Here is a 278,672-nt window from a genome sequence, read left to right as displayed (position 1 = left end):
CGGCTCTCAGAGCCGCCCTCTGAGGTCACAGTCGTCTGGAAATAGGTGCACACTAAGGGGGAATTTCTGTAAGTGAGAAGTTTTGCAAATGAGCGTGGTGGCTGTGTTCTTTTCCTGTGACGGCGAGCCGTTTCCCCTGCTCTTCTGTGCCAGTCCACTTGTAGAGAGGCAATGCGTGATCATTGCGAGCTTTGGGAGTTGGTGACGAGTGTACAGTAAAATCCGGTGGCAGACATTTTGAGATAGTGCAGGTGTTACCAAGGAATGAGATGTGATTTCCTAGGTGGGAAGTCTGTCCAGCTTACTCAAAGCTCTCTGCCAGGAGAGGTGATCCCTGCTGGTCTGTCAGGGACCATCTTCCCAATCAGACTGAAGAAAGTACAGGCATCGAGTTTGGGGGAGATACTCTGCAAGGGCCCCTTTAGGCCTGGGTGTCAGCAGTCTCCCCCAAATTGTTCATTCCTTCTTTTTGGGTGCCAGAAAGGAAAGAGAAGCTCCATGTTTCCCCTGGCACAGCCACAATGCTCTCTCTGAGGCATTCAGTACAAGTCCTTACTATAATGACATTTTATGTTTCAAGTGGTTGTCAGCAAGGGCAAGGGAGGAATTTCCTCTTAAAAGCACAATGGTCTGGCTGTATTTTATTTACTTACCTTCCTTTAAAGCACCAAGAGCAGGTGACAGTTGAAGCCGTAACAGCAGAAGATGCAGATCGTTGATTTGGCACGGTACTGACAGTCCTTCCCCCACGTCTCCAGATGTACGGAGGAGAGAGAGGAGTCTCCAGGGTCATTGACTGCAGCTTTGTAATCCGTGTTTCACAGACAGAACATCATTTAATCTTTCATGAAGTTATTGAGCTCCTTCTCAAAAGCAATTAAGCTTTTCTGGTGTTGGTATAAGCAATATATCCAGCTGTCCATATGAATATAGCTCCAGACTGTCCACCTCTCTGTTATAAGACAATAAATCACTGCACCAGTTTGTATTCTCTTAATAAGCAGAGGGAAGCTGAAGCAGACTGAAAAATAAAAGTGCCTCCATAAAATTTTCTGTCCCCTGAGTTATTTATTCTCCTCGTAGCAGTTATCCACCACGTATCCAACAGATCTCCCAAAAGGCGGTGTATGCTCGTTGATTCTGCAGTGAATTGGGTGTTATTTTTCAGCGCTAGATAAATCGGAACACTAAAGTACATCAAGGCAAACATTCCTTAAAATAATTAAAGTGCTGATAAGAAAATGCAGCTTTATATCCGAACCCACCTCCTATGACAAATGCAATTAAATTTGCTGGACCCAGCCTATCCTAGTTCTTGTTTATACGCATCCCCAAAAATCATCACCTAATAATTTACAGGTGAGGCTTAAGAAAATAACACGTATCGGGGTGTGAAAAAAGTAAATAACCACTGTGAGAAGCTGAGATTCCATGCTTGCTTTCCCTGGGAAGTACAAGGAGTAGCCTGCTTAATTCCAGTGCCATTTTCCCTAATTACAGCAATGCGAGGGAGAGCAGGATTTAGCCCATACGTTGTAGCGCTAATAACAGTTCCAAATGTCATCTGTGAGAAAGCTTGCCATTTGCTTTTTCTCTGCTGCAAGTGACTGAAGGGCTCCTCTTGTCATACAATACAGAAATTCTGTCATTCCCTTTTATTTTTAGAAGAGCAATTCACAGGCAGAGAGGGGAGGAGGAAGGGTTTTCTGAATGTTTATCGCTTACACATCATACAGGAAGCTGTTCACATTCTTTATTAATTTTCTAACAATATCCAGAGACTTACTCAGTCTGAGATGTAATATGCTAAAATCCTTTCCAATAAAATGTCACTTGAAATTAAAATGGGAGAGGAATTTTAAAAAAGGCCATCACTGTGGAAGATTATCAGAGCTGGGCCTGAACCAGCCCTGCCTGGTTTGGCTTCCCCCAAAACCCTGTAAAGGTCTTTTAAAGGTGAAATATAACGTATGAAAACACGGCAATTGATTAACGTGCTAATTCCAGAGGAGAATATAAAATACAGGTGTCCCTGATGACTGCAATATCTTGTAAAAAGGAATATTTTAAAAATCAGGTCCTGGCTTGTGCCAATGATGTGTTAATTGCAAAGCGTTTGACGTAGGGATTCTTTCTACCTGTGCAAAAGCACCCAGGCAACGGAGAACTCTGGATGTGACCTCGGTGGAAGCGGTTAATAAAAGCAGATAGTACTGTGATTATTACAACATGTTAATTAAGAACCTCTGTCCCTTACCACAAGTGATGGTCCCAGGCAGCCTAAGAGGACAAAAAGTGATCTGTGAATGGCTGTGATATCCCCAGCAACTGCACTTGTAAATCCACCTCTTGGCATGCCAGCGAAATATTAAACTGTTTTTCGAGTATTTTGCTGTAGATCTAATTGGGTTCTCAGGCTGCCGGCTTTGGATGCGCTGAGGTGGTTGGAAACTCAGTTATTGGGAGCTGGTCAACGAGAATCTTTAGGTAGCTTGGAAAATCTCAGCTATTGTGGTGTTGGGGTATTTTGGTATTGGGTACCTCAAGAACACTTAGACCTGAAGGAGCCGGCTCCACTCTGTCTTTTCCTGGTTTGTGATTGAAAAAATTTATGTGGTTTAGTGGGAGATACCCAGGTAATCTCTATGTCTAGACTTGGTTAAACAAAAATGAGGGGAAAAAGCAAGTAAGTGAAGATAAAGTGCATCAGTGGGCAGAAAGGTGGGCAGCACAGAGGAAGAAAGTGCTCGTACACAAGAAGACTGATTAGGTGATTCAATTAGTGAAAGGACAGTGGGAGTGCTCCGTTAAAAGAAGAGCTGAAATGTGTATGTATTAGTGCAAGGGAAGGAGTTCAAACTGCAGATGCAGGACATGGAACCGGGTATTAGGATAACGATGATAATCATGAGTTAGAGCTCACGATTAGAGCACAGGCACCAAAGAGTCAGTGAATGTATGAATGGGGAGGCTGTGCGCTACGTGCCGTGGTTTACTAGGCTGGAGAAGTAAGGGCTGGAACGGGTGGAACAGAACCGCTGTAGGTCAGCGTGACTTTGAGGAAAACTGGTAAAAGATTTTTGTCCTCGGTGTCAGCGGCAGCGCTAGCAATCTGCTGTAATTACTGTCAGAGAAAGCAGGAGGGTTTATTAGTTGATTCTGTCTAAATTAGATTGAGGGATAAACAGAATCTGGGCTTAACTGCTGATTCTGATCTCAGTAAGTCAGGATTAAACCAAGAAAACTGTTTAATGAGGTAAAATGAGAAACTTGGGCCCAGCATCACTCCAACAAACCTCAGGCACCTAACTGGGGTATCTAAGTTGGAATGAGGGTTGCCTCACAGTCCTGACAAGGTGTTGGATCCCAGACTGGTTTGGGTTGGAAGGGACCTCACCGCTCATCCAGTCCCACACCCCTGCCATGGGCAGGGACACCCTCCACTAGCCCAGGTTGCCCAAAGCCCCATCCAGCCTGGCCTTGAACACTGCCAGGGAGCCAGGGGCAGCCACAGCTTCTCTGGGCACCCTGGGCCAGGGCCTCACCACCCTCATCTTAAAATGATTCAGCATGCCTAAAATCCACTCTCTGAGGGTACATGGTTCCTTCCAGTGACCCCAGAAGGTGCCTAGGATAACTAAACACCTAAGTTAGGTACTCTGGTAAGATACCCAAAATTAGGTTACGTAGACTCAAGTTTTGAGGACCTGAACATGGAGAAAGCTTGAAAATTCTTTCTGTCAGTGGTGCATGAGTTGTTTAAAGTTTTATTCCATATACAGGAGGGAAGACTCTGCATTGAAAGGCTCTGGACCTGGGTGAAAAACATCTGAGAGGCTACTGGGAATAAACAGGGACCCTAAGAGAGTGATCAAGAGCACTCATCGCCAAAGAAAGCTTGATCTCGGGGGTGAGAAAGCTTAGGAAGCAATTAGGTGTGTGGAAGGGTAAGCTGGGATGAGAAAAGGAACAACCTCAATGCCTTCCTCCCAAAGAGCAACGCTGAGCCCCCGATTTCAAGCAAAAGGAGAACATTTTAGTCCGCCTTTCTCCAGTGACCCGAAGCAGGCTGATATCGCTGCTGCAACGCGTGCTGTTTATTAACATCCCAACCAACAAGCAGACAGTGCAGCTCCTGCAAGTATCGCAGTCACAGATTCAGGACTGGTGTCTTGACTCACATCTTATGCAATCCTTCTCACCAGGAAGCGAGAAAGAACCTATTAAATCTGCCCACACAGCGCCTCTAATGCCTGTGCTGAAAGTGGTAGGAAATTATGATAGATGTACGGAGCCCTTCCCCAGGTTTCAGGCAAATCAGGGGAAAGTTCCTTCGGAAAAATGTACAACTAATTATGGATTTTCCAGCTGTGATAATGTTTGGAGGTCTAAGTCTTCTTTTAATTAAATCAGAGGTTTATGACTGAACACTTCCATTTCTGGTAGGAGTCTGTAGGGAGTAGCCTTTGAATTGGTAAATCAGCTGCCTGAATAAACCACTTGTCAAGCTAAAATGTTACGTTCTTTGAGTTATGTGCTAAGTTTAAACAAGAAAATAAATAAGTGAATTTAGCGGAGATGAAGAATGACAAACTGGCAGTGCTGGAAACTGGGGTCATTGTTCTACCCGCAGGATCAGAACAGCTCCTGCGGTACACTTTCTGTCTGTGCCATCCCATCAGCGTGCTTCTCCTCTGGCAGCGGAATAGTTTGCACTCCATCACCCATTCAGATCTCGCTTTCTGTGCTGCACGGGGCTGCTGGAAATACATTCATTTCTGCTGATTGGACTGGTGGCTTTTAGACACTTTGGACCTGGTTGTGCCAGGGCTACCTAGTTCTTCAGACTGATCTCCCTGGTCTCCCTCCCTCAGCGCTAGCGCTCTGAGGCTGTGCCTGGGAAAGCCAAGACATCCGGTTTATGCTTGAAATATTGAGGAGTCTCTTTAAGTTTTCTGTCTGTCTTCTTCAGTAGCATACTCCTCAGTTGGTCCACCACACCAGTGCCCTCACGTGTTGGTATCCAGGGTATCTGAATTACAGACCAAGGGTGGAGTTTGGTTGACAGATAAAAAAACATCTGAGTTTAAGTCTCTAAACAGAGGTTTCTACATGTGAAATGTGGGTTTAAACCCCTCTACAATCTGTGGCAGTGCAGGATAGGATACAGTTGCCTAAAACTAAAACCTAGTTCAGTTTGAGATACTTCCACACCTGCCTGGAGCTGGTGGGGGGAAGGCCTTCACCCTTCTGCAATAGCAGCTTTCGGTGATTCCTGAGGCATTCAACTGCAAAATGTGGGTATCTGCTCTGGGGTCAGTTGAATCACTCCTACACTTCACTGAGCTCAACTCTTGTTACCTACCCACAGACATCTAGTGCTATCTGAGATGTAGCAGAGTGCCCAAGACATCCGTGCAGAGCTGGTGAATCTGACACCAGACCTATGGGAGACCTGTGCCCTCATGGAAATGGAGATGTGATACCACTGGGCATCTCAAGTAGCACTCGATGGCTATGTTTGGGCAACAGAATTGATCCTCAGATTTTAATTGACCGTAAAGGGAGCTTAGACACCTCATTCAGATGCAGATGTTCACGTGTTCACATCCTTCTCTTTCAGGAGCCCGAGTCTTGTACTTGGAACTCTTAGTCAACTTTCACACTCTGGAGAGGAGTCACTCACTCAATACTCTCCAGACACCTTTTCTCTGATGGCATTTTCTGAAGCAACCTGCTCTCTTTCAGCATTGACCGTAAACCCATAGACAGTTTTTCCACGACATCCAGATGACCAGTATTGATTGTCTATTGTACTCAGCCATCTCACCTCTATCTTGTTTCCACTCTTCAGTCTCTTCTACTTTTGACTCCTCTGCCCTTCTTTCCCGCTGCAAGGTTGCCCAGTCGTAGCTCATCACTGATACCAGACTGCAGAATGTTTAGGGTGGACTGACAGTTATCTAAAGTTATAGTCCTACAGTACAGACTTCTAATCTGAACTGGGGTGTGTAAGCTCCCTTGATAATCCATGGGGAAAAATCGTACTCTTTTAGGGCATGAGTCAGCTGATCTGTTTTAGATCTCTATTTTAGGATGAGATGAAGCATGCCCTCAAAGTTTCTGTTCTTCTGTGTTGACTTTAAAGGGAACCCAGGGTGACTTGCTCAAATGGAGCTATCTGTGCTACGAAAGTCTATCTTTGGTCTGATGAATTGCAACAATGAAGAGCAAGGGTGACTTCATCCATTATATATTCATTCTTTTGAGTGGATTCACTCAATCTCGAGTTCTGCTACCTGGCTAATACACTGTTAGACTCGCACTGTTCACTCCTTGAGGTTCCTTTTCTTCTTTGCTCTGCTTCTCTCCCGGGACAGGATCTTGCCTAATACTCCCAAGAGTATTATTGTCAACATATGTTGTGACCCTACCTCTGTGCTTCCCTGCCCTCCATCTGCTGTTCATTCTCCTCCATGGTCACGGTCATGGTGTAGGATTTTCTTGATTGTCTCCACACTTGCCTCAAATATTTCATGCCATCTCCTTTGCACTCACTTTTATCCCATCCCCTACTCTTTCCTTACACCCTTGTTCTTGACTGCTAATTTCTCCTCACAGTACAATCAGGCGTTAGGTTCTGTCATCTCCAAAAACTCTCACTCTGAAACCCATTTGCCACCTCCATTCCTGCCCCATCTTGCCTTCTCTCTCCACATCTAAGCTCATTGATCACACCACAATTGCTGTCACAGATTCATAGAGCAGTTCAGGGCTGGAAGGGACTTAGCAGATCTGACTAAATCAGGTTACTTAGGACTTTGCCCAGTGAAGTTCTGAATATCTCCAGGGATATTGGATTCATCCAGTGTCCACCCCTTTCAGTACTTAAGAAATGCTCATTCCAGGAGTCCGTCATGACTTCTTTAAAGTTAAATCTCAAAACCAATACTTCATCCTCACCTTCCCTGACTTGTCAATCAGTTCCAGCAGTTACACTGATCTTCCTGAAGTCTTGTCCTTCTTTGGCATCTTCCTGTTTCTCCAGTGGATCCTTCAGTATGGAATTTGGAGAATATTTCTCTTCTTGCTTCCAGGTGCTCTGTGTAGGTCTCAGAGGACTCTATATGCTGTGTGCTGTATGGTCTCCTTATTACATCTCTGGGAGACTCTCAGAGACACAAACCCAGGTACTGCCTCTGTGGTAGCAACTCGCAGGTGCAGCCCTTTACTCCAGCTGCCCTCCTCAGCCTGGAGCAGAAGCCCAGCCTGTGTTTGGTATCCTTACGTTAGGGATGTCCATTCAAGCTCCAAATGGCTTCCGCCAGCCCTCCTCCGCTTTTCTTAGCAGACTACCACTCAGCCCTTTCATGTGGGCCCCACCTTTGGCTTGGGTCTTCCTCTTGGTCCCTTCACTCAAGCTGTCTAAATGTCTCTGACTCTTTCCACCTGAAGGCTCAGAGGTGCAGCCATCCGTCTCCCATCCCAAATGCTGCCATATCCCCTTCTCTGGACTTCACAGCCTAACCCCAGGGGCAGTTACCCCAGGGGCAGCTGCAAAACCTAACATTTTGCTTCTGTCACCCTGTATCCTCTGGCTCCTTCCCCCCCATTGCCTCCAACTCAAAAGCTTGCTCCGCATTTCCAAGACCCTTTTTACGTACTCTCGGCGCATCCCTCACCTTTCATCAGCACGAGGAAGCCAGCTCTCTCCGCCAGCGGTGCCGGCCTCCGTTACCTCCATGCTAGCATGCGGGCAAGTACCTTCATGCTCTTTCCCATGCCACTCCTCGTATTTTGCTGCGATTCCTGCAAAAAGCTGCCTACCAGACCACTGGGGTGCTGAGCTGACTTCCCGTCATGCTGGCTGACATTGTATCATTGTTTTCTTGCTTTCCTCCATCTGTCTGTTTCCATCTGTTATATCTTGCCTTATCCTTAGACTGTAGCCTTTGCGAGACAGAGACTGTCCTTTTTATTTCTGTGTCTGGGTGGTACAGCCTGGCCCTTGTCTGTGAGTAGGGCTGCAAGACACTTTAATGATAAACGTCCGATAAAATAATAGTTTATTTTACTGAACCCACAGCAATGGTTGCCTAGCCTTCGACTCTCACGAGGAAGAACAGAGGCCTTGAATTTGTATGAGACTTGACCTCCCCAGATCCTCTTCAGGGGTAATGGGAGACTACCTCAGTTTCAACCATCTGATCGTCCTTAAATTACTTATGTTATAATTATAAACCTCCAAAGTAAGACTAATAACATGCAACTGTAGTTCATTTTCAGACTTGGCTAAGAAAAGGCTGTAACCAGACTGAGCAATTTTAATTTAAGCAAATTAAGGATTTAAATTTAGCACGGTAACTAAAATGCTACGAGTCATAAACCATCACCCCATGTTAACGACACGATCATCTTCTTCTCATGGTTTGATGTTATATAGCACCCTTATTTCTTGGTTTCTGACCGGTCTGAAATCATCGTTACAGTATTAGTCATGCAACGAATGTCTGGGAACTTACAATGCTTAACATTTTGTTTCTTTCTTACTTCATGGAAGGGTTTTTTATTATTATTGCTTTACTATTAAAGTACAGTACAGTACTATTTTTGGATAGAAACCTTTAAAATTAACTGAGTTTTTATACTTTGTAAAAATAAGAGACCTACATGAGAAACTGTCTATTTAAATCCTCATTCTTCAATTTAATATTGAGTACCAGAAGCAGTAAAAGATTTTGCTCTTAATCATATTAATGAACTTAATTATTTTAGGAATACATGCTGCCAAGCAGGTTATCTATTTTAGAATGTAATAGCGTCGTAAATTAAATGTAGCAATTAAAAGAAAATGTGTAGCAAATAACAGGTATACTTTTGATGTAAATAAGATAAGTTTTGACAGATGGGATGGTTGGGCAGAGGGAGAACAGTATAAAGGCAATCTAGTCCCCAGTATGTGTTTTATAGGATCCAGTGGTCCCAGTTGGTCATTGCCAGTACAGTCAAGAAAGAAACAGGATTTCCTTGAACAGAAATTAGAATTATGTTACCAGTAGATGTTTTCTCCACAGCCTCCTTTTTTTTTTTTTTAGCCTTGATACATACCCCAGAAACTTTTTGGATCCTGGATACAGAATCACTCTGGGGAAATCTAATAATAAAAAGAAATATTTATGTCTTGTCATTTTAGAAGCCCCAGCCAGAAACAAAGTGCTAGGCACTGTCCAAGTGGAGGAAGGAGATCTTTGCTATACAGAGGTACCCACCAAAGTCTGAGACAAGAAGTAATTACCAAAACTGCACTGTTTTGGGGGCAGTCATCTCTTCAGGGGCTTTGACTGTTGAAAAGTCCTGTGAACCTTTGCTTCACTACCAACCTACTGGAAGGAGTTTTCTCTGGAGTTCCCACCATGAGAGCAGTTGCGAGCACTTCCTAATCATCCTCCCAAATTCTGCTCCCAGCTCCTCTTTGCGACGGGTCACCCATGCGTTGGAGACAGCAGGTTCTCATGGAGGACAGAGCAGAGCACAAGGACTTGGAGCCTCATCTGTGCTGCTTCCCATCGTGCGTAACCCTGCCTCGAAGACATGCACTGATCGGTCGCTCTCTGGAAGGAGAGTTTATGTGATAGCGCCATTGACTTCCCAACATCTCAAGAAGGTAAGAGAGAAAATTAGCTTTCGCCGTCACAGCAGTTTGCCAATTCTAGTGAAGAACAATTACTGCTGGGGAATAGTAAATGTTTCCCATTGGCAGATTTCCTTCTCGCAGCCCACAGCTCCCCGTCAGGGTGGCAGCCACTTGCTTTGCCTAAGCTCAGAGCCAGCCTTGGTGAAGGAAATGATATTCAGGTCTCAGCTATCGTCGGTTCTAACTCATTTGTGCCCGTTTCAACCCACAGATGGATTCTGGTTAGTTTTACAACATGGTCTCTTTGCTGCCTGGGAAGAGCTCGCTTACTCATTTGTGCCATTAAGAACCATCCGGTGATGCAACGTTCAATACGCTGTCCGTTTAGACTGTGTTAGGACTGCCAGCCTAGAGCTGAAGGGTGATAAAAGAAAGATGAGATGAACTGAAATGAAAGATGATTGATAAAAATATAATTCCGCTGATAATTCCATCTGTCAGTCTAATAACTCGCTCGTAATGTTTTTTTAATAATAATAACTTGTGCTTACATAACAGCTCCTATATGTGGCTTCTTAAGCAGTTTGTAAGTATTAATTAAAGCCCAAAACAGCCGTGTGAGGCAGGTGGGAATTCACATCGAATATCGCTATCATCACTCCCTCATTCCACAGGCAGACAAGTTGGCAGAGCTGGCTAGAGGCTTTGCAGCGCTGCAGGCAAAATTCAGTTTGCTCCGAACAAACTAGTTCCCCTCCACGGTCTGCAGACACGCAGGCATGGAGCAAGGTGAGATGAACAGGCAGGAGGGTTTGGGCCACCTCTTGCCAGCACCACTTCGTTCAGACTTCAGATCCAGTCCCCGCAGGGAATCTCTGCTGTCGTGAGCTGGGCAGAGCTGTGGTTGCTGTTGTGATGTTCAGAATGGTCTTCGTCATGCTCAAAGTTCAGCTTCTGCTGCTCTAGGTAACCACCCATTTTGTCTGTGTCTAAAGACAGTGCTGGCAACTGGGCAGAAGTGCTGGGCAATAGATCTGTAATCAACCCAGAAAAAGAGCGGGGTCTCTTCATACATCCCTGAGTTACAGGTAACCTTCCTCCCCACTGCCGTCCTCCGGAGTGGACAAGAAAAATGCAGCTGGCCTTGAGGTGGGCGCTTGGACAATCAGTTCTTGGTGACTGCCATACATTTGAAACCAAGTCCTGTAAATCCTCACTTGCAGTCCCTGGACTCCCTGCGATGACTTAGAAATCACAGTATGCGGTGTTATCTGAATCAGTCCTTTATTATTATTCTTTTTTAGCTATTATTGTTGATATTGTTATTTGGAGCCTGGCTGTAGTCCACAAAGAAATGGTTCCCCTTGGGCTTCAAGCTGCAGAAATACAACTCGAAAGCACTTGGTCTAAGCTGAAAGAAAATAGACACGCAAGATGACTCTATTTTACATGTCTGCACATGGGTGCCCACTTGTACAACTGGCATCCAGGCTCCCATGGAGTCAATGGAGATCAGGCAATGGGCCTAGGGACTGATTCACATCCCCGAGAATGGGTGCTTATATTTGCTCTGCTCTTCTTCATACCATCTGAGCAGATCAGGTGTATGTGGGACCAGAGACAAAGAGCCTGTTTATATCAGTGTAGAACTTCTACTTATTTGCTGAACCAAATACCTACCACGTGTTCTTTCTCAGGTTTTAAGCTGTAATTTTTAGTTGCAAAGACAAAATGAAAACCCACAATGCAGCCTTAGGAGGGGTCACACATCCACTTATGTTGCAGAGAGCTGTCAGCTCCTCGTTTATATCCCTGAAAGCCTGGCACAGAGATGAAAAGTATAGCCCGTCCCCACCTAGTGACCCTTGCTTTCCTGGTGAATCACTTTGTCTATGCTACCTCAACCTTTTCATGTTCTCCCCCGCTCCTTTCAATATAGAAACAAATCTAAAATGGCGATTGATTTTAAAAGTGCATTTTGTTCCCTTTCATGCCTGTTCGGATGTTGCCAGGCTGGTATTTCGCACACGCGCGCATCGTCAGAGCCTGTTACCAAGAAAGCATGACGTTGACTTTTGTCTGTCAGGTCACTCCTCGTGTGGGGGTTTATGAATCAACACTTGAGAGGTGTAAGATGTCCATCCTAATTCCTCAGACATCTATGAGCCTGGCTTCCTTGGAAACAGGGCTTAGGTGACTGTGTGCATCCATCTGTCTGTTCATCTTCCTAATTTTAAAGGAATAAGGTAATAACTGGCTGATAGCCATTGGACAGCTTCAACCAAATGTTATGAATGTCCCAACCATGGAAGGATTTTTATAGAGTCTGTTAATTAAAGCATTACAAGACACCAGGGGACCCAATTAAGAGCTACAGCTCTGTGGGACATCAGGTTCTACTTATCACTGCCCACCTTGTTCACTTAGGTGGTTCATCACACTTTGCGGGTAAAGCTCACCACGTGTGGAGGCCTCGCTTTCCCAGTGTTATACTCAAATCTGAGTAAACTTGAGTTACCCATCAGGCAAAGAAGTCAAGCAATACTCTGTGCCCCACTGTAGCTCGCTCTCTCCCATCTGCAGCCAGCACATGTTTGTCTATGCTTAGTGTTAGGCGTTGGGCAACCCCCTCCCCAGAAAGAGAGCCTCTGCACTTTTGGGAAGGACCATGCTCCAGTTCATGTTCTCCAAGCAGAGTATGAGGCCAAATAGCCAGCTGTCTCCTCAGCAGATACCCAAACAGGACTCATCCCAAGGTGGAACAGGCATTCACCCCAAGCTACAGCCCACAGTGGGAAAGAAAAGGTGGGAGATCTTGGCGTGCATAAGGCTAGTTTTGAGCTTGCTTCAGCAACTGGTGCAGAGGGTTTGGTGACCTACAGTTGTGTGTCATATCTAAGAGGGCAGTGCCTGCTCATGGATTTAAATTCAGAAATGCTGGGCTGAGGATGCAGGGTAGCCCATCTGCGGGCACTGATGTGTTGTGCAAAACGCATTCCTCTTTGCCAGCTTACCTTTGTTAGAGATACCCTTCTTCTGAGCTCCAACACAGGCTACCACGCCATCCCATCCATGAGCTGCCTGTATTGGCACTACTCTCATCTTCCAGAGTCGTCTTTATTTGAGAAGTTACCCCTTCCACCTCCATCTCCTTCTCAGCTTCTCTTCCATTATATTACCCTTTTCCCTATTTGGTTTTCATTTCTCCTTGACATGCCCACGATATGCCAACACTAACTTCTTGATCTTTCACAGTGACTAACGCTTCCGTTTTGCCAACCATTCTGAATCATTCTGGCTGGTTCAGCACATATCCACAGAACTGACACACATCATTATTCTTGGACGCAAACTTATATGAAGGAATTGCGTCCCCTCAGGTTGCTTTTCTAGTTGCCATTTTTGGCTGCAGGATCACCCGGAATTTGCATGCAAAAAAATTATGGTAGCCTTTGTGTTGTGGGTGTGTTACAGTTTTCAGTAATTTTATCAGCATGATTTCTGTATCTTTCCATCTGTGAAGCAAGATGCCCTTGGCTTATATATTTGTCATCCGCTCTACTAAGATTTTAGAAGCTCCTTTGAAAATCTATGCAACCCAAGTTCAAGATTTTCTATTGCAAAACAAAGCCTGCCGTGGCCAACCACAGAGCTCTAGAAGACCCTGGAACCAGCTCCTCACAAAGAGAAGACACCTGCTTTTTGAGTTCATTCACTGCTGAAATGGAGTTCAATCATAAAGGCCGCAATATCCATGTTTTTTGACCTTGGGGTAGGGCAATCATCAGGAAGCAAGAGTAGGAAGGGCAGGAAGGTTCTACAGAGGGATCTGGACAGGCTGGATCAATGAGCCAAGGCAACTGTATGAGGTTCAACAAAACTCAGTACCAGGTCCTGCACCTGGGTCACAAGAACCCCAGGCAACGCTACAGGCGTGGGGAAGAGTGGCTGGAAAGCCACCCATCAGACAAGGACCTGGGGGTGTTGGTCGACAGGCGGCTCAGTATGAGCCAGCAGTGTGCCCAGGTGGCCAAGAAGGCCAACAGCATCCTGGCTTGTATCAGAAACAGTGTGGCCAGCAGGACCAGCGTGGTGATCGTCCCCCTGTACTCAGCACTGGTGAGGCCGCACCTCGAGTACTATGTTCAGTTTTGGGCCCCTCGCTACAAGAAGGACATTGAGGTGCTGGAGCATGTCCAGAGAAGGGCAACCAAGTGGTGCAGGGTCTGGAGCACAAGTCTGGTGAGGAGCGGCTGAGGGAAATGGGGTTGTTTAGCCTGGGGAACAGGAGGCTGAGGGGAGACCTGATTGCTCTCTACAAGTACCTGAAAGGAGGGTGTAGCCAGGTGGGGGTTGGTCTCTTCTCCCAAGTAACAAGTGATAGGACAAGAGGAAACAGCCTCCAGTTGTGCCAGGGGAGGTTTAGACTGGATCTTAGGAGAAACTTCTTGACTGAAAGGGTTGTCAATCCCTGGAACAGGCTGCCCAGGGAAGTGGTGGAGTCCCCATCCCTGGAGGGATTTAAAACACACATAGATGTGGTGCTTAGGGACATGGTTTAGTGGTGGGCTTGGCAATGTGAGGTTAACAGTTGGACTTGGTGATCTTAAAGGTCTTTTCCAACCCAAACGATTCTGTGATTCTAAGAAGCAAGACTCCACGCAGTGCAGGCAAATAGTAAGTGCGCTTGTGTTATAACATTTTGCCAAGGTTAGTCTTGCTGTTACGGAAACCAAACGTTCAAAATTAAATTTGTTTCATGGATGCAAAACTAAAGAAACTGTAGATAACATATACAGTCAGTTGCTGGTTCCTCTTGCTCCAGCTGCTCTGCTCATTAAGGCAGCCCAGCTTTTCCCATTTCTAACACTCGCTTTCAGTTGCTCAGAACTTTTGCCAAAGTGTAATTGTTTGGACAAGAATTTTCTGGGATAAATGTCGCTCTCCAGCTGAGATTTTGTGTAAAGTTTCAGATGAAACAGTTCTGTGGTTTTCAGGAATGAGGGGAGGAGAAAAATATGTCATTTTGTCAGATTAGAAAATGTTTTGGAGTGTTATAAAATGTGTTATAAAATAATCAAGGAGATACCTGTCCCAGGAAAATCCACCTGAACATGCTTATTTCACCTTTGAAAAATCTGGCTTTTTTCCTTGTGTTCAGTGAGATATATGGCAAATTTACAGGCATGTTCTGTGAACATGGACGAGTCTATCTCACCCTAAATGTAAACAGCACGTGCTCTGCTGCCTGCTCCTACAGCACATGCGACATATGTTAGGAATATAGTACCTCGGGAGAACGTTCTTGGCCAGTGCCAAGTATGATACGGGCAAGAACTGACATGAATAGCAGGAGCCTGTCTGCCTCTTCCCAAGGCACACGGAGGGGTGAGGTACGTGTCTCTCATACAGGAGGACCAAAGGTAGGGAGGAAAGGAGACTGGGAGAAAGGAAAGAGAAGGAAGATGAGCTGGACAGAAATGGAGTAGGTGATAGAAGAGACTAGGGCAGGAATCATGAGCTTAAACTTTGGCATTTGGTGTCATGAGAGGGTGTCCTGCTTGAGCTCCACCTGATCAGGAGGGTCCAGGTCTTCTGCAGACTGTCCGTCATTTCTGGAGGTGTCAGGGGACACCTCCAATGACTCCAGATGCTGACGTTTGGGCTGCTCAGTCCTTCTCGAGGAGCAAGCAGCTCACGTGCACGAGGCAGAAGGGAGGTATGGCTCACTGTAGCCTCATCCTTGACGCAGATAACTTGGGGACAAGGCATGCTGCACCCGTTTTGACATGGTCTCATGTAACCCTGTGAAGGACCTCACAGGTGACCTTACTTCTGGCGTTCCCAGTTTGGGACAATCTGTTCTCCAAGGTCGTGTGCTGTGCGTGCTGTAAGCAGAGAGTGTTTGCATTGCCGGAGGAAATATCTCTGTGAATGGTGGAATAACAGGATTGGAAGCACTTAATTTACGCATTGCCTAATTTTCCTTCCAAATTACCCTAACGAGTGCTGGGGGTAATAATGAAAACCGAGTACAGACACTCTGGCAAGGAGCATGATAGGATTTTGAGCATCGCTGGGGAGTTAAAGCCTCAGCTTTCAGTCTTCTCTGGAAGAGTAATTCAACACCAGCCAATTTCATGAGTCAGCTCCTCGGTTAGTGTTGGTTGGCTCCAGTGACTGCTTTGGCCCTGTGATTCAATGGAAATCGAAATGTAATGCCTGTTTTTCATGAACTTAAACATGACAAAGGGGAAGCGAAACCTGACAGTCAGAAACAAACATTCCAGGCTCAGCTCAGGCAAGAGCCTGACATTTGCAAAACAGCGCGGTATTTTATTTAACGCATCAGAGGAGTATCAAATATTATTAATCACCTTATTCCGTGACTGCAGAGGAAGCTGGAGCAATGAAAGGTTATAATCACCGAAGAGAACGAGGAGAAAGTGCCGAACCACTGTCTCTGATGTAATACACCTTCAAAGCTTTTCACCACGGGAAAGTCAGAGCAGTGCCAACGAATCGTGGCCTCATTTCATCTCCTGGAAACAACAGGCATGTTTCTTCCTCTGAAACCTTTGAGCTGCCAGTGCTTTGTGGTTTTTAGACCTTTTACTATTGCTGTCTGAAGCTGAAGTCCAAAAAGAGGTGGGGAAAATAAGGAAGAAAATGCCATGTGGAAGTTAAAATAGAAAATATTAGCACGTTCTGTACCAAAACTGGTTGCATTTCAGGGCTAAGAGTAAATACTTGTGATCATATTCGACCCTGAGGACAGCTGGATTATGCCTAGGACAAATCAGGAAATGGGTATTTCCTGAGAAATCAGCTTTATTTATTTCATCAGGAGAGGAGGAAAGGAGAATTTAGACCAAACAGTCATGAAACAAACAAAACTGTATATAGCATCAAATGTCTCTGCGTACGTGAAGTCCAGAAATGCTGGTGCCCTTGAAGTCAACAGCAAAATTCCCACCGGCAGGTTCCTACAGAAGCCGGGTCTCACTCCTCAGATCCTTTTAGTTACAGCTCTGCAGGTGGCTGCCTGCGTGCGTGACCTCGGGCAGAGGATTTTCACCTCGTAGTCCCTACTGAAACACTTCTCAAGCATTAATGAATTAAATCTCGCAACGTTGCATCGGGCCATTATTGTTACGACGGCAAATCCACCCCCTTGGCAAGCGCTTCATCCTCTCCACGTTACAGTAAGCAGCAACGTTTCCCAGCCTGGTCTCAAAGGGAGTACGGGGCTGTAGCTCTGCTCTTTCCTCCTGCTTGGATTTATTAACACAGGAAACAACAATCAAATAAATCTTCTTGGGTTTGGCTCCTCTCTGAGTTAGCCCAGATTGGGAGCTGGGCCAGGGACTGTTCCCAGGAGGCAGCTTGCAGGAACCCCCGGTGTTTTGAAGGATAAGGAGTTTATTAACCAACTGGCCTCGGTGCCCAGGTTCCCAGGCAAGTTTAAATTCACTAATATGTGTCATACGAGTCATCTCCGGAGTCCCCGAGCCTCAGCCAGTCGGGCTGGGTAACCTCATGGCTGTGGAGCACCTACGTGCATTTCCTCTCTGTAGGTGACCAGGGCATGGAGGGGAGGGGTGATGTATAACCGGGTCTTTTCCCGTCAGGCGCGATCAAGGCACAAAACGAACCTAGTCTAATTAGCAGAGACTGAAAGGTTGCAGAGGGAGTGGGGTCCTGACCTGCTGGGAGAGGGACGCACCCCAGCTAACTTTGGGCAATTAAATATTTTATTGGGAGCTCAAATCTCACTGTTCAGCTGGCAGGAAAAGCTGCCAATTCCGGGTGGCAATTCAAAGTGCCCAAATTTGCAACTGAACTCGCTGGATTATTTTTTTTATCGTGGGATCCTGATCTCCCCCCAACACCCAAGCTGAGCAGGCAGAGCTCCCTGCAGCTCAGTGACCTTTCTGGTGTAGCCAGGCTCAGGGAACGAAGAGGAGAAGAGGGGTCGGTCAGTGCATGCCCAGGGTTTGCCTTGATATGGAGCTGGGATGGACCCAGAGTGGGAGACATCGGACTCAGGACTTCCAGAGGCTTTCCCAGTTAAAATATAACCTCGGTTCGGTGCATAGGTGCTGTCTAAACCTGGGTTCTTCCAGTCACAGCGGTCAGAGACAAGCGTGAGCACTGCCTCAAGACCCAAAAGCAGAAAGCAAATTTTAAAAAAAAAAGAAATCAAAACTTTACCTTTGTATACAGATCTAGCAGTCTGGGGAGTCACCTTTGTGTTTCCTGAACACTTTGGGTCCGCAGTTCAGACTGCATTCTCCTCTGGGTATTTTTCCCTGGCTCTATGGGAAGGGAATGTTTATTTTTCACAGGAACACATTGATTTGGTGATTTTTCCTAGGCAGAGGTTTAAAGGGCCAGAACTGAAGGAGATGATCTAGCTTTAGAAACGTCTCCACTCAGGAACATTGCTTTTTATTTTTATTTATCTATTGCCCCACAATTCCTTGAAGCAGACTCAGCTCCTTCTTCTGCTTATTTTTAGTTGTGAACTGGAGCAGTGAAGGAGAAATCAGTATGAGCTGAGCATGCATCTGTCATCACTAGCTGTCACAACACCAGAGACGCCATGTCCGTCCCTTGCCTTGCATCCGACGATTACATCCCACTTTCCTTTTTTTTTTTTTTTAAAAAAAGACAGATTAAACAAGGAAGTTTTCAACATCAACAGGCTACAGCATTATTCCTGCCATCGTTAAATTAACGTCAGGTTCTCTTGTCGGGGGTTTCTATGGAGACATTGCACTGTCCTGGCAGGCAGTTTATGCTTCGTGCCAGTTATATTTATTTGTATTTGTCAGTGAGCCAGAGTGGGCCAAGCCCTGCTCTGTGCATTTGGAGTAACACAGGATTCCCACTGGCTCCGTCCAGCAGAGCTCTGGGCACCGAGAAAGGAAACACGCCATTGTTTTCTACTAATGCTTTCTCGTAGGGTTTATTTAATTCTTTGCAGCTGTTGGCCGAGTCTTCTGCAAAGAGCAAAGAGTCCTGGACAAACAGCTGGCTGCAAACCTGTCCCATAGCAGAGTTGCATTTGGTGCTGTGCTGGATGCATCGGGGCTGCGGGAATAAGGGGTGGATGAGTTGTTTGGGATGGCTGGACACGTCCCATACGCTGCCAGGGGGATGTCCCTACTCCAAGACAACCTGTGTGCTTTTTTTTTTTTTTTTTTTTTAGTGACTGCCTGCAAACCACCCTGTTACGTCCCAGTTTTAGATCACTAGTCATTTCTCAACTATGGCGCTTATTTATAGCTGGATGTAAACTGCATAACTGATGCTAATGGCTGTAGTCATTAACTGAGGTGGCCTTCCATGCAAATGAGCTGCCATCAACTAATCACAGATGGCACCACCAGCTTCAGGGGATGGTGGGAACAGGACAAGCACCACGGAAGGCTTGAGGACCAAGAGGGAGCTGAAAGGTGCCATGAGATCACTAGCTGATGGCTAAAGAAGAGTTAAGACAAGAGGAGACTTGTTCATCATGTGAACCTGCAGAGTAAGGAGTGTCCTGGGGCCACCGTTAAATGGACTGCTCTGTTCCCTGCAGCTTCTTGATGGAGACAGCAGGAGTATTTAGTGATGTATGAGTGCGCAGGACTGACCGATGCTGTCTTCCTCTGCCTGTCCATCTCCCCACCCCACTGCTGACAAATGCAAAGCCCTTCTTTTGGGTGAGGGGAATGAGCAGGGAATGGAGACAAAGGTGGATGCGAGCCAGTGAGTCAGGAGAGATCCATCAGGAGTACAACCAGCGGGCAAATACAATGTTTGGAGTTCAGGACGTGAGCCACCTTGCAAGAAGCTCTCCATGATGTCCTCATCCTGCTGGCTCCTGCATCAAGGTGGGACATTCAGCATTGCTCAAATCCCTCTTCCACCAGATCCAAGGGAATGAAAAGCCCGTTCTTTAACTTCAGAGAGGAGCTGAAATCCCTCCCATGAACACCCTCGGAGGATCCCTGTGAAACCATCTTGAGATGCTTCCTATTTCTGACTCTCAGGCTACACGAGTAAATACTCTCACTGATGTGTGGCATCCTTATGTTAACAGGAAAGTTTCAACCCCTGTCCCCCACTTTCCAGATCAGACTAATGCTCGTATACGGCTTCCTCACCACGTTATTTAACGATCTGTTCCCAGCTCCAGCTGATCCTAGTAAAAAGGTGATGTCTGGCCCAGAAAGCACGGGCCAGCCACTGGCATGGTGTTCTCATCTGTGCTTTGCACCCAAAAATTTCCAGGTTGCTCTAGAAGGAGCTGCTCTGGCCTTTCTTTCCCATCTCATGCGGAAAGTGGTGTCCCAGTTGTGTGTTTGAGTGCAAATATAGCCAGATGCAATGCAGCCAATTTATTCCCCTCAAAACACTCTGTTACACCTTAATCACAGTAGTCCACGTTCCCTGAAGGTCAAACCTTGGACTGGAGAATTATCCTCTTCGCAGGAACAAACAGGACTCAAACTGGATGATGCGCCAAAGTCCAGATGCTACCAGGTGTGCGACCTCAGCAGGAGATGCTGGACAGTCACGAAACAACGCAGGGAGGTATCCTTCCTCCCGCACCATAACGATGGGATGATGTCCTGGAGCAGGAACGTAGGGTCGGTCGCTCTGAGGCGAGATGAAGACCAATCTACCACATACTTCATCCCTTGACAGTGGCCGCTGATGGATGTCTAGAGGAAGGTACAACGGGACGTCCATCGTATTGCCTTCGTGTGTCCTTCCAGGTTCTAGCAATCTGTAGCAACTACTGCAAAATGCAGCTTAAGACATTTTCAAGAGTAGGTAAAATCAGCGTTCTCCCATGGTATTTTGGGGTAAAAAATGCACTCTAGCATATACGTTTTAGAGTGACGCTTTTTCCATTTATACCTGAGTTGGGCAACCTGATTCCTGCAAGTGCGATGGCAAATTCTGCTCCTCTCATAGCTGACCTATATAATAGCTATAACTTGTATTAATTTACTTACCATACTATATTTAATAGTTTTCCTAATTATATGCCGAGAGACCAGAGCAGTTAATTTGAAGAGTTCCATGAATTTCCACACACTTACAACCTTTGGCATGAATATCATTAAGTTTTATTAACATAATTAATACTAATGGCAAAAAAAGGACTGCTATCATTTCGCTTTTGTATTTTGAATGTGAGTCGAGATCACGATACTGTAACCACAAGCAACAAATCAGAACTTGATAGATGGATTTGCCTTCGTTAGCAGCTGACAGTGACAGCCTTTAAATTTACTTGGGAGGAAGAATTGATGGCATAGAAAGCTGACTTCAGAGGCTGATGGTTTTATTTCATGGAGAGGAGACTTAATAAATCTTCATGCTGCTCTGATTAATGATTCTGGAGAGCGTCTCTCCGGATTCTTGGAAACTTTCCTGAAAAGGAGCAGTGAGCTGGTCAAGGAAGCAAATAACACTCACAAATGAAAAGCTGTCGGATAAATTCATCTCCGAGCAGGCAGCAGGCCAGGTGTGTGTCCCCCTCTCTTTGCAATCAGAGGGGTAAGTAATTGAGCATGGTTCGTGGGCACGATTTGCTGTAGGCGGTTAGAGAAGTAACACGGGCTGCAGGGAGCAGGGGTTTAGCTCCAATCTCTGCAACAGGCTCTCTGCAACGTCCTTGGCCAACTCACTTAGTTTGCTCCAGTGGGTACAAAACCAGCTCTTTTAACTCTGAACCTCTTCAGGAAGCCTCCTGCCCATTCCCAGGGTCGACCCCAGTTCCCAGTAATCCCTGTGGGCATTGGGAAACTGGGGCTCGAAACTGGCCGGGTGCCTGGGGAGGGAGGGACGGGTGAAGGCGAAGCAACCTCGAGGCTTTCTTCCTTTCCCTGCGCGAGGAAACGCGCTCCTCCCTTTCCAGCCGGCTTAGCTTTTCTTACCTGTCCTTCTCAAAAGGGATTTTATTCTAATGGTTTGTTAATGAACGCCTTTATCTGATTGCAAGGCAGCTCTCTTTCGGGTTGATGACACCAGAGGTAAAGGGGCCGACATCGGTTTGCGTCTCCTTCAGGGTACGCGTCCCGGCACACCTCCGCTGTATCGCTCCCGAAGCCTGGGCACCGTGCGAGTCTCCGCCTGCCCTAACGAAACCTGCCCAGGCTGCGGGACCGCGGCGAGACCAGAGGAGACAAACAACCCTCTTGGTTTTCACCTTCGATGGGGGTTGAGATGTCCTGCAGCCTAATGAGGATAGAGCCTAACGATGCTCAGGGCACATTTCAGAGCTCCTGATCAAAGCCTCCTGGAACCCAACTATAAAAGTCCAAATGTTTTGCTTCAGGCTTTTTCTAAATAAAAGTCTGATCATTTGCTTTAAAGAATGCATTATTTTAAAAATATACATAATTTTTTTAGAGGTGATTAAAACCAGTGTGAGAATGAGTGGAGAAAGACTTATTTGGTGCTCAATGAATCATTTCATTCAAACTGGAAGGCAAGCTTGCTTGGAAATGTTTGCGGCTTCCCAGTCAATACATCAAGGCAGACAGACTCTTAGAAAAAAAAAAAAAATGTGAATTTGGAAAGAAGTTGAGAAAATTGTGCCCTCCTACTTTATTACAGCCAAATCATTGTGTTCCTGACAGCCCCGGCCTCAGCCCTGTGCTTATACTGAGCCCGATTAATCTTCCTGCCCCTGACCAGTGCATGCAAAAGCACATGCTAAAAATACTGCGATTAGGACGCGTGATGAAAGAGAGAATAGAAATACCACTTCTGCTCTCCGCCGGCTTCTCCGAGAGCTCGCAGCTTTACCACTTTGCCTCTAGTATTGGGTTTGATTTTATTATTCGGGGGGCAGGGGGGAGCAGGAGATGAGATTGTTTCTGACTCTAGCCTATTTTTAGGAGGCGACGCGATCGCAGGCGCTGCAGCGACCTCTCCGCTTTGGCAAGCTGCTCTGCCGTCCCCATACGCAGTCACTCCCGGGCTGTAATTGCCCTCGGCTAAACTGCAGGTAGCAGCCAAATTTGAGGGATTTTACCCCAAAGCACAGCTGCTTGTGATAAAAAAGCAAGGATGCAGGAGAAGTGATCTGTAAATTTTAAGGGCAGGAAGAGCTGTTATCGCTAGCTGAGCATCCGGAGAAGATGGTGATGTGCAGCAACATGAAACCTGGAGCGAGATAGCCATCCACTCTGACCTCCCGCGGTGCCCAGGCTCTGAAATTCCAGCCAGCGATTCCTCCCTCATGCTCAGTAATTTTTAAAAAAAATAAAAAATCCCCTTTTGGCAGGCATTTCATAGAACCTCACGTGCTGTTTAAATCTGCTGTGGCTGCCTGGGCATGCCTGAGGAAAGATGCTCTTCAGCAAAGGTCCTCAGAGCATCCCTTCGCCGCCGCCCCGGGGCTGGCAGCACGGCTGGGAGGTGGTGGTGATCTCCTTCTCGACCTCTCCAGGTTGTCTCCTCTGTCACGCGAGCATCCTCTCCACGGCACCAGGAATAGGTACGCGGTGGAGACGGCACCACTGGTCGCGTGCCAGTTGCCATGGAAATGCAGAGCGATGTATTCTAGAAGTTTTCCTGGAAGGAGAGGTGGTTGGAGCGATTGGAGGGGGAGGTGGAGGGCAAAGAGATGAGATCCAGCGGCTGGGTTGTGACCCATTGACGTGCCATCTCCAGCGGCCGTCCCAGGAGGAGTCACTGCTGTGTCGCATCGTGCCATCCACCCCTCCGTGAATTCCGTTGCCAGCTTCAAGAGTTTGGGATGCCGCTCCCTTCTCCATCTCAGAGGCCTGGCAGAGGGAGGTTTGGGGTGGTTTATAAAAGAATCCGGGCTTTGTGGTTGGCTTTTGGTGTGGTTTTTGGTGGGGGTTGTTTAGCAATGGGAGTCACGAAAGGTAATTCAGGGGTTTGCATGGAGGACGGGGTGGCACTGGCAGCTCCCGTGCACCCAAATGGCACCTTGTGAGCTGTGGGTGCTGGTGGGGCAGCTGCCCTTTGGGTGCCCACCTCTGTCCCTGCCCCTAACACCATGGGGGGAAGCAGCAGCGCTTCCCACGGGGGTTGTTCTTTAAAATACCCAACTCCATCTGCTGCTCAGCCCCATCTGCAGAGCAAACCTGACCAACAAGCAGAAAATCCAAGGAACATCATTGGCCATAAGAGATGGAAATGCCGGGGAGGAAGAGGAGGCAGGCAGTGCTGCAGGGTTGTTGTCTTTTCTCCAGCTTTTCTCCAGAAAAAGAAAAAACCACTTTTGAATCACAGAAGCATCGTCTTTGAATGCTAACCTCTTCCAAGGGCTTCTCTCATCGGCGAGAAAGTGGTTCTGTTGACTCTGAGCCTCTGGTCCTCAATATTGAATATCCCTGGCAGGGAATTTCCCAGCTCTACCCATCACCACAGAGAGGTTTTGATCACCAAAAGGAGGGAATTTGTCGCCCTGTGTGAGCAGCCAGCAGATTTATTGCATGCACACCTCTTTGCTTGGAGGCTTTTCGGAAGCTGCAAGCGTGGAGGTGGTGGGCATACTCCAAACAAACAGAAAGATTTTTTTCACCTAAAACTTAGCTCATCTCACAGCACAGAGGATTCTAAGGGCTCAAAAAGGAATCAGACAGTGGAGAAATCCACTGAGGACTATTAAATATAGGGCATCAGGTCGAATGCAGAAGATACATGAGCCATGAATACTTGGGGCTTGGAGGAGACACATGGAAATTGCAGTTTTCCGTAGATGTCTATCGGCTTTGGGCACACAAGTCCAAGTTTGGCTGCCAAAGTAGTATTGCCATGAACCAATACTCGGCCCATCCCTTTGGAAAAATGAATTCCAGCCTCAGATCGGTGCTGCCCATCTCTACCCTTGCCAGCGGCTCCGGGGCTGCCTCTTCTTGCCCAGCCTGGGTGCTGGGGTGGGGAAGGTGCCTCCCAGACCTTCCCCCAGCTCCTTGCTGGCTTGTGGCAAGGCAAGGCAGGAGGAAGAGGATGATTTGCCTCCTTTCCATGGCAGTTTGTCCCTTAAACAGGGCTGGGAGTTCCGGGAGCACCCAACCCCCTGCCAAAATCTCCCCAGGCTATAGGGAAGAACACAGACCAAGCCCCCAGAGATGAAAGCTAGGGGAAAAACATGGCACAAAGCCAAGAATTAAGGCTTGATTTCCATGCTAGAACCCCAACTGGGAGCACAAACTGGGAAACTGGGGAGAAAGGAAAGTCCATGTGCCATTGCAATGGACTGCATGCAGCGTGGTGGGACGGTGACCCCTGAGACCAAGCTGGCCCCTGGCTCTGCAGAGGAAACATCTGGGTGGGTCAGCAGGAGCCAGCGAGGAGCTCACCAAGCAAGCGCTCGCCCTGGCTGGCAGAGGCAGGCAGGCGCCCGGGGACGGTGGCTTGTGCCAGCTGGTTCCAGATGGCGGGTGACTGGGGGAGTCCCGGGCTGGCAGCCTGCGCGCTGCGGCACGCTTGGAGGGCTGCAGTCCTGGGCGAGCGTGGGGACAAGCTTGGGGCTGAGCAACCTGCACCCTGCCAGAAAGCTCAGAGACGCCTTCCAGGCTCCCGGCATCACCGGAGCAAAACCACTCCTTCCTTTGGGGTCGTCGTTTGCTGCCCCAAGGATGCTCCCACCGCACAGAGGGTGCACGGAGGGAGCAGGAGCCCGAAGCCCTTCTGCTTGGGTGAACCTTTGCTGCGAGATGCCCCATGGACGCACACAGGGTTATCACAGCACCTTTCCAAACCGCTTCAGCTCTTAAAGACCTTAAGCAAAGCTTCCCGCAGCATCTCAGGGACTAGAGAAGGAGAGAGAAGACCCAGACGCCAGGGCAGAGCCTGAGCTGCGGTACCTCCCCGGGGTGCCCGTGTGCGGCGGGGGGGACCTGGCTGCTGCACGGATTTCCTCTCTGTATTTTTATGACGACACGTTTCACCCCAGGAAGGCTATCCCGCCTCCTCGCCAGCCAAGAGCCCCTTCTGGGAAGGGAAACGCTGTGCCAGCACCCGGTCCTGGAGCTTGGCTTTGGTCGTGGTCACGTTTTCCCATTACCTCATGCGTCGTGTCACCTCCACAGTCGGAGCTAAGACAGCCACGCTCCTCCCATGGAAACTACCAACCAAGAGGGTCACTTTACACTGGTTTTTTAATAGAAGTGGGTCTCTATTTATCTCAGGCTTAAAAGAAAAAAGCATTCATCCGGGGGAAGAGGGCACATTAGACAGTACCTGTACAGCCACCCCTGTATAGTCAGCAGCGCTCTCCCAGGCAGACGAGGCGTATATAAACCATGCGATAATTGTTTATTTTCTTGTCTGGGGAACCAAAATGTCGCCACTATTTTAGGATCATCTCTGAGGATGGAGAGAGGTTTACGAGAGCTGCCTCTGCCCTGCGGCAGTAGCAGGGGCCCTTCCCATGGCACGTTAGGCTGGCGTCATGTAAAAGGTGGGACAGTTTTTTCCATCTCCAGGAGGAAAGGAGAGCTGCTTGTCCTGGCAGCAGTTGTTCCAGGGATGTGCATGGCAGCAGGCGAGAGCTCAGAGACTGGAGGCCCTACACATCCGAAAGCACATCCCAGTTAAAACATGGCACAGCCAAATAAAATAAGAGCGACCAAGGTCTGATGGGTCCATCTAACACAGCCAAGGAGAGGTGAAGAAGAGACAAGGACCCCAAGGACCATCCCTTGGTCGTATCCCACCGGCACCCAGCAGATCCCATATGCAGCATGTTGGGGTTGTGTCCAGTAGCCACAGAGGGACTATTTTGAACGAGTTTATCATCTTGGTTCCCATGATGTCCTGAAGCGCTGAGTTCCAGTTTCATCGTGCACTGCAGGGCTAAGTATTGGTTTGCCTGAAACCCACTTTCTGGCCATTGCACTGGGCTCCCCCCAGCTCCTGTGAGATGAGAAATGATGAATAATTGGATCCCACTCACCATTTCCACACTCTGATAATTTTCTGGATCTCTCTCCATCCCCTCTTCTATTTCCAACCTGAACCTTACAGCTCATTCCCTGACACTCCCTGAATCACCAGCAGGGCTTAATGCTTCTTTGCACCTCTTCGCCAGTGATCTCGGTGCGTTTTGCAGAGACAACGATGAACAGCCTGCCCCCAACGTGGGGAAGCTCTGCTAGACACATTTCAGAGTCATTTGCCCAAGGTAACACAGTGACTCATTGCTGGAGCCAGGAATAGCACCGGAGCAGGGTCCCACTTCAGCCGCTGCGCCCCGACTTGAGCATCGCTTGGCCCCGTGGACGTGGGTGTGGGCACTGCTGCGCATCCCCAACGGATCCTCCTTTGCACCCTGCAGCTTTTCTCCTGCAGAGCCCGTTGTGGAGGTAACCTTCTCGCCGGCCGCCTTGCACTCAGAAACGGCGGGTTTGTACCTGTAAATATTTTTATGGATGTGTTTTATAGTGGGCTCTGAACCCAAGAGCCACCTTGCCCAGAGAAAAACCTTCCCCTCCCCATCCAAACTGCCTGTGTTGGATGCTGGTGGTGATCCGCTCCCCAAAGCATTGCCGCTCGTCCAGGATCAGCTCCAAATGGAAATCTCCAAATAACCAAGCAGGGAAAGCAACAGCCTCCAGCCTTGCTTCACTGGAGGCTTCACCCCACCGCAGCAGCTGGGGGGGGTCGGGAGGATGCTCAGGGCACTGCGGCAGGGGAGAAAGCACTGCCGGCATCCTTCCGAATCACTGCTTGTGTTGAGTCCGCTCCTAAAACATCCCCCTTCGACGAGCCGGTGGGATTTGCAGCATGGATCTGCCCTCTCCCAGCCCAAATCTGTGCCTATCGCACGCCAGCCTGGGTGGGAGCCATGAACTCGGATGACTGAAACGCAGCGAGGGAGCTGGCCGCAGCGTTTGCCTTCTCTTTTTGGCCGTTTGCTAGATCACAGGAGGAGCCGGCATCCACTTCACAGCTCCAAATCAAAGCAAATACGAAATGCCAGCAGAAAGTATTGCAAAATCAGGAATGGAAAGGAGGGAAGGGGAGCGGGGCGGGGGGGGGAAGAGCAAACCCAGCACCTTTCACGCTTCTAGAAGGAACAAGAGCAACAAAAGGCATTCACGGGGAAAAAATAGCATAAGGCGAATAAGAGCCTGGGGAGATGTAAATCTGGAAGAACAGCAGCCCACGTTGGGAGGGGAGCCAAAGCCCCAGTGCATTGCTGCGGCGCAAGGGCCGGATCCGGAGGGGTGCCCAGCATCCACCTCCCCCCCCCGGCCCCAGCCGTGGGAACTGCAGGGGCAAAGCTGAACCTGGAGGAAAGCAAAGGCTGCGTGCACGCGCTTGTGCTTGCACACGCGTGTGTGCACATGCATGTGCATGGGTGTGTTGATGCAGAAGGTGCGATGGGGGGGATGCGGGCAGGGTTGCAGGGGGGTGCGCGGGGGGGGGGGTGCTGTGCACACACACACACACACACACACACACACAGAGCGGCAGCCGCGGGCCCTGCAGCGATTTGTTAAAAATATCGCGATTATTAGTTAAAAAGAGAGAGATGGAAGGAGGGGGGGGGAAAAAAACCCACAGAGGGAGAGAAAAGGGGGAGGGGAAAGGAGGGGGAGGGGGAGGGAGGGGGCAGCGCGTCACGGGAGAGATTTCCTTATTGGGACTCCCTAGCCTACATCCTGAGTCCATATATGGGCATTTACGTCACGGCGGCCTCACTGGGGACTCCAGAAATGGCTGCGGCGGAAGGTCGGAGCAGCCCCGCTGCAGCTATAAAGGGGGCGGCGGGGAGGGAGAGCCGGGTGTTCGCACGGGCTGCCGCTGCTGCCGGCCCCTGCCTGCCCCTGCCTGCCCCTGCCTGCGCCCCCCTCCCCTCGGGACCTGCCCCCCCCCCCTCCCGGGGCACAGCACCCCCGAATCGCTCCCGGCACCCAACCCCGAGCATCACTCGGATTGCCCCAGGCACCCCGGAGCATCCCCCAGGAGGTCCCTGGCACCTAACCCGAGCATCCCCCGGCTCGGTCCGGGCACCCCGCAGCATCCCCCGGCTCTCCCTGAGCATCCCCCCGCTCTCCCTGAGCATCCCCCCGCTCTCCCTGAGCATCCCCCGGCTCGCCCCAGCTCAGCCCCGCCGCTCCGGCCGTGCCTCCAGGGGAGATGCTCAACGTTATGGATTTCTCCTGCCCGGACCCGCTTTACTCCAAGTACGAGGAGAGCTGCGAGATGAAAACCGGAGACCTGCAGGGCTTGGGGCAGCCTGAGCAGCAACTTCTGGCAGAGGCGGATTTCCTCGGAGGTAAGGGCAGGGGGGAGCTGGGCAGGGATGAGGGACCCCGCTGGGAGTGATAGCTGCAGCCAGGAATCGGGCATCTTCCCCCTCCTCTGCTCCCAGCCCTTGGCTGGGGGGTTCCATAGCCCCCCACTAGCCCAGGGTGGGGATCCTGGGGGGTCCTTCTGGGCAAGCGGGGTGAAGCCCAGGGCTCCCTGTGCGGTCCCAGGGACGCGGCTAAGACGGGGACCTCGCAGTGACGCAACATCAGCCTCCCGCTGTTCCCCCATATCCCACCCCCCCCCCATCTCTGCATCCCTCCGTCCCTCTAACCACCGTGCCCTCTGCCTCCCCAGGTGAGCTGCTGGGCACCCCGATGAGCGGCGGGGCGGTGGATTACTCCCTCCTGGGCAGCCAGCCCTCCCCTTCGCTCAGCTACACCGGCAGCTTCTTCATCAAGGCGGTACCGGAGCATCCCCAGGACCAGGAATCCCTCTTCAACCTGATGTCGGGGATCCTGGGCATCTCCCCCTTCGCCTCCTCCGAGGGCCACCAAAGGCACCTGGATGCTCTTTACCCCTGTCCCGAGGCGGCTCAGAGCCAGCTGGACCTTTACGCCGCCTGCCAGCCCGAAATGAACGGATCCCCCCAAGCCCCCTTCCCGGAGCAGGGCTACGGCAGCTTCCCCACAGCGGAGAGTGCTCAACCCCTCCAGGCTCAACCCACCTTAGGAAACACCTCGCAGTGCTTCTTCCAGCCCAAGCTCCTGGACAACAAGCAGGACATCAAGCTGCCCTCTGATTCCCCACCCCTGGACAAATTTAAAGCCTCCTGCGCCCAGTGGGAGCCTGTCACCCAGCATCAGGCCTACCTGCCTGCTGGCTACCATTCTCCTGAAGCCTTCCCGGCTGGGGAGAGCGGCCAGGGGCTGTTCCACCCACTGGGCTCCAAGATGGAGAGCGTCTTGTCCGTCAGCTGCCAGTCGGAGCTCAGCAGCCTGGCAGAGGATGCTGCCTGCTTCGGCACCCATCTGGGCTTCGGCTGCGAGCCAGAAAACTTCCCGGCCCGCGGGGACTTTGCCGACACCAAGATCCACAACCTCCCTCCTCCATTAATGCCGGAGTTCGACGCCTCCTTGGCCCAGCCTGAAGTGCTCCCGGGTCTGATGAGCTCTGCTGACCTCCTCCATCCTCACCCCTCACCCTCTGTCCCCCCCACGGACTTTTTGGGCCACCCCACCTCTTCCTCCCTCCCTTCCCTGCTGCCCACAAACCCTCCTGCCTTGACCGAGCCCAAGAAGAAGACCCGCCGGACCAAGTGCTCTTCCAAATGCTTCTGCCCAAAACCCCATGAGAAGGCTTTCGCCTGCCCGGTGGAGAACTGCATCCGGAGCTTCGCCCGCTCCGATGAGCTCAACAGGCACCTCCGCATCCATACGGGCCACAAACCCTTCCAGTGCCGCATCTGCCTGAGGAACTTCAGCCGCAGTGACCACCTCACCACCCACATCCGCACCCACACCGGCGAGAAGCCCTTCTCCTGCGACACCTGCGGCCGCCGCTTTGCCAGGAGCGACGAGAAGAAGCGCCACAGCAAGGTCCACCTGAAGCAGAAAGCCCGGACGGAGGAGAAGCTCAAAGGTTTGGGGTTCTTCTCGGTGGGTCTCTCCTTTGGGACACTGTGAAACCCCAACCTGAATGCTGGGAGACGGCGTTTCCCAAGGTCCCCCGAGCATCTCACGGGAGAGCCGGGGTGGGAATACCCTCCTGGGGTGGCCCCGGAGAAGATGACGGCAGATCGGGCTGTGCCAGGGAGGAGAGGAGCACGCAGGAGGCAGAGGCGATGCCGCGGTGCTGGACCGCTCGCTGCGGAGGTGGGATGTGGCAGCTCCGGCCGCCCGGAGCCATCTCCAAACTGCAGGGACTGAGTCATTTTTATAGCTCCTGTTCCAAGGAGGGGAAAAAAAAAAACCAAAACCAAACCGTGTATAGAAAGAAATCACCACCAAGATGGTTTTCTTTTTTTTTAATACCCAAACCCATGGACATCCTGCATTTGTAGCGACCCGACTGTGATTTCACCTGCCAGCACTTTACATGATGCTCCCGACCGGTTGTTTACTGGACGGCACGGTCGGGGCTGCGGCTGCACCGGTCCTTTCTCCTGAAGGAGAGAGATGCCACCGGGCTCCAGCAACTGGTGCGTAATGGTCCCTTTGGAAAGGTGATGTTGTTATTATTATTATTTTCCTGTTTGAAAAAAAAAAAATCTATCAGAACTATTAGAAAATTGTGTTTATTTTTCTAATTAAAGATTTGAGCTAATCTAAGACCTTGCTGGGGTTGCTCTCTGCCTTTCAATCCCGTATAGCAACCGACACCAGAGGTATTTCTGTTGCGTTTTTGTCCTCTAGCTGCTGCATATGAGGGAAAAGGTGCTTAAATAATTAGCAAGGAGAAAAAAATCAATCAGTGCAGCAGCGACCCTCCTCCCAAGCGTCGCCAAACCCCCAGGGTGGGCGGCTCATCCTGGGAGAAGGATCTCATCCCGGGACAGAGCAGGGAACAGGTCCCTGCTCCCCACCAGCGAGTTCCCTCTCTGGAAAGGGGGACGTGGCTCCGGGTTTATTCCGATTGGGCCGAGCCCTGGAGGGATCTGCCCTACTTGGATCCAGGGACCCAAAAGCCCAGCCCAGACCCCCCCACGCTGGGTTCCTGGTTCCCCCGTGGGCTGTGGATGCCCCACACACCCTAGCAGGCTTCACCTACAAGAACCGGGGTGAAATACAGCCCTGCTCCCCATCTTCAACCTGGCTCATCCCCAGGGCTGGAGAAGATCCAAGCACCATCAGGCAGAGGCAGGCAGGCAGGATGTGGCCCCCTGCGAAGCCGAGGGGGGCTGTTTGCTCCCTCCCTTTCAGCGTTTTAGATGGCTGAGAGATGCTGTTTTCCTTCTGGGACGAGCCAGCAGCCGGATGGCTCAGGAGGAGATTTTGCAGCCTGGAAGGTGCTGCTGAGAGCACAGCCTCCCTCCTCCAGCGGTTAAAAAATCAGCCAAAACCATATATCCCCAAAATCTCACCCTTCTAACAGGAGATGCTCACTCAGATAGGGCATGCTGGTCTTTGATTTTAATTCATTGGGAGGAGAAGGTGCCTGTGGGAATGGAGGGAGCCAGGCAGTGGGGATAGGGTGGTGCGTCCTGGGCTCGGCGATTGTCATCGATGCTCAGGCGTTTGGGGGATTATTGGCCTTTTCTTGCAGAGGGGGAAACTGAGGCAGGGAAGGGGCACTGAGCATGGCTGCAAATCTGCCCTCTCCAGCAGATTTTGTCCCCTCCACCAGCCCTGGAGAGGGGGGATCTGCCCCCCCCAACTGTGCTATGGAGGAGAGACATCTCCCTCCCCAGTCGCCTCATGTCCCCCAGCCCTTTGCTGACACATGGGCTGGAGCATCCCAGGGCTAAACCCCAGTTATCCCGTTATCCCGGCAAAATCCACTGCCCTGCTCTGAGCTTGCCATGGGGTGGGAAGACACCGTGGAGATGGGGGGGGGGGGCTGGACGGGGGATGTGGGGTCCCTGAGGACTGCTGGCAGGGATGGGATGGGGCAAGGGGCCAGAAGGAAACCTGGTTGAGTGGGAAATCCTACATGTCCCCTCGGACCTGTCCCTAAGAGCTCACACCTCTGATGGCACCCAAGGGTGCTCTTCTTCCTCGGGCGGGCACCCACCAGACCCAAGCACTGCTGGCCCCAGCAGCTGAACCATCCCATGTGCATGGGAGCCTGCTCCTGAGCGAGGACCTCTCTGTGGGAGGCAGATTGCCCCAGGCACTGGAAAAAACCTTTTTTGGGCGGGACACCACATATATTGTTATCGAGGACCTCAGCACCCGGGTTTGCTTTGGGAAGAGGCGTCTTTTGGGCACCCCTCCGCAGGACGTCAGCTCCCGCCGGGCAGTAAGCAGCCCTGCTTTCCCCTGCGCCGCTGGCCGTGCGTGATGCATGAGGCCATTATTAATACCCCTCCCAAAGCTCTGCGGAAGCAGCCAGGCTTGAGCCTTCACCCTCTGCTCCCCCAGCCGGCGCTGCCAAGGAGGGTGGGAGGGAGGGGGGCACCCACCACGGCGGCTGGGTGCAGCTGCTTCTGGGGTGCAATGGGCCAAGCACATGTGCTTCTGTTTATAGGAGGGGAGAAGCGGTTGCACCCCAAAACCTGGGGTTACTCAGGGATGGGACAACCAGTCACCCCCAGGCCAGCAGCACCCTGGTCCCAAGGCTGCCGTCTTCCCTGTCTCCACATCAGAGACAAAGAAAACATGTCAGTGCTGGGTGTCTTCAGTGCTGAGGACCAAGCCAGGGAGCTCGGGGACTGGATCAGGACCAAGCCAGGGATCAAGCCAGGGTGCTTGGGGCCCAGCTGGGGACCAAGCGAGGGTGCTCAAGGACCAGTCCAGGACCAAGCCAGGGTGCTCTGGGACTCGCTGGGGACCAAGTCAGGGACGAAGCTGGGGTGCTCAGGGACTGTGTCAAAACCAAGCCGGGCTCCTTGGGTCCAGCCTAGGATGGGGGAGGAGCAATGCAGGTGCCCACGCTCGGCCATGCACCCCATGCCAGCTGCCCTGCTCCCCCCCCACCCAGGGAGATGCTCCAGGGTGATCCCAGCAGGGACCCTGCCAGGGACAGGGGCTTTGCTGATGGGAGGCAAGGGTGGGATTGGGGGGACCGGGGAGACGCAGGATGAGGCCGGCGGGCTGCCGCATGGCAGCAAGGCCCGGCGGAGGGCCCGCGGTGTTCGTGGGGAGACAGGCAGAGGGAGCTGTGAAGGAGGAAAGCGGCAGAGAGAAACAGTCCGGGCTCAGGCTGCAAAGGAGGAGGAGGCGGCTGCTAGCGCTCGCCCTCCCTCCTTCCCTCCATCCCTCCATCCCTCCATCCCTCCATCCCTCCATCCCTCCCTCACCCCTGCCTTCGCCATGCACAGCCCCCCCTGAGCCCCGCAGCGCCCCGGGGACCCGCCGTCCCCAGGGTGCCCAGCAGCCCTCGCCCTCCCGCTACCCCACCGGGGCCTTCAGCCTCTGCTCCCTTTCTCCTCCTCCTCCTCCTCCTCCTCCTCCTCCTCCTCCTCCTCCTCCTCCTCCTCCTCCTCCTCCTCCCGCAGCCACCACCCTCCCTCCTTCCCCAGGGCCTGGCTGGCATGGAGGTGCTGGCCGCAAGGAGCCGGATGCTTCCCGCGGCTCCTGCCTCCTCCCCGGGCTGCATCCCTCCTGCCCGGCATCCCTGCTCCCCGACAGAGCCCTGAGCCGCCCAGCAACCGCCTCCTTTGTGCACCGGAGCGGGTGTGCGTGCTCCATCACCCCCCCCCACCCCGGAACCCCCACACACCCCCCCACCCCCCGGCTCTCTCTCTCCGCTCGGCGGGGACGGTGGCGGCCGGCGGGGGAGCGGGAGAGATGCTGCCCTCGGCGGAGGAGGCAAGAGCGGGAGGCCGGCGGAGAGAAGCAGGTACGGGGCGAAGCGGGACGCGGCGCTGGGAGGCGGTGGCTTGTCCCCAGGCTGCTCCTCGCCCGGGGCCCCCGGGGAGCGGGGGCGGGGGGGGGGGGAACGGGACACACGCAGCGGGGACAAAGCCACTGCCAGGAGGTGAGGAGGGACCCCCTGCTCCTTGCTGCGGGTGGTGGGGCGGGTGGTGGGGCTGGATGCACCCCGGTGTTTCCTGGCCACCTCTCACAACCTCCCTGCACCTCATCCCCAGCCACCCTCGCCCACCGCGGTGCCACCACCCTGCTCCTTCCCACCCCGCTGCCATTGCAGCCTCAGCCGGGGAAGGCTGGGGACCGGCTCACCGGCAGCATCCGACACCCCGGCAGCCACCGCCACCCCTCTTCTCTCTCCATCCTCCCCTTCAGCCAGGCAGTGGAGCTGCCTTTTTCATTTTTTTTGGGGGGAGAAAGGAAAAATGTTAAACAATGTGAAGAAAGGATCCATGATGAATCGCAGGTAGCGGCGCCGAAGCAGCCCGGGGATGGATTTCGCCCGCTGCTGCAATTTCCCAGCTCCAGATGCCTGTGGGCTTTATTAGCGTGGCCGTGGTAGTAATGACTCCGCTAATAATTTCCTTAAATCCTCATCGTTGTTAGAGGAGTGGGATGGAGGAGAGGTTTTGTGGTCAGGGTAGGACCTGCCCGGGCGATGTGTGCATTCAGACCCGCCTGGGCCAGATCCTGCCTTGGCTTATGGATGGGAAATACAGAGCGAGGCTGATCGGGTACCCCGGGAGACGCAGGCAGGGATCCAGGCCTGAGATATTGGTGGCACGATGCTGTGGCCTCATCCCTACGGTGGAAAAGCGCTTTCTCATTCCGTCGGCAGCAACCGAAGTTGCCGGTGGTGCTTTGTGTTCGCCGGGTTTCGGCTGGGCTGGTGCCAGTGGTCGCCCGTGCGAGGGTGCATTTTGTAACAACCCCAAAACACAACCAGACAGCTCCAGGAATCCTCTCAGCACATCTTATTTTTATTTTTTGCATGGATTTCTTCCCTTTATTGATTTTTCCCTAAAAAATGGTTTCCCAAACCTCGTGGCCCCGTTGTGCCCTGAGAGGGGGGTGCTGAACCACAAGGGATGCCGCCCTGGGGACAAGCATGGATGGAGGGTTCAGTGCTCACCAAGGCTGGTGGCTGCGGGGTGCAGGGGGGCTCAGAGGGGTTTTAGGGTGGTGGGAAGAGCCCTCTGTAGGATATTGCAGAGGGATGAGCAAGGGATGCTCCCACCTATGGGCGCCCTCAGTGCTTTGGGGTGAAAGCACCGCAAAAATGCACCTTGATGTGTGCTTGTGCCTCCCAGGCTGGAGGACACCATGGTGACCTCCCAAGCTGGGTTTTTGCTGGCTTATCTGATTTCATAAGGGTGGGGTTCCCCACCCACCCCCTCTGATGTCTTGGAGGGTTTTGTGAGTGGGGGATAAACCAGGTCCCCGCAAAATCCCTCACTTGCCCAGGCATGGGAAGCCACTGCGTCCTCTGTATCACCAGGACATGGGGGTCCCAGAGCCCTGGACAGGATCAGCAATGAGACCCGATGGCTGGGCTGAGGGACTGGAGAAGTAACTAATCCTGCTGCGAGGCTGCACGGGCTGATCTAGCAGGGCTGGGTCACCCTTTGCTTGGAGGAGGTGGGTCCCAGCACCCCAGTCCCACCATCAGATACAGGGATGGTCCTGGGGCCTGGAGATCCCTGGCACTGCAGGGGCTCATTGCATGGTGGTTAGGCAAGAAAGCACACGGGTCACCCCTCTGTGGCAAGCTCAGGGTGGATGGACAGAGATTTCCCATGGGATGTCCACTTTCCCAATGGTTGTGCTCCTCCCAAATGGTTGTGAACCTTCTGAATGGTTGGTTGTGCACTTTCCCAAGGGTTGTGCGCCTTCCCAAGGGGTGAGCGACCTTCCTGATGGTTATGACCCTCCCGAGGGTTGCACACCTTTCCAAGGGTTGTGGAAATTCCCCAGGCTTGTGGATGTTGCCAAGATTTGTGCATCTTGCTAAGGTTTGTGCACCTTGCCAAAGGTTTTGAATCTTCCCGAGACTTGTGGAGCTTCCCAAGGGTTCTGGATCTTCCCAAGGTTTGTGCACATTCCCGAGGGCTGTGGACTGTCCCAAGGGTTGTTCGCCTTCTTGAGTGTTGTGCACCCTCCCAAGGGTTGTGCATGATTGGGAGGAACATGGGAGGGGAGGATGGAGGCATAGAAGGGACCAAGAAGAAGGACCAAGGAGGGACTTTCAGGGACCTGCCTTCCCTGTATCACTAACCCCATTATCTCTTCCAGCGCTTGGCACTGGCCGATGCTGACATCCCCCCCAGAATTGCTGGACCCTCCGCTTCCATCCCAAGGCTCTCACCCCGCCATGCCCCAGCAGAGCCACGGCCCCATCACCTGGGGCTCCCCAACCCATCCCATGTGCCACCGGTCCATCCATCCCACGCCATGAGCAGGGCTGTGCGGTTCCCCTGCGTTGGGGCGTGTAGCTGAGGGATGGCCTCGCTGGACCTGCCCTACCGGTGTCCGAGGTGCGGGGAGCACAAGCGCTTCCGCAGCCTCTCCTCGCTGCGGGCGCACCTGGAGTACAACCACACCTATGAGACCCTCTACGTCCTCTCCAAGACCAACAGCATCTGTGATGCTGCTGTCTTCCCCTTGGCCACCGACGGGGCCCTGCTGACGCCGGCCGCCCGGCGGGACTACTTTGAGAGCACCTCCTTCCAAGGCAAGGACCAGCGCTTCTCCTGCGACCTTGTCCCCGCCGAGGAGTTGGAGCCGGCCCCGTCCTCCTCCCCCTCGCCCCGCTATGTCCATGAGATCGAGATCCCTCTGACGGAGATCTTCACCCGGGGCAAAGCCGTGGCGCCGGCCCCTGCGCCACCGGCCACTATGGACGCTGCCTACGAGGAAGGCTTGGCCCGCCTGAAGATTCGCGCCTTTGAGAAGCTGGAGGTGGACAAGCGTCTGGAGAAGCTGACAGAGGAGGTGGAGCAGAAGATCGCCTCACAGGTGGGCCGGCTCCAGGTGGAGCTGGACCGCAAGAGCTCGGAGCTGGAAAAGGCAAAGCAGGAGAGCCTACGGCTCAGCCGGGAGAAGCAGGAACTGGAGGACCGGGCATCTGAACTGTCCCGCCAGGTAGACGTCAGCGTGGAGATGCTGGCCTCTCTCAAGCAAGACCTAGTGCAGAAGGAGCAGGAGCTCACCCGCAAGCAACAGTGAGTCCTTTTCCCCCTCTCCTGGCTGCAGGGTGGGGGGAAATCAGTCCCTGATGGCAAGCCCCAAGACCTCAACACCATCACCACACCCTCAGACCAAGTGCTAGGGCACAATCCCCTTGGCAATGCCCATTAGCATCATTGCTCATTGGGTTTTGCCTCTCCTCCCACGTGGGCAGCGTCCACATAGACCTGAGCCTCAACATGTCCACGACCAAGCTGGGTCACGTCATGTCAGACCTTGTCCCAGAGCCACTGATGCCCCCAGGACATGGCCAGGCTGTGGATGCACCTGGCCATCCCGCTGTCCTGCCAAGGAACATGGTAGCAACCATGTTGCTGCAGCCCGCCTCTAGTGCCAAAGGCTGTACCCTAAAATCAGGGCCGGATCATCCTCTCTGGCTCCACAGCTGAATCGTCCAGCCCTGTACAACCTGAACATCCCATTGACCTGTCCCATGGTGATACACATGAGAGGAGCCAGCTTGACCATGCCTAATTCAGGGTTTTTCTCCCAGGAGGGTGGTATAGCCCAAGCAGTATGACCTCCATCTGCTGTTAGGACCATGGCCCTGTCATTCTCATTTTCATCCCATGTTCCCCACTCAACATCCCCTTCCCACCCCAGCGCTGGTCCTGAGTTTCCTTCTAGTCAAGCACTGGGTCATTTTGCCAATCGATGTCACTTAAGCAAAGTAGACCTTGTTCTTCAGGAGTTTCTTAGCAAAACTGGAGACCACCATGGGGTCCAGAAACTCAGTGAGCAGCAGGATAATGGGGAACAGTCACAGTTGTGCTGGGCTGGGAGCACTGGTGGGATTCCTCAAGGACCTGTCTTGATTCCCACCATCCTCAGCACATTCATTAATGACTTTGACTCCAAAATAATGACTGTGGCTCAGAAACAAATTTCACAGGATTTGCTGGTGGTAGGGATGGTTCTGGGGTGAGGAGTGGGATGATGCTGGGGCTAGATAAGGGCAACACCTCTTGGTTTGGATGCACGTGTATGGGACAGGCAATGGGGAGGTTGGGGGCTGCCATCAGTGGGTTTGTGGGTGTTGTCCAGGGAGCATCTCGGGGGGTGTGTGGTGGCAGGAAGAGGGCCAAGGGATGGAGAAGGCTGGAGCAGAGCCTGGAGAGATGTGAGAGAGAGCAGATGGAGGGTAACCGATGGGTTAAACACGATTTGTCTGGTCCTGGGTGGAGCCTGGACACTGTTGCCACCTAAGAACCTGGGTTTATACCCCAAAACTACCTCCTGGACCTCACTTTCCCTAGAGAAACCCTCCTGCCCCTTGACTGTCCCCATCAGTCTCCAAACTCCTCCAGCCAGAGCAACAAAATCACTCGCCAGGTTGCAGAGGAAGCACGTGAGGAGCTGATGAAAAGAGACCTCTTTTTCCTAGACGTGGGGAAATCATCAGAAATCATTTTCATCAGCGAAGCTGGTTTCACCCTTCCCCAAGAATAAAACGTTGCCCGGGACATTTCCCAGCCCTGCCAGTTCTGAAACACCACGAGGCCGTTGTCCCCGTGGGAGGCTTCTTGCTCCTGGGCTCCGTTTGCTTTGCCGGGGGTGTTTTTCCACCCGGTCAATGGGAATGAGAGAGGTGCCGGTGATAACCATCAGCATCACCTTACACCCACCGTGCCAGAACCCCATTTGCCTTCCAAATCTCCTGGGTCTCCTCGCCAGGAGCCTTCCCAAATTTTTACCGGGGAGCTCCCAGGCTCACCCTGCAAATGGCAGGTTGAGGGGCAATTAATTGGTAATTAAATGGCAATTAATAACCAGCAATGGGAATTATGTCACTAAGGGCTGCCCCCTCCTTTTCCTTCACACTCCTGTGCAGATTGGTGTGGATGGGTGTGCACGGTCAGGTGTGCACTGTTGGGGGTGTGCAGTTGGGGGTGCAAGGTCGAGTGTGCGCGGTTGGGTGTGCACAAGACAGGCGTGCAGAGCTGTGTTTGTGCATCTGCAGGGGTTCGTGGTGCTGAGCAAAGTGTGAGAGCGGTTGTGCATGTGTGTGTGTGTGTGCACCGTCAACTGTGCAGGTGTGATCAGTGCTGGGTGTGCGTGTGCCTGACTGTACGTGTGCCTGGGGCTGTGTGCGTATGCCTGCTCATGCTGCTGCCTGCACGTGTGTCAGGGCGTACATCTGTATGTGTGTTTTCATGGTGCTTGTGCATGCAAGGGTGGCTCTGCGCATGCATAGGATGCACTTGGGGGTGTGCACAACAACTGCACGTGTGTGCGTGCCTGGGTGTACACGTGTGAGTTCACGGGGCACGTGCATTTGCAGGGGTGCGATGGCCGGCTGGGTCTGGCTGCGTGTGTTTTCAGGACGTGTGCGCTCGTGGGGGTGTGATGGCTGCGTGTGCTTGCATGTACGTGCCCAAGTTTTTGGGAAGCGGATGAGGTCGGTGCGTGTGTGTGTGCCTGGGCACACGCGTGTGCGGGGTGGGATAGGGCTGCCTTGGGTCGCAGAGCCGCCAGCACGCTCCATCCCAAAGCTGGCTGCATTTTGGGGATGACATCTCAGCACCTCAGCGGGGCAAACCCTGCCCATCCGCAGGCTTGATGCTCCCGAGAGCCTGCTAATTAATGTGTTAACGAGGGAGCCAGGGCCCTGCAACCACTGGGCTTAACGGGGTATGGGGCTGAGCGGGGTTTAAGGACTTCAGGCTGGTCTTAAGGTCTTTCCTTTAAGTCTGCCCCGAATGAGGCAGGGTACCACTGCCATCCTCCTCCATCATCCCACCGCACCATCATCATCCTCCTCCCTCCGCTCCGTCGCGCTCAGGGGCTTGACTCCAGTCCTGGGAGCGATGTACATCCCAACGAAGGGGTGTACCTCCCACCCTGCATGCCGGGAGCATCCCTTGGTCCCTGCTCTGCCCCGACCCGTGCCCAGGAGCTGTCTGGGCGGGCACAGACCCAAATCGGGCTGATGATGGAACGGTCCGGATGCGCACGAGCATCTTTGACCTCCCCCCATCCCCAGCTCGCAGAGAGGGATGGAGGTGCTTAACAGAGACGGGTGGGAAAGGATCAGGGTGTCACCCGCTGGTCCCTCCATGCAGGGAGGTGCTGCAGATCGACCAGTTCCTGAAGGAGACGGCCGCCCGCGAGGCCAACGCCAAGGTTCGCCTCCAGCACTTCATCGAGGAGCTGCTGGACCGGGCAGACCGGGCCGAGAAGCAGCTCCAGATCATCAGCAGCAGCTGCGGCACCACCCCAAATGGCAGCCTGGGACGCTGCGGCACGCCGGGGGCCAAGGCCGCCGGCCGACCGGTACCTCCACGGGCACAGGTACGGGCACCCCAGCGGCTTCGGGCATGCATCCGTGTGGCTTCTCTGATGGCTGCAGAGGGTTGAGCAGGGAGGCGGGAGGTGTAGGGACCCCCATCTCGTTCCTGTGGGGAAATGGATAATCGTGGGGTGGTGGATCCCAAAGAGAAGTTGCTTCTTGGTGGGTCTGTATTTCCATGGCAAGCATGAGCAAGGTGCTGGGTGATGCTGGTGATGCTCTTCTGCATCCCATTTGGGGATGACCTTACCCCAAAGTGCAGCTGGGTGAATTATCAGGGTTGTCTCCCTTGGTCGCACCACCCACATTTTGGGTTTCACCACGTTGGCTCCTCTTGTCCTATGTCCCTGCAGAGAGACCGGCACCCGGGGCCAGGGGCAGCTGTGCACGGTCCCTATGGCGTGTCCAACCAGCGCTCCTCCTCCAGCACTGGGTGAGTCCCCTGTCCACACTGCCAGTTTGGGATTTTAATCGGATGCTCATTTTGGGGGGGGGGGGGGTGGGGGGGTGGGCAAAGGGGTTATGGGAAAGGGGACGCACACCCCGATGAATGCTGAGGCCAAGCATCCCTGTCCCCCAGTGCCTCGAGCCGGGCAAAAGCCGTGTCGCAGAGCTCGGGCTGCTACGACAGCGACAGCGCAGAGCCGTGCCCCACCGACGACACTGCCGACGGGCATCCCTACCCGGCGCGGGACGGCGCCCGGGGCTCGGGGCTGCGCCGGCAAGCCATCCAAAACTGGCACCGCCGGCCCTACCGCAACAGCACCGAGGGCGAGGAGGGCGACGTCTCTGACGTGGGCTCCCGCACCACTGAGTCAGAGGCCGAGGGCTGGGAGCCAGATGGACCCGGATCCGCTGCATCCCGACCCACCGGCAGCTGCCGGCTGACGGGTGAGACCGCGCCGGGCTCTTCTGGTGGGGTGGGAGGATGGGGGGGGCTGGAAGGTGGGGGACGGGGACGGCATCCCTTCCCTGCCGTCCTCCCCGGCCGCCAGTGGCAGCTGACGGTGGGTGTCCCACAGCCAGGACCGAGGGGCCCGGGGGCAAGGTGGGACGGCTGGAGAGGGGCAGCCCGGGCCACTCCAGCGAGGTGATCAGCCCCGAGATCCTCAAGATGCGAGCGGCTCTTTTCTGCATCTTCACCTACCTGGACACCAAGACCCTGCTGCGGGCGGCCGAGGTGTGCAAGGACTGGAAGTTTGTGGCCCGGCACCCGGCCGTGTGGACACGGGTGCTGCTAGAGAACGCCAGGGTGTCCTCCAAGGTACCAGGGATGGGGGTGGCACTGCCTGGGGTGAGATCTTTCTTCCAGAACGGTGAGGCTGTGCAAGCAGCTCACTTGCGCTGACTGTCACACCGCTGTGGTCATGGGAACGTGGGTGCACACAGCTGTGTGCTCGCACCAGCGGCTGGATGCATTGCACGTTCACACGTGCATGCTTGTGGGCATGAGCTCACATGTGCGCAAGTTTTCATGTGCTTTTGTGGTCACACGCATGATTTTGTTGCATGCATTCTTGCGTGACCCCTTATGTGCATTTTCACACATTTATGGCATGTGTGTGCATGCAGAAATGCCTCTGTGTGTGTGTGCATGTGTGTGTGCACAGATCTGCCAAAGACGACCAAGGAGGGGTGGCATATGGCACGCCAAGGGCATTCCCCCCTCGGTGATGGCCACCCCTGTCCCCCCAGTTCCTGGCCATGCTGTCTCAGTGGTGCACCCAGATGCACTCCCTCACCCTCCAAAACCTCAAGCCGCGCCAGCGGGGGAAGAAGGAGAGCAAGGAGGACTACATGAAGAGCACACGGTGAGTCCTCACGTCCCGGGCACCCTCCTCCCTCAGCCAGCACCGCTGGTCCTCAGGGATGAAGATGCTCCATGAGCCTCAACGTCCTGTTTCCACTGGCGGATGTTCATTGCACACTGGTTCCTGTTCCGGTTTTGGGCATCCTGGAGCCATGGATCTCCATGGGACATGTCATCCTCCTGGGGTGGCCCAGGGTGGCCCCAGGGTGGCCATGGGGAGTGTGAGTGCAGGCGTCCATGCCTGACTCTGCCTCCATCCCTGGCAGGGGCTGCTTGGAAGCCGGGCTGGAGTCCCTGCTGAAGGCGACGGGCAGCAACCTCCTCATCCTCCGCATCTCACACTGCCCCAACGTGCTGACGGACCGCTCGCTCTGGCTGGCCAGCTGCTACTGCCGGGCCCTGCAGGCTGTCACGTACCGGTAAGGATGGCCACCGGCATTCCCCCTTGCCCATGGGGACCGTGTGGTTGCCTGGCTGGGATAAGGCTGGGAACATCCATGGGATGTGCTGGGACTCCTCTGATGCCCGTCCCCATTCCCTGTCAGAACACGGCCCATCTGGCCAGGTGCGAAGGACCCACATTTCTGTGTCCCCAGCTCAGTGGCAGCCCCAGTCTCCAGTGTCCCCAGTGCAAGATGTCCTTGCGACTGTCATCCTCTTCTGGCGTGTTCCCATGCAGATGTTTCCCTTCCAGCTCCATTCCCACCATCCTGTTGCCGATCTCACCCCAGCTGCAGGCGTGACCAGGGTCTTGGTATGGGGATGCTGCTTTATATTAGAGAAGGGTTAAGAAGAGGTGCATCAACACCAGGACCCAGTGAGGTCCCACCTGACTGTCACCCCCTGACAAAGGCTTCTAATGGGAAGAAGAGACCTCGGGGTCCCTCTGTCCTGGGAGGGAGGAACAGCTCTGCCATGGATTTACTAAGACTCAACTTGGAGACCCTGCCCAAGACCAAGGACACAACGCCCATGATAGTGTATGTCCTGGAGGAGGTCACAGGTCCCGGAGGAGAACACTGACAGCCCCTTGGTCTTAGTCACCTTTTGAAGAGGCTCTGCATCCCATGGGGACATGATTTAGCTTTCCTGCACTCTCGAGGAGGATGATCCTTGCTCCGCTGCACCCTGCAGATGACTGCTTCAGCCTTCCTTCAGCTTCACCGGCAGCCGATGGGTGTCCTTGTCCAGCCCAGGATGGAGAGTCCTTCATGTTGGAAAGCACAATCAGCTAGCTCCTCCATATTGGACCAAGCCAGCTTGGATGCGGCTCTGATCTGGAGATCCCACACCATGAGGCAGCCCAGTGCTGCCGGGTTTAACCCAAAGACTCCTCCATCAGCCCTTCCAAGGGCGTTAGAGCAAGCCCAAGCGCTCCTGGCACATTGCTAACCTGTGACTCTGAGTCATGCTCTAATTAACCCGCCGCGCTCGCAAGGGGCTCTTGGCAGGCATCTTCAGTGGAGACGTGTGAAATGCTCAAGATAACACCCATCATTTATTTTTAGGCTTGCCTGAAGTTTTGAAGTAGGTCATTTAGAGTTAGGAAGTGCGGCCTTGGTCTTCAGGAGGGAGCCCAGTGTGGTGAATCAGCCAGGGGCCTCTATTTGGGTTGGCAGCATCAGGACAACACCCTCTGACATCTCTCCTCCATTGACTCGGTGCAGGGAGCTGACAGCATCAGCGAAAGCTCCTCTGAGCCAGTGGCACAAAAGTTGGGTGTCAGGCAGCGTGGCTGCACCCAATCAATGCCGTGGCTCACAATAAACCTACACCTCCACTATGCATGAATCCAGCAGCATCCCATGAGGCCTGTTTTGATACCTCTAAAAAGACCAAGGTGAAGCCCACAGCAAACCTCTGCAGTGATGTTTGGCCAACAGCCACCTACAGATGTGGTAGCACAACCCCAGAGCTGGTACAGAGGCCATGGAGCAGCCACTTTCCTTGGCTGAAAGTTACGTCCTATCAGCTGAAATATCTTTACCACCTCCTGGCACCTTCCCCATCCAGGCTGGGCAGGTGGCAAGTGAAATCAGCCCAATGGGATCTGCAGGGACGTTGTATTTGCTCTGCAAGGGTACACTGCCTGGCAGTCTCAGTTCAATCACTTGCCACCTTTGCATCTGGAAGACTTTTGCCTTCACCTTTGACCTCACCTTCAACCACCAACCTCACCTTCAACCACCAACCTCACCTTCAGCCTTACCTCCAAACTCATCTTCAATCTCACCTTCAACCTCACCTTCTTCCATTTTTCTTGACATCGCACATCCGTAGGCACAATTCCAGATAGAAAAACCTTCAGCCTTCCTGCATGGATTGGTGTTGGGACTATCTGGTTCATGGGCAGATCGTGGCTTATAAATAATGACCAGATTTGTACCTCCAGGTGCAGAGAGATGTAGCAGCACAGAGGCTGCAGACACAGCCCCCAGGGCAGCACCACTGCCAGTGGGGGTCCACCACGTGTCCTCTGTGTTTTTCCAGGAGCTCTACGGACCCCGTGGGTCATGAAGTCATCTGGGCCCTTGGAGCAGGTTGCAGGGACATCATCTCCCTCCAGGTCGCACCTCTGCATCCGTGGTAAGAGTCATGCTAGGAGGGGACCAGGCTGAGGGTGAGGGGCACCACTGGGCTGGAAAGAAATTGGGTCCCTGATCCAGATTTGCTTTTGGGGATGTCCTAGTGGGGTGAACAGCAATTCTGGAGGCTGGTTTGGGGGACTGGGACATCAGCCCCATCCCTCCCTCTGAAGGCTGGGAGTTGTTGGGTGTAGGCATCTCCCTGCCAAGCCGGGAATGTTTCCTGGGAGGCTGCTAACATCGGAGATGAAAGGGAAGCCATGGTGGGTCTGGTAGGCGACATCGAACATCAAATGCTTGTCTGAGCTCCTCACTGCTCATATAACAGCAACCCTGAAGGGCCTGGATGGTTTTAAAAGCATGTTGAGTCACTGTTTAGGGAGACAATTGCAGTTGCTCTCGCTTTGGAAAAGCATTTTGGGGGCGTGAAGATGCTGGCCGTTCCCCACCCTGCAGCATCTGGGTGCTCAGGAGTTCATGGCTCACACAGCAGGTCACTCAGCTCCTCGGCTCCATGCCATGGGGCTGCCTCCTGGTCATTTCTTCTTGCCCTGGGAGGTTTGTTGCAATGTCATGTCTCTCATCAGTCTGAATGGAGGTGTACAGAGGGGGTTGTCTCTTAGCAGAAGTTGGATGTCAAGTCCCTGATGGCTTGTTTCTTCCCCGGGGGAAACACCACGTGGCATGTAGGCTTCTCTGCCTGAGCTAGAGGTTCAGGTTCCCCCTGCTGTTGTGATCACTGCAAGCAACAGAGCTCAGGGCCTCTTTCGGATCTCCAGAGGTGGAGGGTTTGGGGCAGAAGGACTCCACTGAGAGCATGGACCTGCCCTTCCTGGTTGCAGCACAGCCCATGGTAGTTGCTCTGATGGAGACATCTGCTCTGGAGACACCTTCCAGTGTGGTGACCCCTGGGTTGGTGGGGTGAGAGAGGTCCCATCCCCAACACCACTCATGAGAGCACTTCTGGCGGGGGCGGGGGGGGGGGGGGGTGAGCTTTTCTGCCAGCCCTCCCCATCTCCTTCTTCTTCATCTCCCCAGCCAGCAGCCGACGCGTTTCAGCAACCGCTGCCTTCAGATGATCGGACGGTGCTGGCCGCACCTGCGGGCGCTGGGTATTGGAGGAGCAGGCTGTGGCGTCCAGGGACTGGCGTCCTTAGGTAGGCAGCTCTCCTCTGATGGGACAAGAAGGGGACCTTGCTGGAGGCAGGGTATACTCCTAGGAGATGCCCCATGGGGATCTCAATGGCAAAGCCCACCCCAAGGACCATGGGTGCACCCTGCCCCTCCTTTCTGCCACCCATCCCTCCTACCTCCCCATTTCCATTGGTTGTCCTCACCCCTTCCCCGTGGGGCGCTGACAGCAGGTGCTCTGTCCTTCCAGCCCGAAACTGCATGCGGCTTCAGGTCCTGGAGCTAGACCATGTGGCAGAGATCAACCAGGAGGTTGCAGCAGAGGTGTGTCGAGAGGGACTGAAGGGGCTGGAGATGTTAGTGTTGACCTCCACACCAGTCACTCCCAAAGCCCTACTGCACTTCAACAGTGAGTAGCAATGCTAGAGGGGAGTGCATAGCATCGTTCATTGACCAAAAGGCCACCAGACATCCAGATCCATGACCCAGACCCTGCCTTCCAGCCCCACCCACAGGAACCCACTGCCATCACCGGAAGGTGCTGGGAGCTCTGTGGTGGAAGGCTTCTAAGAGGGGATCCAACAGCTCCCTTTCAAGGATGACTTAAGAAGAGCTGATCTTGCCTTGAGCCATAGGAAGGATGGAGACACTCCCTCCATGCTCCACTCAGTGTAATCAAGGCCTCAGTGTCTGTGACACACTTGAGGTTCACCCTGGTGTATCTGAGTTTGGAGTCACACCATTTACTGAAGCCATTTGCCAGGACAGGAGCTCTGGGGGGGTGCAGCCAGCAGGAGGGTCTGTTTGAGGTGCCATTCCTGGTAGTCATGGCACATGTAACTGTGGTTGGACTTGCTGGGAACCCACCTATGTGGGTAGAAGAGTAAAGGTTTCCCAAATAAGAGGTAGGACTGCTGAACTGGGATGGGACAACTGGGAACCATCTTGTAGACCACCATTTTCCCTACAGAGGTCTTGGTCACCAAGAACGGATCTCTTCCATCTTCAGGGTGAGGCTTCCTCAAATGCATAAGGCTTTGAGGAGCACTGGGTGGGTTTTAGAGTCCATCCTGGCTGTGGGGAGGCTATCTTCTCACCAGGTATGGTGAGGCCAGGCAGTATCTCTGCCCCCAGGTGTGTGCCGGAACCTGAAATCCATCGTCGTGCAGGTGGGCATCGTGGACTACTTCAAGGAGCCCCACAGCCCTGAAGCCAAGAAGATGTTTGAAGAAATGGTGAACAAACTCCAGGTAAGGCATGCCATTCCCATGTCACCCATGTGCCACCAGTCTTGTGTCCCCATGAGGTCTGAGGACAAATACTTGCCCACCGCTGAAGTTTCTCAGTAGAGGACATTTTACCCCACTGGGGACATCCCAAAGACTCGCTGTCCTTCAGATACACATGCCCCAAAGGCTGAAACAAGATCTAACGTGCTGTGATTCCTTCCCATTGCTTTAACCAGGACTGCTTCTCTGTGGGTCTCTTCCCCAGGGACAGAAAAGGGCCGTTGCCTCCTCCGCAGGGCCACCTACTTGTCAAACACTGTGAAGTGATTTAAAATCCACCCATGAAAGCAGAAATAGGGTTAATTTCAGTTAGGCTGAGTGGCAGACCTTGCTTAGCTTGTGATGCTCAGCAGGGCTTGGGCTGTTCTGGATCTGTTCAGGGTCTCCAAGGCAGACATCTCCATCTGTGTCCAAGGGAAAAAATATGTGCCTCCATTTCACTTCATCCTCTGTTGACTTCATCCTGCAGCAGGTTGGGCTCCCATGCGGGCGTAAGGTGAAACTCCCATGAGATGCAAAACAGGACTTGGGGACAGAGGCCCACCAGTGCAGTCGGATGGGGGTCAGATAGTTAGCTCATGCGGTTCCTGCTCCACCACCAAGCCCTGGCAAGGGAACATCAGTGAACAGCGAGACAGACCCACGTCCACCTCCAGTCTGGGGGGGTCACCTTCAGAAAAGAGTCACTTCAGAAGGGCTTTCCTTGTGTGGCCGCTCACCGCCATGCTTTGCAAATCCCATCTGCCCCTCCATGTTGATGTCATCTGCCCAAAACTACCACTGCCCTCTGGAAACAGTGTTTTTAACCAAGCAGAAAACAAATCCAGAGCTAGCTTCAAGGCCGTGGGATTAAGAGGTATTGAGCCAGTCATGCAAGGAAGCCAAATCCCCATGGGATGCAGTGGTGGGGATGGGACCAGGGTGGACCCCTTCCCATGGTGGAGATTCGAGATGTCCTCTCTTCTCTCTTGCTCAACCTGTGGGGCAGCAAGACTGCCAGGTCCTGCACTGACCATGCTCTCTGCTCCTCTTTCAGGCCCTGAGAAAGAGACCCGGCTTCTCCAAGATTTTACACATCAAAGTGGAAGGGGGCTGTTAGACCTTCAGGGAACCACAGAGCACATTCCCTCCTCTGCCCAGCGGAGCCAAAGGCCCCACGAAACCAAACCCACCGTCCGCTGCTCATCCGTTGCCGGACCTGGAGCATGGAGACACCGGCCCATGCACAAAAAAACCCAAACTCTTGCAGGCCTTAGTGACTGGCAGCCGGCGCTCGTCCCCAGGGCCACCTCACGGGCGAGAAGGTGCTACTTAAGGAAATTTTTCAGCTGCCCAAAGAGGCAGGGCTACGCTCTTTCCCGGGAGGGAAGATGTCTTTGAACCCTCTGCGGCTGCTCGTTGCCAAGGATCCTTGTTTGAGGAATGTCTTTTTCTTCGACTTCTCTTTCTGGGGCTTTTTTTTTGCCATTTGATGGTGTGGGAGATGAGGATGGTTCAGCAGAGCGCCAGGCTTGGCGCCACTGTGTCACAGCTGGACCATCCCCATCTTCTCCGTGGGCTGGTGGAAATGGGGTGGGAAGGGGCCGTTCCTCCAGAGGAAATGGTGCCCAGCATTCCTGCAGGGTTTCCACTGGTTTTCATTTCATTTGTTTAACAGAAGGGCACCCAAACCTGGGTGAATACTGCCCAGAAACCAGCAGCCACGACAGCACAAGCCCAGATGGCAGAGCTGCATCTTGGGGGCTGTAGGAGCCAGAGGACACCAGGAGAGATGGTCACTCTTCCAGAGGTTTCCAGCCTCATCTCTTCTGCACCCAAACCTTCCTGCAAAGGCAATAAACCATCTCCAAAATCCTCGTCCACCAGGAAACACGGGTCATGCTTCCGTCCCCACCGACATCCACCACCTGCTCAGGCTTCCTCCGGAGCAAATTGTCCCATGCGGAGAGAGGGACAGGCATGGGACACCCACATTTGCCATCCAATCGCCTCCCTGAGCAGCCTGAAGGAGAAGCCCTGGAAAAATTGTCCTGAAATACACAGCTGCTGGTGCAAGCACCAACCCAACTGCCCTGGTAGATCCCTTATCTATGGCCATGGCTGGGTTTTTTACTTCTGCTTTTTCCTTCTGGCTGTCTTCTGCCTGCAAGGATGTCATCACCCCCCAAAATAGCCTTCTTTTTCCAAAGAAAAAGGGTTTTGAAAGGCATCCAGCAAGGTCAGGTGTCTCCATCCTCCACCCTGGGGAGAAGGTGCCAGGAGGTGCCCATGCCATGGGGGACACCCATCACAGCACTGCCAGCAGCAGGGATGCACCATCCTTAACCACAGCCCCCTGCCACCCCGAGCCCCAACCAGGCGTGCTTGGACCTGACATGCTGAGCTGAGAGGAGCCAACTGGGAAGAGCAGATTTTGGGGTTTTTTCCTCTCCTCTGGGCCATCATTGGAGGTTTCAGTGTCTGTTGGCCAGCATGGCTGCAAGGAGACAGCCCTTCCCAGGGCATCTCCCCTTCCTCCAGCCCTCCCAGGCTGATGGGCTGCCATGGAGCATTCCCCAGGGAGGGAGAAGGCTGCAGACCTATCCTGGTATCATCTTCCTCATCCATGTCACGAGAGAGGCAGACCTCAGCCTGGAGCTCCCAGCATGCCGACAGACCTCGTGGACCCTGATAGAAAATAAAATCTATTCCAAATTGCTGAAGCTGGTGGTGGACTGGAGGCAGGTCCTGGGTCTCCAACCCCAGAAGGAACCTCAGGAGACCATTTCATCCACCCCTCATCCCATCTACGCTGTCTCCTCCAAAGCAGGGTTGGGTTTTTTGGCCATAATCCCCCATTTGAAGCACCTCCATTCCCCTGCTGACTGCAGCTTTCCAGGAGAAGGCTGTTCCCTGTATGCACAAAATGTGGGAGCCCAAAAAAAAAACACCTGCAAGAAACTACCACGTCCCACCATGACCCCATGGGCAACATTGGATGAGCTCCCCAGCACCGGAGACGAGCTCCCCACCGTGCCCACCGCAGGTTTACCTCCATCCCGGGGAGGCTGGGACACAGGTAATCCAGGGGCAAGAGGAGCAAGGGATGCCCCAACCAGCAAAAAAAACCACCCAGCAAATCTACAACCCCCAGGGGACCACCCAGCTACCATCCCACGAGCGTGGTCCCAGTGGAGATGTCACCATTCAAAACAGTGCAGAGACTTGTGAAACTCCCGTTAAAAAAAAAAAAAAAAAAAAGGTAAGTATTTATTTCTATAAAGAAAAGAAGGAGAAAAAAAAAAAGATTTTAAAGGAAAATTATATACTCAGCATGTTTATACACTCTATGCTTAAAGACTATCGTGTTGGAGAGTTGTGTCCGAAGACTGAAGGTGGCTACTCCGGGTTTGCTGTGTGCCCGTGCCTGGCCCCTCGCCCAGCTCCTCCTGGTCATGGGGAAGGCGAGGATGGGGTGTTGGGAAGCAGGGGGAGATGTTGAGGACTCTTGAAGAAACGTTCTGTGCTCACCAGTGAGGCCGGAGTGGCTGCTGGTGCCATCGGTGGCCATGGCTGCTGGTGGCCGTGGTGGTGTGGAGCATGGGTGGGTGTGTGACATCCCCTTTCCCTCGCTGCCGCAACGGTTTTGTAAGTCACGGCAGGACAACCTCACCCAAATTTGGTGCTTCGGTGTATTGCCGAGACCAGACCAAACCGTCCACCTCCCCTTGGGGCATTCCCAAAAAGTCCAATTTCTGGCTTAGCAAAGCCAGGTTTTTACAAAAATCCTATGATGACACAAAAGCTTGAGCAGGTTCAAGGATTGGAAGATGGAAAGTGGGGGGTTTTTCCCCCATTTTGCCTGGGCTTGGACAGGTCTCTTCCTCCTCCTCCTTGGTTGGGGATGAAGGTGGCTGACACAGTGACACAGGCTTGGTGGTAATGAGAGCCCTGTGTCTCCCTGGCCCTCCCAGTGGCTCCTAATTGCCTAAGTTGTTAATGGCAACGAGCTCATTAACGGCTCTGTATTTCTTCCCCTGAAATGTCATACTGATGGCTTCCCTGCTGCTTTCCCTCCCCATCCCGCCGGCGCGTGGCCCCGTTGGCTCCTCCATGAACCCCCATCGCCCACCCCCATCCCTATGGGATGCTCAGGCAACGCTGCCCGTGGCCGTAGGATTCACCACGTTGGTCGTAGGGTTTCAACCCCATTTCCTCTGAAAACAATGGAGATGCACAGAAATACCAAATCGCCTGGGAAAGCCTTGAAATCACACAGGTGCTGGTAGGGAAGGGAATGCTGCAGCATGAGCTCAACCCCATACTAGACCCTAGAGAAGCCCCAGCGGGGCTCTGCAATGACAATCCCCAGCAAAAGCCAGGGCACAGCCGCCCGACCCGGGACGAGCATCAGCAGTGAGGAACTTTTCATTCAGGGTCATGGTGATGGCCAGACCTGGCAGGGGCTGGATGGACGGTGCTGCTGCTTCCTGCCAGGCCTGGGTCCTGCAGGACCAGTTGTGGGGGGATTTATTCCTTTTCTAGTGAGTTTGCCCAAAGTTTCCCCGTGGCCAACGCTCGTGACATTCCTCTTCTCTTGAATTTGGGTGCTGGTCAGGGATCTCAAGAGGAACAACACCAGCAAAGCCAGCTCGGAGGCCAAATTTATCCCAAATCCGTGTTTTTCTGTCTCCCTCGTGTGTTGGATTTTGCTCGTCATCCATCGCTCCGAGTCCTCAGGCGCCGGGGATGCTCCAGGGACCGGCTGCCTCCTCCTGCCTTCATCCCCACATCCCCAGCTTGGGGGGGGGGGGGCAGGGCTGTAAGGGCTTGAGGAAAATGGGAACCCCCAGATTGGCTCCATCCAAGATTTTTAAACCTCTTTATCAAACAGAGAAGTTAAAAAAAACTATCCCACCTCTCGCCGTGTGTCACGGTCCCAGCTGCCACCCAAGGCACAACCACAGCTGGGTCTTGGACAGCTTGTTTGGATCCTCCAAAAGGCTCTGAAATTGGTTAAAACAGAACAAAAATCCCCATGAGAAGTGTTGATAAAGGCTCTTAAAGCAGTTGAACAACACTTTCTCTCGGCTTTTAAGAGGAGCCCACCCCACGAGTTGGCACATCGCTTCAACCTCTCATTTTGGGTTGAAAACCTGCAGGTTCGGGTGGAGCGAAAGCATTTGGGAATCCGTGCCAAATGACAAAATGCTTTAAAAAAAAACCAAACAAAAAAACCAAACAGGGAGTGGGGAGATTTTTGCAACCAGAGATGGTTTATTGTGACCGAAGCATCGCAGGGTGTTGTTGCAAGGTGAGCGGTGGCAATGCACGACCTTCCCCATCGGTGGGAGGTAAAATAATCCCCGCGGCGGGTGAAACGGTCCCTCCTGCCCCGAGGAAAAGCTGCTGCACATCCTTCCCTGGTGTGCGGCAGCAGGGAGAGGAGGGAAAACTGCCTGAAAGCAGGAAAAATGGGATTTTCTGATCCAGCCTCGGGATTGAGCCCCTTGGAAGGGGGACGAGGCAGGCTGGGGCCGGGGACAAGCGGGTGCAATGGTGCGGGAGGGCTTTTGGGAAGCGAGCGCGGTAACGCACACTTGCTTAGAGATAATCAGAGGATGTGCTCCCTGGGGGGAGAGAAAAATATATATATATATATATACAGGAATCAATCGCAATCGTTTCCCTAAAGCACTTCTTCGCAGCGGTGTTTGCTCCAGGGGAAGCTCAGCCCCCAGTGAGCAATTTCCGAGGGGCCCTGTACAGCGACCTCCCCCCTCCCGAAAGGTAGCGAGTTTGCCTCCTAAGTTATTTTTTTAAATCTATATAAATTTAGGTCTATTTTAGTCTTTCGCAGCGATGTGCCAGTGTCTGGAGAACCAAACATCCCTTTTCCCACCCCACGGTCCCTTGATGCTAAACCGTGTCCTCAATGCTGAACCTGCCAGAGGATGCTGCCCTGGGGGGGGGAAGCAGCGGGGACAGGGGTGCAGCCCGAGATGGGGGGGGGGGGGGTGTTGACAGCGAGGTACAATGAGAGAGCGGGCAATGGGGCGGCTGCTGCCCCTCAGCCGTGGGAGACCATGGGTTTAGCACTTTGGTTGGTACTATCACCTGTAGACGCACTTTGATGTTGTTGCTTTGAAACTTTGCCGAGTGTAAACAATGTGTATTTAAAGAATTACAAAAAAAAACCAAACCCACCAACGTGTAAAGAGCTATTTTATGATTCAGTGTTGAATAAAGACTCTTGAGATTGAGGTGGGGTTTTCGCTCTCCTGAGGAAACACATCAAACCAACGGCAGTGCTGGCCAGCTCCAGCACCAAACCAGTAAGACCAGTTGCTGTTTGGGGCTGACTGGAAGCACCCCGCCTCCCTCTCCCAGCAGGCACAGGGGTTGCGGGGCCCACGGTCTCCGTTGGTCCAGCCCCGTGGGGCACAAAGTGGGGTACGGGGACAGTGTTGGGGGAGCAGCCTGCCCCGGGTCTGGGCTGCACGGGAGCATTTGGCAGCTCAGGATGGTGCAAGTGAGGCCAGAGGCAGCGGCGGGCAAAGGGAGGGCCATCCCCACAAGAGTTGAGGTTGAACCTTTTTGTACTGGTTCTTTGCTGAAAAAAAAAAAAAGAAATTAATAATGATTTCTGAACAGTCCTGGAAGAAAAAAAGGCAATTGGTGGTGGAGAAACCAGCCCAGGTGGGTGGAGGATTCCTGGTTCCCAGATTGCCACCCCGCAGAGTCGGGAAGTGGAGTGAGGGCTTGGAGTGTCAGGGCAAGAGCTGGGCACTGAGCTTCCCCGAGCCCCAGCAGGCCGGGCAGGGCGAGGCAGCCCTGGGGGCAGGGAGAAGGGACCATGCCGTGTGAGCCTGGCAGGAGGAACCGCGTCCCTCCGGCTCCCTGCCGCAGGAGAGAAACACCCTCAGCCCGCAGGATCTGGGGCAGAGGGACAGGGATCAGCCCCCACTGGTCCTGCTTCTACCCCTCCCAGGCCGCAGGGCTATTTTCTCTTGGGAGCATTCATCTTGAAGCACTGCTGCTAAGAAACGCTGAGAAGGTTTTTACGCAGGAGCTCTAACTGTTCACTTGTCAGTACAGCTGCTCACACGCTGCCAAAACACATTTTGGCCAAGACGCACAGCCACGAGGATCACGTTATGGGAGGCGGCGGGTGCCGCGAACGGGGCCGGTGCTGGCTGGCGCACGGCAGCACTTGGAACAGGGCAGAAATACTACATTGTGTGGCGTAACGCACCATCAACTTGCCCAATTACATGACATCTCAAAGGGTCAATACCAGGGATACCAAATCTCTTCCGCTCTCTTCCATTAACGCTTTCCCCCTACCAGACCCAAATCTCCCCAAGAGAATTTTCCCACAGAGATGCCCTGAGCACCAGGACCCGGCCCTGAGGCACCACCAGCCCCACAGCCCCTCTCCAGCCCTGGCCACATTGGACACAGCTTCTGTCCTGAACCACCTTCCACGAAGCAAAAGACAAGATTGAAATGGCCTATGAAGCAAGTAGAAACGTCACTGAGCAATACTGGAGATAACAAGCACGGAAGTGATCTGTCTTGGAAGCAGAGGGGAACTGGGATGCGCTGGGAGTCAGTCCTGCTTCCCAGCACAGCACCTGCTTTTAAACGGGGCAAAAAACAGTTTGAAAGGTTAACCTTTTAACTCTAACCAGGAGCTACCACCCTGTGGAATGAAGCATGCAGCAGAGAAGAGGAACACCCCAGTTTGCCACTGAAACAGTCATCCTTTTATTGTTTGAGCCTGGGTTCAAAACCCCCAGCAAAAAAGAAAATTAAAAAAAAAAAAAGTATAAATACGAACAAACCCCACACGTTCGCTGCACTACCTGCCAGTGTTGAAAAGGGCTCTGCTCAACGCGGCTTCCAAGCGGAAGGACGAGGCAAGCCTAAGGGGATCAGTGCTGTTTAGGAAACGTTGGGGCAGGGCGTCTCGCAGGAGGCTGCCGCTGCTGAGGCCAAGATTTGACTCTAATTAAACAAGGCCAGTGGTTGCCTGAAAGGCCTCAATGACCATCTGGTAAACGGCCCGTTAATTAAGCTAGAAATCAATTCTTTTTCACTTTGCACATTGGAGGAGAGCGCCAGCCCCTGTCACAACGCTGACAGGGAGCGGGATCTCAGTGGTTGTGGGGTCTCCCTCGACCCCGGCCCCGTCCGCCGGGCGCAGCATCCACGGTGGAACGAGGGTTCTTGATGGTTTCGTCCACGGAGACGATGAGGCAGGCGGCCTCGGAAGCCGCCGTCAGCGCATTGATGCGCACGATGGCCGGCTCCCACACGCAGGCCTCGAAGTTATCGGCGATGTCCTCGTTGTTCACGTCCACGCCGTACCACATGCCTCCCTGGCGGGAGAGAGGAGGGAAGAGGGTCTCGTTATAGGGCTGCTCAGGACTTGGGGGCCAGCGCACTGGGAAGCGAAGACACGCAAACGTTAAGGGAGAGGCAGAGACCGAACATTGCTGTACGAAGGAAGAATATTTGAGGGAAACGCAAAGAAAAAAACCAAAAAGGCTTTGTTGTCAGCAAACAGTGCCAGCAAAGCCTCATAAAGAGGCTGTAAAAGCCTCGGGACTGACTGCCACTCCGCTGCCATCTCACTCCCCTACCCACAGCCCCAGTTTTTGCAGCCCAAGATACAGCCACTTATTTCGGGGCATTCTCCCTAGCCCCACAGTCATCAGCGGGGCGAAACATGGTGGGAGTGACCCCACAAAGCAGCAGCTGCTTCTGAGAGAAGGAGCAACCTCTAACTGCCTGAATTAGGACTGCGTGCGCATGCATGCACACGCTCTGCGAGATCCAAAATGATTGCAAGCGATCAGGACCTTCCGTCAGCAGCCCCTCTGGAAAACACAGGGCTCGGCCAACTTCTATACTCTAATTACTTTAATGTTTAATATAGAAGCCTCCCTCCTGACAAATGATGCATTTTTAAAAAGCAAATCAAAACTCCCAGCTCTAGAAGTCACCCGACAGCTATGATCAAAGGGAAAACAGATCATTTCCTTTTATAGAAACCCGCACCAAGCCCACACTTGATCTGAAAACAAAACACGGCATTTAATCAAAGAGGACACAAGCCTAACATGGGCTTATAGCTGAATTACACCAGATCCAGCAGGCTTAAGAAAAAAAAAAGGAAGAAAGAAATCTCTCACACTCCTGGTTCTCCCCAACAGCCCTCAGGTCAGAGGTGGGCACCCACCTGCGCATGCTTGGCTCGGAGCTTGTTCAGTATGTTGGTGGCGTCAAAACCAGCGTTGTCGCAGAGCTGGCGGGGAATGATCTCAAGGGCTTTAGCGTAAGCACCGATCAGCAGCTGCTGCTTGCCTGGAATGGTCCTGGAATAGTCCCGGAGGTATTTGGAAAGCTCCATCTCTATCGCACCACCACCGGCAACAACCGAGTCATTCTGAAAGAAAAGATGAAACTTCAGTCTTGTTCCAGGAAGGGGGAGAGGAGGAAAGTCTCTTTTCCTGAAAGTGTGGCATGGCAGGGTGATGCCAACACACCAGACCCAAGGGAACTGCAGCCCAGGCTGCTGCCATCCCTGGGAGCGCCAGAAACAGGCCCAGAACCTCCAGAGGCAGCTGCCAGCAGCTCTTTCCAGCTATGTGCAAGATAAAGGGGCGGTTTGGGGATGCTGTACCAGGGGAGGGACAGCAGACCACAGCCCCCTTGTGCTGGGAAAGTTTCCCTCGCCTCTGTAAAACATTCAGAACTGAAGATATTTGCAGCAGCACTTAGCAGCCAAGTTCTGCTATTTTTTCCCCCTCCCTATTTGCTTCAGTAGGGAGATCAGGATGTTCTTTCTGAAAGCAAAACAGTTTCAAAAATCTTGACATGCTTCTTCCCATCCCCTCAGGGCACTCAGCCTCAAAGCTGTTTTTAACCAGAAACTACCACATTAACACGTTATTATGCATAACCCAGAAACACCCGCAGTTAGGCAGCATCTATCACACGGGACCAGCAACTCCACAAGCAGAGCTCACATTCACATGTGGCTCAGGCTTCTCTCCTAGTGCTCCTTCACAGCCAGGGGACAGTGACCCCTCAGACTGGTCACCAAGAGAGGGAACGAGTGGCTTTAACAGGTGCCGACATGCACATGAGATCAACCGTGCTGTTTAAATCCAATGAAGATCTACCCAACGCACCCAAAATCTTGTGTTCCCTTTAGGATGGGGGTGTTTACAGAACCCACCACAACCCAACAAGCGTAAGTTACGACCGTACTAAGGAGAAGGCAAAAACCAGGCATGCCTGAAAAGCATTTGGCAACGCTGCAGAGACAACACTGCTTTGGCCACGGAACAGCACTCGAGTTAATCAATCAGATCTGCCCGTCTGCGTGCTCCACTCTACCGGCTGAGAGCTCCCGATCTCTCCCGAGAGACCTCAGCCAAATGCTGGTGTGTGAAAAGGTTTCTAGAAAGAGTTACAGCGGTGCCAGGTTCAATCAGCAACCCAGTGCCAACACAGCAGGGAGGTATCTCCCGTGGTCTTTACCTTGATTGCTCTCCTGACTATCATGATGGCATCGTGCAGGGACCGCTCCGTCTCCTCCATGAACTGCTCTGCGCCCCCTCGCAGGATTATCGTGCAAGTCTTTGCCTTCGGGCAGCCTGTGAAGAAGTTATACCTGCCAGGCACAACACAAGAAGGGTTAAGGTGACGGAGAAGTAGTGCTACTGCTGAACAGGCTTTGCGCCAACACAACAGTACAGGAACAGAGCTCTTTACAAGCCAGACACAGGACTGCAACTGCTTCACCCTACACAGTGCCCTTATCAGATCTCAAGCTAAGAAGGAGCAGAGCCAGGCAATACACAAGTGAAATTCAAGCTGACCCAGGAAAATCCACTCTCTTCCTGTTGCTAGGGCTTTGTGCTAAACCGGTGCTCTCGTTTTCACTTGCCAGGAAGACAGCAGATGTTAGCAGACAGCCCCAAAGAGGATCTCCCCTCTAGCAATGCGAAGAACCCCATTATATAGTACCTGGCTTCATTTGCACTGATAATAAAAGCGTCGCTGTGGGATATCAGACAAGTGCCACAATATTCCCCAAAAGGTGCTGCTTTTAAGCTACAAATAAAAGAATACCACTATGCTTTCATTGGGGAATAAATATGTATTTTTAAAAGCATATAAAAGAGGCAAGATTTAGAAGAAAGCTTACTGCTGCCCCCTCCCTCAGCCTCGTAAAAAGCAGCAATAACATGATCTTGTTTTCACAAGAGATGCTCAAACCTGCCAGTGCTCAGGCCCTAACTTTGCAAACTAACATTAGAGTGCTTACACAGGACTACAGGTTCATGGCTGGTGACCGTACCTGTCTCCTCCAATCTGAGTCTCCTCAAAGAGTTCGCATCGGCCCAGAACATCATCCGACAGGGCGTTGACACTGGTCTGAATGGAACCGCCGCACGCCTGCACGGGAAGGAGATAAAGCGCGGCATGACCAACACTGACAAACAACACAAATTTGCCCAGCAGGTTCCCACTCTTCAGAGACAGCCCAGCCTTTTAGCTGATGCAAAACCACCCTGCAGGCCAAATTCAGGAAAAAACCCTTCTACCCTCCTCCCATCTTGTGCATCTAGGCAGGCTACCAACATCAGAAATAATCCTTGACACCAAAATAAGATTATGCTGCTTCTAAGTGCTGATTCACAGGCTCCAGAGTCCAGCAGCTACCAAAAGAAAGCTTAGGAAAAAAAAAAAAAAAATACTCACAGTGGAGAGGCAAGAACTAGGAAAAATAAATCTCTACTGATGCAATGTACAGACCCTAACATATAACACCACCAGCGAAACAAAAAAGCAGCACAAATGCAATTAGCATGCGACTGTTCATTCTATCAAGGAACGGCTTTGTCAGTATATGGCAACTTTACATAATAACCACACTGGCAAAAGTTATGCCATTTTAATTTTACATTTTTGTAAGGAACGGTGTGTTCAGTCAGCAATTGCTGCCCTGTTTGGGGAACGACCAACCTGGCATTGTTAAAACTAAATCAAAAGTCTTTATTCTGAAACAAGGCAGCTCACCATCATAGTTCGCTTGAGATCTTCTTCTGGGACACGGCCAGCACAAAACATGTCTCTGTCTGCAAAGTACTGAGTAGCCACATCACCGATAGGAAGTTTGGACAGGACGACTTTGGCTCCCGACTTGTGGATTTTGTCTAGTTTGTCATACAAGATGTTCCACTCAGCATCCACAATGGCCTGGTAATCCTAGCAGGGACGAGAGAGAAAGGGGCAAGCGCTCAGGTTACAAAGGATTGCAAAAGTCATCCCGCAGCACCTGCAAAGGGAGAGCTCTTCTAAAACAAAGGTAGCAGTGATGCTGCTCTGTGCAGCCCTGGCAGGCAACTGCTTTCCAAGACTCATAGGTGATTTTAGGTCACCCCATTTTATGCCAAAGAGCCATGTCTGTTAAAATGCTTCCAGCAGCAAAACTAAGTCGATAAAGGGGCTGAATGAACTGACAGAGTGGCAGTGACAGCTTAAGAAGAGAGCACAAGGAGGAAGAAGGGATTATACCAATGTCTGAGAGGCGTTTACAGAACTGTGCATGGATGTTGGGGTGGAGAGATGTGCAGTATCTATCACAGAGGAAAAAACAGAGATCCTGAGAAACCTCACGCTTTACCAGCGCGCCCAGGCTTGACAAGCCACACACACAAGCCTGCCGTGTTCTAGCTGTCAGTGAAACACAGCCAGACAGCTTACAACAGCACACAGCAACACCACACACAGCAGCCAGCTACAACAGAAAAGGCCATCGTGTTCACCATAGCAGAGAGGAACTTTAAGGAAACAATTACTGAGATCACACTGGGGCCAAGACCCCAGCAGCAAAGCACCCAGAGATCTTTAGTTACCACAATTATGCAGGAACCAAATACACGCAATATTGCGGTACTTTCCAAGGTGTCAGACAACAACCGTGTTTCGTAAAGGTATTTTAGCAAGATGGAAAGAGAACTGCTGTCTGAATGGCTCCCTTGTCTGCTTAAATATGCAGAGCGTCTTTCAGCATTTGAAGCACTGCTTTAAGCTTTTCCTGGAAGGCCACTTGTTAGGCATAAAGAAGTCACCACACAGCTGATGACTTACGGCATAGCTGAGGCACAACGATTGAGCAGAAACATGCCTTAAACCTGCTGGAATTCAAAGTCTGCCATACACTTCTCCCAAACGGGTCAGCATAACCCACCAGCTATTTTCAGGGGGGGAAGGATGTGCAGAAGGCAATTCCATTTATCCCACTGGCTCTCAGGCAGCCACCACATCTTGCGGGCATGAGGAAGCAGGACAGGCCCCGCTTTTGGCTCTTACCTCCACCGTGTTTACTCTGACTTCGGCATTGTCCTTCTCAGCTTTGAGCTCCAGCTCCACATTCAGCAAGGCGATCTTGGGAGACTGATACTTCTTGGGCTGCATTTCAAACCCAGCGTAAGAGAACGTCTTCTTAAAGGCAACTCCGGCCACCAGCTGAGAGTCCTTGAAGACAGGGATTTGTGTTAGGCTCAGCCTCCCAAGGTTTTCTCAACAGGGTTAATAACTCCCACAGGAGACTCCCTGCTTTCAGAGTCCTCATTTACAATGCATTCACCAACAGCTGTCTCCTTTGGTTAACCCACTTTTAGAGAAAATAAGCAGCAAATATTTTTTTCTCTCTGTTCACAAAACCAGCTTCTATCACTTCCTTTCTACCCCTCAAGATGCCGCAGCAAAAGATGCTACATGCGATCTCAACATCAAGGGATGGAGCAATCTGCTCTCTCTCTGATGTCTTTCCCATTTCTACCCTTTGAAGATGGATACTTCTCATCCACAGCCCCACACTCGAGGGGGTTTTTTTACCTGGTTTGTTTTTTTCCAAGCTCCATCACCACCTCCGGGATTGTTCTGCAGCAGGAAGGCCCTACCCAACACTGCCCCCTTAAGTGAACTTCTTGACTTCACAGCAGGGAGAGAAATCAGCATCTAAATCTCCTACCCCACCAGCATCTAACCACACGCTGCAGACTTGGCTCTGCCCCACCACTGAAGCCCAGAGGATCCTTGTCCCTCCTAAGCTAGGAGAGGCACAGACTTTCTCTGCTCTAGCTGACAGGGTGAGATGACCCTGGATCTCTCACAAACAATTTAGTGCGCTGCTTCTCAGGGTTTATTTGCCTCATCCTGGTACAGGTCTCCAAAGAGTCTGACAGCAGAATACAAGGGCAAAACAGTAGGGAGAGCCGCTTCTATCCAGAATGGGAGACACCACCCTCCCTGGGGGACCAATTTCTGCAAGCCTCAGAATACCAGCAGGCCCAGACACCACAAAAACAGATGCTGAAACGTTCCTAATTCACTAAATTAGTTGTCTGGGCAAGATAATGGCGTAATTATACTGTCTCTTCTCAATGAAAATGCTCACGCAGAGCGTTTACAGACAGTAACAGCCACAGAATAATAATTCACAGAGACTGTGGCGGGCTTTCCTTTTCAGCAGAAAGGTCCCAAGCGACAGGCCAAACCCACCCCAGGATAGAGGCAGGAGAGAGCACGGACACGCCAGCTGTCCCACAGCCCAAGAACAACTCCCTACCACATCCCCGCGTGCAGCCCTGTACACGACAGGTATTCCAGCACTGCGGTACAAACCACGCAGCCCGCCTGCCCTGCCCACCACTAGATCAGCTCCTTCACAATGTTTCCTTTGCATTTCTCCCCAACTTGGTACTCGTGCGTACAACCAGGACTGTATGACTTTTGGTTCCAGAGGTAACGAAGACTTCCCACAAAAAAAATAATTCATTATTTGTAGAGATATAAATGGAATTTGTATCGGTAACAACATTTGCTGCAGAGGTCAGCAAGATAAGGGTGCGTTTGCTCAATAAAACAGATTCTCTACCTACAGAAAAGAAATTCAGCCCTGCTGGGTACACTTTTTCCTCACATCGACAGCTTTGTTTCACTTTGGTAATTCTCAAACAGGCATTATCAAGCTGGGCTGCATTTCTGCTAGAGTCAAGCCGTCAAAAGAGCTGTGATCGCTGTCTCCTATCCTTTCAGGACAGGCTCCGACAGAACTTACTTCCAAAGCACCTCCTTGCACCTTCTTTATTCCAATCATTTTGAGTTGTAATAAGTCATCTAACATCATAACAGCATCTACGACCATCTTGGAGAAAAACTCCTTGCTCTGGGAGATCAGCTTAGAGCTCAGGGCTGTGGCCGCACACTTCTCCAGCAAGCTTCTCTGCTCACTGCAACAAAGAAAAAACAAGGTCTGGTTCACTTGCCGACTCGTTTCGCAAGCTCACTGAGCATTGTGCCTGGTACGATTAATCCACTCTGATAGACTGGATTCTCCTTTTTAGGGCCTGAGCATCAGACTAGCACTGACTACGTTGGTTGGCTTTTAGACACATCAGGCCTGAGCAAAACAGCAGGGCTCAGCATCCTCTCCTTCATCCAAAGGCAGTAAGAAGTTTTTTAATCCCTCTAAAGGTGGCACATCCTCCAAAACGTTAACTCAGGAAATGTATGCCGTAACAGAGTGGATGATGCAAGAGACATCAGGGAAATACGGATCCAACTCCCAGGCTCTATCGCCCCAGTTACTGCTGACCATGAGAACTACTGTATTTTGCATCACAGGATGGCAGAAAGGATACCACTCAATTCAGTTTATTTAAGATGGTTATGCAGTTCAACTCAAAAGTTTACTGCAGGTATTAGTAAAATCAGATCGAGTAGACAAGAGCTTAAAACACAGGGAGAAAAACAACTCTAGTATTCTCGCCTCAGTTGAAGGGATCATTTCCTTACTGCTATCAGCTATCTAACTTCATGCATTCAAGAGCTGAAAAGTGATCTGATTTTCAGAGAAGCACTGAGCATTTAACACTGCCACTGATCGCAGCAAAAGGTGCAAGTCCCCACCACCACTGAAAAATGAAATCAGGCCACTTATTTTAGTACCTAGCTTCCTCCACGTGCACTGGAAGACACTGGCCTACATACTCCGCTGCAGCCCAAGTGAGAGCACAGCATCTCCCCCAGAGGAGCAGGAAATTCCAAAAAACCTCGAGAATAACCCTGGTGTGGGGCCACAGCTGTTCAACCCGACCTCAAGACCTCAGCCAGAGCCACAGCAGAAGCCAGAAACGCCCTCACATCAGCTAACTGAAGCCCAGCTACACAACCAGGTCATCTGCAAGGGAAACTTACTCTTTATCTTCCTTCTTCACTGCAACAGCAATGTCTTTGATCTTGTTTACAGCCTGTCAAAACACAAGCCAACAGCTGGATTAATGATTCATGTTCACAAGCTGATCAGATCTCCATCTTTTCTCTTTGTATGTTATGTTACCTTTTATTCATTACTTCAACATCACTGAAGTTTCAAGCATTTAAGCTATTCCACTCCTTCCAGCACAGTAATTCTAAGAAACACACCAACGTAAGTTTAAGAGGATTGGGAAGAGGCTCAGAGCTGCTCCACTGCATTTAGCAGTGGGGAACTGAAGGGCTATTGAGGGAGTTAACCTCCAGAGAAGGTTCAGGTTAACGAGACCAATGTGCTTCACAAGACATAAGGTTTACCAAGGAGTAGTAGAGATCAGGAGAAAGGGAAATGAATCTTCCTGCTTAGTCTTCCTTGGAGCAAAACCAAAGGAAGCAATAGCACTCAAGAGGTACTAGCTGGTAATAACAGCTCACTGACACCAAAAAAGGAAGCTGATGTTTGCAGCAAGATATCATGAGATCGCTACTGTCACTCCCCACGCCCATTCATTACTGAATTTCTCCTGGAAGGGTGTTATTTTTCCTCTTCTGGCTCAGAACTGCTCTCCCCAGACGCTCTGGTGGAGCCCAATACAGCCCTCAGCTCTGCAGCAGCAGCAGAGCCCTCCCTTGGCTATGAGCAGCACTGCCTTACCAGCTGCGTGGCTGTGCGGAAGGCACGGATGATGATTTGAGGATGGAGGCCTTCCTCCACGTAGGGCTTCACTTGTTTCAGGAACTCAGCAGCAAGCAGAGTTACGGACGTGGTACCATCACCAACCTGCATGGAGAGGAAACGCTCTGTGTCATCTACATGCTGCAGAGCTGCTGTGATAGCAGCTTCAAAACCATGCAAGGGCTTCCAGAGGAAATCAGATTTCATGATTGAAGGTGTCAATAAAGAAACCAGAATAAATGCCAGCACTCCATGAGCTATTCCCACCCATTAACGCAAACTCCACACAACCACCGGCAGGAGCAAGCCTGCTGCTGCATTTTATGCTTTGGAGTGCAGCCAGGTTACCCTCCTACCTCTGCATCTTGAGATTTGGCGATGTCCACTAACGTCTTGGCAGCTGGATGGACAACATCGAGGAGCTTCAGGATGGTGGCACCATCATTGGAGATAGTGGCTTTGCCTAGGAGTGACGTAGAAAAGGAAGTCAAACTTGACTGCCACAAGTAAAGCCCTGGTCACTGTGAAAGGACACCTGACATGTAAGGGAGCTTTTCAGACCTCAAGAGAGACGTTAACACCATAGTAACTGCAGACCGGTCAGTCTCACTGTGCTTCACAGTCTCACCTTTCAGGTCAAACGTGGGCCCAACCCGTTATTACGCTACAGTGTTCCCCAATCAAGCCCCAGTCCTGCATCATTGTGAATTTTGTCATCTCTCAACAACCACAGGCTCTCATCCCAGATCTCCACTTAAAAGCCATTTTTCTTCAGCCAAATAACTTTTTTTCTCCTGTGTGATTTGAAATGTGATCACGACGGTATTTTAATATACTCCTACCGCCAGATACACAACTATTGATCGGCTGAAAAGGAAAGCGAAGGGGTCACCCCCGTGCAGAAGGAGAGCCCAGAACAGCTGTTTCAGAGGGTGTCTCAGAAGGTGCCTCCATTCTGTATCAACAGCATCTTTTTAGTCCATTTTTGGAGTAGATTAAGTGAAGTTAGTCTGAGTGCAGAACAAGTCTCCGCACCAATTTCCACATCAATTAATAGAGGCTTTAAATTAATTAATTTCCCTCTTACTTCTCAACAGTCTCCCCACACAGATAAAAACAGATACTCTAGTCTGACACTTACGTGAAGAAAGAGACTAGAAATCAAGAATGAGACTAGAAATCATATATTAGCTGTTAGGTAAATTTAAGTCCAATTATCCTTTTTAATAAAAGTTATTACAGTTCCTATTTGTAGAAAGTTATTTAAAGTCAATACTAAGCCCTTCCACCCCACCCTTCAGTACCAGCAATAAAAAACCCCACAAACAATACAGTTGTTTGGTGACTTCACACAAGTCTTTTCAGAGAAGGGGGCAAGCCTCATCCCTAAATCACACCAAAAAAGTCAACCCAGTAATGTCCACTGATGTCACGCTCAGTCACAACAAGTGCTGAGTAACTCCACACATATTATGAGCCTCATTTAAAAAATAAATAGAGATGGTCAGGAATAGCTGAAGACCAGGTTCAAGACAGGCTGTTTCTCCTTTCTAGTATGGACCTACTCGTGTCTAGTCCCACTAGCCCTGGATGCACCCAAGCTCACAACAAAGACTACAGCTACCTTAACTCAGGCTGGTGGGCGGCAAACAGGTAGTTCCTCAAGCAAGTCTGACAATTATCCTCTCTTCAACAGCAGAGGCCAGAGTCAAGGTATTAAATTGAATACTGAGACAGAAATTGAACCTCTATTGTGAGAGTTTAGTGTACAGCAAGGAAGCTGAAGTCTGCATATATGCAAATGCTGGTTTTAATTGATATGAAGATACGAACTGCGCTTGGAGATTGTTTCTGAGTGACTTTTCTACATGGCTGTGAAAGGCCACTGCCCAGTGCTTACCCCGGTCATCCACAATGAGCTTGTCCATGCCCCGAGGTCCCAGGGTAGTGCGCACAGCTTCTGCAATAACCTGGCAGGCATTGATGTTGCTGACAAGCTGGGGGATCCCCTGCGAGGTGTCCGTCCCCTCCTTCAGCAGGATAACTGGTGTTGGCTGAAGAAAGAACCCACAGCAGAATGGTTACTCTGATCCCAACAGCCTGCAGACAACCCGGAGCTAATCCCTCACACAGCTCAGGAAGTTGCCATCGCAAAAAAAGGCAAAACCAAAACCTGCAACCTGCTTAAAATTTCTCTGCCTTCACACAATCTAACTGCTTTCTGTCTCCCACAGCATAACTGGAATTCACCCAACTGTCTCCAGTATATGCTCTGGGACAGCACTGCAACTGTCCCCAAAATAAGCGGGCTTCCTCCACAAAGTTCAGCAAAGTTCTGATTTTGATGCTAGACTGGAGAAGACAGTACGTGCAGTTATTACTGAGACGGCAGGGAACTGCACAAGCACTCTGCAACCGCATCGCTGGTTTTTTATTATACGACAAGATGTTCAGCAGAACAGGCACAACATCATCACACTTCAAATCAGGGTCCAAGCTGCCCCAAGGATGGCAACTGCTGAAAGATGTTTGCACAGAGAGAATACAGCAGACAAACACATTTTAAATGATTACACCTGCCTCACAGTAAACTGTGCTGGAGACAGCTTAGAGGGTACCAGGGGCCACAGCAGACAAGGGCTTCTCACTGCTCTGAGAAGAGCCCTTTTCAGAAAGCAAACATGCCTTACAGGCAAAGCTCAAACAAAGTCCAGACACAGCCAAAGTTTGTGAGGCACACAGTTTTAAACAACCACCTGCGGGCAGAGAGCAAAAGTGTACTATGACTGCTGCACTAGAGAGTGACAAAGCTGGTGGTGTGAGTAGAAGAGGGGTGTGAGGACCACAGTCAGGCCTCTCTAAATCCTGGAAAGATTTTGTGGAGGAAAACGTACCGAGTTCTTCCAGACCCACCATAGCAGAGATCTCAACGGAAAAGAAAACCTGGCGTCCCCAAGATCAGGGGAGAGGCAGACACAGCGCCCTTGTGCCGCAGCCTGCCTGCTCCTGAGCACCAGCAATGGGGCTCAGAGCTGGGGAGCGCCGGAGCCCCAGGGGACCCGCAGCCGGGGGAAGGGGGGTGCTGGGCCGTGCGGCTGAGGGGGCCGCGGCCAAGGGGCCGCAGGACGGGGCTCCGGGAGCGCCACGCACCGGGGTGCACGACTACAACTCCCAGCACGCACCGCTCCCTCCCTCCCGGGCCCAGGACTCCGGCGGGAACCGGGGCCCTACTTGCCCCCTCACGCCCCGGGTAGCGGCAGGCCTCTGCGGCAGGGCGGCCTCCGCCATCCCCGCCCCCTCGCCAGCCCGAACGCGCGCCGACCCCGCCACAACGCCGCCAAACACGGCTCCTGGGGGGCGGCGGAGGCCGAGCAGGCCGTCCTCGGGCAGCGAAGCGCGGCAGCGGCGAGGATGGCGGCGGATGGCACTCACCATCATCCCGGCGGCGCTCCTCGCTGCGGCTGACCCCGCTCAGACAAGCCCCACCCCACAATGCACCGCGCCCGCCGAGAAGCTTCCCCGGGGCGGGAGGGGAAGCGCGCGTTGCCAGGCGACCGCTTCCGGCCGCGCTCTATGGTACGGGCGGACAGAGCGGCCCCAGCGAGGCGCCTCTCGAACAGCCATAGAGAGGCAGGGACGTGAAGCCGGCCCGGGAGGGCGGCTCACTATTTGCCAGGAGAGGAAGCGGGCACACGGTCTGAGGCGAGCAGCGCTGGCGGATGGAGCTTTATTTGGCAGGGCCGGTGAGGGGACACGGAGACCCCACCGCCCCGAGAACGGACACCGAGCTGACAGAGACCGAGGGCACAACAACCGCTGCCCGGCTCTGCGCAGGCCTCTGCGCCTGCCCTCCCCCGTCTCTCAAGAGATTGATGGCGGCGTTGACCAATAGGAAGGCGCGGGGCGGAGGCACCGCCAATGGGCGGCTGGCGGGCCGAGCGGGGCGGGGCGGTTGGCGGCGCTGGGCGCAGCCATGCTCCGCCGCTCGCTCTGGCTCTGCCTTTGCCTCTGCTCCTGCCCGGCCCGCGGTGAGTGCGAGCGGCCCGCCCGACCCCGGCACCCCGCACTGCCCTGCCCGGCTGCCTTTCCCCTCGGTGCACCCCGGCCCGGCTGCCTTTCCCCTCGGTGCACCGCGATCCGGGTGCATTTCCCCTCGCTGCAGTCCGGCCCCTTTGCATTTCCTCTCCTACGCCCCGATCGGGGTGCATTTCCCCTCCGTGCACTGCGATTCAGGTGCATTTCCCCTCCGTGCATCGCGATCCGGGTGCGTTTTCCCTCGGGGCACACCGGCCTAATTGCATTTCCCCATCCAGTACCTCCTTCTGGGTGCATTTCCCCTCCTGCGCCCCAATTTGGGTGCATTTTGCCTCCATTGCATCACGATCCAGGTGCATTTCTCCTCCGTGCACCGCGATTCAGGTGCATGTCCCCTCGCTGCGCCTCAGCCCCATTGCATTTCCCCTCCGTGCACCCCAGCCTCATTGCATTTCCCCATCCAGCACCCCAATCTGTCTGCATTTCCCCTCCATGCACCCCACCCCATTGCATTTCCCCATCCAGCACCCCAATCCGTCTGCATTTCCCCTCCTGCACCCCAATCTGTCTGCATTTCCCCTCCATGCACCCCACCCCATTGCATTTTCCCATCCAGCACCTCAATCCATCTGCATTTCCCCTCCTGCACCCCAATCTGTCTGCATTTCCCCTCCATGCACCCCACCCCATTGCATTTTCCCATCCAGCACCCTGTCCTAGGTGCATTTCTTTTCTGGGCACCTCAGTCCAAGCACATTTCCCGTCTGCACACTCCGATCTGGGTGCACGTCACCCCTATCCGCTCCATGATCCGGCTGCATTTTCCCCTTCCCCCCGTGCACCCCAGTCCCAGTGCCTTTCTCCCATCTCCTCTCGCAGCACCCCAGGCTGAACCCGGCATTTTGGGTCTTCTGCCCTGGTGCCCAGCTGGGAGCTGCACTGCCAAAGGGCACGTTCCCTTCAGCATGGTGCCGCTCAGGAGCAGCTAGTTGGGTATTTTCCCTTTTTTCAGGAACTTTCCCTTTTGTTTTCTCTGCCTCTCTCCATGCACACCCAGGTTTACGCATCCACGAGTACTTGTATTTCCAAGTGCTGAGCCCTGGGGACATCCGCTACATCTTCACCGCCACACCGGCCAAGGACTTTGGTGGCGTGTTTGTAAGTATTAAGAACTTAATTTGTCTTGGCCCCCCCCACCCTGTCCTACTATTTCTCAATTGCAGGGCCCAGTGATTTGAAGCCTTTTTAAAAATGGAGCTAATTGCTCTTCCGTGAGCCATCCCTTAGGAAGGAGGCACACCTTGGTCCCTGCCTTCGGCCTCAGCAGGCTTTTGGAGGGAGAGTTTGGCCCCACGTGTGTTCAAGGAGCACACGCCCCACTCTTTCCTCCTCTGAGGGCTGAGACAGGCACAGCCATGGCCCAGGAGGGCTGGTTGGGCTCCCGTGGGGAACAGCAGAGATAAACCTCGGTAAGACTTCCCTGAATAAACCCGGGGTTGGGATGGGGTTGCAGGAGCAGATCTGCTAGGAAGCACATGGGACATTGAGGAGTGGAGGACAAGACACTTTCTGGCTCTGTGCAGGTTCCCCAGGAGCACTTGTATGTATGGACGATGTTGTGCCTCAGTTTCCCCTTTTCCCCTCCCCATGGTGACAGCAAGATCTAGGCAAGCTGTTGAGTGAGGTCAGGATGGCTCTGCAGGGGCTGGAAAGGGGCAACCAGGAGCCCTAAATCTCCCCAAAAACACACCCCACATGGAGATGAGCAGGGCACGGGACAGCGGGGATGGCCGCAGTGGGGCTGGGGACAGGAAGCAGCCCCGATCCCCCCTCGCTCACCCCTGCCTGTCTCCTCGGAGAACACAAGGTACGACCAGATCCACCTGGTCCCGGCGGATCCCCCCGAAGCCTGCGGAGAGCTGAATAATGGCGTCTTCATCCAGGACCAGATTGCCTTAGTGGAGAGGGGGTATGTGTGACGTCACGGGAGCTGTTTGGGGGGGACCCTTGGACAGGAGGGGAGCTGCCCGCATGGCAGAGGGTGACAGTGCCATGGCCACATTTTACTGTCACCTCCAGCGTCTTCCTAAGACTTACCTCACATGGGTATATGAGAAAAATGAAACACCAGAGCATTTCATGGTGTGTCTCTTAGAAAACAGCCTGCGTTAAGTTGGAAAAAGCCCTATTTTATTTTATTTTTTCTTAGGAGAAAGTGGCAGAGTGGGGGCAGCCTGTGCCTAAAATACAGGCTCAGAGAGGAGCAGGGTTTGGGGGAGGCACGGGGCCAGGGAGACAGTCCTGGTTTGGGCACCTCCACGCAAGCTCTGGCATTTGCAGGTTTTGTACCTGCCAAGGATCTGCCTGCGGCCACCAAAGGTTTGTCACTCTTTACCCCAGGGGTTGCTCGTTCCTGTCGAAGACGCGTGTCATCCAGGAGCATGGCGGACGGGCGGTGATCATTGCGGATAACGCCTATGATAATGACAGCTTTTACATCGAGATGATCCAGGACAGCACCAGGCGGACAGCCGACATCCCTGCTCTCTTCCTGCTGGGCAGGGACGGGTAGGTACCTTGGCCGAGAGCCATGTCATCTTCCCAAGTGCAAAACATCTCATGGGAAGGGCCAAGTGACAGCCTTGTCCCCACAAACCAGGGACACCTCTTTATCTTAAGGGCAAGTTTAGGGTCCTGCACCTAGAGAAGAACAACCCCAGGCACCAGTACAGGTTAGGGGTTGACCTGCTGGGAAGCAGCTCTGTGGAGAAGGACCTGGGAGTCCTGGTGGACAACAAGCTCTCCACGACCAGCAGTGTGCCCTCGTGGCCGAGAAGACCAATGGTATCCTGGGGGGCATAAAGAAGAGCGTGGCCAGCAGGTTGAGGGAGGTTCTCCTCTCCCTCTACCCTGCCCTGGTGAGGCCACATCTGGAATATTGTGTCCAGTTCTGGGCTCCCCAGTTCAAGATAGACAGGGAACTACTGGAGAGAGTCCAGCCGAGGGCTACGAGGATGAGGAGGGGCCTGGAGCATCTCTCGTATGAGGAAAGGCTGAGAGAGCTGGGGCTGTTTAGCCTGGAGAAGGCTGAGGGGATCTCATCAATACTTATAAATGTCTAGAGAATGGGACCAGACTCTTGTCAGTGGTGCCCAGTGACAGGACAAGGGACAATGGGCACAAACTGGAACATGGGAAGTTCCATCTCAATGTGAGGAAAAACTTCTTCACTGTGAGGGTGACTGAGCACTGGGACAGGCTGCCCAGAGAGGTTGTGGAGTCTCCTTCTCTGGGGAGATTCAAAACCCACCTGGATGCAATCCTGTGCAACCTGCTCTAGGTGATCCTGCTCTAGCAGGGGGGGTTGGACCAGATGATCTCCAGAGGTCCCTTCCAACCCCTACCAACCTGTGAATACTTCCAGGTACATGATCAGACGCTCCCTGGAGCAGCACGGGCTCCCCTGGGCTGTCATCTCCATTCCCGTCAACGTCACCAGCATCCCCACGTACGAAATGATGCAGCCCCCCTGGACCTTCTGGTAGCAGCAGGAAGCTGCGGCAGATCGAGGATCCCAGGAGCTGGCCCCTGGGACCAGGTTTGAGGAAAGGGTCCCAACGCGCTCCAGAGATCCCACCGCCCAGCCTTGCCGGATTCAGCAACGGGGAGATCTTTCTGCTGCCGCTGGCACGCGGCTGAAGGGCAGCCACCAGCGCTCGCGGTGGGAACCTTGAGCCTGGCACTGAGCACCCTTCGTAATGACGTTCTGGGAGGGAGGTGATGGCCCAGAGCAGGCCAGCACTTTCCCAAGAAACATTTTAACGACGCGTGAGAAACCACCGCTAATTTGTGCTGCTGATTTAGAGGGATGCAGGGTTACACGGATGCGATCTGACAGGGCTGGGAGGGAGAATGAGATACAGGCTTGGTCTGTGCTAGCAGGGCTCGCTCAACGTCTGTATATTTTTGTCTGAGCTAATGAAGTCTGAACAAGTTTTAGAGAAAGAGGAGTTTCTCTTTTTTTCATCAGCTAGGGGACAAAGGAACAGATCTCATCCCCTAACTACATTTTTCCTAGTAAACTTCCTCAGGTGTGTCCTGCAGCTGGGGCCCCGTGGAGCACAGCTCAGTCACACACTGGGGCAGGAATAGCCTCCGGGCACAGCCTTGCCTCCAGCATCCGTCCCCAAGGTCAGAGGCCCAGAGCCCAGACCTCAGTGGGCATCTATTCCCTCATCCCCAGAGCTCCCCATCCCCACTGGGACCAGCCCCCAGATCGTAACCCTCATCTCTGCGCTTGCCCCCCTCCAGTTTAGCAGTACAAACGACACAGCCGTGCTTCTCACCAGTCTCGGTTTATTACGGACACTGAAGGGCAGGCGGCCCCAGGGCGGCCGGGGACGAGCAGTGGGGTGCAGGGCTGGTGGTGATGGTAGTGTCAGAGGTGTCCAGCTGCAACATCGCCCTCGGTCCTGCAATCCAGCTGCCGCGGGCTCAAAGGAAAGCAGCGTCAGGAAAACAGCTCCCCAAAATCCAAGAGAGGAGGAAAATACCCCAACCTGCTGCCTGCCTGTTGCTTGGAGCCGCCTCCTACCCTCCAGCTGCGCAGGCTGCAGATGGGGACACCCCTCGAGGGTGGCTGGCAGTGTGGAATGGATGACAACGCTCAGCTGCCGGTGACATGTCCGTGGTGGGCCCGTTAAGCTCGGTGTGGGGAAGCACACAGCGCCACGCTGCGTCCCTGGCCACGGCGGCTCCCTCCTGAAGCAGCCTGCAGCCAGATGGCCTGGCGGGATGGCTCGCTCTCTGCAAAACCCAAAATGTTTTTTGGGTTTTGGATGGTGACTGCTTACGCAACACCATAGCCCATGTCTGCTCTGGGCTGGCAGCAGCCTGGCCGTTCCCCCTCCCCGAACAGCCTGGCAATTGCTGCACGGGGCTTTGCATTGTGTAAAGGACGGGGCCAAGGTGGGAGGAAGGTCCCCGCCAGGGTCGGCTCCACTCTTCCCGCTGGACTCTGGCATCTGAGCCACCCATAAGGTGTCTCTGTCCCACCCGCAAAATCGTTTTGCCCCTTGCTGCTCGCCGAGCCAAGGCGTGGAATGGAGTATATATAAGGACCCCAGCTCCTTAGTGTGTAGATAGTGCTAATATAGACATTAAATAGTACCCCTCGTGCACAAACACACGTACGCACACACACGTTCCCCTCGTCCCTGTGGGGTAGGAAAGGACATGCTCCTCCGTATCCACGGCCGGCACGGACACGGCAGAGCAGCCTTGGAGGCGGCTGCAGGGCGACCACCATGACATGACGTCCCAGGGGCTGACTGGACCCTGCTCTCCTCCAGCCTCCCCTGCAAGCGCCAGTCAGCCCCTCCGGGGACCGGGACGCGGCAGGGGGCCAGCGGCTCATGGCCTGTCCTCACAGGGAGGATGGGGACGGCCTGATGCACACACACACACACGCACAGCGCACAAGAAGGACAGGCGGGAGCAGGGCCTGCCTCCGGCTCCCCCGCTGCCCCACTCTGCCAGACCTCTGCACCCACCATGGACACGTGGCCTCCCACCCGACCCCACAACACAACCCTGTTTCTAGTATTAAAGCTGCTGCCTCTCGGAGGAACCCCCCGTCCCTTTCCCTTTCCTCTTGCCCGGGGCCAGGATCAAACGTCAGTCATCTCGTCCTCCAGCTCAGCATCATCTGTCTCCCCTTCACCCTCCTCCTCTTCGTCAGACGTCACGTCAGCATCGTCAGCTTGCGCTAGGCACTTGGGACACGAGCAGGTAAACAAGTAGTTCTCCCTGGAAAAAGGAGGAGGAGGAGTGATGGCGTCGAGACAGGCACAACCCTAACACTGCTGCTGGCAGGGGGTCGGGCACAGAGCAGCCAGGAAGGGGCTAAATATGTTAAACCTGGGGGATTTTGGGTTCGATCATGCTGGGCTCAGGTGGGATGGAGGTAGTCTGGGTGGAGAGGGGGGTTTCTCAGCCCTGCAGGGGTGATGGGACACGGGAATGGTGACCATCAGCAGGAATCCCTACCCTTGAAGGGTAGAGAAGGAAAAGGAAGGTGGGTTGGGACAGCCAGGCCTTGCAGGAACGACCTGCAGGGCGGTGCAAGTCTGCAGAGAGAGAGGGGGGGAGCCCAAATCCTCAGTCCCTCAGGCTACAACATGTAAGAAGGAACTGCAAGGAGCTCGAAGCACCAGAAGCACCACATGCTACGTGCACACCCTGCCACGAGCATGCTGGCTTGCACACCAGCCTGGGCACAACCACATGCAGGGCCCCGAGGCAGGGGCACAGCCCAGACTGACTGAGGGTGCAAAGGGGTGCCGTGTCCCCCCGGGTTCCTTCAGGCAGCCCCTACCTGAGTATCTTGTTGCGGCTGTGTCTGCTCCGCTCCCTCTGACAGCAGTCTAAATAACTGATGCAGATTTCCTGTGAGCAAAGAGAAACAGGCTGGGCTGAGAATTACTTCCCACAAACCCAAAGCAGCAGGATTTGTACCAGTCCCTCTCAGAGTCAGACAGAAACACGGGGTCTGGCAGCCCCTACATGGGATGAGGCGTGAATTCCTCTGCCAGGACAACACAAGAGACGGGAGGTGCAGGGCTGGGGTCCGTGGGGGATGTAGGGGACACAGGGACCCTCTGCCAAGGTGCGATGCCACCCCAGGTCCATCCAGGCCCCGCTGTCGCACCTCTCCTGCTTCAATGTCCTCCAGAGCCGTCAGATGCAGGAGAAAGTTGTTTTCCGGGAAGGATGTCTCAGCATTGGGGATGCAGCTGTGGTTACCTACAGGGAAGATGGGATGCAGCTATGAGGGCATCTCCAGAGGAAGGGGAAGGCAGAGGCAGGGTCAGAGACCCCACACAGCCCACAGGGCTTGTGCCTGCCCTTCTGCATGGCCCAGGTGTGTGGGAGCCAGTGCCTTCAACTGGGAGGGCTGTGGCCTGGCTAAGGCTAAGACAGCACATCGCTGTGGCCACCCAAGTGGCCTCAGTGACACCAGCAAGACACCCTCCACTCACACTGGGGACTACGGGGTCTGGCGGAGCAGGGTGCAGGGACAGGGCTCCCTTAGACCCACAAAAACCACTCAGACTAAGCAAGCTGTCCTGGATGAACCCCAGGAATGCACAGCACCACCTCTGCCTCCAGGTGCTGAAGGAAGGATGCACAGGGCAGCACTTATTCTTCACCTCCCAGCTCTCCCAGCAGCCAGTCCCCAGGCCCTGCTCATCCCCACTCTGTGGTTAATGCTTAGGAGAGAAAGAAGACAACTCTGGGTGCTGGGACATCCTCTCCTCCATCCCCATGGCCTGGCCAAGAAAGGCTCCCTCCCTTAATGGTTTGTCCAGCTCTGTTTTGCTCAGACAAGTCTCTTTGCCAACTGCATATGCCGCTCCCAGAGCCTGTGTCACATTCGAGTTAATTCAAGCCAGGACTGACCATGTCATATCAAGACAAGATGCCAGGAAACCCCGAGAGAGCAGCCAGGCCTCAGGGTAGCACTCATCCCACCCCACCCCACCCATGGATGTGAAGCACAAACCCCTTTCTCCAAAAGCTTTTAGGAAGAATCGAGCCAGTCTAGCCCAGGACATCCCATTCCTCGCTACCAGTTTTCCTCCCAGGCTTTGTGTTACTTACAGCAGCTCTGCAGCACGTAGAGACCCGATCCCTCGCAGTTGAGGAACTCTCCTGACTCTGCAGCACAGAGACCGGGTTTAGAGCTTTGCATGGGCCAGTCTGGCTCTTCCACACGCGCAGCTCAGCACAAGCACAAAGGGATGTCTGTCAACGCTGAACGCACCCAGCCAGCGCTGCTTTGGGGGCTGGGTGCGTGAGGGTGGTTCCCAAAGCACACTTCCCTCCCCGCTGGGAAGGGACGGAGGACATGAAGAATTGCACCCCCGTTTCAAGTGTGCGCTCCCTGGCCTGTCCCTGTACTCACACAGCTGCATAGGTCAAGTAAGTGATAAACAGGTCTTTGAACACTCAGTGTAAATGGGACTTGTCTGCACAGGATCCCTCCAGATCAGCCCTCCACCCATCCCGACCTGCCACAGGTCATGCTGCCCACAATCTTGGACCTGGCCATGTAGCGAGCCAAAGACAGCAGACATGGCTCACATGGACCAGGGGAAGTGGAATCTCCCAGTCCCTGTGGGAACCTCGCCTGGTCCCTGAACACTGGGAGGAGACTCCAGCAGCAGAAACCCCACCATGTCCTGTGAACAGAACTGCCTGGCGCTGCCCATGATCGCTTCAGAGCCTCACCCTTCTCGATGTCCTTGTAGAGCTGGTCGATGAAGGCATCCAGTTCCTCTCGCTGCAGCATGGGGAGATCCAGCGCATCGCAAGCATGCACCCACTGGCTCAGAGAGCTGTCGGGAAGCAGAGGGACGCCATTATAGTCTCGCAGTGCTGTCGGCACACGGTGGGACCTCGCAGGGGGATCTAAGGGTTAAACGCAGTGGCTCTGAGTGGCCAAGGTCTGGCAGAGGGACGCAAAAGGGTTGGACACAGCCAAGAAGAACTGCTTTTAAGTTCGCCTCTCAGTCCCCCTCTCTTACATCTGAACCCAGGCAGTACCCAGGCCAGCGTGGATTTACAGACTGTACATCCCGTCCGTGCCACACCTCTGCTGCCCTGCAAGGAGCACCCAGACAGCCCCATTACCTTGTTCCTATGCCTTGGCCATTGGTCCCAACGAGGGCAAAGAGGGATCGAAAGCCTTCTGGAGTGAACCACTGCAGAAGGGAGATGAGAAAGCAGCTAAGCCCAGGCCAGCCTGCAGCAGCACCCCACTCTGCAAACGTCTCAAATCCCACAGGGAGCTTTGGGAGAAGCAAGGAACGGGTAGAGTCCCAGGGGAAGCCCTGGCCTTCGAGGCAGACGTGACCCAGGGGGGCTGGCGCCAAGCGGAGGGTCCCACCATGCTCCTGGGCTAGTCAGGAGGCAGCTTGACTCACCCTGCTGAGATGTTCATCGTAAAGGGCTTCGGTGAAGAGCAACCGCAGCAGCTCCAGCTGGCCCTGGCAGAATACGGCAACACCGTCAGGGTGGGGAGACGCCATTGGCAATCAGACCCAGGCTGACGGCCAAGCCCAGCACAGGCTAGAAGGCTCAGGAGTCAGGCTCCTCATCCTTCCCTGCGAGGCTGGAGGCTGCTGCAGCAGCAAAAGCCACCTATTCAGCAGCTAAATATCACCCTGTCCCATCTCACAGCAGAAGCATCTCCACCACAGGAACGAGCAGCGTGTCCCACTGAAGCACCACAAGCCCAAAGCCCTCTAAGCAACCCATTTCCTCTCTGTCAGGTCAGCCAGCCCCTAATGGGGGGCTTTGTGCCCTCACGTTGAGCTTGGGATTTCCAGTGTCTCCCATCCCAGCTGTAACAGGGCCCCGTGGGCTCACAGACACAGGCAGGGAGAGGGCAGGCTCAGGGATTCAACACATCCAGGCCCTCACCTTAAATTTGTCCCCCAGCAGCTTGTGCACAATCTCCTCTTCTTCATTTGCTGTCTTACTGCAGAACTGGGAGAAGGCCTTGATCCACCACTCCTTGTCTTTAGCCTGACAAAGGAATCAAGCAAAGACAATGCACCGACACTGCCTTCCTCCCCAGCCAGGAGAGAGCAAGGACAGGACAAGCCCCGCTGAGCTCAGAGGTATCCAGCCTGCTATCAGGAACTACCAGAGGCAGTTGCATGGTGGTAGTTTATTGTCAGAGTAAATGCTGAGAAAGCCAGGCCAAAGAAACAGAGCCAAAGGAAAGCTTCAGTTCTGGCTAACTATTTTGGTATGGAAAATAAAAGACATGCTTGGCTCAGGACATAGGAACCCCCTTTGCTGCCTGCTGTCTCCATAACCAGGGACCACTAGACAGTGAAATCTACTCAAGCAGGATCCCACGAGTCGCTAGAGAAGAGATCACTCCTTGGGAATAATAGCCACAACGGGATGAAGAAACCACACATCGGCCACTGTGGCTCCAAACTGCAGACCTACCTGTTTGACAGTGGCGACCATCCGGGCCATCAACATGATGCTGGAAGTCTCCGGTGGATAATGCATGTTTCTGGGGGATAAGAATGGAGGAAAAAGATGAGTGGATCAGTGCTGGTATGGAAGTAAAAAGCTGGACGGAGGCAGAGGCAGCTGCCGTCCATGTGGTCAGGCCCGCACTCATCTGTCACACTGAGGCAGCCAGTGCAGCTTCGCTCATCCAGCACTGCTGAGGGCGAGGAGAAGCCTGCACCCACCTGCCTGCTCTAAGCATACAAATAATCCCCTACATTCCTCTTAAACTAGAGCCTGGGTCCCACACAAAGCCCAGGGCTGCAGCGAGAGCTGGGGTTTGTGACGAGCTTTGGGTCAGGGATGTTGTTTCTCCCCTCTGCGCCCATTTTGCCATCTGCAAGCAGGGACAGCAATTTAGGTACCCACAGGGGTGCTACAGGAGCATCTCCCAGAGGCTGGAGATCTGCAGGACCACTATAAAATTGTGGGAGTGAGGGATGCGCGGCTCAGTGCTTTGTAGCTCTTTACTGAGAGAAAAATAAGAACTTCTCAGCCATGTGTCCAAACCCTTGCGCTGCCAACACAAATTCACCTGCTGCCCAACAAGCATGTAAAGCTGGGCAGCGTCCCACGGCCATCACCACCCTCCAGCCACCCCATGCAGGGATGCAAAGCAAGGACGGTCCTCAGCCCTGGTCACAGGCAGCATCACCCAGCCCAGGAGAGCCACCTCCTCTGCCCATGGAGCAACAGGCAGGTGGTCGGTCCCCTACCTCCATGCCTCCTGCAGCTTGTTGAGGGGGTGCGTGGGGTCGTCACGGGACGGGCCAAGGCAGAGGACCTGGTGGTACTGCTCCAAAGCGGCCTGCCTGCATTCAGCACTGCAGTACATCACCTAGAGCGAGGGGCACAGTGCCCGGCATTGGCTACGGCAGCAGGAAAAGGGGGTCCTAGGCCCACCTGTGTCCCCTCCCTGACCATCTAAGCCCCAGCTCTTTAGCCATCGCGATGCAGAAGGGAAAGGCAGCGCAAGTGCCTGGCTAGATGCTGTACAGGAGTCGGCAATCCGAACAAGACCACGGTCCCTCCCGGCAGCCCCGTACCTGGCAGCGGGGACACTGCTGGTGCAGGTCTTTCCGGATGCTGCATTGCTCCGGGTGAGGCAGCACCAGCGAGCTCTTCCCCAGCAGCCGCTGGGCATTTTCCTCTGCCGTCTCCAAAGCCCGCAGGCAGTGATCGCAGGCTGTGGGGAGACAGGATGGACAGGTGCCACACTGAGACCACAGCGTTCAAAAAGGAAAGGAGCCAGAGGCCAGGGCAAGACAGTGTGACTGGTACCAACACCATCAGAGAGGACCATCTCCCAGCTGGAGGCACCAGTCTCTTACCACTCCCTCCATAGGAAGGACAATTTCTGCTGCAATTTAAACACCCCGCCCCAGCCCTCATCTGCTGCCCTGTAACACTGGGAAGTGTTTAAGGGCCGTATGATGGCAAGCGCCCCAATGTCACTGACCCATGATGGAGCACAGCAGAGTCTAGGCAGAACAAAAAAAAGTTTAAAATCCTGCTCTTACAACCCTCGTTTTTTATTCTGACACCTCTGGAGAGTGCTGGCACCTTTGCAGGCTGTACCCCACTGTGGTGAGACTAGGATAGGACACACGCCACTAAAAAAATCGGGGTTCCCACACAGACGGTGCCCAAGGGTGGCACATGGTGCTTCCCGCCAGGGCTGATGGAAGTCACCATCCCTCAAACGACCCCAATGTCTTCAACTTCTCAACTGTTTGCTCAGCACAGAGGCAGAAACAGCAGCAGGGCCACCTTCCTGGCTGTGCTGAGACAAACCCAAGCCCTTTCCCTGAAAACCAGGCAGCTCCTTTGGGACCCGCGGTCACCTCTCCGGGGCAGGCGATGGGGACATGCCACCACCGCCAGCCACTCACCTCGGTAGTTGTACAGGGCGTTCCATAGGAACTGGGACGACACCACCGGCCTCTCCACGAAGACAGTCTCTCCTTTGCGGATGTTCTTGGTGGCGAACAAGCCTTTTCCCTTCCGAGGGAGAGGCGCGGGTCAGGGGACGCACCCGAAGCCGAAACCCACCTCGGGGCTGAGGGTACATCACCCCCCGCCCCGCCCAGCCTGAGGGGAGGCTGCTGGGCTTTTACCTCCCTTTTCCCCCCAAAATCGGCTCTGCCGCAGCGTGAGGGAAGGGAAGAACTCCCGCGGCGGGAGGCGGGGGGGGGGGGGACGATCAGCCGGCACCGCCGGACTCACCTTGGCGCTACTGATGAACCGCGCCTCCGCGGCGGTAGCGGCCCCGGCCCCAGCGCGGCTCCCCAGCACGGCGCCGCACACGTCTCCCGCCGCAGCGGCCATCTTCGGGCGGCGACTTCCCAGCTCTGACCCGCCGGGGGCGGGCAGCGTCTCTTCCTCTTCCGTCCCCCTCACCCGCCGCCCCGTACGAAGATGGCTGCCACCCCCAGCTCCGGGGTCCGCGCCCGCCATCACATTACACCCCCCCCAGCCCCCGGGCGGGCGGGGGCCGGCGGCCATTTTAGCCCCCCCCCTCAGCCCACCGCCAGCCTCAAAAAACACCGCCAAAAAGTCCTGAAACGGGTCTGCGGCGCTTCCACAGCCACTCAGAAACCAGACAGGAGTTTTGCTGCCTCTCCCCTATTAATTATTATTATTTTTAACCGTACAGCCGGGGGGCGAAATAGCCGTCATATCCCTCTCAGGTGGGAATGCTAGGTACCCCCTCACAGAGTGAGACAGTTTTCAGCTGCCCCTGTGCACCCAAAACTGGCCCAGCTTTTGCAAAAAAACCTTTCAAAACACTCTAACGTGGCCCCTGCACCCTCGCCGCCTCCTGCTAGGTTGTCTGCAAACGCCTAAAATCCACCAAAACGTGTGTTTAGTTATATTTACTAATTCACACCGGCGCTGCCAGCGCCCATTCAGACTCAGTCCTGCTCTCCATCAACCAGGTGGCTGCAACGGGTTTGGGAATATGGGACGATTTCATATTCGGGGCGTTTTGGGGTGTTTTGGAGTCACTAGATGTCACTGTCGGCTCGTGGCGGGGATACGACACCGGTTGGTAAAGCTGTGCTGGGTGGATGACTGGATCCGGCCACCTCCACACCCAGGCCAGCAGCCCATGCAGAAGCATGGCCACAGAGCAGGACACCTCCCCGGCCACCCGGCCAGTGACAAGGGACAGACAAACTGCCTGGGACACCTTCCCCATCTGTATTTTGGGGTCTGGCCCCGGTGAACCCAGCAGCAGGCAGCGCTCCACCACACAATGCCCATCCAAGGGGTCTACGAGGACCTAGACACAGGTGGAGCCATGCTACCTTAGGACTCCTATTTCAATTACATCTTCATACTAATAGTAGGAAGACTAGTCATTATTGTAATAACAGCATTGCATGTCCTGTTTTTCTAAGGTTTTGGTGCTAAGTGGTGAGGCATTTCACCCATCGAGCATCAGCTTGAGTCGTGGTCTGGCCAGCAACACTTCAAACTGTCCTCCATGTCTCTGAACCAGCCCCGGTGCTCACAACATTAATGTGAAGTATTTTTAAAGCTGGGATGGGATGGCTTCTGCTTCTCTTGTTTGCAGAGCACAGGGGAAACCTTCACCTTGGCTTCAGTTTGCTGAAGCATCATCACAGCAGGGGCTGTACAGGTTTGGCTGCATCTGCCTGCTGACAGGTCCTTGTTCTCCCAGAGCAGCAGCCTGAACCCAAGCACCCCATGCTAACCAGACATTACATTTCTTACTATAAATGTAGTTCTATCTCTGCAGGAACTGGCCCAGAGATAATAACTTGTGGTGTCTACTTTCACCCATGATATGGGGTCATCAATCAATTTCCAAACCCACTTCTTTTTTAGCATTTTATTTTGTCCAAAACAGCTTATTAAGAAAAATAAACTCAAACTTTTGGGAAGGATGAAAATACATTGTGGTTTGGTTTTTTTTAATAATTGCAATTGAAAATTAAAAAGAGAGTAGGTGGAAATGTGCTTCCCTCCTGATTTTTTGACACAAGTTTTCAGCTGATCTGTTTAAAAGCTGGTTTTGCTCCATTCCAGATGTTCAAGCTTGAGACGAGTGCACAGGTTTACCAGCAAACACAATTGTTGAGGGAAAAAACCCTGCTTTCATATTTGTATTGGCATGTCCAGGATGAAAACGTGTGAGAAGAAATTACCCTTTCAAGAAAGATCACCATTTTGTGACTTCTGTTGGAAAGCAGATGTTACATTTTGACAACAGGGGTCTTAGGAGGAAGAAAAGGTGCATTTTTGTTTTCTCCTTTCTTTTACTCCATTTCCTCAGAAATACAGAGAAAACTGTAGCCAGCAAAAAGGATGGATGGAGGGATGGATGGATGACCCATCCCTGCCAGCTGTGGGGCAAGAAGCCATTGGTTTTCAGGAGCCCAACACTGCCTCCCCCCAGCCAGTCCCATCTCTTTTTAAAACACACTAGATTTTTATTAAAAAGCAAAGCGAATAAATAAATGACACTTATTAAAGGGGGAAAAAAAAAGTTATTTCTATAAATAACAATATAAGAGTAAAGTGATATGCAGTGTTGTGGGTCAGAAAGAGACACAATAAATTATCCTGAGCTGGCAGGACATGGTGCCTGGTGCCCTGGGCAGACCTGGGAAGGCAAGGTGACAGCCTGGCCTAAGAGCCCTGAGCCGCTAACACGCAGATGGGGAGGGTCCAGAGAGTACTTAGTCCTGACCCCCCCAAGCCCTCCCACCCACCAGAAATACAACCGCTAACCACATCGGGTGCTTACAGATGTGCTCACTGAACACTCCAGGTGCCGTTTCCCATGGCACCTGGATGTATAATGAGGAGAGAACAGAGCGACGGCCAGCTGGGCCAGAACCGGCACATCTGGACAAGGGGCAGGGGGTCGTCTGAAGCACCAGAGGTGTTGGAAAGCTGCCTTTTTATAACAGCCCCGGTCCCCTCAGCCAGCCCCAGTCCCTCATTCCCTGCTGCAGCAGCACTGGCAAAGTAAGGCAATGCCAGAAGGCAGAGACACCCACCGGGTTCTGCCCTCCGGGTTTGGGAAGCCAAAACAAAGGCACAAAAACACCAAGGCACAGGATGAGAGGAGGGGCAGGATCAGACCCTGATCATCTTATTCATCTTATTGCAAGAGCAATGATACACTCTGCAGGTGGGAGCAAAGGGCTTTCCAATTTTCTTTTTTTTTTTTTTTTTGGGAGGAGTCAAGTTAACCAGGAAAAACAATCAGGGTCGATTCTCGTCCCAGCACAGGTTTCCCTCCTAGGAGCACACAGCCATACACGAGTGACCCCGTGTTCAAACACCCTTATGCTCACGGCCGTCAGAGACACAGTCTGATCGTCACCCCAGCCTCTCTGCTGGAAACTGTTTGTCTGTCCTGATGCTTCAGGAGCAAAGAAGAGATCACATGCCTTGCCACAGCTATGGCAAGGACAACTGGCCTGGTGATGAAGCCCCAGGAATTACAGCACCAACCAATATTTGGGGGGTTCCTCCCAGCCAGCTGCAGTTTAGTCCTGTAGCTCCAGCTCTCAGATCAAGAACGTAATGTCTCGCTTGGAGCAAAGAAGCACAGACGTGCCTGCATCCCCGGTATCTCCACCAAGCAGACATGGCTCAAAAAACAGTGGCAGCTGAATCTCATCTTTGAACAAGCTGTTCAAAGCTCAACATCCACGGTGTCCTCCTCGTGGTCCTTGATGTCCGTCGAGTCCACGGTGGCAGGCTGTATCACCCCAAACTGCGACAGCTTTGCCGCCTTCTGCTCCATGCTCTGCTTCCTCCATTTGATCCTCCGGTTCTGGAACCAGACTTTCACCTAGCAGGAAAATGGCACGACAGCTTAACCCAAGGTCTCCAGGAGCCCCTTGCCAATGGTGGCCATTGCCACATGTTTCCGAGGCATATGTCCCCAGAAAGCGGAATCCCTTAAAGAGGGGGACATGCCCCTTCTCTGCTGGGGGCACAGGGTGTGTGCACAGGAGGTGACACTACGGAGGGCAGAGCGGTGCTGGGAGAAAGGACCAGGGGAGAGAGGGACACAGCTGCACAGAGGAGGTTCTGCCCAGGGGAGTGAAGGAGGTGCCTCCACTAGCTCCCACAAGCCACTGAACCCATCCCCAGGACCACGGCTGCCAGGGGCAGGATGAGACACCCACCTACCCCATGCCCCCTGTGCTGTTGACACCCTCCCTGACCCCCCAGAACCGCCCTTGCTTCACTCTCCCTTTTCCCCAGCTGAATCTGAATTCCACCACGGAAGATCACATGGCTCCTCCTTTCCACAATAAATAAGCAGTTTGCAGTGGGAGGGGCAGAAACATACTGGGAAGAGCAGAAAAAATTTAGATCCAGTGTCATAAAAAGACACTTAAAGCATAAACTGTCGGCAGAGGATCACAACAATGTAGACACATTAGTCCAACCCAGCTTGAACTCTAAAGCAAGCAGGCTTGTCCTCCTAGATGCTTTTTGTTCCACTTCATGGATTAAGAAAAGGATGTTCTTACTCATAAACCATCTAAACCTATCTTGCATCTCTCCAGGCACGTGGCTTCAATGTTTTGCAGCAGGGAGTCCCATGGGTCATGTCTTCCTCCCATTGCACTTCACGGCAGGGAAAGTACCACAGACCAAACCCAGATGCCGGATCTATGCCGCCATCCCCAGCTCCCCCATTTCTTACCTGAGTCTCTGTGAGATGCAGAGTTGCAGCTAGGTCTACTCGTTCTGTGCCCACCATGTACTGCTGCTTGAGGAACTCTTGCTCCAGCCGCTCCAGCTGCTCCGGTTTGAAAACCGTGCGGACCCTCTTCATCTTGCAGGGCCCCCCAGACCTCCAAGGCACAGCAGGGCCCAGCGAGTTGGCCCCTACACAGTGAGACAACTCCAGCCCTGCAAGAAAGAAGCAGCGATTGAAGGGGTCTGCACGTTTGAGGCTGTTCCTCCAGCCCTGTTGATGTGCCAAACCCAGCTTGCTTCAGCTGTAGCTGAAATCCAAGTGCAGCTGCTCTATGCAATAAAGGGGCTGGGAGAAAGTAGCACCAAAAAAGAAGAGCAGGGATGTTCCTGCTCTGTCCCTACCTAGATAATCTCATCTAGGCTCCCTTTCCCACAAAAGGTTGGACCGGATGATGTTTCGAGGTCTCTTCCAACCTATTCTATGATTCTGCCTACAGGTACAACCTAGGACACTCCTGGACGAGCAGCCAGACCCAAAGAAGTCAGCACTCAGTGAGGTGACAGGGTTTGATCTCCATCTGTACAGAATCCTTGTAATGGGATAATAAAGTCCATCAAGAGCTGCTGAACACAAAAACCCCACCTCCTTCTCAAGAAGCCCCTAATCACAAATACCTAAAGCTTGGGGGAATTTAGCCCCCACTGGCCCCCGCTTTCACCCTTGGCACCCACAGTCAGCCCATGTCCAGGAGAAAATGCTGAAGCTGGCAGCCTGGCTCGGTGAAGACAAGAGTCACCAGCCCTCGCGCAGGTCCTCATCCTGGACTTTAGTCCTTTGGTCTCAGTAGGTTCAACTGATCCATCGAGTTCTTCATATGCAGAGGCATTAGCAGGACTAACAAGTGGATCTGGTCTCAGCCTCCTATCTAGTTGTGGCCTGATGATAATCATAATTACCTAATTAACATACAATACACCACCAGCACGGTCACAGGACCAGCTGGCACCAGCCTAAGAGCCGTGCTGTCTCTGGTTTCTAAAGCCCTCACTCATCCTGCCAGCACAGACTGCGCTGATCCACGCACATCTCCACATCTGCGTGTGGTTCTGCAGTTACAACGGGGACAGCGTAGACTTTGCACCTCTGAGTGTGATGAGCTGGAAGGACAGCGGGGCCCCTCCTGCTCGATGCCAAAAGCTTCTGGATCAGAACTCAGCTCCTCAGCCCCAAAAAGACTCCAGGCATTGGACCTGCCTGCAGCAGTGAGACTGCTGGGTGCCACCAGAACACCTCCACGTATCAACGTACCGTCAGGAAGGTATTAGGAACCAGATGGTAAGTCTGATGGTGCCTCAGCTTCTGTCCTGCCAACACCCAGGCTCACTCTTAATAAGAAAGAACCCACCAGTGCAACCAACGGGACTTTTCTGGGTGGAAAGCGTCGCACGCCGTACGCATTTGCAGGATCGGGCATTAACGCTCCCCACCCACCGCTGCTGTTCTGAAATCTCAGCCCCGGGCAACGCGATCTGTCCCAGGCCAGCTCTGCATTGAGCAGAGGTTGGGCTCAGCAGCCCGCAGAGGTCCCTGGGCCGCAGTCATCGCACACCGACACCAGGGTACAGCAACAGCGGCCACGAGGGACGTTGGACTGTTGCGATATATCGTGGCAAGCCAAGTTTCCTTAACTTTTACGGAAATACTGTACATAATGACACCGATTCGCACCCGCTACTTATGTCTCCTTTAATGACTGCTGTCACGTTCTCCAGGCACAAACAGGCACCTTGACCTACTTCGTTTCATTAATTGGGTGTAAGTTCTGTGCGTGTTTAAGGATTTGTGGGATGGAGACCTGACAGCTTAACAGCTGTAATTGCACTTAAAACTGTTTTCATCATTAAAATAATTTCGCCTGTCACATTTTTTTCTATTTCAATACTGGGATAATAGCAAGTGTAATTTCAAACATGAAATACTTTGTGGAAATAGCTTTGCAAATTGTTTAACTATATTTTCATATCCGTGTACTTGATATAATACATAGATTAACACACAACTATGCAGATGCTGTCTCGTAAAAGAAATTAAATATATTAAATAGTTATGCGAAACAGTTAAGAAAAGATCAAGAGTAGCAAATACTTTTGGTATCCGAGTATTGTAGCTATCAGGATCAAATCAAGAGTTCCCAGTAAAAGTAAAGTATGTGCTTGGCCGCAGGTTGTGCCTGGGCAACAAGGAGATCTGGCTCTGAATGCTGAAAAGATATTTAAATTTCAATAAAAGTAAGCTGTTCAGAGTAGAGGCATTTTGTTAAAACAAACGAGCTAATTTTGCTTATAAAGTTACAATACCCCTCAGTGAAAATACAGAGCGCCTCATGGAATCATCCACCACCACTGTGTAAATTTTTCCCCACAGATCAACACCAAAAACCTTTTTCCTTAGGTGCTTTTGCACTAAAAATGCGTACAGTTTTTGGGGCCGGGCACTGTGAAACACTCAGCAGTTTCATTTCTGCGAGTTGTTCCCGGGAGAGCAAAATTACAGATGGGCGAGGGCGGCTTTGGGAGAAGAGGGGACCCCACACATCAGCGGAGGGGTGCTGGCATGGGGAGAAATTAATTTGGGGGATGAGGTTTTGGGAAATGACAGCAGGTTTTCGCAGGCAGGATGAAAACACGGGCATTGCGGTGCCTTGCTGGTACGTGAAAAGAGAAATAAGTGCCAGTGTGTGCGCAAAGCAGCCCTTAAAGTGCGGGTGGGGGCACCCGTGGCCGTGGGGGCACTGTCCCTGCCCTGAACCCTCCTGAAGCCAAGCCTGAAGGATGTAAATCCTGGGCGTCTCTATTTAATGGTGGCGGTAAATGGCCAATATTAATTATCGATCGCTACAGAGGGGGAAAATTACTGTTAGGAAATCCTTCCCCCTCCATTTCCCGCAGCCTCAACCAACTCCCCGCCTTGGGGTCGGTCGAGAGGCCGCAGGCAATGAAACTACAGCCGGAGCGGGGCAAAAAAGAGCAATTTTTGGTGACCCAAACGCCCTGGGGTGACGCCAGCCCAGCGCCCGGTGGAAGCTCCCGCACCCCCCGCTGCGGAGCCCCCGCCCGCACTCCCGCTCCGTCCGCAACCCCGGTTCCCTGCCCACCCGCCGGACACGCTCCCACGGTCACCCACGCACACCCACCCACGCGTGACAGACGGCAACACCCCGCACGCGCACACACACATACCCCACGCTCACCTGCACCGCCCCGCCCGGCCGCGGCACAGCCCCAGCCCCAGCCCCAGCCGTCCGGCAGCGGCCCCAGCCCCGGTCCCGGTCCCGCCGCGGACCAGCGTGGGGGCGGCGGGGCGGAGGCGGCGGGGCCGCGGCGCGGCGGTTCCCGGGCGAGGAGCGCTTCGATGTGGAAGGGGGTCTTGGGGGGCGGCGGGTCGGGCCGGGGGCGCGGCGGGCTGCGCAGCATGGCCGGGCCGGTGTGGCGGCCGCTGGCCCCGCGGGCTTATATGGAGGGCGCGGTGGGCTGGGATGAGCCGCGCTCCTATGCAAAGCGGCGGCGGGGGGGCAGGGGGGCTGCCCCCACCCCTGCTGGCCTGCAGCGGCACCCCCACGGACACCCCTTCTTCCCCACCGACACCCCCGTGGACACCTCCCCTTCCTACCCACACCTCTCCTTCCAGACCAGCTCCTCCACCGACACCCCTCCTTACCCCCCGCATGCCCACAGACACCCTTCCTTCCCTGCCAGCTCCTCCACTGACCCCCACCCAGACACCCACATCTTCCCCCGCAGGCACCCGTGCTCCTTCCCCACGGACCCCCACACCAACACTTGCTCCTTCCCCATGGACACCCACACTGACACCCTCTCCTTCCCCACAGACACCCACACGGCTCCTTCCCCTTGGACACCTGCTCCTACTGCATGGACACCCACACCAACACCCACTCCAGACAGACACCCACATGGACCTTCCCCTACAGACACCCCCTACCTTCCCCACGGCCAGCTACACCTTCCCCCCACAACCTGGCTGGCACCTTCCCCTTCCCTCACGGACACCCCCACAGACAGATACAGCTCCCAACCCCACGGACATCCACGTGGACACCTGCACCTTCCCCCCCCACCCCAACACCCAAGCCCCCTGGCACCCAAACCCCCCCAACAGCCCCACCTTCCCCCCAGGCCTCACAGGCACACCCGCACCATCCCCCTGGCCACACTCCTCAGGCCAGCCCACCCCTACCCGCTACCCACGGACACGGATGTACCCCAGGACCGGCTGTGCGAGCCCGTCCTGCCGCCGTGCCAAGGGGGAATGTGTCTGTGTGTACCCGCTCGGGTGTGTCGGAGGGTGTACGTATATCTGGGATACAGGAAAAACACATCAGCAGCTCGCACAGCCTAAGAGGCGACTGTGCTGTGGCAATTTAACCGTTCATCTGGTTTGGGTGACGGGGTGCCCGTGTCATGCCCCCGGAGCCAAGCATGGTCCGATGGAGAGCTGCGGCTGGCACAGACACCTCGCCCGGATGTGAGCGTACTCAGCAAACACACAGGGATTCGCAGCCCTGCGCACACACAAACGTTCCTGCTCACATCTCTGCAAGCACCGAATTTTCACCAAAGATTCACTCCGGTGTACGCAAACATGCAGAAATGTCCAGACCTGAGTCTCTGGGTTAATAAACACGGAGCAAAAATCCCCTGTGGCTTAATGACCCAGCATCAAACATCTCTGCATGGACGGGCGAGCTGTCGAGCTGTCCGTCTCCAGCAAACCCTGCCTTGAATCAGGGAGCTGTGCAATTTTCACACCTTTAAAGTTTCTTTCCACTGCTTGAGCTGTAGAAATAGATCTCATCATAAACGAGCATCTCTATATTTTTAAGCATTTCAAAGCAAATGGAAATTATGGGAATGCATGGGCAGGATTATCCCGCTCCCGAGGAAGCACCCTGGTGATGGCTACGGGAACCTCGAGGAAGAGGATGCCCGCAGGAGACAAAAGAGTCCCTCAAGTTTGCCTTTAAAACACTTTTTTTTCCCTGCCGTTTAGCATCCTGTCTTCCACAGCAGCTTCAAAATAAGTGAATAAATACAGCTGCTGCTTTATTGCTCCTTATCCAAACAGCCAGCCCCAATCCTGCCGCTGTGTAACTATGTGCTTAATTGAAATCACACGTTCAAAGCTGGGCAAGTGCCGAAGCCTCTTCCCCCCCCCAAAAAAAGTTGCTACTGAGAAAAAAAAGCCGCAGATTCACAGCTTCTGCCTTGCTTGCACAGAGGTTGTGTGGATTAAAATATGGGTGTGGTTATACAAGTTTTGGATTTGTTTTATTAAAAGCCTGTTAAGTGTCTTAATTATTTTTCCTCTTTATAAGAAGTCGTGACTGCTGCTGTAATTCCTGTGGAAAGAGATGCTGGAGATGTTCCGGTTATTGAGGGAGCAGCTTTACCTTGCAGTTGTTGGGATGGGCGAGCTGGCGGCAGGGCAGGGCGTTACGGTGAGATGCTGCTGGCTGGAAGGAGGGATGGACAGACAGAGGGATGGACAGACAGAGGGATGGACAGACAGAGGGATGGACAGACAGAGGGACAGCAAGCCAGAGGGACGAGCGACTGCCAAAACCACCGCCTGACTTTTCCCTTTGGCTTCTCCAGCTCAGCCGAATTCGCTGCCTAATGATGCGTCCTGTTTCCCATTAGTACTGTGTGCTCAGCTAATGCATTTCGGTTCGAAAGCTGGAAATTTTCACTCGCTGGTAATGACTTGGGAAATATAGCACCCAGCAGCCAGGCAGAGCGGGGCCCCCCTGCCCGCCTCCCCCTGCCCGCGTGAGGTTCAACCACCGGCCCCATCCCCATCCCATCTGCTCCAGCAAAGGGGGGTCTTGCAGGAGTTGGGCAGGGGAGATGAAAGGATGGACCCTTGATCCTCTATTTTTTTTTTGGGGGGGGGGGGGTTAGTGTGTGTGGGTTTATTATTTATTTTATTCCAGTTTGATTTTTTCAAGAGCGTAGAAAATAAAAGGGGAGGGGGAGTTTCTTAGGGGGATAGAAAAAAAAAATCCCAACAACAAAACAACAAAAAAAAGCCCCCAACCCTTTGTAAACATCGCCCCTGAGCAAAGGGAAGGGGGTGAAAAGCATTTCCTGATAACTCCATTAAAGAATGAGGCTGCATTAACATTCCAAGTACCTCGACAAGAGATGAAAGTGGGGAACTTGAGCTCAGCCTCTCCTTGCTCCAGATGTTATTATGGGCTCCCTGAAAGGTTTTTTTATTTCTTTTTTTTGCAAAGAGACAAAGATGTTGCCTACTTCAAACGGGGCTAATTGATGCTAATGACTATCAGATAGAGTGGGGGCCCTTATTCCCCCCTGCAAAAGGGAAAGAGAGAGTGCATTTTACAATCCCCTCATAGAAAACGCCCCACTCTTCAAACCAGGTTGCTGCTTTGGGGATTTTTGTTTCTCTCTAGCTGCTGCTTTTTCTCCTCCTCCACTCCCCCCCTCCCCAATTCATCTTTTCTGTCCCCCTTCTTCTGGGCACCCCGCAGCTCTCACTTGTTTGCCCATGAGAAATTTCACACCTCGCCTCCATCGGTGGGGAGAGCCTGGTTCCATTTCCATCCTCTCTCCAAGCCGCAAAACCATCCCAGCGGGCGAAAGAAGTGGCGGAAATTTCCCCAAACCCACAGCAAGCACACGCGAAAACGTGACGGGGATTTTGTGCATCTGTAATCCGGGGAGTGAGTCCTTCTGCAAGTGGGAAAACATCTTCTCGACCAAGAGCATCCTTTTGGTCGCATCCTATTAGGGAGAAGATGGGTCCCAGGGCTCCCGTTGTTGATTAGACAGGCGTGTGCTTGTGCTCATTAGGATAACTAGCCCAGCACCACCAGCCTAAGGAGTCTGAAACCACAAGCTCATGCTTTTTACTCTTAAAAAAACAAAAACAATTGGCTTAAAAAGGGGGTGCTGAACACCAACTTTAGCTTTTAGCTTTGCGTCAGATTTTTGCAGTCATTTCTCTGGTGATAACCCATAGTAATAAAAAATAATAATCCATAATCCAATGATAAAAAGACAATAGGGAACATCCCCAAATCACCCGGCTCCTGGAGCTGGTGATTTGCCCTTTCCCAAGCCAGATCCCACTGAATCCCACGGGGAGAGGGGAATGGGGTTTCATCTTCACTGCAAAAAGAGGAGCATGGGGTTTCTCCCTGGGGGATAGCTGATGCATGTTCATTCCTTCATCATAAAGTCTAGAAAAGAGAAATTACTCGGGCTAACGATAATTACTGTGCATGCTCTGTGCTCAGGGAGCAGCCAGCAGTGCCAGGTGCCAGCGTGCTGCCCTGCCTTGGCTTTGTCACCTTCAGCGAGGTGCTGGGGACCTGCAGAGAGCTCCAGAACAAGGTGCTGGTGTCGACTGCTCTTGGCAAACCCCGTCTCTCCTGTTTGCTGCAGGACCAGGCCACGGCTCGCTTTGCCCTCTGGATCCTCGGCACCTTGCAGGGTCCCATTAACAGACCCAAACTGCGGTGAGGACAGGAGCGATGGCACGACACTGTCTGCACTGTGAGGGTATTACATAGCAACGGGAGCCCCGTCTGCAGGTGGCAAGAGCACGGTCAGCCCCATATGTCCCTCCCCGAGACCTCAGCACAGGGACGGCCACTGGCTCTGGAGAAATGCTTCTTCTGAGATCATGGTTACTTTTCAGCTGAGCACACCCCAGTTTGATCCAGTGCCCAAGCACTGGACGGGCTGTGAAATCCCCGTGCAAGTAGCAGCATGGGATGGACGTGAGGATTTGGGAACATAAGTTTCCTCCAAGACGGATGTGTCAAACACCAGTCTGGAGGAGATCGCCCCGCTCCCCCGTCCTCTCCATCCCTATCACCTTACTCCAGCTCTGGCCTGGCAAACCTCTGGGGGAGCTGGTTCCACATCTTCACGCAATGGAATGGAATGCAGGGCCCTTGCGTCCCAGGGGGGAGCGGGGAAGGCAGAGGGCAGCATCCTGCTCTCCCCCAGCCCCAGACAGCCAATACACACCCCAGCCACCCTTCAGACACTGGTCCCGGCTGCATTGTCAGGTTAATTTGGGATAATGGCCTGCAAAGCACCTCAGCCCCATCCAGGTCTCATTAGCACTTGATAATATCAGGCACCCTGAGGAATTGCGGCTCTTCCCCCTCCTCCCCAGGGCACGGAGCCCCGCACCCAGGCAGGACAGGGTGTCCTTGGGGATGGGCACAGGACCTGCTCCTCCTGTCGTTCCACTGCCGAGCCTGTGGGACGAAGCACCTCTCCCCCCGTAGCCTCGGGGCTTTCCTGTGATTTATCCTGATATTTCCAGGCAAGATCTGAATTAAGCCCACACTGCAATGAGGATCCTGCCCCGGTCTTTCGGTGGGGAGATGTCCCTGATCCAAGCGGGGCTGTTCCTCGGTGTCACATCCCTCGGTGTCACATCTGGCCTCATATCTCAGCCAGATGTGAAATGTAGGAGCGGGACCTGCTGCATCCCAGCTCCATCACCTTCCTCGGCTGCCGGGAGCCTGTCCACCTGCCTCGGGTCCCTCCAAATACAGCGTGGGTTGAGCCCACGATGGGGCAACACCCAGCTGACAGCAAAGGCTGGGTGACCCCCCAAAAAAGAAGGTAATGCCCTCCTGCAAGGCCTCGGAGGATGCTCCGTGGTCCTCCCGTCCGTCCAGCACGGACCTGAACACCGCGTTCACCATGTTCACAGGGAGTGCAGTTGTGGGTATTGAGAGCATCCCGAAACCATACATTTAAAATTAATTGGGAATTATAAACAAACTAAGCATTGAGGCAACCCCGGTACAGTCCTGAGTGCACGATCAGCTCGCTGCTCCCTTCAATTATCTTTTTTCTCCCACATTGTTCTCTCCTAATGAGGAGACTAATGACCAAAGGATGGTTCATAAGTGGTTCCCAGACTCTCCTTGCCCAGGGCAAACACCGTCCACAATAGGATCACAAATTGTAGGGAGAAGCCTCGGCTGATCACATCAGAAACGGTGCAGGGATTTATCTCTCTGCCTTAACAATAACAGTATGTTCTTAATCGCCACTCCAAAGGGACAGCTAGCAGGGGATCTGCCCGGCCTCATCATTAAAACCTGGCAGCATCTTTGCTAGTGCTGCCCCTTTGTTCATCTTTCATTATTCCGATGCTCCGGCCCCCGTTAATTCCTCTCCATCTTATTAAATCAATAGAGATGGAGTGGGGGAAGGATGAGGCGGAGCGAGGGTCGGATCCGGCTCGGCTCTCTGCAGGGGTGCTGAGTGGGAGCGGGATCAGGCCCGGATAAGCATGAGTCCAGCCAATACCACACGTGTCCAAGGCTGTATTTACGCAGCTCCCGCAGATGGGGAAACTGAGGCACAAGAGCATCACAGCCTAAGTCCCAGGAGGAGGTTTTAGCAGAGCAGAGCCGGGGAGCACTTTATCTGACTGCCAGTCCTGCACCTCCTGGTGAGATCCTCTTACTCATCCCATACCATCAGGGCTCACCTGTTTTAATGATTTAATCAACTTTTAAAAATAAAATCACACCATTGCAGGGGGTGTCTGGTGCCAGGATCCCCGATACACCCCCAGGGAAAGCCCAACCCAACCGTGCCAGGGCAGCAGTGTGCCACAGGGCCGAGGGATTTTGTGCCACAAACCATTTGCAAAGGTGGGGGGTGGTGCAATTTTCATCATTTTTTTGCCTTTTTCGTCTCACTGAAATGAAGCAAACTGGTTTCTGGCAGGCCCTGCCTGCATGGCTGGGAGCAGAGCCGGGGAGGGAATTTCCTCCCAGTCTTTCCATTTTTGAGAAGGAGCAGGGAGCAGGGGAGCCGGTGGGGTGAGCACCAGCAGCTGTTTAAGAGCTGATGTGCCCCGTGACAAACGCAGACCGAGGTTGATGGTGTTCCCTTAACAGACCCCGAACCACCCCGTGCAGCCCTACGCAGGATTTAGGCACGGCGCTGCCTGCTCTCGCTCTGACGGTGCTCAGTGCACGGTCCTGCTCCACAGCCCTGTGTTTCTTGTTGCAGGATAAATACCTTTGAAACCTGGGATTTTTAAACCCAGAGATTTTGGCAACTGCAATGCTGACCCCATATGAGGGGTCTCCTTAGTTGCCCAGTTTCCCCACTGCATTTCCAGACAGGTCACCCCATTTCACCCCTATTTTCATGCAGCCAAGAGCTACTTCCCAGCCGAGAGTTTAATGTAAAGAATCGGTGCCTTTGCTTTTTGGCTGAGCAAGGCAGCTTGGGACAAATTCATCCCAGAAAGACTGCAAAAGATGGAATATTGTGATGTTTCCCCCCATTACTCATGATGTCTGTCTTTATTTCCACTGAAACCAGGCAGCACGGAGCTGCCCGGCAGCCTCGGGAAGTTTTATTTGATGTTTCAATCAGGAATTAAAGGGGAGGGAGAAACGGGGAAATGCTCCCTGACCATTTAACAAGATTACATGACGAGACGGAGCCTGGAAACATGCACGGCCGACCCCGGCGCCCCGTGTCCCAGCTCGGGTCGGGCTTTGCCTTGAACCTCCGTCGCCGGCAGGTTGCCCTCCCCAGCGTCACGGCCCATCCTCGGCACACGGTAATCCCATTTAGCAAAACCCCCCGAACAGAGAGCACGAGGGGGCAATCAGCTGAGGAGAATGGGGCTGCCAGCTCAGGGAAGGGATGTAAAAGGCGCCTGGGAAAACGGCTGGGTCACGGGGATTGGGGGGCTGGAGGGGTCCTGCTGCTCCAGCATCCAAACGCCCCATCCAGCAAACTTCTACCGGCCTGAGTAAACATGACTCGTGCAAACAAATCATGTCCGTCGCCATGTGCTCAGCAGGAATAATCCTGGCAGGAAGGAGAGCAGGGAGGGGGACACGGAGGAGCTGTAAGCTACGGTTCCACCCGGTTATCCCTTCTCCTATCTCCCCATCCCATCCCATTTACCCAGCCGCCCATTTGCACCTATTCACCAGTGCCCTGCATTCAGCCCCAATCATCCACCCATCCATCTATCCGCATGCCGACCAGGCTGTTCCTCTGGGCAAATAATCCCCCCTAATACACCCACCCACAGGTAGGTCTCCTACCTACCTGTCCTCCTACATGCTGCCTACTTATCTACAGAGCGGAGATTTGCTGGGGAGGGCTCAGCACCACATCTTTAGCAGATAACCTTTATCCTCTTAATAAGGCTGCTTAATTCTCACTTCTTAATAATTATCTTTCACTGAAAGCCAACTCGTTTTTGCAGACAGGTGAAAAAACAGCTTCTTTAAGAGAGCAATGTGATACGCAGGATCGGGAAGGGACTAGTGGGGTTTTTGGGATGCATGTGGGGTTCAGGTAAGGACACACAGCCCCTATTCTGCACAGGCTTTCCTGAGGGATGAAAGGAGCCAAGGCTCTGCCCCAGGTGGGTTGATCCAGCCCAAGACCTTGCCAAGCTCTCAGAGCATGTCTCTCCTCTCCCTTACTTTCCCGTGCCAAATTGCTGTGCCCAGGTTTCGTCCCAGTCCATGTGCCTCGGTTGAGCTGCCAGGAGTTGGGCTGAGCTGCAAGACCTCCTCCCTGGACTAGGGAGGGAGATAGCTTCGATGGGAGAAGGAAACTGCATTTCTACCCCTTTTCTGGGATGCCAGGGCTGGCAGGGGCCTGGCAGGGCATCAAATGACCCAGCTGAATCTGGCTTTTCTGCAAATCACGAACTCCGTTGTCCCATTATCAGGAGCAGACCTGGGTGTTTGGCTTTTCTCATCCCACTGGAATGGTAATCAGTTGCTTTGTCCTGCAGATATGATCCCTTCCCCACCCTAAGGAACCTGCAAACCGGTTAATCACTGGGTGGGAGGAAGGGAGAGGATCACTGGGTGGGAGGAAGGCAGGGGACAGCCTTCCCCGGCACCTGGCTGTCCCCTGGCAGGTAGGAAAGGGGACCCTGGCATCCTGAGCCCTGTGCACTCCCAGGGACCGGCCACCATCTCAGGGATCATCACCCAGCATGAGAAAAGCCTCCTGGTCAAAGCCCAAGGTGCCAGAGGGATGGACACGGTTTAATTCACCTCATATAAAAGTCACCTTTTGAAAAACTCAATCAAGCCCAGCAGTTTTAATTAAAGTCATTTCTGCCTGCAGAGGGGTCCGAGCTGGGCAGACCCTGCAGGAGCATCCCCTGGAGCGAGGACAGGTCCCCCACTGCCCGCCCCGGAGGAGCCCGGCACTGCCGAAAGGCCCAATCCTGCCTGAGGCTGAGCGCTGCCAGCTCCCAGGGGATTAAAGGTGTCCTGAGAACAACTTAACTCTCGCAATCAGCTCGGCCCCTGGCCGGGCGATATTAAACCATCCCCTGTAAGCCCTCTTGTCTCGGGGATGATTGCAATAAACCCACCGGCATGCGAGATTAGCGGGTTAAACCCAGCGGCGCAGCCTGGGCTCTCAGCAGACATGTGAAGACATTAGCACAGTTTGGGCTCTTTGAGACGCGCCGGCTAATCCCGGCTCTGAAAACAGCCGGAACAAAGGGCAGCTTCCGTCACATCATCCTCTTCTCCTGGCACCATCCTCTTCTTCTTGTGCTGTCCCCTTCTTGCACCATCCCCTTCTTGCACCATCCCCTTCTTGCATCGTCCCCTTCTCCTTGCATTGTCCCCTTATATTGTCCCCTTCTCCTTGCACCGTCCCCCTCTCCCAGCATCATTCCCCCTTCTCCTTGCACTGTCCCTCCTCTCCATGCACCATCCTCTTCTCCTGGCATCATCTCCTTGCGTTGTCCCCCTCTCCTTGCACTGTGCCCCTCTCCTTGCACCATCCCCTTCCCAACTGTCCCCCTTCTCTTTGCCTCATGCCCTCTCTCCATCCCCTTCCATCAGGTTTCACACCTGCTCAAATAAACCCTCCACCCGGGTCCCATCTTCCCCCAGCCCCAAGCCCAGGGCAGTCACCAAGAAAATACGGTGAGCAAGAGCTGGTGCTGCCCAGGCAAGCACCCAGATATCCTCGTTGCTGCTCTTATCTAGGAGGTCCAGGGCCGTTGGTACTCGCTTGCTTTGCATCCTTGCAAGGAGCTCCCCAGCTCCCTGTGGAGCCCGCCCTTGGCTCATCCCAGCCAAGTGTCCAGCCCAAACCTGCTGGATTTGAAACCTCTACAAGCAATTAAAATTAAAACCTGGCTAACCCTTGGCTAGCTGAGATAGCACCCCAGGTGTCCAGCTCACAAACCCACCACCAGCTCTGCTCTCCAGGTACATTTTTCCCTGGTTTTCCCAACTTCCCTGGCTCTGCAAGCCCTGGAGAGCAGGATGCCATCCCCGGGTCGGGCTGTGTGAGCTGCGGGCAGAGCAGGGCATTACGGTGAAGATGCTGCTGGCAGGAAGATGAATGGACCATGAGATGGAGGTACTTCACAAGGCCCTGGGCTCTGTGAAGGTCCTGAGCTATTTTAGAGCACAGGGAGGTATCTGAGCACCCAGCACCTTTGGAATGAGCCAGGCTATGGGGCTGAGGGTGGGTGGGGTGTGCAGGTGACCCCCACTCCCCCAGACCTCCAGGGCTTGCTCCCATGAAGAAGCCCCCATCAAACGCTTGCTGCCACTGCAGGCACGTGCTGTTGTTCCTCCTCCAGCTGCAAAGATGAGCCCAAGAGTTGCATAAATAATTTATTTTCGCACTGCAAAAATAATTGGTGCGCTGTATATATTAGATACACTCATTGTCAGCTATGATACATTCCTATAATACACACGGAAAAGCAGCCCGAAGGGGCGATTCAGCAGCGCTTTGCCACAGTCTGTGCAGGTGCTGCCCCTGAGCCTGGGGAGGAGACCGTGTCCTCCTGGCCACCCTCCAACTCCACTGGGAAGTCCTTGTCCTCCTCACCGTGGTGGGTCTGTGAGTCAGGGCTCCTCTGAGGGGTGGCCAAACCCATTTTGGCCAGTTTGGCTTGTTGCTGTTCCAGGCTTTGTTTCCTCCACTTGATCCTCCGGTTTTGGAACCAGACTTTCACCTTAAGAAGAGGTAAAGCTTGGCTTTCAAACCCAGCTTCTCCATGGACCATGGTCTGCTGAACCCCCACGGCACAGTCAGTGCCCAGATACTACACAAACCTCTGGGTACTCCCAGCTTCAGACTTCCTCCAGCTGGCCAGGGCAGAGGTCCCCTGCCACGCTCTGCCCCTAGCAAGGTGGAAAACTGTCCCCTGCAACCCAGGAGCTGAGCCTGAATTGGTGAGCTGGGACCTGCCTGTGGTGGAGAAGGTCCAGCCTTGAGTTGGACACAAGTTCGTCCCCTCCATGTGGCCTTGGGACAGTCACTTTGTGACTCAGTTTCCCCATCTGTGATCCTCCAGCCTTTTAATGCAAACTATCTGCAATTACTACACAGCTCCCGCCCCAGGCTGAGGGACCTGGCCCAGGTCCCACCCATTGTCACACAGGTTTGGGACCCTCCCTGGACCTGCTGGAGGGGGCAGGTGGAGATGGAGCATGGTGGGGCTTACCTGCTCTTCAGTGAGGTGCAGGGAAGAGGCGAGCAGGCACCTCTCCGTGCCCACCATGTACTGCTGCCGTGCAAACTCCTTCTCCAGACGGGCCAGCTGGTCACTGGTGAAGATGGTCCGGACTCGCTTGGCTTTGCCGATCTTGGCCTTGAAGATGGGGAAGCAGCACTTGGAGATCAGGAAGCCTGGAGCTGAGGGAGAGCAGGGGGGATCAGGGTGGAAAGGAGCCCTTGGAGGGCTCCCCTTCGGAGTGCAGTTTCCTCCTTGGAAGGTCCTTTCCTGGAGAGGCAGAAAGGATCTTCCCATTTGGAGGTGACTCCTTTGGAGAGGCAGAAGGTGTCTCTTTGGAGGGGGTCCTCTATTTGAAGAGGTGGGAGAGGGTCCTCCATTTAGACAGGATCTCCTTGGAGAGGTGAATACAGGTCTCTCTTGGAGACAATCCCCTTAGACGGGGTCCCCATGAAGAGGTGGGATCTCCCATTGGAGATGTCCCCCTGAGAGAGGCCAGAGGATCCCATTCCCAGGGGCAGAAGAGGGTCCTTGCTGGAGAGATCCTCTTGGGAGGACAAGGCAGAGGAGGTCCCCCATTTGGAGAGATCTGAACGGAAGAGGTGGTCAGAGGTGTCCCCCCTTGTCCCAAGAGGTCCCCTTGCAAGAGAGGTCCCCCATTTGGAGACGTGGCCAATAGTTTCCCCTTGGACAGATGGAAGGAGGTCCTCCATTTGAGGATGTCCCAAGAGAGGTGGGCATGGGACCCCCGGGAAGAGATCCCCTTTGGAGGGGTCCCCCAGGAGAGGTGGGTATGGGTCCCCTCCCTTGGAGAGGTGAAAGAAGATCCCCATTTGAGATGTCCCCAAGGGAGAGGTGGCTTCAGGTCCTGGTTGGAGACATCCCCTTTGGAGGGGGTCCCCTTGAGGAGGCAGAAGGAGATCACCATTTGGAGACGTCCCCACAGGAGAGGTTGATTCAGGTCCCCATTTGGAGGCACCCCCATGGGAGAAGCGGACAGGGGTCCCCCTGGAAGAAGTCCCCTTGAGAGGGGTCCCCCGGGAGAGGTAGCTAAGGGTCCCCCCGTGAAGAGATGGAAGGAGGTCCCCATTTGGAGACATCCCCATGGGAGAAGCGGACAGGGGTCCCCCTGGAAGAGATCCCCGTTTGGAGGGGTCCCCTTGGAGATGGAAGGATATCCCCGTTTGGAGACATCCCCATGGGACAAGCAGACAGGTCCCCCCCTAGAAGAGGTCCCCTCTTTGGGGACCCCCGTTTGGAGTGGTGGCGAAAGGTCCCCCTTTGGAGTGACGGAAGGAGGTCCCCCGTTTGGAGATGTCCCCACAGGAGAGGTGGAGAAGACCCCCCCTTTGGAGGTGTCCCCCCTTAGGGGAGGCGGAAGGAGGTCCCCATTTGGGGGTGTCCCCGGGGCGGCGGTACCTGTTGCCCCCAGCCGGGCGGCCCAGGCGGGCGGGACCCCGCAGCAGCCGGTGCAGCGGGGCCGGGGGGCGGCGGGCGGCGGCGGCGGCGGCAGCAGGACCCGGGCGGCGGCGGGGCCGGGAGCCGGGGGGGGCCCCCAGAACGGCGGCGGGGGCGGCGGCGGGGGAGGGGGGGAGGCGCGTCCCAGTAGCGCCGCGATCGTGAAAGCCTGGCCGGGCCGGGCGGGGGGCGGCGGGGCCGGGGCCGGCATGGCGGGCTGTGCTCGGGGCCGCGCCGGTCGCCTTTATACGGCCGCCCCGACCGGCCCCCGCGGGACTCTCGTCCGTCCCCAGGAGAGCGCGGGGGGCGGAGGGGACGGGGCGGGCTGGGGCGGGCGGGGACCGATGGCATCGTCCTGTGTCCTGCCCCGGGGGGCGGCGGGGCGGGGGTCCCGGGTCCCCTCCGTGTCCCTCTGCCCTCGGTGGGGATGGCACCCCCGCCCCCCGTGTCCCCCTGCCCTCCACCGGAGTGTCCCCCCAACTTCCCCCTGCCCCTGGAGTGGAGACCCCATGTCCTCCCCCAGGGTGGAGACCCCCATGTGCCCCCCCTCCCCCCAAGGGTGGCTTTGGCTCTGAAATACTCAGGCAGGAGCATCCAGGCACCCAGGGGACACCACAGGAGAGCCAGCGTCACCCCACGGCCACCAAAGCTCCCAGGGGGGCTCAGGGTCCCCTTGGCACTCTGAGTCCATCACACTGGCATGCACCCCACTGCACAGCTGCTTTTTGGGGGGGCACAGCCATACCCCGGGCCAGCAAGGTGAAGGGATGGGACCAGGGATGCTCTGAGAGGCAGTGGCAGAGGAGGGGGGGGGGGGGGAGCTGTCCCTGCACCCCCCAGCTCGCCCCTCTCTGCTGATGGGATTCAGATGGTCATTAGGGTCTGAGATTCTTAAAATCGCGCAGCTTTTCCTAATGAGCTGGGAAAAGTCACACCTCGGGCCCGGCGCGGCGGGGGAGCGAGCCCCGGTCAAAGGACTCCACCGGGGCTCAGGGATTTATTGGGGAGGAAATGGGGCGCGGGGGAGTTGGGGGGCCGGGGCCCACATCTGCACTGCAGCAGCCCCCCTCACTCAGCTTTCACGAGATCCCCAGGACCCAGCACATGTGTGTGCAGCCCCCCAAGCTGGGAAAAAAACCCCAAGGGATCGCTCCGACGCTGAGAAAGTCATTACGGGGCTCTGCCCTGGCAGGGAGCATCCTCCGCTCTGCAGCTGCACGGCCACCTCAGTGACAGGGATGGGGACACCCCCCTTCCCCCCCAGGCTCCACGGTACCAGGGCACATCCGAGCCCGGTACAGCAGGCGAAGGATCCCCGGGGGTGTCTTTACTTTAAAAAGCCATAAAAAGCCGATGGTGGGCACCATGCCGGTGGCGATGCCACGGTCCCTGGCTCACCGTGGGGACATCACCCCGCAGCTACTGTGGTGGGGGCAAATAAAGGCCGGGGGGGGGGGGCAGAGATGAAAGGGCGGCAGATTTGGCATTATTAGTTCTTAATTACAGTCTTGAAAAGGCCAAGATAAAAAGGCAGGAGGCCCTCAGTGGGCTCTGGCATGTTTGGTTAGGAGGTGCTTTCGCTTTTTTTATTCCCTTTTTCCTCTCTGTCTGTTTGATGGAGCTCAGCAAACACTCGGGGGGTGGCCCTAGGATGGGGGGGGTACCTGGCACCCCCGTGCTGGATGGGATGCTAATGGCATCTGTGGGGTTGGGATCCAGGTGATATGGGGCCAGAATGGGGATACTGGTACCCAGTGGTTCTTTGGGACAGCCAGGTGGGAAAATCCTGTCCTGGAGAGATGGGGAGGGGGTGTTAGTAATTTGGGGGGGGGTGATGCCGTGCAAGCAGGGAGCACGGGAGGGCTGGAACTGGGGGGCTCGCCACCCACAAACTGAGCGTCTCCTTTCACCAGGTCCGGATCCGGAACAGGGACGGGAACCCAGGGATGGTTCCTGCCTAATTTTGAGGCAAAATTGCCCCAAGGCTCCGGCTCCTGAGCTAATTAATAACAATGCTGCTCATTAGCCCATGGCTGGGCTGTCTGGGCAGGGTGTGGATTGTCCGTGTGCAGAGGAGTGGGGCCCCCAGGGTCACCCCCCCCCCTTCCCCAGACAGCCTCAGGGGTGACACTGGAGTCCCAGAGCCCCACCTTGGTCTTGTGTCCGTCCCCTGTCCCGCAGCATCCCTCTGTCTGGCCATTGTCTGGCTGTCCATCCCAGCTCTCAGCCTTTCACCCACAAAATCACTTTGCATCCGATTGCCGATACGCCGAGCCGGTCCTGTGCTGGGGGCTGGGGGCTACGGACACCCACAATTTGCAGGGAAAAGGAGTATTTTCTACCAATTCAGCTGAAATTATTGGGAAAAACCAAAGTGTTTGGACACCCGCTGCCATCAAGTGGCTGAGGAGGATCCAGGCCTGACCCTCTGTCCCTTGAATCATTTTATCTGAGTGCCAGATCTTCCCCCCAATTAAATCCACTCTTTCTCTGGTGTTATTAAAGGTCTCGCCACCTGGATTTGGGACGCAGAGCAAAGCTCTCCCTTAAGCATCGTAAGATATGCAGCTCCGCTTCTTCTCTCGATAGACTTGACCCAGCTCGAGGGAGGTTTTCTCAAGCAGGACTTGTACGTGCACAGGTCACTGCCACTTGGGTGGAAAGGCAGAAAAAAGGAGAAAGAAAAAATATCTTTATTTAAACCCTGTGAGTGGTTCACCTGGGGAACTCCTTGGCCAGGAGCTCTTGGAGGTTGAGAGCTTCAACGGAGGAGTTTCTGCAAATAATAACATCCATAGCTGGATGATACAGGCTAAAATACGCTGTGCCCCAAACTGGGGAGTCTTGCAGCAAGGCTGGGTGGCTCAGGGCTGAGACAGGTCCCCTTGGTGCTGGGGTGAGTCCCTCCTCCAGCAGATACGCAGGATATAGAATTGAAGCAGGAGGGATATGTCTTCTTTAAAGGTTTTGCACCTTTCCATGCACCTGAAGGAAAACTGGTGGGGTTTTTTTCCATAATTTTCCTTATTTCTGTTTCATGGCTTTTTAGAGCTGTGGCTTGTGGGGTTTGTGGCTAAGGACAAATCCTGCCCTGCCCACTGCTTTGGTCCCACGCTGTACCAGAGCGCTCTCAGATGCTGGTGGTGGCAATGCAGCTGCTTCCAGCAAAACATCCGCTGCTCGGAGCATCTGGAGCCGATTCCCAAAGGCACCTGAAGTGCTGAACATCTCTGACCCCCATGGAACCGGGAGCATCCCAGTTAGTGGGGATCCCAGTTAGCAAGCACCACTGTTAGTGAGTATACCAGTTAACAGGCATCCCAGTTAGTGAGCATCCCCAGTAGCAGGCATCCCAGTTGTTAGTGAGCATTCCCAGTAGCAGGCATCCCAGTTAGTGAGCATAACAGGTAATGAGTATCCCAGTTAGTGGGGATCCCAGTCAGCAGGCTCCCAGTTAGCAAGCCTGCTAGTTAGTGGGGGTCCCAGTTAGCGAACATCCCATTTAGCAGGGATCCCAGTTAACAGGCATCCCAGTTAGCACAATTCCAGTCAGCAGGCTGCCAGTTAAAGAGGGTCCCCACTACCAAACATCCCAATTATCAGGCCACTAATTAGTGGGGATGCCAGTTAGCATAGATCCTACTGAGTGTATCGCTACTCATCAGAGATCCCGGTAATCGGGGATCCCAGTTAGCAAGCATCCCAGTTAGCGAGCTCCCAGTTAATGAGGATCCCAGCTGGGAGGTACCCGAACGGGCAGGGTCCCCGCGGGGTCCCGCTGGGCTCCGGGCGAGCGGCTCCCGGCCGGGCCGTTCCCCCGTTGGCCGGCAGAGGCCACTGCCCGACCGCGCTGCGCCCCGGCGGCACCGCTGGGACCGGGGAGGGGGACACCGGCGTGGGAAGGGACACACCGGCGTGGGGGACACCGGCGTGGGAAGGGACACACCGGCGTGGGGGACAACGGCGTGGGAAGGGACACACCGGCGTGGGGGACACCGGCGTGGGGGACACCGGCGTGGGGAGGGGGACACCGGCGTGGGGGACACCGGCGTGGGGGACACCGGCGTGGGAAGGGACACACCGGCGTGGGGGACACCGGCGTGGGGGACACCGGCGTGGGAAGGGACACACCGGCGTGGGGGACAACGGCGTGGGGGACACCGGCGTGGGAAGGGACACACCGGCGTGGGGGACAACGGCGTGGGGGACACCGGCGTGGGAAGGGACACACCGGCGTGGGAAGGGACACACCGGCATGGGACACATTGGCGTGGGACACACCAGCGTGGGAAGGGACACACCGGCGTGGGACACACCAGCATGGGAAGGGACACACCGGCATGGGACACACCGGCGTGGGGGACACCAGCGTGGGAAGGGACACACCGGCATGGGAAGGGACACACCGGCGTGGGGGACACCGGCGTGGGGGACACCGGCGTGGGAAGGGACACACCGGCGTGGGGGACACTGGCGTGGGAAGGGACACACCGGCGTGGGGGACACCGGCGTGGGGGACACCGGCGAGGGAAGGGACACACCGGCATGGGACACACCGGCGTGGGACACACCAGCGTGGGAAGGGACACACCGGCGTGGGAAGGGACACACCGGCGTGGGGGACACCGGCGTGGGAAGGGACACACCGGCGTGGGAAGGGACACACTGGCGTGGGGAACAGCGGCGTGGGGGACACCGGCGTGGGAAGGGACACACCGGCGTGGGAAGGGACACACCGGCATGGGACACACCAGCGTGGGAAGGGACACACCGGCGTGGGGGACACTGGCGTGGGGGACACTGGCGTGGGAAGGGACACACCGGCATGGGACACACCGGCGTGGGAAGGGACACACCGGCGTGGGGGACACTGGCGTGGGGGACACCGGCGAGGGAAGGGACACACCGGCATGGGACACACTGGCGTGGGACACACCAGCGTGGGAAGGGACACACCGGCATGGGACACACCGGCATGGGACACACCGGCGTGGGAAGGGACACACCGGCGTGGGACACACCAGCGTGGGAAGGGACACACCGGCGTGGGAGACACCGGCGTGGGGGACACCGGCGTGGGGAGGGGGACACCGGCGTGGGGGACAACGGCGTGGGGGACACCGGCGTGGGAAGGGACACACCGGCGTGGGGGACACCGGCGTGGGGGACACCGGCGTGGGAAGGGACACACCGGCGTGGGGGACACCGGCGTGGGGGACACCGGCGTGGGAAGGGACACACCGGCGTGGGGGACAACGGCGTGGGGGACACCGGCGTGGGAAGGGACACACCGGCGTGGGGGACAACGGCGTGGGGGACACCGGCGTGGGAAGGGACACACCGGCGTGGGAAGGGACACACTGGCATGGGACACATTGGCGTGGGACACACCAGCGTGGGAAGGGACACACCGGCGTGGGACACACCAGCATGGGAAGGGACACACCGGCATGGGACACACCGGCGTGGGGGACACCAGCGTGGGAAGGGACACACCGGCATGGGACACACCGGCGTGGGGGACACCAGCGTGGGAAGGGACACACCGGCATGGGACACACCGGCGTGGGACACACCGGCGTGGGAAGGGACACACTGGCATGGGACACACCGGCGTGGGGGACACCAGCGTGGGAAGGGACACACCGGCATGGGAAGGGACACACCGGCGTGGGGGACACCGGCGTGGGGGACACCGGCGTGGGGAGGGGGACACCGGCGTGGGGGACACCGGCGTGGGGGACACCGGCGTGGGAAGGGACACACCGGCGTGGGGGACACCGGCATGGGGGACCCCGGGCTGGGACACATCGGGATGGGTGACACCAGGGTGGGACACACTGGGCTGGGACACACCAGGGTGGGGGACACCAGTGTGGTGGACACCAGGATGGGACACACCAGGGTGGGACTCACTGGGCTGGGACACACCAGGGTAGGATACACTGAGATGGGACACACTGGCATGGGACACACGGGGAGGGGACACCCCAGGGCTGGGACACACTGGGATGGGACACCTGGGGACGGGACACCCCGTGATGGCACACACCGGGATGAGACATTCCAGGATGGGACATTCCAGGATGGGACATTCTGGGATGGGATACACCAGACTGGGAAGCACTGGGAAGGGACACACCCGTGCTGGGACACACTAGGCTTGTAAACATGAGAATGGGACACATTGGGATGGGACACAAAGGGATCGTAGAATGGTTTGGGTTGGAAGGGACCTCCCAGCCCATCCAGTCCCACCCCTGCCATGGGCAGGGACACCCTCCACTAGCCCAGCTTGCCCAAAGCCCCATCCAACCTGGCCTTGAACACTGCCAGGGAGCCAGGGGCAGCCACAGCTTCTCTGGGCACCCTGGGCCAGGGCCTCACCACCCTCACAGGGAAGGATTTCTGCCTCACATCTCATCTCCATCTGCCCTCCTGCAGCTTCAGGCCATTCCCCTTGGCCTGTCACTCCCTGCCCTTGGCACCAGCCCCTCTCCAGCTTTCCTGCAGCCCCTGTGGGGACTGGAAGGTGCTCTAAGGTCTCCCCAGAGCCTTCTCTTCTCCACACCAGGCTGGGACACAGCAGACTGGGACACACTGGGGCTGACACACTCCAGGGCAAGGGGTTTTCTCCCGAGATGTTGCGTGGATAAAGGGGGTCCATGTGGAGGGTGACAACCCGTCTCCCCTCTGTGCATGGGTGCCACCATTGGCCATGCAAGCTCTGGCTGAACTTTTGGGTGGTACAGAGATGATGAGGAGAAAGCCAAGCACAGTCCCACCATGCGTGCAAGCAAGCCAAGGGCAGAGCAAGGACAACATCACTGCTCTGTTGTGCCCCAGACCGTGGGTGTTTCTAGGGGCTGAAATCTGCCCCGGAGCTCGATCCAAGCTGTGTGACTTCAGCCGAGCCACACGAACTCTGCGGAGATGGCTCCATCCACAGCATCCCACTTGTTGGCTGATCCCAAGGTGAGTCGGCCAAATTCAGCCCATCACTAGCCAGAAGAACACACGTGGGCTCCAACCAGCCCCCAAACCCCCATTAATCAGCCCTAAAAGGGTACATCCCTGGGCAGCACCGTAAGGCCGTGCCCGTCCCCACCATCCCAAGGTGCAGCGTCAAGTGGGGGTGACGGGAAGGTGGAGGTTTGTCCTTCCCCACGCGCTGGTTATGGGGCAGCGGAGCCAGATGTGCCCCACCACAGCATCTCTCCTCCGATTTCCCCCAGGCTGGAACCCAGGGCAGGGGGTTTGCAGCATCCTCAGGGCCACCAGCATCTCTGCCGGTCCCCCCTTTCACCCTACCACCTGCCCCCAAAATCTGGGGGCGAGTCAGAACCCCCGTCCATCTGCCCAGCCGGGAAAGTCAAAAGCAGTGTCATTGCCAAATCCAGAGGCACCCGTAGAATTGATGGCGACGGATTTCCACCTTTATTTGTCAACAAGGCTTGCTGGCCTTCCCCCCAACCCCGCAAAGCCCCGTTAATCTCCGATACAATTGCAGTTTGCTGTGCAAACAGCTTTGGGGAGGGCCAGCGTGGGGTTTGCATGAGAAATGTGTCATTTGGGGGCGGCCGGCAGCCTTGTGGGTAAGCCAGCGAGTGAATCGCAGCATCTCTAACGCCGGATTGAAACGATTTCGAAGCAATTGCCCTTCAATAACCCTAATCCTTGGCCGTGAATGGGGGTTTTTAACTCCTGGCCATTATTTCCACCTTATTATCTATTGATTGACTTTTAGAAAGGGTAATAACGTAAATAGATTGATGCTCTGAATCCCGCTCCGAGATCAAATGGAGCCGAGGGTTGATTTTCTGTTTGAGATCTGGCGGATAAACCCCGGAGCTTTGATTTTACCACCCAAAGCGGGGATGGGGGCGGAGGGGTGATGGGGGGCAAGGAGATGGGGAAAGGGGAGGGGGGCACTCGGAGGGAGCGGCAGCCTCCGTCCCTCCCCGCTCCGCCAGACAATCAGAATAAAAGCAAATTATTTCTCCTATTTTCCTTCCCGAGATGAATGATAAACTGTCCATCCCCGAAAAGAAACTGATAACGCCTCTAATTTTACTGGAAGGCCTAAAAATGCCATTTCTACGCAAAACAGGGCGCCGCTCCCCTCCTCGGCCAGCCTTTGATAAATGTTGGGTTTTTTCTTCTTTTTTGTCTTTTTTTTTTTTTTTTTCCCTATTTCCCTTTCGGTTTGCACGGGGAAATGCCCCCGGAGCTACAAACAATGCACAATAAAGCAAAATAATATTTTAGTCAAAATAGGCAGACGGCGCTTGCAGCCAACTTTCAAATTAGCATTTTGAGGGCAAATATGCAGACAATTTGAGATAATGAGGCCTGATTATTCAATCCAATGAATGTTAAATAGGCGGCGAGGGCGCCCACGTCTTATCTCCCCCGCTTTCGATTTATTTTAGTTTAGTTTAGTTTTAATCGTTTCCCATTTGAACTCTTTATTTGCCTTGGCTCCAGCCCCCCCTCTCCCCCCCCCCCCATTCCCGGGCATCCCTGCGCTGCCAGCCGGGATTTTGCAGCGGGAAATCGCCGGCACGGAATCGCCATCCCCTTCGCAACCCAGTTTTGGGGAGAATTTTGCAGCTTGTTTCCCAAAAAATTGAATCCTAGGGAGGTTTGGGTGCTGCTGTCAGACCTGGTCCATGTGTCCGTCCTCAAACCGGGGGGTGTTTGGGTGCTGTTTTGAGGGTGGCGTGAATATTGCAGGGACGTGCATTGCCGCCGCAGAGATTTGGGGTGATGCATCCCCAACTCTGGCTCATCCTTCATCCCGCATCTTTAATCCCAGGGCTGTTTGCGCGGGCGATGCCGCAGCGGGTCTCAGCACCCATCGCCAAATGAATGCAAACAGCAAAACGGAGCCCCCCGGGAGGAGATGATCCCAGCACCCGCTGCCAGCCCAAAGCAAAGCCCGGCTCAGCGTCCCGCCTGGCTCAGCATCCCATCGCGCAGCCCCCGCGACCTTCTGGCAAGATTTTGCTTCACTCCTGCGGAAATGTGATTTATTTGCAACCCCAACGAGGTGCACCTCCCACCCCTGAGCAGGGACGGAGCAGCTCCAGGCTGGGGAGCTGCTGGGGTGGGCAGCACCAGGCACCGCCAGGGCCGCCACGATGGAGAGCGGCATTTTGCACTAAAAATGGGGAAAAAAAAGCAAAATCATGTAATTAGCATCGTTTTCCAGCGCCTCGCTGGCAAGGCAGCTGGGTTAGGCGAGAGCCCACATCGAGGATGCCGTTGCAATGACATTTAGGAGAGCGCCGGGGTGAGCTGGGGGAGATGCACGGCTGCTGCAGAGGAGGAGGAAGCAAAAATGAAAGTTAAGCAAAAATTAAAGTCGAAGAAAAAAATGAAAGTTGAAGGAAATGTTAAAGGTGAAGGAAAAATTAAGGTTAAAACAAAAATTCAAGTTCAAGCAAAAATTAAAGTTGAAGCAAAAGTTAAAGCTGAAGCAAAAGTTAAAGCAAAATTTAACCCAGCCCACGCTCGCCGAGGACGGTGCGAAGGGCGCCCGTAAGGCAGCGATGCGACCCCCATGCTAACCCCTGTTTTCCCTGTGAGTCAAGAAAATAAAAAAACTAATCATTGATTTCAAGGGTAATTAAAAAACCTTTTTATGCCTAAAATGCAAAGGTGGCGGTGCAATCAAAGAGATGAATAAATAAGAGCCGGGAAGCCGAGCGGGGCAGGGAAGGTGAAGGGAGACAGAAAAAAACCCCAATTATAGGGGCAAGGATGGAAAGTGGTGGAGAGGAGGAGATACAGTGAGAGGGGAGATAATCAGAAAGCAAAAAAAAAAAAAAAAAAGGGGGGGGAAAAACAATCAAAAGAAGGCAAAATAAAAAGCAGATGCTGAGGAGGGATAAGAGGCGGCTGGCGGAGCGGGGCCGGGCACCGGACTGGAGGGATAATTGGATTTCGGTTCGTCTTGGGGGCGATAAGAAATTCCCTGTGTCGCTTTTTTTTTCCCTATATGAAGCATATTTTAATGCCAGATTTGAATACGGCTGGGGCAGCGCATCCTGCCGGAAAAAATATGGGTTGCTGAGGGGTTTTTTACCCCATTTTCCCCAGTTTATGCACTTGCTGGGAGGCTTTTTGGGGCAAAATGCTGCTATTTCTGCACTCAGCAGCTTCAGGCTCCTTAGCAGCCATTTGGGGCGAGCAGGAGCGGTGCAAACCCCCAAAAGCAAGGAGAGGGGATGCAGCAACCCCAAAGGGGCCGTTGCACCCGTTGCAATGCCCCATAACCCCGTCGGGGCACCCTGCGTCCCCGCGGCCGAGCGGAACGGACGGCCCCAGCCCCCGGGGAGGGGACACAAAGTAAAAGGAGGTTAAAAATAAATAAATAAATAAATAAATTGCTGCTGGTTTGATCCCGGAGATGGGAGCGATAGAGCAGAGCAGCCCAGCGCCGGCTTATTAACCGGGGTGGCCCCAAACGCCCCTTATCTCGATGGCATCGAAGCCCCGGGGCCCAGATCGCCCCGTCCTAAACGGGCCGTGAGCACCCAAAATGCCGGTACCGGGTACGGTACACCCGGGCACGGCTTTTCAGCGTGACCTTGCTTGAGGGGCCGGGGAATGTCGGGTTTGGGCGTGCAATCGAGTTATTAGGGTCAGCGGAGAGGTTTTTAATTGTTTATTAGGACTGGGGCCCCGTCAGGGACGTCGCTGTCCCCCCGCCCGGGCGCTGCGTGGGAAACGCTGCCGAATATTTAAAGCAAAGTTGGGGAAAGGGAAAGGTTGTGCACGGCTCGATGTCACCATCGTCCCCGGGAATAATCCCGGGGGGGAAACCGGGAATCTGCTCCCGTGCGCGCCGCGGTCAAGGGTGACGCAGCCTGCAAACCGCTGGTGGTGCGGGTGCTCTGCAAAGCCCCTGGCAGGGGTCGGACCGGGGTGCAGGGGGTGCTCCAGCAGCAATGGGTGCACGCACACGGATGCTCACGTTTGCACATGCACACGCAGACACACGTGCTCACGCATGCATGGACACACAAGCGCGTTTGTACACGCGTGGACCCACATGCTGGCGCTCGCACGTGCATGCAAGTGCGTGCACACGCTTGCACACGCATGCTCATACATGCGCACGCACGCACGCACACCTTGGGGCAGGGTGACAGCAAAGAGCAGGGGAAATGCCGCTAACAGCAGCGCCCGCAGGGGGCCGGGGGGTGCAGCGGGATGTCGGGGCACACAGACGCGTCCCCCCCTCTTCCCAGCTCGCCCGGGCGTGGGGGCCATGTCGCGACACTCAGGATGGCCCATCGTGGCTTTGCGGTGGCCCAGCCCGCTGCGTGTCCAGGCACCCCCCCCCCCCCCGGTGTCCGGCCCGGTGCAACGCGCGGTGCGTGCTCCACCCCGCCGTCCCGGGGCACAACCCCCCGTTACACACCGCCCCCGCTGCACGCCCAGCCCCGTTGCACGCACCCCCCGTTACACACCGCCCCCGCTGCACGCCCCCCGCCGTTGCACGCCCTCGCGCGTTGCATGCCCCCCCCGGTGCACGCCCAGCCCCGGTGCACGCCCTCTCCTGGTGCACGCCCCCTCCCGTTGCACGCCCTCCCCCGATACACGACTCCCGTTGCACGCCCTCCTCCGTTGCACGCCCCCCCCGCCCCATTGCACGCCCTCCCCCGATACACGACTCCCGTTGCACGCCCTCCTCTGTTGCACGCCCCCCCCGCCCCGTTGCACGCCCTCCCCCGGTACACGAGCCCTGGTGCACGCCCAGCCCCGTTGCACGCCCCGCCCCCTCGCCCCGCCCCTTTCCCCGCCCTCCGATCCGGCGAGGGGGCGGGGCCGGCGGGCGGAGTCAGGCGTGGCCGCGGGGCGGGGGGCGGTGAACGGCAGGGGCGGGGCGGGGCTTGGGGCGGGGCGGCCGGTGGGGCTCGGCTGCGGCCCGGCTGCGGCAGCGGCGGCGGAGCGAGGCTCGGCCGGGCTCGGCCTGGTTCGGTTCGGTTCGGTTCGGTTCGGTTCTGTCCGGCCCAGTCCGGCCCGGCGTCTCCTCAGCGTCCCGCCATGGCGCTGCTGCGGGCGGCCGCGCTTCCCGCTGAGGGGTCTCCGGCCTGGCTGCCCACCCACGTCCAGGTGACGGTGGTGCAGGCCCGCGGGCTGCGGTGCAAGGGCGGCGGCAAGCCGGGCACAACCGACGCCTACACCATCATCCAGCTGGGCCGCGAGAAGTACAGCACGTCGGTGGCCGAGAAGAGCACCGGCAACCCCGAATGGCGGGAGGAGTGTGCCTTCGAGCTGCCCCCCGAGCTGGGTGCCCTGGCGGGCCCGGCCCGCGGTGGCCTGGTGCTCACCGTCATGCACCGGGCCCTGGTGGGCATGGACCGCTTCCTGGGCCAGGCCCTGGTGCCCCTGGAGCCCGCCCTGCAGCAGGGCCGTGTGCCTGATGAGCGGTGAGTGGGTCCCGCCGGGCATCACCCAACGCCCCTGGGGGCAGAGCAGGGGAGGCCTCTGGGATGGGCATCACGGGGTCCCTGCATGCCCCGGGATGGGTGTCACGGGGTCCCTATATGCCCCAGGATGGGTGTGATGGGGTCTCTGCATGCCCTGGGTTGGGTGTCACAGGTTCCCTACGTGCCCCAGGATGGGCTTCACGGATCCATGTGAGCCCCAGGAAGGGCATCGCAGTGGATGGGGTGTCATGGGGTCTGTGTGAGCCCCAGGAAGGGCGTTGCAGGAGGCAGGGTGTGGTGAGTTCCATGCATGCCCAGGAAAGGGCTTTGCAGGATGTAGGGTGTCACAGGGTCCCTGCATGCCCCAAGAAGGGTGTCGCTGGGGACAGGGAACTGTGGGGACCAAGTGTGCCCCAGGAAGGGTGTTGCTGGAGGTGGGGCGTCGCAGGGTCCGTGGACGTCCTAGGGAGGGTGTCACAGGGAGTCAGTAGGGTGTTGTGGGGTCCAGGCATGCCCCAGGAAGGGCTTTGCAGGAGGTTGTCCACCATCATAGGGGCTGTGCACGCCGTGAGAAGTGTGTGACGGGGAATCACGGGGTCCATGCATGCCCTGGGAAGGGTGTCAGAGAGGACGGGGTGGCCTGGGCTCCGTGTATGACCCAGGAAGGGCATTGCAGGATACAGGGTATCGCAGGGCCCATGGATGCTCCAGGAGGGGCGTCACGGAGGGTGGGACGTCACGTGCGCTCTAGGACGGGTGTTGTAGAGGACGGGGTGTCTTGGGGTCCCTCTGTTCCCCCTGGAAGGGAGTCGTGCAGGACAAGGCATCACAGGACCCTTCCTCCCCCTGGGCAGGGGGTCCCAGGGGACAGAGTGCTGCGAGATCCTCCGTGTCCCGGGAGGGTCCCCCTGGGGTCTGTCACTCCTGGGAAACCGTGGTGGTGCCACGGTGGTTTGTCCTTCTGAGGGCTGCTGTGGCTTTGCAGCCCACACCAGCTCAGTGGGGCGATCGGTGTGACCTGGTTTGTTGCGGTGCTGCTGCAGGAGGGTTCCCCAGTTCGGGGGACTGAACCGCAGCCCCATGTTGCTTCCAGTATAAATCTCTGCGTGTTGGGGATTTACTGTTCTTCCCCCAGAAGGGTTTAAAACAATAACAATGTTTTCTAGCCTTTGCCAGGCAGAGAAATGCAGGAATGTGGATGAAATTCCTCTAGGGAAGAAGTTTTTTGAGCTTTGCTCTATGCAGACCTGGCTGGGCTGCTGCATGCCTCTGGGAGCGTCCCCTCCGCTCCCTGGCTCCCCAGACCCCAGGAATTTGGCTGGCTCTCTGCCCAAAGCTGCAGGCTGGGAGAGGAGCCTCCCTCACCCTCCTACCCAGGGCACAGCCAGGGAGGTGGCAGAGGGAACGCCGGAGCTTGGCAGATGGCGCAGCCTCACTCCGGGAGAGTGGAATTAGCGTGAAAAGGTGTCGGAAAAACTTTTCCCGTGGAGAAAAGTGGCTCGTTTGCATCTGCAGCCTGTGGAGACTCCTGCTTACCCTAAAATGGGAGCATGGGCACAGAGGAAAAGTGACTAACCCCGGAGTTAGTGTCTGAGTGTTTCCCTCCCGGCGTTTATTTTGGCTTTTATTAGCGCTGCCTGGACAATGGGCGGCGTTGGAGGAGGTGGATCTGAATTCTTTGGGCCTAATTCAAACCAGCATCGTGCATGGACTTCAGAGCGAGCCGATCAGTGGCCTTTTGGGAGTGCCGGGAGAGACGTGTTGTTTTGGCATGGGAAGATGTGAAATAACTTTCCGTCCTCTTCGTGGTTTGGGTAGAGAGCCCTTTGCCGGGAGCTGGGGTAGGAGCTGTGTCTCAAGGAAAGCTGCGCTCCTGTTAGAAGTTTGTGAAGCTGGGCAAAGCAGGGGGCCCTGTGACAGTCCTGTGAAGATTTCAGGAGGCTGAGCCTCTGGTCTTGTGTCAAAGGTCTCAGCGTCAGGGACCGTTAATCCCATGGGTGCAACGTCCAAGGCGGCTGGACCCTGTGCTGCCTGTCACAGCTGCTGACAACCTGATAACCGTGGTGCAGCCCAAGGAGGGGATCTGGACTGCGAGGCAGGAGAACCCCAGGATTTTTGCTGTCCATCTCTGTCCCTTCCTGTAACTTTGCTTGCATAAGGAAAATTTACTTCCCCTCGCGCTGTTCAGGATCACAAGAGCTGTTAAGGCTCTTTATCTTCGCCCGTGGCCCCCAGTGATGGAAGCGAGCACAGAAAACGTGACCGAGAGCTCAAACCCTGTGCCCCAAGCATCTCCGTTCACTCGAACCCCTGAGCTGGAAGGTGTCTTGAAGGTGGGTGGCAGGTCTGCAGCATGGAAAGGGCTGCAGTTATTTTTAGAGGGGGGTGGTCCTGAGTGCCAGAGCGTGTTCAGCTAGCTGGGAGAAAGGCTGGGGGGAGCCCCAGGGGTCTGGCTCCATGAGCTGGCTGTGCATAAGCTTCTAACTGACTTCTGGTTCAGCCTCATTGCCAATAACTTTGTTTAGGAGGAAATTTTAGTCCCAGATTAAAAAATAGCAAAACAAACACAGGCTCCCCTTCTCCGGGACTGCACCGTGGAGCGCACCCAGACCTGTGCAGCGGAGATAACTGTTGGCACCCCAAACAAGGGATATCTGAGTTGAGTCTCCACCACATGCTGGTTTGTAGGACCCCATCTGTGGTCCTCACTCCTGGGCATAAAACTGCTGCCAGTTGGAATGGGACCCTGCTTAAAAAGAAGGCCTTGATTGTCAGTGTGTTGACCTTGCTCTCGTTTTCCTGCTGATTTTTGTTGCACGGAAACTTTACTGGCAATGATTTTTATACTTGTTTTCAGCTCAATGGAAAATGTTCCGTCAAACTTGGACTCTTCTCCAGGAACGAGCCATCAGCCGGCATCCGGGGGTGTTTATGAGCTGCCTTGTTCAGCCGAACGTCTTGGTCATTTCAGTGTTTTGCCCGGGAGAAAATCAACTCTTGGAGTTGCACAAGAGCAGCCTGAGAGCTCTCATGGCCTTTTTGGGCATCCCAAGGCTTGTCCCACGCTCAGCGAGCTCCAAGGCTTGGGCTTGGCAAGCAAAACAACAGTGCCGAGCATCATTTCTCCCTTTCCACTTGGGCCGTGTAGTGCTTTTATTTTTCACCCATTTTTCACTGCCCTGCTGAGCCCGATGTGCATCTCTGGACACAGTACCTTTCTGCATCAAAAACCCCTGCGCCGGGTGGGATTCTCCTTGTTCTCACCTCTCCCTCCCGTGACCTGGTCCCTGCAGCTCTCTGTCCTGCCTCATTTTTTTTTGGAGCCCAAAGCCTGGCGCTGTTGGCAGGATGAGACCGTGCAATGAAGTCCTCGCGTATTGGCATGCTGACCATCACCGTGTCTGACCATAACGGTCTGCTGGTGGGTCCTCAAGTGCTGCCGGCTCGGCACAGGCACGCGGAGAGATGCAGTTGTTCAGTGGGGTGGTCAGTCCCTCCAAAACAAGAGGGTTTTTTCTGTATCCGCAAGGCAGCTATCGCTTCTGCTTCCTGACATCCAGGAAATGCTGTTGCAGTCCCCTGCGGGGGCTCATCCTGCCTTCCCTGTGGTGTGGCAGCGAGCCGGGGAGCATTACCTCCACATCCACCCCTGTCAACAGAGCATCTGGGAAGGGTGGAAATGGCTCCAGCTAGATAAGGGCTTCATTCCGACACCCGTCGAGCTGTTTTCCCCTTGGCCATCGTGGTCTGGTGGGTGGCATGGTGGGGGCTTGGCGTTGGGGAGGACAGGAGGTGCGCAGTGACACCTGCGGGGTTGGACCTTGGATGTGGCTGCGTGGGGGCCCAAAGGGTCTTGATTTTGCTCTGCAGGCTGTGGGGATGATGGCGGGGAGGGATGGTGGGCACCTGGAGTTTCCTAGGCTGGGCAAAGAAAAACCCTAATTGTCGTTACCTCCTCTCTCCCCCTTTGAAATACCATTTTCATTTGCTTTCTTTTCCCTCAGACCTCACAGCCCCGTGGCAAAGGGGAAAGGTTAAAGCCATGAGCCTTCTAGGGCGAAGCTCTGCTTGCCGTGCAAACACCAAGCTGCTGGAGCTTGATCTTTGGAGAGCAAAATTCAGGGCTTTGCAGCACTAGTATCCTGTGGGTAAGGGGACAGTAAATGTAGCAGAGGAGTTGCAATTCCTGGCTCTGGTGTCTCCCTGCAGTGACTTGCAGTTGCTTGCTGGCTGCTGCCTCAGACGGGGAGCAACAGCCACGAGTGGCCTTTGGTGTCTCTGCGACAGGGAACTTGTCTTGCGGAGTCGTTACCCATGCAAAATTAGCCCAGCTCCAAATTCCCCAAACCTCTACCTGCTGCCATTTCTTTTACTTGTTCCTGTCCCTCCCCAGCTGCAGAGGGGCCGGGGCCAGTCGCTCAGAGGGGTCTGGGCTTGCGTGCAGCCCTTTGCCCGGGCAGCCGCAGCATCTCTGCCCTGGCAGCAGGAAAGGGACACTCTCCCTCCTGCTCTCCATCAGTGAAGAAGCTACTTGGGTTACAAAACCTTTCCTCTGGGTACTAAACCAACCCCTCTGGACTGCTGTCAGCCCATGGCGTGCTTGTGGCCGTCGCCCTCCCTTGTTAAATTAAAATCAGTGGAGATCATTAGCAGCAGAGCGTGCGCTGTGGCCTGCAGGCTCTTGGCTGTGGCATCTCTCTCAGATGCGGTGGTTTGTACTCGTTGCCGTTCCCACCGTGGCCTTGGCTTCTGGCTGCATCTCCTAGGGGAGATTTTCGCACACAGGGTCAGAGCTCGCTTTCTGCTCCCTATCAGGCGTGAGACGAGGCCAAATTGCTGAGGCCGTGTCCTCTGCACGGCTGTCCTTAAGCCTAGGAGAGGAAGAGACCTTGCAGCGGGGTGGAGAGGAAATAGCTGCTCCCTGATGGTTTTGGGATGGAAAGTTTTAATACAAGGGCAAACAGAACCCTGGCAACTCTGATCAGAGGCGCCCAGCAAGGCTGGTGAAGGTCTTCAGGGTGGCCGAGAGCAGCGGCGAGCTCCCTGGATGCCGTGGGCTGTGATGAAATCCTTGTTTTGGGGCTGGAAAGGCGGCTCTGAGGGGTCATTGCATCTCAGCCAAGCCAGGAAACGCCCTGCTGTGTTGAAACACTGCCGAGCAGAGGGAGGGGAGGGTTAGTCCTGCCAAAAATCAGGTCGAGATGCTCTCTGCTGCTGGAAGCAAGGCTGGGCAGGAGGCAGCCAGGCCTCAGGATAGGATCCTTGGTGGCCAGCTTGTCCCGGGCAACTATTTGCCCCTAACTGGTAGCCCAGGGGAGAGCACCAAGGTGGTGCGGTGATGCTGCTTACGAAATGGTGTCAGGGCTTGATTTTGTTTCTACCTGCCCAGTTAACCCCATTTCCACCTGGCTGCCAATGGCAGTTTAAGGCCCTTGCTCTGTTCTGCTCCAGGAAGGTTCTGCTTTTGTTGTTTTTTAAAAGGTATTCGAGCAGTTTGATCCCAGCTTTGCAAGTCTGGCATGTTGGTTTAGAACTGTCAGTGGCTGAGACCGCTGGCCTGTCACCCTCCATCATCTTAAAAACCAAAAAGCTCCAGATTCAGGTTTCTTTCTTTGTTTCATGCTAATCTTCAGAGCCCTAACTGCCTCCAGCTGTCTTTGTCCCTTAGCAGCTGCACAAAGACCCACAGCCAGCTCAGAAATACCTCGAACTTGTTGGTACAAACCTCCAGACGCGGGTGGAGCTGGTGCTGTTGCATGTGTTGAGTTCAGCTAGCACTCATGCCATGCTTCAGGAGCTTCGCCGCCTCAGTTCTTCTTTTCCAAGGTGACTCCCTCCCTTCCCTACAGAGTCTGGCAAAATATTTCTTCCTCTCTGGCTACCAGAAGGGCAGGGTGGGCTCAGTTCTCTTCTCCTCTCGCCCTTCAAGGGGATGTATCATCACACTGGGCTAAGCTGGATGGCTCAAAGGCAGCGTCCCCAGCAGGAGAGGAGTTTTTGGGGGATACTCTTTGTGGTTCCTAGGGGAATCTGCTCGATTGTAGCATTGCCCCAGAGGAGAGCATCTGCGGGCACCCTCAGCTGGACCCCGGCAGCATGGTCCCTTCGAGCGATGTGTCACAGCTTGGGGGTCTGATGGAGACACCCCCCTGCTTTGTCACTGTCACTGGAAGGGGAGTATCCGTTGGGGTGGAGAGCACATCCATGCCACGGCTGCTGCCAGGGGGAGTCTACACTGGGTTATTCTGCCCATCCGCTGTAGCCAGCTTGCAAATGCACTTACGTAGGCGCCTGCACAAAGGGAAAATGGGTTCCTTGCCCCCAGTAACCCCACGGGCTCTGGGTGCTCTGCTGTCATCTGGCCTGTTGAAATCCTCTTGCTCCGGACGCTGCTCCATGGCAAGCGTGCTGGCCCAGGGCTTTCTTGACAATTGGGGTCCAAAAAAAGACCTTGCATACTTTCTGCATGTGGTCAGTCGAGTGAAAACGGCTTTGAAACCTTTGCTGCCGCCTCTCTTCACGGCCTGGGGCTTGTTGGAGCCTGTTCTTGGTGAAGGTGTGCAAATAACCGCCATGGGAATTTTCTTTCCTTGTCAGAAGCTTGGCTGGGGACGCGGGGTTTGGGTTTCCAGCGGGACAGCCTTTCCAGCCCGGCTGGGGGTTTGGGAGCAGCATCCCACGGCCCCCCCAGCTCTGTGTTTCCAGTGCATGGGTCTCTTCACCAGCAAGTCCACCAAGGATAAAGCTGTGTGTAATTAGAGAAACTTGCTGCTGGGCTTAAGATTTATTCATTTTTCCCTTTTTCCCCCTTTTTCGTGTGCGTGACTCATGCCTGAGAGTGAGTTGCAATGTCTGTTGATGCGATGAATGAACAGTCAATGCATGACCTGTTGCCAAAGCGGGTGCAGCCGGTACTTTAGGCTGCATGGAGCCCTTGGGGTTGTGTTCCCCTGTGGAGGACAGGCGCTGCGTTCCCAAGCCTTACGTAGCCTCTAGGTATTAGGTTCTCCATGCAAGCCCTGCCGTGATGCTTTTCCCAGCTGGAAGTGGAAAAGGATTTACAGCAAAAACGAGTTTCTCCTGCCCATCCCGTGCATGTCGAGTTGTGCATTAAGCGGCTCCCCAGGAGCAGGTGCACTGGGGGAACCTGTGGAGCAGCTCCTCGGTGTCAGTCGTGCTTTGCAATTCTGCAAAGTCAGCTCGGGGCTCGGTTTTTCAACTTTTTTTTGTGCCCTCGGTTTCTCGTGCAGTGGGTCGGTGGATCGTCAGCGCTGCCTTCTCTCCCGTCCTTGCACAGGGGCCTCATCCCCTCGTCCTTCTGGGCCTGGGCAACGCTGGCCTGGCACTTCAGGTCATTTGGTGACCACAAATGTGGTTTATTGGCTTGTTCACAACTTGGAGGACACAAACCTTGGATGCTGTGGAGCATAAGCAGATAAATATAGCTGAGGAGATCACTTTCTGTCTCCTGCTATTACTGTCTTCTCTTCATTCATAAATGTTTCATGCTCTGTTTTACAGCTCCTTAAATCTTCCCTCCCTTCCTTTTCCTACCTGCCCATCCCACGCTAGAGAGGGGAAAGCCTCTGATCTTCTTAGCCTAAATTGATTTGCGATGAAGTTACCCAACCTTGCTGTCACGCCAGCACTGTCCCGGTGGTTGATAGCTCTTCTCCATCTCTGGTGTCTATCCGGCTCCTGAAACCATCCCCCTCAGTGTCATTGCACGCCCTTGGTTGCCTTTGCCAGCCAGCACAGAGGCCGTAGGGGCAGATTTGGGGGCAGTCCACCCTTAGCCAAGGGGAGGTGCTAGGGTCCTGCAGGGTCCTGTGGGGCACTGCTCCGGCTGGGATGCAGGAGCGAGGATGCTCAGGACCTTTCTGGGATGGACCTTGTGCACAGAGCACTGAGGTGCTGCAGGATATGTGCCAGCTCCATAGCACAGCCCGGACCTTGCACCAGGCTTGTCAGTGAGCTGTGGACACAAGCAGGGCTGGGTTTTTCATCGTGCCTTGCAGGTTTGTAGGCTGTTCCCTGCCATCAAGACCCACCGGAGTGACAACATCTCTGTTCCTGGCCTGCGAGTCATGCAGGGCACGGGTACAGCAGAGCAGGCACAGCTTCTCTGTCCCGGCATGGGTATGACCAGTGGTGGGATTTTCTCATGCAGGTTTCGCATCGGCTGCGGTAATACATCGCTTGGAGCATCAGCGCCATGTCCGTAGCTCCCTCCTCTTGCGCCCCTCACTGCGTACAGCTCCTGCTCTTTGTTTCTGACTCCCTTGAGCAGCTGCGTTGGTCGTGTCAAAGCTGGAACCCATTAGAGGAGCCGTGGGGGGTTGCTTTGTTCAAGTTTGTTTTCGAGCACTTCTCAGAGGAACGTTTGGAGAGATGAACTTCTTCCCATCTCAGCTGCTCGAGCCCTTTCTTCCCCATCCACGGGGGAATCAGCCTGTGTTTATTTTCCATCTGTGCTTTTAGTAGCTTACAGGGATCACCTTGCAAAATAGGCCATCCAAAACCAACACGAAATGAACCTACGCTGCAGAAAAGCTTCCCAGCACTGGTGGGGGAAGCTGTGTCAAAAACATGAAGCCAGACAGAAAGCACAAAACTCCCCAGGGTTGGGTTGTTTTCCACCCTACGCTTCCCTTCTCGGGAAGGTGAGCTTCCTCCCATGCATGTTTCCGCAGGGCTGCTTCAGCTCTTGTCTCACTCAAATGCCTCTGCGCTGCCCGTGCCGTGCCCATTGAGGGGAGTCATGCCAGGAGGAGCTGTGCCCCTTCTGCCAACATTTGTGTTTTCCCAGGATTGCCGTTTCTGCGCTCCGTCCTGCTCGCTCTGTTGCTGTAGGGGCCCAAGTAGTCTTTAATTAAAGACTTGGGGCTCTTTTCATAAGCAGGGGAGACCTTGTTGCAGGGATGAATCAGCAGTAAATGACAGGCTGGTGGGGTCGGGGAAGAGGCATTGGCTCCACGTTGGGCTGTCTCTTGTTCTGTACTGCAGCTCAGGCGGCTGGCTTGTGCGGGGCAAGGGTGTCCCTGCCCGTGGCAGGGGATTGGAACTAGGTGATCCTTAAGGTCCCTTCCAACCTAAACCAGGCTGTGATTATAGTTTCTGCTCAGCTCGAGGTGAACCTTGGCCACCTTGACAACGCTGAGTGGTGTTGGGAGGCTTTTGGGAAGCGTCTGACCGTTGAAGTGCTCTAGAAACACTCCAGCTGTGCATCCTTCCCTGCATGTGTCCATGAATGCCACGAGTTGCTAAGGGATTTAACCACTCGAGGAAGCTCTCTTGAACCTGCTGCTAGTAAAGCACTGGGACCAGCCCAGGAGTGAAACTGGAGGACCGTTGCTGAAGGTACCCAGGGCACGTCGGACAGGTCTGTCGGGGTGAGGTGGGTCTGGCTGAGCTGGAGGGTGGATGGGGATCTCCTGGGGACCCCAACCAGACCCATGGGAGAGCATGGTGATCTTCCTTGGAAGGACCCACATCCTCCCCGAAAGTAGGGCAGAATGGTGCCCTGATGGTGCACGCAGCACCTCTGAGAGCCGTGTTGCACGTGCTGCCCTGCTTGCCTGATCTCATCCCGGTGTCGCGACTGTAGTAATCCCAAACCAACAAAATGAGCTCAGATTACTGTGGGGCTTCAGGATAATGACCTGGAAAGCTGCTGACAGGATTGGGGCTTGGGCTTCGTGCTGCTTGGTTTTGTGCTGCAGGAGTTGCTTGATCAGGAGGGGGTCATGGAAGGGACAAAGTGACAGAAAGCTGGGGGTCAGTCTCCCCTGGGATCCCCTTGCCATGGTCAGCATTGCCTTTCTGTTAAGAGTTGGCTCTGTGTCGCCCCGGTCATCCCAGCAGCTTGGCTTCCCATCCCGGGAGGTGCTGGGGCAGCCCCCATGGATGAGGTCCCCAAGCGTCTTCCCCTTGTAGTTTGGATACCCAACAGAAGGTATTGGTATCCAGAAGCAGGTGCTCCCCGTGGCCCCCATAAACCGTCACCTACAGCCCGACAGAGGATGAAGAGCAGAGGAGGAGGGATGGCGCAAAGCAGGTGCTAACCCTGAGCAAATCCATCCTGTCAGCATCCTCCGTGGGGTTGCTTTCCCTCCTTAACAAACAGCTCCTACGCTCTTGTTTCCATGCCAGGGTGGGTTTTTTTCCCTTTGCTCAGCACTAGTTGGCTTTCCTGTATGGGATGCTGCTGGAGGATGGGGGAAAGCACGTGGGTTTTGGGGGCCTGGAGCTACAGCAGCGCATTGTGCTCTGCTCTCCGTGCCTCTCTTACTGCTCTGATTGATCCTGGCAACAGCAAATGTAAAAATAGATGCCAGGCGCTCTCTGCGTTTCCCCTCAAACCTGCCTTTTGGCACCTGTGCTGCGTGGCTCGCCATTCTCCTTGACTCTCAGTGGAGGCGAGTGGGAGGAGAGAGGAGCCTTTTGCACAGGAAAGGGTTTTACTGAAACTGTCTGGAGGCAGTTTGGGTGTGCTGATTAAATGCGATGACCTAAATGAGCGTGCACAGCTGCGCAGGGGGGCCGGGGAGCCCTCCACCACAAGCAGTGGTGCTCACAAGCAGTGTTACTGCAGCAGGATGTGAGCTTGCAAACCCCCAGAGCACATCTGACTTCCCAGGAGCTGCCCCAGACCTCAAAGTGGCCTCCAGCTGCTTCCCCTTTCTGGGGGGGCATGTGCAGCAAGTTTTGTGTTTGAGGTTTCCTTTCCTGTCCCTGTGTGCTGGGGTGGCTTTCTGCTTCCTTCCTCCTGCAGAGCTCCCCGGGGCTGGGTGCCCGCCTGCCCCTTCCCTGCCACAGCATCCGTGGATGGCAGATCCCAGGGTGGTGCTGGGAGAAGCCCTTTGGCTTTTGAGGGGATGTGCACCCAGTACGGTGCAAGCAGTTACTCGGTGCACAGAGGTGCTGGACCTCTGGGGCATAAGGAGGAGGAATATAGGGATTTTTTTTTTTAGCAAAAGTTAATTGCCTGAACCTGCAGCTTGTGTCTTCAAGCTAGCTCAAGCTGCGTTCCCAGGACGTGCTGCATTGGAGATGTCTCTGAGCAAGCTTGGCTCTCCATATGGCCAGGGCCGAGGTGTCTCAGCAGAAGCATCGCCTTGCGGTGGAGGTGGGCAGTAGCTGGCGGGTTGAAAGGAGCAGATCTCCATGGAGCAGAAGGGTGTTGATACAGGACCACCAGGCTAGGAAGCTGCGGGTTTCATGGTGTCATCCTCCGCTCCGTGTTCAAGGGGGAGAACCGTTTCCAGTTGTAGGGAGCAAGGGAAGGAGCACAGACTTGGGCACCGAGCATGTCTCCTTAGCTAGGAGCAATCCTTCTCCCTGTCTCCACCAGTTCTGGCACCAGGACAAGAAAGCCTCTTTAACTGAACATTTTTTAACTAGTAAAATCTATGTCAGACTGTGGCCCCTCCAGACCTTGCTAAGAGCAGCACCCCAGGAGTAGGTGGCCAGAGATGGGTGGCTTGTCCTGGATGTCCTGTGCAGCAAGGAGCTGGACCCAAGCTGGTGACACCTTCCTCGAGAGAGGCCTCTAAACCACCTCTGAGAAGCGGGTCTGTGTGTCCTTGCAGACCTGTGTCCCCGGTGTTGGACATGCTTAGCATGGCTTCCTCGATCCCCCGTGCTCCTCGGTGCCAGCACCTCTTCCACAGTCTGATTAATATAACCCAGTTAAATCCAGAACAATTGGTCTAAGCCCAAGCTGCAAAGCCCGCGGCTGCTCTTTCAGGCCTGGAAAAGGGTTTGTATGGGCAGAAGCTGGTTTGTTTTTCCAGGCATATCGTCTAGTTCCATAAAAGAAACCACGTCCTTCTCCAAGACTTGGGCTCGGGTGGCCCTAATCCAGACACCTCCCACCCAGGGCTTCTTCCCCGAGGGCATCTCCTGTAAGAAATGGAAACCAAGGGGTCTGGGATGGGTTTAATAGTGAAATGATGCTGCGGGAGTTTGTGTTTAGCTGGGCTGGGCCTTGGAAACCCACCCTGATCCTTCTCTCCTGCTGCATCCCAGCTGAGGCAGTGTTTGCACCTTCCACTGGCACTGTTTCATTAGAAAAAAAAAAGAAAAACCCAACATGGAACAACTTAATCCTCCCAAACACTCATCTTGTGCCATAAACTTAGAGCTCAGCCTAAAAATAGCTCTGTTCCCTGTTTGAGGTGTAGTCCCGACTGCTTGCCGACTGCTGATTAGGTCTTGGGAACCAAAAATAGCTCCTTAATCCAGCGCCAGCATAAGCAGAGGTTTTTCCTTGAACGGACGCTTTTTGAAGCAGATCAGGTTTTAAGACTTGTTCTTTCAAAGGCGGCGCCGCCAAGCACCCAAATTAATTTTAATGACCGCAACATAAGCGATGGGACAGGAGATGCTGAGGGTGCATCCATGTGAGCTGAGCCAGTGCAGGGCTCTTACGGACTGTTACATCTCATCATCCTCAAGCTTGTGCCTTTCCTTATGTTAATCCACCCAGATCTTCTCTCTTTTTTTTTTTTTTTCCATGGGATGACTAAGATATAAAAACTATTTGTGAGGTTTTTTTTCTTTTCCTGCTAAATGATTCAGCCCCCAAATCTCTCCTCTCCCAGCTGGCAGGCTGCTGCAGCCCTTCCCTCTTGAATTTCTTCCAGGTCTTGCATCAAACTGAGCAACATAATATTTGATGTGCTGTTCCAAGCAGCCTTTTCCTCACCGCTCCTACGGGAAGAGTCCGCCTGACTCACCTGCTCCCGCTCCCTGCAGCGGATCAGCCTTTTTGGGTGTCTCTTTGCAGCCGACGACTCGCTGGAAGGGGTTAATGCTGCTTTTTTTCCATGTTTTTTTTTTCTGCATGCCTGGATATCTTCAAACTTGAAGCCTGGGTACTGAAAATTTTGCATCAGGCATCGTATGGGAGTGGGATAAGCAAGTTGTAGGAATAGGAATGGGTTTGTGGGGGATTTAACCCCGTGTCTGTGCCCAGCAAAGTCCCTCCTGCGTCTCGGTGGCAGCTGAATTGGCTGGTGAAGGACCTGGGTACTTCCAGCTGTACACTCCTGTTGTTTATCCTGGCATCCCAGTAGGGAATTAGGGATTTTGTGCCCCCTTCCCGAGGTACCGTGTAGGTTTTCCAGGCTTTCCAGCTTTGACCGAGATGCGATAACTTCCCCAGCAGTCATTCAGGAACTTCTGGAGGACGCGATTCAAGTTTTCTCCTCACCCTGGTGATTTCAGCGTAGTCACACCCATCTCCATCCCTTCACATTTTCCTTCCCCTTTTTTTTTTTAATTTTCGGTGACTTCACTTTTCAAGTGGATATAAAACACTGCTGGGATATTTATTTTTCTGGGAAGTCACTGGGAAATTGTTAACTCAGGTCTAGAAATTTCTTCCACCTCCCATTGCTGCCTGCTTCACCTGTGAAGCATGTCATGGAGAAATACAGTCTGCCCCGAACCTGCAGACTTCCTTGCACCTTGTTAAGGGGAATTTTAATACTTCGATCCGGGAGGGATCAGAGCTGCAGAGGCAGCGGCTGTGCTGGAAACCCGCTCGTCCTGCTGCAGCCACCCCGGGACCGGGACAGAAAGACAGGGCATCTCATGGGAGGAGAAGGGAGCGAAGGACTGCTGGGTTGGCAGTGGTTTTGGGGAAGAAATGGTTCCCTCGTGGCCCACGTTTCGAGTTGCCCATCTGAACGTGGTACCTCTGTGAGCTGGACAACTAGAAGGTTTCTCCAGGCATCTCTTGCTTTGGTGTCCTCTCGCCCGCCATTCCTTCCAGCCGGCAGGAGGCAAGTCTCCTCTCCCAGCACGTACCAGGGGTTGCTCCGTGCCCTGCCAGCACACAGGCTGTTCCCTGCAGGGGAATGGGGCCCTTAATGGAGGTTGGGAGATTTTTTTCCCTTCTGCAGTGAATGTTTTGGAGGCTTTTCCCATGCTCCTTCCATCTCTGTGTGCAAAGCTATGGAGCAAAGTCTGTGTCGTGGGTTTTGTCTGGGGCAGGGCGGCAGGGAGCATCCCCCGGTAACCTGCTGCAGAGTCAGTTGAAGCTTTTGCGCTGGTGGATACGGCCAATATCTCCTTCGGGAGCTCTCACCAGCCACAGCAGCGTGGTGCTGGGCTTTGGTGGTTGGCATGAGGGGTGTTAAAATAAAATCATTTTCCTTCTCCAGCTCAGGCTTCTGGCTGCTTCAAATTTTACAGATGTCTCAGCAGAATTAGGGGATTTGGAGGAAGGGAAAGTGATGGATATATAAGTTTGCTGCATCCTCCACTATCACTGATCACATCAGATCATCGCAGATCCCACAGCTGTCCCACAGGCTGGAGACTGCCATCTGTGGGAATGCAGATGTCTCCCAAAAATCCAGCAGCCTGGGAAGGGTTGGGTAGGGTAGATGCTGCACACCAGCTCCTCCTGCCCTGCTCCCAGGATGCAGCATCCTCTAAATGCTTGATGCAAGGACACTTCTAGACAAACTTCAGCATCTTTATTTAGGGCGAGGCACGAAGGGTCTGGCATGAAGTTATTTTAATGAATGCTGTTGAGTGTCTTTGCCATTATGGTACTGTCGCTGACTTGAAAGGATTTGTTCTGAGTCACTGGCTCTTGAATATTTAAAACGCAAGCATGAAAGACTGTCTTTTTTTAAACACGAGCTCACAGCAACGTATCAACTGACCGTACAAAAATTTGGCCACCAGTAACGTCCCCCCGAAGCACGGTGCTATCTGACGCCAGGGTGAGCAAGATGGTGTTTGCCAGGTTATTTAGTGGAAGTGCTTTAGGATGGGGATGGAGACAGAGCTCTTACAAAGCTGCTGCAGTTCAGGGAGAGGTCTGGCTCCGTGCGACACCTCTGTGCTTGGTGTTTGCGTGTGTCTGACTCCGGTGATTTCTGGGGTGCTTGTGCTACCTCCCACCCAGTAGCATCCTCCTCAAGGTCTTCCTGGCTTGTTGGTCAAGGAAATGACAAAGGGGCCTTTCCTTTTCTTTCCTCTCCGACTCCAGGTGGCACAAGCTACACTCTAAGGCTGGGAAGAAGGAGAAGGAGCGTGGTGAGATCCTGGTGAGCATCCAGTTCACACGCAACAACCTTACAGCCAGCATGTTCGACCTGTCCATGAAGGACAAGCCGCGGTCGCCTTTTGGCAAGCTGAAGGACAAGGTGAAGGGCAAGAAGAAATACGACTTGGAGTCGGCCTCTGCTATCATCCCCAGCAGCTTGGGCGCCCTCGACGTGGAGGATGACTACGACATCGGGGGCAAGAAGTCCAAAGTCAAGGGCTTCTTCTTGAAGAACAAGCTGCGCAAGTCGTCCCTGACACAATCCAACACCTCCCTGGGATCCGACAGCACCATCTCTTCTGCCAGCCTGGTCTTGGCCACAAATGTTCCCGAGGTAACCAAATCCCCAAGCAGACACAGCAGTCTGTCCACAGAACGCTCTGGTAAGAGGATAATGATTTTAATCCCCACCCCTCTTTTTTTTTCCCCCCCTTCTTTTCTTTGTAAGGGGCTGTTGGGGCTTTCCTGCAAATCTGTTAACTAATTGCTTACCTAAGAAGCGGTGTCCTGCACAAACCCTCTGAGATCTTCTGCGTGCTGGCAGCAACGTGCTTGCCAGAACGGGAGGAGAGATATAAGATTTTCCTTTTCATGCTGAGCTGTATACGAACAGCCTGACTTACATTGATGCCGCATGTGCTCCCTGCAGCACACCACAAGCTAGCAGGCTACGAGGGTTCCTTAGGACCATTTCTTCTCTGTCCCCTAATGCTGACTCGTAGCAGTCAGCCCCTGGGAGAGGGCTGGGCGAAGCAGAACACGTTGCTGCTGCGCTGCCCGGCTGTCTAATGAGACGCCTCCGGCTTGGAGGCAAAGCTGAAACAGTGACCGGTTCCTGGTGATTAAAGCAATCTGAGTCCTTGGCGCTCGGAGAGTGGTGATTTGCAAACAAAAAAGGCCCTTGTAGTGAATTAATTCTTGCCATCCCTTGAAAACAAAATATATAATTAAATGGTTTAATTGGCCGGAGACAGCAAATTCCCATATTGGGTGGGAGTCCCTGAGTACGTGCAGCTTCTCACCGTGCACGTGATGCCTCTCAGTTTCTGCTGGGTGACATTCTCGTGCGCGGCTGGAGAGCGAGCAGAGGCACCGGTCTGGCCCCATCATCCTCGCATCGTGGTGAAGGAGACAGCATCTCTGGCTAGGAGGGGAGAGCAGCTGCGTGTCACCTGAAGTCCAGGCAGTCCTTCTCACGGGGCTCGGAAATCTGCTGAGCATTGGTAATAGCCACAGGGTGAGGCAGTGGGAGGGAGCAGCAGGCGCTGAGCCCTCCTGGCTTATATCACGCAAAGCAGCAGCCTGGCCTGTCGGAGCAGAGCTCGGAGGCTCGTCGTCTTTTATTCAATGCAAACTCTTAAATCCCACGGAAGCATAAGCCCTTTAAGTGGCTTCTGGGTAGTTTCTTGCACTTATTATCGATCTTGGATCCTCTCAGACAAGGATCTTGTCGATCCTGCAGTGGGAGGTGATGTGCATGGGGAGAGTATTGTATAGCTTGTATAGCCACATAGTTGTGACCCATGCTTTGCATTTCTAGTAATGTAATTATAATCTGGTAGAGCTTGGGAGGGAGAAAGCCAGTATGATTTCACAGATCTCCTTAGTGTTTGCAAGTAGAAGATAATGATGCTTGTCATACCTGTGCCTGTTACTCAGATGGCCTCACTTCTGTTTTGTGTTTTATTTCCCACCAGTGAAAGATTACTTGCCATCTCCAAAGCTGACCCACAAGAGAGCATTCAGTGATGATGTCTCCCAAGTCAGCCCGGTCCTGGAGCCAAAAGCAATCCAAAGCCTGAAGCCAAAGAACGATCCCGTGTCCCGCTCTTCCCTCTGCATCAACGGGAGCCACGTTTACAGCGACGAGCCTGCACCAAAGAGCCCCGTGTCTGTCCCGCCGAGCTCGGCGCCGCTGTCCGTGCCTGGCATCCCCAGACGGCAGGAGGAGGGCTTCGGCTTCAGTCCCCTCCATCCCGACTCCCATGAGGTGCCTTGGGGGGTCAGCAGCTTTGAGAGGACGCAGCAGAGAGACGAGCCCAGGTTCATCCCGTCTCCTCCCAGCTTAGCCTTGCAAGAAGAGCTGAAGGTCTCCACAAAAGCTGTCACTCTCAGTAACCATCTGGGCAGAGCCAAGATGGAAGAAAACAGTCGCTTAGAGAACAAACCGACTCAGGCTGCAGCACCCATGGTCTTCTCCACGGAGACCATGAAGGACAAACAACCGGAGGAAATGAGGAAGGAAGACAAGAAGGCGAAGGGCGGCCTCTTCCACCATGGTGGCAACAAGAGCGATGCGGGGAGCAAAGGCCAGGGGGAGAAAGTGGGATCGTCCCACGGCTCGTCCGTCCATGCGACGGCAGGGGGAGATGAGAGGAATAAAACCAGCGGCTGGTTCGGTTCAAAGGAGCCCAAAGAGTCCCCTCAGAAACCCAGGTCAGTGAAATGGGTGTGTTGATGTCTAGCCCATTAACAAGCTGCCCCAGCCTCCCATCTTCAAGGGCTGCACAGTTAAATGCTCTCCGGCATCAGTGGAGGACTGGTCCCCACGAGACGATAGCAAAGGAAATGCTTCCTTGGTCTTAAATGTCTAAAGGGAGGGTGATTTTTCCTGGATCCTCCCCAGCTTCTGCCACAAACCAGCTCCATTTGCCCTCACGGGCCGTGTTTCCTGGTTGGGGAAGGGAGGGATCCCCTTCGTGAAGAGGGAGACATTTCCCTTTGCAGAGGTGAGGCTCAGTGTGGTCATGCCAAGTGTTTCTGTGGCCTCGAAGTAAAGGATCGTTATGTTTTAATTAGCTAAAAAAGCTTCCCTGGCAGTCAGTGTAGGATGTGGGATATAGTGACATGTAATTGGATTTTTTTTTTTTAATTAACCTCCCACCCCCTCTACATCCCTGGTCTGGCCTAGGGGTGCAGTACTTGAGATATTGTTAATATTTCTGAAGTAACTAATCCCAGCCCTGCTCTTTCCTCTTCCCATCCCACCCCAGCCTTCCCTCCTCCCGATTATGAATCTCTAATTGTTCTTACTTTGCGTGATGATTCATCCCTCCAAATCCTCAGCACTGTACTGGTAGCACACAAAACGTGGCGTTCGTGCTGTTTCTGTGTGGGCTTTATCGCGACGGTGTGTCACCCATGTCCATCCCCGTAGCCCCTGGCAGCTGAGCTGGGTGTCCAGAGATCAACCAAGAGCCTGGTGTGGTGTTATCATTGCTCAGCGAGGGAGAAAACAGGGTTAAAAGCAGCCAGAGAAAATAACTTGCAGTTGAGAGCTGGTTGAATCTAGAGGGTTCATTTATTATAGGGATTTTCTAATCTGGGCTGACTTTAACCTAATTTATTAAGCAGAAGGATTTTAATTCAGTCTAAGCCTCCTTTAATGAGGAGAGCACTCATGGTTTATTCAACCTAACCAGATTCCCACATGGGTTAAACTGCTTTTAAAATGCTGCTCAGATGTAAGGAGGGGGCGAGCACATTGCTCAGCGTGGCTTCAGAACGGGGGCAGCCCCAAAAGTCCTCCTTTGCTCACCCTACAAGATGTCGTGCTCGTAGTGGTCTTTAAGGCCAATGGGAGGCAAGAACGTGGTGCCACCCACCCTTCCCGAGGACGGAAAGCCATGTGTCCTCGTTCTGCCTGCCTCGAGAGGAGCACGTGCTGTCGGCACAAGGATGGGAACAGAGCCATGAGGGCTGGCAAGGCTTGGTCCTGCCCGCTGTCAGTGCTCCAGCTGCACGGGCAGAGCTGGAGGCACCGAGGCAGGTGGGGGGCTGCTCCCCCGTGGCATGAATACCCCATTTCAGGGGGCACAGGGCTCTTTCCCCCAAAGCTTTTCGCCGGGGAGCGAAGCCCGGCTTGCACGGGGGAGGCGATGGGGAAGGGAAGGACCAGGCAGGATGCTGTCTCTCTGTCCTCGAGCTGCTCCGGCAGCAGGAGAGATGAACGCAAAGTCCTGGGACTGCTGTGGCTGCCGTTCCTACTTAGGGATCTTTCACTGAAACCCCGGTAGATATCTGGTGTCACATCCCGGTGCAAGGTTTGTTTCTGGATGAGACTAAAGGATTCAGGTCTCTGAATGCTGTGATTGAGGAAGGATGGAATATTACCACCCAAGATAATTATTCTTTTAATTTTTTTTTTCATTTTGCGATAATAAACCTGCTGTTTAAGTCCTAGAATAGAAAAGATACAGTATGAAAAATAAACCCGTAAAAAAATCTTTCTGCATTCTCCACAAGCTGCCTGAGCCAACCAGCAAAGTACTGAAAGCCTGTAATGGACGTGTATGATGGGCTGCCCTCTGCATCTCCCTCTGCAGCCTTTTCCTTGATAAATGGGTGAGAAACCTGTGGGTTTCCTCCCGCTTTGCAGTTCTAGGATGGAGGCTGAGACGGGCCGTGCGTTACAACCTGACGTGTGAGCCCTGCGTGCCCTGCTCCTCCAATGGATGCTGCTGTCTTCAAGGCAGGGATGTCCGATCTGGCTGCGAACTCGCTCCCGAGTGCCTGTAGCATCCAACCCAGTGGATAATCACCGTGAGTGCAGAGGTGCCCTTAAACACTGCTGGTTTCCCACAACCCTCTGCTTTTATTTTTTTTTTTTAAATGACAGCTGCTGAACCCATTCCCAGTGTTACTCCTTTCCCAGAGGGTTTTCACTCTGTGTTTTTTTTAATCTACCTCAGTGCTCACAGTTTAATTTCAAGCTAAGCTGAAGCTAAGCTTTGCTTAGAGTCGGTTTGCTGTGGTATGCTGAGGACCCCGTCCACAGACTGCTGTCTTCTGAGGAGAAACTTGGATGAGCCATGCCACAGCAGCTCCTCTGGTTGGGGTTTTCTCTCCCGAAAGTAGGAATCGCTTTGAAGGGGCATGGGCTGGAGGGAACAAATTCACAGGGGCCACTTTTGGGATGTTTATAAGCATCTGAATGGGCTTTAATTGCAGTTTGCAATTTGAAAATGGGAAGTAATGAGCTTAAACTGTAGCAAGGGAGATTGCAGGTAAACATTAGGAGCAGTCTGATGGAGGATGGTGAAGTGCAAGAGCTGCCTGGTTTGAGGGGGAAGCCCAGCGTCTGGGGCGTTGGTGCCGGGGTAGATGAGCACCTTTGGTGAGCGTTACAAGAAGTGTTTGTCCCAGCACGTGGCCCATGCTGGGAAGCAGGAGATGGTGACTGAGTCATTTGATGCAAAAATGGCCTTTCCATCGTCCCAGGGAGATGGACTGTCTCTAGGCTGGCTTTCCTGGTTCTTCATTTTTTCTTTGACCATTAATTACAACATCATTACTTATTCTAATTATACAGAACTAACTTTTCTGATTTTGTTCTCCTTCCTTACACTAAACGACTTTGTGGACTATGCCACTCATCCAAGTCAAGGCTGTTGAAGAGCTTATTAGGTCTTGATGGTGTCACGTTGAACGTACAGTCTGGTGGCATCTGTATTGTGATGATCAAATGCATCTGGTCTCTCAAGCGTGTGACTGAAAAGTTAGCAGTGCTTATCTGTGAGTGTTTTATGGATGTCCAGCTGCAGCTGGAGGAGCTATTCAGTTACCAGTGTAACTTCTAGAGCTGAAAACGGATTAACCTTTGCTTTGTAGAGAGAACCAGCCTCTGAATCGAGCAGTTTTAAGTCTTTGACTTATCTGCAGAAAGTGTTTTTTTCTCTCCCGCTCTCCTGAGTCTGGACACTTCAGCTTTGTGGCTTCTATCAGCTGAGCAAGCAGCATTTTCTCACCTTTTTGCCCACCGTGGATAGGTCAAGTTTCACCTGGAGCTGAACGTGGGGAGAGAGCATCAAAAGCAGTCACCTTTGCGAGACCAAAAAACTCAAACCTGTAATTAGTTAAAAGGTCTGTAATTAGAAAGATGCTTTACAGTTAAGGTTTAAATTAGCCTGTAGCTAAGACAAGTTTGGCACAGCTTGTCTTTAACCACTTGCTCTTGCAAAACCACTCTTTCTAAAATAAGGAAGCCACTTTCAGCTGGTTTTAACTTCAGCTTTATAAAAAGGTTTTCTGTTCTGAGTGATTTTTGCTGACCTATTGTCGTAGTTTAACCCCAGCTGGCGACTGCACAGCTGCTCGCTCACTCCCCCCAGGTGGGATGGGGGAGGGAATCGGAAGGCTAAAAGTGTGAAAGCTGCTGGGTTGACATAAAAACACACTATCCTTCGATATAATACACAGATATCATTCCCTTTGTCTATGGACCACCCTTGTGAAATGTCTGTGAAATGTCCGTAAATGTGCACTGAGTCCATTTAGCCCATGACTTTGGGCTCCACCTGTTACGGTGGTCACTCAGGACAGGAGAGGTGATGTGAATCCCGATCGCTGCCAGGATTCCCGGGTGGCCAGGGTTTCCCACACGAGCCCGCTGTGTGATCAATGTGACCCGCTTACTCCACGTAGCACTAGCTGCACGATGTGCAGAGGGGACCCTCCCTTTGAACATCCAGCCCAGCACTGGCCCGAGGGCTGCTGCAGAATGGTCTCCTGTTTAACTCGTTTGAAGGCTTGGTGCTGCTCAGGGCCCCGTTCAAAGTCGTTCTTCTTCCAGGTCACTCGATAGAGAGGGCTTAGAGTCAGACTGTAACCTGGAATAGGCATTCTCCAAAAACCCACAACACCTAAGAAAGCTTATGCTTCCTTTTTGCTACTCAGTGGAGACATGGCTGCTATTTTATTGATCACATCCATTAGGAAATGACAACGCCCATCTTGCCATTTTATTCCTAAAACCTGAATTTCCTGTGCAGGTCCCTTGACCTTACTTTGTTTCATAATGAAACTAGCTTTCAAAAGAATCGAGATTATTCTTCTTCCCTTCTCAAACACTTCCTCTGCTGCATTGCCCCACACAACGATGTCATGACTATACTGCAGGTGTTCAGGTGCTTCACCCCGTTCCAGTGCAGTCTGGATCAGCCCATGACAACTGCTGGGGCTGGGTTTCCACCCCGGGGCAGTCGATTCTAGGTGTACTGGATGCCCCCCAACGTGAAAGCAAACGGTGGCCCGCACTCTGCTGCCAGAGGGATCGGGAAAAACGCAGTTGCAGTATCAATTGTTGTGTACCATTCGGCGGCCTTTGTCTCCGGTTCATATTGAAGTTCCAGCATGTCCGACATGGCAGCACTCATCGGCGGCGTGACTTCATTCAGGCCTCAACGGTCCAGTGTTAGCCTCTACTCTCCGTTAGATTTTTGCACCAGCCATATGGGACCTGTTAAAGGGTGAAGGAGTCTTACTGATCACTCCTTGACTCTCCAGTCAACGGATCAACTTACGGATGGGAACCAGGGGATCTCGATTGGTGCGATATTGTCACCGGTGCGACGTCATGGTGGCAGTTGGCACCTGCTGTTCTTTATCCCACAGCAACGCCACCACAGATGGATCCTCTGAGAGACCAGGCAAGCTGGACAGCTGTTTGATCTTCTCCGTACTCAAGGCAGCTATACCAAAAGCCCACTGGTGCCCTTTTGGGTTTTTGAAATACCCTCTCCGGAGGTGGTCTGTGCCAAGGATGCACGGAGCCACCAGACCAGTCACAACAGGATGCTTTTACCGCTCATTCCCAGTTAGGCTTACCTCAGCCTCCAACATGGACAGTTTGTGGGATCCTCCTGTCACTCCAGAAATACAGATTCTGCCCCTCTGTAACCTGATGGTATTAGAGCACACTGCGCACCAGTGCCCACTAGAGCTTTATACTCCGGTGGGGCTGATGGCGAAGGCAGGGCCCCTCTGTTCCTGGTCAGAGTCTTCATTACTTGATTTTTGTAACTGCAAAACAGAAGTCCCTTCAAAAGGGTCACAAGTACCATCAGCCCTGCTACTCTGCCCAACAGGAACCAGGACAGTGATTTTTTTGCTTTTTGGCTGTTGTTTTTCCTTGCAGCTCCTGTCCCCAAACGTTTAGGCTCCAGGTGGGTTCACCATCCCACTTCCTCATGTCCTCCCCCTTCGGGAATTTCCAAGTTCTTCCCTGAAGGGATACCTGTCCCTCACACTTGGCAGGAGTCGCCGCCAGAGACTGAGGACTCCTGCCCTTTTTCCAGTCCCTTTGTCAATGGCCTTATCCTTAGGAAGGGACCCCAGCTGCCAGGCTTCCTTACCCCCTAATTCCCCACTACTGGCCCCAGTATCCCGGCATTGGGAGTAACCAGCTGAGAATTAGCTCACCTGCTTGATGGCTAAAATCTTTCAGCATATCTCACAGCTCACTTTGGGATAGGGATCGGGTGGTTACTGTCTCATTTATGATTTCAGTCTCTTCCTCTTCCCATTCCTGTGATGCTCTGCTGCAGAACAGGCTGCCTCTTCTGGTTCTTTCTCCTGTTCCCTCTTAGGAGAAGCTTCTTCATCCCTTACTAAATGAGCCGACATCACTAGTTACTACAGAGCACAGCAAAAGCCAACACCAATCTTGAACAGGTACAGCAGAAAAAAAAAACTTGGCACAGATCAGATGATAAACTAATATCGAGAACAGATGAATCAATATTGTGACCCACAACTGTTAACAGATATAAGTTCCTTCTAATACGTTCTGGTCAATCTGTTATTATCTCAAACCCTTCGTGCCCCACATTGGGCACCAAAAAGGACCGTCATGGTTTAAACCCAGCCGGCGGCTCAGCCCCACCCAGCCACTTGCTCACTCCCCCCACGGTGGGATGTGGGAGAGAAGAAGAAGGGTAAAAGTGAGAAAACTCCTGGGTTGAGATAAAGACAGTTTAATAGGTAAAGCAAAAGCTGTGCACAAGCAAAGCAAACCAAGGAATTCATTCCCCACTTCCCATGGCAGGCAGGTGTTCGGCCATCCCCAGGAAAGCAGGGCTTCATCACGCGTAATGGCGACTTGGGAAGACAAACGCCATCGCTCCGAACGTCCCTCCCTTCCTCCTCCTTCCCCCTAGTTTTATTGCTGAGCATGACGCCATATGGTATGGAATATCGCTTTGGTCCCGGCCGTGTGCCCTCCCAACTCCTTGTGCACCCCCAGCCCACTCGCTGGTGGGGTGGTGTGAGGAGCAGAACAGCCCTTGGCTCTGTGTGAGCGCTGCTCAGCAGGAACGAAAACACCCCTGTGTTACCAGCACTGTTTCCAGCACAAATCCAAAACACAGCCCCGTACCAGCTACTGTGAAGAAAATTAACTCCATCCCAGCCCAAACCAGCACACCCAGCAGCAAGCGTGCACGAGCTGGCACTGCCCTGCGAGCTGCAAACCTGCCCGCACTTTTACCCGGGGAGAAGGATGGACATTTCTGCCTTCAGCCCTTATTTACACACTTTTGTTCGCTGACTCTTGACGGGGAAGCAGGTCCCAAAGGCTGTTGCTTTTCACCGGCTTTGCTAATCAGCGGCAGCTACCGGGCTTTGATACTGGCTTGAATAGAAGCAGTAGGAAGATAGTGTTTGCTCTTTGGAGACCTGGATAAAAGACTGTTTGGGGTTTGTTATTTTTAAAGTTGTGCGGTCAAGGGTTGTATGTAAGGAAGAAGCTCAGCAGGTTTATTTGAGGCAAGGCCTGGGGCTAAAACAATTGGTTTAACGTTGTAGGAAACCCTGAAAATAGTTATCAGAGCTCCTCAGGTCCTGCTTCCTGCAGCGTGAATCGGGATCATAAAGCGGGGCTGCATCTCGTGCTTGGCAGTAGGAGAAAAGAGAAATTGCGCTGTCTCTTGTAAAAATAATTGCAGTAGTGCCATTTGCAGGTTAAAGCCCCTTCCCTCTGTCACTGCTTTCATGGGGGGAAAATGTAAAATCATTCCCCACCTTGATCGTCACTCCTTATATCCAGCATTGAGACTAAATATTGACTCGAATTCCTCAGTCTTCATCATGTACTCCTAAAAAGTACATTTCCTAAATGCTGAAAACGGGAAGAAGGTTTTGAACAATTGGAGCACGGTGCTCAGACAGGCTGGCAGTGGGGAGCGGCACAGATGGACCAGGTGAGGTTGTCGGTGGGATTGAACACCGATGCGTGTGACAGCCCCCTCCAAAGCACCGTTACAGGGGACTTTTGGAGCAGAACCTGGGAGGCTGCAGAGTTTGACGAAGATGAACACCGTGCCATGAGAACCAGGCTGTTGCGGATAATGGTGACGCTGCAGATGAGTCTATCGCAGGAGCCGTCAGGGTCACACCTCTGGCACAGGTCTTGTATCCGTGCGAGCTGCAAAGCTGCACGTCTGCATTGGATCAGTCGCAGGGTAAAAATGATCAGGGATGGAGCTGGACATTTTCCCTCTGGCACGAGGGGTGCGGGAAGCCCGCAGGGGTGAAAAATGGCTCTTAAAATGCCTCTGTCTTCCCTTTGTCTGCTGAGCCCGCATTTCCCAGGGAGGGACATGAAGCAGGATGGTGAATCGGATCCTAAGCTGGCACCAGCTCAGCCTTGGTGAGACAAATCTGCTTTGTAGCTGTCCAGGTAGAGCACAGCCCCACTCCCACCCCTAGAAGCGGGTATTAGGGTTGGCACTTTGCATCTATCTGGGCTCCTACTGCCCAGATCCTCTCTCTGCTATCTTTTTTTTTTTTTTTTTTATTCCTGTGGTTTTGGGGCAAATCTCTATAAAGCAGGACTTGTCTGTTTTAATTGGGATGATGGGCAGGTGAGGACCAAGGGGAAAGAGTAAAGCAGTTATTGCACAGATAGCTAAAACCCTTGCTCTCACCTCTGAAATTGCCATTTAGAAGCAGCATTTGCATATATTCTCTGACTCCTTCCCACTTGGGTTCCCACCCTGTACAAAAATGTCCCGGGCTGCCGTACCCATCTCTTCTTCCCAACCTCTTTCTGCACAAGTCCTCCTTTGCCGGTGGGAGGAAATTCCTGATCCCTGCCAGGCTTTGAAGCTGCCGCTGGGGCCTCCGGCACCCGGACCTGCTGGTTTTCCACCTTGCCCGGCTCACTCACAGCGAGCCCCGGCTGTCTGCTTGTCTACGGAGAAATGGTGCAAAAAGCAGCTTGTAAATGGTAGGATCATGGCACTCCCCTGGATCCAGCCCTCCTAGGAGGGATTTTCCACTCGAGATTCAGCGCAGCTCTCAACCTCAGCACATTATGGTTGGATTTGAGCCTTGCCCTCCCCAACCCCCTGCTTTTTTCAGCGCATGTGCTGTTTTCTTTATCTTCACGGTGCAGAGTTACCCACCCTCTTGCAGATGGGCTGCGATGGCTGGGGACGGTGCTCTGTGACTGCAGAGCTGGGGCAGCTGCCTTCAACCTGAAATTCAGGCTGTGATGTGTAGGAAAAAAGAAAAAAACCTCCCTGCATTGAACAAGCTGTTTGAAATAGACTTTCCATCAGGGGGTTGCTCAGCAATATTTTCTTTTTTTTTTTTTTTTCTTTCTGCTGAGAGGCTAAAACGCGTCTGTGAAGTGCTGCCAAACAAATAAATGAGGGCAGAAAGGTACCCGCTATTTATTTTGGCTGGCGGAGCTGTGTGCTGGGGTATGGGAGGAGGAGGGTGAGTCAGCGTTTCAATGCAGCAAAGATCTTCCACCAGGCTGCTGCAAGCGGAGGTTTCCCTCTAGAGGAACACACCGTCCTCAGCTCCTTGTTTTCCTGAGCACTTCCAGCGTCCTTCATCAGAGAGGGGAAATGGGGCTTTTTGTGGGGTGGGTTATTCACGGGGAGAGCAGGGCTCTGCTGCCAGGAGTTTGCAGCTGAGAGGGGTTTGTGCAGCCCCCGAACAAGCTCCAGTGGGTCCCAGCAGGAATAGGATGGGCAGTGGGAACTTCAGTAGGGGGTTTTGGAGGAGGAAAACTGTAATCCCCCAAAACAAGGTGGATTTAAGTTCTGTCATATCTTTAGCTTGGCTCGGGCTGCACATGCTGGGGGAGGATGATATGGGACTGCTGCCTGGGAGGGGAGAGATTTGGGTCCTCCTGTGCTGGAGCTAGAGGCTGCATTGCTTCTGGTTTGCTTCCCTCCAGGAAAAGATTCACATTCACCCACCTTGTTCCCCAGGCAAAGTACAGCCTTCATTTCGCTGCATCTTGACACCAATGTGTAGGTTGCAATGACACAGGGCAGTCAGGGACTTGCTGAAAGCACCATCCCCATTCCTGGTGGCCCAGACCATGTGGGCAGCCACTTAGGCCTAGGACCAGCTCACTGGCAGGGCTGAGAGCTGCTCTTTCTCAGCAGGTCCAGCACCCTGTGAGTCCCATCATGACTTGGGGAAGGAAGCCACAGTCATCTCGAGTGGGTTTGAAGAGACCTTGAAGCTGTTCCTCCACCTGTGCGGGTGGGGATCAGTGCAATTTGAGGCACTGCCCATCCATTATGTCTGCCCAAGTGAGGAGCTGCTCTATCATCATCTATCCCCTGGGGAAGGAACTTCAACCACTCAGTCTTCTGGCAGCTGTGAAGGTCGTTAGCAGTGAGCACTCATTAGGAGCCTGAAGCTGATTAACGTTCTGTAGCCATTTAGTGCTAGAGCCCGGCAGAGCTGGCTGGATCAGGCCTTGGTCGCTCTTACTTAGCGCTAAATGCTGTTTAAGCAGAATCATGAATGAGGGATATTAATCTGGACCAAAACATTAAAGTAAGTGCTAGTGAGAAGGAGCAATCACAGGAGCAAGCAGAGGTAGGGCAGTGGTGGGTGCTGTTTGCAGCTACCCTGAGATGGTGGTGGTTTAGGTTGGACCTTACTGCCTTCCCCTTCCAGCTGGAAAGGCAAATTTGCCACATTTTGCCCTGTTCCACCACAGATAAAACCCACTTTGTGGATCCTGTGAACTCACTTGGCTGGACCTTGGGTCATGGGCAGCTCTGCTTCTCTTCTGGAGACCTTAAAGTTGAGGGTGATTAGGGAAAAAGGTTAATTTGCAGCAAGTGGCAGGGAACAGGAGCCTGTGCTCCAGCATGTGTGTTCAGCTGAGGAGCATGGAGCCACCCAGCAGCTGCAGGCATTTGTCTGCACCTTCTGCATTCAGAAAACCAGAAGAACTGAGGGACCCTGTGAATAAGAGCCACAGCCTTGAGGCATTTGGGATGGCCAACACCAAATAGCAACGACAGAGAGTTGGGGAGAGACGGGCTGCCCTGTCTTCTTGCACAAATGCTGTCGTGCTGCACCACTGCTGCCTCATGGATGGTCTTTTGCAGAACAGCAAGGATGCCCTGTGGATGGTCCAGAGTGGGTCTTGTGCTGGAGGCAGGGTTCAAGTGCAGAGCACCCCAACCACTTGCCGATCCCCAGGTCACAGCATGCCTGGAGAGGTTGGCTCCCATGCAGAGAGTGGCTGCCGGTCTCTCTGGGGTGGTTTGTGCCTAAAGGTCCATCACCTTCTCCATCAGCTTCTCCCATCGCTTCTTCTGGAGGTTTTCTGTGCTCACCGAGACCTCAAAACACCCGGGAAGAGCTGGGCTTCTCAGAGTTACCTTCTGTGGAGGTGCGTGTCCGGCTGCCTGCAATGGGTTTTCCACCCCGTTACAGACCCGTGGTCTGAGCGGGGGGAGGATGAGGAGACACGGTGGAGCATGGTTGGGCTGAACGGGGACAGGGACGGGCACCTGCGCCATGGCCACCACTGCTTAGTGACAGCAGGAGAGGGCACCCATGAGCTGTGTCTGCCTGCAGCACCAAGTGAGCTGCAGGTTTGAGGGGAAATGAAGGGTTTGGGGTTTTTTTTGTGCCTGAATTACTAGTTTTTCTGATAGTATCTGGCATAGTGTCTGATGGGTGCTGGAGTTGAGCCCGTTGCACTTGGCCGCTTGCTGTGTGTGTTGCGTCCCTAAAAACTGGGATGGGGGGACTTTGGTGGCATCAATTGCACAAACAGGCACCTTTCCAAGGTAGCTGCTGAGAAGATTATGCATGAGGGGGGCTTTGAAGTAGCCAGGAGTGGGGAGAAGTGGGTCCTACCCCGCTGCTGCAGTGTGCACAGGTTCCTGCCTCTCCGTGCATCGTTTGTTTGCTGGCACCTAACCTAGCCGGCTTTAAAAGTAACTGATGCTGACTGCACCTTCACACGTCGTTAACTTTTGCCTCAAGATGGCATTTTTGCGCTTTAAAATGTGTCTAAGGCTTTTTGTGACATCCATAACAACAGATGAAAATAGTTGTCCAGCCACTTTGCCATTTGACGGCGTATTCACCGTGATCTTCCAGTGCCGTCTGTGATCCCCACCAGCAGCTCAGGTGAGGCAGGAAAATACCGCGATGCAGCCCCAGGACATACCCTGTGCATTTTGGCAAAGCGATTACTTTATTCATTCCTCATTAAACTTTGATATGCCTGGTGCTGGCTGATCGATGTCCGTATTTCTCCCAAACCGAGACTGGGGTCTCTACGGAGCTCAGCTGTCGTGGCCAATGCAGAGGGAAGTAATCCCACCGACTTGGTTACGGGGCAGCGCAGCCACACGTGCCAGTGCTGGGTGCCCCCATCCTGGGGACGGGTCCGCTCTTGGCAGCGGTGAGTTGGAGGGACGGGGGCTCAGGAGGAGGGAGTACGGCAGTCGGAGCACTGGTTGGGGCGTGGGGTGTCTGCGCTTCATGATGTGAAAACCTCCAAGACGGCCAGCCCCAGCCTGGGAAGTCTTCCTCGGGGGTGGTGATACTCATTGCTGGAGGAGTTCCCAAAGGAAGATCGATGAAATCCTAAAGAAAGGTCGGTGTAGTCCCCCTTGAAAAGGCAGCAAAGAACTGGCCGCCTGACTCAGGGTGAGGTGCCGGAGGAGGCTGGCAGTTTGAGGTGTGCTGAATCCCTTCCTCCTTCTTGGGGTCCCTGGGGGGATTCGGGCATCTCGGGACCTCAGGCCAGAAGTGATGTGACGAGGGGCGTGCGGGGTGGCTGGGCAGAGTCAAGAGTGGAGCCAGGGCCACATCCTGGCCGTGTGCTCTTCCTGCTCAGCTCTGGTTCTTTGGCCACCCACAGCCACGCTACCCCCTGTGCAAGAGGGAGCACCGTGTCCGCTGTCGTCTTGATACATTGCCAAACAAGTAACGAGACACTGGGGTAAACTGGGGGAGACTCACTCCTGCGTGCTCTTACTGGTTCAGGTAATCTTGATCCAAGAGCCCAGCCCAGCTCCTCGTGCACAGCCTGCCCTGGCCACGCACCAGCGTTGGGCCAAAAAAAATGAGCTGAGTCCTCGGGCCGCAGGAGGAAGGAAAAACCTCCTGGGCTCCTGAGTCTTAGGGCTTGCTAAGGCAGAAAGGGGAAATTTGGAGGACTGTTCTAGAAGAAGGGCTGCCCTTTCCTTTTTGTCGTGCATGCCCTTTCCACGCCTTGACTCCATAATCATTGCTCTGCCTAACAAGAGAGACGAGTATGTATTTGATCGTTGCATTGCTTTGAACTGAAGCGTTTGCAGTGTGTGTGGTGTATGCTTACAGCACTGTCACAGCATTAACCAGGAGGACTGTTTTGTCTTCCCTCCACAGCCTGGAAGTGTCTCCTCAGGTAGAAACCAGCTCAGATGCTCCTTCTCATTTTCCTCCCTGCTCCCCTGCCCAGTTTCCTCCTGCTGCTGTAGCCCATCTCGCTAGCATGCCGAGCTCTAACCTCTCTCCCGCTATTGGAGACAGTCAGTCCGGATGCTTGTCCCCTACCAACCCATTCCTCAACTCCCTGCAGAGCAATCCCTTCTTTGAGGACCTCCTCGCTGACCAGGTACTAAATTCTCCTTCACCTACTCACTTTTTCTCTAGTTTCCCGTCTGAGCCGCATGCTTCAACAGAGGTCGCTGGGAGCTTTTATTCCTCTGAGGATTGCAGTCCCTCTGCCTCCCTAAGACACAAAGACCCAGAGAGGGAGTCTCCAGCCAAAAGTGTTTGTGTCCCCGTTCCAGAAACTACTCCCCCATCACAAGGAGACCTTCCTCCTCAGGATGAGAAACCCGCCGTCCCTCCTCCCCTCTCGGAGTGGGACGACACCTTCGATGCCTTTGCGACCAGCAGGCTCAAACCAGAACTGAAGAAGGAAAACTTCTTTGCTTCGGTGGTGGCGGAGGGCATGGCTTTCATCGACGATCCCGACGCAGCCAGCCCAACGGAAAGATTGGCCGAGCCAGCTCGCGAGAAAGGGACAAAGGTATTTGAAAAGGCTGATTCACAAATTGGCAGTGAAATGCCCGCAACTCTACGGTCTTGGACAAATTTCTCTGGTTTAGACGTGGGGGCAAACTTGGTGAGCACAACCCAGGAAGCGACCGTGATAGAGGATGTGCTGAGCCCTGTGTCGGCGGGGTCGATGGGAAGGAGGAGGAAAAGCAGCACGCCTACAGTTTGGACAGCCACGTTTGCATTGGGAAATCCAGGGGAAAAAGAGGCTTCAACATCACTAACTGCTGAAAATAGTACTAGGGAGGAAGGGGACAGTAACGAGGAGGAAGCCTCTAGTGCAGGGACAAATGGATGGATGACCATAGCCACCGAAACCGCTCCTGACCTGTCAGAGAGCGCCCAAAGCGTGGCTGAGCAGGAGCACATGGGGCAGGAGAGTGCATTCGGCCCACAGCCAGCCTTATTCAGCGAAGGCTCCTTCGAAGCCAAAAGCGGATCTCGTGCTGCTGCTTGCGTGTTGCCCAGAAGCACCTTCGCCCCCGAGCTCGCCTCTGAAACCCTGCCAGGCAGCAACGTGGCGGCTGTGCCCCCCCGGGTGCTCGCAGATGTGGCAGCACGACGGTTCCCTGTGGCCCCCGAGCCAGGGACAGACCCCCAGGGTCCTGGTAGCGAGGAGGAAACATTTGACATACGGACTTCAGTCTACCGGCTCCAGGCTAGTATGCGGCTCGAGGCCAGTGAAAGTCGTGTAAAACTCAGCTCTGACATTCGCGAGAAGCACGTCGTCCTCTCTCCATGGACGGGTACCCGAGAGAGGGAGGAGATGGTGGCCGGCTCAGCCACGCCGCCCCCCAAACCTCCGAGGTGGTTCGCGGCCACAGGCAGTGGAGGGGACGGCGAGGAGGAGGATGCCTGTGACCCGCAGCCGAGGCGGCAAGGCAGTGAGGAGCGATGGGAAGACACGGAGGGCCTGAAGGCAGACGTGGAGCTGCCGAGGAGCCGTCTGAGCAGCGAGCCCTCTGTCCCGGCGTCTCCCAGCCCGCCCACGCTGGGAATGGACACAGCTGAAGCTGGGAGCGAGTTCCCAGTCTCCAAGGATGCTGAATCTGCCACTGCGGACTCAGCAGCTAACGAGGAGGCGAGACCTAGCGAGCTGGCAAAAAGAGACACCTCTTTGGGGGAAGACTGGTCAGACATGACTGAGACGGATGCGGCTGAGCAGTTTGAGACTTGCCCGTCGAAGTTGTCCCTGGACGGATTAGGCCAGTCGAGTGCTAAGGAGAGCTGGAGCCAGCCAGGTTTATCTCCTCTGACGGGGGCTGCAGATGGTGCCAAGTGGGAGATGGCCTCCGAACAGGAGCCGTTCCCTGAGGAGCCCAGTATGTTGAGGCTAAACCCACCTTCCAAGCTAGACCTGGGCCAGCCGGAAATCTTCTGGACGGCTCTGGAAGAGCAGGAGGCAGCTGGTCACCCCGCGGGTCTTGGCCTGGCAGCACGACCCCAAAGGTTAGCGCGTGGGGAGAGTCCACCCCAGCCGGAGCCGGCGTGGGGTGGTGGTGAGGGGCGGCACGGGTCAGCGGCCAGCCCCACTGGGCGAGAGAAAGGCCGGCCTGAGCCTTGTGCCCCCGTGGCAGTGGCCGGCTCTCCCCGGGAGGCAGAGCAGGGCAGACCCCCCGCCAGTGAGCCCGAGGGGCCGTGGCGCCGATGCTCCGCAGACAGCAGGATAGACTTCAAGAAGGCCGATTTCTGGAAGCCAGATAGGGTGGAGGAGAGGCACGGGCAGGACTCTTCAGCCCTGAGAAATCCCTTTGCTCCGGCATTCAGCCCAAATTCCCCAAGCAATCCCTTTGTGGAGAAGCCACCAGACTCTCTCCCTGTTCAAGCTGTGCTGCCCGAAAGGCTCGGTCAGGGAGGCTTCAGCTTTGCCAACCTCCATGAGGAAGCCCTTGGGCAAGGCTTCCAGCCCACTAACCTCCCCGGGGACCCGCTAGCCAAGCCTCCTTTCCTGCATGACAGCCAGCCCTTGGCCTTCTCCACCCCTTTCCTTGTGGCTGCAACTAACCCTAAACAGTTTGATTTCCCTTCCCCTGTTGCGTGCCCCGCGAGCAGCGGGGTCCCCGCCGCGACCAGCCACGCAGCCGCCCAGCCCTGCCCTTTGCCGCAGTCCGGTGACACACAAGCTTCAGCGCTCGTGGTTTTGCCCAGGGAGACACAGCCAGCTGAGAAGCCCTTTTTCCAGCAGACAACCAGGTGAGCACTCCGGGGAAGGCGAAGGGATGTGTTATTTGGTAGGGGTGAACCCTGTCTCCCTTCTGCTCTTATCGGGGGGCTGATAAGTGGACCCCGGCTCAGTGTCAGCAGCTCATGGTTGACTGCAAGGAGGCCGCTCCACATGTTGCTGTGGGTCCTCTTCCCTCACCTTCCCGTGGTCCCAGAGAGTCCAGCTTGAACAGCTTGAAGCCTCAGCTCTCTTGGATCATGGTGGGGAATGGTCACTGGTGTCCTGTGTTTGCTCTAAACTAGGGCAAATGGTTTGATGCATCCAAGACCTGCCCCAGCTGAAAATTCAGCCGCGTCAGAACTGCATCCGCATTTCACTCAGTGCTAATTTTGGCTCCATCATCTTCCCTATGCTTGCAAAATAGGTGCCTTTTCCATGTCTGCCAGGAGAGTTTCCAGCCGTTGACGCTCTCCTGAGTTCCTTCATGGCATGTACACAGCTCTGCCCCTTCCCTTTTCATTAATTCAGCTTTGGTTTCTTTCCTTTTTAAATGACCATCAGGTACTAAAAACCTTCTTCTCTCCAAAAAAAACCCAAGGTAGTTTCACCAGGGTGGCGACAAAATGCCGTTCCCCTCTCCCTCCTGCCGAGATGCCCATCGGTTATGAAGCAAGTGGGACTTAGCCTTGAGGATAACGGGAATGGGAAGGGGGGTACCGTGGCAGTGCATCTGAGGAAAGAAGGGGCTGTTCCTCCTCCCAGGTCAGTCTAGGGCTTGTAGAAATGCCGTGAAGCAGAGAAGGATGCTGGGTTTAGGGCATGGAGTCTTGCTCTGTGTCCCTCGGTTCATCTAGTTGTCCCAATGCACCTCCTGGTCTGCCTGGGCAGGAGAAGATTGTCACAGGCTCTGTCGTGGGCATCAAGGATTGAGCTCTTATGGTTTACGTGGGGACATGGGTCTTGTAGCAGTGATTTATTTGATCAGCCTCACTTCTGCAACAGGAGGCAAATGGAGCTTCGGGGGGGGACTGAAATGATAAAATCCCATCTGGCCCAAAAATAATACTGGTCATGTCCCCAGGGGGAGAGAGGGCAAGAGGATGGGGACCAGAACTTAGCTGAGCTCCTGCCCTTCTGTATGGGGATCCCTCCGTGGCTCGAGCGTAGGTTTGATGTGCACAATGACCTCGGGAGCAAAGACCAGCAAGAAATTAGTCTGTTAGGTGATTTATTTTTTTTTTTAATTTATTGAGGCCAGATCCTTAAATCATTCTTAATTAGATTATTCATCCTCCAACAGATAATCCTGTTAAAATCTGCAGATACATGGTATTCAGAAACCTACTAATTTTGGTGGTTTGTTATGTTTCATGGAAAGAGAAGTGTCCTGCAATCCCAAAGGGTAAAACTAGGCAGTGAGAAGCTTAGTCCCAGGGCTCTCTTTGTCAATAGTACGTGCTCACAGTCATCTTTGGACTTTGTGCATCCATCCAAGGCCTGGCTGGCTCGTGGGAGGAACGTGGGCTTGCACCTATGAGCTGGTTGTCATGTCGGTGCTGGCTTCTGTCATGAGACACATCCAAGAAGTCCTTGAACATCTCTGCTCTGGTTTCTCTACCTGTAAAACGTGGATGTTTTGAATACTTGCTGCTGTGATTGAAGAACCTTGGAAGAGTTACTGAGGTCTCTGTGGAAGGCTCTGAGGATCTGCACTGCTTTATAAGGTTGGGGAGATGGGACTAATTGTCATGGAGGGAGAGAGGAAAGGTGGAAAGGCCCTTCTCTGGGTCCCCGTGGTGATGCTTGCCTTTCCTAGAACCATCTGTTAGGCTGGTCAGTGGCACGTAGACAAAGATGTGGAAGGACAAAGGAAAGGCTTCAAACTTAGAACAGGCACGAAGGCTCAGCTGGGACAAAAGTGTCTTTCTCCTCCATCAGATAAAGGAGGAGCTGGTGCCTGGTGTGGATTACTGAGAGGCTGGTGTGCTGGGTTATGTGCCCTCCTTGGGAGGGAGGGAAGCTGGGTGTGGGGACCCAGGTGGCCAGAGTGGCTCTGTGCTGGCGGTAGATAGCAAGCGAAGTGGTAGATCTGTTTATCTGAGTGACACCAGCATGTCCTGCCCAGTCTGGCCGGGCCTCTGCCTGGTCACAGTGAGCTCGGAGGCCGTGTCCTCCTGGAACAGCTTCTGGTGTGCCAGATTTAAAGATGCAGCTGGGGAATTCAGAGACCAGAAGAGCATGTGTCGGGATTGCATTTGCAGATCCTTCCCTGCTCTCCAAACTGTGTCTCCAGCACAAAACTGTTGCCGCTGGGGTAAGGTAGGTGCTCGGAGCAGCAGTTGCAACACTCAGGTGTACGGAGGCTCCCTCTTCTGCTCTTTGGGGAAGGGTGGGATGGTGCCTTCATGGCTGGGAAGGTGTCTCTGGTCACATCGCCTAGTACAGGTGGGACTTGAAGGACAGCCCATGTGACAGTGCTCTGGGGACTCCGGTGCCTTGGAGGAGTCTAGCAGTTGTGCAGCTTCTCACCCATCGATCGGAAATTCAGCTGTGACTATTGCAGCATGTCATGGCACTTGTAGGTGACGGGGTTGGGGATGTCACAGGTGCCAAGGTGGTATTGGCACATGCTGCTTTGAGCCTTCCTGATGTCAGGAGTGCAGCAGAATTGTCCTCTTCTGAAAAGGAGGTTTCAGGTTAAGTCACGTGCCAGTCTGTCATCTGAATGTATTCCTTGTGGGGCCCTTGGAGCTCAGAAGTGGCTCCCCGTGTCCACAGACAGAGCTGGGAGAAGACTTGCTGATCCCGAGTTCAGTCATTCCCGTTCTTCCCGTAGACCCCTTCTCCACGGAGGTCTGGCCCTCAGGTGCTGTGTGCTGCTGCAGGCACAGCAGCTTACCCTTGAGAGACTGATTTCCTTGGATTTGTTGTCTTGTTCTCTGTGAGAAGCATTTTAATGGGTTGATAAAGACTTAACTTCCAAGTTGCTGTAGGGGAGTCTCCCCAGTTTTTCCACTGTGCTCAGCAGTGACCTTGGGAGCATCGGTGAAAGCTGCGCTGTGACGCAGCAAGGCTTGCTCAGAGAGAGGGACCAGGGCTGTGCCACCGTCACCCTGAGATGTTCCATCTTCGACGTGTTAACATTCATGGTAGACTTCTGTCCACTCGGAGATGCAGTAGTGGACGAGGCAAGCTGTCAGTGCGAGCAACTAATTCTACTCTCAGGTTCACATTCATCAACTGGCAGATGGAAACAGGTCCAACATCTCTGAAGTCTGGATGGATCTGCTGATGTAGCTGTGAGCCGTGAAGCAAGCTCTGCTCCCCTGGAAGTACCTGGTGCTGACTGTCCCTGGGCGGGACACAGGTGGAGGAACACCACCTGCTTTTGGATCCCCTCAGAACGACAAGCCGAGGAGCAGAAGCCCTGCCCACACTACCCTCTCAGCCGGAAAGAATGGGATAACAATTTTTTTTTTTAAATACCTTTTCCAGCTCTGCAGAAATTAATGTGTTCCCACTGGCAATGGGGCTGAAAGCTGCCTGCAACCAGACCTGCAGTAGGAAACATCCCCCTGCTTTCAGAATGCATCCAGGCTATCCCACTGTATCCCACTGGCATCCCAAGGCTTGTTGCTGGTTTCCATTCCGTAGAGTGACCTCGGTAAGTTTGGTCCAAAAGAGGTCCCTTTTAGAGGTGTAAAATGGTTTGGGTGACAGCCGGTGCCCTGCAGACCTCTTGCTTAGGGGTGTCAGTCTCCTGCTTCTGCAGCCGGACTCTGGTCTTAGTCTCGGGGATGCTGTGGGGACGCATAAGGCAACAGTGGCATTTGGGGTGCTTACCTTCAGATCTGGCTGTGATGAGCAGTCCTGGAGGCCCCCCACCGCTCTCCTCCCGCTGTTCCTCAAAACACAGTGTCTGGGAAGTCCTACAGTGGTAGCAGAGCTGTCTTCCCCAGATCCTGCAGAGAACCCCACTCATTTTGGGCTAGGAAGGAGGCTAGCAGTGGTTCAAGCAAGCAAAGCCATTACTTCTGGTTTTTAAAAGACGTGGGAATGAGCAGTTTTTCAGGATCTGTGTACGGCCTCCGGTCCAGTTCACTCTCACCCCATTTTACATCATAACAAAAAGAGAACTGCTGGACCGCTTGTAACGCCGTATCACGGTGTTTGCAGCTCTGCTGGTGAAGGGTGGAGAATGCTTGAGGCTGACATGCAGAACGGCGACTTCTCCACGCCCTGGCGCTGTCAGTGGGCTCCCACGCAGATTTGTGGGATCCCTCTCCATCCTCTCAAGCTGTCCGGGAACGCTTGGCTCTGTGCACGTGCTTGGACAGCTCTGACAGGGGATATTGCTCCTTTGGCTTGTTGGAGCTGGTCAGTGGCTACCATTGCTGTCCTCCCCTAGCAAATGGGTGACAGGAGGCATCATCGTGGTTGAAGAGGACTTCCAGACATGCCGTGTCAGCACAACAGGGAAATTGCTTGGTACATCCTGATCCCATCACCACTGACAAGGTACGGGGACACCACCTTTGAGGACATGGGCCTCAAGGCCACCTGATGCCTTGCATGATGCTACCTTTGTCCCAGCCTCACCCATCATCTCTGACCGGCAGCAGGGTTGAAAACCACTTCCTCTGCTTTCACAATGGAAATAAAGCGCTGTCGAGCGGTTACAGCACAAGCTGGACTGGGGAGGGGCCTGTCCCAGCCCAGCCATCAGCTCACGGAGTGACCGTGGGTGTTACTCCTCCTCCTGCAGCACGTCCCACCAACACCCTGAGGTCCCCATCTGTAAAGAGAGACTGCGCTTGGCTGCCCTGCTTGAGAGCTCCTGCCAGCAAGTCGTCCCCCTTCCCCTGCGGTGTTGTTCGGACCCTCAGCAGTTGGGATTATCACCCTTTGCAGGGTGGCTGCTGCATCTGATGAGTGCAGAGGCTTTGCAGAGCTCCTGGGTAGATTTTACGAGTACGGTGCACAGGTCTGCCTGTTCCCTGCGGGAGGACAGCATCAGGTCACTTCTCTTTCCATCACGCTGAAAAGCAAACTCACTTTGTGAGCCCAGAAATAATCTTTTGGGTGAGGAGTGAGGCAAAAAGAAATGCAAATGTAATTCCCCCTTAAGTGACAGAGAAGGTGCATTCAGACACCATCTTCTCGCCCTCCCTCTTGGCTAGTGGAGGGGGACAAATTCTGTGGTGTCTTCCAGGCAGGTGGAGTCTGGTTCTTGGGCTGAGGCAGCGCAGGAACTGATGCGCAGTGGTGCAGGAGCATCAGTGGTGACCCCAGACACTGATCTGGGGGTTCCTGGGCAGCAAAATGTCCCTCTGGGCAGTGGCTGTAGCAGCCCCCAATTACATTGGACCTGGGTTACGTTCCCCCGGCTGTGCCAACATCTGGCAGCCGGGAGTTTGGACCCACAGCCCGTCAGTGTGGACGGAGCAGCGTAGCTGTGGGCATGGGGACCTGACTCTATCTTGGCTGAACACATGTCCTGGGGCTCCTTATCTTATCTCTGGGTGGAAACAGTGGTGGAGGGTGCTGTGAGCTGCCTGCTCTGAAGGATGCTGGCTCTCCCCTCTCGCCTCAGAGCAGGCGAGCTTTGAGCAACACAGACACAGATGATTTAGCTGTGTGGAGCTGACTAAATTTGATAAGTGGGTCCTATCCCCTTAAAAACCGTAGGGAGAGGCAGCAGCGTCACTCCCCAGCTCGGCAGGGTGTTAACTGTCCAACCTTCTTGTTCTCCTTAGTCCTCACCCAGTGAAACCCATCAGCACTGTGGTGCAAGAGGTCTCCAGTGAGAAGAAGCAGCAGCAGCACAGGTCCAGCCTGACGACCGCTCTGAGCAATGGCCTGGAGAAGCTGAAGACGGTCACCACGAGCAGTGTCCAGCCTGTGGCCCCATCCTCTCACCCAGAGAAAACACACTCAAAGATGTTAAAGGTAGGAACCTACCACTGAGGTGAGAGCTGCGTTCCCACCTGCTTGAGATGTTCTGTAGCTGGTGACAGAGGTGCAGAAAACTGGTGTTGGGGGAGGTGGAACAGGGTCCTGCCATGGTGTGAGCAGAACCACGCGTATTAACCCCTTTGATCCTGGTTGCCCAGCCTCCCACTCGCCTCCCTTCCTCCATGACCTGGCCGCTGGACCTTCTCACCCCATCGTTCTCCTCCAGTTGCTTGCTTCGGTTTGGGGTTTTTATTGTACAGTGTATGAGCGAATGCCTGGCTATCCGCAAGGCCTGAGAGATGGGGGATGTGATAGCTGCCTGATTGAAGGCCTGAAGGGTTTTTTCTCCTGACAGAGGGAAAGTGCTTCCTGGAGCATTGCTCAAATGCCGCTTGCCTGGCTGTATTTTAAATTCTGGCATGCTGAGACAAGCAAAATACCTGTGTGATATGTCGAGGCGCACAGTTTCACGCGGTTGCCTTCTCCTTCCCTTTGTCTACTGCTGCTCTGTTTGCCTCCCCAACTCGATATGTAAAATGCTGCTGCTGGGCTTCACCTGAGTGGACTCCTCCGGGGCTCCTGTCCTCTGGGAGCTCCTGAGGGGTCTTTCAGCTCTTAGTTCTCTTCTCTTGCTGTCATCCAGGCCTGCTGCTGGAGAACTGGGGAAGGGGGAAGTAGCTAATGCCAGGCCTTGTTATGCCAGGCTAACGGGCGCCGTTGTGCCCGTGCCCTTAGCTTCTAACTGCTGGGGGAAAGAGGTTTGACACAATCTTTGGGGAAAACCAGTTAAATGACTCAGCTGGTGGCAGTGCTCAGCAGTCACCTCTAGCCGATGGAGAGGGCTGCATTGGCTGGGTGTCTGGGCAGTTGTTCTGCCTCCAGTATTGTTTTGGCGACTGCATGGCATGTGGGAAAGCTACTTTGTAAAGACACGATGTGATAGCTGCGCAATGTCTCAGGCTCGTCGGGTCAGTTTTGGAAAGCAGGCAGACATGGAAATACTGGTTGCTTTGGTTCTTGCTGCACCTTGCAAACGCTAATGGGACCAGCAGTTTTCATTTGACTTGCTGAATGTTCCTCTTGGTTTGTACCACAGGATCCCACTGTACCGGACCAGTCAGCCAAGTATTATCACTTGACCCACGATGAACTCATCCAGCTCCTGCTGCAGAGAGAGAAGGAGCTGAGCAAGAAGGAGGAGCACATCCACGAACTGGAGAACTACATCGACCAGCTGCTGGTGCGCATCATGGAACAGTCTCCCACGCTCCTCCAGATCCCGCTGGGGGAAAGCAAGACCAAGTAACCTCTCCGCAGAGACCAGCATCACTTGCCTACAGCACTTCTCCAATAAACACGCTGCAAACATCCCTGCGCTCCCTCCCCTCCTCTTACAAGAGGGCTCCAGTGGCTTCTGTTCGCAGAGTTTAGCAGGACAGGTTATCTGCTCCTCCCCAGCCCAAGCTTATCCCAGCTCTGGCTCCAGGGAGCTATAGGGTGGTGGGCTGTCACCCACCCTGTGGGGAGGAGCAGAGCCCTCCACAGGAGGCAGATGCCTCCTCAGGTTCCTGTTGTGACCAAGCGGCATCTTCTCAGGCACTCATCCTGCCAATGCTTTAAGTGGTCCACAGACATTTGAGAGCCGGAAACCAACCACCTCACCCACCTCCTGCTCCTGCTGCTCTTCTGCCCGCACTCTTCCACATCTCTTTTTCTCTGAAGTGGTGTAGCCTGGCTGGTGAATGGTGTTAAATTGGTTGATGACATCAGGGATGCTTAACTCAGTAGGGATCTACGAGCATTCCTGTCTGCTCGGCCAGGCAGCTAGGGGAAGGGGCTACTGTTGGATGCCTCTTTCCCTTCCTGCCCTGTATGTTGTACCCCAAAACAAAGGGTCTCTGTCTGAAGATCCAGCTCCAAGTTGTGCCAGTACCGTATGGGAGACGCTACCCAAAGCCACTGCGCCGGAGTCAGAGGCCATAAATGACTCAAGCCAGCGTCACCGCCTGATTGTGAGCGGTGTCAGTTCCTTCGATGTGCATGCGGAGTCGTGATGCTGCCTCAGTTCCCCAGCTCAAAACTGAACTCGCAATACAGGAGAAGGGCCAGTGATGGTTTGTGCACCGTCAGCACTGCAGGAGATCATCTTGCACACCTCCCAACCCGTCACCAGGCTGGCTGGCACCAGTGTGCCCTGGGTGGGGGACTCTGTGTATAAACCACAGCTGAATTTTCTACTCAGTATTACACTCCCCCTTCCCTGCGTCCGCAGGAATTGCTTTCCACTGGCAGCACCCCACCATTGACTTTGTATCGTCTTTCTCCATGCAACAGGAAAATGCCATCGGGACCGAAGCTCGTGTGCAGAGAAGGGGGTCTGACCGCCCAGCCACCTCTATGCATGACATCCTGCTAGGTCAGACGCCCGCCAAACACTCTGTCAAAGCTAGCAATTCAGTAATCCTCGCAGGCCCCCTTCAAGCCAGTATTAGTACCAAACACCGCTCAAATTGTATCTCATCCGCGCACCAGTGTCGGGTCTCTGGTGGCCTGGGCCCACCCGTAGGCATTGTAGGCCAGCTCTCTCTGGAGCTGAACGCTTCTCGCTACTCACTGCTGAGTGACCATCTAACGGCCTCTGATTCACCCGGTGTAACAAGCGTAGATGACGTTAGCCTCAGGCTGGTGAGCGATGCTCCCGGCTGCACTGGAGTACAGCACAGCTTTTGATTTGGAGATGCTGTGGAAGGGTGTAGAAAGGGTGTTGCTCCCTCTCTCGTTCTGCCAGGATTTGGGCTAGAGAAGGTGCCCGTGCAGGCAGAGGGTCAGTTGGCGTGAGACTTGAGCTGTCTTGGACATGTAAGGCATCTTCTCTCTCCTGGAGATCTCCCAAAGTTACTGGATTCTTTTAAAACCTTCATATTCTTTTTTCCTTACTTGCTTCAATGCATACCACGACTTTGAAAAATCGTGCCTTTTGCGATAGAACAATAGCAGTTTCCTACCAAAAAAGGCTCTGAAATCCAGTTCTCAGTTTGCAGGCAGCTTTCTCTTCCGTTTGCCTGCTAATCCGCACTAGGTGAGTTTATTTTTAAACGCAGACAGCAGAGCCTTCTCACCCCTGCACGCAGGTTGTGCTTTTGGTCTTTGGCAGGAGTTCTGCTCGGGCAGCTCACGTGGTGTGGGAAGTACAGATATTGAGATGACGCTGGGGGCAGAGCAAGCCCAATGTTCCAAGACAAAATACAGCTGGATAAAGTCAGTATTGGGTCAGGTGCAAAGTCTGAGGTCAGAGAAGTAGGCTGTAGGGTTAGAGATACCAGCTGGAAGGGAGATCTGGTGTTGCTGTCTCTGAAAACGTTTGGTCATATCTAGCCCGTAGACCATCATGGGAGAAGGAGGGTTTGTTACCAGGGAAGGTACCTGCCACGAGCCTTTAGTTCCTACCTGCCCCTTGTAGGAAGTAATCTGGGGTTTCGCACTTCTCTGCCTGCATCTTCGCGTTCCTCCTCCCTCTGCGTCTCTGCTGCGGGGACTTTGTTTCTGGTGTAAGATGTGAGGGTCTGAGGGCAGGTGTTTCTTCATATAGAAAAGCACCAGAAACCTCTCTCTGCCTATATATTCAAGAGATCCCATGGCCTGAGCGCTGGGTTCCCGTTCTGGTGGATATCTCTTGTGGAGAAGCTCTCCCTCTTACCTGGCAGCGGGCAGGGACAGCTAAGAGCAGTCCAGAAGAGCGTCATGGTGCGGGAAGGAGGGTGGGGAGCAGGGGCAGGGATGCTGGGCAGGGGTGCTGAAGGCTTATGCCAGGCAGGTGTAGAGCTGAAATCTCCTGAGAGGCAGGGGCCTGTGCTGGCTCTCTGTTCTCTCCAAAATAGCGGCTTCCTGGGACTTCTCCCCCATCAGCGTTGCAGGTGCTGCCCACACACAAGTGCCAATGTTTATAGGGATCTTGCTGCCCCTCCTCCCTGCCTTCTCCCCCTCCTCTTCCATCGCCTCTCACCGCCTCCCTAATCCCCCCTCTCCCTTAGTCAGCTCTGCCTTTTTTTTTTTCCCCTCTCCAAAGCTCGAATGTTTTGCACTTTATTCAAGTTAATCTCAGCTACAGCAGGCCGTATCGGGTGTACGGCCTTTTCAGCAATACGTGTTTCCTCCTGTGACCTGCCTCCATCGCAGCGGAGCAACACCCTCCCTGAACTGCCTTCCGCGGCAGGAGCCTGCGCCGTCTCAGCCGAGGCTGGAGCAGAGCAAGCGGGGCCGAAACGTTCTCGCTTTGACTTGGTGATAGCAGGGAGTGTCCAAGGGCCGAAGCAGGGGTATGGCACGGGTACCTTGGCATCGCCGTGAGACGGGGCTTACGGAAAAGACCAAGCTGTGACGACAGCCAAGGCTGTCCTGACATTTCATGTCTGTCCCTGAGCGTTTAGAAGTTCAGAGGTATCTACAAATGACAACTTGTGTTTAGGAAAAGGCATCTTAAAGATGCTTCTGTCTTCGTTCTCCGTTTTTCCACCCTGCTGTCCTGCAAGTTTGTGTTTTGGTTTGGTTTTGGTTTTTTTTTTCACCCACCACAGTTTTTACTCTCTGCATAAAGCAAGCTTCTCTTCCCCACACAACAGCACTGAAGCCAGAGGCTGTATAATATTTTTTTGTTAAAACCTCAGGAAATGGTTTTGAGGACCTAGATGTATTCTTGTAGAGGGGGAGATGAGAAAAAGAATCGGGGGAAACATTCTCAAGTTGCTCATGTCCCAAATCTCCCTATTTAGCGATTTATTTGCAAAGACAGGGAGGGGAGCAGTTCTTCTGCTCAGCGTGCAGGGTAGCAGCCCGAGGGCTGTTGCTCGTTGCTGAACCAAGCAGCCGAGAGGGTTTTCATGGACTTTTTGCTGGTTCCGTTTTAAACACGGCCATAACAATTACTGGTTTTCTTTTGCTTCCTGGTCCTTCCCTTTCCAAGCTGTTTCACAAGGTCTTCCGCAGGGTGCTTGTTGCTCACAGCTGCGCTCAGCTTTTGTTTTCAGCCTGCAACTGGGTTTCTTGCTTTTAAAGAACTCTGGCCAAGTGATTTATTTTTGCCTTGACTGGCCCTTCTGGCTCAGAGTTATGGGCCAGAAGAACCACAAAGGTATATCCTTAAACTGGAACAAACCTGAAAGGATGTGGATACTGAAGTGTCACGTAGACTCAGCCTTACGACTTGTCTGTGAAGAAACCGCCGTGTGTTTTGTGTTCTAAACGTGGGGTGGAAAAACATCCCAAAAGGGGAGAGAGAAGCATCGGGGTTTTTGGAGTTGTTGATTTCCCTGTACTTTGTGTACGCAGGAAGTGGGTTCTGTGTGTTTCATGTTTTAATAGTTGCAACTGATGTTTATAAAGAGCTTGTTATTTACGTTTTAAGCACTTTAAAAAAAAAAAAATAAAGTTGTTCAAGCTGTTCCTAGATACTTCTGATTTATTGACAACAGCGTCTGTGCTGATAGCACTTGGACAGTGAGTGACATTTATCTGTTTATTTTCTGAAGTAGGATGACGGTGTCCAACTCCTCCGGCAGCTTTTCCAGCATCATTAACGGTCCCCAAGCACCCACTACCGTGCGGTGCCTGGTGAGGAAACCCGGCTCCCTTGGTGCCGTTTCCCAGGGCAGTGGGCAGCCGTTACCCACCCTCGGTGGGCACAAAGCACTTGCATCCCCCGCTCTGCACAGCAACTTCAGCTTGGCACAGGGCTGAGCCCCAGCCCAGACCTTTGCCTCCCACCCGTTTCCCTTCTCAAAGCCTCCTTCTTTCTCCATTCGGGCCTTTTTCCTTCCAAAAAATTAACTCCCCTTAAGCTGCGGTAAATGACTTTGCTGCTCCAACAGAAGAGGTTTGGCTAGCTCTAATCCTGGTTTATTTTTCTTCCAGCTGGATCGCAGGCCGTTAGCGAGCTCAGCACCTGTCTGGGGGATCATGTTAGCCCTGAGAGCCTGGATGGGCTGGGGAGGGGAAACATTTGGCACGCTGCTCCGCAGGGTCAGGGCGCTGAACTGTGACCCTCTGAAAGACTACCTCAGGAAAAGGCAGTCAAACAAGTGGGCTGGCACGGGTTCCCCTGGCTGCAGGGGGTAGAGCAGAGCAGCAGTCAGCGGGAGGCTGGGGCAACTGGAGAAAAAAAAAAAAAAAAAAGGATGATTTTAAAACAGTGCTGCTAAAACTGCTGTACATGATGACATCGGGTGTCTCTGCCTGCTTGAAAGCTTAAGCGCAGGCTCGGGACTGATGCAAATCATTCCTGTCCCTGCAGGAAGAACTGGCTGGGTTTGTTGTTCGAAGCCTGAGTTTTGCTGCCCGCCGCAAGTTTTTCTTAAAATCTGGCTTTACAGATGGAAGCCGACAAGAAATGTTCCTGTGACTTTCTCCCCGAGCCAGCAGGCAACCCAGCCCCGCAGCCAGCTGTCATGGGTGGGGTGGCCGTCTGAGACCCCCAAATCACCCTCTGTTTCTAGAGAAGCTCACTCGATATCTGGGGGTGGGGGGACCCGTACGTCCCCCCACCAAAATGGAAAGAAACATCAGTGTGGACTTAACAGTCTTTGATCTGGGGAAGCAAAACTCCCCCCCTCCTCCTTCCCCAAACCAGGGAAACGCGAGTTGTCAGTCTAAATGGATCTGGTTAGATTGATATCAGCCAAAGAATTGATATTCTTTCTGGTATTTAACCAAAAAAGTGATAGTCTTATGTCACTCCAAATGGGGTTTTAGATAAACAGATTCTCTCCCCTCTGTTGTTACAAAACATTTAGTGTGTCAACATTAGGGATTGTATCAATTATCTGGCTCTAGCTGTAATGGGAGGGAGGGGGATTTCCCTTGCGTAGAGAAGGAGAGTTTTGGGTTATCATCCATATTTATAGAGACCCCTCATGATTTTGCTGCGTTTACTGTTGCGCAGTACACGATGAAACCTTTAGAAAAAGAAGAGTTGCCTTGTAAAGCGTCAGTCACAGCAAACTGCTTTTATTTTTCCTTTTAAGACAGCGTTAGGGATGCAAGCAGCGTTAGACCCTGCCTAGAAGAAAGCAAATCCAAATAACACGCTGCTGTTCTTCAGGATAAAGACTGATGTTGTACCACGAGCGGAGGGATAAGAAGGGCAGCGGCAAAATAGAGCTCCAAGCACTGTGGTTGTGCTGGGGGAGGGGCTTTAAAGGAGGTTTAAGGCCTGTGAAACCCTGCCCTGGTCAGGCAGTGCTCTGCACTGCAGCCTCCGTTAATTAAGCAAGCCATTAACTCTGAGGATGCTGTACAAGGACAGCAGTTTACTCCAGTTAGCAGAGGTTGTTGTTGGACCAGATCTTTACTCACCATCCGTCCATTCCTGGGGAGGGTGACGTTTCCTTGCCCGCACACAAGAAGGCAGGGAAAGGGCAAAAGGAGAGGTGATGAGGGGTGACAGCAGCCTCGCACCTTGAGGGAGCAGGTTGCTGCAGGGCAGGAAGGACCAACTGGATTTTAACACTAAGGGAAAAAGAAATGAGAAAATGTCACTTTTCTGTTCGTACGTGCGCTTTAGGGTGCTGTCTCGTGGTGTGTGTTACAGTGTCTGCCCCCATGGCAGCGTAAAGCCCCAGTAAAGCATGATTCACCTCTTCCCACATAACCCGAGTGACACCACGGGACTCTCCGCCATGAAGAGGTGGCCAAGGGGCTGAGAAGGCTGCGGGCAGTCTGAGACCAGGCAGGGCGGCAGCGAGACAGCACGAGGCTCAGGGGACGGCACAAGGTCCCAGCCCAGGCTCACGGAGCCTCTCACCCACCAAACTCCCAGCTGCGATGGGGTGAGAACCTCGGACACGACCGGAGGTATCGTACCTGCGGCAGGCTCTGCGCCGGGCCCCTTTTCTGTCCCTTTTCTACCCGAAGCTGCAGGAGATTTGAGGTTCAGTGAAGGGGATCAGCGGTGAATTAGCCTAAAAACAGAAATTGCTTTTGCAGGTGGAATGGGAGTGGAAAAAAAAAATCAGCACCACATGCGTGAAGCAGAGCAGCAGCATCCCGACAGCAAAACATTGTGATGTTCATATTTCTCCCTATGTAGCAAAAAATACAGGATTTATTTTTTTCAGGTATACTGTTTAATTCCTCCTTAGATGGCAAATCTATTTCTGACCTGCTCTTAAATCTGTTGCCTCTACTTCTGCTATGCCAAGCTTTCCTCTTACACCGCCTTCCCTGCTTCATCCTCATCTCCAGTCTATTTGCTGGCCCTTTGCTCTTCCTCAGAGAATTGATCCTAATCCTCCAAACAATTTCACCGGCATTTGAAGGGCCAGACACTTCTTATTCCACTAATCTAGAGAAGAGGATTCTGGAGAGCGCTGCCTTCGCACCCGTCCTGCCCCCAGCCCTGCACGACCTTGCCTTTATCTCCACAAATCCTAACGCTCAGGAAGTGGACAAATCAAGCCTGCATCAAAGTAAACTTATTATTTCCAGGTTTCCTATTCTTTATTTTTAATCACGTATTTTAAAGGTCAATAGCAATTGTTAGGCTCCCATCAAAGAAAGAATATGTGTTTCCACAAGGAAATGATGAAATTTGAGGGTTTTTTCAGAAGCTTTGGGGCTTTCACCTTTCTGTGTGTTATTATTTGCTCAAACAATTTCAGAACTGAGGCAAACATCTGCTACCCACATCACGTTCCTGTGCGTCCTCCATCACCACCTGTATTCCGGCTGCCGTGTTGGTGTCACTGAGAAAACGGCGTTTGCGTTCAAAAAAGACAGACATTTTGGAGTGCTCATGGTCAGAAACGCGCGCCATGAGGTGTACGTGCTTTTAAGGCAGGAGGAACGGAGCTGTGTCATCCAGCCGTGGCTGGTTGCCTCGGATGTCTCTGTGGGTTGCTAAATTAAACCGTTACTTCACGAGAAGGAGAACAGCCAGGGAGAAGTGGCAACAGAGGCGCAGAAGGCTCACGTACACTGCGTGCGGCCCTCGCAGAGCCCTGACGCCACACGAGGCTCCCTGTGCCGGAGCAGCTGTGAGGCCCTGCTCTACCCAAACCCTTCGGCCGCTCCCTTGGGGCCTCCCGCTCTCCTCAAGCAGCGGCAGCCAGGGCAGGGGGAGCCAGCCCAGGGCCCAGCCAGGCCCGGACCCCTCGCACACCCCTGGGCCCGAGGAGAGCCCCGAACCCCCCCCCCGCCGCCCCCGACTCCGTCCTGGGACTCCCCTCAGGTTCCCGCCAAAACACGTTTCCCGTCGTGCCCCGGGCCCCGCCTCGCTGCGGACTCCATTTCCCATGCTGCCCCGCTTCTCTGCGCCCTCCCCATTGGCTGGCGGGGCTGGGGCCGCCCTATCCCAGCGGCCCCCTCTCTCCCGCCGCTCGGACTCCGCCTCCCGTGAGGCGCCGGGCGGCGCCGGACTACATTTCCCGGCGTGCAGCGCGGGAGCTGCGGTGGGCCGCGGCCAATCAGCGCGGCGGCGCCGCAAGGGGCGGGGCCCGGCGGCGGGGGAGGCTGTTTAAAGTGGCGCTTGCGGCGCGCGAAGGGGATGGCGGAACCGGCGGACTACCCCCCGTTCCAGCTGGGGAAGCCCCGCTTCGAGCAGGTACCGCCGCCGGCGGGAGGGGAGGGGGGGAACGAACGACAAGGACCGGCGGCGGGAGCTGTCCCCTGCCCCGTGTGCGGCGGCGCCCTGTATGTCCCGTTCCCCCCCCCCGCCCCGAGGAGAGACCCCCTTCTCCCCGCTCCTCTCCCCCCGCCCTATACCAGGGCGGTGCGCTGATTGGTGCGCAGCCCCCCTGCCGTTGGGCCGCGCGGCTGTCACTCAGAGCCGCCGCCCCCCGCCCCGCGGCGGCTCCCGCGGCGGGCGGTGATTGGCGCGTCCCGCCGTGCCCCTGTGGCTCGGGGCTGGGGGGGGGTGGGGAGCGTGAAGCTCCAGGGCCGGGGGTTCGAGCCCCGTGGCCGCCGCGGAGGGCAGCGGGGTTGGGTGGGAGTCCTGGCTGCTAGCGCACGGCGCGGCTTCGTCCTTCCTCCCCGGTAGGGCAGTGCGAGGGCTGGGCCCTGCCCTGGCAGGGGTGACGCCGAGCCCAAGGTTGCAGGGAAGTTGGGAGCTGCCCTGGGAGCACGGCCTCCAGGGCAGGGCCTGGGCTGGGAGCAAGATCCTGGGGGGGCCGGGTGGGTGCGGGAGCCAGGGCCGCTCCCGGGTGGGCGCTTCAGCCGCCTCACAACGGGCTGTCGGTGCTGCGGGCTCACTTCTGCGGTGTCAGGGTGGTGGCTGGGCAGGGGCTGAGGCTCTTGAAATGGCGTCGTGTGTGGCGGCTGGGGTGGCCGCCGAGGAAACGCGGTTTGGGACGACGTGTGAGGTGAGGAAGCGGCACCGACACGGCAGAGCCGTCCCGTCCTCCGTACCGGTGACTGGGGAATGGCGAGGAAGGCCTGCAGCCCGCAGCAGCCATCCCTGGCGCGGGGTCAGAGCAGCTCTGCCGCCTTCCGCAGCCTCTGCCCACGAGCTGTCCCCGGGGTCTCCGCCACAGCGCAGCCGACAAAGACCGCTCCTCGTTCTCGTGGAGCCACGTCGGGCTTCTGATCCAGCTGACAAGGTTCATAAAACCTACTTCAATTGCTCTTGAGCTGGGTAAGACCCCGCTGGAGAGCAGTGAGCCATTGCAACTACCAAATCAAGAATGAGTAGTAGGAGCCTGCTCGTGAATAGGGGGGTGTGTATCCCCGCTATTGGCGCGATCTCCAAGGAGACTCTTTTCCCACCATCCACACGAAATCTGTACAGGACCGCTAGCTGCCAACCATCTGAGTTGCTAATTGCAGCTTGCAGAGCTTGGCTTGACTGAAGCCACCCGTTTGGGTTGCTGAGAAGTCCAGTTGCTGAGTTCCCATGGCGGGGGCAGCTCTTGGCGGTGGATCTATGTGTCTCTTCCCCCGCTGCCTTACCCCTGTTTGGGAGGTCGTGGTGGGACCTCCTCGGAGCAACAGATCCCCCGCAGTAAGGAAGGGGTGACTTCCCCGTGCTGGGAGCCTGCTCAGCTGCGTGAGCCGAGGGATGCTCAGGCTGGGGAGACAGAGCTTTTTAATAAGGAGAGGAGGAGGAGGAGACACTACTCCCTTCTAGACACCACAGATGATTCGAGGCACACTTGGCAGCGAGTCAGGCACAGAATCGGTGCGTTCTGTTCATTAAGGAGCGACTGTCACTTGTAGCAACATTTAGAAAATGTTTCGAGGGGTATGGCAGGATGTTAATGATTGCGTGCGCGTTTGAGCGCGACGTCCTCTCTCCTTGCTGCCATTCATGGGAGATGAGCCGGGTGCATTTACGCCGCAGGCTGGATCCGGGGTGAGGGTTGTTCGTCTGCAAAAGCAGCCTTGGGCTGGATGGTTTGGGGGTGCTTTGCTAGAGGGCCACACCGAGCGGTGGAAGTCATTCCCCTTCTCTTCTATAGTGTTTTTATTCCTTTCCTGTAAACTTTCCTGCAAAGCAGCACAGAGGTCTGGTGGGAGCTGATGGATGGGTCGCAGTGCTGGTGTCCTGCCGGCTCTCACCCTGCACTCCCCTGCTTTCTCCTGCTCTGTCGGCAGTGTGGCTGGACATCTCGGTTTGGGATCCGGCAGTGCTGTGGGGCCGCAGAGCAAGAGAGGCTGGAGTGTTGGTGGGGGTTAGGGCACCCGGTCGGGTCCTGTGCTCGGCTCTGCTTGGGCTGGGACGCAGCAGCCAGCCCCATCAGCGCTGCAGCCACGAGCCTGCTCCCATCGCGTGGGAGAGCCGATGTCCTTCATCTTTGGGTCGGACAGTTAACGGTTGTTTATTTCCCTATCTTGACCTTGGTGTTTGCTACCAAACTTCAGCCTCCGGTGTTGGGGAAGAACACCTACATGAGCCCGAGGGATCGGCGGACCTTAAACGCCAGAATCCTTTTCCATCAACTGTTTGGTGTGTTTCCCAGTAGCTCTCTGCCTTTCCTGTTCTTTCAGTAGCCTGTTGCAGGGTTTTGTCTGTTTATAAGATCTCGGCTTTAGCTGTCCGGCTGACAAAGGATGCCTTACTTGTTTTGGAAGGGATTAGTGACGCTTCGGGTGGTTGTTTAAATTCTAGGCGCAGCGCCGTGTGATGACAGCATTTACTTTTTCCTCTGAAATGCTGCTTGGGAGCAGGTCTGGGGCTGTTCAAGGGGAGATTTGACTAAAACTGGGGCTGGGAGAGATGCAGGGAGCTCTGCTAAGCATCTTTGTCCCTGTCGGTGGAAAAACAAGGAAAAGTTGTGTGTTAGGAACAAAAACCTTGGAGAGTGAACTCAGCTGCCTGGGGATTTGGTTCAGAGGAGACACGGTGGTTTCCTTCCCCTGCCATGACCCAGAGCCCCCGGAAAGCAGCTGAGCAGAATTTAGGACAGCGGGCGGGAGGCGTCCATGCCCAGCACCACCTCCGGAGGTTATTAAATTCCCTTCTTCCCATCCCTTGTTTTGCAGTTCACTTGTTTTTCTTGATTTTCAAGTAAGTGGCATTCTGTCGAGTCACCTTTTTTGTTTTTTTTCTTGTTTCTTTACTGGAAAGAGCCTCTTCCTCCCAATGGAAGCAGGCTATTTTTAGGTAAAAGAGGAAATGAGGACATTAAGCTTGAGAATGTGCGATAAGGACTTAATTTTCTGACGAGTAGTTCTAATTTGTTAGGCATACTCTTTTTTTTTTTTTTCTTTCTTTCTTTAAGGTTTTGCTAAGTGCTCCGTCTTCTAGAGCCAGAGCTCTAAATGTCTGTTCCCAGCGCTCTGGAGTTTTTGCCTGTATCCCTGGCATTCACCCTGGGCAAAATAAATGCATTTCTTTTTCTCTGTCAGAGGAACTCTTTTCAGCAAGGGTCTAAATAAGGTGTGGGTGTGGTTGTTTGCTAACCAGAGGTGTTAACTGGTGGGGAAAGATAGCAACCAGTTAAACCCTGGTGTTTTTATTGGGGTCAGCCCTCTAAAAAGTGACGTGAGGCTGTCTCAGCTAGCGCAGGAGGACTGCAGGCGCAGGGGGAAACCGAGCAAGAGGTGAGCTGACTTCCTTCGCAGCTGGAGTGGAGGGTGGTCATCTCAACAAGAAGTCATGAGCATCTCTTGTCCTCTCTGCTAAGTAGGAAATAATAATAATAAAAGAAAAGTCAGAGTTCTTAGATCTTTCAGGGGAAAGAGAGGGAAATAAAGGGGATTAAACCCAAACTAGAACCATAAATACCTTTTATCTCTTAAACAGGTCAGTGTGTACGTAGGGTCATGGAGTATGTGATGCGCTTGGGATGTTTTATTCTGTTGGCCAAACGTGCCATTTCCGTGACTGCAGTATTAACAGCATCGTTAGAGATGTGCTGTTGTCAGAGCTTGACCTTGCAGATATTTTAAACGTTGGAACTCAACACGTGCTAATCTCAGAAATTTCTTAGAAGGACGTTAGTGCTAAAAATCATTATTTTCTGCTCTTCGTATGCCTTTATCTGGTAAGTTTAAAGTACAACCAGGGTTTATTACCTCTCTTAGCAAAAACACGTGCCTCCTACATCCAAGGTAACCCCTGCAATAACACACAGATAAAGATGCTGTTGATTTGATACGCCTCTCGGGAGCTTAATGGCTTGCTACTTGCATACCGTGGCTGCCAAGAGCCCTGGTACAGGCAGCGGGAGGAACCAGAGCTGTATCGTACCAGAGTAAACTTAACACAGAAGTTTCTGCTCGTGCTGCTCGGTGTCACGTTATTTTCCACTTAAAGTGACTGAAACGCCTCTCTTCTAAAGGGCTATCATTACAGAGATGGGATTTTCTTAAAAGGTTGTGTAAGGATGTTTAAGGTTGTTTTGCAACTGCTTCAACTCTTGTGTATGTGCGGGTCCGGGCTGGCACGTACAAAGTGCTTGAGATGAGGTTGGCAAACAGTAAATGGTGTTTGCTGTCACCAAATGTGGCTTTCTCAGCCCCGAAGACGGGCTGGCCCCGTTTATCCTGCGCAATCAGCTGGGTCCTGCAAACACAGGCTTACAGACGAACTGCAGAGGAGAAGAGGGAATACAGACACCTTTGGGTTTGATGTTTATCTGTTAACTCCACAGAACCTGCCAAAAAAAGCCATCCGTTGGCTTTTTTACATCTCTGTCAGCCAGGATTGGATTTTAAACAGGGAGTTTGTCTGTTTGCATCTTATGCTACAAGATGTAAACCCCTACTACTCCACCTAATGCCCACGAAAGCTTTCCATGTCGTGTCCTATCTGTGCTCGTGAGCAGATCTGTCACTGCAGGTAACCGAAGTTATTGAGATGCTGGCGTTACTCCTATACGTACTCTTGGCCCTTTCATATTGTAAAGTCAAATTGAAAATATCAAAGGGCTGAGAGTCCGTAGCTTTAGCCTAAACTTGTAATTGGGGTGGACGGCAAGCGCGCATGCAATTACACAACTCTGGTGTCCAGCCATACCTTGCCAGAGTCCTGTAGCTCAATGGCTTGAATTTTCTTAATTTTGTTTGGTTTAGCTTAAATCTCTTCCTAATTAATTTAAAGCTGACATAAGCCTGATTTTTAGCTCAAAAAAATGCCCAAGTATGCATGCCTTTTTCTCTGGCTTAATTAAATTCTTTTTAAAATACCACTGTAATTAAATTGGTCAAGTTGTCCATATCTCCTGTTCTTCCCAGGGCTGCCCAGCATAGACTTTCCAGGAACACTTGCCTCTTTAAGGTGATAAACAAGTACTTGCTCACGGTCACTTACCTGTCTCTCATGGTCCTTCTCCAAATTTCTTGAGCCTGCAAGGAGTAGATTCCTTCTCGTTCTTATCTCGGAGTCAGCTGGATCTTGCACAGCCGCTTAAATGAGCTGGACCTGTACCGTAGTCCTGTGCTCCCTCGTGAACTGCTCTGCTATCTAAGGGAATTAATATTCCCAGCCGTTTTGCAGAATTTCATCTTGCTTGCAGGCTGGTGAGAAGTGGTCCCAAAATAGCCACGATTAATCACAGGAAATTGGTGTTATTCAGTTTTTGTTTTTTTTTTCCAGATAACTGTTTACTACAACAGATGTTACAGGAATAAAATGGCAAAAAAAGACCACAAATGGGTATTTGGGAGCTGAAGGTCAAACTTCTGGGCGTCCTGCAAGCTCCATCCTTTGCATGAATATGACATCCAGAGCTGGAAATGATCCTGTTAAAAAGGAACCATCCTGAGTCCTCACTTAAACCTGGGTTTGGTTGACTGCAGCGTGCTGCAGGGCAGCTGCCATGCTGGTGCACTGAACGGTGCCTGGCTGTCCCTGCGCCCCGGGGCTTGATCCTCTCATCCCATTCATTTGTCCTGACAACTGTTGGTTTGCTGGATGGCTGCAGAGTTGGTGTGTCCGGTTCAGTCCTTGGAGGGAGGTGGGAATACCTTGGTTTTCCCCCTGTTAGATGATAGTGGGCGTGGAGTGATGGAGAAAGGATGGAGGAGAAAGGGTCAGAAGGAGGTATGGGAAAAGCAAGCAGTTGATGTATGATGTACAGCAAAAGAAGACATGCTGGAGCAGTGAATAACACTGTTTTAGCACTGAAATGGCATCTAAAAGGCAAATAAAATCAAATTCCCTCTTCTCAGAATTTGTAATAATGAGTTAATGAATGAGCACGTGTTTCCCAGAGCCTGGGACAAGGCAGTGGCTGGCAGGAGAGGGGCTGAGCAGTGCCTTGGCTGGCTGAGCTGCAGGAGTAGCAGGATGATCCGTCGTGAGGACCCGCAGAAAGCGGTTTCCTAAGTATAAGGATTCACAATATGGACCATGGGCAAGTACTTGCCACAATGCCCGGCCGTTCCCTGCTGGCCCTGCACCCCAGAGGTTTGTTGTAGCACTGCTTTGCTGAGAGGATTCCGTTACGTACAAGAGCACTGCCTGCTTTCTTTATCCTAAAGCCCTTTAACAGAGCTTGAAAAGCAAGCGGCCGTAACCGAGGAAAGTAAATGCTTGTTAGCAATGGCAGAACTTTGAGCAGTTACAGAAGAAAAGTATAAAAACTAGAAACTGGAATATTGTGCTTCGGCTGAGGTCGGTCTCTTGTTTTCCCGAGGCTGAGGCTCTCAATGAGGCGTCTCTTTGCTGTAGAAACCCCAGTATGATGCGACAGTGTCACATAAATAGCTTTTTTTGATAATAAAGAGAAAGGAATAAGAAAAAATGTCTCCATAACATGTTTCTGGATTTATTTCTTCCAATGGTTTTGAATTAGCTTCTTCATAGGGGCTTCTCCATTCCTCTTAGGAGAGCCAAAAGGTCCTGTAAGAAAACTGAGCTTTACCTGGTGCTTTGGGGTGCAGCAAAGACCACCAGTAATGTGCAATGGATTCATCTGGTGTTGGGAAATAATTTGGGAGTTGAATGTATTTTAAGTTGAAAGAATTTTGTTATGTTCTTATTTATTTATTTCTCATCACTTTTATTCGCAGTTAAACATGATACTCCCATCACACAAAGTGCTGCAGCGCTAGGTGAAGCCCGAGCGCAAGCAAGGAGTGTAAAATGTCAGTGTGTAAATGAAAATAAAGGTGTTCAGGGGGTCCCTGGGTTGAGTCCTCGTAGCCTCACTGTGCAAACCAATTTTTTTTTTTTTTAGTTTGTAGAGCCAAAAATCCCTTCTTGAAGACTTCTTATCTGTGGTCAGTCTGCAAAACAGTCTGTTGTGTTTTGGCTATTGATTTTTCTACTTCTCTTGTGGAAACTTGGTATTTGCAGGAAAGTGTTTGAATTGGGAATGGAGAGAAAATCCTGATCTGATCTGTGAGTTCAATTTTCTGGTTATATTCATGAAGGCATCTTGAGTTGCAGTTGAGGCGCAACAGTTGCATCTGATTTAACTTGCCCCTAAATTTCTGAATGATTAGGGTTTGGGGTTTTTTTGCAGTTTGTTTTGCATGCAGCTCTGTGAAAACAAATACCAGTCTTTAATTAAAACAAATTCTGATGGCTTCTAGTCAGGAGACTAAACCCAGGAAGCAGGAACTGACCTAGATGCTGGAAAGGCAACCAGCAAGGTCTTGCAGAGAAGCTGCTTTCTGTAGTCAACTCAAAAGGAAAACCAGAAAGTGCCATGGCTCGACAGCAGTAAAGTCAACGGATGGTTTTCTGCTCGGGAGCTGTACAGTCGTGGTAAATACGCTGCTGCGTTGGAGGGCTGAGCAGTGAAATATGCAGCGAGGATGTTTGGCTGCAGCCTCAAGAAGACAACTTTGCTCTTGGTTTGAGTTTGGATCCGTTTTATGTGGTTCTTGGAGAGATCACGTGAAAGAGAGCTTTTGTTGTGGGAACATGAGGTTCTCATTCATCAGAGTTTAAAAAACCAAAAACTTGTTCAAACTCGTGCTCCTCTACATTGTTTTTTGGGCTGGTTTTTTTTTTCATGAAACAAGGTATGGCACCGTGAATTGATTTCAAGATGTTTTAGATGTAGAACAGGGGACTTCCACCCATCCCACTCTACCACTCATCCTGCTTTGATGTTACTCTCCCCTCTCCAAGGCTGAGCTTTATTTGCTGCTTTTCCCCCAGGTTTTTTGATTGCAAGCGAGTCCAGCTTGCCTGTACATGAGGGAGAGAAGCAGGATGAGGAAAGTGCTTTTTTACCACTAAGAATGGTTTTGTTTTTCTAGTTGCTTTATTAACAAAGCTTCTCTTTTTTTTTTTTTTTTTTTTTTTAATCTTGCCCTGAACTTGGGAGTGAACGAGGTTTAATGCAGTTGCCTCGTTTGGAGAAACTTGGACTAGAGGCAGCAGAGCGAGACGTTTGTTAATGACTTGTCTTCTGCTGTGCTGTGGGTGATGAGGGATGTTGAGCCGACCTGTGAGCGTGCCGAGCTGATCAGGATGCGTTAAAGGATAACTTGCTGTCATGGGACTGCAGCTCATCCTGATTCTTGGGATCTGGGAAAGAGAGCAGGCAGATTTTGGCTTCAGTCGCCTTGACAGTGATTGAGCGTCAGGGTGACAATAGCCTTTCTGCTGGAAAGGTTGGGTAGTCTTCCTTCGTGGGAGACATTTAAGAAGGGTTTTTTCACTTCCAGGCAGCTCGTAAGAGCAACAAGGAGAAGCCTGTTTATGTAATTGCATGTTAGAGAGCTCATGGTAATGCAAAAAAAGTGGAAACCACAGCCGATGAGTTGGGTCTTGTTGCCTGCCTTAGGGGAGGGAGGACGGACTCGAGCTCAGGTTTCTCCGCCTGCTCTCTTTGTGCATCCCTGATGTCAGAGATGTTCTTGAGAACTGGCGGGGATGAAAGAAGCAAGCACTGAGATAGTCCTGTCTGCCGGCAGACAAGCCGTTGGTCCTAGGTGACCTTGCAAGCCTTATGGTATCTGAGAAAAGGACGCTTTGGCCATGGTCTCCTAGGAAGCCCATAGCACAGTGCCTGCTGCTTGTCTGCATTAATTTGCTTGGTTCCGTGCCTAGCCTGTATATTCAGACTTCTTCCCCCCGCCCCCAGGAAGAAGGCTAGGAGGATAAAGCAATTTTGCTTCTTGGCGGAAGCTTTTTAGAAAGCCCCAGGACTTTTTGATAGAAATTTTTTTTGAACTTTCGTGAGGCTGGAAGAGCACTTCTTCCCTTACTGGGTTGCAGCATTTCTGGTTGGTTTTGTGTGTGTGTGTGTACTTAAAGATACAAATGTTGGCCATAAGCATGTGAAGGAATGGTCAGCAGCTCTGCATGGTAGAAGTGGCTTTTTTATTTTTTTTTTTTTTTTGCTCTGGACCTTACTGTGCAGTTGCTTGGGAGCCTGAGTGAGGACTGTTGTCTCGATCTTGTTCAAATGGTCCTGCCCTTGCCCTGGGGCTTGTCTGACCGCAGAACAAATGGGTTCAGGCAACACCACCACCTGAAACAAATCCCTCCTTTAAGGATCAGACTTTCGGCACTCTTAGCTCCCCGATCAGACGGTTGCATCATCGGGTGAGTGTCGGCACTGGCACAGGGCAGGGGAGGAGGAGGAGGGGACGTGGGAACGGGATTGGGGCAGGATGAGTTTGAGCTGCTGAAACGTGTCCTGAGCTGGGTGTTGTGGAGGTTGCACCAGGCAAGGATCAGAGCAGGAGACCAGTGCTGTACCTAAACCCCACCAAACAACGACCCTGAGCTGTGGGACTGGCTTCCTGAGAGCCTCTGCAGCTTTGCAAGTGTAAATCTATACTTCTAAAATAACGTTTATATTGTGTACATTTGAACTTGATGGTCTCATTCCTCCTTCCTTGTGCCTTGTACTGTCATTTACACCTTTGTAAAGTGGGTGTAAAACACTGATGTTCTATTTAATTCCATTTAATGTTGCTTTTCTCACTGTGAAATGCATATTACAACGATAAAGGCAGTGGAAAAGTTGAGACCACTTAAATTTAAAAATCCCCTCTTCTATTCTTGTTCAAACCATGTACTTACAACTGCTCTGAATTCTCTAATTGCTGTTCAGTGCTGAGTGAGCGCAGAAGGATGGGCAGTGGGAGAGGGACGACGGTACGTGGGAGCGCTCAGGATAACGTGACGAGAGACCCAGTGAGTCATGCGTTAGTCACGTCACTCCCTGCACCACTGGCAAGCGTCGGGCAGTAGTGATGTGGAGGACAGTGGCATCTGCAGAGATCTTTAGATTGAAAATAAAAGGAAGGCAGCAAAATGTCAAGCTCGCAAAAGCTAGAAGGTACCAGAATTTGTGTTAATTAAATCAATGCTAATTAAAAACCATTGGGCTTTTTTTCTGAAGTTATGTGAAGCTATTTTGTTTAGTTGTGGTTTTTTTTTTTTTTTTTTAGTGCAGATCATGGAAAAATAACAGCAGAGAGTTTTGTAAGCAGCTGAGAACGGGTTGTTGCAATGCGAGGTGGTGGACAGCAGCGTGGCTGGAGACTGCCATTAGAGAGGGATTTCTGCCTGAATAAGTAGGCAGTATTATTGGTATTTCTCTGTGCTCGATGGATTCAGCAGAGAAAAACCAGCATGTTTCATAAAAATTATGCCAGGCTGTGATTAAATGCCATTCTCGCTGCTGTATCCATATTCTAGTCCTTTATTTATAGCACGTTTCTGCATTACAAATGCAAAAAGATATTTGCCTGCACGTGGCTGGAGAGCAGCCAGGGCAAAAGGGTCCCAATATTCGAGAGCACCTGGAGGTCCCTGACCCGTGTCCTTTCTGCATCCGTGACGGGCTGCAAATTCCTGGTGCAAATTCTGCTGGGGAGAAGCCACGGGAGAGAGAGCAGCCACTGGACCGGGCTGCCCCGTGCCCATTTGGCCTTGATGATGTCCAGATGAAAGCTTAGGCTGGACTAAGGTAGGTCTGGCACTCAGCCTACATCTGCACCCTGATGAAGGAATCCAGACTGATGTTTGAGTGATAATGTACATATTTCCTGAGTGCTCTTAGTATATCAATGTTTCATGGTCCAGTGCTTTGGGCTTGCCTAAATTCAATTTTTATCTTTTTTATTTTTTTTTTTCTTTTCTAAATACTGAGTCAAAACTGCTCTCCTTTCCCTTGGAGCTGCCCATGATTGTTTCAGCTTATTTCACAGGGACCTTCCCCTTTCTGTCAGACTCTGTTCTGAGTTCTCTGAATCGCTTTTGGTCCTTCAGACTCTCTTGCTGCTCCCGATGAAGGCATCTTCACCAGCTTTTGCACAGTGTTATCCCTACGCAAGCACATCTAGATTGAATTTTTCCAAATGTACCACTAAGAACAAGCCCAAACCATAAAGTTATGCTTTCTTTTACATATCTTAAGGTTCACAATTCACCTTGTGCTCTGTGTTTGTTTAGGGACTGGCACAATGAAACCCAGCCCGAGTTTAGTGCCTGGACAATTCTGCAATAAATGTAAGACATAAAACTGAGCTGGTACATAGCCTCAACATTTAGCTTTCTCATTCTTCCCATCAAGGAGAAAAGTACTTGTTCTCTTGTTGAGATTTTAAACTCTTCTTAGAGCATTTGAGAACAGGATTTCACATACCTTTTTTTTCCCAGCAGTGTATGGGCGCAGGAGTTTCTTCACACTAGTATCTCCCCAAAAATCAGGGAGCCTGTGGTGCTGCTGGTCCCGTGAGATGGGCGCTAGCGGGGACAAGGACAAGCAGCACAGGGAAGGTGTTAAATGCATTGCAGGGTGGGAATTCCTGCGACAGCATCACTCGGCGTGGGAGGTCTGGAGCTGCATGTTGGGTTTTTGTGGCCTGAGACATCTCCCAGGAGTCCCACAGGGAGGGTTAAGCTGGCAATATGTCTTTTTTGGGGAAAAAGTAGAGGATATTTTAGCAGCTTGATAGTATCCCTTTATTAAAGCATCTGTGCTGGTATCCTGTTAATAGCGGCGCTGCTTTTAGCAGAGTCCAACTCCTCATCTTTTCCTTTCAGACTTTCTATCACAAATTACCAGTGAACAGCTTCTATATTATTTCTTTTTAGTTGCTACTTAGTTCTGCAGAGGAAATAAAACCTTTCTCTGCAGCAGGTGAAAGGCAATTTCTAACTGAACACACTTTTTTTTTTTTTTTCTTGTCTTCCAGACTTCATTTTATGGCAGATTCAGGCACTTCCTGGACATCATTGATCCACGCACTCTCTTTGTTACTGAGGTAATGTATACACGCCTTGTTTTCTGGAAGTACTGTTTAGTAGATAGGTTTGGATTAAAAACAATTTCTTCTGTGAACAGCAGAAGTAATGAAGCCAGGTTTCCAGTGGATTTATGTCTCACAGTTGATTGATTGCCCAACTGAGCTCTGTCAAATTCGTAGCAGAAACTCTTTATTAGACATCAGTGAATCCCCATCAGTCTCCCATCTCCCTCTAAGAACTGGTGAGACTCTGATCTGGGTTTGGTCAAACTTGCCAGTGATACCTCATCTCAGAAGGAAAATTCCTGCAAGAAAAAAAATGCAGGTGAGTAGATGAGAGAGCAAATATTAATGTTTTGTGGAGGAAATGAGCTGCAGTATGAGCTGGGTGGACTTGCTCCGCAGTTCTTCACTGGCTGCGCTCCAGAAGACCTTTTCTGAGCACTGTGTTGTAGTTTTTCCTTTGTTATTACCCTGTATGTAACAGGCTTTTGGGTTTCTGGCCCATTTATGTTTCATTTAATGTTGTCCAGCATTACTGCATTTCCCTGCTTCCATAAAATACTGAGCTAATAGTTGTGCGGAATCCTTTAGGAGAAATATTTCTGCTGGTGGTCTTGTTTTCTGGCCACCAGGCAGAATTTATAGGATTTGCTTTCAGTGAAGGACAGCTGCCTTTTCCTTTTTTCTTTTTAATTTTTTTTTTTCGAGTTGGAATAGTGCAAGATGAAAATATATGTGCAATCAATTCTGAAAATGGAGCTGAACTGCTCACCATACCGGTGGTGAACTGAGTCCTGTTCCTTACACACGGTGATGGTGGGGGGTGGAAAAAAAGACCCATTGCAACTTTAAATAAGCTCTTTCTTCTAAATCAACTAGCTTTTTTCAAAAACATAAGGCTAAGGAGTATCGTGTCATTCGTTTAGAGTACCTTTTGGATGTGTGCCCAGGAGAACTGCAGACAATAAAGCAGCTGTTCTTATACCATCACATTGAAGATTATACTTTCCCTTGTAAAAACACAGGCTCAGATCAAGTATGAGATAATTTTCAAAAGCCACCAACCTTGAGATGGAGCTCAGCCTGGAGAGGTAACCTGCTGGCAAAAGAACATCGCAGTTCCACAGAGACTGTTAGCCATTGTCGTGTGATGATACAAAGGAATGAAAATCACAATATTACCTGAGGATGCACTGCACTCTGCAGATGCTAGAGCTGCTATTTAAAGAGGATGTAAGCACATATGCCGGAATAAAACCAATACTACACGTTAAAGGCTCAGTGCCACTCTTAAGCGCAACACAATGCGGATTGGAGTGTGTTGGACAGCGTGGGGAATCCTCCAGTGTGCATTTGTGGTGATGCAGAGGCTGTCGTATGTAGTTTCTGAGCTGTCTCTATGTATTTTCATAATTTTGATTCTGAAATTCATAAATGGATGCGAAGGGCCTTCGCTACCTAATGATGATTTTTGGAGGGGAGGAGACGATATTTGGCATGCAAAAGGGAATGGGATGCTGGAGAAGGGAGACTGTCTTTGGCCATTTTTGTCATAAACTGAGAATGCTAATGACAGACCTAAAGACAGCGAGGAAACCAAGGCTCAGAAATATATGGATCCAGACAAACATTGAGACACCCCTCTCTCATCAGGCTAATTGGCACTAGAAAGCTTTGCAGAGTTGGTCATTTCCATAAGCGTGTTCCTTCCAGCCTGCTGCTCTGGGGCACGATGTCTGGCCAGGATGTGCTCGGGATATTTGAGGATGAACGCGGATCCTGGGCTCCAGGCAGCTTCACCAGGAGGCCCTGAGTTGAGGTCACTTGGAAGAGAACTTCTTCTCGTAGAACAGAAGAAATGGGTGATTCTGCTCTTTTTTTTTTTTTTTTTTTTTGGTGGATTTTGTTATGGCTCAGCTTGTTTTGTTTTCCTCTTTTTGGAGGAAACTTCTGTTGGGTGGAGCTCATCCATCCAGTTCTGTTTAGTTAAAATTTCTCTTCCTTTGGGAATGTTTCCATGTTCTGATAATAATCCTCACCTTTCTCAAATCTCCATTTAAGCCTATAGTATGTGTCTGTAGGTAATTTTTTTTTAAGCTGGGTAACCCACTGTGCATAATGCAAGACCAAACTATGGTTTTTGCAATGCCATTAAAACAGAAAAAAAGACAGAATTCTCAAACCTGCTTCTTGTGTATCTCCAAAGTAGGGGGATATGAGTGAACTTGATTTAGTGATTCTACTCCTTGCAGGTTTAAGGAGAATGAAGTGTGTTCACTTTTGGGATGAGGTAAGCACTTTCCCACTATGGTAGTGGAAGTATAATGAAACAATTTGAATTAAGTACTATAACTCAGTCTGGTTTTGCTGCATACCCCAAACCTGTAATTCTGTCTACTCACTTTGTTTCCTCCAGCAACAAGCAGTTCTGGTTCCAGAACAGGTATTTTAGGTTCCTGAAAGACTCACTTGCTCCCTCCTTTATGGGTTTCTTCTTTAAGGGCTGAATCTGTTCTGCCCTTGAGGGCAGTGATCTTGCTTGTCATGCTCCATTGAATATCGAGGGTGTCTAGGCTCTTGGGTAAGCTATCTTTGAGTTGGGTACGTGCTCTGAACTTTGAGATGATCTCTCCTGTGGCTCAGCCGCATGCTTTTCTACCTTCCTGTTGTCCCCTTTTCAAGTTGTTAGAAGTTTTTGAAGAGGTTGGTAAGATTGGAGGTACAGGGTGGTCAGCTGGTGTAACAATTTTTCCAGACACCTTTTGATGAGGTTCTTCTAAGAAGGTGAGACCTAGGGAAAAAAGAGCAAAATCTGACTGGCCTATTTTTATCCTGGAGACTACTGAGGATCAAAGAATCATAGAATGGTTTGAGTGGGAAGAGACCTTAAAGTCCATCTAGTTCCAACCCCCTGCCATGGGCAGGGACACCCTCCACTAGCCCAGGTTGCCCAAAGCCCCATCCAACCTGGCCTTGAACACTGCCAGGGAGCCAGGGGCAGCCACAGCTTCTCTGGGCAACCTGGGCCAGGGCCTCAGCACCCTCACAGGGAAGGATTTCTGCCTCACATCTCATCTCCATCTGCCCTCCTGCAGCTTCAGGCCATTCCCCTTGGCCTGTCACTCCCTGCCCTTGTCACCAGTCCCTCTCCAGCTTTCCTGCAGCCCCTGTAGGGACTGGAAGGGGCTCTAAGATGTCCCTGGATCTGAGCGCCTTGAGCAATTCTGGACCCCAAAGTGAACCTCAACAAACGAGGGAGGTTTGGTGTCCTTCTGTGGGGTCTAATAAACATAGCTCTGAACTTCATGGTCTTCAGGAATGGCTTGGTGGCTGCCCAAGGAAGGAAATGCCCTCTGTCCATTTTCTTTGGAAGTTTGGATTATATGATAGTGATGCTTCAGTAGACCTTCTGCCGTGTGTTTTGTGACATCTACATAAGCTCTCTTTCCCTAGAGAAGTCTCTTGGCAAAACAGATCTGAATGCCTGGGGTCACGGGAAGGACTTCTTGGAGCACAAAAGCTGCTTTGTTGATTGACCTACTTGTGGTGCTCTGTGTATCTGATCTTGTGCTTTAAAATCCTTTGTATATACATGTAACTCAAGGCTGTTTGGTTTCATTTGATAATTTAGGTGGCAAATTAAGATCTAGAAAGAGTTTGATGAGAAAGCAGCCGTTTACGGAGAGCTCCTTCCCGCTGACAGATGGCTGCATCTTTCAGGCCCAGGGTTCTCGGGGAACAAATAAATCACTGTTTGTCTTGGAGGAGCTCTCCAGCAAATGAGGAAAAAAAAAAAAAAGAGTAGATAAATGAGTCTCTAATGAGAATGGAGGTTAATCCCATGGAAAATGCTGGGAAATGTAATAATTTTTTTTCTACATCCTTTTTTTAATTCCTGAGTGCTACATCATTTGCATCCTACTGGTGGCTGTGTTTGGAGGAAGGATGAAGTGATCCCTCTGAGCAGGGGAAACCAAGCACAGTGATATCAAGTATAATTAATCTCAGTGACAGTCCTCTCTTACTGATTTAATTTTTTACAATAAAGCCAATTCTTAACACAATTCAAAACTTCCATGTCTTTTAGAGGGTCTTAAGCATTAATCCTCAAGGGATGCATAGCGAGTACTGGATTATGTTGTAGCCATACTTTGCAGCCCGTGAACTCTCAAAGAAAGCGTGTGCTTGTGTGAGGCACGTGGCAGGGGCAGTTGGAAGCCAGTTGCTCCAGTTTTATCTTTAGTGGGTTCTGGTGGAATAATTATCTGTATCAAACTTACCTACCAATTTTACTTGCTTTCCGAGTCCATATGATATTGAAACAAGGCACTGACCTTGTGTCAATATTGCATGTAACCTCTAAAGAGGAGGTTTTCTTGTGTGCTAATTTGTATAATTACTGGCTTTCTAATGAATTTTTTTTTTTGGCAGCTGCAAATTTGCAGACTTTTCCAATAAGCAGGAAATGTGTCATTTCAGAGGTCGAGCCCAACAAGTCGTGTCGCTGAGACCATGAGAAACCCCTTGGTGGGTGTAATGCCTGTTTTTGAGATGTGTGAGGTTAAAATGATTGGAATAATACTTTTAATTGCTCTGTAATTAAGGTCCATCGGGAGAAGCAGTAGGGACCAGCAGATATTTTTATAAGGCTAACTTATCCCATCTGACATGAGCCTGGACAGACTGTTAACGCTCTGTGGGAAGCTCTTCATGGAGAAAGCTGTGGATCTGAAAATAATTCAAAGTAAAAGTGAAAGAAGAATTAAACCGAGCTCAGGCGGGCTGTGTGTTATCTGCTTTTGCTTTATCTCATTGTTCAAAGCATAAATCTACAGAGCGCTGAGCATCTTGTATTCCCATATTTGGGTTTAAAATGGAAGCGGGATTAGATGTATGTTATTTATATGAACGATACCTTCTTACTCAGCAGATTGACTGTCTGTGTTTATTCAGTGTCACATCTGCTGGCTCTACTTGAACAAAAAGTTTCTGGCTCCTGTTGTCTGTCACTGTAGATCCAATACAATAGGGCCAGCTGGAGTCAAGTCTGCCGTATGTATCATCCGTAGAGTAGTGAGACAAAATTGGAAACTGTTGAGTTGCTGATGGCAGAGCACAGCTGGATTTGCGTATCCCATGTCAAATTTGTGATGCCGGTGGCCAGAGGACTCTTGCTTTGGATCACATGCCAGTAAGTCATCGTTGGTCCGAACCTGAAACCAGTGAAACTCACAGGCGCACAGCGGATCATCCCTGGGCTAATGCAGCCTCGAAACCCCGATACAAGCCCCGTATGAGCAGAGCGAGATGCAAACTGTTCCAGCGTGCCCTGTCCCATCAGTGGATTTTCTCTTAAAAGCCTCGAACGCAAAACTTGACTCTTTCTCTGTTGATTCTGTAACAGTAATGTTGTAGTGCTACTGGCATAATGACTGTTATTACGGTCTGTATGTGCACATATGGGTTTCTGGAGGCAGCTCTAAGCCATGTGTAGGCATCAGTTGGGATCCAAGAGAAGACAAGGCACAGATCTTTGAGACAGAAACAGCATGCCCTTGAGCAAGGAGGACAAGGTGAAAAATCGGTACAAGAGCTCACGTGCTGGATGGAGGTGTCCGATGCATGTATGTGTGTGCAGTCATCTGTGGGACCCAACGCAGTTGTCCTCTATCCTGTCAGGGTGCTGGAGCGATGGCTATGAGGGACTCGGTGCCAACCAAGGATTCCTGGAGGTGGAATCAGCTCAGTGTGATGAGGGCTACCGTCCTGCTGGCTACTCTGGTTTTGTTCTTTTTCCTCCTTCCTTTGGCATGCCAAACTAAGCTCCTAATAATGCGATCCTTCAGCAGCTCTTTCTACAGAGGCTGAGATGTTCTGCTGAGGTAGTCCTGCAAGGGCACTCCAGGTAATGACCTTCTGATTCGGTGTCTGTTGGCCTGCGTCAGGGCAGTACAGCTTACATTAGCTCTTTGTACTAAAACCCGGGGGTTAAATCTAAGCCAGTTCAACCAAACTGAGTCAGGTACTGGTTTTTGGCCATGCAGCCAGCTGATGGGGCATGTGCCGTGCAGCTGAGCACTCTTCCTCTCCCAAAGGTGCCTGCTGAGAGCTGTCCTGGCCCATGGAACCCCCAAACTGTGACCGGGAATCCCTTGGCAGAGGGCTGGATGGTCTGAATCAAAACTATGCCCGAGATCACGCTGATGCAGGCTCAAGCCAGGGCTCGGGCTTGTTTAGTAGCGCAGCCATAACCATAAAACCCAGGCTCACGGAGCAGTGGCAGCCCGTTGTGTACCTCTCACGGACTGAGTGAACTGAGCTGCAGTTCAAAACCTCAGTGTTTTTCCAATGACTACTACTTGTTGGGTAGTGTTTCCCAGGTGGACATGGCTGCTGTGGTGGAGCACCAAGTGTAGAGTTTGTGCTTCTGACTCGCCGAGCCTGGTGGATCCCTGGCACTGCTTCTGGGCTTAGGTTTGTAAGAACATCCTTCGGGTGCAGATGGTCTGTCTAGCACCCTATTGTGCGAGCTGAGACCCCATCATCCACCACTAGAAGTGCTCTAGTTTTTACAAGAAAAAGGGGTATGAAAGAGATGATACATACTAGTAAAAACTGCAGCTGCATATTTTTTTTTTACGTGATGCTGTAAAAGCTCAAGTGACACTTCTTCCTACAGATAGCAGTAGAGAAATCAAGCAACAATAAATATTGAAACAGTAGCACAACCTTGTAGACAGACCTTTTTTTCCCCTGTTAAAATGGAAATGAAGTGTAATCTTAGACATTATCAACTATCATAGTAATGCTGTATCGTGCTAAAAGCCAGGGAGCGGAGCTGGTTGGCATTTGGAGCTGTTGCACGCTGTAAAGTTATTCCCTATTTTTTTTGGAGGCTCTGGTTAAAATAACGTGCTTGACTTTTCTAGAAGGGATACAAGGCAACCGTGTACTTCCACTGACGAAGTTTTCAGGCTGTGGGTCGTTCGCTAAAACTACCCGAACACCTCTAAGCCATGTGAAAGGCGTCTTCTTAACGTGGTCCTTGCCTTTAACGCTTTTGTTCGCTTTCTGTGCCGCTCTTTTTGTCAACCTCGGGAACCATCAGCAGTGTTGGTCTAGGACTCTTTTCTTTGAGAAAGTTCCCTTCTCTCCCCACGGAGCTGAAAGAGGAAATTCATGAAGACTGCAATTTTAAAAGCAAAACCGGGCTTTTTTGTTTTCTGTTTGTTACCATACTAAATAAGATGGGATCTGGCCAGGGTTGTTATAGTAACTACTAAGATTTCCTCAAGAGAAGGAGAAAAAAATAGAACACAGACCCATTCATCTATTACTTCCAGTTTTTCATTCAGAGTTACATGCTGTTCTGTGGAGATAATTTGCAAGACACACAGTGTAGGTAATTTCAGTGACAAAAACACATACCAATAATGAGCACAAATGGCTCTCCAGAATGTTGTGCTGGCACTCCTGGGTTATTTTCTAGCTTTGGAGGCAAGAAGGGTTGTCTTCCCTGGATCCGCAGTCATTAGTCTGGCTTTTCACCTCTGGATTATCGGGCTGTCTACAATACTATACAATTATATTTTATTGATACTCATGCTAGGTAATAGCTTTCTCCTAATATGATATTTTTAAACAACCATGAGGCCAACAGTGCAAGAACAACTTCAAGAGGCTCAAGTCCCGTTGTGATCTTGTATGATCATTTTTCTTCACAGGTTGGAAATGCCTGAAACAGCCTGAAAATCCTAGTTGTTTTTCATGCCTGCAGTGCTTCATAGTTTTCTGGTGATCAACCAATGCTTTTTAACTGTTTTTTATAGTTGGTCATTCCAGCTAGAGTCCTGAGGGTCTTGAGGAGATTTGAGCCTTCCCAGAAGAGCATGGCCACGTGTCTGTGCTGTTGGATCTCACCCCGTGTGCCCATTTCTCAAGGTCAGCTTTTCTCCTCTAGGAGATCCTCAGCCCTTGAGGAACGGTGCATCACCAGAAAACGTCATCCTAATTCAGAGCTCTTCCTTTTTGTCCAATATCAAGAGGACTTGACTTAAATAATAAGGACTCATTTCTCTGTCTGGGATATTGGATAGACATGGAAAAGTATGACCAGTGACTGGCTTTATCTGTTGAAGTATTCAGAACACACTTACTTATGCTCCTAAAGAGTGCAAGCTCCTTGCAGGGAAGGACTCACCTATTCCCGCTATCACTTGCCTATTATTTTTTATTAAGATAAGGTTAAGTTTTAAGACAAATTTAGCATACGTATGCGTAAGGGAAGGGGGCTGAGAGTTAAGACATCCACTGAAGATCACTGAATCCATAGAAACCTCAGCGGCCTTGGCTGAAAGCAGTGGGAGGCTGGGAAGGTGCTTAGGGGAGATATTATTTCTGCTTGCCTTCATCTTGCTTCTCCCTGTGCACCTGCTTGTGCCCACTCTTGGAGAAGGTTTGAGTTGGGTGGATGTTTTTTCTGAACCAGTAATGAAAGCTTTTATGTATTAAGTCATTCTCTGGTTTTTGGAGCAAGGCACAGTGTTTCCACAGCCAGGTCTTTAGGTGAAATGGATGATTGCCTAGCCTTTGAAGAAGGGGGGAGGTTCTTCAACACGCTCAGTCCTTCATCTTTGATGCTTTTTGTAACATCTGATGAATATAGATTTCTGAATTTCACAATGCCCCAGTAAAATGGGAATAGAAGAGCAAAAGAAAGTTCTCGCATCTAGCGCTAAAATACAGCCCGGTGTGGGTCTTAACTGTCTGTCTTTGAGATCCTTCATACCCTCAACATAGCCTAGTCCCCTTCAGGATGGCGAATGAATGCACCAGCCGTTGAGGGTGATGCCTGAATCGATGGACCTAAGCCCCATCTGGCACGAGAAATCCAGAGCAGCTCTGGGAAGTTGGGAAGTCCCAAGCAAGCGGCTTAGCGAAGCGCAAGAAGGACGATGGGCAGCTCTTTCTGTAGGGGCATGGAGCATGGGAAACGCTGAGCCAAAGAGGGAGCCGATTTCAGGCCAACGCATCCAGAAATAGGGCAGAAAATATATCACTTGTCAGGTGTGTGTAGTGACCCAGGGCTGTGAGCTTCGGCTGGTAACGCTGACCTCGGCGTTAGCACCCAACACAAACGAGCCCCGTCTCTGAGCCCACATTTTGCCAAGAATATGTAGGTTTTTGCAGAGGTCGTCCCTGTCTGATGCCAACCCTCCTTTGGCGTCTTTGTACGGACTCTCCACTTCTGCTGAGTAGCCGCTAATCAATGCAAGAATATATAAAATATATAAAATACCAGGGCTGGAAATAACGTGGCACTGATGATGTGAGCTCAGCCAGTATAAAAACGGCCACGGACCCGATCCCAACCCGCTCGCTCTGCAAAGTGAAGGAATTGCCACTATTCCATATGTCTTCTGTGTTGAATGTTTTAAGGACAATAGTCATTCATTAATTGCCGCTTTCAGGTTGGCGTAACTGCTGGCGCTTCCAAGGAAACAACGAAATACTCTTTGATGTTTGCATGAAAGGGAGAAAAGTAGTTTCCCTGCTGCCAATCCCATGGACGTGAGCTCGTAATGAGCTCGGCGACGCTCGCCTTATTTACCGGCGGGTTGTGAGAGCGGAGTTTGCAGTGACGACGAGGAGCCTTGACACGATTACCCTAAAACCACAGGACTTTAGATGAGCCGCAATCACCCTACATGTTATTTTAGACAAAATATTCTGTATTTATGAAATGCCCTCTGGCACTAATATTAGAAAAGCTGCCCAAACAACAGAGCTAGTGCAGAAATGTCAAACCGAAGTCGATGTTACTCATCTGGATGACAGATAACCTGCAGGAGGCTTTTGAAAATGTTTAGCTGAGTGATTTGTTTTGCTTCAAATATTTGGGAGCCATTACTCAGTGATCTAGTGCTTTCTGCAGGCTTGGATAAGCGGATTTAATCCCGCTCTTTATACCCTGGCTTGTTCTTCTTTAGCTTGGGCTCATCAAAGAATCTTTCTACCTGTCTACTTCTCCCCTGTGTTTTTTTTTTTTATTTTAAGAAATATATATATTTTATACAGAGTGTATTTATATATACTCTATATAATGTAGTGCCTCTATATGCACACTATATATTTATTTTTTCTTGCAATTATTATATATATAGTTCTCAAAAGTATTTTATATATATATATAAAAACTTTGCTTCAACTGCAGAAGACTTTTTTTATATTTTTATATATATATATATATGAACAACTGTTCAGGGAGTAGACTGATGATTCTGACAGGCTGGTAGTATGGCTTAATGCTCTTGTGATCCCTTGAACACATGAAATGTATTTATTCTTCTATTTTATCACAATGTGAGGAAGATCTTTATTTATGCATGCCTGTATTTGAAAGGCGATAGTTGGATTCTGACTTTAACTGCGCTGACGATCGACTTGGGTATTTTTAGAGAGAACGTAACCAGTTGTGAAAACCCCGTCCGAATGAGCGTGTAAGCGGCGCCGTAAAAAAGCAGCACAGGTCAGCGGCTCAGCGTAGTGGCACTCTGAGATCCCTCTGAAGCAGAGGAAAACGTTGTGGTTTTTTAGATAAATGAACTCGACTCGAACGCCGATGCGCAGTGACAGAGCCGTTAGGTTGCCTTGCGTGCCGTTAGATGCTGGCTCCGGTGGAGCTGCTCTTCTTGACGTGGCTGTGCTGAGATGCGGCTAAAACCCGCTGGGGTGTCACTTTTTAGCAGGCGCCGAGTTCTCCGTGGCGATGCTTAATATGTGCAGGCTTCGACTTTGCTCTTCCCATCCGCCATACCTCCCCAGTATGGGCACTGGGAGAGGCTGTGGGGGCAAAGTCAGGTCTTCAGTCTAAGCGGTTTCCCTGTCGATATGAACCTGAGAGTTGGCGTGGGGCGATACCCGTGTCTGAGATGGGCATCCTCACTGCACCTGAACGTGTCCATTCTGTCTTTATTTTCTGCCTTTAAGCGAGAAGTCATTCATCTCCCGGATTTCTCGGATCTCTGATATCACGCTGAAGACTCTCAGGTTTTTATGATGTCTTCTATAGATGCGTTTCGAGGGGGAGTTGTTTGTATTTTCTTTTGTTTCTTCCTCTATACCACTTCTGTAGACAGCAGGGCTGTGCCAACCAGCAAAACGAGTGTCCACGCATCTTTTTTTTTTTTTTTTTTAATAATGCCATATGGGTAAAAGGACCCATCATAAAGTTTGCACGAAAGAAGGTATAATTCTATAACTTCACTCCATTGCTTTCAATAAAACGATTCAGTGCAGGACAAGCATTGCAGACCACACTGCTGTTTTCTTTGCAGAGTCGTCTGAAGGAAGCCGTGCAGTTGTTGGAGGATTACAAACATGGGACTTTGCCCCCGGGAGTCACCAACAAAGAGGTAAGAGGAAAAAGCGTTTTGTTAAATTTCTATTTCTTCCCGCAGTCTAAAGGAGGGAGGATGAGGGGGCGGTTTAGGCCAGATCTGCGGTAAATGCACTACTGCAGGGGTTTGGGTTTTTTTTATTTCTCCTGGTAAAATCCTGTACTGGTGCTGTTTGGTTGATTGCTGACTTCTGCAATGTTGCTTCTGGACCCTTGCAGCTCAACTGCCAGTGTGTTACAGTGAATTTGGGTTGTCATGAAGTTCCCACGTTCTGAATGTTGCTGAGCAGAAGTGATAGCAAGGGGCTTGCAACACAAACACACAAGTTTTTTATTTAGAACAAGTAGAAAGTTTGCGGTTTCTAACTTGCAGCATTATTGATTACCTTTGGCCAACGCTGTTGCTTCCCTTTCCCTGCCGAAGTGTGCTTGTACAATTAAAAGACAAAAAGTAACGTTCTTTTTTTAGCTGAAGGAAACCTCGCTGTCAGTCCTGTAGGTTCTTGTACCAGCAACTGTGATGCATCAGCCCCCTCTCCTACTGTGTTCCTGTTGGGTATAATAATTGCCGTTTCTTCATGGAAATAAATATCATTTGGGCTATGTGTAACCCTCTGGATATCCTGACGTTGTAATTATACCATCGGTAGTGGTACTTTTTGCTGGAGGATGTTCCTACTGTTGGGATGGAAGCTGAAGGAGGTTGTGGAAACCTCACTGATGCTGAGGTCTCAACGAAGTTTAGGCAGTTGCGGAGAAAAGGGTCATTTTTTTTGGTAGAACTTGATTCTGCTTCGGGCTCGGCTGGGTGGTCTCTCCAAGCCCCCGTCAGTCCCATCTTTGGGACTTTTGTCTGATATTCGTCTATGTGAACACATAAAACTTGTGAAAGCAGGGATGAATATTGCAGAGGGGCTAGACTGCTTTTTGAGCCTTTTACCCCCAAATCAGTAGCGTGAAACAAAAATCACCAATTTTTTTCCTGTGGGTATTATCTCAAACTCCTTTCTGCGTCTGTCCGTGTGTGGACACCTGACCGTTACACCGACACAGGGGCTTTTTCACGACGCTTGTTTGTGCATCTAGCACAAAAGACTTCGGTCCTATGTAATTTAATGTAATATAAAGAACGGCATTAATTGATTGGCGGACCTGCTGCAGGAGCTATAAGCAGCAGCCGTGCCAAAGGACTAGTGCACCTCCCAAGTAAACAGTGATGGAAACGGTAGAGAGCTCTTCTTCCACGCCCTGTAGGTCAAATAACCTTTTATTTTTATTTTTTTTTTCCTGTTCACATGTGATAATTTCTTCTCATCAAAGACAAGTATAGCAGGTAAATGAAGAAAATTAAAATTTGCATTCACTTTTGAAAGTGGCTACTTGTGCGATAGGTGCTGTGTTGGGAGAGAGGCATGGCTTCAACAAAAAATAAACGGAAATATCCCCTCCCTGCGTGATGTGCGGTACGAGGCGTTGCTCTCCTGGTCTTTTGATGTCACTGCATTCTTTCAACCATAATCCGATGGTAAGAAAAAAGAAACCGGGGTTGAGGAAAAGAGAAAAGCAGAGTGATGCAGCAGCAGATGACTCAGTTCCCATCTGCCTTCAGGCAGATGAAATACAAGTCATTCGCTGTGGCAAACCACGCAGACTTTTGACCTACATCTTGGGTTTGTGTGGAGACAAACCTAGGATATACCCAGGGTTCATTCAGAGTTGCATCGAGAGCAAACAAAAGTATCGCGTTCATTGTTTCCCTCAGTCATGACGACGTGTGCGACCTTGTTATGCAAGTTGGAGGATTCTGAGTGTAAAATAAAGGTATGGGGCGGAGGAGGAGAGGGAAAACGATGCCAAAAATGCCTTTCCTAGAGAAATGTTAGCACATCAGTGTAAAAAAAAAAAAAAAAATAGAATTTTTGTAGTAAAATCTTGACACGATTCACTTTGATCAGAGCGTCAATTATGTTAGAAGGCTTTATGTAGTTTGGCTGAGTGGAGGATAAAGTAGCTCTCCCAGGAGGAGCCTGGGGTGGAATTGCAGCACGTGCTTGTTCATGTATTTAACTGGGCTTTGCTGCGTTAATTAAACCAAACCACAGGGAGAGGTGAACATGCTACGGGTAGATCCCAGCAAGGCTGTGAGACTCGAATGTTCAGCCAGGATACCGCAGCCACTCTGTAAAGGGTAAAAGTGGAAGGGACCTGAAAGCAGATGACGATGGGAGCAACCACAACAAAGCAAGCAGCCTTGTTAACCTGGAGAAAGGACCCATGAAGCCAGCAGTCACCAGTCCTTCTTTACTCCTGGAGCTGGCTGATTGTACTGAAACAGGAGGTAAATTGGGCAAGAAAAGCATCAAACGCTGTTTGACACTCTGGTGGTCCATCTGGGTGAAGGTGAACTTCTGACTGGGTTAATTGGGAGCTTCCCATCATGGCATGACAGGCTGGCCAGCTCTTGGGCGATGGTGGTGATGTTCCTTGAGGGACACCTGAAAACCTTGAGTCCCTTTTGTCTGAATACTCTTCTCCCAAGCGTGCCTTTGAGCGGACTTGAATAAACTACTTGTCTGCATACGGTTGCAATGAAAGCAAGTGAAATCTTCAAGATGTGGTTGTCGATTATCTCTTGCGAAAGCATGATTAGCACCAAATGGGTGAATATCTTTATCCTCTCAAGCAGAGCCACCAATTTAGAAACAAACTTCTCCTGTAGGAAGGCATTACTTTGCAGTTTTAAGCTGTGGAATTGAAAATTGCAATTAATCATTGCACATGCGGATATTCTTTCTTCTTATGCTTTCCTCTTTGCATCAAAGGTGATCCTTGTAGTCTTTTATTGGCGTTAGTTGTTTCCATCCCCTGGGGCATCTTCTTGGGGTATCGGTCTGCCTTTGTGTTTACTGCTGTGCTGCAGTCACGAAATAATGCCGAGCTTTCAGCTTTGCCAACGGCCACCATTTCTGCTGAAGAACTAAGAGGCCCGGAAGATCTGCGTGAAAATGGGGTTTCATTGACTGCTAAGGTTGTGGTGACATCAGCTGTTGGGTACTTCTCATAGTCATTAGCCAGATACTCTCTTTTCCCTCTCCGTCTCCGAGAGGGAGGTCTACCAGTAACCGTGGTGGGAGCAGGGCTGTGGTTGCTGCCTCTGCATGGAGGACGTAGGGCTGGGTGCTGCTCTTAGTGGGCGCCACGGAAGTTGCGCTCTGAGCATCGGTTGTGTTCGAGCTCCAGGTGGAGGGGAGAGTGCGGGGAGATCTGGGTAGCTGGCAAGCTTGCCAGTGCCGAATTAAATACAAGCGTGCCAGATACATACAGCTGTAAGTGTCTCATTAATTACTGGTGCGTTTGCAGAACATACGATGTGCCAGTTGATTGCTTCGGGGGCGGGGAAGCATCTCACTTGCATAGATATCACCCCAAATTTTCTACTGGTGAACCAAAGTCACCTGGAGAATACATTTTTCCTTTCCTCAAGCTAAGTTTTAGCATTTTTACGGCTTTTCTGTGCTCCTCTATTTGCACGATGGACTCTGGCTACAAAGCATTAACAATTTGCAGTTGTTCTAGTGCTAATTTGGGAAAGGGATTCGCTGCCGCTCTGGAGAGGTGCCCACTTGGTGGCTTGCATGCATGGGTCGATGTTGGAATAAAAGACTGAGCCGTCTGATGTTTTACGTAGCTGATAACTGAGAGTCACACACACCTCTGCTGCACTGGTGAAGTTGCCACATGCTGGCAGAAGACCAGCAGATGAGAGGTAATTTGATTTTTGAGTGATTTTTTTTTTTTTTTTTTTTTATTTTTACCTCTCTTAGACTGTGAACAGAGCTAATCGTGTTCACTGTGGGTAAGGAGTGTGTGCTGGGGTTGTGACTTGGCTCATCTGATGCGGTAACACGATTGTATCTGAGAGAGGCTAATTTGCTATTATTACTCATCAAAAAGGCTGGGTGGAACTTCAGGTGATGCTCAGGAGAGAAGCACTCAACTTCATCCTCTTTGTTTAAGAGCCGATTCAGGTTTGGTTGCTGGAGCCCCTTAGAGGTGCAATTGCTGCCCTTATAACAGGCTCTTCAAGCATGGATTGGGTATGGCCCATGCGTAGAAGAGATGCCTGAATGGTCTTCTGGGCTTCATAATCAGAGTTAAAATCATGATCACCTTAGAAGCCTTTAAAAATAACAGTTTGGGCAGAGTTTTAATGCATTAGCTTTCTAAGAACCCAACACCCTCCCCAAATATCAGCTTTGAGATCAAGAAGACAAGTTGTTTTGACAGAGTTGTTTCACTAATCTCCTGACTGATCCACTTTTGTGGTACCGTGTGTTTGACAGTGTTCAAATTCCATTTTTTTCCCCCTCATTCAGAAATTCATGGTTCTCATGAAGGATGGCAGGCAGTAGCTGAAAGCATAACAACAGCTCAGCACAATCTATATCGCTTGCTGAAATGGTTTCACCACATGAAAAATGGAAAATATAAAAGCCTAAAGCTATGTAACGTCAAGTATCTCCTCCACACTTATCTTCTTGACAGGGTTCTTATAGAGCGAGTCTTTCTCTTCTGCATTTTCAGAGCAGATTTTTCAAAACGAGCTGAAATGGATCAATTATGGACTATCTAAAGAAAAAAAAAACAACCCTCTCTGAGGAGCCATAATCATCTAAAGAAAAAAACCTCTGAAGAGCCATAATCGTACTTTGCTCCACTTTCTCATGACCATCTTTCAGCCAGTTTCCAGAATAAATGCTGCTTTGTTCCAGTTACTCTCTGTGAGATGATTCGTGGACACCAACAATGCCAACACCTACATCTCTTCCACTTTCAGGTCTCACACTCATCCAGTAGCTCTTGTACTTGCTCGTGAACTGGAGTGATTTCACCGCTCAGGAAAATGCCTGTTAACTCAAGGTGGTAAAAACCTATTTCTTGGGCGTCATTAGCAAAAACGAAGAATCGATCTCTTAACTGTCAATAGCTGCTAGACTGCTGATGGCTTTTTATTGAGGGGAAACTGTAGGGTTTTTTCCTATATTAGAAAAATGTTTTAAAACCATGATTTTTATCATAGGTGTATCACTCATGTACTTGGCAAAACAGAGAATGAATAGCTGCTTGACGAGTGTTTATTCGGTGCTACGTATTTGAGCAAGAAAACATGCTCCAAACTCAACTTCTTCAGCTTTGCTTATTTACCCAGGTTGTTCTTTGAATGTTTGAGAGCCAGACTTGGGTTTTATTAGATACGAAGTTGGGTGTTTCAAATTCCACTTATTAAAACCCCAACAACCAAGAACATTCTGTGGAGTTGAAATACCCCACGCTGTAATTAAGCCCCCTCTCTGACAGGCTTTTACAATTTCATAAATTTTCTCAAAATCAAAAGATATCCTTGGTATTTGGGGTGTGTTTCTGGTCTCTTGGTCATTTGGGTTAGGTATTTTAAGAGGATTGGAGAACATGCTTGGAGAACGAACGCCCTGAAGGCTTTGGGGAGGTTTGGTCTCCCAGTGGGGGGTTTTGGGTGGTTGCGTGTCTCGGCATTGTGTCATTGAACTCCACGGATCCAGAAGTGTCTGATGGAAGAAACAGCTGTTTCTTGTAGAGGTTTAGAAGTACAAAATCTTGCTGTGAAAACTTCAAGAGCTGGTGACTTTAGTAAACTTCCTATTGCTTGGTTCTGTTTGGTGACTGCATCCATCGATGTCCTTCGTTTGGCTCTTTCTGCAGAGGGCAAGGGCAGTTGAAGCGCTGGCGTCTCATCTGATGACGTGTGTCCCCTTTCATCTCCCCATCCCAGAGGAAGCCAGAAACCAATAGGACCCTTGGAAGAGAGAAAAAAAGGAAATGTGCAGGATTCATATTGATGGGGGAAAGCGATCCAGTTGTCATTGATGTCCCGTCTGTTCCAGGTCGTGGATCCTGTTGCATAATTGCCCTTCTATGCGGATTTCTTCATCTCGTCGTATGCTCTTTGCACTTTGTGCTCCTCATTTAAGTGATCCCCGATTAGAAGTAAGCAACCTTTTTAGTTAGCATTCCTTACAGACCGCTCCACGGCAAGAGAGGGATGTGTTACAAGACCCACTGCCGCAAGCCGGTTTTAAGGACGGTTTCCACCGACGGCTCCCGGGGTTGGCAGAATGCGGCCCTTCGCACGAAGCTCCGGTGGCTGGTGCGATCTGCGAGTGGGTAGGTGAAAATGACACACACAAGTGCACTGGGAGCCAATTTGCAGCAGAAGGTATAGACTGTAACGTATCCAATTCTAAACAGGGCAGGCAATTCCCCAAACTGCCTCCTGGAGGGAATCTCCGCTGGAGTAAAAAGGTTTCATTTGAGGGAATACTTTCTCCTATAAAAACAGGCGTGGTAAAATATCAGCCTGATAAACAAGGATGAAGAGCCAGCTCGCTTAAAAACGGACGTTTTTCTCTAGCTCGGGGGCATCAGCGCTGAGGTTTAGCCTCAAACCAAAAAGGCTGTACCAACTGTAGGGCATAATGATGTGGCTTTTGTCCTTTATCCTCAGGCTTCTTTCGCTAATTTGTAGGATTGCATCTGTGTCCTCTGTGTGTGTGAGTCCCTTTCCCAACCTGTCCAACAGACCAGCACAGATTGGAGGAACAGATTGATGCTGGCATGTCAGCAGTGGTAAAAGTTAAGAGAAGCAGCACTCGGCGGCTATCAGATACAGAGAGATTTAAATCACTCCCGTTTTACGACACAGCTGCTTTTTACTGTGCGATTTTTTTTAATTATTATTTTTTTGCGCTCAGCGCTGCAGAAATGCGCGTGGCAGAAAAACCCTCTTGAACATCAGATGTGGACAAAGATATTCAGGCGCCAAAGGTCTGCCTTGGAAGGACTGCAGTAAGTTATCGGCGCTGGGGAGATTTCATTGTGAACTTCAAGCTGCTCTTGTCTTCTGGGTCTTCCCCAAAACACCTTATACTTTGATTTTCTTTGCTAGAATTCCCTGCAGTAATTCCATGCTTGAACTATGCTGCTGGCATGCCCAGCGAAACGTGTCCTTTCCGGTTTTGCCTTTGAAATTAGGGTAGAAAATAGCTGCTAAGCTATCAGCCTAATATGACTTGCGCATCGACCTAATATCGCTCCAAATATTGAACAGCAGCAGCTTAAGCTGCTGCTGTTCAATATTTGGAGCGATATTAGGTCGATGCACAAGTCAATCAGAGCCCTGATTTGCCCCATTTGTAGATTCATGCCGCTCTGTCCTGAAAACTTCGTATCTAAACAAGGAGGAGGGTACAGTCTAAGAAATACGGCGATGAAGGTTCATTGTCCTCTTCTACCTCCCCTTCGGTCCTGATCTCAGGCTGGCACCCCAGCTTCTCCCTATGGTCCTGCCAGCAGAGAGAGGTAAAGAGCCACAGAATAGCAAAAGTGTCTGAGGGCGCTTCGTGTGCGTTGAACAAGGACTCTCAAGAGTGAGGGATGCTTTTTCTCTGCAAGGTTTTTATTTTTTTAATGCCAGCACGGGGCCGATAAGAGGTTTAAAAACTCATATAATTAACCAAATGCATCCCCTGTATGTACGCAGCCGTTAATCTTACGGAGATGACTCTGTCCTTAAGCGTGCGCCCACAATGAAGATGGTACCTGTTAAATTCATCGTTCCTTGAACTTTGTATGTGAACTGGTGCAAATTTGTTCCGTGCCCAGAATATTGCAAGGGAAAGTGCGATGCCATGGCAGCGTGAGCTGATCTAAGTCAGCACTGCCATGTCTCTGCCTCCTTTCCTCCGGGCCATGTGTTCCCACCTCCTTGCTGGCTTGTACTAGCACAGCTGGTTCAGAGAGCTGATCTTAATAAAAAACTAAAGCTCCCTTCCCCCCTTCCCAAAATGATTTATTTTTTGACTCGAGCAGCTCCCTGTATATTCTGTCTGCTCAATGTCGTCTGTACAACGTAGGGGATGGGGAGGGGTGGTGGGGCTGTGGTGCCATAAACATCCACCAGCTCGAGCTGCTGAAGATAAGTCTGCGACGGAGGTAGGAAATTAATCCAGGTTTCATCTTGAGCTGTAGATATTTTGCTGACTAAAATCCTTGTAGCTCTGAGACACCAGGTGTTTAGATTTTTTTTGATCCATCCGGATCTTTCTCTTTATCTGCTGTGGGATCGTAGGCTGATTCAGGCTGGAGGGGACCTCAGGAGCTCATCTAGTCGAACGCAGGTCCCTGGATTTACTGTTGGAAATCTGTCTGTTCGTGTGACTGTGTTTACTTACACACAAATGTGAAGATGCATGAATATGTGTTTGTTAGAAATCAAGATAGTAGCGAGACGGCTCTATTGCCTGATTTTGTACCCTTAGAAACTCCGCCCTGAAAGCTTCACCCCTTCAGCAGAAGGGGGTGGTTGGAGGAAAATAAAATTAAAAATAAACCCAAACTGAATGATCTGTAGGGAAAGGAAAACTGCAGCTTTTTGAAATTGTCCCTTGGAGACAAACACTTGCTATTCTCCAGCCAGCCCCTTCCTGCGAGCGTTGGCGGAGCATGAACTGTGGTGTGTCAGTTGTGACTTCTCACTCTTCAGCCTTTCCAAATGCAGTTTTGGCAACTTGCTGTTTTGAAACTGTTTCATTTCTTCCCCATTAGTATCAGTGAAGTGAAAAGAGGCTCACCAGCTTAATGGGCATATATTTATTACTGTGTTCTTCCTTCAATCATGTTAGCAGCGGGAAGAGCCGCTCATGCTGTCCCAGACACAGCAGAGAACAATGAATCTATCAGAGTCTAAACAGCATCCCTTTTGGACAATAATAGCTTTTCTTAACAGTGTTGATGAAGAGCGAAGAGGTCCATTTGCAGTAAACTGTACTTTTTTTTTTTTTTTCCCCCTCTGGTCTCTTGCAGGATACGATAAAACGTAGATATATCGGTCATCCTGCTGCTTCCTTTTCTTTGCGAGAAAGTAGCCTGTTTGCTGAACTTGGACCTTCTCTCTTCTGCAGTCTAAATATTCGCTGTGACACTAAGATGGTCTAAGATGGGTCGGGCATTTTAGGCATCATTGCCAGACTGGCAGAGGCCAAAAGGCACCTAGGGAGCTCGGGCAGGGGTGTCGTAGGATAATGCACCTTAAAGAAACCGTGCTCAAGGCTGTTGTGGATGCTCTTAGTTACAACCTGGCTGTGCTTCAGCTCATCATTTGAGGATTAAGAGAGTTTATCTGAAGTCACGTCTAGATTACAAATCAGATTAGATTTGCAAACTCTGGGTGGCTAAAATAAGCTGAGACAAATCTGATCTTGAGCAGCCTAGTTGGATTAGCAAGGCTGGTTTCCAAAGCTGTGCTTTAAACCATGTAATGGCATCTAAGTCCTTCTCCAACCCTGGTGCAAGTAATGGTTTGCCGTGAGTGCTGCTTATTCTGCTTAAGCCTTCCCAGTAGAACGCTGCGAGGATTAATTAGTTAATGTTTATTGAGTGCTGCGAAGCTGCAAAGTGTTATTTAAGTGCTATCTTTTTTTATCAGTCGGGACGTGGTTCTGATTCCACCTACACTTGGTTTGGTATCTGTGTAAATCCGTGTATTTCACTGGAATCGCTCGTGGTTTCCAATCCGGTTCCCAACGCCGAGGCGCTTGCCTTGCCGTGCTGCGGTGCGGGCGGGTTATCTCAGCCGATGCTCTTCAACGTGAGGATTTTCTCAAAGGCTTTGTGGTTCTGCAGATGGGCAGCGGCTCATGGTGCTGCGACTCAACGATGCTTAGGACGGGGAAGGAGTTTTCCGGTGCCATCCCAGAAGAGCAGTAGCTTTTAGTGCCTCTTTCACTGACTTATTTCGGTGCCAGGGCAGAAAATGTATAGATACCCTTTGTGGTTTACCCCAGGCATTGGGTCATTTGAGCTTTATCTCCTTAGAGCTAAAACCTTTTTAACATAAAGATTATTAGGAGGACCAGGGCTGTAAGTGTCCATTGGTGAGATTTCCTACTGAGGAGCAAGTGTAGACGGTGGTGTCTGTTACCTTGTTTTCCGTGTTTATTGGTAAAGCCAGACATCAGATTCCATATATATTAGCAGGTAGGGTTGGGCACATCAGCCAGGTTTACATTAACTGTGGAACCAAAAGGTCTGGGATTCCACCGTGGTAAATCCAGAAATCTTGCTAAAAACATTCAGCTTTGGCTGGAGCTCGTGGTGTGCATTTGTCTCTATGTTAAATGTCACTTTTCAAGAAGTGGGATTTTGGGATTGAAGCTGGGGAGAAGTGGGAGAAAGCCACGCAAAGCATGAGTGATCGCATTCCTGGGGGAGAAAGCACTGGTGGAGAGCGAAGCAGAACACGTTGTAGCTCTGCTGGGCTGCACCAAACTGCCTTGAGTTTGGCACTGGTGTTTAGTTTTAGTGAAATAATAAAAATAGATACTCATTTGTTTTCATATTACCTGCTGAGAGGTTCTGGGGATGCTGCCTGGAGTGGACTGACCGCCATAAATGCCTTTAAGAACTAGGAAGACAGGAGGGAAAAATGCAGTGCTGTAAGAGAGGATGACGTGTCGGAGAGTGCAATGCGGTGAGCACTTGGGAGATCTTCATCTGTAACTGTGTAAACTTAAAACCAATAAAAAATCTCAGAAGCATAATGAAATAAAAGGGAAATAATATCAATGAGAAGCGCCTATTGTCTGGGATGGACATCCTATTTCAGCAAGTGGGGCTTCAGCGGTGAGGCCGTCGATGGATGTTCTTCTCTAGCTGCGTTTTCTGCAGACTCTACCTTCTTGCCAAAAGGGCTGTGAGGAGCAGTTTCAAATGGAAATGTCCCATGGCACTGCTGGAAAAAGGGATCACACGAGTATTCCAGTATGTTTAACCCTATAATGAAGATTAATATGAGCTAACCCTGCTGATGGGAGCTGCTGCTTGAGTGCTTCTGGGTCAAGGTGGTGGCCCTGGGGAAGGACCAGATTTGTGGGAGATCTGTTTGGGAAAAGTGTAGTGCTTAAGTCTGGGATGCCTAAATGTTCTAACATAAAATCTTCAATTTTCATCAAATTCTCCTTGGAATCCAAAGAAAGCCATGCAAGCCGTGAAGTCGGTACGAGCTGCAGGTGCTTGACACTTTGGGATGTTTTTACATCTCAAGCCAAACCCAGTTTGAGCCAAAACTAATCGTGTAGGTCCCATCTTAAAGTCAACGGAGAGAAGCAAGGAATGCTGGAGCGCAGGTTGTCCAGCCTGTGCTGGTCATCTAGTTATGAGGAGTCAAACTGCTTGTTTTCTGCCCACGGACATAAAGGAAATCCAGAGAATTTGCTGCAGTATTTATTATGCTGTAGACGTCTGTTAGAAGGGATGAGTCCCACCTCCGGTGTCTTACTCTGGCCATTTGACTACCGGTTAAGGGATCTAGAATGAAGTTAAAACTTGTTCAGAGTCATCGCTTATCACTTGATACTAATGTGATGCCAGAACCTTGTGCTGGTCTGAAGTGTTCCTCAGGGAAGTTATACCTTTTGAGCAAGGTTTTCTTTTTTTCTTCTTCTTTTTTTTTTCCCTCTTTTTCCTCTGGTTTTGTATCATTTAAACAATTGGGATTATTGGAAAGCACATCTGGTTTTGGATGCTGTCCCTCCATGAAAGCAGCTTGCTCCTTTTCTTCAGAACAAGCTTTGCTGCATCACGCGTTCTGCTCCTGACACCCAATATTTGGAATTCAGTGTGGGATGGATAATCCAAGCTTTGCTTTAATAAGCCTTGCAACTCCCGGAGTGTGAAACTACTGGCAGTTTCTTATGGGGTGCAAACTCCAGTCTGTTACCTTATTAAAATCAAGATTTTGTGGGTGCAGGCAGGGTCTCGTGAAAGGGTGAGAACCTCTCTGATGGAGCAGGAAGGGGATGAGCAGATTTTGAGGTGGAGCTCTGTCTCCGTTTGACTGGACAGATGAAATAAATTAACTAAAAATAGTCGTCGTCCTGAGAATTTCCTCTTTGCCCTTGTCTTTACTAGGGGAATTTTGCAAACTGTTGTGGGTGATGATGGTGCAAAGTCTAACACAGTTAAACCGCTTAGTCTTTGCAGAACTTAAACTTCCGTGTTTTCTCTTACACGTAGGGCTCATCTACCATGTGACTCCTCATTAGCTCTTTGAAAATAACTGTGCCTTGTCGTTACGCATGTTCAACGTGCGGTTAATCAGTAAGAGCTTTTCTCCGTAGAGTTATTCCTGACGTGGCATATCCAGAGCACGCATCCGTGGATTTAAGATCTTTTCAGTGTCTACTACTGCATTGTGCAAGAGACTCAGATCTTGTTGGTGCGTACGGTCGAGGGAGGGAAGCGTTAGAGCATCCGCTGCAGATTCTTGACATCAAACCTGCCTTTGTGTCTCCATTGACTGTAGGGAGGTGGTTGCTGGCAACGCAAGGGAGTAGGTGGTGTGAATCTGTCCGTGCTCTCCTGACCGTAGACACTTACAGCCAACTGCACTTGGGTAGGGTGGAACTGGCCGCTTGTTTTGGCAGCGTTGGAGCCTGCTGTAAGCAAGGGCGAACGATTTGTAAACATGGTTTTCTAATCTAGGTGAAACTTTGCGCAGAGGGGAAAAAAAAAATTCCCATCTTTGAGCCCAGGACCATGGAATCTTACTGTATTTAATAGGAGGGAAGTTAATCTCTTAAGAATAACTGGTACCCTTTGTACTGTTTTTATGGTGGCAGGTGTTAGCTAATAGATTTGGGCTGGATATATTCTTGAAATAAATACTTTTTTTGAAAGCTATCTCTAAGCTGCGATTCTGCTGCTAAATAAGGAATGCTAATGAATGTCCTGTCAACCAAAGATCACATCTATTCCCCAAGAGTTATTCCAGTCTCTAGCTCCTTACGGCAGCTTTGGTTCTCTTTAGATCGCGGCAGTCTTTGATACCCATCCTTAAACATCATTAGCACCTAATGTTTCTGTCTAACTGAGTTCAGTTCCTGAGTTCAGGCGTGTAAAGCTATCTGCTGTAGGTGCTGTAGAGCAAAGGGGTGAGTATCTCTTCCTCAAAAAAACTGTAGAAAAAACCAGAATCCTGGGAAGGATGGATGGATATCTTGTCCGTGAGTCCAGCGTGCTGGGACCGCTTGCGGGTGGTCCTGGAGCCGATTCCTCCACGACCGTGAAGGACATCGCCATGAAGCAGAGCCTGATCTGTCCTGGTGGAAGGTCGCGCTGGCCACAGGCTGGAGAAACTCGTCCATTACTGCCCGCTTAGATTGCTGGGCAGACAGTGAAATATGTTAACAGTGCTCCAACACCCCTGCCCCCTTGTTCTCCGAGCTTCTTTGGTGTAAACCCATGTACGAGCAGGTTTGGTTCTTGCACCCAAATTTGAATGGTGGCAAAACCCCGATGTAGCTTTGAGCAAGTAATATACAGCAAAGCTGATGTAAAGGAAGATCATCTATTACAGGAGACCCACCCAGTATAGGCTGACTATATTTACTGATCATGGACCTAGATCTGACATAAATTGAGCACAAATCTGGAGTGGTTCCACATGCTCCAGTGAAGATGCTTTGGGTTCACGCTAGTGTAAATGAGATCAAAATCTGGCTGCTTCTCGAAGATGGCCGGAGAGAGCGTGAATGAAATCCCCAGCAAAAACAGAGACTTGCTCTCAGAAACGAGCCCCCCAGCTGGCAAGACTCGTCAGAGTACTGGAGCTATTGAAAAATGCTGCAGACAGAAAATGAATTAGAGGATAAAAAAGTGAAAATGAGCTGGCAGAATCTTTAGGTGACTCATCAGGTGCATCTTGTAAAGTCTCTTTCTGAGAAGTAATGAAATCGCATGTTCTAACAATATTTGCACTGCAGCAGGAAAATGCATAAATATTGGGATCAAGTAATGAAATTAGATAATTTGACCAAAAAACCCATAGTGCTGGCTCAGAAACCGTACCTCTTCTTTTCTGCTAGTCTTGGTGCTTGCAGTTGGAGATGAAAATCCCGTGACTTCATTTTACATCAAAGATAGGCGAGACCTAGGCAGCCACAGGGTTACCAGGACACTTTGGGTAGTCATCTGCAGCTCAAGGTCCTCCACTTTCACCCCATGGAAGTTCTTGAGGTGGTGGGCAGGCAGGTGGAGAAAAGCCCTGGCAGCTGCCTGAGCACGCAGCCTCCCACCCTTTGGATTTTAGGATTGGTGAGGGTAGACACATCCCATCCCTGCCAACCACAAAGATCGTCTCTTCGCGTCCTTCAACCTCTGTTTTTCAACTGTAAAATGGGGAATAATGATTTTCCTTAAAAAGGGAAATTTTCCTCAGGGAAGAGCCCTGTGGATCTGTGCATCAGCCGGTGACATTTAGACATTCCAGTAAGTCATCGCACGCGGTGGAGTTCATCACGGAGCTTCTATTCTGGAGTGAGGGCTGGATTTGGAGCGAAATACTGGGGTTGCTGGTATCAGTGGGTCAATCAGTGCTATTTATAATAAAGTAATTACCTTATTGCAACAGTATTTTCATGGATTTGTATGTGGGGAAGGCATTAAACCTCGGGTGAAGAAGAACGGCAGAACGGGGCTCAATTTATGCCATAATAATGATAAAATCTAAAGCATGAACACGCGGATTGCAGAACACGCACACGGCGCTTGGGTAGGTGTTGTGGTGGGTAATCGTGAGCTCTGCAAGCGAAAAGAGCTATCGCCGCCCTCGGCTTTATCAACAGCAAGAGCAGAACTCATCAGGTTAGCCTGCCCTTGGTTTGGCACTGGTACAACTGTTTTTGGAATAATTTGTCTGGTTTCTGGCGTCCTCGATTCAAGAGGATGTTGACAAATTGGAAAGATGTAAAAGAGCCACAAGGGTGGTTAAAAGACTGGCAAACGCGCCTTGCCAACGAAACAGCCAGTCTCCTGGCTCGGATGAATTTTGTATTTTTTTTTTTTTTTTTCCTTTAAGAGAAGGTTAAAGGGTGGCTTTAGCAGCTCCAAGTACCTGTGTGAAGAACAAAAATAGACAGCGCTGGAGGCTGTCAGACAGAGGTGTAACACAAGCTGGTGCCTGGAAGTTGAAGCCAGACTTGAGCTGAACAGAACAGTTTTTAATAGTAAAAGCAATGATCGGTTGTGATATTTTACAGGAGTCCTGGTTTTTTCATCCATCTCTAGAATTATATGCATCAAAATCAGGATTTTTTTTTTTTGAGATTATAATTTGAATTTAAGCATAATTCGTGGAGGAAAGCCCTCTGGCTTTATTAAGCAGGGGGCAAACGGTGGGTTTGTGTATATGCCAGAGCATCTCTTGATGTTGTGCATCTACTCAGGGGCTCTACCCGCACCTCACGTCGGATGTTTCTTCCTTGGTGCTCGTAGATCTCGCTGGCTGAGCCCGATTTGAGATGTATGGATGCTGCTGAATTACAGTCAGTAAATAACAGTAGGCACTTGTGAGAGTTTTAAATGAGATTTTTTTTTTTTTTTTTCCTCTTCATGAGCATTTTTCGGTGCACATGTTTCCCCTCTTGTGAAAAATGAAAACCAGTGGCCGGCTTATTCGGAATCCGGGTTTTATTTGAAGCGATACTTCTTGTACTTCCCTGCAGGGCTTGCTCCACCTTTGTTCCCCAGCAAGCCTCCATTTCCGCAGGAAGCTCATCCGAGGAGAGGCTGTGCTAAATTTACCTTGAGATCTACGTGCCACAGAGTTACTGAGATAATTCTCGATTTGTAAAGCTTATAGCAGAGCGTGAAGCCTGGCTGTTGTTATTCTTTCTTACCGTTCAACATAAGAAAGAATATCTTCTCTGCCTTGCTGGTCTTACCGGCCGCGCAGATTTGGAGGAGCTCGGTGCGTGTAAAGGATCTTTAAATACATCCCGGAAAGATGCAGAAAATGAGTCTGTTTAAAAGCAGTCCCTCGCGTTCATTTACTACAGCAGCTAAAAGATGAATGTTTGGGGTTTGGTATAAAACTACACTGCTCATTTTTTTAAATGCAATGTTCTCTTTTATTTTTCTAGCTGTGGGGAGCTCAAAAAATAAAGCAGGTAATACGCTTTTTTTAATCTTTCATTATTGTTTTCAACTATTGCTGCTTTTTTCCTTTTTCTAAGCAATGCTGTCCTCTTCTCCATTATTGACTTTGCCAGTTGCTGTTTTGTCTTGCCACAGAAATGTAAATGCAAAGAACACTGTTGCCACCAAAGAGTCTGATTTTTTTTTTTTTTGGGTGTATTTATATATTTTGATGTCTTCATTTTCTCCTTCCTGTCTAGTCAAGAGATTTCTTGTCTCCAGTCTTTTGAAAATACTTTGACAGTTCTTTGGTAGGGCTTGTAACTGTGTCGTACCTTCCTCTTCTGCAGTCCCGCGTCGCTTGGGGATTGGTTTTTCATCCCCAGCCGGTTCATGCCAGTGCAACCTCCTGGGCTCGCTGTAAAATTTGGTAAAAATGGGCCAAGTGAGCTTCCTTGTCTGTTCATTGGTAAAACAGATTTAGGATTTCCGTGGAGGTTGGGCTGTCCACAGCCGCCAGCGTTGGCTGAGACGCTGCGGATACACGCAAAAGTTGAATTATCTGGCAAATCCGAATCCTGTGGCATGCGAGGGGGGGGGGTTTTTGGGGTCACCCTTATGATGACAACCGGAGCGGACCACACCTGCACGTTTTTATCCCAACTCAGCCAGGTCCTGAGGCAGCGCCTCAGGTTTCCTACGACAGGCCCTGCGGGCTCGTGCAGACATACCGGCAGACGGGGAAGATGTTCCTCTGTCTGAACCCATCCGTGGTGGCCATGCCGAGTCCTTACGAGGGTCTCCGGCGATCCGCACGAAGCGATGGAGACCCTCGTCCCCCCACCGAGCAGGCAGTGCTGCCTCCCCACCCCTCCGCCCCAGCGAGGGCTTTTCCTTTCTTTCACAGGGCAGAGTTTCAGCCGGGACATTCAGCTGCACCTCGGTGCAGATGCTGAAAACAGGCAGGGACAGAAAATAGGTTTCCGGGTTTTTTTTCCTCTATAAAGTTGTATTTTCCCCCTGGGGTTAATGTACAGCGGTGGGTGGCCTGTGGGGACATTATAGTACCAAGAATGAGCCACTTTTTATATTTCAGGTTAAATTATTTACCTTTGAGTGATTAACTTACACTAAATTATTGAAGGAGAGGGGAAAGCAGCGGTAGGAGGAGGTTTTGTGGGGGCTGACGAACAACAACTGCCCTCGGCCGGAGCTGCAGAGGCAAGGGGGGTGCTCGGACGCGTGAAGCCCCCCGTACCCCCCTGGCTGAAGATGCTGTTTGGCGAGGACAGGGCTGGCGTCGCCGCGCCTTGCCAGCTGCTGCTGCGCCTTCACCGTGTCTGTTTGCTGACTGTTTTACAGGCCATCATCCACCCCGACACAAACGAGACCATCTTCATGCCTTTCCGAATGTCAGGTATAGTATGTCCCAATCAGGCGATCATTAATTTTACTGGGAATTTGTACAAAATGGGGGGTTTTTAGGGTTTTTTTTCCCCTCCTGTTTTTGAAGTGCATCTTGTAAACATTTCAACCAAGTTCGGAAAGTAATTAAAATGTGTAAATCCCTTTGCAACGAAGGAGAATTAGGATCCTAGATGCCGATGCGAGATCTAGTGCTTAATACTTTCCCCTCCTTCAGATATCTTAACGTGGACTCAAGCTAATATTCCTTCTGGCATTTTTGAGGTACCTGTCCCTATAATAGGCATTTTAACTTTGTAGGAAACAACAAGGCCTGCTGCCCAACGAGCAGCTTAGGGTTTTAGTCTCCGGGAGAGAATGGGATGAGCCCTGTTTTTCCGTGTGCGGTGGTACCTAACATCCCTGGCGCTGGGAGCCCAGGAAGGATCAGCTTGTCCGTGGCTGAACCAACTTAATTATTAATTTGTTGCCTCCTCCTTCCCATTTTGGGTCCACTGCTACCCGTGTTGTGGGTTGAATACAGCTCTCTTGAGGATGCAAGTGCAGCCTTGGTCCTTTCCCAAAGGATCTATTTAAATAAACAGAACCTTTTCCATGTGTTTGGGAGGAACATCTTCACCTGAATACTGGGTACAGGGGAAGAAGAACAGGGTTGGTGGGTTTTGCTCTCCAGTTCTTTGAAGAAGGGTGATTTTGAGGGTGAAGTGGAGGGTAGAAAAGCCAGGACCCACTCCTTTGCTGCCTTGTTCTGTATTTCTCTTGAATTTTTCTTCCTCTCAGGTCTCTGCCCTTTCCAACTGTAAATTGGATCCATGAGGCTTAATTCAGTAATGTTGGTAAAATGCTCTGAGACCTTCTAGTGGAAGTCATAGAGATGAATTATAATTAGCACAGAAATTGGCAGACTTAGCAAGGGAAAAATGTGAAGCATTTGATTTTTGTGGCGCTCAACAAGATTTGGGGTAACGGCTTATCTCTAATACAGAGAGCTTTAGCTTACACGTACGATTAAAACAGTCCCTCTCTCCTCCATGGTGCAAATATACTTTCTTCAGCTTATACCCTGTTCTTTTTTCTCCTGACTTAGAAATCAATGACCTCTCCTGGTATAAAATCGTTAGTGGAGAGGTTGATAAAGCAGATGGTGAAAGAGAGAGGTCCCACCTATGGTGGCATGGTCCTGTTCCTTAACTGGCATGGGCTCCACAGCTTGTGAGATGGCTTCCTGAGCATCTTCAGCATGCTAACCTGGTGGGACCAGGCTCAGCGAGAGGAGAAGGGGCGCAGAAAGCTGGAGAGTTTTCTCCTGGGTTAACGAGGGTAGGTTGTAGGAGGGTCTGATGAGCAACAGAGCTGGCACAAGGGAAGGAACAGATTGCATGACTGAGCCTGGGGGGGGGGGGGCAGGATCTCCCCCTTTCCGTGGCAGCGAGCCACTGGGTCAGCTCAGTTAGCACCACCGCCACGGCATCCTGCTCCTCTTGGTCCGGACCGAGCAGCTCCCGGGCTGAGCTGTCATCCCCTCGCTTCTGCTGATTTGAGTTTTTGCTGGCTGCCTAGCCCGGCTCACCACCACGACGCGCTCTGAAGTGCTTCATACCACGTACTGCCACGGGCTGGGTTTACTGGAGTAAGCGTTAGGGTCCAGGTGTTATAAGGTTCAGGGAAACTCTTAGACCGCAACCCAAGAAAAGCAAATAGAGGATGGGAAAGAGATTGGGCAAATATCAGGAGGCTGCTCTAGTTGATGCTTGGTGCAGCAGGGGTAGGTCACCGACGTCCCCGTGGTGGTACGGAGCTGGTGGAGGTGAGCGTAGCCCGTCCTGCCACGTGTGGTTTCTACCCTAAACTGAGAGTTGTCTTAGATGTGATTTTTTTTGTTTTTCCGTCCCCAAACTGCGTATTAAAATGCATACATCTCTTTTTCTTTCTTTCTTTTTTAATAGGTTACATTCCCTTTGGAACACCCATCGTAAGTATTTTAACATCTCTCTCCGCTTTGTTTGCGAGTACCAAGAAATGCGTTTTTTAGCGCTCACAGACAATTCTCCAAATTCCACCTCACCACCTCGTGACACGTTCCCACCGGGTTCCCACCTTTCCCATTGCACGTTACCAAGGGCTTCGTCACGTCAAACCTGCCCTACGGACGTTGTGCTCGACATTCTTTATCTATTTAACGTTGTTCACCCAGCTCCTTGCAACGTCTTCAGCTTTATCTTTCCCTTCTGGAAAGGGAAGACCGAGATGAGCTCATTGCCTGCAAAATGCAACTTCTGCAACTCTCGGATTTCATCTTTGGATGCTTTTCTCCCCCCCCCCGCCCCTCTTTACATGTTTTACAAGTCGTTTCCTGAACGTGACGAGCTACAGCACGGTGAGGCCGGTGTCGTGCGCTCTCGTCTTGATTAATTAAAGCGGCGAGCGCTTTTCCTGGGGTTATTGCTAAGGGCGTTTTAGTTTGTACTTGTTATTGTGCGATTTCTAAGCGTTTGGGTGCTCTCGATAGCGAAAACCAGAAGGGAGAGAATTCTGCCTGTCTTCCTAAACGCTGAAACTTCAGCTCGTCTTCAGGATCAGGAACGATTAATTAACCCCGTTTGGTGAATGGGGAAACCGAGGCACAGAGTTTTCCCCCAAAATTCCCAAGGCTTGTCGCTCCTCCTAGCTACCAGCTCCTGGCTCAGCCTACTAGATCCTGCGTATTAAAATGGTTGAAGGAGTAAAATCTGCTAAATTTAATCTGCCTAAACCCAGTAGACCGTGGCGTAGTACTTGCCTAAAGGTAGCGATCCTTTCCCAAACAGCGATAGCAGGGTTGCTAGCACCTAAAAGCAGAAATCATCACGGCCGTTACTATTTGTTGTCGTGGGTAAGGGTTTGGTGGTAACTTTGTATGGGGCATTTTAAAAGAAAAGGTTAAACAAAAATGAGTTAACGATCAATTTGACAATGAAATCGGCCCAAATCCAGAGCTGTCAGAGGAGCCGAGAGCTGTCAGATGAGCCCAATTTCACTAGCTGTAAAGGATAAACTGGAACCTCTTGTCATTTTAAAAAAAAAAAAAAAAAAAAAACCCAAACGTTTCAAATGTTAAAATTAAAATGTAACATTTATGCCAATCGATCTGTGAAATTTAGTGACAAAATTGGCAGCCTGCTCTAGCATAAAAACAGTTTGAGTCTTGCATTTCACATAGGGGGATGGGATTTCCTCAAGAGAGACTTTACTGTGCCTGCGGTGGGCTCTGGCTGAGCCAGCGTGCCCGTCCTCGCCCGCAGAGCCGTGCCGCCGTGCCGTTGCACCCGCGCCACTTGTCCCGGTGTTGGGGGGTCCGTTAAACGCCCTGCGTGGATACCGGCAGAGATGTGATCAGCTTAGGTATTAATGGGTTTACTGCCTACCAGTCCATACCCGATGCTGCCTGTATACATACATGGTGGTGGTTTTTTTTTGTTGTTTTTTTTTTTCCCTATAGCTAATGCAAAATAATTCAGTACGGTTTAGCTCATTCTGAAAGAGATTAAGGTCTTGCTGAAAATAATCGTTTCTTTTCTGGCCGAAGCGGTTAACTCCCCTGACAAAACCAAATCCCGCGGCTGTTTATTCTTTCCCCGAGTTGCAATCGTTTGCTTTTCTTTTTAGCCTCCGTCCTTTCCCGGCTCAGGTTTACGGTTTAACGTCAGCGGCGGAGCGGGGCTGGGATGGAGGATACAGCAGTGCGGGCAGCGTTGGTGTGTGCCCACCTGGATTTCAGCCCGGGAGGGAGCAAATCCAGCCGCTTGCACGATACCTCTTTGCTGCGAGGGTGAGATGCACAGGGCGGCTGCTGGGCTGTCGCCTCTTACCCTGGGTTTGTGCTTCATCCCAGGGACGAAAAGGCTCCCAGGAAGATTTATCTGCGGTTAGGAAATTCAGCCCAAGCCACGGGCAGTGAGGATGGAGCAGAAGCCGTGCTGCTGTTCCCAGCTGCCACCCGCAGCTTTGAGCACCTTATTTTCCCCAGACATTTAAAAACTGGGGAGTCTTGTTGGGGTTTCGAAGCGCGTAGAGAAGACCCGGGTGTTAGTACGGGGTCGCAGATGACGCTCGCTGGCGCCCGAGGCAGGACTTGGGGCTTGCAAGAGGAGAGCTCGTAACGCAAGCGTGCCACGAGGCTGCTCGGAGCCGGTGGACATCCGAGCAGCGGCTTTAGCCCCAGCTTTGGGGCCACCAAGGGCCCTTCACACCTGATAGGCAATTAAATTTTGTAGCTGGTACTCTTCTAGTGTTTAGAAGCTTTTTTTATTTTGTTTTCCTTCTTAGTTATTTTTTCCCCTGACAGTAATTAAAAGTGAAACTGTACATTTCTTGACAGACTCTTGCACATATGGAGAGTTTGCATTTAAACGTGCCTCTTTCAGTCATACAGATTTTGGGTGCTCTTTTTTATTTATTTATTTTCCTCTTTTATTTTTCTCGGCGCTCAGCTTCAGCTGACAATGTAAGTAGCTGCCTGCAGCCTTCCCTCTCCTCCGGAGCCTCGTTAGCCCGCTGGCTTCAGGGGCGTAAGTCAGTCCTGGGCTGAGGAAGTTCATCGCCTGTTGAATTTGTTTGGTTAAGACCGGCAACGGAGTAATTAATGACAAGATCCGCATATTGAATGGGAGCGGTAAATTAGTGTAACTTGCACAGATTGGCGCTCGGCCAGCGCACAAAGTAGCTGTAACTTCACGAACGGCTGTAGGAGGAAAAGCTGGAGGAGGAGGAGGAGAAAGGAAAGATGATGTCGATGAAATCAGGCCTCCCAACCCCATTACCCTTTTGTTTGTTGTTATTTCTCTCTTATGTCCTTAAGCGTAGAATTTGCCTCCTCTTCATCTGCTGCTGCTGCAGATGTGCAGGGGTGGCCGTAGCTTATCCCTCCTTGCGGCAGGCTCCCTGTGCTCTGGCAGGCAAATTTTCTTTCTTCTCAGCTGCTGTAGGAATAAACGTGAAGAAAACGGTGCGGAAGATAGTCCGAGTTGGTTAATAAACTCACAGCCTTCTGGCCCGGATGCCCCCGAGAACGTTTCAGTTCACACGAGCATCTTGAAAATAAATGTATTTGGAAGTAAAAGGAGTCGTTTGGTCCTTATACTCTTAACAAAGATGCGAGTGTAATTTTGCAACAAGAAGACCGTCGTCTTCGGGAACTATCAGACGTTCGAGGCACAGGAGGGGAGAAGATGATGATGATGTTAGGAAGTACGTCATCTTACCTGTTTCTTACCCAAGAACTCATCTTCCCGTCCACGTTTGTTGCGTTTGTCATTGAGAGTCCCCTTGCTTTGCATCCCTTTCCTCCTGGTATGGTGTAAGAGGAAGGATTGCCATAAAACGAGGCAGGAAGGCGCCTGGCAGCACTGCGGTCTGTGTAAGAAACGGAGAGCGTAACGAATTGCAGAGCCTGTGCCTCTGTGGTGTGTTGAGCCGCGTCCCAAGGCATAGGCACCAGACACGTGCTGCGGTGGGTGACCTTGCGAAGCCTGGGGCGTCATCCCGTGCTGGGACGTAAGCCTCTGGGAGGCGGCCGATCGTCAGCCTGAGCTCGTAACCCAAGCAGGAGTTTTCGCAGCTGGGAGTACGACACATCAACAATTCTCTTCTCTTAAAACAAAATTCAGGCTCCCAAACAGGAGCACATGTGCTTCCAGGTGGCACTCCTGTCTTCAGATGTTCACATCGGATTTCTTTCTTGTGCTTGAAACAGCGAACGTGCCAAAGGAACATAAGAAAACCCCCCTTCACTGCCAATAGTAACAACTTTGAACTCTTGCATTCGTGCGATGTTTGCATTGTACTTCAGAAATACCTGGGATTAAACAATTGATTACATTTTAATGAACTCATCTTTGGACGGTATATGCTGGCAGGCTCTTTTCAAGGTGCGAGCGATAATTAAAGATGCAAAGCTTTCACGGGCGGCTGTGTTACCCGGTTTCACCACTGGAAAACTGAGAGACAATAGGCTGTCAGGAAGCTCAAGAGCTATAAAGAAATTAAGCTATAAATGAAGATAATTTATTGAAGTCATTAGAGATAAGCTTGCTGTTTGCATGCGTAGAAGAGCACCGAGAGCAAACCAATGATGCATTTACTAATGAGAAAATCTCTTCTCTTGCAGGTTGTTGGTCTTCTCTTGCCCAACCAGACGCTGGCATCCACGGTGTTTTGGCAGGTAACACTGGTCGGAATGGGTGGAGAACGTGATGGAAAGGAAAGCAGCGGTTGACTTGTGTCTTGAGGACAAACCGATGCACGTGGCTTTTCTGCTGGCAATGCTTTAGTTAATGGGGAGGTGATGTGGCTGGATGTAATTAGGGAAAGGTCTGGTAGGTCTGGAAGGGGCTATAAGCAAACTATTGGGTTTGTCATCACAAGGGAGATGCAAAATAGCCCGGAATCTCAAAATCAGCTTTTTGGACCCATTTCATACAGGTGTAAATGATGGCACGCTGTGTACTTCCATGAAAATGTAGGCCCTTAAGCTCACACATCTGCTGTTTTGAAGAGGTTCTGTCAAGTAGTTGGGATGTTCCTTGGTGAAATCCCGTTGGAAGTGCAACGTGTGCAGAGGTCTGGGGGCAGGGGGAGGTCCTGTGCCCAGGAATTTCAGGAATAGCTGTGCATGGCAAAGGCAAGGACCTCTGCGTTCAATGCGCTGCAAAAAAACCCCAAACCCCACATCTGGACAATTGAGGCAGATTTCCAGCACATATTGGCAAGCTGGCTTTGTGATTATTTTTTTAGAAAAGAAAATATTATTATTAAAAAAATTATTATTATAAAAAATTATTGTTTAAAGAAAACAAAAAAAGCAAGGTTTGCTAGGTCCACAGTTACATGTTAGAGAGCTGCTCAGCAGGAAAAACGTTCTCTTGGACCATGAACTTGGCAGTGACTGGGCTGATCCCTGTGTTTTACTGCCTCGTTTCACTCTCCTCACCCTCACTTCATGCCTCATCCTTCGTCTTAGTTCTGGCCACAGCTGGAGAGGGCGCGGTTCTGACGTGCTCTGAACTGGGAACATGGTGTTTTGGGGATGAAATCTATAATTTTCTTTACATTGCCAGCAGTTGCTGTGGGTAAAACCCCTTCAGGAGCGTGGTGCCACGCTGCTTTGGTGCCAAACCGTGCTCCAAAAAGTTATGGACAGAAATACCAGTTTAGTGGCATCCGTATCCGTAAGATGGAACGTCTGCTCATCTCCTGTTCCTCAGCTGAAGCCTCCGTTTGAGAACCACGGTGCTTAATAAGCGACTCACGAAATGGCTGCTGGGCTTACTGCTACGTCTTGACAGCAGTATGGATTTGGCACCGACGCAAACGAAGACCAGTAGCACCGTGGTGTCGTGTGGAGGTGGATTGGGCCAGGAGAAGAGTTGCATGTCCAGCGTACAGGGAAGCAGAACTGTGCTCTGGGTGCCTTGGGATTTCTGTCCCTCACTTTGAAGGGCATTAACTCAGATGGAGGGCACGCATGAGCCTTTCAAAAGAGGTGGCAAGTTGTGAGCAGGACAAAGGGAGATGAGTTTTCCCGCAGCTCTCCTACATTTATAGATTTATTTTTTTTCTTTTTGTGAAGTTATGTTCATGCCCGTCTCTTGTTTCCTCTTCAGTGGTTGAATCAGAGCCACAACGCCTGCGTCAACTATGCAAACCGCAACGCGACAAAGGTGAGGAGACCCAACGCGCGCGGCGCGTGCAGCACCTTAGCTCTGTTTTGACACGGAAACATAATTCTTGTCTCTCCGCTGTTAATAGAAACTCCGGCGTCGGCACTGTGATGAATTTCTAGATTGGCCGTTCTCCATTTTAAACCTCAGCTGTAAACAGCGTGGGGATCTCGAAATCACTCGAGGCGCATAAAGTAACGCTCAGTGCCTTTGAGCTGAACCAGTATAGAGTTCTAACTGGTGTGAACTGGTTTAATTTGACACGTGAATGAGCACAAAGTAAATCTGGGTTTTTTGGAGAGTGGAAGGCAGCTCCGTGATCACCCTGCCGTCTCCTGAGGACTTTATAGGTGCTACCAGCACTGGTGCGGGGACGTGGTAGGGCTGTTCCGGCTCTTCCTTCGCTTTAGCCTTCGTTCATCCCGCTTCGGGAGGTGGGAAGCTCGAGATGGGAAGCCGAGTTGGAAACCATCCAGCTCATTGAGATAACATTTCAAAGACAGATATTTAATGTGGAGAGTTTGGGGTTCGTCACTGCTGTATAAGAATGCTAATTTTGTACCATTTGCTGAATTTCATTCACATACTTCCTTCTAGCTGCTATTATTATAATTTTCTGATGCCAATTAATTTTCCATTCCCTTTAACCTTGCTCATGAGGCTACAATTTTCCTTGCTTTTGCCGCTGCTAGACGACAGACCATGTGTCACAGAACAATATGACAAAATTAAACCTGTCTCTGGTTTAAAACAAATAAAATGAAAACAAACCAAACAAAAAAAAAAGCTTGGTAGCCTTTTAATAGCCAGAAGTTTGTTTATTGAAAATATGTTTTGTTTTTCTTTCCAAAGCCTTCTCCGACATCCAAGTTCATCCAGGGCTACTTGGGAGCTGTCATAAGTGCTGTCTCAATAGCAGTGGGTAACGCTTTATATCTATATATTTCACTCCAAAGTAACTGCTCCCTTACAGTAGCACCGCGGTGCTTTTGAGATGTTTGTTTGAATTGCCAAGCATGTTTATCTTTTAATTGACAGAATTCAGTCTACATAACCAGAAAAGATTTTAACCGTGAGGTGTCTCTGTCCATGCATGGCCAGACTTTTCAGCAGAAGGAGACTTTCTGCCGCTGATGGCTTCCAGCACGTCCTGCACCGTGCGCTGCCTGGGGCTCTGCACCGTGGCTTTGCTGCTGGGTGAATTCAGTTGATCCACGCGGGCATTAACTGGTGGTGAATTAGCCTCGTCCGAGTTAAAGGAGGGACTTTGAGGCTGCAGGGTGATAGTGTGACGGCTGACACGCTGAACGGAGGCGTGGTGGTGTTTTGGAGATGTTCTCCTGGTGGGTCAGGCCCTTGCATTGGAAGAACCACAGTGCTTGAAATGACGTCTTTCACCCGTGGACGGCGTTCAAGCCGGAAACGGTGTTCAAGTCATATCCGAAGTAATCTGTAAGAGAGGAGCTTTTAACGTTGCTAAAGTCGTGATCTCGCGGTGCAGTCATCACGCTTTCAGTTCTCAGGTTCCCCAGAAGCACAGGTTGACATCTTTAGTCAGGCCGGCTCATTCCCAAGGAGACAGGTACATTTTTCAGGAGCAACTTATGGAAGTTATTTCTTACGTTGGGTTTTCAAATAAGCCTCTGAAACGTACGGTTGTGCCTTTTCTGCTGGAACATTAAAGATCCCACAGCAGTTTGTGGGGTTTTTTTCTCTGGCCAAGACTTTTTCCCTTTTTCTCAAGCCGCAGACATCCTTTCCCAGGCATTTTTTCTGCAAACAGGCTGTGCCATGGGAGAAGGTTGCCTGCTCACCATGCCATCTGTACCCAGGTTCCCCAATTCACCTTCGGGGAAAAGCTGCATGGGCTTTTTTAGATTTCTTTACAAGGTAAAATGTTCGTCTGGAGCAGGCTGTGGAGCGTTCGGAGAACTGTGGAGGCAGGAGCTCCTGGCTGGGAATTGTGGACAGCAGAAGGTCTGCCCAAAGCGTATCTCTGTGTTCTCCTGCAGCTGCCAGACAGCTTTGCACCTTTTTTTTTTTTTTTTGCTAGTGGTAGCAAAGGGCGTGGAGTTGGTGAAGTGCCTTGCAGTTTGGAGTGGGAAGTGTCCGTTTTGTTGGATATGCTTCTGCTTGATAGTTTTCCGTATTGCTGGCTTGGCTTGCTCACTGGTTGCCGTCCTGCTCCTCTGTGTCACCCGTACCGTCCCTTCACTGCAGGATGAACCCAGACTGCGCACACAGCACAGAGCAGCCTTGCATCGGTGGGAGCCCCCGTGCTTCATAACCCCATGAAGATGCGTCCACCCCAGCCCCACGCTTTTGCAGCTGAAGTACGATCTGAGTCCCCATCCCACCAACCTCAGCACTTCGGTTAGCAGTGGTCCTCGGTCAGCTGTCTCCCGGTGTAGCACGGGCGAGCTCGAATGTCCTCTCTGGTCCTTAGTTCAGAATTTTTTCCACCTTATGAACTAGTATAGCAAAGCTCTCCAGCTTGATGTGCAGCTGCCGCTCACAGCCTGCCTTGAACCTCCAGCTCAGCTGCAGCAGAGAGATGGTTCCACGTTGTTGGCGTTAATGCTCCTCTCCGTTTTGGCAACAGGGGCAGATAGAGGGCAGGAGACGCGGACATGTGATGTTGGCAGAGTTTTGTCACCCTGAGAAGCCGACAGGCTTTGGTAAGGAAACCACTTGGGCGGTGAGCAGAGATGTCCATCGTGGGACAGCTGATCCAGGTCTTTAAAACCTCTGGTTCCTCCTAGGCTGACTGCAAAGGAGCTGAGGCAGAAAGGCAGGTTCAGAGTGCAGAAGTGACCATCAGTGGTGCTGTGAGAAACACTCGTTCTCCGAAACAGCGTGAAAAGCCACACCAAGACTTGTAGATAAAAGTAATTACAGCAAAGCAGCAGTGGCCTGCTGTTGACCGCTGGTGACACGTGGGCGGCTCAGCGGTCTGCTGATGGTAGATCAGCAGTTCGTCCCACGGTGGTTTGTACCTCCGTTCGTTGTACCATTTACTCCCTGGTGATGAAGGAGCTGGTGGTCTGTACAGAGCAACAAGCTCTGAGTAAGTGCAGAAACTGAAACGATGCTGGGATTTATCTGTCCAGCATCTCCAGCAGCAGCCCCAGTGCCTGGTTGTCTTGCACACCTCGGCTGTCCATCACGGGGACGGTTTTAAAAGCACCGTGACGGAAGGCGATGCCACGGTATTCTGTACTTTGAGCATTTCAAGCTCGTGCAAGAGGAAATCTTCCTTCAGCAGGTGTCAGTGCCACCATGGCCCCACCAGCCTGGGCTTCCACCGGGATGCAAAGAGTACCTGTACAGCAGCGGTTTGGTAGCTGTGGTGTGCTGGGGGTCAGAACATTGTTACGGGGAGGCAGGAGCTTTGCTTAGATCCATCGATGTAGTTGGGGGAGCGGGGAAGGGCAGCAGCCTTCATGGATACTTTCTCCTTGATGTTGGAAGGAGGTCTGCTTCCACAGCGGAGCACGCTATGGCACAAAGGGCGTGCGAAAATGAGATGAAGTCGCTGTGCACCGATGTCCCCACGTAGGCGAGCCGTTGGGGACGCTACCGACGTGTGCGTTACCGCAGAATAGCTCGTGTCCTGATAATCCGTAGCACTTACTGCGTTGCTCAGTTCCCGATGCAGAGCAGCCTGGAGAAAATCCTACAGAGCCGGGAGTGATTTTTATATTGTAAATATCTGGATTAATAACCAGCATCTCGAGGAGTTTGGTTTTTTGTTTAAACGATGATGACAGATAATATAGAAATAGCCCTGAGGTTCGTTACGTTGGCTTGTAAGGCCTCAGCCCTCATTAACTGCTCTCTGCTGTCAGTTAGCAACAAATCACCTCCCAGTGTGAGCCCATTAGGACCAGATGACCTGAAAACAAGTGCCACTACCTCCAGTGGTCTGCTGAGAGCCGGTATTAATTAAAGCGAGCCCCTTCCATGTTTGCAGTTGGCAAGCGACGCGGGGAGGAGGCTCACGGAACGCCAGATCAGTTGACTCGTGATGGTGCTTCCCATCGTCTTCACCCTCCGTGTCTTTTATCTAATGAGGGGGACAAACAAATTGCTTTCCCACGCGTACGGAAAGGCAGATTTTGGCTTTACGCTTCTTGCAATTAAACTAGAAGTCGTAGCAAATCTTTGCAAATAAGCCGATTCCGTTCCCGTGATAGAGAGAGAGGAATTGCTGTCAGAGAGAGGCAATGCTTCTCTCTCAGATCCAGCGCTACATCTGGCACTCCTGATTTGCAGCCCTTCAGGATGAGGTTTCGGAGCAATCAGTATTCTTTTTTACAATATTTTTCAGTATTTCAATATTTTTTTCCCCAGTATTTCTTTCCACACACCCCCCCCACTTACTCCCAGCTCACCACAATTCGCAGCGTAGTTTCAGGCAAGGAAAGCTCTGCCAGGTCCAGAATTTTATCCCTTCTCCTGTGCGGTACGCAGGTGGAGCACTCAACTTGAAGTAAGGCTAGAAAAGACATCGGAAGGGATAAATTTAGAGACTGAGCGTGGGGAAAGAGGTGAAAAGACTGATAGAACAGATCTCTTCCATCTCTAACTTCTTACATGACACTTCTGCACCGTCTCTGCCGCCGGGCACGTGCCGAGACCCGGGCTAACCGCTCCGCACAGGCGCGCGGCATCTCCCGGCGTCACTTGTGGTAGACAATGCGTTTAGAGGAGTCTGATTACCGCTCCGTAACCTACATTTCTGTTTCTCCTTCTGTGATTGTAGTTTATTTTTATCGCATTCTTCATACACCAGCCTCCTTCCTGCCTTTTTTTTTTTTTGATTGCTCGCGTTTTAACTGCTTTTCTAAACACTGAGCGGTAATTGTTGTTGGGTTTTGGGGTTTTTTTTAAACAATTGAGTGAATTCCTATGATTAGGCCTTATTTTCTGATATCTGGCCGCTGTTCATGATGATGGTGTACGAAGCGCAATTAATACCAGCTGGTTTTCCTAACCAAGGCAAACAAAGGCAGAGAGTAGTAAAAAGACTTGAGAAAGACCAAGCATATTTTCAATGTTGTTTATTTTTTTTCTCCCCAAAGAGCTATCCTGATCGGAGGGCTTGTGATTACACAGAAACCCTTTCCAGCAGACGCACACACACTCTCGCTGTCTGCTAATTTTGCCACGCTTTTAAAAGGTTAAAAAAATCTATGTGATCAAAACCAATTTTATTGTTAATAACTGTTTGATACAGATTTTATAAGTAGGTTTCTTAGTTTCGGATCCACACTCGATTTGCTACTGCATTGCCGATCCCTTTTGCATCTGATTCACCTCTTCAGTACTATGGCCTTAGTCCATAACTTCAGTTGGAGGTCAGAAGTGATTCCTGCAGCTGCAATTAAATGTCTGCAAATTAAACCAGTTCAGGACGAGGGCTGTGATGGACGCTCTCTGGTTTCTGGGTTGTCGCTGGTGCCGAGACCTTCAGGCTGGAGACTGGTGGTGTTAGCCCAGGGCTTCCCCCGCTCAGAGCCCATGGTGGTGAGTCGTTGGGTTTCTCCATACGCTCTCCTCGAAGCATCTCACAGCAGTGGTGTTACCGTCGTTGGTTTCCGTAGTCTTTGGATCAGAGCTTTATACATCAGGTTTTTAATTTCCACAATCACAGCTTCAGGTTCTGCCAAGGCCGGCTCCAAATCTTGCTCCTTGTGATACTGAAGACCCCCGTGCCGACTCTCCCAAGGGTTCCTCCCTTCTGCCACTATCATTTGGCCACGGGTCTGACGTCTCCCAGGGAGCAGAGTATTCTCGCTCAGCTTGATGCCCGGGTCATTAGCTCGTCATCCATCTGTTGTCCGCCCCGGGTACCACGTACATCGGTGCTGCTGGCATCGTCCTCCCCTCTTGACGGGATGGGCTCTAATTAGACCGCAGCGAGCCTGGCAGGCACACAGAGTGTGTTTAACATGTATAGATGTATGTAGCTTAGCCGGGGAATGTCTGTCGTGACTGCCTAGGCTTCCCCTTTGTGCCAGGGCTTCGATTCTCCCCCGATGAAAGGGCAACCAAAAACACGTGTGTGAGGTCAGGCACCTCTTGGAGGCACGGTGGGGTTTTCCCCAATTAATGGAGTAGCTAGGTTCCCTCTTCCCCCTTTCAAATATACTGGGGTTTGTAACTTCTAACGAGGTTTTTATTAAGTGCAAGTTTGGGATTTATGGTCTTGTCAGTACAGAGGCAAATAAATACGTTGTTCTCACTTAGCAACCTGAGCTAAATTCTGACAAAAGTAGGTGTTTTGTCTTCTTTCGTATGAAAGATAGAGATGTAATGTCATGTAACCATGACTGCCAGCCAGGCTGTATATTTTGTAGTGATCTATAGGCTTAAAATGTGCCTGCCCGGGACCTGAACGTGTCCTTTTGGCTTACCTTACTGCGTAACCTCGGGTTAAAAAAATCAGGCGATTAATGCCATTAATAACTTCGGTGCTGTCAGCTACTAGTGACTCACCTTGGAGTCACTGCCGGTCGCGGCGTACAGGAGGGTGTTTAGAGCATCTCTTCACAGGCAGATCCAGGTCTTTTCATTGTAAAAGTGCCTCCTTGCTTCCCCACCCAAAATCCTGACTCCGGATGAGCCAGTGGAGGCAGGGAACGGATGCCAGTATGGTTTAGCAGGCACGCTGGATGGGAGCCCCTGCAGATCTTTGGGGCGCCCCTGGCAGGTTGGGCTTGGCTCTCAGCTCTGTTGCACGGTTGGGGAACGGAGACAGAAGCTACGTGACGTGGTGGTGGGACCGACGAAGGAAGCTCTTCAGAGCAGAAACTCAAACCCAGATGTTCCAGGACTCAAATTCCTGCTCTCGCAGTGGGAGATCACTCCTCTCTGATGCAGATGTCTTAGTAAGTCATCCTCGGGCAACTTTCTTCCGTACGGAAGCCTTGGTGATGTTATTTCCAAGAAAACACAGCTTTCTGGGGACTCCCGTAGTTACCGTAGGGTTTCTGCAGAGCTTCTGAATTTTTCAGGTTGTATTCCCACAGGGTTTGTAGATTCTAATTTGCGCAGGAATCTTGTGCAGCTGCCGTCGGAACTGGTCGAGCACAGAGGTTACACAAAAATTATAACTCCTAAATTTTATATTTAGCTATATCAGAAAAAAAAAAAAAAGTTGTGTAGGAGTCTAATCAGCGAAGCCTAGTGTGGGTCTGAGAGATCAGATTAAAGCAGAGGCTGCTTCTGCACAAGTGGACATTGCAAAAATGATATTTTTAAGCAAATTGGATTCCCCCCCCAAAAAAAAAAAGTTAGCATTTTGCAAGATCTAAATGTGCCTTGTCTTGAAAACATCTCTTACAACCCAAGACATTTTCACCACCACATAGGATTTCAGCAGAAAGATCTCAATTTTCTTCTCCTAAGGAAGCTGAGAGGTGAAGACTGTTCGAGCCTGAGATTGTCGCTGTAAAATAATATTAGCATTGTAATGGTTGTGTCACAGCCGGCTTTGGCGATACCTGCCCTTGCCGCCCTGACTCCCACAGCTCAGCGAACTGTATTGCTGATACCGCTTACGAGGGATGCGTTCGCTCCGATATGCAGGTTTAAAAATCTTCTGGTGCTGGGGAGTGAGAGTAATAAAAAGTTACACTTAGAGCTCCGTCCTTTAAAATAAAGCCAGGAGATACCTGAGGGTGTCTAACCAAAGCTAGAAGGAGACTCTAAGAACTTTAATTATGGATGAATTAGGGTTGGGCTGGCTCATTACACTTATAAAATTAATGAGCAATAAAAAAAATAGGATCTTGATTATTATTTTTTTCCCCTGTGTTCAGGAAGCACAGGAGCTTGTTGGACCAAGTTTTCAGTGCCGTTGGCACTGCCAGCCGTGGGTTGTTCCTCCATCCCCGCTCCCGTCGCACACTTAACTCACACACACACACACACGGACGCAATTTTTCACTCTCCTCTCTAGGTGGAGGTGCCCCTGTGGATTTTTCTAATCCCAGCTCCTTCTTCTTGATAATTGTTTGTGAGCCGTGTGGAGCGGCTGCGTTGACAGCCTGTGAATTTGGTGTGATGCCCGTAATCAGCTTGTGAGACGGCGCGGGAGGCCACCCACTGCCCTCAGGACTATCCGCCACTTAGGGAGGTAAAGAAACACTTAGAAGCCGGAGGAAGTCGGTGCAAAGTAGGCGAGGGACGGGAGGGGATGGAGCACGGCCGGGCACGTCTTCCCACCGTTGTGGGGAGCCAGGAGCAGGAGGAAAATCCGAGTAGATTGGAGGAGCTGGTGATAAACTTGTTTGCTGCATGAAGTTTTTAAATGAAGCTGTGCCTGTCTCTAACATCTGGATACCTGTGCTCAAAAGCTCCCATTCCCGCACCTCCTCTTCTCTAATGACTCACAGATACCAAGTCCAGATACCAGAAGACACCAGAAAAGAGTGGTGTGATCACTCAGCCTGGAAACCCAGCCCAGCAATTCCTCCATCGAGCCCGTAAATCCTTGAGGCTGTAGCAGCCATTTCCCGAAGGCACAGCCTCGAGCCTTTGGTCTTGTGGAGGCAAAGGCGTGGATGCTCTGGGGAGGCACCCAGTGCCCGTCACCCTGCCTCTGGGCTCAGGCAACCGCTGGCTCCTCACCACCTGCTGCCTTTCAAATTCCTTGTTCTTCCCTGCGGCATTTTCTCTCTTGTTTCACTGGTGTGTCTTTGTTTCCAGCAGATTTGTTTTCATCCGTGCCCTTTCCTTCTGCCCAGCCCCACAGCGCCCAGGTGTGGTGTTGCCTTTGTACAGGATCCAGATGCATGGAAAACTTGATGTTAAAGCAACAACCTCTTGTCTTGGGCATGCGACCCCACCATCCTCCTTTCTCCATCATCTGCCAAATCGAGTTTGTCTAATTATCAGCGTTAATTCCCTCTTTTCCTACTCATACCTCTCCTGCAATCTTGCTTCTTTCTCAAGACAATACCATTTTCTTCCATTGAAGCATCCAATGGGGCTACTGTGGTCACCATCCCTTCTGCAGGCGTCTTGGTGTCACTCAGGTTACCTCCTTTCCTTACTCTTGCTCCTCTCTAACTTCCTTCTCCACTCAAATCGTTACTGCTTTCCCTTCCCTTACACTCCTCCATTCTGTTCTCCTTGACTTGGTAAAGCTCCAGTTGGTAAACAGCCCAGTTTTCCATCTCTCTGCCTCCATCTTCACCTCTCAGCCCTAATGAATGATTTTTTTCCTTCTTTTTCCTAATGCTCTTTTCTTCAGTTTGGCTGTATGGGACTCATCAGATCCAATTAGTGTTTTAATTCAGCAATCTGGTGATTTGGGGGCTGAGGGATAAGCTCTTTTGGAGCCAGTCCCTTCTTCCAAGTTGACTTTCTAGGTCAGTTGGAACAGCCAGCTCCAACTGCAGTGGTCAGGGTTGCCCCAGTGCTACAGGAAACTGGGAAAGTTGAATCCCTTAAATCAGTGGAGATCTCATCAACGTAGTTAATGAAGTCCAGAGAGCCACTCAGCGACATTTAGGTGGCGTCGTGTACCAATCGATGTCTACCTTGCTTGTTGGACTCCTAATATTCCTTTTATTTTATAAAAATTCCCTCTCAAAATTAAGTGAAATATAACTTCTTGAACTGTTGATGCGTTAACTGCTCTAGAACTTGTTTAAGAGGTGTAGGGTTAGACCTGTATCAAATGGCTCGGTCATTGCCAACTTCAGGCATTCAAAAACCATCTCTCAGGCTTCAAAAATCTTAATAGTCATAAAGGGGGGGGCGGAAAAAAGCTTTTAAAATTCATGTCTTGGTGGACATGAGGTCAGAACTTTTTAAGAAGGAAAAGGAAGCAGAAATACTGGTTTATTGCTACGCAGTCACTCTGTGGCAGTATCCGATGGTAACGGTTTCAGGTACGGCAGCACTGCGAACTGTCCTTCTGCTGAGGTAACGCTGTTGATGCTGAAAACAAAACCGGTAGCAAAATAAATAGCAGGAATTCTTGGCACTTGAAGAAGAGGGAGGGAGGGAGGAAGGGCAGAGTGCTGCCGGAGGCGTAGTAGAGCCCTGAGTAAGGTTATTCTCCCGTCGACAGGGTTCGGCCCCGGTTTCGTGTTGCGGGACGTTAGGAGTTGCGGTGTGATGTATCCCCCACGTGCAGCTTGTCGGGACGCTCTGTCAACCAGATCAAGGAAATGCTCTGGAGGAAAAAAAAAAACAACCTCACAAAATAGGCAACTTAAAAAAGCTGGATTTGTCCCCCAATCTGGGTCCCAGTGCGGGAATATCCCAAAACCAGTACTGTGCTGAAACCAGTACGGCGAATCCGCGCCCAGCGCTCGCAGCTGCGAGGAGGAGCACTTGTCCGAGTTGAGACATCAGCGGCACAGATATCTTCATCTGAGCTGCGTCCCCAGGCTCCTTTGATAGTCAGCAGGGATGGACGGGCGGCGTTGGGGATGTTTCACGTGAGCACCCACAAGCGTCTGTCTGGGGAGGAGAATAAAAACCCTTAAAAAGGCTCATTTCTCTGCGCCGGGCTGCAGAGGCCCATCTGGAGGTCCCACGTTGGGTGTGATGAATCCCACCTGACTCTGTTACGTGTTTGTGCAGCACCAGCGTTGTAGATCCCAGATCTGTGACTCAGGCTGTAGGCAGGGTGATGATAATAATAATACTCCTGCGGTTGTTTTCTTAGGGATGAATTTGCCTCGACAGCCGGTGTTCTTTGGCCTGCCCCTAGGAATTAAACTCATTAAGCTCTCCTTGTTGATGGCCCTTTTGCTTACGGTGGCCTGAGATTGAGGAGTACCTGCTCGTTGCTGGATGCTCTCCTTGACCTGTTTACCCTCATCCCACTTTGTGACCTGCGGGAAAGAGTTCACAGATTGGCTAAAGCAATTTCAAAACTGTAAAAAACAAACCCTCATTAGTTTCCTAAATCTAGTCCTCGTGTTGGGAATTTGGGAGATTGGATTTAAATCTATAGCAACATTTAATTTCATATTCACAGCGGGGTGGTTGCTGTAAGTGGAGGAGCGAGTTATCTGCAGCACCAAATTGAATCTGAAAGTAAAATGCTTTTATTACCGCTAGCCTCACAGCAGTGTCTCTCCCGGGCTCGGCTGCATCTTTTCTGTTTCAAAAGCTGCTGCTCTTCCACTTCATGGTCAAATCCTTCCATCAAACCTACAATGAGAGGCTGGAAACCCAAAAAACTGGTCATCTACACGGATGAGCCGTATCCAGGCTATAAATAACCCAAATCCATGGGGCAGCACCAGCAAAACCAGGCTTAAGACTGTCTTAGCTTTACTCTTAAAGCCACCAGGTTTAGACTGCTTTACAGTTTCTGGAGGCATTCAGATTTTGTAAATATGCATCCTAGAACTTGAAAAATGTAAAAAAAAAAAATCATTCAGTCATTTTTGAAGGGGGAGAAGATTAAGACAAAACCCTCGTTCTTCCCCCGACTAAGAAGAACCGCCGTGGCTCTCTTGGGCTCAGCGCTGGAGTTGTGGTGGCCGAGGAGAGGAGGAAGGGTTCCTGCTGAAAGCCTCCTGGGGCTCTGGAAATGCTCCATGGGTTTTGAAAGCCCCCACTCCGCTTATGCAGGGCTTACCCAGCAGTTGTGCTTCTCAACATCTTCCTCTCAGCCTCCAAAAAGACGAGATGCACTGCGGATGCATGTATAATGTAGCAGCTTGCAAAGTATGTTCTCCTATGCTTTTCTTTTCTTTTCTTTTTTTTTTTTATCTTTAAAGCCCCCAAATCAGTATTTGCTGGCAGGTTTTTGGCTTTGGCTGATTTTTTTTTTTTTTTTTTTTAAATTTTGCTGCATTTTTGGCTGCAAACTTTTTGGCCAGGCGTTGCTAAAGACTTCCATTTTCGGCCTAAAATTCCCAGTTTGGGGCTGTTGGGGTTTGTTTGCACGTTTGGGGTTTTTTGGATGAAAAAGAGAAAATATTGTGAGGGAGAGTAATTTGAAGACAGAAGTCATTCCCTGCGAATAGGTTTGTTTAATTAATAATCCCGGTTCTGCTTGAAACAAATTTTGATGGAAATTCTCCGACTATCACTACCATGCAACCACGCAGAAGCTGACGAGGCAGCGACTGTCCTCCGTGCTGTTTATATTAACATACGCAACGATTTAGATCCCTGCAAAACTGTGGAGAGCTCTGCATTATTCAAGTGTTGGAGGAGGCAACAAAAAACTGATCCATGGTTATAATAAACCGCCTGCTATCTCTTGTTTCTAATAATAGCTCCTTTACAGCTTAAATGTTTGCATTGGAGTGGGGTGGTTTGCACAGACCCTGGGAAGAGGAATGGATTGTGTTGGGCCACTAATATTTGGCTTTTTGTTAGCTGGGTGAGGACTCCAGCCCCGATGAGTTTTTGCTGGATGGGGAAGATGCCAGTGAACTGGGTAAAAACGCAGCTAGGGGCATTTGCAGAAGCACTGATGGGCTTTGCAGTGGTTTCTAGCTTGTCTTTTAGTTAGAAAGGGTTTAAACCTAAGGGTTAGGTTCAACCCTTCATTTAAACCCAACAATTGGGTTCAACTCAACGGCTGGGTTCAACCCTTCATATAAACCCAACGGTTGGGTTCAACTCAACGACTGGGTTCAACCCTTCATTTAAACCCAACAGTTGGGTTCAACTCAACGGCTGGGTTCAACCCTTCATTTAAACCCAACGGTTGGGTTCAACTCAACGGCTGGGTTCAACCCTTCATTTAAACCCAACGGTTGGGTTCAACTCAACGGCTGGGTTCAACCCTTCATTTAAACCCAACGGTTGGGTTCAACTCAACGGATTGGTTCAACCCTTCATTTAAACCCAACGGTTGGGTTCAACCCTTCATTGTATAAAAGATTGAATCCAACACAGCTAAACCCTACAGTGGGGGGCGGGTCTGGTTCTCAAACACTTCTGCATGGGAAGAGACTCCAGTCTGTCCCCCTGCAGAGCTCTGCTGCTGTCTGCAAGCTGTGGCATCTGCCCTGCCCCTTTGTAGCTAAATGTTTCTGCTTCTCTGTTTTGTTTTGTTTTGGTTTTTTTCTATTCAAAGGTGGGCCTTAATGTTCTGGTTCAGAGAGCAAACAAGTTTACCCCCGCCACTCGTCTCTTGATCCAGAGGTTTGTGCCGTTTCCTGCTGTCGGTAAGAAATAACGCCTTTTCTCTATATTTAAAGCGTTGGCTGTAAACCTTCCGGTGGCTAAAAGCCTCTGGGATGGACACCTAACTCCTGCCTTCCTGCTTTACACCATCGCTGCTGAGTCCCCTCGGCGCTGGGTCCCTGAGTCGGTGCAGGCAGCAGGATGGTGCAAAGCGGCGTTTCGGCAGGAAAACGATGCAAAGCTGCAGGCAGAGGCAGCTCACGAGGCTTTATCAAGCTGCACTTTCCACTTTTGAGCAGTTTATAAAATGATCGGCGTTGACTGCTCCTCGACCATCCAAATTCGAGAGCGTTTAATTTGCAAGATCTGGTTTGAATCATGTCAAACCAAAGCTTCAAATAAGCGGTAGCGTTGGGGTTTTTTTATAATAAAAATGCAATGCAGTGTTCCTACTCTGAATATACAGATTTCTAAGAGCCACTGATTAAAAAAAGACTTAAGCGTGTGAAGAATTAAGGCTGCTGCTGGCATGTTGTTGCACAAAATAAACTCTTCTGCATTTTATCAGCTAGCTGCTCGGTGTTTGAGGGAAGGGACATGCTGGACTCAGCCTTTGCTGAAGCCCATGGTTACAACATTTAGCAAATGATGAGTTATTTTAGCGGTGAAGAAATCACCAGTGGCGTTAGGGTAATTGTTTATATAAGCTTATTTATTTATAAAGATGGGGCAAAAATTGTCCAAGCATGGAGGAAATCAGTAAGCAAAGGGGTCTTGCTCGCTGCTGCGGGTCCTTTTTCAGCTGTGTTAATGCAAAACTTTCCTTTAAGCTTTTTCCTTTGCTGCGCAAGCGCCATGTCTTCAGAGCTTTGCTCGAGGATGCCGAGCCTCTTTACCTTGCTGTTGCTCTCGCAGTTTCTCTGGTCTTTCCGCTCCTTTTTTTTACAGAGCGCTGGTTGCTCTGACGCTCCAGCCTTCAGTTCTTGAGTTATTGGGGTTTTTTTTTCCCTGTTTTCTGCCAGAAAAACAGATGCTTGCCCTTCCTGCAGAGCAGACGAGGGTCTGTAGGTTCCACTCGATCCTGTTTGTGAGCACTTTGTTTGTGCAGAGGGGATCCGTGGACATTGTTACTGTTTTCCCGGAACTTTCCTGGAATATATTTTTAGAGGGTTTCAGCTTTCTTTTGATTTTTATTACCAGGAGGGCACTAGAGGTGAGTGCAAGACCCAGGAGGCAGCTCCGAGGCTGGCTTTGAGTCAGAGATGCACGTGGGAAGTCGTTGCCACCAGGTTGCTCTATTTTCATACCAAGGTGTAAGGAGAAAGAGGTTACGCTTGTGTCAGCATTGATGGAGGACCCATAATTAAATTGTTTAGCCCGTAATTAATTCTCTAGTTCTTATTTTATTTGTGTACTGTCATGCTTCATTATGTGCCAGGACATCAGGAATCCTCCCACTAATTGCTGTTTTGTGGTTTTGAAAGCTGCGAGTTACTGGTTTGCAGACCTGGGCAAACCGTTTAATTAAGACGCGTCTTCCCGTTGCTTTTGAACCGCCAGCCCCCAGAAAAAGGGCAGAATTTCACCATTTCTACGTGAAAAGCCAGATGCTGGTGTAAAGCTCTTGCTCCACTACCATTAAGCAGTTTTCCCCTGGCCCTTCCTTGCGTCCCTCTCCCACCGACCTCGGCTGAGCTGTGCTGGTTGAGAGCAGCTGGAAAACTGGAGGGACGCATCAAAGCTTTGCGGTCTCTCATCCCAAGGGGCCATGTGAGATGGAGACTTGGGGAGGTGCAGCTACTGCTCAGGTGAAAGACAGCCAGAGTCCCAGCAGGGATGTCAATAAAGAGTCTTGTAAAGCCTTGGGAAGCTGAGGTAGGCACTGGGAAAACTGGTCTATGGGTCTTACTGCCCTCAGAGATGCTCCACGTGTTGTGTCTGTCTTCTCTGGGTCATGTAACAGTTGTCTTTGCCTGATAAACTAAACCATATGCTGCCTGTAGGGCGTATTTAGCATAAGTAGTTCCTCCTTGAAATCCACTTTCACCATGGGACCCCGAGATGAGTGCAGGGCATGGGGATGTATCTGCAGGGGCCTCCAGACCTCACTCGTGATAACACAGACTGCGGGCAGTTAGGAGAGCACCCTGGCAGCTGGTGCAGACTCCGATTGCTCCGATCCCCACATCACAGCTGGTGGCACTGGAGCAGGGTGCCAGGAGGTCAGGCTGTGCCCTCACCCTCCACCAAAAGTAATTTGCAGTAGCCGAAAATCACAAGTTGTCCAAAATATCCTCCCCAGCCCCAGGGGATGGATCCAGGAAACCAACCCAGGTGGAACAGCTCATGGAAGTGGCCAAGGCTCTGCACAGGCCATGGCTGGCTTGATGTAAAAGGGGTCTGTGCTTGATGTTGGCCACCCTGAAGCATCATCTGGGTAGTGAAGTTGTTCTCCATGAAGGTTTTCAGTGCAGGAGAAGGGAAGGAGTGTGTTAGTGCTGTGTTGTGGAGAGCCATGATTCCCAAATTTGAGCAAGAAGGGGCTTGACCCTTTCCTGGAGATGCAGGTGATGAAGTATATCAATGCCCAGGGTTATTGCAAGGAACCCAATTTACCCGCTTCGTCCCAAGCGCTGGGTGTGGATAGCTGTCACAAAGGTAAGGGGCATCGCTGGCGATGGTGTGCTTTATACTGGAGATGTATGTGGCTAAAAAACCCACAGAAAAACCCAAAGGTTGCATCCCAAACCTGATCTGAAGGAAGTTAAAGCTGGTAGGGAGATACCCATTAGATGGAGGAGAGGAGGATGAAGGATTTCTTCTTGGGCTTTTTTTTTTTTTTTTTTTTGTGGATGGGGTTAAAACTGTTAAATGTGTTTAGGTTTATTTAGCATGTGGAGAGCACCCCAGTTTAGAAAGGATATATATATACACATACAGAAGTAGGGTAGTGGGTTGCTTTTGTATCTGAACTCAGTTTCCAATATGTCACTGTTTTCACAGAAGTAGTTTCCAGGCTATATTACCACATTTTTTATTTCCAAATTCTGAACATCGAATTGTCTACACATTTACTTATTTATTTCTCATTCCCCTCTGTGTTTGAGATGTCCATAAAATCCAAGTTTACCCATAATTAGCAGCATTTTCTGCTTTCTCGGATAGTAGAATGGGAGCAGCCAAGACAGTTGCTTGTCTCAGACAGATGGGCTGGAATCAGGTTTTGAATTTGGGACTTGGTCAGTGAAACCCTAAGGGGTTCCATGAAACCCTTGGTCAATGAAACCCTAATGGAGAAGCATCTAGCTGTGGTGGGAACTTCAGGTCTGGACACCCCATCACGAGCCTCCCAAAACCCTTGTGCTGGTGCATCCTGACTTGGCCAGAGCATCTCTGATTTTCTATGTTCAGTCTTGACTGAAAGCTAGAAGGACAGCGCATGTGAGTGTTAAAAAAGAAAAAAAAAAAAAGAGGGGCTAAACTTGCTTTAAATGAAATGCCTGTTTTCTTTTTGATCTTGGATTAAGGAGCTGTTAGCTGTGGTAACACAGATATTTTGATAGATGGGAAGAGTGGTCCGGTAGTTTGAATATTAAAGAGAGAGACAGAGTGTGCGTGTGTGTATGTTCCTCTTATTCCTGAGTGTAAGGAGCATTTGTCACCACAAATCATCTTTGATTGCAGAGAGCTGCATTCGTATAGGGCTCACCCACCCACCACCCTCAAAAAATTAGACATTTGTTATATGACATGAATTGAGATTAATTAGCGAATATTAACCCATCAAGCAGTACAGAAACACATTTTTGGAAGCGGTGGTACTTGCAGCAACAGTGGGTTTGTGTTAGTTCTGGTTGGAAAGTTTGCAACAAAATGTGATAAGGAGGGGTTGCTGGAAAATGCCAGTTTATCAAAACCAAAACTTTTACAGGAATTAATAGCTTTTATTTGGAAAAATTTAAGAAGTGCCTGTACCCTGGAGAGGAGCTGTACTTGCGAAGGATGTTTCTCAACCCCAACTCTAACACGTTGCTCGAGGAGCAGAACTTGGGGGTCATCTCGAGAAGGCTACAAAAGCCCCAGGCTGGGCAAGGGGGGGTGTCAGAAAGGGTCCCAGACCTGCCCCCACCTCCACCGCGAATGCAGGGCTGTGGTTTGTGAGATGTCACTTGGGAACCAGAGTCCTCCAGAGCGCTGCTGGTTTGTGTTGCCGTTCGGAAAAATACTGTTAAAGCAAACAAGTGGATCTCTAATAGAAAATAAGTCCACAGAGCCATTTTTTCCACTAAAACATGTGAAATAAGGGCAAACAGTCAGCAGGACCCCTATTAATGGGATACATGTCCATGGGAACAGCCCAACCTTGTCTTACTTGATTAAAAAAATATAATTCCATCCTCTTTAAGAGCTCAGATCTAAGCTGTCCTTCATAGCTCGGTGAAATCCCTCGCAGTGTATTGCCACGATACCTGCTAAAACCTATTATTTAAGAAGAATTTGTCCACTGGCTTAGTGAGGGCAGTTAAGACCATCTCTGGGATGTACCATCAGAAGAGGCAGCTGTCAATCAGCGGTGGCTGGTTGGCCAAGACCAACTGGCAGCCCAGTGCAAGGATGTGTTTTGACTTAGTGGATGGAAATGTCGGGCGAAGGATCTACTGTGGGAGCTGGGAGCATGTGCGAACACCAACATCTGGAAATGCCGGTTTTTCTTTGCATCGATATGTTTCTGATCGTGGCAGCAGATCCCTTTGCAAGTAAAAGAAAATGACTTGATTATTATTCTCCTCTTAAGAATCACACCTTTGTTTTGGTGTAAGAGTGGCTCCTTGAGCTGCAGAAACTTCTTGGCAGATTGATGCAAGCAAAGCTGAAGGGCTGTCACGACAAACATTTGGTATTGACCAGGGCTGCGCTGCTAATCATCGTGCTTGTCTCATCCTCAGCTAGTGCCAATATCTGCAACGTTGTCCTGATGAGGCACACGGAGCTGGAAGAAGGAATTGATGTTTTGGACAGTAACGGAAACATCGTCGGGTCTTCCAGAATTGCTGCAAAACACGTATGTACCTGTGATGGTCCTGGCGAACGCTCGGGTGAGCTTGTACACAACGGGCCTTCGGGCTCTGCGAATCCCACAGCCGTAGGAATCGATGACTTGAAAGAGCTAGAAATAGATGAGCTTTACCCATCATGCAGGAAAAACAAAGTGGTAAAACTCAATGGCTGCTTTATACCCAGGCATGCAGTTGCGTAGCCGCAAAACTGAGCGTGCTGGTGGACACGGGCTCACGTCATCCAGGCAAGTGCCTTGATGGCTTGGAAGGGCGCAGACTGACATCAGGAAGATCCTGTACGACTCTGATACATTCACAGCCTTAGGATTTCTTTGTGGAAACTTGTAAGCTGTTCATGTTGAATACGAAGGAAAGATAACTTACACCTTTTTCTAAATGAGGAAGACTTCATTTTCGAGCCGAGTAGCTTTTTAACCCTTGCCGTGTCAAAGCTGCATCACCAATTGCCAACCAAAGCTTTGTGAGGGTAGCCAGATGTCTTCATCCTCGTCCTAACACCTGGCTTGTTTTCCCCTGTAACCTTCTACTCTCTGCCATCTGCCTGCAATTATTCCCTTTTCTTCCTTTCTTACATAGTTTTGTCTTCTGAGCATCATCTGATTGTCTGAGGCATGTTGTTTCCAAGTGGGCTTTAATCTGAAATGTAAAGCATGTACCGAAGCACACGCCCAGGCAGAGGAGTTAATAATATAATGCTTGGCATTTCTCTCGCTCCTTCTGTCCAAGGCTCTTAAGGCACTTCATAGACAGCAATTAATGTACAGATTTACAGTCCTCAGCAAGAAATGGGAGATCTCTAATACATCTCCATATTGTTGTTTAACAGGGAGCTTAAAACAATCTGTTGAAGGGCTTGGAGATACTTATTTGAGTCAGTTTTCCTCACTTACATTAACTAGCTTCAGGACCCAGCTTCCCCTCTCCATCCGAATGGTCGAGGGGAAGACAGACAACATAGAAAATAATATTAAAAGTGAAGGTATTGTAAGTGTGATTTAGGTGGAGTTTAAACATCAAATTTGGGACTTCTGACAACTTCTGCTCAGCTGCCATTTAATCCTGACATTTTTTCCTAGTACTGGGTTTTGTCATGTAAAATTTGGTAGATCCTTAGTGTGACACATCTGCACCTCTCCGAGACCTTCTCCAGTTTGGAAGGAGGGAGTGCTCCCAAGCCTGTGCGTGTGCATGAGTTTCAGCATTTCCATCCAAGATCTATGGTATCTTCTGCCTAGGTCTGCCAAAGCCCCACGTGTGGTCGCAGTGCTTGGGACATCCCAAGGGTGGGTGCTGGCAAAGGTGATTGGAAGAGGTACATGAAAACACAGTGGTGCTTAAACACCTTGATAGAGCACCCATGATCTTCTCTAGGTCTCATCTCAGGGTAACTCATACGTGTCATGCTCCCAAGCTGTTCTGTTTGCTGCTTCCTGGTGAATCTTGCCAGGGAGAAAGCACCAGCAGAGGGACAACTGTAGCTCCACGGTTGGGCGTCTTCCTGGGAGAGGAGAGCCCTGTGTGTTACGATGCTTTGCAACCAACCACCAGCAATTAACAAACAGAAACGAGTCTCGGAGCAGGCAATAAGGTGCTGCGTTCCCCCAGCACGTAACTGAAATTGAAACTCGGTTAAGGGAGGAAGAGTTGAAGCTTCTGCTCAGCCCAATCGGAGATATTTCACCTTACAGCACCTTCCAGGCAGCTGTTTAGGCTCTTTCTTCCTCCAGGCAGCACTAACATGTTTGCATAGGGGTATGATGAGATGTTGGAGCACTTTTGGTCACATAATTTGAAATCAGGGAAGCTATTAGATGTCTCTGTTTATTCCACTGGATTTGTGACCAAGCGTGGGCTCCAGCCCATCGTTTGTAGCCACGGAGCAAAAATAGGTTGTGTACAAGTAGCTGATAGCGAAGTTGAAAGTGTGTGTTGATACATTCATTCCCGTATGCAACAGAAGAAAGGCCAGCCAAACCATTTCCGTGCCCAGACGTTGATTGCTCAGTGCAGGTACCTCCTGAGATTTGTTTTAAATGTCTTGGGTTTGTTTGTTTTTCCTTTTCAGGCACTGCTAGAAACGGCCCTGACTAGAGTGGTCCTGCCAATGCCTATACTGGTTCTACCTCCAATTATTATGTCCATACTGGAAAAGTAAGTGTTGGGTAATATGAAGGGGGGGACTTTTCGAGGGGATGGGAGAAAAGATCCTCAGTAGGTGTTAATCATTGATATTTCTTAGCATTGGTGCATCAAAGACTTTTTTGGCTTATTAAAATATTCATGTTCTGTAATTTTGGACCATTGTTATAGGTTGTTAAAGCGTTATATTGATGTAGTTATATATTGATACGGTTGTTTTAAATAATTTTTGGAGACCCCAGCAGTTTCAATAACCCTATCCCTAGGTCAGTGTGAGCCAAACCTCTCAGAATTCAGTGGAAAAGTGTCCGTAAGTTTTCAGTCCTCCATTCAAACATTAGAGCTGCCACATGGGGTCAGACTAAAGGTCTTGGCTCGTGTTCGGCCAGCGATCAGGACCGTAGGGACTTGCTGACCATGCGCCCCATCCAGACCGCCGTGGCCACTGTTGGACTTGCTTGTGCCCTGTTTGAACTCACGTGTACTTTCCTTCGATAACACCCTGTGGCTTGGGCTGCCCCAGAAGAATATATGCTTCGCATACTCTGCAGAAATTCGCTTTCCGTCACTGTTTAAGCCGGAATCTCTCCTGGCACATGTCTCCGTGGAGCATCAGCGTTAGGAGAGTTGGCAGGAAAGGGCAGGGTTATTATTTCATGTCCAATTATCTCCTAGCAGAGTTCTTAACAGCAAAAAACCCCCAAACTGCCCTGTCCATTGGCTGTTCTCTCACCTTGCTTTCCAACACCTCTGCTTTTCCTTCTGCCCAGAGATGCTGTGAGCCTATTTGGAGCTGTTGGGTGCCTACGGGACACCCGTGAGCGGCTCATTCGGTGTGAATGATCCATGGGGTGGGGATCACCTTCCCAACTTCTGGAGACTGATTAGTGCATTGAAAGATGGGGTTGCTAAAGGGCTTGCTACCTTTGTCCAGCTGGCCAAGCTGGAAGCACTCTTTAAACAAATTTGTTGATAGTGGCTGCTTTAAAGCACTCCACCGACAAAGTAAATAGCAATTAGTACGATTAGGGATTGACCCATAGCTTTGGTTAGCCTTGTTTACCCTTGTCGAAACACCCCTGGGCCATTTCCCTTAACGGAAGGGTCAGGGCTGCTTCTGTAAATTTGGAGCCTGAGTTTTAACGTGTAAATTTAAAAATGTAGATACAGTCTGGTACTCCTCTAGCACCTAGAGGCTCTCACCAAGCTCGGTACCTCCCATGGCCTGGGTGTGGGAAGAAACAGGGCAACAAACTCTGTTTTGGGAATTCTAAAGTAAGTTCTTTCAGCCTTTTTGGCCAAAATATATTGTTTTCCTCTCTTTTTCAAAGGGACTGTAGTTCCCTGCGGCAGGGCACAGTTTTGGTGACACTTTCTGCAAGCTACCGTCTGGAGACGGCTGCTGGAGACACATAAGGACACGGGGTAGATTCCAGTCCCCCTAATTTTGTGCAAAGCATTTGATTTTCCCTTCGTGCTCCTCCTTGACAAAAGCTCTGCAGCCTCTTTCCTGCTCCAAGACCCCGTGTCACCCACACGGTCCTCCAGCCCATGATCTACCCGCAGGAGAGGTGCTCAGGGGTGACCGTGTCTTACTCTGGAGTAACTACCTTCCTCTGGAGTACCTTACTCAGGGCTTGCTCAAAGTTCTGTGTAAGAAGAACAGGGATCGTCACTTATCTTTGTACCCCGGCGTCTTGGCAGCTTCCCTGCTTCAAATTCAGACGCGTGATTCTAGCCTTTATAATCCCATCAAAGCTGCTTTGCTGTTGTCAGTCGAGAGGACTCCTGTTTTCATCTGTCCACATGCCAGACACTTCAGAAATGCCACCGATTTGTGATGTTCGTACTATGGAGCTCTTTCTTTCCGCCTGTCACACTGGGGCTTTGCAACGAGGTGGCTGCGTGTGTTACCGTCGGCTTGACATGGGCACTGGTTCCAGTTTAACCCTGCCGCGGTGATTAGCTCACCCAGGGAAGATCACCTCAGAGGACAGACTGTTTTATCCCTGTAATTCAGAGGATCTTTGCTGTTCTGGTTATCACCGTGAACAGACAAAAATCTTTACGTGCAAAAATTCAAAATTTGTAGAAAACTGGTTTATAAATGACTGTCTTCCATTGGAAGCGCTGAGGATCATCATGGGTCTTGCTAAGCATCCACAAGCGTAAATAAAACAAATAGTAAAATTTGCTTTGTACTTGGGGGTATCATAACTTCTTGTATTAACAGAATGAGTTTTACTAAGTGCCCCTGTGCAAGACTTACCGAAACTAATTTTATCTGTCAAGCAAATGTGGAAATACAGGAGATTGTCTTTAAAAAATCATCATTTTAATTAATAGAAAGACTTAATTCAGGTTTGCGAGAGAATACCTTCCTTCCCACCCCTCCCAAATGAAACTCTGTAGATCTAAAAATATCTAGGCACTGCTTTTGTCTGCCTAAATTCTCCTTAGAGCTTTGTGCCTACTGTTTCATTCTCCATCAAATATCTTTGGATTCCTGGGAGCCTGCGAGTGAGACGCAGCGGGGATAGGGAGTGGGGCGCGCTTTGGCCACGCGGCTAGAGGTGGTGGTGTCGCTGTAGGAAGCATCCACCTGACGTGGAGAGCATCCCTTTCCAGAGCTGAGGGATCTTCAGGCCAGGAATCGACTCAGAGATCTTTTAAAGTGGTTATTGAAGGACACAGTCTGAGGTGAGACCTCATTTTGGATAAAAAACTCGGAGCATTTGGTGAAAAGTTTAACTTTTTCAATTTAGTAGACTTTTAGTTGGGCTAGGGTGTTTTTAATGGGCGTCATGTCAAGGCATGCTTTATCAATTTATTTATAGAAATCCTTACAGTGTCTATAAATGAGAAAGCTGAGAGTGACGGCTTATTATTTGGAGGCTGGAGAGCTGGAATCAGAAGTCGCAATCTGGATCCTCTACTAAGTCTTTTGCATTCGGGGTTGTGGCGAAGGAGGAGAGCGATTCTCCTGCCTTGCGTTTACGTCCGGGTGGAAGTGGGTGACAGTGCCGCAGTGGGGTGGGAGTCGCACCACCCCAGGAGCAAGCTACGTGCACCCAGCAGCGGTTTTCAGATTCATGGAAAACTTGCTCCCTCGTTTTCATCTCGGTATTCGAAAAGTTTATTTTAAGTGGCCAGTTCCTGGTCGTCGTCTTTCCACTTGGATCCAGGTCTTTCCTCTCTCTCAGCCATCTCTCCATCTGCATGTTTTAACTCCCCCAGCTGCCTCTCTCGTCTCTTGTGCCATTTTTTTCAGCTCTCTTGGCTTCTCTCGTCTCTTTGCCTGCTGTGTATTTTAACTCCCAGGGCCGCCTTCTCTGCTCTCCAAGTAATTCAATGTTACCTCCCACTGCTGAGCTCCGCAGCGCGCCATTCTTTCCCCATGTTTCATGCATTTCCTGCTGCTTGGACGCTCTGTTGAAGCAGCTAACATATAGAATCAATGTTTATTTTGAGACTACATATGCCATGCGGGGAACACGGTGTCAGTTATTTTGTGCAGATGTATTCTCATTTAAGTTTTATAAATAATATCTATGTTGGCAACTTTAATACGGAAAAATATTGGTTTCACATCGTCTACAAGACGAAGACGACTCATCTATGGGATGTAGCTGACTTTGGAGCAGACAATGGAAACTTCGTTAGTACCTTCATGTCACGGATGTGTGGGGACGACTACAGCCCCTGCACGAAGTTGGACTTCTAGTCCCTCAGATATTTCCCTTTATTCAGATGCTTCTGTGAATCCCTTTATCTGGTAGTCATGATGAAATCTGGGAAATGGCGCAGGTTTCTCCCAGAAAGCACCAGTTACACAGCCATCATCCAAGACTTCTCCAGAGTAGTCTTTGTCCAACTCCCAACTCCTTGCAGAGTTGAAGCCACGGCTGGTCTATGTGTAGACCGCCCAGGTCTGTGTGTAAGTGCAACCTCAGGTTCCCCCGTAGGCTGAGCTCTGTGGTGGGAGACCCCAAATACAGTGGTTCACATGGTGGACAAGCAGACCATGGCTCAGTCCACCAGCAATGTCTGCTGTGGACACTGTGAGCTAATAGCTGGCAGTGGAGATTGAAGAATAGAAGAACATAAGCTCTTTTTATCTCCTTCTCCTAAAGTCTCTTCTCTGCCTCACAGTACAAGCCACCTCAGAGGGTCTGAAGTGCAGCAGAAGGTCTGAGGATGGGCTCCAAGAGCTCATGTATGCCAGGCTAGACAAGAGGAGACCCTGGAGCTGACTGTGCAGTGTTTATGGAGCAGAGACAAAGGTGAACCTGTGGGCAATGGGCAAGAGCTGAGAGAGAAGTGGGGAGCAGAATAGTTGTGTCCATGAAAGAGGAGTGTTTCTACTCTTCCTTCTTCTCCACATGATCCTGATCTTGTGGTAGAGCTGCCCCAGCATGTCAGCATCCTCACGCAGCAGTTGTCAGGGCTGTTTTCCTGTAAAGCTCATCACATTAGGACACTCCCAAGCTGGATCAACGTTACAGAGCTGCTCTGGCTTAGGTAAGTCAGTCTAACTATGAAAAATGGATTCTTTTGATGGATAGCCAGTGCCCAGCCCATGGTTTTGTGGTGCTGGGAGGGAGTTTTCTTCAGCTTGAACCATGTTTTTTCACTGCAGAAATGCATGTGAGGTAGGAAGCCCTCCTGGACCTCGTGTTCATGGCCTTTTGCTGGAGATACTCTCCTTCTGACAGCGTGTGCAGAACGTTTCCTACAGGGGCTCTTCCTCCCCTGAAGTGCAAAGTCTCTCCGTCCAGCTAAATCCTTGCTGAAGTTTGTTTAAACTCAACAGCTGCCAGCAGTGACACCTTAAACTGCTGTGGCTGTTTCCCGAGTAAACATTGAAACTGCTCCTTTAATTATGTCAATCAAGCACAAAAATCCCCCAACCTCATTCTGTTTGCATCTGCTGTGTCCTCTGGAGGGGGCACTGGGTCTGTAGCCAAGAGCAGGAGATGCTCCTTGGTGAGGACAGTGGTGGCCTGGCTGGACAGGACAGCAGACAGAGCTACTGGTCGCTGGAAGAGCTCAGGTTTCCCAAAATGAGTGAGAAAAGCTCAGAAACACCCTCTGCAGATAGCGGAGAGACCTGACGGGCTGTCCGGAGCAGAGATGCGGTACAGTGCTGGCTCTGGGAGGTTCTCGGCAGAACTGGGATCTGGGGTAGGACAGCCACCCACCCAAAGCTGGCTTGCACAGCAGAGATGTGTTTCAAGCCCTGGGCTCTGAGGAGCCCGGGGCGCCTTGGGATAGCCAGAGCTTCAGCCTCCAGCGCTTTTCTCACCCCGCCGGCATCCTCGACGTCTTGCGATGTATGTATTAGCTTTGAACCTGTTTATACCAAATGCTACAGAAACCCCACAGAATCTGTCAGCTGGGAGACTTTGGTTAACTCCTGTCATATTTAGTTTAGCATCTGACACCTCCTTCTAGACAAATACAGCTCTGGTTCACTGAACCTGATAACTCCTTTTTAGTACAGCAACTGACTTCCATATGGAATAAATTACAGTACCTCTTGAAAAACGCCAGAGGCAGCTGCCAAATTATGCAAAATTTAAACCACTAATGAACAATGTGATGAAAGTTGAATGAAGGTGTATTTACAAGATCTACAACACACTGTCTCTGCGGAGCAGATGTACTGTCTGTACAAGTATGCGTGTGTCTGTGTATATACCTACGTACATGCACACTCATGCATATTGAAATGTTATCCGTAAGGTCTAGCTGGTTTAGGTATATCCGTTAACAGTAGGCGCTACCTAGGATCAGTAAGGCAGAAGCTCCTCGGGGTGTTATTGCCTTTTCTCTGTCTGCCGGGCAAATTTTATGAAAGCAAATTGCAGGAAGAATAAGCATTAGGGGGGCTGGGAGGGGGGGTAAAGAGACAAATCTTTTTTTAAAAAAAAAAAAAAAGAAAAAAAGAGAAAGGAGGAGGGAAGTATTGCAGAAACGCATGTTCTTTGCCACCCAAAGGTCGAGGTAGAAACACGGATCACTCATACTAGCGAGGCAGAGCATTGGTGCCAAAAATTTGCCTTATGAAATGATAACAGTAAAAGATGCATATTATGGTCTTCCTGCAGATTTCCCATGTGAGACCTTCTCTTGGTGCAAACTTTTCAATCCCACCTGAGCGCCAGGGTTTAGTTCACCGGAGCCTGGCCGGTCCCGTCCTGTGTACATGGTGACAGTCTGTCCATCTGCTGTTCTCGTAGCAGAACAGCTCCCAGTACTTCTGCAGAGTTACTGGTAGGGTAAGATGCTACTTGCCCTTGTGACTATAGCAGTCTGCTTCAGAAGATGCCAATGGCAAAGTTGGGCTGTCAGGAGGATTAAAAGTCCAGGCTTTCCCTGATCGAACCCCTTGGCAGAGCGCACAGGACAGTGTTGTAAACTAATTCACTCTTCAACAAATGGATATTAATTTTATTTATTTTTAATCTGCTATAATACTCTGTAATTAAACCCTCTGGAAACATCTAATCATTCACTTCCGATGGGGGGCTAATGGGTGAAAAGAGGGGTTTTGATTGCTTTTGACAGCTAACGAAATGCAGCAAGCAATGTTTAACTTAATATTCTTCTGAGATCTGTGTCGAGAGCAAAGATCTTGGGGACAGAAGAAAAGTGGACCTCTCGACTAATTATGAGTCATTTATTCTGAACCACACAAATTTTAGAATCTGAATCCCAATTAAGACATTACACTACATGTGTTAATTAGTCCCCTCTCCTTTTTAAATCAAGCCGTAACTCTTCTTAATTAGGAGGTTAGCCATGGTAATTTGAACTGGCCTGAGTCTGAAGCGCTCCTGGAAATCACACCTGGGGGCTGTACCGGGGATCATTTTAAATTGGTTGAGTTTTTACTTGGGTGATTACAAGGTCCCCAACAGGGCAGTAATTAAAGAGGGTGCAGCTTCCAAATTAAGGTGTCAGGGGTGGTATAAGCAGTGATGTCTTGGTTCTAAACTGTGCTCCGGGGATGCTGGTCATATGATTTTCTCCGCGAGGGCTCTCATGGATCATGACAGCTTAAGCAGGAGACTAAATCAGTTCCAGCAGTTGCCCCTCTGCATCCCAGGGACTAGTTATCACAGCTCATGGATGGCAATTCTCGAACGTTGCATTTGTTAAAGAGCGTGGAGCAAGGTAACTTGCTTTCCTGATTTGGACAAAACATTTGTGGACTTCTGCAGGAGTCTTTTAGGTTATATCGTGCTCTGTGCAAAACAAAGTAGCTAAATATTGGAGAACAGAAGCTTAGCTTTCACAGCATAAATTGATAGGATCAACTCCGTCTCGATAGCTTATTAGTGAGGAGCTGAGATATTGGAGGAGTTAAGGCTCTGGATCTTGTTTTCCTTCCCCACTTCCCCCAAACCTTCTCAAGATGAAGACAGCTTTTAGCAAGCTTTGCTAGCGAAGGGTGAAGAGTCTGAATGTTCAGACACACAGACAACGTTCAGCAGGGTAACAAGTTCCCACACATCAGCTGCTCCGTTATAATTCATCAGGTGCGTGTTTGTAGCCTGCAGTAAACGTGGAGTAGACGGGGGTTGAGGTAATCTGTTATCTTGCATTGGCTGCAAGCACGGGCTGCACGGGGAGACGTGCCTGCAAAAACACTTGTGCGTGCGCCAGAGCGGGCTAGCGGTGTGCCCTGATGTGGGAAGGGTTGCTTGTCTTGGTTTTGGTAGGCACCTCGTGAATGGTGCGCACTGGATTAGGACTGCTTTTTCAAAATCCCGGCGATGGTAACCGCAGTGATGTTTAGCGGGTAGCGTAATCTGGTTGTACCTTCCTTGACCAAAAGAGAGCTCCTCTGTTACCACCCCAGAGGAAAGGCATTGAGTAGCAGCTCTTTGCCCATGTTTGATGGCAGGACGCCGTGACGCATCGGCATCCTCAAGATCAGGATGGACAGAGGGGAGATGCACGTTGGGACTAAGGCCATAGCGATGACCCAGCAGCAAATCTGCTGACTTTACATTGCTAGTATACACTGAATATTCAAACAAAACTCACTATCGAGTTGCTGGTTTCTATTCCCAGTTGTTTCAGACCAGTAGAAGAAAGTTGAATGACAGGTGTCGTTTTGGCATAAATAGCTCCAGAACAAACGCCTCAAGAATTACATTCTTCCCCTTAACATTCATAAACTGTCTGAGGTCCCATATCCTGGCATATACTTAACATGCCACCTTCTACCAGCTAAATGTTGTCCCTGTCACTGGGTGTTAATGGCATCAGAAGGGTCACTTGATGGGTCATTATCAGAACCTGACCTTGGGGTATCTTAAAGTGTCTGCTGTTAACAAGTCTTGAGCTCATAAATATCCCCTGGGGACAGCGACTGTTAAAACATCCTTATCACCCACTCTGCAGATGTTTGGTTTTTAACAAATTAAGGTATCGTCAAGTTTACTACTTTATTACTCCATTAACAAAGTCATGTGCCTTTTTCAGTACCTACCTCACAAAGTTCACTATAGCTCTCAAGAGTCTGATTTCCTTCTGGTCACTCAACGTAGTTTCCAAAGCCCTAATGCAGGTGACACCTGCATGTGGCCAGATGACCTCGTGTGCTGTTTACTCCAGTGTGAGATGGTTTGAAATGGGGGGAGTGTGTGTGAAGTGAGCCTGTTGTTGTGAGCTCTTGGGTTGGCGTGGGCTGCGTAACCCCAGTAGATGCAAAAGCATGGTGTGCAGGGTTGGGATCTTTTGTGGGTGAACTTGTTGTTGACCTGCTAAGAAGGAACCTAGACCAGTTAGGGAGAGGGAGACCAGTGGGTCTGGGTGAACACCAGTGTCCTTTTTGATGATGGCATGCACTCACATGGTCTATAAAATGGTTTAACGAAGCCTTTCCTTTCCAGAACATCATTCCTGAGGTCCCGTCCCCGGATGATTCTCCCAGTCCAAAGCCTTGTGTGCCTCGCTGCCTTTGGCCTGGCCCTCCCCTTGGCCATCAGTCTCTTCCCGCAGATGTCCGAGGTCAGTACATGTCTGGTCACTGCAGTGGGATATCTCAGAGGGGCTTACCAATGCCATTGCTTTTTTGGCCTTCCTGGATAGTGGTCTCATTCCTATGGGGCCTCCTCCATTTTTCGATGAAGTTGATTGCTGTCTTCCTCACTTTAACAAGTGCAGATGGTTCTGTTAGACCCTCCTGTTAACGCGTGCTAGTATAGCAGAGATTAATATCACACGGCTTTTCCATACTTCTAACCAGCGTTTGGACCATGTGGTGGGATGTACCTTCTAAGCGAACAGAGGAAGAACTGAACAGAGGAACCTTTGTTCCACCCAGCAAACGCACATTTTACAGACAAGGGATGGTCACGTGTGATCCTCCTCCCTTCCATTGCATCCGTTGTTCTCCCACAGGGATGGTCTGCTCCATGTGAAGGACATCTAGTAGTCAAAACACCAGGGATCAGGAGGACAGCCAGGTTGGAATAAGGCTTTTTTTTAAATCTATGAGGATAATGTTCTGCCTGCTGGATCACCAGTCAGAGGAGTGTCTCAGCTGGCACAGTGGGTATGCTGTCCCTCTTCAGTGATACCCAGGTCAGGTCTGGTCAGATCACACGTCAAGGGATGATGGTGTTTCTGACTGATGACTTCTGCTCTGAGACTCCAGCTGGGTTTGTCCTATCTTGCTGGGGACATGAGCTCAGTCAGAACGGAGCTGCACCAGGGAGAGCATGGTTCAGCTCATCCTCTCCCATGACAGTGGTGTTTCCTTGGTGTTAACATAGTGGAAACAAGTCTTTGCCCATTAAGCAAAGAGCCTGGGATATACGTTTGATGTGGAGGTGCTTTCCTAGAACTTCTTTGAAGGTTTCTGCCTTTTCATCTTCTGGCCTGGCTCTGGGAAGACACAGCCTGGGGGTGAACAGAGGAAAACTAGCCAAGGAAACGGGCAGAATGACTGATGAAATCACTCATACCTAAGTTAGTTGAACAAATTGCTAAGCTGTATTTATTTGTAAGTCATTAATTTTGAACATTCGCTGTTTGGAACTTCTGGATTTGCAGATTGTAAATTTGTAGATTTACAGGGAGGGTCACTATTATAAAGTGATAAAACCTCTATCAAACAGAGCAAAGGGCTTTGCTGGAGCTTTTTTTGTGTCAACCTGAACAGTTGATCAGAAATAAATATCACTGGATAAATATCCAGTCTCTACTGGGTAACTCATGTTTTCGGTCTGGATGGGTTTATCCATGACTTCTAGCCAGGGAATCTTGTTGTACACTTGTCTGCTAGACTGAAAAACGTGTTACAAATTTTTTGTTGTCCTTCTAGCTGTTTACAGGCTGAGATAAAACTGTCCCTTAATCTCCTCTTTAAAAAACTGCATATATCTCAATCTTGGAGTCTCTTGCTAAAAGACGTGTTTTCTGAAGCTTTAATGATTCATATGGCTCTTCCTTAAACTTTTTCTAATTAGTCAACATCCTTTTTGGAGCACTTCCATAAGAACCAGACACCGTATTCCAGTAAGAAGTTGCACAAGTACCAGTTGCAGGAGCAATGTGATTTGCCTGCTTCTACTTGAATTCATACATCCACAGAGCGTGTTAGTCATTTTGGCATGAGCTCAACCTCAGCTCCTTGTCCATCAGTTTTTTGCTGTGATCTCAAGTTTTGCTCAGAGGTTTTGGTCGTGAAAGGCTGAGGAGCATTTCCAGGTCTCACACCCGTTCAAGGTACATCCTGAGTGTGTTCAAAGTTCCTGTTGAAAGGAGACTTGGACACAGAGCATCCCTTATGCTCCTGTTTCCAGGGAAAGGAGCTTCACTCACCAGAAGGTAGCCATGGCCTTTCCCGGGAGGTCTCCTTTCAAGATAATCAGAGAAACAAGACCACAGGAGGTACCACCAACCTCATTTACCCCAAAGGTGACATTGCCACATGGTGCCCCGTGCCATAGATACACTATTTGCATCCAGAGGCAATTTTATGTTTGTCCATAGCACGTTGCACACTGACTTCTTTTCCACATATCTAGAGGCCTCTGTATCAGTGACCTGGGCTCTTAATTAATTACCGCTTTCCCAGACTTTGTGTCATCTCAAGCCTTAAGCAGCAGACATTGCATATTTTCTCCCTTCTCACTGACGACGCACATGTTTAATAGTGTTGGCCAAACCAAACCGCTCTTTCAACATAGGAAGCTCACCCTACAATTCTGTTTTGAAATTTAGCATTTTGTACATTTCCAGTATTTTCTGTAGGCATCGCTTAGCATGGGCTTCTCTGAAATAGTAAGTGCCTTCCCAGGTCAGTGGCAACTAAAGTTTTGGTACCAGAATTTGAGGCATTCAAAGTTAAACACTTTGGGCTCTACAAAAATAATTATTCATTGCCGTAGTTTCTTTGTCTAAAAATGAAGCTCACAAGGTCTTTTTGCCTCTTGCATTTTAGCTTTATGGGTGACAGATAATTTATAATGTATAGTATCTGATCTTGCAGCATGAAAAATTGTGTTGATGCTAACAGCTGAATGAATTCTAGCCCGCAAGGAAAATTAAGGTCTGGCTTCCTTCAAAGGATATTCAGATTGCAGGCATCAGGCAATACTGAAACCATATAGCATCACTTGAAAATGACCTTCTAAAAGCAGATGAAATGTTATCTGCAGTGTAAACATGAATCAGCGCTGATTAGTAGATCAAACAGAATGACGTGCTCTCTGCCCACGCTTCATGTCAATGAAAAGAAACCATTACAGCTGGTGGTATAGCTCATTACCTACTGGGATCTCCGCTACACTGAAGTTAGCTCCACGCGCACAGCTGGACCTCACATCTGTTGACGCCAAGGAATCGGGTTCTCCGTAGCAGCCTGGTCTGATCAGTCTTCCAGGTCCGTTTGCATTCATTATCAATGTGTGTGTCTAAAGGGCATTCCTCCCATTCTGCAAAATCTCGTTGGTGGTGACTGTGGGGATGCTCAAGAGAGCAGAGCAAGTGATTTATCTGAAACAATCTCTCCAGAGCCACTTCTTCACAGTCTTGGATAGGAAATCTGAGTTTCCTTGCAAAGAGCATTTCTCAGAATGTGTGACTTCTTGGTCACTCATCACTGGTCCATGAGCTTGTCAGATAACCAAGTTAATTGACTTTGAGTGTTTGAACATTGACCTCTCTCCGTGTGCATATGCACGTGTCTATGTATGCATGTGTGTATTTGCTTTTTCTCATAACCGCGGCAGGTGAAGCAGCTATGAACATAACCCGACTGAGATGATGCTGTTGTAATGAACACTACCCAGGGAGGAAATTATTAACAACAAGATGTAATAGGCGTGTTCTGTTCCAAAAATATGATTATGGTCTGAGAAGCAACCCTTTCAGGAATTGTAAATGAGCCAAATTCTGCCCTTAATCACACATTCACAGTCCTTTTTCTTTAGTCAGAGAGCAAACACAGAAGCTGATGTGTTATTAAGCGCTTGGTTTAGCATGGGAGCTTGACTGGCCGCCTTTGATCCACTCTTCTAAAGGGGCTCCAACTTACAATTAGTTTTCAAGCAGAATTGAAGCCTTGCAATAGATTTACTAAACATGCTAGATAAATGCAGCCACCTTATCACATCAGTTGTAGCTGCTTCAGAGTTATGCCTGTTTTAAAGTAACATGAGAGAAATCAGAATTCAGCTCTGGTTGCATACAGAAACACCAATCGATATCGGGTAAATGAAAATTCTGGAGCTAAACAACCTTCATGTGCTGGGAAGGGTAATGCATCCAGATCTTCTCTTGGGTCAGTATTTAGTCTAGCGAAGACCTTCTACCTTCCTTGATTTTGTACAGATGGAATCCACTTTGACATCTGCAGCGGTGCTCCAGAATCACAACTTGTTTCTAGATGTTATGGTTCTGAAGATCACCTTATAAAAATAAAACCCTAGTGTCAGCCGTAAAGACATGGGTTCTTGCGACTAAGCACGCTTAAGATGCTGAGAAAGACACTTTTCATCCCAATATAGTGTTAACTCCGGTACCTAAATGCATCAATATGCATTAAGTACTTCACTGCTGTTAAGTTTAGGAGAAACATCTAGTTAATGCATTTAGCCCACAACCTCCAACTGCCTCCCATGCCCCCCGGGGAATCTCTTCTCTAACCGCCTATCCTACAGCATCCCCACTGACAACTCCTACTCAGCTATGCACTGCCAATAGAAACAGCTGTGACAGTTCCAAACCGAAAATGGGACTTGTGCAAATGAAATTCAGTGTAGCAGCAAAAGAAATAACCGTGGGGTTGCTCCACTGATTTTCCACCCTTTGGTCCCTGCTCATCCAGCTCATTCATTTTTCAGCATCCAAGAGGATGCTTTTGAACTTCCAGCGTGCTGCAAACCCACCGAAACTTGCCCCATCCCATGCCCAGTGTGCTGGATCGTGCTGATAAAGGATAAACCCAGGTGAGAAATGGAGCTGAAGCAAGAGCTGATGGCAGAGAAGACCCTGCCACTAGCTCTAATACACACGCCCTCACCATGGCTTAAGTTTAAAGGACCTTGGTTGCTGGTTAGGGCAAAACAAGCCATCTTCCGGAATTAAGCTGATTTCAGCTGAAAGCCTTTTCTTAAAAATAATCTTCCTTTTGGATCTCCAGGACAAGGGGAATAAACAGCCTAAAATCCAAGGCTGAGCTATTGTTTTCCAATCTGTTTTAGCCTTCATCTTGTTGGCAGGCTGCTTTAGAAAAGCAAAAGGTTAATGAGCCAATGTGCAGTGGGATTATTGCAGTAAAGATGACAGTGAACCAGTAATTACTAATTAGATGCAGTTTAACAGGAGGAACAAGTGAAATCTCCTCTTCACCAACTGTCAATAATTAGCAGATTTGGTGAGGTTGAAATGTGTCCACAGTTAAAAGGCTGATTTTTTAATGAAATGGCACTTGACAAAAGAGCTGTATGGAGGTCACAGCCGTAGCCCTCGAGACGCTTCCCTATACCATACTTAGGAGGGAAATCAGATGCAAGACAGCAGGGGGTCCCCATGAAACCATTTCTCCCTTGGGATTGCATTGCACTGGGGGAGGGGAGCAGGAGGGATTCTCTGCAGTAATTTTGTCCAACTTGGATGAGAAGCAAAGGAAAGGATTTGCCAGCTGCCATGGGGAAAAAATGTTTGAGTAGTGAGAAGTTCTGTGGTATTTCTTTGCTTCTGGGTCTGAGGAACAGTTTCCTGAGAGTCTGGTAAGCTGAGTGTGTTGGCCAAAGTCTACCCTTGGGATGGAGGTTGGTCTTGGAAGGAACTCCTCTTAGGAAAGTAGGGGCACAAGGTCCCTAAGGACTGGCAGGAGGCTGGAAGCTCAGTGGTATGTGTCTCCCACAGACGGCAGAAGATTCAAGCTGTGCCCTGAAGCTTTGGTTTCACACTGACACACAGGCGATGCTCCATCGTTGACTTCTGAAGCATTAAGAGGTTCATCCGAGGTTCCTCTCCTACATAGTGATCCAGTTTCTTCTGGCAAAGTAACTGTTGACAGAGGCAAGAGTATCTTCATTTTCCCCATGAACGTAAAATGGAGAGGTGATCTGTGTGAGCTTCTCTTTAATGCCCAAGAAACTTTTTACTTGAGCAGAAACCCCCAGGATTTATGTGATACCGAGTGGCTGAATACTGATGTGGTTCAAGTAGGGCTGGAGAGAAAAGCTACGGTGTTTGGAAATGTGCTGAGCCCTGTTCTGGCCTTCAGATAAACGATGGTGCTTAACAAGGCTTGCATCTGGTGTTCTTCGGGAAGGATGGACTCATTCCTGTCAGGGGTTGGAGAGCAAATGAGTGACTCCTTTCAGAGCACAGCCCTGCTCCTGGAAGGGCAAAATGATGGGAGAGAAGGTGATGTTTGGGGAGCAGCAGAATGATACTGCCGTGACTACACACAAAGGCTGGACGTGGTTGCACAAAACTCAAGTGTAAGTTACTAGCCTCTCTTTTATAAGAAATAATAGCCTAAGGAAATCGTAAACTAAGTCTATACTTGTAAACCCAGCAGGGTCCGAGCACAAGCTGGGTCACTGACCCGTGGTGCCCAGCCTGGTTGATTGCCTGCATCCTCTCGGGGTCAGTTTTGGCTTCCCAGCTGATGCTGGAGGGTAGCGCTCCCAGGGACTGCTCCCAACAAATAGAGCCTCCCTCTTTGGGGGAAGAGTTTGGCCATATAGGAAGAGTTTGGCCGTAGAGGTGCAAGCTGTGCCATACCAGTTGTCCCCCGAGCCTGAGACTGGATTTGGTTCATGTTGTTTCACGCAGCTGTAGCCTTGCCTGTCCCACTGCAAGCGTTCAGGAAGTTGCGGTGCGATAATTTTAGTCTGGGACCTCTCTAGGGTAATTTGATTTATGACTTATAGGGCTTATTCGAGCTGAGTTTTGACATCAGAGGACCATAGCCCGAATCTTCCATTACAGCAGAGTCATGTCTTCCTGCACCACGACAGGACCATGCCTCAGCTGAGCAGTGGAAAGACGAAGTGACTCCTTTAGCCTTTGCTTTTGGTGTCTGAGGCTGTTGCACACAAAGCGAAGGGTACATCTGTCCTCTCGTACTTCTGCCCTCGCTGTCAGCCTGGGCATGGACCTGAAGCCTGGAGACTGAAGCATTTGTCATCAGCTCTTTTTGTGACAAATCCTTCCCTGCTCCAAATCAAATCACAACCCTGGCCATGAATCTTCCTGAAGTCTCCAGAGCAGCTCAAAGCACCGTGGGACCATCCCCAGTACTCAGCTGTGCTTTCAGCCCCACTCTCAGTAGCTCATGCAGAGAGATGGGACCTTAGTCCTGCAGCACAACAGGACCCGCACCTGCACATCTCAGGATGGTGACTGCACAGTAACTGCAACCTGCTGAACAGGGAAGGTTGGGTGGAGGCTCCATGCTAAGGGATGAGCAGTGAACCTGAACCTGATGCTGTGCAAAGCAGCCAATTTTTTGGCAAGGTTTCGATCTCCCTTGGTTTGAGACAGAGGTGCTTTTACCATTTGCCTCTCTGACATCTCCCTGCCCTGCTCTCACCAGCCATCTCTGGTTGAGAGCATCAAGTACACGATGGTGTCTTCCCTGCTTAACCCCCCTTCTCAGCCCCTAGCTCAGGTTTTCCTTCACCTGCGTTAGCTGTCGGGGCAGGATTTGCAGACCTGGCGTGTGTTTCCCAAGGAGCCAGACTTCACACACTGCTTCCCCCTTGGCCCTACCCTTTGGCTTTCCCTTTACACCTCCACTGCTCTCCCCCCTCGCCCCCCTCGGCACCTGGCATCTGCAGAACACCTTTCCTGTCAAAGCAACCAGGAAAAAAAATAAATCACAGTAGCTTGTTTCCTGTGCTGCAGATTCCCCAAATTCCCTCAACAATTTTTAGTTTCCTTTTAATTGTGTCGTGCAGGAAAGCTGCTGCCCAGGAGCCCGCTAGTACGGAGGAGTCTCTGCGTTACTGGAAGTATTTAGGTGGCCTGCGATGGTTTGGCTGGGTTTGTGGTTGTGCTTGGGCTTGCAGAGGGACACACTGGGAGCTGGAAGGGTCTCTCCAGAAGATGGTGATGAGCTGTTATCTATCATTAACTATTGCAGTAATTGTTGGTATTATTCCTGTGCTTTGTAGATGCCCATGGACTGTTCCAAACCCATCAAAGGCTTCCTACATGGGTTCTTCTGTCTGGAGCAACCTGGTCTAGTGGAGGGTGTCCCTGTCCATGGCAGGGGGGTTAGAACCAGATGATCCTTAAGGTCCTTTCCAACCCAAACCATTCTATGATTCTATGAGTTGCTCTTGGCTGCAGAGATTTGCCCCAGTTCCTGCTCCCACCTTGAGATTCTCTCTCTCTCCCATCATCTCCAGTGTGACATGGACAGAAAGAAGCCCAGAGCTTTTGCTGTGTTTGCTTTAGAGCTTGCTCGCAAGGTCAGACCCACCCTCCATACTATAAACTTCCAAGTCAAAGTGGCAGCAGAGCTTTTTGGGGAGCTCAGGCATACTCAGGGCAAGGACATAGGCAGGCTCACATGCTCCAAACCCCCTTTTTGAGCATATCTCCCACGTGAAGGTATTTCTAAACACATGGGGACACTTCAGGCTTAGTAGCCCTCTCCTCCGCTTCCAGTGGTGCTTTAGCCTGAGTTGCTGAACCAACAGCCACAGAGAGCTTCTAAAAACAAAACAGACCAAAAGTTCCAGGTTCTACATGACCATGACATCCTTCTCCCCCCGCCCAGGTCATGAAAATCCCCAAATTCTCATTATTGTATTGTAACTCCCCATCACTACTGTGTGATGCTCTTTTAAGTTCTTTTTCTGGGACTGTAGCAGGAGGATGGAGAAGATGTTGTGGCACAGTAATTTCCTTCTGCCCTCGTGCAGCCGGATGCAGCGGCAGTTCCAGATGCAAACCCACCCATTGGTCGTAATCTCACAGAAGCAGCATCTGCCTTGTCGTAGGGCCACCTCCCATTTCCCAAACTCATGGCATACTTTGTTGCAGTGTCCTTTTGATTCATGTCCTGGCACGACTGAAACTCCTCTTGCTGTGGGGTCACTTACTTGAGACATGACCAAGAGAGAAGGAACCAGTTTTGCAAAGTGAAGAACATTTCTGGATCAGGACATCTCCCCTTTTCTGTGTTTTTTTTTCTTTTTTTTCTCCTCAGAATCAAAGCATTTCCCACGCCTACTAGCTCTGCGATATGGGCTGGGGTTGGGAGGTCTCAGTCACTTCTTCTGGGAGCAAATGTAATGTCCTTCTTTCCAAAAGGAAGAGGAAGGATCTGGTCTTTAGGGGCATCAGCTCCACCATCACTCTTTGCAAGCCTGTAGGAAACGTTGGGGTGGTTAGATTTACAACTGCTCAGCCTGTTTGCACCTCACGGTGTAATTATTAGGCTCAATGACATCTCTTGTCTGGGGAAGGTCATGAGTGAGCAGTGCTCTGATTGATTTGGAGCCTGTGTCTTTGTTCTCACGTTCCCTGTCCGAGAGGTTTTGATTTGTGACCGAGCTGGTTTTTGAAGTCAGCTCGTGAGAGTGGTCCTTTGTTTCACGACCAGCGTCCACAGGAGTCAAAGGTGCTGAAAACTTTACAGGATCTGGCCCTAAAATCGTAACCTGGACCAGCAGAGCTTGTTCTTGCTGGGAAGCGATGGCTTGACCCAAACTGTTATTTGTGGTCATTCGAGGTGGGTGTGGGAGAAAGGACCCCTTTGTACTGCCCAGGGGCTTCAGCAGCGGTGTCAGACGGGATCTGGTTTCATGTTTATATCTCTGTCCCTGGGATACAGGTTCAAGTATGTAAACTATCTATCATGCAAGCACAGGCTCCTGCAGGTGTGTGGGTGCTAGTGGGCATAAAAAAACATTCCTGACACCATCTCTTTTGAGGAGTCTTCACCTCCTGATGGCTATAAGCCATTAGGAGTCAAAAGAAAGAGCTGACATCCGACAACTCCGGATAAACACCTAAACATTAACCCTTAAAGTGGCTCGAAAAACATACTTAAAAGGCACTTTGTGGAAAGAAGCCATTTTTTTCCAGGCCTGTTAATTGCTGTCTTTCTTCAGGACACCTTTCAGCAGCACCTACTGTAAACAGAGCGGCTTCTCCCGAAGCACTTCCCCCAAGGATTCCTGCCCTGCTCTCCGGGGGAGCCTGCGGAGATGGCCGTCCCCGCCTCCTCCTGCCCGGTGCAGTCCTCCTGCAGGTCTTTGGTTTTGCTTGTTTCTTCTTGGCCTGAAAGCCAAGACCTTTCCTCTCTTCCTGCCAGCCCACCCTGAAAACTCAGTCCCCTTTCTTGGTCACCAACACATTCTTTATTCGGTGCAACCGGGTTCATCCCCAGCTCTTCCCTGGCTGTTGCCTGGCTTACCCCCCCTCTTGCTGCACAGGGTTGGATACGTCCTCTTCTGCATATTTGGAGATGGTTGTTTTAGCTCATCTTAAGCAACCGTACCTCAGACTACTCCAAGTGAGACGTTTAGTATATGAGCTAAGGAAGGCGGCCAGTTGTCCAGACTTGCCTGCCGTAAGCACGCTTGCTTACCGCAGAGAAAGCCTTGTTAATCACATTTCCCAAGCACAAGTATATATAATTATCTGTAATTGCTTTTTAAATCATTTGGATCTAGCAGTTTGTTTCTAGTGAGGCTGTTGGTCCTTCAAGAGAAGGAAATGTGATGGAGGTTGGGATCCTGAGGAGCTTGCTTAGCTTCTTTAAAGCACCAAGGACATCCCTAAATCCCGCAGTATTCATCATGCTCTTCCTTCATATAGCTGGAGAATTGCAGCGTTTGACATTCTCCCCACATAGCAACAAATGCTCTCTTCCTCAACAGACCTGCTGGAGGGATTCTTACCAGAATGGACCTAATAGCTGATTTTCATCAAAAGGGAAACTTGCTATGTTTGTAATGTCCATATTCAAAAGTAGGGTTTTTTTCTTCCAAAAGAAGAGAGATGACTCTAACTCTTTTTGTGAATGCCTTTCATTCCAGCAAGGAGCAGTAACCCTCAACTCTGCAATTTTGGGGATTCTCAAGGTCATTTTTTAGGTGGGTTGATGACTTTTCCACCCATCAGTTGGCTTGAATGTTCCCCAACAAAGTCTACATCATGTAAGGCCTGGAGGCCGGGAAGGAGTTTCTTTTGCCCTACACGCTATAGACTGACTGCCCTGTGCAAACAGTTTTGGGAGAAAGTCCTCTCCCGAAGAAGGGTCCTCACCTCATGAGGCCAGGTGGCCTGAGGTCAGAACACACGTGTTTCTGCTGTGGTACCAGCCTAAGACATCCACCTTTCCAAAGCTCCTGTAAATAAATCTAGCGTGGCAAATTGAGAGTTTACCTCATGAGCAGTTGGCTTCTATACATGAGCCGAACTTCTTCTCCAGAGTAAAGGAGAAAAGGCATCTTAGCTCCCGCAAAGGCCTTTTGTGTGGTTCTTCACTTCATGGAAGACACATCATGCCGTGGTCTTAGCTTCTCTCCATCACAGCTTCGCTTTGATTCCTTGTTCAATCTCATGCCTGAGCTTCTAAGTTTCTCTTGCATGGGTGGTGAGTTTGTCTTCGTTGTGTCTTACCCCTTGGTCCCTTGCGAAGCATTGCAGAACAAGGTGCCATGCTCACCGGGCATGCAGGCTGGCACCTCCTGGATAGCAGCAGCTGGGTGAAAGGAGGGAAAGCCCTTCACCTTGGATCGCTAGAGACAACTGGAAATGTCTCTTTTCTCTGGAAGACAGACAGAAAGAACGTTTGGGGTTTGGTTTTTTTTTCATCTTGCTATTTGAAACCTTATGGTTTCAGAGCCTTTATTTGGGTGTTTGGCGGGTTTTTTTTGTTTGTTTTTTAAATATTTGAGGTTTCTGATGCTGTGGGCAACCCTCTTCTTTCCCAGAAGACTCAAACCCACAATTTTGCAATGGGAGTGTCATGCGAGGGGGTTGACCTTTCAATCTGTTTGTAAAGCTGGAAGACTTGAGAAGGTCTGAGAGCCATGTAAGCCCAGTGCTCACCAAACCCACCCTAGGAGTGGCTTTCATTCCTCTCACCTTATCTGTTCATCATTGATGTCATCTTGAGACACCAGAAGGGATCCCATGGGGAACTGGAAGGTTAGAGCTGGTATCTTACTGGTGGACTGGTTTGGGGCAGTGAACGCACATGGGGGCCGGAGCACAGGAGCGAAGCGCGGCCGTTGAACCACTCTGCTGCAGGACAGGCAGGGACACGCCGAGCAGTTGGAGCTACCTTGCAGCCTTAGGTGCCTGCTGTCATATATCATTATCCCACCTGCTGACACTGTTATCATCAGTCATTTCTAGAGCACCGGAAACAAATGTGCCGCTGGGCGAGGAGAGCTCATTGCCAGGTGGGCAGTTGTGCTCTGCTCCAGCCTGGTTGGGCAGTAGCCTAAAATGCCCTGTTTTCCTTCTTCCCAGCTGATTACAATGATGGGGTTTTTTTGATTAGCGTATTATTTTTCTCTAGAGAAGCTGGGATACACTAATTTGCAACTCCTGAAGCTGAAGTTAAAAAAACCCTTGATGATGATGATGATGCCCCATCCCTGGAAACATTCAAGGTCAAGCTGGATGGGGCTCTGAGCAACCTGATCTAGTTGAAGATGTCCCTTCTCATGGCAGCGGCGTTGGAACTAGTTGACCTTTAAGGTCCCTTCCAACCCAAACTATTCTATGATTCTATGAAGTTGCTGTCCCATAACTGACCCATAAATCCTGCAAACTCTTCTCTGCTTCGGGGCAGTCAGTTGTTCCCATTTAAGGTGAGGACAGAACCATCTTAAACCTTGTAGCTGTCTCAAAAGCAATTGCACATCTCTATCCAAACATCTGTTGAGCATGAGGAATATTCCTGCTCGTCTCAATACAGAAACCTGATGGCACCCAAGGTGCTGCTGACACTTTGCAGTTCGTGCTTTGCTAAAAGCAGTGACGTTTTCAGGGGACGGTGCAGAGGTGTCAGCAGATGTGATAGAGTGTGAATAGCTTGTGGCACTAACGCCGTCACTGACATACTTTATATATAACGGATGTCATAGCGGGGTATGCGTGGTGCCGCGCTCAGACCCTTTCCAGCCTGGCCTGAGAAGAACCTCTGCTTTCTGCCCTGTCCTGCAGACAGCTGGAGGTGGATCCTGGTGGTCAAAGCATCCATGGCAGAAACCAGAAAAAACTTCTGAAATGGGTAACCCTCAAGAGCCAGAGCAGCCAAATAATCCACCTTTCCTCTTTATTGTTTCAAAGAGGGGAGAGAAAATGAAGATAAAATTAATTTCAAGCAAGAGTCCTTTTTAACGCCGGTTCGAGGTATGTCCAACCAGAGGTTAGGCAGCAGCACTCAGATACATCTTTGGTGTAAAGGTGCTGGCTGTAGGTCCTGTCAGAGGCAATGCATTCCTCTCCTACCCTTCAGCGTAAGCCTGGTTCACTGTCTGCAGAGAAATGATATATCCCTAAAAACTTCCTGTTCGGAAACAGGGCTCTGAATTCAGAGCCGTTTGTGTGAAATCCCCCGCAGAACTGCTGCATTGCAGGGATTTAACAGGTTACCCACCTGCTAGACACATGGCAGTAGTTCCAGATTTGCAGTCAAACGAGAAACTTTGCAAGTTACCCGGACTGCCTGATAGTTCCTTACTTTACTCGTACGCTGAATTACGTGTGAATCCACCTGTATGGCAGTGAAAGGGTGGTATAAATCAAATGCACTCCTGAGCGTGTTCTTATCAGCTTATTTGTGAGCTTTCCTTATCTGCTGCTGGCTTTGCTTTACTTTCAAGCCCGTAAGACAGCAACCTCTTACTCCACGAGTGTGTCTGCTCTCCTGGCATGGCGCATCAGGGGTGTAGTTGTATCCGTGGTGGTGGGCTCTGATCACTTGGGTGAGGCTGTGCCGTGACTTCATTAGAAATATGTCAGGCACTAATGGTAGTGGTTGTCTTGATGCAGGAGTACATGACAGATTTTAATCTTTTTCCTGATTATATGGGTCCAGTGCACCAGAAAGTTTTAATTTATCTGCTTGTGCAGCAGCTCCTAGCCCTCAGTGTCTTCTCCTTCCAAAGCCGCAACCTTCCCAGAACATCTTCTGGTGGTCTCTTCTCTGCCCTGGAGCACACTGTTGCATGCCCCAGGTTGCGTGGACGTGCTGTGCGGGTGCACAGCCTTCGCGGCGCTCTGCTTGCAGCGTGCACGGGCTCTGCCCAACCAGCAAGGCTGCTTCCTCGGCACAGCCCCGGCTGGAAAAGCACATCTGCCCTGCTCCTCGCAGCGTGGTGGCCAGGGAGCGTCGCAGGGCTCTTAGGGAACGTCAGTCCCCGGGTTCGGTTGCATACCTTGGCGTGTCAGACAAAAGGAGCTGATCAAAGCAGGGATGGCAAGAAAGGAGGCTCTAACCCCTCACCGGGGAAGTGCTCGGTGCCTCCGCGCCAGCAGGTGTGCAGCTCTTTGATCCCGGCGTTTCGGGAGGTCCAGCCCTCCCTCTCTGTACCGACCCCAAAGTTGGCACTTTTTTGGGAAGGTGGATGGTGTCAAACCCGTGAGTGGGCTCCCGCTGAGCCACAGGGCTCTCGCATCCCAGGTGGGGCCGGATTCGGACACATCGCAACCAGTGATGGCTGGAGGGGCCACGGTGGCTTCCCGGGCTCTGGTTATGTTTTGTGAACACCTTAGCCAGCACCAGGGGTGGAAACCGAATCGAATAACTTGCTCCATGTTTTCAAGGAAAGCATTTTGACCAGATATGGTATTTTTTTTTCATGAAAACTGAGCATTTCTTTAAAAGAGGGAGTCTGAAAGACTTGAGAGAAACAAAAAATGAAGAGAACTGTACCAGTCAACTCTTAAGTTCAATTTTTATTATTACTTGGAAGGAAAACCTAACAAAATTCAGGTTTATCTCAAAATCGGTTTTGCCAGCTTTGTGATTTGGCCAGCAAACTGAGTATCAATTACTTACAAAGTTATTTGTTACCATGTACATTAGCCATGAGACCATCTCTCAACCAGCGTGTCCAGGTTTGGGGTACAGGGGGTTTTTAACTATGTAAAAACACGGGGAAGTGGTCAGAAAAAAGCTTTTAACACCAGTATTTCAAACAATAATCTGCCTTGCAGAGAAGCAGCATGAGTTTTATCTAGAAATTTTAACGAAGGTGATTTAATAGTCTTTGAATACTTTCATGGGAATAAAATTTCTGGCAGGGCAGAGCTCCTTAGTGCAGCAAATAGATAAACGCAAAGCTGGAAATCTGGATTTAGAAAAACGCAAACTGTGTGGATGGCCGGTGCTCTTTGAAGCCAGGATACTGAGAGGTCTGGTGGCTCCACTGTTGCTTGGACTTCTTAACCAGAGGCTGGATATCTTTTGAAAAACATCTTTTGTGATTTATCCAGAAGGTTTTTGGGTGAGATGGGGCATTTCCCGAATTCTCTCACCTGTCAGGTCACCTTTGGTTGGCCGTAGGTCCATAGCATTTCCAAGAGACACTCCTTAGCAAACACCGATTTCCTGATCTCATTCCTTAGCGAGTGGATCCATGGAGAGCACTTCTAATTTTTTTGATGTCTGGCAAAAGCTTTGGAAAGAATTTATGTGAACAGAGGAGGAAAAAAATCTTGCTGTCTTTAAATCATTCAGTATACATTTTCCAATTTTGGTTGGTTCAGATTTGTGATTTTGGCCAGTTCAGATTTGTGATTTTGGCCCCATCAGCATCCTTTCAGCTACTGACAATTAAAAGAAGAAGAGCAGCATCTGAAAGAAGAAGGTTTAGGCAGTCTTACTGTGGGAACAAGACCATCGAAAACCCAATTAAGTTGGGTTTTGACCCCATTAAGCATGTTAAACAAAATTTAATGAGGTTCTGCTTCTCAGCAGAGTTGCATTAGGTGACCACAGGTTGAAGATGAAAGGAAGCCTTGGTAGACCTGTACTGAGGTCCTTTCACACCATGGTTGCACCAAGCTACAATGCCTGGTGACCATGGCGTGACTGCTGAGCTCATCTGTCTGAGGAAAAACATGATCTTTTTTCATCGTGTCTGCAGACACCGAGGACAGAATCTGTTCACGGTGCTGGATGCGCCCCACCTCTCCATCTAGCTGTGCACAGAGCCACCACCACGGAAGCAGCAGCTGCTGGTCCTTCACGGTGCTTCATGGTGCCATTTATTAACCGTAGTCCTTGCTACACCTCACCGAGCTTCGCTAGGGCTCGGTTAGCTTGGCATGGCCCTCGGCCGTTGCCCCGATGTCTGATGGCCCAGGAGGAGATGGCAGAGGGCTTGCTGGAAGGGCCAGGAGAGCCCTCCCGGGCTCCAAACCGGGGCCACCACCCAGCCGCCTCGCTGGCACTGCCGAGGCAGCAGCAGACGACGCGGTGACCAGCCTGATCCTCCCTTCCCCCACCTGCCGGTGCAGCATCCGTCAGTCCGTATGACCCTCCCCCTACCAAAATTGGCTGCTTTCTTCCTTCTTCTCCCCCCACCCTCCCTTTTTTTGGCTGAGTGATGAGCTGTATGCCAAATCCATCTGCTCCTGTCTCCCCTAGCTGCCTTCCATATCATTACAGGATCCCTGGCAGCGAGCCTAGACCTATCTCTCTCCCTGCACTCTTAGGAGCACATTCCTTTCTACACCTTTTCCCGAGCTGGGATAGAAATGAGTATCAACCCCAAACAAAAAGCATCTGCTTTCTGCCTGCTTCTGCTTCACCGGACGCGCATGTACGCTACACCCGTGTCAGCAGCGAATGCAAAACACACACAACCCCCCACCTCGCCGCCCCGCATCCAACATGGGCTGATGAAACTTTGGGCGCCGGGAGCCTGCCTCACACCCTCTCCCTCTCCGTCTCCGCAGCACCAGCTGTGACCACCGCACCATTTGTTCCTCCAGCCCACGCCAGCACTCGGAGCCAGTTCTTTATCACCCCAATTAGCCTTGTCTGTGCTGATGAGAGGAGAGAGGCTTCCACTGCAAGGCAGAGACAGGGGGAAGAGAGCTGGCGCACGGTGGGCACCGCGAGAGGCGATTCCCTTTACAGCGGCTTTGTTCCCCGGGAGGGATAGATTTCACCGGGTCAGGAGCACTGCTAAAAAACCAGCGCTGTCATCCCACCTGCATTACCTGGGTGATGCTGGTTTATAAACAGTTGCTTGAATAAGGTCAGGGCACACCGTTTCTTGGTTATTTTTCCTTTTTCCTTCATGCACTTGGTTTTCTGCTAGGGGGAAGAGGAGCGTCCTCAAGCCACACCAGCTCGCAGGTGTTGCGACGGGCTGTAGCTAGCGCTGGCCACGTTTCTGGATGAGTTTGGAGATGCACCTTGGCTGTGTCCCCAGGGAGGATCGGGATCCCTGCATCTATAGCAAAGCTTCCAGTAGCCTCAAAGGGGGTTGAAGCAATTCCTCTTTCTCCCGCTGCCTCGTTCTAGTGTCTCCCGACCTGGTATGTCAGGATACTGAGTGGTCGATGCTGCACTGACGCTCATGGAGCCATCACCCTGAAAGCCCTTTCCCCTCCTCAACCCCTTGAACCTTGTAGCACTCTCTAGGAGTGGTGCTTATACACCATGCTTCCCTGAGTGCTGGTTGTGACCTTGTGTGCCTCCTGGACTTCTCTGCTGGATTCATTGTTGAAGACCCTTTTCTGGTAGGCAACTCAGCGCTATCGTCCTGGAGCCGGGAAGGGGATCCATCCTTTGCCCCAGCACAAGTAGATCTACCCCATCAGGAGCAAGAGGATGAACACAATTCAAACCCGGTCCCATGGTGGGCACTCAGTTTGGAAGGACAAAGTCGCCCCATATGGGGTGGGGCAGGTCCCATCAGCATAGTCCCAATGGATAGAACCTGTTCCTCAGAGCACCCTCTATGGCAGGCGTTCCCTGTTAGAGGGGTTCCTGGCCTGACCATGACCAAGAAAGACCCTTCTGGGGCATTTTCTTTGAAGCTGAGACACAAGAAACTTGACAAGAAACTCTGTGGCCTCCAGATCCGTTGCACGATGCTGTGTCCGGTGAACGGCTGGCCGAGCAGATCCAGGATGCTGAACAGCTAGAGTAGCAGTCTACACCAAAATAGGTGAACTTACACTTTCCAACAAAAAACCCTGAGACTTTCAGAGAATGAACTGATACACAATCAGGTTGTATCTTAACGTTGTCTTAATATCTGTAGCCCACCACCCAAATGCTTTTCCCTGTTCTGCATTTGCTTTCCCAGTGAGAGGAGTAAGCTATCCCTGATGCATTTCTGAACGGCTTTGCCAGTGCTGCTGTGGAGTACGTCCCTCCCGTACCTGCCTCCTTGGTGTGGATGCAGCCCTTGGAGCTCCTGTAGCTGAGGCTCGAGAGCAGTTTTTAGTAGCTATCATCTGCTTTATTAAAGTCAACCAGAAGGGAATCTGCAGAGATTGCTCCAGTTCAACCAGTCACTCCCCAGCAAATTGATTTCACATCTTCCCAAACTTCAGAAAGGGGCTTAAGTGAGCTCAGTAATACCCAGCTCTCTTCTGTCTCCTTCCACCAAGACAAGTTTAATTCCGCTTAAACTGTTCTTGATGGGTTTCATCTAATTTGTGCCGAAAACTTCCCACCACAGAGACACCACGCCTTCCCCAAGCATTGGATTGCAACACTCTGCTGCTTCCCACTAGGATACTCATCCTGCTGTTCAGCTTGGATCCTACTCACTGCTTTTTGACTTGTGTCCCAAGAGAGCGTGAACAAAGCATTACTCCTTTCTTCTGTGCCATAGCCCCTTGCGCATGCAAATACCACCGTGCCGCCTTTGAACTTCTCTCTTCTAGACTCAGCGCATCCAAGTCCTCAACGTTTCCCCATAGCTCTTGCCTTCAGACCGCTAATCTGGGGTCCACCGAGGTAGACGTGGCTTTCCTTGGAGCTCCCACCTCTCCAGCCCCCATTGGAGAGGAAGGGACTGTTGGTGGCTCTCTGTCAGCTTTCTGCTGAGACGTCCCAGTAGTAGGTTGGGTTTTGCTCTCTCTCCGAGCTGCCCCACATCCCCAAGCCCTACTGACACCAGCATAGACGGTCAGGGTTGGACCACCCAATTCCAGGTCATTTCAAAGCACTTCCCACCTTGATATTTTCATAGCAGTGGGTGAAACCAGCCTCGGAGCTTTTCTTTCTGTCTCTGGAAGAAAAATAAGAAAACAATAGGAAGAAAAGCTGCGTCAGAGCCAGGCAGATCGGAGTTAATCCTCCCTCAAAATGGATCCCGTCAGTGCCGGTGTACGTGAGAATCGCCTCCCCTGCACCTTTGGTGGGTACTCTCCCCGGCACAATGCTTCACTTTGTGTTTCAGCACAGAAAGAAATGGTGAAGTTGCTAATAATGGCACTAAAAGAAAATATGCTACATCTGTTATGGATAGCAGTACAAAATTAGCTGATCACACCTCTGACACCCAAGATGTCTTCACTTAAAATACTCGTTGGCTTACTTTACATAATTTGCTGATTATATTTAAAAGAAATACAATTTTGCAATTACTGTTCTTTCTGGTGTGCTATCTATGCATCATTTTCTTTTTATGTTTATATATTTCTCCTTCATTAGTGCAGTCTGAAGGGTGATTAGATCCCTTCAAACATTTTACAGAGGTTAAACGTTGATTAAGATTTAATTATTACTGTAAATAGCTTGGAATGACATATGGTGCAAAAACCTGACATATGTGCATTTGAATAAATGAAGTGCTATTTCCCATGATGCTCCAGTAGCTGTTTAACAGCTTTGCTGAAGGGTTATGTTGCACCTCATGTTAAGATTGCTTTGATGTTATATTTTGTTGGGTTTTTGCAGCTGAAAGCTAAGAACAGTTTTTCCAGTTTTTAAAAACATTGAATATTTTAAATACCTAAATTGTTTTGCACAAATTTTTGCTAATTTGTCTAACTAGGTTAAACATTTTCAAAAGCATTTCGATTTTAACATGGGTTCCTAGCATTGTGTCAGCAACAGCATCAATTCAATGTATAGGATTTCTAAAAGTCTGGTCTTGCAAAGTGTCCTGTCACAGTTGGGAGCGGGATCTTTGCTTGCTGCAGGAACCGGGAGCACCGCGGATCCCTCCCAGGGACGCAGAGGTTCGGAGTGATTTCAGAGCAAGGGAGAACTTTGTGCAAAGCCGGTGAAAGGAAAAAATTAGGAAAGGGCTGGAGATTTTATGGCGACAGAGAAAGGGGTAGGTAGATTTTAGCTGTGATCCATCCTCGTCGGAGGACATAGAGCCCTGGTCCAGGAGACAAATGAGTTTTGTCCCCTTGTGTCACCAGGCAGCCCGTGGCTTTGCCGCGTCCCAGCTTCGGGGACTGGATTCCTTCTAGCACCATGCGAGGGGACCTTGGCTGTGCGAAAAGGAGGGGATGTCTCCTGGAAAATGATGGGTGGGATCCGTTTGATTCTCAGAGACACTCTATAATTCATCGAATGTTGCAAGGCAGCGAGCATGCCTCATTTCACGTAATATAAGTCAATCCAGACAGGGTTGTTTTGAGACTTGAGCAGAATAAAGCACATTAAAATGACACGGAAAAGACATGATTGACGTTGTATTATTTACATTTTATACTTCTCCACATTAATTTATTGATCTATCAAGTTCCTGCTGCAGCACAACGTGATACCGATCCTGATCTCGCCTCCTCTTTGATTTCGCAGATTGAGACATCTCGGCTGGAGCCGGAAATCGCGATGGCCACCACCGGTAAGACTGTAGTCTACAACAAAGGATTGTAAGTGGAAGCGGACAATCTCAGCCCAGAAGATTTGGGGAGGGAAAGGGGGAAACTTGAGATCCTGACTGGGAAAAAGAAAACAACAACAAGAGAAAACAAATAATAGACCTCAGCGATAGTAACGTAGTACCGCTCCCGGCGACCTGGGAGTAAATTAACACTTTCAGAGAACTGACACCTCACACCAGTCAAAAAGATTGATATTAAAAGTTTTAAATTAGCAACAGGAGCAACTACAAAAAAATTACATTCAAACACTTTAGAGAACTAGCTAGAGAATAATTTCAGAACTTCATAGCACTGCATGGAGGGATGTTTAATGGTGTGTTTACATGGCTATACCTAACTACATCAAAGTAGGCTTCACTCAGCAAATTTTGTTTTCGATGCTAATTAAACCTCCACACTGATGCTGCACAAAAATAATTCCATAGAGATCGAAGGGTGCATGAATGTGAAGCGCTTGACAGGGTGTTTGATAAGTGTCCTGGATTGATTTCATGACGATCCTGCCCCAGTGATCACGCGCAAAGCAGCCTTCCATGGTTCGACGTGCAGCGCTCCGTTAGCACAGCGAAGGTCGTAGCCTGTGCGCCCTCCAGCGCGCCCTCCTCCTCCTGCAGATGGTCCTGGTGGCATCCTGCCGTTCATTGCACTTGCAAGACTTTGTGTCACAGGAGCCTACCACCAGGCGTGTCTGCAAGGGCTTTTGCCTGGGGTTCAAGATACTGGAAAGCCAACGTGCCCACGCATTGACTAGGAAGGGATCGTACAGCAAAAACGTGATCGATCTGCTCTTTTCCTTCGCACAGACATGAAGGATGGGGTTTGTCCCACCTAACATAAACCTTCTAAAAGTAAAGTTGTGAATCTAAAGTAATTGGCTAAGCTATGCTTTGCTAAGCTAGTTGTCTGAGGACATAATATGCTTTAACATTTCGTCAGCCCTGAAGTGGTCAGGCAGTTGGACTAGATGATTCTTGTAGGTCCCTTCCAACTGGAACTCTTCTCCCTCTTTTCTCTTCTCTTCTCTTCTCTTCTCTTCTCTTCTCTTCTCTTCTCTTCTCTTCTCTTCTCTTCTCTTCTCTTCTCTTCTCTTCTCTTCTCTTCTCTCCTCTCCTCTCCTGTCTTCTCTCCTGTCCTCTCCTCTCATCTTCATTCCTCTCCTCTCCTCTCCTCTCCTCCTCTCCTCTCTTCACCTCTCCTCTCCTCCCCCCCTCTCCTCTCCTCCTCTCCTCTCCTCTCCTCCTCTCCTCTCCTCCTCTTCTCTCCTGCTCTACTCTCCTCTCCCCTCTCCTCTCCTCTCCTCTCCTCTCCTCTCCCCTCCCCTCTCCTCTCCTCTCCTCTCCCCTCCCCTCTCCTCTCCTCTCCTCTCCCCTCTCCTCCCCTCTCCTCTCCTCTCCTCTCCTCTCCCCTCCCCTCCCCTCTCCTCTCCTCTCCTCTCCTCTCCCCTCTCCTCTCCTCTCCTCTCCTCTCCTCTCCTCTCCTCTCCTCTCCTCTCCTCTCCTCTCCTCTCCTCTCCTCTGTTGTCTTCTTTGTCATCTTCTCTTCTTTACTTTTGCCAACACTTTCAGACAGCAAGGCCAACGCTGGCCAAAGCCTTGTGCCAGTGCAGAGAAGGACCCAAAGCAGAGACCGGTGGGCAGGACGGCTTTGCCTGGCAGCTCTACCAAGCTGATGGCTTCATGAGACTGTAACTTCGGAGGGGTGAACTGCCCCCTGGAGACAGTTTTCTGTCTGTCTCTCAAACTACTCCAGGGTGCTTAAAGTGAGGTGGGGCAAGCCCCCCCCCCAGCACTGCACCGAATCCTGCCCTCACATGGGTGTGGGGCCGTAATTTGGCTTTCTGGTACCTTGTACCCAAGGGCAAACCCCGAGTGACTCCCTGAGGACCAGAGGAGTTAATGCAGACTTTGAACATGGTCACCGGCAGAAGACCGCTGGAATCGTTGCAGGGATGGAGCCGTGGTGGTGATGGACGCAGCCAACCACACAGGCTCTCGTCCTTCAAATGCCAATGTATTGGGGATTTTGGGGAGGGTGGGGGGGAACAGGGGAAACCAAATCACCACTGACGCGGAATGTATTCGAAAGATTTATTGCAATGCTTGAAATTGGGAGGCCTGAGCCCCACCGTGTGCTCCTCCACCGGTGGCTGCTCTTGCTCCCCGCTGGAGTGAGACCAGTAGGAACTGGAGTCACGCAACGGTCAGGCTGGCTCAGGACGTCTGATTCTGTCCCCGCGCTACTGTAAATCAGAAATAATTGCACGAAACAAATCAGTTTTGTGGATTTATACACCAGCGTGCAGGGGAGGAGAGGCCAACTCTGGGCTCTCCGTAGCTGCTATTGATGGGCCAGCTCCTGGTCCCTGAACGATGGTGGAAATACAGAGTGGGTCCAGTTACACTCATGGAGCTATTCTGGATTTACACCTGTGTAAGGGGCAGCTGAATTTGACCCGGTAAAGTTCCTCTAATGCACTAGATGAGATGAATGTACCTTCTGGAGGAAGCCAGGCCACCCCATCCGCTCCAGGTGGGCTTTGGAGAGGCTACGGGGAGGTGGCATCTGTCCTATGGACATTTTCATGGGCATCTGTCCTACGGGCAGCGCAGCACAGAATCGGGCCCCATAGTTTGCCCTGGGGACGAGTAACTCCCCGCGGCAGCGGAAGAGGGAGGCACGCCTCCAGTCCCGGGAAGGGGAGCGGGGATGCTGGCAATCCCCGAACAGCAGCCTGCCGATGGGAACCGCAGCGGCGAGGCTTCGGAGAGCAGCTGGGACGAGCTGTGCACCTCAAAAAGGGCCCTTTCCATTGCTGCAGGGCGTGGGAGGAGGTGAGGACCGTTGTCGGGTGCTGGGGATTACAGGTTCCCCCTTGCAGTGGGGAAAAAGCTACTCTGAGCCTAAAACTTGAGTTTACGGCTCCGCTGAGCCCGCAGAAGTTAGGAGCCAAGCCGCGTCGTGTGGCACGGAGGCACAACTTGCCTTCTTCCTCCTCCTGAATGGAAATGCGGGGCTGAGACAGAAACAGCCTCTTGTGTTGACAGGGAGAAGCCTCCTGGCTCTGGCGTCTGTCTGGGTGGATCATTTCCCCTTCCCCGGTGGGTTTTGTCACGGCCTGAACCATTCTGCTGCAAAGCTGGTTCACCCCAGGCTTTTTTTTTGGGGGGGGCGGAGAGGAAGAAGTGATGGAGGCTGCCCTTTGCCTTGAGCTTTCGGAGAGGTGGAGCAAGGAGGGAGACGGTGATTTGGTTTTGCATTGTGATCACCGATCAAAGATTTCGGTGGCTGTGAGGTGCGGCTACCTGCCGGGTGCGCAGGTGGAGCGAGGAATTTGCAGCGGAGGAAGGGAGTCAGGGCTTTGCTTGCCGTATTTCTTTCCGAGCGGGACCCAAGGAAAAGCACGGATTGAGCAAATTCTGCCTCAGGAATGAACCGATTCCCAGTTTTCTCCACGATGGGAAGTGAGTACAGATGCTTTCCCTGCACACACACCACCTGCAGACGTTCGGCTGCACAGGTTGTTAATTAGCAGGGGATGCTCGTCACGTTAATCCAGTGATGCTCAATAAAACCTGCCTTGGTTGGGAGGAGAAGAGACTTAGGGCCTGATCCTGCTCGAGCGGGTGAGGACCAGCTTGAGGGATGTCAGAGGAGCCGCGCTGCGAGATTATGGCTCGGCTCAAAAGCAGCTGCACAGTCGAACAAGTGACAATCAAACGGTCTAAATGAGTCTGGATTTATCATCTTCCCGCACAAACCCCGTCAAACTTGTTTCGCTTCATGTGTCATGAAAATGGGTCTCAGTCAACTCGGCAGAGCTTGTGCTGAGAAATAAATACACCCTGGGGTCCTGAGTCAGGCGTTCGCTGGTGTTTATCCCGAGGAGCCGGTGGCAGCCTCTGGCAGGTTGGCGGCAACATTTGCTCTCCAGTTTTGTTCAAATCAATGCAAAATGTTGTGCCCCCGGCCCAAAGCCCTGGGAAGATGCTCCTGCTTGGAGCTGGGAGGGGAGAGCCACCACCTCATGGGGCTCAGTTCCTTTTTCTAACCTCTTCTGAAAGCATCTGCAGGTCTTGCGTGGTGAAGTAGCGCCTGCAGCAGCAGTGCCCAAGAGGTCGGAGACCCGAGGACTTGAGCCCACATCTCCCAAACCCACGTGTGTCCCCTTCCTCCTGGCAGTCAGGATGGTGCAGACCTGTCTCTGCTGCTCTTCCCCTTGCTGTCCCCCGGCTTGGTGGCGAGCAGGATGAGGTGCGTGTATGAGGAGAACGTTTTGGTGGACCCATGGTCCCAAAGCCTTGAGGAACACAAGATCGCATTGTCCCCACACTGGGACACTCAAGCCAGGTGATGAGGTTCAGCTTTTGAGCAACCACCATCCCAACGCAGGGCTGTTGAGATGCATTTTTTATTTAAAAGCAGCAGAATGGCTCAGCAGACACAAACCTGACCCTTGCGTATGTCAAAAGACCGTTTCACTCGCAGGCAGCTCAAGGTTGGGCTCCCTCGTGCAGCTGTTCCAGCATCGGCTCAGCGTGGTTGCCACCATCCGTGGTGGGACTGCCAGCGAGCACCAAAACACCACGCTCAACTCCTCCTGCAGCATTGGAAATGAAAAGCATGGAGCTGGGAAGGCGGTAGCACATTAGTACTGTTTGTTAGGACAGCAAATTGTGCCAGAAAAGACTACACACAACAGCTAATGATAACATTATGCACATTCACTTAATAGCTAATTAATCTCTTTGACTTTTCCTAATGTACAAAAAAAGGAGCCTTCGGTTTGCGAGAACAACCCAACCATTTGCATTTCTTATTTCCTGTAATTGGGGAAGTAGAAGAAATGGGGAGCGAAAAACCCACCACACACATCAAGTTGTTCACCTCAGCAGATAATAATAATGAGATGATCATCTCCTGTAGTATTTAATTAGAAATGTCGCAGTTAATTGATTTCTTGGATATGTTAATTAAGAAATAATGAGGACCAGGTTGCAGCAAAAGGTGCCAGTGAGAAGTTTGGAGGCCCTCCTGGAAGATGTGTCTGTTGGCCGCTCCCTAAGCCTGCCGGGGGACAACCAGGGGACAGCCCCGGGGTTGTGTCACCCGTGCCCTGAACCCACCTTTAAGCTTGGGTGCAGCTCAGCTCCTTCCATTTTTGCTTGTTGCTCATTTTTCTGCTCTGCATCCCTGCGTGTGGCCGGGCGTGAGCAGATGCCCGGGTCCAGGCAGGACAGGCAGCAGGTCGCCCCGTTTGCTGCCCATCCAGCACCGAGCATCACTGGGATGTGGGACGCCCTGGCAGATGCCGGACCCCGCCACCCTGGGACGAGCGTTGCTGGTAGATCTCAGGGTTATACCGATGCCACGTAGCCAAGAGACGCAGGTGTGTCGTTCCCCCCCCCCCCCCCCGCTTCGGTGGGCTCCTCTTGAAGGGCGGTGATGGAGATCCGGAGCCTGGGATGCCCTTCAGCCGCGCGGGGGGGAGCTCGGGGGCTGGCGGCATGTTGCGGCGAGACCCCGGCAGCCTTTGAGCAAAGGTTTTTAGGGTACGAATAAGCCGACCCGCAAAGCTGGCCTGGCTCTGAGAGCGTTCCCGGTGTCGGGTGTGCTGACGGTGAAGGCTTGAAGTGGTCCTGGTGGTGGTAGGTACCCCCAGCCCCAGGTATCTCCCAGGGTCACTTTAGGAAACGTCCACTTTGGGCTTTTTTTTCCCTTTTTTATGGCTTATTTTGCAGCCAACATCCTCAGCTGCCCCTTCTCATGCAGTCACCCTCCGGCACCTGATCTGAATGCACCTTATAAACGCGTTAACGGCAAGTCCCTTGGGACGCGGCAGGGACGTCGCCCGCCGGCACCGGCACGTCTTCCAGCGGTCCCTCCGCCGGCCAAGCGCGGGTGTTTGTACCTCTGCCGCCCTCGGGCACCCTGCCACGCGCACCGTCTCTTTTTAACCTTCTCGATAGCGTTATCGACCGCGACACTTTGCGTAACACTCGGATCTGTCTGGAATAAAAGAGTTTAAAGACTTGACGTGGTCCAACCTCCGTGCGGCCGTTTAATGCGGAGGATGATGCGGGTGTCGGGATTTAAAGGTCCCGTTTCTTATGGGCTGCTTTTACGGGGCGGGGGGAGCTGCCAGGGATGGGGCTTTTCCCTGCAGCGCGAGGGGACGCGGGGACGGGGCTTTCCCATCGGCAGGAGTTATTACATTTGTGTGTGTATGGATAATATGTAGTATAGAATTAGGATCTATAATATTTAATACAATATATAATATGTGAATATGTCATATAATTATATATAATACACATTATAAAATACAATATATATACACGTTATATACACAAATATATGTGTATATAATGTGCATGTGTATGGATGTGTATAATGTCTGTGTATATGGTATATATATTTATGCATATATATTTTTTTAAATATATATATATGATTATTTTCACAGAACAGTTTGGGTGGGCAGGGACCTCCCAGCCCACCCAGTGCCACCCCTGCCATGGGCAGGGACACCCTCCACTAGCCCAGGTTGCCCAAAGCCCCATCCAACCTGGCCTTGAACCCCGCCAGGGAGCCAGGGGCAGCCACAGCTCCCCCGAGCAGCCTGCAGGCCGAGTGTCCTTTCGTGTGTCCTTCCCCCAAACGCCAGCGAGACGCAGGATGGACACCTGACCCTCGTCCCCTGAGACCCCCTGCCCAAGCCCCTCGTTGCTGGGGGTCCCTTCGCCAGCCCGTGGCAGCCCCTGTCTCGGGGGTACCCCCAGAGGGGATATTCCCTGGGGGACAGAGCCGTGTGGATCCCGTCTCTCCCCGACATTCAATCCCCGGCGCAGGTGTGAAGCTGCCGGCCCGAAGCCGCCGCATACCTCTCATACCTGCGGCCACCCCGGCCGTGGCCCCGCTCCGCTGGGGACCCCCGAGGAAGCCCCCCTTCCTCACGGCCATCCTCATCCCCCCAGCACCCGCCACGACGGGATCACCGAGCTCCCCTGGGCCCCATCCCTCCCTGGTGACACCCGGTTGTGCCCCCCCCCTGCCCCCCCAGCAGGACACCGACGTCCCCCCGGCCGTTCAACCGGTGATGGGAGAGGGGGACGGTCCCCTTGTGTCCCTCCCCTCCAGCAAGGCAACCAGACAGGTTTCCAGCGCATTTTGCTTTTTATTACCACGCAGTAACACACACTACAGCTGCTGACTACCTACGACAGGGAACGCACGCACACAGGCACAAAAATAAAAGAATAAATTAAAATAAAACTGTGTAAAAAAAAAAAAAAAACAAACAACGGAGAAAAGGAGGGAGGCGGAAAAAAATAAAAGGCGGAAAATAAAAAGGAAAATGAAAAAGGGATTGGGTACATTGAGCTTCTAGGTAGGACGTTTTTATTTGATCTCATGGCTGACGGACGGCTTCCAGCGCGGAGGAGGATGCGCGGTCGCGTCCCGGGGCCGCGGGCGCCCTGGCAGCCTCCTCTTCCTCCTCGGCTCGGCGGCGGGAGCTTCCCGAAAAGCACCTCCGAGGGACGCCCCGGGCGGCGGGGGGGGACGGGGTGCAGGTCCCCGGTCAGGCTGGGCGCCCCGGAGGAAAGGCAGTGGGCGGTGGGCGGCGGCGGTGGCTTCGGCGACGTCCCTAGAGTTCGTTTGGTGATGCCGCCTGTGTCCCCCCTTCCTCCCCCGGGTTCCTCTCCATGGTGGCTGCACCAGGAGCCTGTCCCTGCCTTAGTCGTTGGAGGTGACGTCGATGTCTTCTCCGCTCGACTGCTTGGTGGCGAGGCGCCATCGGTTGATGTGGTGGGAACCTTTCTTCTTCTGATCTGAGTCGGGTCCTTCCTCCTCCAGCTTCTGCCGTTTGTATTTCGTCCTCCTGTTCTGGAACCACACTTTCACCTGGGGGACAAGGAGAGACGGGCGCTCGCGGGGGTCCTGGCACAGCCGGCCCCGGCGAAGGACGCTGCTGCAACCAGGCAGCAAGCTCAGTTTTCCTCAGAGACCAGCAAAAAAGAAGTCCCTGTCCCCCCAGGAGTGCTCCCATGGCCACCCTGCCCTGCCTCAGTTTCCCTTCCGTCTGCAGCAGGGTGGGATGGGGGGATGCCAACACGGCAGGTTGCAGGGTGTGGGGTGCTGCCACCTCCCAGCTCCGCTTCGCTGCACATCCCGGCCTTGGAGAAACCCAAGACGGGTGAAGGACACTCAGTCACACCTCAGACACACCAGCAGGTACACGGGACCCTCCTTACAGCACCCTAACTCAGTGCCCATCACCCTGGTGTCTGGGCTGTGCCCCGATTGGCACAGCGGGAGCAGCTAAACCCAGCGCCATTTCATTTGGTCACTGGTGTCAGGACACCATGGGCACATAATTTACCACGTGTAGGTTTCAGGAAACCTTTTCCACCATGATGGTGGTCAAACACTGTCCCAGGAGCCCGGAGAGGCAGCAGGGTCTCCATCCTTGGAGATATCATTCTCCTCACCTGCCTGAGGCCCCGAGCATCCTGCTCCAACCCCACACACCTTCCTGCCAGCGCCGGGAGCACGGCCTGTGGCGGGGGCTGGACACGGCGGTCGGTTTGGGATGCTGAAAGCACCCACGTGGTCAGGGGTGTGGGATGCTGCGGGCACCCAGGCGGCTGGTGCAGGATGCTGTGCAGCCGGGGATGCGGGATGCTGCAGGCAGGGATGCAGGATGCTGTAGACGGGGATGCGGGATGCTGTAGACGGGGATGCGGGATGCTGTAGACGGGGATGCGGGATGCTGTAGATGGGGATGCAGGATGCTGCAGGCAGGGATGCGGGATGCTGCAGCTGGGCATGCAGGATGCTGCAGGCAGGGATGCGGGATGCTGCAGGCAGCGGTGCAGGACGCTGCCCGGCTTCCCCGGCCCCGCAGGACACTAGGTGCCGCTGCTCGGCCACCGCTGCCAGCCCGGCACAGGCCAGGCTGGAGCATTTCCCCACTTGCAGGTGGTGCGGTGCCCACAGCCCCCCCAGCAGCCACTGCCGCACCTCATCCCCTGGGACCGTCATCCCCTTGCCCCCTCCTCCTTCAGCATTAATTGCAGGCAACGCTTGCTTTCTGCTCTGGAGCCTTTCGCAGCGAGGCGAAGGCCAGCGTTCACACCTCGCTGCATTCCCCAGGTGAGCAAAACCCTTGCAGGGTGCCGTGCAGCCAGTGCGGTGCGAGCCCTTGACTTTACGGCGTGCTTAGTCTATTGAAACGGCTGCTTTATGGCACTGGTATATATTATAACCTCCCCGCCCTGGACTCAAACCATTTGCTTTCCTAGCTTTGGGGCATTTCTGGAACAATACTGAGCTGGTGCCTTTCATTCAACAACTGCAAAGCACTTTGCAAACTTTAATTAAAGCTCTCAGCCCTCTGGGAGCAGGGAAGTTGCCTTATCCCTAAATTATAGAAGGGGAAACTAAGGCATAAAGCAATTAAGATGCTTGAGTGAGGCTCTGTGGAAATCAGGGGTGGGTGTGAAGTGGCTCCCACACGTAAAGCCTTTCCTCCCCAGCTTGGTTCAGCTCAGAGAAACCCAGGCAGGTATGGCCGTCTTCCGCAGGATGAGGCTCCCCTGCGCTTCCCGACTGTTTTGGCTGCGGGAATGGGGATGTTGCCAGGCTGGATGGGCTCCCTGACCCCTCCGATACCATATCCCTCGCTCCAACAGGCCAGAAGCCACAATGAGAGAAGTGTGAGAACCTCACAGTGGGCAACAGGGGGATAAGCTGCCCCCTACGACGCCTCATCCTGACTCCAAGAGTAATTGGTTTAAACCCCCAAGCTCAGGGGGTTTTCATCCCTTCCCAAACCCTCACCGCATTAACCGTTGTCATGCCGGGTGTTTGTGTATCCGACCGGTGTGATGCTCTCAGGTTCCCTGCCAACCCATTCCCCAGGACTCGCCCTGCCCTCCAGGGTCACCAGCGTCCCTGCGCTCCTGCTGTGGGATGGGGACGGTCCCTGGACGGCTCCTGCATCCCGGTCCTGCCTCTGTGCACAGCTCCATCCACTGCTTTGCCTGCACAGGCGATGTGCTCCCCCCCACCCCCACCCCCCCGCAACACCCTGCGGGCCACTGCGTCCACCCAGAAACCACGCTCTGCTTCGGGGATGCCGACAGCACCCGGAGAAGCGGCTCTGCCCGAAAGGTGACGTTGCCATCACCAAGCTGGGGACAATTAAAATCCGGTGGCTTCGTGTGCGGCTCCCCTGGATAACAACTGTCTGGCCCCCAGTGATGGCAGGGCTGGTCCCTCTCAGACACGGTGACACCGCTTGTGCCATGTTGTCACCCGAATGTGCCACCACCTCCAAGGGCAGCGGAGCTCCCCAGGCATCAGCGCTGCACCCTCGCCTACACCCGCGCTCCCAGCCAGGACTTTTCTTCTACAAACACCCCAAACTTTTAAGAGCTTGTTTTTGGGGACAGTCCTCAGCAGAGGACCGCTGCCAGCCCTGGGAGGCTCAGCCCCAGTGGAACACAGGGTGACCAGCACACCCGGCTGTGCAGCATGGCCGCTCCCCGGCTGTATCTGCGACGCGCATCTTTCCCCTCCTGCGACTCCCAGGCATTCGCTCGGTTAATTATTACCGCTCCCGCCAGAGCAGCCACGATGCCCGCTCAGCCCCGACCCACCAACTGGAGCTGCTGTACCTCCACTCACAGTGCAGGGAGGGCATGGCGGGATGTACGGTGTCGCCGTAATCACCCCAAACCAGGAGGGCATGGGGGGATGTACGGTGTCGCCGTAATCACCCCAAACCAGGAGGGGATAGTGGGATGTACGGCGCCTCCGTAATCACCCCAAATCTCCCCCTCAGCAGGAGCCAGGGCAAAGCCTTCGCTTTGGGAAGGCAGATTTGAGACCCCGAGTGGGCTTTGCACCACGTGCCACCGGGGATGGAGACGCTGTGCCCAGACGGCCAGGCTGCGTTGTGCAAAATTAACTCAGGGAAATAATTATTTCCCAGCCCAGCACATTTCACTGGGAGGTGAAGCGACCTGATGCCACCAGAGATGGGCACAGCGGTGCCCAGCACGACTGCAGCACGCAGCATGGTACCCTCACCTCCCCCCCGCTCCCCACCTACCCGGCACACGCGTCCCACCCCCGGCACGCCGGCCCCGGTGCACCCACGCTGCCTGGCACCCCTGCGGCACACCGACCGCCGGGCTCGTTATGCCATCCGGCTCAAACACACCATGTCCCCCCCCGCGTCATCCCGTCATCCCCCTGCAGAGCCCTCCCTACTCCAGCCTCATCCCACTTACTAAACACTTGCGTTTGCTTTGGGACCCTGCCCTGCTGCCGGATTTTTCTCCCATTCCTTTTGTTGTTGTTGTTGTTGTTGTTGCATGGACCTGTCTTATCCCAGACTAACGCAGCACCTTGGTAGAGGAAAGGACGGGAAGGGGTTAAACACCTCCACCCTGCCCCATCCGATATCCCAAGGCATTTCCTGATGCTGCGCAGGTACCCTTACCCTTTTCACCTTCCCCCTGGGCTGCTCCAGGTGTTGCTCCCTGGGCTGGGGGACCCAGAGCGGGCACAGCCCAAAGGGCGAAACTCCCTTTTCCAGGGGGAAAAGCAGCTGGGAGGAAGGGCCAGGCACAGCCATAACCGGCAGCCCCTTCTCGGAGCGGCTAATCCCACTCGAAAATGATAAACCACACCCGGCCGTGGGTTTGGACGTGGGGCTGGGTATCTGCGGTGGGTGAAAACACGTCTGTGTCACCCAGCGTCACACCAGGGATGCGTGTCACCAAGGACGGGGGGTGGTTTTCCACAGGAGGTTTGGGGGGGGGGGGATATTCATCAGTGGAATAGTAGTAGTAATAAATAATAATAATAATAATAATAATAATAATAATAATAATGATGCCTGCTTTTGGCACAGCCACCGGTCAGGCTGGCTTTCCCACCCTGCCAGTGCCGGTACTGTGATGCCCGTCCCGTATCGCATCCCTCTGTTCATTGGGGTAATTTCCCTCCAGGTAATTAAAAGATGTTTTAAAAAATATTATATTTCTAAAGCAACAAAGCCGAAGGGGAAAAAGTCTTCGCTGACACCCTGCAGGCCTCCCTGCAAACCACTGCCGCTGCCGGTCCCAAGCCTGATGCTCTTTCCGTGCCCGCAATGCCCGGCCGGAGCCGTGGGGCTGCGGGAAGGACGGAGCCGGCCCCGGCCCCGCAAACGCCTCCCGCCGGAACCCGCACTCGCTCCCTGCCCGCAGGTGATGAATTGCCCTGCGCCCAGCGGCTGCAGCAGCCTTCCAAAAACATGGCAATACTATACTACAAAATACGCTGCAGTGCATAAAAATACGTATATCTATATTGCTTCTCTCTCTTTCTAAATCTCCACCCAGATTTAGGGACGGATGCCTCTGCTTTTTCCCCAATAAATTGCATTATTGCATTTAGGCTCAGGGCAACGATGCAAAATCCGAGGGACTCGCTGAGCTCCCCTCGGGCATCTCGCAGCTGCCCTTTCTGCCCAGGCAAGTTGCTGTTTGTTCTTTGACCTTTTGGGTTTGTTTTTGGGGTTTTTTTTGTTTTGGTTTGGTTTGGTTTTTTGTGCTTTGTTTTTTGTTTTTTGTTTTTTTTTTTTTTTTCCCTTTAACATCATTTTCAGCCCAGAGTGGTGACAGAAGCAGCAAGGAAAGGACCTGAGCTGGGGTGCAAGCTACTGCCGTGCCCTGGGAGCCGCGGGACTGGGGGGGTTGGGATAGCATTGGCATCAGCGTACCAACGGCCTCTGGATTTTGTGGGCTCGGTCCATCCTCCCCAATATCTGCACCTGCGGTTTCCCGCTGTCCCCACGACAGTGACATTTTCCTCCCAGTAACTTCCCTCTCACAGAGATGCATTTGGAGCTTTTGCTTGGCAGAGTCTGGGCGAGGATGAGCCAGGCTGGTACCAGGAACACCCACGGCTCCAGCTTTATTTTCCAATTGAATTAAAGGATAAAATTTAAATTAATTCAGAATATAGGCCAAACTACCTAGCCAGAATTTGGAGAAAACTTTCTCCATCAACTCAGTTACTGAATATGATGGGAAATAGCGTGCCTTCACCCGGAGCATTTGGGAATAGCTGCTCACCAGGACACCGGGCTTGGACACACGCAGAGATGCTCAGCCCCGACTCCCCTGTTTTCCCCTAGCACCGTACGCTTTTCCATTTCCTTTCATCCCTACGGTCCTCCTGGGTCTCATCATTTCTAAATGCCTGTGAAACATCTTTTCTAAAAATCAGAAAGTTGCAGCTGAAATAAATGCCCTCCGGCAGGCCCCCATCTTTGCACCCATCCTGACTTTCGGGCACCACGGCGTTTGTGTACAACACCAAAGCAGCACGACTGAGGCCCATTTTTGCAGCTCTCCAGGCAAGGGTATTGTGCTGCTGCTCCTTTTTTAACTGAATTTTTAAAATTGTATATTGCTCTCGGGGAAAACACCCCAAGCAAGCAAGACATAACACTGGAAAACTGCTCTGGAGAGCGGCGCGACGCGAGACCTGCGTTCCCAGCCTCAAGCCCCGGCAACGACGACCGACCGTAAGGACCAAACGCTGCCACAAAAAAAAAACCAACCCCAAAGCCACCCTGAGCCCACGCCAATCTGCACGGTTCAGCCACGGTTTCCACGTGGGATTCCTGCACAAACCCAGCTGGGATTTTGCAAAGTGCAGCCCCAGCCCTGCACGGGGTCGGTGCCATCTCCGCCGCCTGATGCCGAGCTGCTCCCACCGGCGGGCGGACGGACGGACGGACGGACGGACTGACGGCTGAGGGGTGGGCAGGCGAGTACCTGGGTCTCGGAGAGGCTGAGGCTGCTGGCCAGCTGCTTGCGCTCGGCGCCCACCACGTAGTGGTTCTTCTCGAAGGCCCGCTCCAGCCGCAGGAGCTGTGACGGCGAGAAGGCGGTGCGGATGCGCTTGGGTTTCCGGGCGAAGGGGCCGTGGAGGAGCAGGCTCTCCTGGGACACCTCGCTCCCTGCGGACAGAGAGCGGAGTCAGGGGCCCGCGCTGACACCCCTGGTCCCCCACAGCTCCCCCTCTGTGGGACTAGGGGGGGGTGTGGGGGAGACCAGGGAGGACAGATAAGGGGGTACTGGGGGGCCCTGGGCAGCTTCCCCAACCCAAACTTGCAGCTTTCATCCCCCCCCCCCAGCCCCTGCGGTGCGGTGGCCACGCTCCTTCGCCGGCTGCGCTCAGTCCCATGGTGGGGCTGGACACGGGGACAACGGGAGGGGAAGGGAAAGGAGAGAGAAAGAAAGAGAGGGAGAAGGGATGGATGGGGAGAGCAGGAGGAAGAGGAACGAAAGAGAGGGAGAAGGGAGAGGCAGAGAGAAAAACAGAGAGAAAGAGAGAAAAAGAGGATAAAAAAGAGGAGAAAGAGAGGCAGCCTAAGAAAGTGGCAGGAGGAAAAAGAGATAGAAAGGGAGAAGAGAGAAATAAATAAATAAAAATAAGAGAGAAAGAGAGAGAAAGAGAAAGAAAGAGAAGAAAGAGAAGAAAGAGAGAAAGAGAGAAAGAGAGAAAGAGAGAAAGAGAGAAAGAGAGAAAGAGAGAAAGAGAGAAAGAAAGAGAGAAAGAGAGAGAGAAAGAAAGAAAGAAAGAAAGAAAGAAAGAAAGAAAGAAAGAAAGAAAGAAAGAGAAAGAAAGAAGGAAAAGGCCAGACAGCAGGAAGGAAGAAGGGTGGGAGGGAAGAGCAGAGCAGGCAGGTGAGGGCAGGGCACCCGAGGAGGCTCCGGGCGGGAGCGGGGACCCCGCGCAGCCCCGGCCCGAGTCGCTCCCGGGACGGGACCGGGATGGGGCCGGGGCCGGGGCGGCCGGTCGGGGCGGTGGGGGCCGGGCCGGAGCCGTGTCCCGGCGGGCCGGTGCCCCCGGGCGCCGCCGGTAACGGCCGCAGTCCCCGGCGGAGCCGCCGTAGCCCGGAGCCAGGCGAGGGGTTGGTGCCGAGCAGATAACCCTAATCTGGGCTCCTCCGGCCCGGCCCGGCCCCCGGCACCCCCCGGGCATCGCGGCGGGGACAGCGGGGACAGCGAGGGGACAGGGATGGAGAGGAAATGGGAAATGGGAAATGGGAAATGGGAAATGGGAAATGGGAAATAAAAATAAAAAGAAAGGAAAGGAAAGGAAAGGAAAGGAAAGGAAAGGAAAGGAAAGGAAAGGAAAGGAAAGGAAAGGAAAGGAAAGGAAAGGAAAGGAAAGGAAAAAGTGACAGAACACAGGCAGAGAAAGGAAACGAAAGAGGAAAATAAGAAAGGGAGAGAGAGAAAAGAAGAGAAAGAAAAGATAAAGGAAAGAGAGACATAGATAGTAGGAGAAAGAGAGAAAGAGAGAAAGAGAGAAAGAGAGAAAGAGAGAAAGAAAAAGAAAGAAAGAAAGAAAGAAAGAAAGAAAGAAAGAAAGAAAGAAAGAAAGAAAAGAAAGAAAGAAAGAAAAAGAAAAGAAAGAAAGAAAAAGAAAAGAAAGAAAGAAAAAGAAAAGAAAGAAAGAAAAAGAAAAGAAAGAAAGAAAAGAAAGAAATGTAGAGAAAAGCTATACAGTCAATCACAATCTCGCTGTGCAGCCGAGATCCGCCGCAATCTTTCCCTTCGTTCCCGGGAAGCCGAAACCCCAACTCCCGGCTCCGCCAGCCGCGGGGCCGCGTAGAGAGGCGGCAGCGCCGGTTCCGTCGCCAGGAGCCCCGCGGTGCCCGGCCGGGACCCCGCTCCGGCCGAGGCGGAGCTGCCGCGGGGCTGCCCCGGCCCCCGCCGCCCACCCACCCACCGCACCGCCCGCGGACGGCGGCTCTGCCCGGGCACGGCACCGGCACCGGGGCTGCGGGGCAGCCGCACGCCGGCTCCAGGGCTGCGGCTGCGGGAGCGCACCGGCACCGGGCGTGCAAATGCACTGAGCACCGGGTGTGGAAACGCATCGGCACCGGGGCGTGCAAACGCACTTCGGCACCGGGTGTGGAAACGCACTCAGCGCCGGTGCGTAAACGCACTCGGCACCGGCGTGCAAACGCCCGGAGCACCGGCCGTGCGTGCAGGCACCGCAGCAACAGGTTTTTGCCTCCGGGTCTCCCTCGGCCTCCCCCGGTTAACGGGCCCCGGTGCGGGGGGACGCGGCCGCCCGGTGCTGGGCAGGGCAGGCTGCAGCCCTCGCTCCGCGCCTCTCCGCGCCCCGGGAGGACCAAAACCCCGGTCGGCGATGCCCGCAGCTCACCTTGGAAGCGGTGCCCGAAGAAGCGGTTCCGCAGCACCCAGGGGTAGAAGTTGAGGGGGTCGCGGTGCTGCGGCCCGAAGAAGGAATGGGGGTGCGGCAGCGCCGAGCCCCCCAGCTGGTGGGGACCCACGGGCAGCGCCGGGTGCCCCACGGCCTCGGGGAAGACGAGCTCGGCGCTGCCGTAGAGAGCCCGGCCGGCGGCGGCGGCGGCAGCGCCCTGGAAGCCGGGGGCGAAGGCGGCGGCGTCGGCGGCGGGGCCGGGGTAGCCGAGGGCGGCGGGGCGCGGGGGCTCCTCGGGGCTGAGGTGGGTGTCCTTGCCCACCAGAGACTCGATGGTGAAGCAGCGCTTCGCAGACGGCTGGAACATGGTTTGAGCCGGGAGGGAGGGGGGGGGGGGGGCCGGAGCGGGGCTGTTCCTCCGGGTGCGCGCGTGTGTGTGTGTGTGTGCGTGTGCAAGAAACCTCCCCCTGGGCAGCGCGCACACACACACACACACACACACACGCACACGCCCGGCCGCCCACCCGCGGGCGCCCACGCACCCGCAAGCCCCGGGCAGCCGGTACAAATACGGCCGGTACCTGGCGGGGCCCGGGGAGGGGGCGGCCTCACCTGCTCGGGCCGGGGCCGGGGCCGGGCGGGCAGGGGGAGGCAGGGGCAGGCAGGGCAGGCAGGAGAGGCAGGGCAGGCAAGGGGGAGGCAGGGCAGGCAGGGGGAGGCAGGGGAGGCAGAGAGCGCCCGAAAAACTGGACTGGAGCCGCTCCCGCAGGCGCGCCGCGAAGTTGTGGGAGAGGGGCTCCGGCTGCGGGGTTTTTTTCTTCTTCTTAAAAAAATAAATAAATAAATGAAAAAAAATCTTTTAAAAAAATCCTCTTCCCCCCCCCTTCCCCCCCCCTTTTTTTTCGCTTTTTAAATTTAAAAAAAATAAAATAGCCGCAGCGACGGTTTGTAACTCCGCGGCTCGGGGAGCTGCCGGCCGGGTGGGAGGGAGGGGAGGTGAAGGCACCCCGCCTCCCGCGCAAGCTCCGCTCCCCTCCGCGTACCCCCCCTCCAAGACAGGACCTTCCCCCCGGACAAAAGCCCGCTCTTCCCACGGGTCCGATCCTCCGCTGAAAATAAAAGATCAAAAAAATATTTTTAAAAAACCCCCAAAACTCGCGCTTTTGGCTGGTTTTTCCCCGGCGCGGGGGGGATACGCGGGGCGCGCAGCCCCTGCGCGGGCCGGTCCCGAGTTCACTCCGCAGTTTGGCTCTGCTCTGAGTTTTGTTGGCCCGC

At 51.7% G+C, this 278,672-nt stretch overlaps 10 protein-coding genes across 23 annotated transcripts; 5 read left to right on the top strand and 5 right to left on the bottom strand.

Moving 5' to 3' along the window:
* The first annotated feature begins 28,768 nt into the window (after positions 1-28,768).
* Positions 28,769-31,061, top strand: EGR4 (early growth response 4). Its single transcript, XM_054824850.1, has 2 exons — positions 28,769-28,907; positions 29,237-31,061. Exons 1-2 carry the CDS (start codon positions 28,769-28,771, stop codon positions 30,562-30,564), a joined length of 1,467 nt encoding a protein of 488 aa, XP_054680825.1. The 3' UTR covers positions 30,565-31,061.
* Positions 31,062-33,834: 2,773 nt separating this feature from the next.
* FBXO41 (F-box protein 41) lies at positions 33,835-53,700 on the top strand. Its single transcript, XM_054825548.1, has 13 exons — positions 33,835-34,381; positions 36,703-37,631; positions 40,719-40,947; positions 41,299-41,378; positions 41,526-41,836; positions 41,968-42,209; positions 42,641-42,756; positions 43,022-43,174; positions 45,246-45,341; positions 46,379-46,497; positions 46,722-46,880; positions 47,606-47,721; positions 48,797-53,700. The coding sequence occupies exons 2-13, from the start codon at positions 36,910-36,912 to the stop codon at positions 48,857-48,859; spliced, it is 2,406 nt and encodes an 801-aa protein (XP_054681523.1). The 5' UTR covers positions 33,835-34,381; positions 36,703-36,909; the 3' UTR covers positions 48,860-53,700.
* Positions 53,701-55,485: 1,785 nt separating this feature from the next.
* On the bottom strand, positions 55,486-68,314 carry CCT7 (chaperonin containing TCP1 subunit 7). The gene is made up of 12 exons (XM_054824349.1): positions 68,192-68,314; positions 66,660-66,813; positions 65,116-65,222; positions 64,739-64,864; positions 64,027-64,079; positions 62,888-63,059; positions 61,135-61,299; positions 59,839-60,027; positions 59,117-59,214; positions 58,294-58,426; positions 56,987-57,193; positions 55,486-56,123 (listed from the first exon to the last, which is right to left on the bottom strand). Exons 1-12 carry the CDS (start codon positions 68,195-68,197, stop codon positions 55,899-55,901), a joined length of 1,635 nt encoding a protein of 544 aa, XP_054680324.1. The 5' UTR covers positions 68,198-68,314; the 3' UTR covers positions 55,486-55,898.
* Positions 68,315-68,459: 145 nt separating this feature from the next.
* Positions 68,460-72,794, top strand: PRADC1 (protease associated domain containing 1). The gene is made up of 5 exons (XM_054824350.1): positions 68,460-68,787; positions 69,852-69,952; positions 70,654-70,763; positions 71,195-71,362; positions 72,219-72,794. Exons 1-5 carry the CDS (start codon positions 68,733-68,735, stop codon positions 72,337-72,339), a joined length of 555 nt encoding a protein of 184 aa, XP_054680325.1. The 5' UTR covers positions 68,460-68,732; the 3' UTR covers positions 72,340-72,794.
* Positions 72,795-73,130: 336 nt separating this feature from the next.
* SMYD5 (SMYD family member 5) lies at positions 73,131-81,240 on the bottom strand. The gene is made up of 13 exons (XM_054825446.1): positions 81,116-81,240; positions 80,782-80,890; positions 79,936-80,075; positions 79,606-79,727; positions 78,821-78,890; positions 78,281-78,385; positions 77,782-77,844; positions 77,489-77,559; positions 77,087-77,193; positions 76,457-76,513; positions 75,504-75,598; positions 75,171-75,241; positions 73,131-74,602 (listed from the first exon to the last, which is right to left on the bottom strand). The coding sequence occupies exons 1-13, from the start codon at positions 81,215-81,217 to the stop codon at positions 74,464-74,466; spliced, it is 1,251 nt and encodes a 416-aa protein (XP_054681421.1). The 5' UTR covers positions 81,218-81,240; the 3' UTR covers positions 73,131-74,463.
* A 3,326-nt stretch (positions 81,241-84,566) lies between these two features.
* LOC129205727 (homeobox protein not2-like) lies at positions 84,567-89,062 on the bottom strand. The gene is made up of 3 exons (XM_054823809.1): positions 88,840-89,062; positions 85,593-85,801; positions 84,567-84,725 (listed from the first exon to the last, which is right to left on the bottom strand). The coding sequence occupies exons 1-3, from the start codon at positions 89,060-89,062 to the stop codon at positions 84,567-84,569; spliced, it is 591 nt and encodes a 196-aa protein (XP_054679784.1).
* Positions 89,063-99,422: 10,360 nt separating this feature from the next.
* On the bottom strand, positions 99,423-101,829 carry LOC129206354 (homeobox protein not2-like). Its single transcript, XM_054825396.1, has 3 exons — positions 101,580-101,829; positions 100,152-100,336; positions 99,423-99,659 (listed from the first exon to the last, which is right to left on the bottom strand). The coding sequence occupies exons 1-3, from the start codon at positions 101,827-101,829 to the stop codon at positions 99,423-99,425; spliced, it is 672 nt and encodes a 223-aa protein (XP_054681371.1).
* Positions 101,830-113,539: 11,710 nt separating this feature from the next.
* On the top strand, positions 113,540-158,797 carry RAB11FIP5 (RAB11 family interacting protein 5). 10 transcript variants are annotated; one of them, XR_008577167.1, is made up of 8 exons: positions 113,542-114,061; positions 129,072-129,511; positions 130,826-131,564; positions 144,825-146,684; positions 147,288-147,428; positions 150,895-151,063; positions 151,576-151,917; positions 153,156-153,278. XR_008577167.1 is itself a non-coding variant. In XM_054825740.1 (7 exons), exons 1-7 carry the CDS (start codon positions 113,676-113,678, stop codon positions 154,658-154,660), a joined length of 3,969 nt encoding a protein of 1,322 aa, XP_054681715.1. In that variant the 5' UTR covers positions 113,542-113,675; the 3' UTR covers positions 154,661-158,797. The 10 variants fall into 10 exon arrangements, 7 of the variants coding, with proteins under 7 accessions (XP_054681718.1, XP_054681715.1, XP_054681716.1 ...); XM_054825740.1 differs by lacking the exons at positions 150,895-151,063; positions 151,576-151,917 and adding an exon at positions 154,451-158,797 and having other exon boundaries at positions 153,156-153,348; XM_054825742.1 differs by lacking the exons at positions 113,542-114,061; positions 150,895-151,063; positions 151,576-151,917 and adding exons at positions 122,839-123,443; positions 154,451-158,797 and having other exon boundaries at positions 153,156-153,348.
* Positions 158,798-162,817: 4,020 nt separating this feature from the next.
* Positions 162,818-261,566, top strand: SFXN5 (sideroflexin 5). 5 transcript variants are annotated; one of them, XM_054825749.1, is made up of 14 exons: positions 162,818-162,946; positions 174,898-174,966; positions 186,288-186,365; positions 202,363-202,389; positions 203,720-203,774; positions 205,729-205,754; positions 209,928-209,981; positions 211,423-211,479; positions 212,332-212,397; positions 224,549-224,639; positions 229,545-229,660; positions 231,742-231,827; positions 240,722-240,839; positions 261,067-261,566. In XM_054825749.1, exons 1-14 carry the CDS (start codon positions 162,890-162,892, stop codon positions 261,142-261,144), a joined length of 978 nt encoding a protein of 325 aa, XP_054681724.1. In that variant the 5' UTR covers positions 162,818-162,889; the 3' UTR covers positions 261,145-261,566. The 5 variants fall into 5 exon arrangements, with proteins under 5 accessions (XP_054681724.1, XP_054681725.1, XP_054681723.1 ...); XM_054825750.1 differs by lacking the exon at positions 162,818-162,946 and adding an exon at positions 163,347-163,377; XM_054825748.1 differs by lacking the exons at positions 162,818-162,946; positions 261,067-261,566 and adding exons at positions 163,641-163,940; positions 257,609-260,960.
* A 6,740-nt stretch (positions 261,567-268,306) lies between these two features.
* Positions 268,307-278,250, bottom strand: EMX1 (empty spiracles homeobox 1). Its single transcript, XM_054825647.1, has 3 exons — positions 277,398-278,250; positions 274,991-275,175; positions 268,307-269,054 (listed from the first exon to the last, which is right to left on the bottom strand). Exons 1-3 carry the CDS (start codon positions 277,762-277,764, stop codon positions 268,887-268,889), a joined length of 720 nt encoding a protein of 239 aa, XP_054681622.1. The 5' UTR covers positions 277,765-278,250; the 3' UTR covers positions 268,307-268,886.
* Between the last annotated feature and the right edge of the window lie 422 nt (positions 278,251-278,672).

The sequence above is a fragment of the Grus americana genome, chromosome 4 (assembly GCF_028858705.1).
Source record: "Grus americana isolate bGruAme1 chromosome 4, bGruAme1.mat, whole genome shotgun sequence".
NCBI classification, from domain to species: Eukaryota; Metazoa; Chordata; class Aves; order Gruiformes; family Gruidae; genus Grus; species Grus americana.
Note: the sequence above shows the minus strand (reverse complement) of the source record. Positions and strands in the feature narration are given on the sequence as shown.

Excerpts from the sequence above, each read along its gene's own strand:
- EGR4 (XM_054824850.1), top strand. The coding sequence starts at position 28,769 with ATGCTCAACGTTATGGATTTCTCCTGCCCGGACCCGCTTTACTCCAAG. Across the intron at positions 28,908-29,236 it reads AGAGGCGGATTTCCTCGGAG|GTGAGCTGCTGGGCACCCCG; the intron begins GTAAGGGCAGGG and ends CTGCCTCCCCAG.
- FBXO41 (XM_054825548.1), top strand. The coding sequence starts at position 36,910 with ATGGCCTCGCTGGACCTGCCCTACCGGTGTCCGAGGTGCGGGGAGCAC. Across the intron at positions 40,948-41,298 it reads CGGTACCTCCACGGGCACAG|AGAGACCGGCACCCGGGGCC; the intron begins GTACGGGCACCC and ends ATGTCCCTGCAG. Across the intron at positions 47,722-48,796 it reads AAATGGTGAACAAACTCCAG|GCCCTGAGAAAGAGACCCGG; the intron begins GTAAGGCATGCC and ends CTCCTCTTTCAG.
- CCT7 (XM_054824349.1), bottom strand. Across the intron at positions 64,865-65,115 it reads CCAAATCTCAAGATGCAGAG|GTTGGTGATGGTACCACGTC; the intron begins GTAGGAGGGTAA and ends CTCTCCATGCAG. Across the intron at positions 59,215-59,838 it reads ATCTCAAGCGAACTATGATG|GCGTGCGGCGGTTCCATTCA; the intron begins GTGAGCTGCCTT and ends CTTCCCGTGCAG.
- PRADC1 (XM_054824350.1), top strand. The coding sequence starts at position 68,733 with ATGCTCCGCCGCTCGCTCTGGCTCTGCCTTTGCCTCTGCTCCTGCCCG. Across the intron at positions 69,953-70,653 it reads AGGACTTTGGTGGCGTGTTT|AACACAAGGTACGACCAGAT; the intron begins GTAAGTATTAAG and ends GTCTCCTCGGAG. Across the intron at positions 71,363-72,218 it reads TTCCTGCTGGGCAGGGACGG|GTACATGATCAGACGCTCCC; the intron begins GTAGGTACCTTG and ends GAATACTTCCAG.
- SMYD5 (XM_054825446.1), bottom strand. The coding sequence starts at position 81,217 with ATGGCCGCTGCGGCGGGAGACGTGTGCGGCGCCGTGCTGGGGAGCCGC. Across the intron at positions 78,891-79,605 it reads AAGCTGCAGGAGGCATGGAG|AAACATGCATTATCCACCGG; the intron begins GTAGGGGACCGA and ends CTTATCCCCCAG. Across the intron at positions 78,386-78,820 it reads TGGTCGCCACTGTCAAACAG|GCTAAAGACAAGGAGTGGTG; the intron begins GTAGGTCTGCAG and ends TTCCTTTGTCAG.
- LOC129205727 (XM_054823809.1), bottom strand. The coding sequence starts at position 89,062 with ATGCTGCGCAGCCCGCCGCGCCCCCGGCCCGACCCGCCGCCCCCCAAG. Across the intron at positions 85,802-88,839 it reads GGCCGGGCGGGGCGGTGCAG|GGCTGGAGTTGTCTCACTGT; the intron begins GTGAGCGTGGGG and ends TCTTTCTTGCAG. Across the intron at positions 84,726-85,592 it reads TGCATCTCACAGAGACTCAG|GTGAAAGTCTGGTTCCAGAA; the intron begins GTAAGAAATGGG and ends TTTTCCTGCTAG.
- LOC129206354 (XM_054825396.1), bottom strand. The coding sequence starts at position 101,829 with ATGCCGGCCCCGGCCCCGCCGCCCCCCGCCCGGCCCGGCCAGGCTTTC. Across the intron at positions 100,337-101,579 it reads CGCCCGGCTGGGGGCAACAG|GCTTCCTGATCTCCAAGTGC; the intron begins GTACCGCCGCCC and ends CCTCAGCTCCAG. Across the intron at positions 99,660-100,151 it reads TGCACCTCACTGAAGAGCAG|GTGAAAGTCTGGTTCCAAAA; the intron begins GTAAGCCCCACC and ends CCTCTTCTTAAG.
- RAB11FIP5 (XM_054825739.1), top strand. The coding sequence starts at position 113,676 with ATGGCGCTGCTGCGGGCGGCCGCGCTTCCCGCTGAGGGGTCTCCGGCC. Across the intron at positions 131,565-144,824 it reads GAGTCCCCTCAGAAACCCAG|TTTCCCGTCTGAGCCGCATG; the intron begins GTCAGTGAAATG and ends CTTTTTCTCTAG. Across the intron at positions 153,349-154,450 it reads CACACTCAAAGATGTTAAAG|GATCCCACTGTACCGGACCA; the intron begins GTAGGAACCTAC and ends TTTGTACCACAG.
- SFXN5 (XM_054825748.1), top strand. The coding sequence starts at position 163,641 with ATGGCGTCGTGTGTGGCGGCTGGGGTGGCCGCCGAGGAAACGCGGTTT. Across the intron at positions 211,480-212,331 it reads CAAACCGCAACGCGACAAAG|CCTTCTCCGACATCCAAGTT; the intron begins GTGAGGAGACCC and ends TTCTTTCCAAAG. Across the intron at positions 231,828-240,721 it reads ATTATGTCCATACTGGAAAA|AACATCATTCCTGAGGTCCC; the intron begins GTAAGTGTTGGG and ends TTTCCTTTCCAG.
- EMX1 (XM_054825647.1), bottom strand. The coding sequence starts at position 277,764 with ATGTTCCAGCCGTCTGCGAAGCGCTGCTTCACCATCGAGTCTCTGGTG. Across the intron at positions 275,176-277,397 it reads CTTCGGGCACCGCTTCCAAG|GGAGCGAGGTGTCCCAGGAG; the intron begins GTGAGCTGCGGG and ends CTCTGTCCGCAG. Across the intron at positions 269,055-274,990 it reads TCAGCCTCTCCGAGACCCAG|GTGAAAGTGTGGTTCCAGAA; the intron begins GTACTCGCCTGC and ends CTTGTCCCCCAG.